Source organism: Vulpes vulpes, chromosome 8 (assembly GCF_048418805.1).
Source record: "Vulpes vulpes isolate BD-2025 chromosome 8, VulVul3, whole genome shotgun sequence".
NCBI lineage: Eukaryota > Metazoa > Chordata > Mammalia > Carnivora > Canidae > Vulpes > Vulpes vulpes.
In genome coordinates this window covers 56,904,375-57,192,732 of record NC_132787.1, presented here as the reverse complement: position 1 = coordinate 57,192,732, position 288,358 = coordinate 56,904,375, and the positions used below count along the sequence as shown (strand labels likewise).

General features: G+C 38.2%; 1 protein-coding gene across 1 annotated transcript; it reads left to right on the top strand.

The window, feature by feature from the left end:
• Positions 1 to 96,205: 96,205 nt before the first annotated feature.
• MAN1A2 (mannosidase alpha class 1A member 2) lies at positions 96,206 to 278,413 on the top strand. Its single transcript, XM_072766782.1, has 13 exons — positions 96,206 to 97,091; positions 140,646 to 140,901; positions 147,013 to 147,109; positions 158,085 to 158,203; positions 164,807 to 164,887; positions 181,623 to 181,717; positions 206,166 to 206,289; positions 210,850 to 210,943; positions 239,413 to 239,528; positions 242,624 to 242,843; positions 247,915 to 248,087; positions 252,136 to 252,251; positions 272,527 to 278,413. Exons 1-13 carry the CDS (start codon positions 96,790 to 96,792, stop codon positions 272,657 to 272,659), a joined length of 1,926 nt encoding a protein of 641 aa, XP_072622883.1. The 5' UTR covers positions 96,206 to 96,789; the 3' UTR covers positions 272,660 to 278,413.
• The last annotated feature ends 9,945 nt before the right edge of the window (positions 278,414 to 288,358 follow it).

Here is a 288,358-nt window from a genome sequence, read left to right as displayed (position 1 = left end):
TAGTGGATGGGGAAGTGGGAGGAGGAATGGGGTGACTGGGTGATGGGCACTGAGGGGGGCATTGACGGGATGAGCACTGGGTGTTATACTATATGTTGGCAAATCAAACTCCAATAAAAAAATATACAAACAAAACAAAACAAAACAAAAAACAAAACAGGAGAAAGGTTTATTTAGTCTGCACAATGGGATTTTCCAGAAAAGAAGTGAAAACCCAAAGAAGGAGTTAGGCCCAGAGGTTTACATACCACTTTAACAAAAGGTGTTGCGTGGTGGAAAAGTGACTAGACAAAGGAAAGCAAGGGGCAGTTTGGACTTCTAGGGGCAATAAATTGTGGGAAGGTAACTAGGAAAAATGCATGATAGATAAAAGCTGTTTATTCAATAAGGTTTGTTATGAAGACTGAAGTTAGTGCTGTCTCCAGTGATAAGAGTCATCTCCAGTGATTAAAAGTATTCTCTTCCTGGTGCTAGAGAGGGAGACGCTTTGACAAATGGAAATTTGTGCTTCCTTTACAAAGAAAAATTTATTCACTCCTTTTAGGGAGTAAGGCGAGGGCAGAGAGTTCCTCCTGTGTCTGCAATTTTTTAATTGCCTTCAGCTCAAAATAATCCTTAAGCCAAAGTGGCATGTTTTAGGGTGTCATATTCTGATCTCCTTCATCAGCTAAGGAGGTACTGATTTCCAACAGGAAACTATGAAGTGGGAATAGATAAATTTAACATAAAATGAACACTTTTTAATGTCTGCCTAAATGAAAGAAAGCCCAATTTTATTTATGAATCTGCCTCTTACTCCCCTGCTCTAGTTCAAATGCTCAGTTCTTGGCCAGACTATTTCAAGAGTCTCTTGACTTATTTCTCTTTTCCATTATTTTCTCCTTCTAAGCCAGTCTATAAAACCTCATTAGATTACTTTTCTGTAAATATAACTGTCAAGGTGTCACTCTCCTGCTCAGAAGCCCTAACTGCTTCTCAGTCCCTACAGGATAAAATCTAAACTTACTTTTTTATTTTCAAGGCTCTTTTCAATCTGATTCCCAATTTACCCATGCCATTCCTGTATCCCCTTATTCCCTTATCTGCATGTTCTGTTCCATTTAGATTAATTTACTCAGTGGTCCTTAACCATTGCATGCTCTTGACATGCATCATGCTCTTCACTTGGAACACACAACCTCTCTGTGTATATTAAGCACTTCTCTGCACTTCACGGACTGCTCGAGAAGCATCTCTCCTAACCTCCCCCCTCCTAATACTGCCAAGTGTTTATATTACTCCTTTAGCTCTTACATGTTACCTAAATCACTAATTATCTTATATGTGTCTATTTTTCACCTCTCCAGCTAAATTATAAGTTCTTCGTAAGAAAAAGCCATGCCTTACACTTCCCTGTCTGACCCTTGGTGCTTTTGCACTTGGAAAGTCGACCCTTTTCCAGCATTTAATGTTGGATGCTGATTCAGAGACAAAAAAGCCCTCTTTCATTAGGGATCCCTCATGCAACACCTCTGATTGGTGGTTCCAATTACAGGAAGCTCACATGAGAAGCCACTCTGCATTTGTTTTCACTCCATTAGGAAATTCTTTGTGTTAATTCAACATTTTGTCCTATGACCCATTAAGTAAAGTTACTTTGAAAGCAATTTAATTAAACCCCTTGTGATTTTGCAAGACTGCCAAAAATGCTAGTAGCTCTAAGCAGACCTATGACTTATAAAATGCAGCATTTTCAGATATCAGCATAGCAGTGGAGGAGCTCAGCAACTCAGACTTGTTCAAAGATGAAGTTCTGAGAAATTCCTCCTACATTGGCTGAGGTCACTTGGCTGGTAGACAGATTTTGCAAATACAGCTTACTGTCAAAAAAGCTGCAACATCTAAAATACAGCCTCTTCTTCCCCACACATATACACACATACACCCTCTGTTTCTTTGCCTAAATAAATATAATAGCAACCTGGGTGTGCCAGTACAGCCCAAGCAATTACCGTTAAAAACAGAAATTACCACTTTAGAGCATCTAAAGTTCTTGGTTCTCCAAATGAAAAGTTACCCTGTTTGAAGCTAAGTTTTTTCTGCACCCAGAAAAGTCATTTTCCCAGCAAAGATAAAGAGCTTACAATTCACCAAAGATAAATGGAATTGCAGTAAACAATACAAAGAAATAGAAGACCTCAAGGAGTTTTATAATCTACTTACAGGGGGCAGAAAATATAAGATTTTAAAACTCAAGTTCAAGTGCCAGGAGAGATGTATACATTGGAAACAGTGGTAATTCATTGAAGAAAGGATAACTTGGGTGGAAGGGGAAAGACAGGTCCAGAAAGACTTCAGAGAGGATTTCTTAAAAGATACTCAAATTGATTGTTATACATAAAATTACCACCTGGTTCAGCAATTCCACTCGTGGGTATGTAACCTCCAATACAGGTAACAGGTGCAAAGAAAAACCTGTACACAAATATTCATATTAGTACTACTCACAAGAGCCAAAAGGTAGACACAACACAAATGTCCATCAACAGATGAATGGATAAACAAAATATTTATATCCATAGAGTGAATATTATTTACCCATAAGATGAAATGATGTGCTGATATATTCTACAACATGGTCACCCATGTTCATACCTTGAAAATATTATGCCAAGTGAATGAAGCCAGACACAAAGGCAACAGATTGCATGATTCCATGTATGAGAAATATCTATAATAGGCAAATCTATAAAGACAGGAAATTTAGTGGTTTCCAGAGGATGGGATTGGTGATGGAGGTGGGGAGTACTACTTAATGGCACAGGGTTTCCTCTTGGGGTGATGAAAATGTTCTGGAACTAGGTAGTGACAATGCTTATCAATTAGTCAATAATAAACACATACCTATAGTTGACACGGGGATGGAGCAGAACATTGCAGGAAGAGGGAATAACAGACAAAACTGCCAGGGAAGGGCCTTCAGGATAGTTGAGGTGACTGGTGCCAATAGCATCCTCCAGTTATCTTGACAACTGAAAGTGCCTCTACGCATTTCCAACTACCCCCCTCACCGAGAACAAGGGGCTATGTCTATAGTCAAGAACTGCTGATTTAAGGTTGGTAAGAACTTTTTTTTTTTTTTTTTTTTTTAGTGATTTTATTTATTTATTCTTGAGAAACAGAGACAGAGGCAGAGACACAGGCAGAGGGAGAAGCAGGGTCCATGCAGGGATCCCAGTGGGGAACCCGATCCCAGGACCCCGGGATCATGACCTGAGCCGAAGGCAAACGCTCAACCATGGAGCCACAGGTGTCCCTGGTAAGAACTTTCTAAATTAAATGTAAATATGTTCTTCTTAATTAACAGGGTATTTATTTTTATTTTTTTAATAAATTAATTTTTATTGGTGTTCAATTTACCAACATACAAAAAAACACCCAGTGCTCATCCCGTCAAGTGTCCCCCTCAGTGCCCGTCACCCATTCCCCCCCACCCCCCGCCCTCCTCCCCTTCCACCACCCCTAGTTCGTTTCCCCGAGTTAGGAGTCTTTATGTTCTGTCTCCCTTCCTGATATTTCCCACACATTTCTTCTCCCTTCCTTTATATTCCCTTTCACTATTATTTATATTCCCCAAATGAATGAGAACATACACTGTTTGTCCTTCTCCGATTGACTTACTGCACTCAGCATAATACCCTCCAGTTCCATCCACGTTGAAGCAAATGGTGGGTATTTGTCGTTTCTAATGGCTGAGGAATATTCCATTGTATACATAGACCACAGCTTCTTTATCCTTTCATCTTTCGATGGACAGCGAGGTATTTAAATTAGAACTGCTTTCCAAAGGAGGAGCCTTTGGCTCAAGGTCATTAAAAATAGGCAGGGCATTACTCCAGCACCTTATTAGCTGTGCTATTGTAAGTCTGCATAGAATAGGCCGATTGACCACTTAGGAGTTATTACTCTAGTAGGTATGGCATGTACTGAAATTCAGGAAATTGTATTAAAATACGGGTGGAAGGTAGTTTGTTATGTCAAGATAAAATGTCTTTATGATATTTTATTTAAAGATAATCTTATAGCAACACAAATTTGGAATGTGTCCCGGTTTTATGAGATGCTTAAAACTAATTTCATGGGCCACTCTGAAAAAAATTAAATGTTACACATATTGAAGCATTTCTTTGGGATTCTATCCATCAAGTTATAATAGATTCTATTGGTTAGAATGGGGCAAGCCCTTCACAACCACATTTTCTGACCAAAATATTTCACAGTGGGCCCAGATGGGAGGGAACGCAAGGTTCACCTCCACCTAGAAAGGCACTTGTGAAAAGGGCAGTCCACCAATATATTAGTTAGAAAGTAGCCTCGGGCTCTTTGAAATACACTTTACATCACAAATTCAGCTTGGAAAGATAATATCCACTCTTATTTGTTAAGGTATGACATTGGTCAGAAGTCCTTTATTCCCTTCTTGATTACCAGGATATTTGAATTAGAATCTTTTTTTCTTTTTAAAGATTTTATTTATTTATTCATGAGAGATACAGAGAGAAAGAGAGGCAGAGACAGAGGCAGAGGGAGAAGCAGGATCCATGCAGGGAGTCCGATGCAGGACTCGATCCTGGGATCACGACCTGAGCCGAAGGCAGACACTCAACTGCTGAGCCACCCAGGCGACCCTAGAATCTTTTTTCAAGGGAATATCTCAGCTCATTGATTCAAGATCTTTAGAAACCTGCATCAAAGAATGGGAGAAAGGAAAGAAAGAGAAAGAAGAAGTAAGGGATGGGAAAAGAGGAGGAAGAGAATAAGGGAGAAAGTTGTTTAAGCAACTGTAATTTGCCAGCACAAATATATATCCCTGTAGATATGAACATGCTTTCCTCCTAACAGACACTACTCTTGTGGATCCAAACCCCCACAGTTGTGTAAGCACTAACACTCATCTACACACACTCACACACATCCCTGTGAGAGACTGAAAAAAACAATCATTTAGCATGTAATTATGGCACTTTTTTCAGATGTCAGCCATTATTCAATTATCTTGGTACTACCCAAGGCACAAGGCACAAGCTCCTCCTTTCTGTTATCTCTACTAGATCAGCTCTACCAAGGTCCATTCTCCACCATTGACCTTCCTAATTGCCTCCACCCACTGTTATCTCCTGGTCCCCAAAATGCAACTTCCTCTATGTCCCTCACCTAGTTAATAACCCCACCTTCCCCGATTCCTCCCAGCAACCTCTTAATTATACCATCTAATGGCTTTTTCTAGTTCTCACCTTCTTAGCCATTCTGCAGCATTGAGTCTTTCAGTAATCAAGAAATATTATTTTAAAATATTTTATTTATTTATTTGAGATGGGGGGAAGGGTAGAGGGAGAGGCTCCATGCTTAAGGCAGTCTGCTGGAGATTCTCTCTCTCCCTTTCCTTGTGTTTCTACTCTTTCTTCTAAAGGATCCTCAAGGCTTGTTGATTTGACTTCCTTAGTATCTCTGGAATCTGTGTCCTCTGTTCACACCAGTCTCATTTGGTTCAGGTATGTAAAGTTCATTTGAATCACTGCAATTGTTGTTGAGCTAGAGTCTATCTGCTTTCTAAACCAATCAGCTAACCCATGTTACTTCCTCTTTCTAAAACCATCAATGATTTTCCATTTCCTCCTCCTTCAGGCCCCTCCCATCACTTTTTGGGTCTTGATTCTCCAGTGGGAATCAGTTTATGCACCAATTTCTCCAAGAAACTTCTCTTGTCTTAGCTGAATATCCTCTCCCCCTCCTTTGTTGCCTAAAGAACTGTCATCTCTTACAATACTTACTCATTTTACCTTTAGTAGGGCTATTTATTTATTTGCTGTAATTCATAAGTTCCATAAGTTCAGGAAATGTGACTTATTCATCTTAGTATACTACAGAGGATTCAGCCCAATAGTTGGTACTCAATAAATGTTTGTTGAATGAATGATTGAGCTCATGTTTGGTTCAAAATATACTTTATCATCGTGTGTTTTTTTCTTTTCAAGTAGTTAAAAGAGAAACCCACAATATATTAATTCAAAAATTTTGTATCATTCATTTCTGCTAGCAGAAAAACACTGACAGTCAAATACTGACATCTATTTGTGATAATCAATTTAGAAATTGTAATGAAATTCAAAAACAAATTTATTATAATCAAGGTATATAAAACCATTTACTAGTTATAACGAAGAGCAAAAAGACCTTTGAGTTCTCAATCATGGTCACAAAACAGAATTCTGAATTAAAGCAAGACAAGCAATCTGTTGTGACTATTTGATTTATAGAATAATTTAAAAAATAAGAATGGGGAGAGTTGACGTTCACAACTCCACCCTTCTGGATAATTTTTCCTTGTTCCCTAATTTGGGACAACTTTGCCTTCTCTTAGGCAGGTATAAAGCTTAAGTGAACTATGGGGGATTGGCATCATCTGTCCACAATTGTCCCCATTGCAGCAGGTCTGTTCTACAGCTGCATCGAGGGGGATATGTCTGTGGTGTCGTGGCAGGGAACACAGGACGGTTTCTTTTTTTTCCCCTAAGAAAATGATGCTGTAAATGAGGCTAATTATATCAAAATAAAGCTGTTAATGGTCCTTTTATATTACATTTTGGGTTAAATGACTTTTGGGATCTAGCCTGGTAAACTAGCCATATAATGGTTTGGGCAAATGGATTTTGAATTCCTATCAACATATCAACTTTTGAAATACTCTCTTTCTTCACATTTTTAAGCAGCTAGAAAAGAATCCTCTCCTTTAATTTTGTCCTATTGGCCTTGCAAAATGGCTCTTGATCCTGTGGCTTCTGTCCTGGGGTGTGGAAGATATTATAAATAACACATACCATTTGCTGAATCACAGTTGAAACCTCATAAAAGTGGCGTTTCTTAGAAAGAAAAATAAGACAAAAATGAAACTGTCTGTATAAGGCACTGAAGATAATTTTTGAAATGTTCTTTCTAAGATTTATTGCCATCGTATGCTATTTGTGCAAAGAACAATTTATTCCTTACACAGTTCACTTGAAACCTATGTTGCTGTTCTCATCTGCCCAGAAATAATAAACTAACAGGTTGGAGGAACCCTCAGAGATCATCTGGTCCAATGCCCTTACTTTGCCTACAAACAATGAAATTGCTTCAGTTTTATTTTTATCATAAATTCTATATGCCATGAATGTTCTGAATGCTTCCTATGGGTTCCAAATGTAGCCTATTGGGTTTTAAATTGAACCAGCTTTGTTTATAAAACTGTAGGGGGAATTAAAACATGGTAACTCTGTGAATAATGCCAGACAGAAAATGGTATTAGAATCAACTCTATAAATTGGAATTCTGGATATAAAAGACCAGAGACTGAAAAGTTTAAATTAAGACTCTGCATGCTGGAAGAATAAATGGGAGAGGCACTCAACAGCAATGGCTTAATTCCCAGACTCCTTGGCACTTTGGAGATGCACTTACTCTTTCATGTAACGTTTTGCAAATTAGCTTAGTAATTTGAGCAAATGGCCAGAGGCCTCTCTGTAAGAATTTTCTTTGTGGTTAAGAATCTCTTTGTCCAAAAACATTTCCTTTCCTCAGGCCCCCAGAATTGTGAATTTGTTATGGCACAGGAAAGCTGTGAGCAGGGATACCTGGTTACACAGGGGAGTTGTCTTTTGGGGGTCTTTTTGTGATACAGGAAGGTCAGGGATACTTCTAGAGAGGGTAGTGGAGTCTTTGTCAGGTGGTGAAAAGGATGTAGAGATAGAGAAAGATGGCAGAAAAGTCTCTTACGTGTTGATCCAGTTAGAAAGAAAACTTGAATGACAAAATAGCCTTGGTATCAAACTCATTAATTTATTCTTTGACCAGATCAGTTCTACCTTTATCCAAATTATAAATTGAGATTCCTTGTAATGTTTTGTTTCTAATAAGAATTATATTGAGGACTGTTCAAAAAGACTTGGAAACCATTGATCTATTTGATTCCTTCAATTTAAATCAATTAAAAGACATTAATTAAGCACCTGCTACAATTTTGTGAATTATGCTAGTTTCTGGGTTTATAAAGATGGATAAGACATCCTTCTTGTTCTTTAGAAGTTTATCATCTTCTGGGAGAGACAGACTCATCAATCACCACAGCAGAGGTGATAAGAGCTATGGGAACACAGATGAAGGAGCAATTAATTCAGCCTGAGAGACCAAATAAAGCTATAAAAAGGTCATGTTTGAGTCAGACTTTAACTCTGTTAGAAGTTTGTCAGGTGGACAAATAAGAAAGGAGTACACAAGGGCAAATATGCCTGGTGTCGTTGGAGTTAGCTGCCTGCCAGGAAGTGGGGCACACCAGAGGTGCTCTAGAGGGGGATCCTGGGGCCAGGCGAGAGCTGCAGTGGGCAACGTGTTAAGTCATCATTGGTTGTTGATACTATTGTTTTAAGAAGGGTGGATGGAAGGATCAGATCTATGCTTTGAATGTGCAACTTTAGAAACAATATGGAGGGTAGAGCCTAGTTGAGAAGCCTGAAGAATCTAATTGGAGGAAGATGAGAGCCTGGATTCTCAGCAGGTCTGGATGGGAGAGAACAAGCACAAGAAATGCTCGCAGGTAGAATTGGTTGGCTTGGTGAAACTAGATGTGAAAGGTAAAGAAGAAAAGGAGCCAAAATGGAGTCTTTGAGTTCTTTCTTGGGAAGAAGGAGGGTATGGTTCTATTACTCTGTCTGTAAAGCATAGAAACTCAGCTTGGGCGAAGTGATAAAAATGTTAGCCCAAGAATACAAATTTGGGTCAAGATACTAAACTGAAAAACAGCTGGGCATTTAGAACAGAAGAACTAGATACCATCTAAATTCATTCTTTCTCTTGATCTCCCTCCCTCCTACATATACACTCTGATTTTTTCTATGTCAATTTTTCCTCTCATGTCTGCTTTTTTAAAAACACCTTTGTTGGGCATCTGAGTGACTTAGTGGTTGAGCATCTGCCTTTGGCTCAGGTTGTGATCCCGGGGTCCTGGGATGGAGTCCCACATTGGGCTACCTGCAGGGAGCCTGATGGAACCATCACCACAGTTAATACAGTAACATATCAATCACTCTCCAGTTTTCTGTATGCCTCTTTGTAACTTCTCTCTCCCACTCCATTCTGCATCTCTTCACCCTCCTCTTCCTGGCTATCGACTGATCTGACTTCTGTCGCTCTAGATTAGTTTACATTTTTAAGAGTTTTGTGTAAATGGAATCATATAGTAGCTACTTATTTTTGCCTAGCTTCTTTCACTCAGATTGGTTCATGCTGTTGTATCTTTAGTTCATTCCTTTTTTATTGCCGAGTCGTACTCCATCACCCCTGCTTTTTTCTGTGTCAATTTCACTCTTTCACTACAACTCTGCTACCTCATGGGGAAGGAAGCCTGGCTCACACAAGTCCCAGGGTTCACCTTTAATGGCTGTCTCCACCAAGAACTGCCCAATTCTTGTTCTGGTCCCAAGTTCAGACATGCCTAAGAAGGTCTTTGATTGAGTTACATACTCACCTCTGGGCCAAAGAGCTGTGGTTAGAAAGGCAGGGACACATGACAAACATGGCAAAGTGACGAGAATCTTCTGGATGCTTTTGACTCCGGCTTTCAGCCCACATGGGAACATCCTTCTGACTTCCTTCCTTGTCCTTCAGGTTTTGAATTTGTGAAGTGCATTATACTGGGATCCTTTTCAAATGAATCAAATATTGAATGTAAAAACCAAATCCTAAAATGAAAGCTCCTGTATAAATTTAGAGTAGAGAAGCCCTTTCTAACTATGATACAAAATCTGGAAAGCATTAAGTAAAATATTTAAGAATTAAATTCCATAAAAATTAAAATCTTTGCTTAGCAAAAAACTCCTTGAAGAGAGTAAAAATACAAATGAAAAATTGGGAGCAAATTATTTGTAATTCATCTCACAAAGTTCAATGTCCTTCATATTTTAAGAGAAGCACAAGTACAAATTACAACAAAATATCATTTTTCACTATCAACTTAGTAAAAATAAGTGTATTATAAGTAAATGTATTAATGTATGGTATTAGCAAGGAAAGAAGAAATCGGCATTCTCTTACACTGCTCTTGCAAGTCAGTTGGTGACACTCATGGGTAATAACAATCAGAACTGGTTATTCATTGCAGTACTGTTTGCTATGGCAAGAAATTGGCAACAACCTAAGTGTCCACCAATAGGAGATTGGTTATATACACTATGGTACATCTATATAGTAGAATACTTTGTAATTGTAAAAAGAATATGAGAGTACTTCTTATGATTTGAATTGAAAGATTTCGAAGATGGATTATGAAGTTAAAAAAAAAGTTGGCTGCAAAATAATATGTAGAGCATGCTCTCATTTGTGTAGAAAGGAAGACATTGCATTGTAAATTTGTATTTGCTTGTGCATATATCTAAAATCTCTGGAAGAATCCACAGGAAATATTGATATGGTGGCCATTTTGGGGAGGTGAGATGGAACTGAATACATTGAGGACATGGATAGAAAACAGACATTGATATATACATATTTATTTAACTTTGAATCTTATAAATGTATTATCTACTTACAAGATTAAATGATTTTTGAAAAATTCTATTGCTTGTCTTAAATTGAACCAAGCTATTTCCTTCTAAGCTTTTCTTCTAAGAAAAGTTTAACCTTCAGATTTATCTTAGTTCAGCAAATCAGAATGTTTCCCTTAGGTTTGGCTTCCTGATTTTGGTTTAAGTCCCTGATAGCTACTCCTCTAGACCATACTGATACACATATTAACAAGCACACTGGGGGTACACACTGTACATCAACATGTGTAGACACTCATCTTGGCCACATACACAGAACTCAAAAATAGAGTTGAGGGGCAGCCCTGGTGGCTCAGTGGTTTAGCTGAGCTGCCTTCAGCCCAGGGCATGATCCTGGAGATCCGGGATTGAGTCCCACATCGGGCTCCCTGCGTGGAGCCTGCTTCTCCCTCTTTCTGTATCTCTCTCTCTCTCTCTCTCTCTCTCTCTCTATGTGTGTGTGTCTGAATAAATAAATAAAATCTTAAAAAAATAATCAAAAAATAGAGTTGAGTGAGTGGGCATCTCTACAGAGGAAGAATTCAGAATCTGAGAATCTGTGGAGGTGTGATTTGGAAGGTAACTAGAGGGGGAAGAGAAAGCTGAGGGATGATGGGCTCAATAGAAATAGAACTCTGTCCCTTCATATCTGATGCACAATTGCTACAGGTGCCTGTGAGAAGACAATCTTCTCTGACCCAGCAGATCTCTGAGCTGAGTCACCTGGTTCTGCAGCATGGTGGGAGCTCATCCAAGAGTGCCCAGCTGGCCCCACCCTGATGAGTCTACATTCTGCATGCTCTTTAATTTAAAGCACATCCACAGAGTTCAAGGCCAACCAAAAACCTTCTGGGCACACCAAGACCTATTATGATCTCTCCACCCTTTACTCCTGATAACCAGAGCTAAGACCAGAAGAGAATGTCCACTTTAATGGCCCCATTTAGGGAGGTGAAGAGATCACTGTGGCATTGCTCCAGGTCCAAATGGAGGACTCCTCCCTTCAGATTTCCTTTGTTGGCTTTAAGGCCTCTGGGGCTAGACTCCTCATTCCTGGCTCAGTTACAGGGTATGTCTCTTTGAAGCCTCCAACTCGTTTTCTGAAACGTCTCCCTCACGTCACCACTGGAACATGTTCTCAGTCGGGTGCTTTGCTTAGAGTGTGATCTCAGTCCTGTTCCAGAATGCATCCAGCTAATATGAGAAGCTCTGGCATATAGAGTTTTAGGTTCCTCATGATAGATCTGTTAGGAGGAAAAATGGGAGAATAAATAATTGCTAATATTTATTGAGCTCTTAGTATGTGCTAAACAACGTACATACATTAATTAATTTCACCTTCACTACTATCTTATACTTCTTATGTGCTCCTATTACCCCATTTTACAGATGAAGAAATTGAGGCTCAGAGGTTAACTGAGTTGCCTGTGTTTGGATGAGAAGGAAACCAGCATTTGAATTCACATTTGTACGACCCCAGATGTTTGACTTTTAAGAATCATGCTTCACCCCAGATCATGCATGTGAAAGTACTCTGCAAACTCAGGTTCTGCATACTTGACTTCTTGTTACTATGGAATGTGATAACAGCTAGCAATTATTGAGTCCTTATAATGTGCCACATAGTTCACATATATTACCTCATTTAATCTTGACCGCAACCCTTCGAATTTCTCACTGTCCACACAGGGTGTCCTTGCCCAGGGTGACACAGACGATGCACTTGGACCAATGGCAGTCTGACACCAATGCCTGCTCTTCTCACCACTGCTCTATGCCGTCTTCCCCAAAACTCAAAGAAAAATATTCAATGAGGTGGTATTATTTCTGATCGGAAGCAAATGGAGAAGTGCAATATCCCTGGCTTGTTGCAGCTCAACTCTGGAACTTGTGCAGATCCACTTTGAGAAAGACAGAGGGGTATGTAGTCCAAATCTTGGCCAAGTATCTTTCTAATTCCATCAGTTATGTGTCTTAGTTACTCAGTGCTCTATATGCTTTCCATAAGACTGCTAAGGATCAAGTAGCTGGCATGGCTGTTAATTTAAGCAATGCTCTCCTTTCCTCTCCCCCCTGGTAGGTCATTTGTTCCATCAAACAGGTTGACATGTCTTTTTTTTCCTGTGGGATTTCTTCTGCCTTCCCACGGAAGAGACTTAAAGTAAGTGAAAGAATTGATTGCCAGCAAATTAAAAGGCTTCAATCTGTCATTTCTCTGCTCCTCGGTCTTCTGCCTTCCACCCAGAACAATAACAAGGGCGTTGTTGAGTACAAGGGTGGCAGACTGGTGTTTCTTTCCCAAGCCACCTGGTTTTGCAGTTTGTCCTTATACCTGGGGACCTGGAATGCGGGATAGAATTCTCTACTCCAGAAGCACTTCTATTTCTTAAGGGATTGTTGAGGCTCTCTCACTCAGGAGAAAAGGCTAAAGCATATACTGAGAGTTCCTGGAACGGAAAAAGTACATTTCACTCCATTTGCATCCTCAGCAGCTGGAAGAGTGCCTGGCTTCTGTGCAAACCTACCTTCAACTCAATTGGGCACTAATAAACCAGTCTCCACCCTCCCAGGAAACCACATTCAACTGTTCTAGGGAAATGGTTCTGTTTGTTCTCCATGTGCCACAAAAGTTCAGTTTAGGCACGTATACGAATTTTATAACCCACACAATTACTCCTGTATAATCTAAGATTAGGCAGAGGGACAGGAGGAGGGAGGGGGGGAGTGTGAGAAAAAAGAAAGATGCTGTTTTTCCTTCTTCAAATCTACAAAATTCTTCTCCTTATTCTAAAGTCACAGGGTCAGCATAGTGTATACATTTCTCACACTGGAGGCTTCTTGAAGACTGGGACTACTTTGTATTCACCTGTACCTCCCACAGTGCTTTGCACATAGCACTTGCTTAGTATTTATTTGCTGAATGAATGCAATTTGTAAATTTAGAAAACACTATTCCAGTTAAGGAGGGCTTATCATTTTTCTTAGAACTTCCTCTCTGCCATCAAAATTTCTACAGATCTGGGACACCTAGGTGCCTCAGTGGTTGAGGTTGAGATCCCAGTGTCCTGGGATCGAGTCACCATGTCCGGCTCCCTGCAGAGAAGTCTGCTTCTCCCTCTGCCTATGTCTCTGTGTGTGTGTGTGTGTGTGTGTGTGTGTGATGAATAAATAAATAAAATATTTTACTTTTTTAAAAATTTTTATTTATTTATGATAGTCACACAGAGAGAGAGAGAGAGAGAGAGAGAGAGAGGCAGAGACACAGGCAGAGGGAGAAGCAGGCTCCATGCACCGGGAGCCCGATGTGGGATTCGATCCTGGGTCTCCAGGATCGCGCCCTGGGCCAAAGGCAGGCGCCAAACCGCTGCGCCACCCAGGGATCCCAATAAATAAAATATTTTAAAATTTTTTCTACAGATCTAACAGTGCTAATAGCCGGTCCTGTGCAAAACTCCTGCTATGTGCCAGGCACCCTTCCAGCTGCCGAGGATACAATCAGGATGCAATCTACTTCCTCTGATCCAGGAACTTACTGTCTACACTTTAGCCTTTTTCTTCCTGAGGTAGGAGTCCCTGCTACCCCTCAGGGAATCAAGGTGCTTCTGGAGTACTGAATTCATTATCACATGTCCAGGTCCCCAGGTATATGCACAAGCTGCAAAACCAGGTGATTTGGAAAAAGAAACACCAGCCCTCCATGCTTATGCTCAACAACGCCCTTGTTATTGTTCTGGGCGGAAGGCAGAAGACCAAGGACCAGAAAAAATGGCAGATGAAGCCTTTTAATTTGCTGGCAATTAATTCTTTCACTTACTTTAAATTAAAATGTTCAGCCTTTCCCAGCCACTCATCAACAACTGTTAACATCAGTGTCTTTTCAGCATTGGAAGGCTTAGAGTATAAACAGCCCATTACCTTGCAATGAAAGATAAATTGTAGAACCTTGATTAAGCAGAATGCTCTGGAAATGAGCCTTACTGGTTCACTGATTCTTTTACATATCAAAGACTTAGCCAGAAAACTTTCTTTCTTTCTTTTTTTTTTTTACTTTTAGCATTCATTCATTCATTTGCTCATTCCATCAATTAACATAACAGTGGGGGTAAGAGCATTCTTTGGAGCCAAACTGCCTGCATGCAACCCCAGCTCCATCACTTGGTTACCTTGGGCAGCTTGCTACCCTCTCTGTGCTTCTGTCTCCCCATCTATAAAATGGAAATGGTAATGGTACTTATTTCATAGCATATTTACAAAAACTCGATAGACTAACATACTGGTCCATACAAACCTATCTCCTTTGAAGTGGCTGCCTTTGCCTTCTATAATATGATAAACTATATATTTTTTTATTTCATCCTCTTCCTATTGAGGCGTGTTAGGTTGTTTCCACTTTTATTACTGATGAACACCAAAATGAACATCCTTATTAGTTAGGTTACAGGTGTAACCGTACAGCAAAGAAATCCAAAAATACAGCAATTCAAATAAGACAGTAGTTGAATGTTCCTGTTGTAAGTGTCCACAGAGAGGCTGGCGATATGGAACAGACATACAGCACTGTTCCCTGAGGTCATCAGAGATATAGGTACTGGGGCAGCTCTTCCATCCTCAGGGGTGGCTCCCACCTGTGGCTGCTGCAGTTGATGCCATTTCCCACACAGGAGGAGGGAGAGTGGGGTGCAGCTGTATCTCTATAAAGAATGTGGTACTGATGTTACTCATATCACTTTCACTCACTGTCCAGGAGCAGGATGCAATCACATGTGCCCCCCAGCTGCAAGGGGTACTGGGGGATGTGGTTGTTACCTGGGTGACCATTTGCCCAGATAAATCTTGGCATCTTATCACAGAAGGAAAAAGGTGGAGGAGGAAGAGGAGGAGGAGGAGGAGGAGGAGGAGGAGGAGGAGAGAAGGAGTGGAAGGAGAAAGAGAAAAAGGAGAAAAAGAAGGAGGAAAGGATAGATATTGGAGTTATAGGATTTGAAGCTGGAGGGTAGACATGAAAGCATGGCACCAAGTGGGAGAATTAGCCAGCCAAACAAACCAATAACCAACATGATTATGTTCTAGGGCCAATCTACTAGTTCAAAGTGCTTTCACATGATAATTTTGTTTGATCTTGCCAGAAATTCTCTCAGACAGGCAGAGAAGGTATAGGCACAGAAAGAGAAGACAATTGCTCAAAAGCACTCAGCAAGGTTGGGTGGAGAAAAAGGTTGGGACGGGGGAAGCCAACGTTCTCTAAGGAAGGGACAACAGATGGAAGAAAGCTACCGGAATGTCAATTTTCATTTGCTTCAAAGGAAAGTTCTTGCTCAGGAGGCAGGGAGTCCTCGTTCTGCATGTGTCCACATGTGCCAGCTGTTGTTGCACTGCAGGGCAAGAAAGCTCTAGAGGAGACCGAAGAGCAGGAATGGGGGGTCCTTACACATGATGAACTTAGGTTTCTCCCACCCCTATGTCTCTGGTTTTAGGAAGAAATTTCACCAGTTGGTCATTAGCTTATCCTCCAAGTCTCAAGGCAAGGAATGGCACTGTGAACTGCCTGCTGTCCAGGTGGGTGCTGCCTGCTGGGCCTCCCCTGATGCCCCACCCTCACCCTCAGACTCATTCCCTCCCTGCAGCCCTGGTGCTCAGTATAGCCTGGTCTCGCCTGAACACCACCGTGTGCTGCTGGAAAAGCACCCAGCACACTCTCTGGAGAACTCGTGCTACTAGGAGTACCCTGGCCAGTTTGCCCAGGGCTCATGGCTGCCTCTACACCCCAGATTTACTGACCCAAAATCTGCATTTAACACCGATGTCTTTGCACATTCAAGTATTGGGATCCCTACTCTCGGACACCCTTTGCTCTTGCATGAGCCATACAGGCAGGTGACCCTAGATACGGAGGCAAGGCTGTAAGATGAAGCCCGGTTGACTTGGCTTCCTTAAAGGGGCCACAAACAGGCTCTGTTGGTAGCAGGCTCCCTCCTATAGGCCCCCACACCCACCCTCAAGCCTGCCTGGGCTTGGGGAGGGGAATACTAGGAAGTCACACTCAAGATCAGATTTTCACATAAGCAGCTGAACTTCAGATTGTACACACCGCCCTTGACAAAGAGAAAATAAGGCTTCCTGTAAGGCACCAGCAAGTCTTACACTCACAGGGGGGGTGACAGGCCCCAGGGAATGACGAAACCCACAGAGCTATGACGACATAGCATGTAGGTCAAACGTATAATGCGGGTTTTTCTTGGACCCGTGTCTGATCTCTTGATGTATACTTTGGTTTCCTTTAGTGCAGTCTTGGGGATATTTATGTTCATGGCTCCTCTAATTTGAGAACCAGGTTCATGCTGTCGTGGTGAGGTTTGTGCTTTAAAGAGACAAAGAGAGAGAGAGAGAGAGAGAGAGAGAGAGAGTAGAAAACAACACAGTTCCTACAGGTTCCTCTGCATGCACCGCAAGATTGTGAAATTCTCCCTCCCAGAGTTCTCAGTAATATTGTTTGGGGTTGAGATGTTTGTCCTGGCAAGCACTGGGTTCAGTGGTTGCTGTTATGGTTTGCTAAATAAAGAAAGAACCGAGCCTCAACATGAACCCCCTGAACTAATGTCAAGGAATTTGGCAGCCAAAGAAGGTGCGGAAACCCCAGCCATGGCCCTTCTCACGGCTGCTCTGAACCCTGGCCAGCCAGAGTTGTCTGCTACTTACCTGTCCCTTTGTAGCTACTGAGGGCAAGAGACAAAGACTTGTCCACTTCTCAAAGTCAATCTCTCTCAGGTGAAGAGATGACTTATGAGCAGGAGGACAGAAGAGTTTGATTTTAGTTTTTTAAAGAGTCTACTTTATTCATGAGAGACACACAGAGAGAGGGAGAGACATAGGTAGAGGGAGAAGCAGGCTCTATGCAGGGAGCCCGATGCAGGATTTGATCCTAGGACCCTGGGATCCTGACCTGAGCCAAAGGCAGATGCTCAACCACTGAGCCACCCAGGTGTCCCAACAGAAGAGTATTAGAACTGACATCTGCCTTCTAACTGACCAGCCTCACTCTCTCCCTCTCCTAGGGGCAGAGAAGTGACTCAGCCTGGCTCACACAAGCTGCTTGGGTGGAACTCAGAGTGAATTGCAGGTCTGCAGTCACTTCCCAGCATCTTCCAAGCCACTCCTTCATCTTACCGCCCACCCCCCCCACCCACCCCCCCACCCCCGAAACCACCTTCCGGAGATGGAGATGAAGTGACTTTGGAATGAACCATAAACCAGTTCCCTGCCTTGTTGCAGGGAACCGTCACTGGCTTACACTGTGTTCTGTGTTCCTAACCAGTCAGAGACACAAGTGTTAGCTCCAAATTCTGTTTCCAGGGCAGTATGGGTCAGGGATACACACCTCCAGCCCCAAATCACAGACCAGAGGCCTGGAGAGCAGGACCGGGTAACCCAGAGGCACATGGAAGTCATGCATGTGTGTCACCAGAATTGGCCTGCCATGCTGAGTTCTATGGAAACTGAGGAGCACAGGTGTCACCTAATGAGCCACCTCATGCTCACTTCCAGGAAGTTGGGAGCCTTTGGGCCTGAGGGCCCAATATCACCAGACACATCTATTCTTACAGAGATAATAGCATTTTGTACGTGTTTATAAGGGAAATCTCTTGCATGTTAAATACTGGCTTACATTTTTAAATGGCTTTGAAAACACTAGCAGACTAACCACAGTCCAGCCCATGGGCTGCCCGGACGGCATCTGCAGCCCAGAACTGGGGTGGAAGGCAGACAGACCAGTGGGAATCCTGCACAGCCCCTGTCTGTGACCTTGGGCAAGGCACCTCTCTCACCATCAGTTTCCTCATCCATAAAGCGAGGATCACTTTGGGTTTATCTCATAGCATTCTTGGGAAGATTAAGTGACATAGTGTAGCCAAAGCACTTAGAATGCTGCCAGGCACATAATCAATACTCAATAAAAGTTAGTACTGCCATTATTAGCACACTAAATCATGAAGACCTGAAGGTCCTTGGTCAGAGCTCCTCCCAGAAAGCTCTAAAGCAGAGCCAGCACTCGTCATCCCTCACAGCCAGTTTCTGCAACAACATCCTCTACAGCTGAAGATTTTTTTTTTTTTTTAATTCATGATAGACAGAGAGAAACAGACAGACAGACAGACAGACAGAGGCAGAGACACAGGCAGAGGAGAAGCAGGCTCCATGCAGGGAACCCAAAGCAGGACTCAATCCTGGGACTCCAGGATTGCGCCCTGGGCCAAAGGCAGGTGCTAAACCGCGGAGCCACCCAGGGATCCCCCATCCTCTACAGCTGAATGACCTCTGCTGAGCATTCTGTGTTAGGGTACCACAGCACACTATCCTATCCTTGGGGGACTGGATGAACAGAAAGAATGGATGCAGGGGGCTGCTCAAGCCCACTCTGGAGAGCCTTGGAAGGTACCAGGTCCTGGCCAGGGGCTATGAGCATTCACAGAGGAAAGCATGGACTCAGCTTTCAGAGGCCCGGGGTGTTTGGTCTAGGGGACAAATATTCTTGCAGGAACAGCTTGGATTATCTGGTGCAAGAATGTGGCCCGTGACCTGAGAGAATTTTGTTCTGTTCTTTCTCAGCCAGTCAGGCCTACGTGAATGATGTGGTTGAGATTGAGATCTGGCCTGCAGTACCTGATGGGGGAAAAGGAGGGTTGACAGCTCTTTGGAATGCTGCCAACTCGGGCTTTGGGTGTTATACTCCCAGCAAGGTCGGGGAGGAATTAAGAACAAGGCATGCTAACCTGACCCTGGGGCTTGGTTTAAGGGGGTGTCGGTGTTCTCGTGGAAATTTGCTTCTGCTTCCTGAAGGGTGGGACAGAGATTGGTTCTTCAGTGGACACAACAGCTAGGGAAGCAAGTGGGGTTTCCAAGGGCATTGCACACAATGGAGGTGTATGTGCAGGGCCCAGGCAGGAGGGATTGAAACACTGAAATGGCCTTGATGGAATGACCTCTCTTTTGAAGAGGTTAAAAAATGCACCCAAAATTATTTTTGCTTAACAATGTCTACATAAACCAAAGAGGCCATTGAAATTATGGATAGGCCCCTACCTCTTGGACAACAGATAGGTCTATTTTCAAGATGCATTGTTCTGTGGACACTACTGTCCTGAATAGTTTATAAATTCCCAATGTATTTAAATAATAAAAAGTGCTTCTTATTCTATTTCCAGTCCTTTTCATAGGCTAGGGTAGGGGAGGAGATAGGCCAAGAGGAAAGGTTTAATATTTATACTGTGCCTGGTATCCCTTTTTGCTAGAAAACATAGTATATCTCCTCCCCCACCCCAGCTCTTTTTGCAAACCCAGTTCTCTTCTCAGTGCCAGAAAAGAATTTATTACTTATAGGAATTATAGGGAAACATGCTATAGCATAGTTTCAAGAGATGGTATTGTGAGCTTGTTAATTAGCCAGTTTTTTGGCATCAGACAGAATGGAGTTTCAAACCCACCACTTCCTAGAGGTGAACTTGGGCAAATTACTTAATCTTCCTAAGCCTAGTTCCCCACAACTATAAAATCAAACTAATATTAGTATCTATCTCAGAAGATTGTTCTGAGAATCAAATGAGCTAATGGATAGAGAGCACTTAGCAGGATCTGACACATATTAAATGCTAAATTAATGGTAGCTATTGTTAAAATTTTCCTTCCATCTGACTCTTAAAAAAAATCCACTCTTTCAAAGATGGGTTTTTCTTAAAGGTAGATGCACCTGTACTCAGGGTATGTTAAAATTTCTGGAGAAAAAGCAATGAGAAAAAAATTTCCTCCGACTCTCCATGGCTCAATGTTGGAGTTGGGCTCCAACTGAAAGTGATCTGGCTGTGCTGTCTCAGTGAAGGCCTCAGATGAATCCTCTAGAAATTCTGGAACTGAACTTTGGGGTTTTTTGGGTTGGAGCAAAATGATATGAACTTTATATCCACCACTGATCAGTCTTGGGATGTGAGCCACCCTGAGACAGGGGCTCTCCTGAGTGGGGAAGCTCTCTACAGTGAGGCAGCTGAGGATCATCTGCCAACAGCATTCCTAGCAGCTGGGACAGCCAGCCCTTCAGTGAAAGGGAGGGGGCATCTGGTGGCAGATCACAGTTTGCACTACAGCTCAGTTGTACTATTTGGTCTTTTTTTTTTTTTTTTAAACTGTATTTTGCTTCCAAACAGCTCCTAACACTTCACAAACTAGCACATTTTTCTCATCTATTTGCAGAAGGCTCTTGAGGAATGAGGTACTACCCTGCTCTGCTCATGACCATTTTTCACAACATGAAAAGAGGCATATAGCAAGACAGGGACTCACACACAGTTCTGCCCTTCAGCCAGGGTTCTGCTACCGCATCATTGCTTCTTATTTGGCCACGGTGTCTAGGTGACATGAAGCCAAAGCTGAGCATTATCTTTTATTTCGTTTTGTGGAGAAAGATGACTTGGCAGGGCTCTGCCTCATTGCCAGAGCATCATGAACTTTCTCAAGCATCTTGCACTCCCACATCTTGGTACCAGAACTAGGTTTAGGTGGGAGTGGATGAGGATGTCTCAACCATTGCTAACCATACCAAGCAAGGAGGTCTCAGGGAAGTAGACACCAGGAGCCTTCCACACCTTACCCCTTCCATATCCTGCTTTCTGAGCTATATGGCTACCACAAATCACAGTCAGTTCTAGGGACATGGTCACAAAAGAGTCAATTACATAGTCCAGGGTGAATCCTAAGCACAATCACTTTGGAGACAGTCTTTTTTTTTTTTTTTTTTGATAGTAAATAATAAGTTAATTTCATAAATCTTTCCATACTAAAATCATTGTTTTCAAAGAAGTGAATGTCATGATTAACATTTGGGCACAAATAGTTTCATCTTCTGACCAGGGCACAAATAGTTTCATATTCTGACATGAATTTTACGTTGTTTTCTGGATGAAAGATTTCAGACATGTACCAGTTTTCACATCATAAAGTTGTAAGTTGGGTAACCCAGCTGTGCCATCTTTAGAAGTAGTGTGAGGCTGCCACGTTGTTGGAACAGCATGCTTTGGTGAGAACTCCAGGCAAACTGCCTTTGAGAGGTGGAAGGGGTGCCAGTAGTTTCCCGTTAATGCACAAGGTGCCATCCTTACTAAAGGTACAGACTTTGCCATTTTTCCCAGGTTCCCTTGGAAACAATGTGCTTTCCCTAAAATGTGGTGGTCCATTCACCATGTACTGGCCTTCTGATCCTCTGAGTGTCAGGAGTGACATGAAAGGTGCCATCTTGTCCCGCAAAGCCAGGTAATCTTGGGTCTCCAGACATCAAAGGTGGGACATTGCTAAACTAGTCAACAGGTATGCAATTTCTGGCTTTGGTAAAATTGTAATTTCAGCACTTCTGGAGAATTCACCAATATATGCTCTCTTTTTCCTACAAGAGAAACATTTCAAACATATAGTTCATTAAATTCCCCCCTTTAAATTCAGCTGGCCCTTGGGGTATTATTTTAACCTTTTGTTGCACCTTAGGAATGGGGCTCTGGGAACCATCAGAGTTTGAGGCCAGAGTTTCCCAGATTCTCTCCTGAGACAAACACAAACACAAAAAGAGCAAGGAGTGGCCTATTTCAGACTAATAGACGTCATGTCAAAAAGTATTAAATGGGTCAAAGAAAAATATCTTCTACCTTTAAACACAGATACAATCTACCATAAAGATCTAATAGCTGGAAACTTATTGTGACAATTACAGAGTATGTTAGAAATGTCAGAAAAAAATGCTTGAAATATGATATTTGTAAGATTTTTAAACACATGTATCTCAAATATTGGCAGCTGAAATAAACAAAAACTGTCAAACACATAAGGAGTCTGGATCATAAAATTTTTCTCTTACAAAGAGAAAACATGCCATCTTTTTAAGCTTCTGAGGAACATTTACAAAAAGTGACCATAACTAAGACACAAAGATGAACTCCATATGTTTCAAAGCATAAAATTTATCTGAGCCATTTTATCATATAAGAAAGTAATAAAATTGGAAATTAAATAAGCAAATAAACCATCTACTTGAGGTGGAGGGCAAACTTCCAAGTAGTTATGATGACAAAATGAAATAAACATTCCTTAAAAATGTAATAATAACAAAAATTTTTTTAAATTTAATTGCGGTATAATTGAGATATAACATTATAGTAGGCTATTTTTGAAATAATGAAATGAGAACACTTTTAGTGCAATTCATGCAATAAATATTTATTGACCATCTACTAGATGCTAGACATTGTTCTAACAGCAGGATATATATAGCACTGAAAAGACAAATTCTGTTCTCATGGTTTTACATTCTACCACTAGAGTAGGAGAAAATAGCTAATGAAGATATGACTAAAGCAAGAAAGTATCAGGGGCAACACTTGCTTTAATAAAGATAAAGCTGAGTAACATGACTGGCACGGGGGTGGGTACTTTTGGTAGGAATAGCCTCCTTGAGATGGCATTTAAGTTGAGATCTGAACATCAGGAAGAATTCACCACATAAAGATGTGGGAAAAGAACATTCCAGCAGAGAGACAACCTACACTATGTGTTAGAGAATAGCATGCAGCAAATACAAAAACTGACGACTCTAAGTTTTCTAATAATTGAAGAAAGAATGGAAATTATTGAATTGTTAATTCAATTCAAGAAGTTAGAATAAGGGTAAAAAAATTCTTTAAAAAAGAGAGAGAAAAAATAAAAATAACTAAAAAAAGAGCAAGATTTATTTTTAAAAATTCAAGATTTATTATTTTGGAGGAAAAGTGCAAAAGATAAGCATCTAATCAAAAATTGTTTAAAAACAAAAAAATTGCTTAAAAACACAGATATAAAAATAAATATAGAAAGTCACTTGGGGCTCCTGGGTGGCTCAATCGGTTAAGCATTTAATTCCCGATTTCAGCCCAGGTCATGATCTCAGGGTTGTGAGATTAAGCCCTGCCATAGGATCCCTGTGCTTAGCATGGAGTCTGCTTAAGATTTTTTCTCTCCTTCTCTCTCTACCTCTTTCTTCACTCCCCCATGTGCCCACACATGCTCTCTCTCTCCCTCAAAAAAAAAAAAAGTAAGAAAGTTACCCAATTTTTTAAACAGAACTAAGACAGCTGTAATACAAAATCTGAACACCTCTTCACAAAAAAAGAAAGAAAAAGAAGAACATATCAAACTTCACAGCAATTTTATTTATGCATTCTACTATTTATTCATTTATTTATTATTTATTCATGAACCTACTAAGTTGAATTCACACTATGTTAAATGCCTCATGCATCACAGCCCAAAAACCTTTATTGCAGAAATGCAAGAATAGCTTAGAATTAGAAAAAAAGTTAATATAATATGACGTATTTTTTTTTCAGTGAGTAAGACCTATTTTATTATTACAGAGGATGAAGAAAGGCTTTTGATAAAATTCAACACTTTTTCTGATTAAGAGTTTCATTAGCAACTTGGAAGAATAAGCAATTCTTGGACCTCTTGCTTCACTCAACACAGAGAAATGGTAGATAATATACGACATATACAATAAAAATAATAGTAGACCTCCAAAGAAAGAAAAAACTAGGTACATAAATAATGAATACACTTAAAGCCAGAATTATAAGCTAATGTAGTGATGATCTAGGAGATGAGGGGTGAGAGGTATTAAATCCCACTATTGCTCTAAGGGTCAAAAATCAGCATTTTGTTGTTGTTCACTAAAGGATAAGGCAATGATTTGGGTCCTGCCTAAGGTGGGAGGCTTATGACTCAGTTCACTGCATAAAATTGGAACTTTGAAGGGTGTGACATCACAAAGATGTGACCATCTCCCTCACCAAGTGAACTTGGAATAAAAACATACTTCATTCTCTGGACCAGAAAAGTGATACGGAAATTTGAATCTGCCCAGAACTCTGATTAGAGGAAAGATTCTTCCTGTAGAAACCAAATACAGAGCCTTTGCATGAGTGCACTTTGCATGAGTGTGGAGTCCAAATGCATATTCCCTAGGGTTGTAGGCGCCCCTGTCAAAAAAAAGTAATGTTAAGCTGGTTTAGGGTTAGCAAATCCCTAGAATCCTCAGCAGATGGAAGCACACTCTTCTGACACCAATTGTGAGAGTTGGCATACTAAGGCTAAAGGGCCAAATACTGCTCATATACTGTTTTTGTATGACTTGCTTGTTTAGAATGAGTTTTTGCATTATCAAAGGGAAGAAGCAAAAGAAGGAGGAGGAAGAGGAGGAGGGGGGAGGAGGAGAGATAGAGCTTTTATGAATGTATGTGACCTACAAAAACTAAAATACAATTCTCTCCTTTAACCACGGTTTCATTTTCCATGGCTTCAGGTACCCACAGTTAATCATGGTCTAGAAGCAAATGAGCCTTCTGAGTCTGGAAGGTCAATAGCAGCCTAATGCCTATACCATTCACCTCACTTCATCTCATTAGTAGGTATTTTATCATCTTATATCATCACAAGAAGAGTGAGTACAGCACAATAAGATATTTGAATGAGAGAGAAAGAGACCACATTCATATAACTCTTATTATAGTATTTTCCACAATTGATCTCTTTCATTATTAGTTATTATTGTTAATCTTTTACTGTACCTAATTTATAAATTAAACTTTATCATCAATATGCATGTATGTGTAGGAAAAAAACAGTATATGTAGGGTTCAGTACTCTCCATGGCTTCAGGCTTCAGGCATCCCCTGGGAGTATTCGAACATATACTCTGTGGATAAAGAGGGGCTACTGGGTATATTGTCTGTCTCTTCATTGGAAAAGCATGCCAACCCCTGATCCAGAGCACAAAGCGGGGGGAGGGTAATACCCCCCATTAAAGATCAGCTTACAACACAAAGTTACTGTGTGACCAAAAAATTTCTATGTGACAAGGTCATCCACTACTTAGGAAAGGCTATAAACTAAATAACTAGGAGGATAGCAGCCTTGCAAATTTCAGGCAAAAGTATGACGTGAAGTTGTATAAAATAAATATTTCTAGGGATCCCTGGGTGGCTCAGCGGTTTAGCGCCTGCCTTCAGCCCAGGGCCTGACTCCAGGGAGTCCTGGGATTGAGTCCTGCGTCGGGCTTCTGGGAGGAGCCTGCTTCTCCCTCTGCCTCTGTCTCTGCCCCTCTCTGTGTCTCTCATGAATAAATAAATAAAATCTTTAAAAAAGATAAGTATTTTTAAATGATTAAGAGATAAAAGGAAGTAAATTTTTGCAGGAACTTCTATAAAAGAGAAATCTAGTAATTGGAATTAAAGTCAGAGGAAAAAATTAAATAACAGATTTAAACACAACTGAAGAAATAAGGTAAATCTGGGAAAATGAACCTGAATGTAACACCAAGTGATAAAGGGATAGAATATATTTAAAAGAAGTTAAGAGTCAGGAAAGATATATTGAGAAGGAGCAATTTAGTTCCAAAGGGAAAGATTAAATAAAATGACAAAGACATTTTTGAAGAGAAAATGATTGTGAAATTTTCAGAATTGATAAAAACATAAATCTTAGATTCGAGAAGCATGCTAGGTCTTCAATGTGATGAAAAATATATGTCTACAACTAAACACATTTTCATAAATTACGAAACACAAAAGAAAAAGAGAAAAAATTAAAAGTAGAGAGAAAACACAAATTATTGATGTGACAGAGTTTGCTGTACATCCACCTAAACATATTCTAGATCTTCTGAAAAAACAGATTTGTAATTGGGCGTATGGATGTTAATGATAGAATTCTATAAATGAAACATGCTTTGCAGATTTGACTTTAGAATCATGTAATATTTTACATAATTATGAAACAAATTAAAAAAATTAAAAAGCAATCCCTAAAAATAAAAAGGAAAAGGAAACAGGGACACCCACGTGGCTCTGCGGTTGAGCGTCCGCCTTTGGCCTAGGGCGTGATCCTGGAGTCTCCGGATTTAGTCCTGCATCGGGCTCCTTGCATGGAGCCTTCTTCTCCTTCTGCCTGTGTCTCTGCCGCCCTCTCTGTGTCTCTCATGAATAAATAAATAAAATCTTAAAAAAAAAAAAAAGGAAACAAACAATTCTAATTTGTATTTAAATGGTGGCACATCCACATGGAAAGAACTAGTCAAAGTGACTTGACTAGTCACTAAGGGCAACAACAACAACAAAAAATTACATAAAGAATTTAAACTATTTACAATAATCATTTTAGTAGTGGTAGCCATGGTATTATTGTGTATGCATTGTGAGATAAAGCAGATGAGTAATTATGGTACTGTACTGTTTTCTATGGCTATCGTAACAAAATAGCACAGCCTGGGTGGCTTAACAATAGAAATTTATTTTTCTAAGAAGTCCAAAATCAAGGTGTCATGAAGGTTGGTTTCTTTTGAGGTCTCTTCTTGGTTTAGAGACAGCTGTCATCTTTCTGTGTCTTCACATGGCCTTTCCTCTCTGCCTACAAAGAGAGAGAGAGAGCGAGTGAATCTTCTGTCTCTTATTCTTCTTATAAGGACACCAGTCCTATCAGATTAAGGTGCCACTCCTGTGACCTCATTTAATCTTAGTTACATCCTTAAAGATCCTATCTCCAAATACATCACATTGGGGTTAGAGCTTCAATATATAAATTTGGGAGGGACATAATTCAGTCCATAATAGGTACACTGAGAACTGAAATATATGATATGGGAGAAAGGAAACATGGATACAAGATGAATAAGGCTAAATAAAAACTCTGTGGTCCTGAATTTGAATGAAACTATCAGTATGAGCTCATGTCGTGTTTTATATTTATAATTTATATTATTTTAATATATATTATGTACAATATAATATTGTGTGGCACAAAGAGGTATTCCATATGTATCTCCTGAAAAGGCAAGAAACAAAGACCAATCCCCTAGCAGTGAGACCACTAGTGCCCAGATTATAGTCTCTAAATACCATTTCCTATTAAAATGAACCAGAACTCCTTAGTGAATGTCCAATTCCAGGCCTGACAAGGGAAGTGTATAAATTGGGCATAAAATATTCTGTCATCCAGGTAGCAAAGAAGTTATTGAAGTTATCATTTCAAAGGACTCAGGAACTAACTTAAATAGTCTTCCCCTAGCCAAAGAGGAGATAATTTGAGTTTTGGAACTGATTTTGACTACTGAGTATTTAAGCCTGCTTGTCCATTCCAACTAGCAATTCTATGAATTATCCAATATCCTTTAAATAAGTTCCCCTTCTGCTTTAATAGGTAAGCATTGTTTTTTGTTATTTACAAATTAAAAAAGCCAACAGATACTTTGAGGAAATTTGCCTTGCACAATGTAAGGCATGATAGATGTTCAATAGATGTTGATCTCCTTCTTAGGATTCAAAAATCTATTATGAGTTCTTTTCAGATATCCAAACTGTACAGGAAATTTTCTTTCATATATGAAGGAGATTATGCCTCTTTTTACACCCCTGTAGGTAGCCCCAATCTCTCCAACTTGAGGGAAGAATATCTGTACACTAATGGGTCACAGTCCAAGGTTTTGACTGGACCCTGATTATTAGCAGGGGCCATTGTGTTGAAATGTCAGCACCCATGCTCTGTTTTTACACTCTCTGCTTCCTCTCTTCCTGTGATAAGCAGACATAAGATGTCTTATCTCTTCCTCAACACTGTGCTAGGAGGGTAAGTGAATTTAGTTCTTCTTGTAGAGCCTGGATCTCTCTATCTACCATACCATGCCTAAGATTTCAAACTGAAGAGAAATAAAAGATCCCATACAGACAGCAAAACTTAAACCATGGAATCAAGCTTATTTTTCACCAGAAAACTCTATACTGACAATTATGAGGAGCTGGTCTAGCTACTGATTTGTATCTGCCACTGTTCCTTTCCTGGCATGAAAGTCTCTTGGGAGACTAAAGGCATGAAGGGACACTGAAAGGGCGAGGCTCGTGTATTCCTGGGTTCTCTAGGTTGGGAGGAGAAAAGAGGTCACATCACCAAGTCACACCAAACATCAAGTAATTCCCAATCTTACAGAACCACCAAGAGATGAGAAGCAGAAAATACAAGAGAATACAGCATGGGTGCTGATATTTCAACACAATGATCCTCGAGTTTATATTTAGGGACTCTGATGAGTGGAAATAGGACAGAAAGAAGGAGAGGAGACAGGTGGGAGAAGAAAGGAGAAGAAATGGCTTCCTTTATGTTGCCTACTCCATTTTCCTTACCTCACTCCCCTCCAATAATTCCCACCCACACAGCCAAGGCAGAGAGTGATAAAAAGGTTAATGAGGATGAGTCAAGTTCATAGGTAGTTGATTGGCCACATCATTCTCTTGAATGTACGTCTTGGGAATTTCTCTTTTGTACCTCTGGTGTGCTAAGAAAGGTTGTAGTGTAAGAAGGTTGTAGTAACTCACGCCATCCGTATTCCAAATCTCTAGAAGAAACTCATTTTTTTCTCTTTTCCTTGGAATTATCTTTTCTTGCCATCAGAAAATTAAAATACGGAAGTCAAAGAAAGGTACAAACGAAGAGGTATAAATTTAGAGGAAAAGATGCTGAGGACATTCATCATTTGATCTACTTGTAAAACAGAGTTTTGCCTTTAGGTTAGGCAAAAAGAATCCTTCAGTGGTTGCTCTCAGCTTCTCAATGGACTAGCATGGTGCTTGAGGCCAAAATACCATAATAAAATGTACGTGTTTTCCTGGCCCTGTCCTCTAAACATGTCTTTCTTGTGGACCCCACGGGCAAGGGCACATAGCTCTGGGAATAATGGATCTGGGGTTTGGAACCTTGGGCCCAACCCCAGTATTGCCCCCCAAGGAATACCATGCCCCCTGAAACATAGGTAATAATCGATTTGCCATTTTGTGGCCAGCAGGGGACTGCTGAGCTCTGAGCCCAGCTGAGCAATGGCTGCTCTTAGGGATCAGAGGGAGCAAACACACAACTGTGAGGAGGGCTTGTTCCTTGTTACTGTGATCCCAGGTCTGCCTCTTTGCTGGCCATGCCTCACTACTTTCTGCTATCTCCGTCAGTCTTTTACTGATGGGTCTCCAGGAGCTCCCCAAACTGTTCCTATGGAAGCTCTGGGAAATTCATGCTGCTTTGATAGGATGGCCTCCAACAACGAGACCTCACGTTCTGCAGACCTCAGGTTATGGTCCAAATGGTCCAAAGCTGGACCTCACTTGCTTGGGAAATGATGTCCTTGAGGCAAGTTCCTAGACTTAGCAGCCTTATCTTAGGTTTGTTCCCAAGTCACCACAGGGGCCTGAGATGCCATCGCAGGTCCTCTGCTTCCCTCTTCTGGTCAATTGAAGGGAATCTTTACAGCCATTTAGTGTTCAGGGAAAGGAGTAATAGAATGGGAACTCACAATTAGATTAGATTATAATTTCCAAAAAGATCACTTTTCAATTCACAAAAAGCTACCCAGGAAGTGAGATTGTTAAGGACAACATTATTACATTTCAAATATGCTCACACCAAGACAGTCCCGACATCTATTCTACTGTGTAGACCTACAGGGAAGATGTTAGCTAAATCAGCAGTTCCTAATGGTGATGTCAATGTGCATCTTAAATCTTAGATAGGGTGGAGTAAGTTACACAGGCTTCTTTACTACAAAATTTCCCAGGACCTTTAAGTTTCTGATGTTCATTGGGAATCCCTGAGGAGAGGGAACATACAGCTTTTGATCACTGAGTTCTTTATTAAGGAGCGTGCCAAGGCCTAGCGTTCCATCCTGCAGAACACCCTCAGGGAAATGCGACACCAGACATCAAAGAAGTGAACTAAGAAAGAGTGGTCCTCACAGTATGAAATGACAGGTGTTATCTCATCCACACCAATACCAGAACCAATGAAACAAATGACCCATCTCTCTTGAGCTATTATAAGACTCAGTTTCAATCACCAAGCTCAGAGTTGGAAAAGGATTCAAAGGTCCCCTGCAGTCCAATCCCTTCATTTTGTAGATATGATGACTAAGACTCACAGTGCTAGAAAGAAGGTATAGTCTCAAAACCCATGAAGAAATACAACTGCAATATCTGTTTGTGGAAGTCTAAGACTTATGACCACTTTGCCCAGAGAAACTATCCATGGTAAAGACTCTGCATTTTTACATAGTAGATTAGCAGGTAGAAAAAAAATACTGTTTAGAAGAGCATAAAACAGGCCCACCCCCTTCACTGGAAAGATTTTGCAGCATTGGACAAAACAAGATCAGATTTCTCATTCATTTATAAACTCAGAGGGGGCACTTCATAAAAGTCATCATCCTCATTCAGACATGGAATGGAAAGCCAGAAAATGGAGTTTGTGTTAAACTCCAAAGTGCTTTGATGCTTTTTCATAAATGTTAGGACATTTGGGAGCGGACCATTGCCTTCTATATTAGCTAAGACTATTCTGGTTGCTAGTGACAAGAACCCAGATGGAACTGGCTTAGGCAGAACAAAAAGGAGTGAAAGGAGTAATTTATTGGAAAGCTCTCATAACAAAAGGAAGAGCTAGAAAGTAAGTGAATGAGCCAGCAAGATTCTCACTCTTTCTCTGGTGGGTTCTTTTCTGTTTCACTGCAGATGGGATCCACCACCCCATGGAGCTTATGGTCATCATTGGCTCTTAGCCTCACATCTTCTCCCTCCAGAAAAGAATAGTCTCTGCTTGGGAGATGTTCAAAAGTCCTGGAGAAGGGCTCTGGCTGGCATTGCATGTTGAGATGTTCCTTTCTGAGACAAGGGCCATAGGATCATTGAGGCAGATAGCATGGTAGGTAAGAGGTCCAAATACTGACTCCCTTGCCTTCTAGCTGTATGATCTTGGGCAAGTTATTTCAGCTCTATTACCTCAGTTTAATTATCTGTACAATGAGGATAATAATGGCATCTATTTTATAGGCTTTATGTGATAATTAAATGAGATAAAACATGTAAAGAATTTTATGTAGTACCTGCCACAAGGTGAGCAATCAACAATCATTCCTGGTTCAACTGGGAGTGTTAGGAGGTCATGCTTAAGTCAATCTCTATGGCAATTTAATGGAAAGACTGAAAGCATCAACTCCATGGTCTGATTATTTGGTTTCAAATTCCAACTCCTGCACTTACAGTTCTACCTTATGCAACTCATTTAACTGCTCTGTGTCTTTGGTTTCTTCATCTATAAGTTGGGGGCAATAATAATTCATGCCTTGTCAGGTGATTTTAAGGAATAAATGAGATGATGAAAGTTAATCATATAGCATCTTGCTTGGCACATAGTAAGCATGCAGCAAAAGTTGTCATGAAGGCTATGTAGTGGGCAGCCTGGGTGGCTCAGTGGTTTAGCACTGCTTTCAGCCCAGGGCCTGATCCTGGACTTCTGGGATCAAGTCCCACGTCAGGCTCCCTGCATGGGACCTGTTTCTCCCTCTGCCTGTGTCTCTGCCTCTCTCTCTCTCTCTCTCTCTGTCTGTCTCTCATGAATAAATAAATAAAACCTTTAAAATAAAAAAAAGTTAAGGCTCTGTAGTGATCTTTGAAAAGATGATAGCTCTCATTTGGATCCATGATATTAGAAGGAGCATTTCATTCATTCAACAGATATTATTGAGTGTTTCTGCTGTGCTAGGCACTGTGCATATGTGGAGAATATAGAGTGATGAGCAAGACCAACAAGACCCTGATCTCAAGAAGCATACATTTTATAAAACTTTTAGAAGAGGACTATTGTTCTGGACAGAAAAACAGTAGACATGCATGCACTACACTTGACTTATGTCAATAACTACTAGACCAAATGTTCAACACTGATCTCCATTTTAAAAAATATTTATTTATCTATTTGAAAGAGAGAAAGGGAGTGTATGCTGCATGCATACATGATTGGGGGTGGGCAGAGGGAGACGGAGAAAGAATCTCAAGCAGACGCCCCACTGAGCATGAAGCCTGATGTGGGGCTTCATCTCATGACCCAGGAGATCATGATCTGAGCCAAAATCACAAGTAGGATGCTTAGCCAACTGGGCTATCCAGGGAACCCCAAGACACTGACTTCTGTCAATAGCCAGTTCTTTATATTTCTTGTTTTTTGCATTCTCTCAAAACATAGTCACCTTCACCATCATATCTCTGTCTCCTTGCAAAGGGATATCTTTTTCTCTTCTTGGTAGATGATCATTATTGTTATTTGTTTGTACACATGTGTGTATCGCATGTACAAGTTGCATTATATGTATACATTCTTTGTAGCATCTTAAAGACCTGGTAGGTCACTTCACTGTCTAGGTATTTGGTAGACCTGACATCTTAATTAGTCTCAAATTTGGAGTATGTAGAACCAAGGCTGCAGAAGCTCAGTTTCACCAAAAGATAGAAGAATTCTTTTGAAAGTGTTTAATAAATTATACACAGAAATCATTTCCAGCAGGATCATAGATCAAATGGGAAAAATAAGAACAATAAAGCTAACAGATAATATCAGAGAATATCTTTATGATTTCTGGATCAGGAAAGATTTCTTACAGATGGTACCAAAGAATTTGCGATTAAAAAAAAGAGGTTTGAAAAAGTTGACTATGCTAAGAACTTGCATTCATTAAAGAATACTACCAAAAGAGGTAGAGGCAAGCCTCAAAGTGGGGGCATTTTGCACTGAGTCTAATCAACAAGGGGTTCATATCCAGAATATATAAAGAATACCTACAAATGTATAAACAAAACAAAACAAAACCAGACAATACACAAAGGAAATGGCCAGAAGATGTGAACAGGCACAGCACAAAAGAGAAATCCAAAGAGATCAACATAAAAGGGCACTCAACCTCATTAGTTAGCAAGGAAGTGTGCACAAAGGCACACTGAAACACCACTACACGCTCACTAGAGAGCCAACACCAAGTGTTGCAAGGATACCAAATATCAAGAACTCTGATACCCTAGTGGTAGAAGTGTAAATTGGCACAATTACTATGGAAAGCTGATTGATATCATCTAGCAAAATAGAAGATATGCATCATTTACGACCCAGCAATTTCCCTCCAAGTTATATGTACCCATAAAACATGCTTATGTGTGCCAGTATACATATTTATAAATGTTCCTAGTGGTATTGAGTAATAACTCCTAAATGGAAACAACCTAAATGTCTATTAGGAGTGGAGTAAACAAGAAATTGTGTTATATTCATACTATGAAATACTATACCATGAGAGATAGGGAGAGAAAGTCCAGCTACATGACACATACAAGATGAATCTGAAAGACAATATTGAGTGAAAAGAGCCAAACAGTACAAGACACATACTGTATTACAGGATCTATATAAACAGTTTTAAAGGAAAAGTCAAACAATTTTAAGTAGAAAACTATAAGAAGAAGTAAAGACTACAAAAATTAAGGGAGTATTTAGCCCTGAGGGGATGGAGGGGTTACAATCAGGAAAGGTTTTTAGGGTGTCAGTAATGTATGTCTTTTTTTTTTATGTCGTATGTCTTTGAACAAGTAGGTTACACATGGATTTGTTTTACACATTGTTAAATCATATCTTTATTTTTAAAGCTTTCCATATGTTTGTTATATTATATGCACATACGTGAGCAAGTATACTGCAGATATGCCGGACAGAGATAGAGATTAATATAGGAGGATCAAGGGTAGCATTGTTCAAGCCCAAAGTCATGGAGATCTTTAAGAGAGGTCATCAGTTTAAAGATGATCACCATCCTAGAGCAAGCGCTGATGAGATTTGCTTCTAAATGGGGCTAGTGGTGTCTTGGCCAATCTTATTACACATTCTATTAGTCTAACTTATAGAAAAGGGTTTAGCTGTTGAGAAAACATGTAGCAATCATTAAATCCATAGGTTATAAATTATCAAGACTAACAGTCTCCCAAGAACCTGCATCAGGGAGTGGATGTCCTTGCTCCACAAATTAATAGTTGGTGGAGGGGAAATTCAGGCGATGCATGGACAGCGCCAGCCATCAGAGCCTCTGCTGACAGGACACACTCGGTTCTTTACATGCCTCTCATTCGCTGTCCCTCAGCAACTGGCCTGCTCCCCAGCTGCCATAGCAGGTCTAGCTGGAGCCACAATCATTTCCACCTTGAACCAGCACTTTCCACACACTTGTGATGCTTCCCTTTTTCATCCTCTGTATCTTCCCCATAGCATTCATGCTACAAAGGGGTTTGGTTGGTTGGTTGGTTTGGCTTTCACTAGGAAAAGAAAAGCTCCTACATGGGTGTGCTCCTCACATCTTCCCTATGATGCTTAGTCCATGGACTCTTCCTACATCATACTCATACTGCCCTTCACAGCCTCCCGTGTGCCAGCAGCAGGGGATTCTCCGATGTTTATTGGGGTCTCACCATATTTAATCTTCGTAATGACCCACAAGATTGGCTCATTTTTATCCCCAAGCAGCACCCGTGGACAGAGGAATGCATGTGGCCACAGGGCGTGCTGGTGAAGCACAGCAAGAACGTCTACAAAGCAGTGGGCCACTACAACGTGGCCATCCCCTCTGACGTCTCCCACTTCCGCTTCCACTTCTTTTTCAGCAAACCGCTACGGATCCTCAACATCCTTCTGCTGCTGGAGGGTGCTGTCATTGTCTACCAGCTATACTCCTTAATGTCTTCTGAAAAGTGGCACCAGACGATCTCACTGGCGCTCATCCTCTTCAGCAACTACTATGCCTTCTTCAAGCTGCTGCGGGACCGCTTGGTATTGGGCAAGGCCTACTCCTATTCAGCCAGCCCCCAGAGGGACCTGGACCACCGGTTCTCCTAAGCCCCAGGGTGACCCCAGGGACAGCATCCAGGCTTCAGCCAGGGGTTCTCTGGGAAGGGGCTGTTGGGGAGGGTTGGGTGAGGGGCAGAAAAACCCACAAAAAGAGACAAAAAAAATTTACCTTCACCTTCTCAGCAAGAGAAAAATGACCTTCACCTTCTCAGCAAGAGAAAAATGACCCCAAGCCACCTTTTGGAGAAGTGCTGTACCTCATTTTCACATCTCTGTTTCCCTGTCCCTATGCATACATATCAGTAATTTTTAAAATATCTATTTTTAATTTTCACTGAAATAATATCATAAAAATATTAAAGGTAATTTTGAACATGAATTTAATCTCTAACCTTACCATTATGGCATTTCAACGTTTTTTCCCAAGGGTTTACCATGTATATGTATAATTATTTTGAATGATCATAATTTATATGCACATTTCTGTTTTTGTGTATCAGAAATAATTTTTTGGTGCTTAAGAAATCTTCAAAGTTTTCATTTAAGGATAATATTTAGTATTCCACTGAGAAGATAAATAATAACTTACTTAACCACTTCCGTGTTATTGAGTATTTAGATCTTTTTCAAATTTAACCGATTATGTATGTAATGATACATTCATTAAGGCTAAATGTAAAACTTTACATTTATCCCGGTTATATTTAACTTCATTAGTTTGGGTCAGTTATTGCAACACATTAACTGCTTTTTGAATTTTGACTTTGTTAATGTACAAATGTGATTTGTGGATTTGATGTTATTAATTAAAGCACTGAAATGACAGACTCTAGGACAGAAGCTTTAAGAGATATATGTGCCAAAAGGTATGCACTAGAATGTTCAAAGTAGCATTACCCATGGTATTCTCAATCTGGTAACAGCCCAAATGTCCATCAGTTGTGAATGGACAAATTAATTATGGTATAGTTACAGAATGGAGGACTATAGAGGAATGAAAATAAGTGAACTACACTAGAGCAATTATTTCGATAAATCTCACAAACTGATGTTAAGCAGAAGAAGGCAGACACAAAAGAATATATACTGTATTTTTATTAAAAGTTAAAGAACAGATGAGACTAATTTATGATATTAAATATCAATATACTGGTTATCTTTAGGCAGGGGGTAGTGATTGGGAAAGGGTGCAAGGTGGTGCTGATGAAGCGTTTCACTTTTAGACCTGGATGATTTTATGGATGTGTTCACTTGATGATAATTCATCAAGCTGCACAGTCAGGGTTTGTGAATTTTTTTGTATGTCAACAAAAAGTTGTTGTTCTTGTTGTATGTCAACAAAAGTTGCATGTCAATAAAAGTTGTTTTAAGATTTATTTATTTATTTGAGAGAGAGAGAAAGAGAGAGGGCCAGTGTGGGCTGGGGGAGGGGAGGGGAAGAGAGAGGAGAGAGAGAATCTTCCAGCGGACTCCCTCCACCCACAACTCGCGAGTGCAGAGCCCCAGATGAGGCTTGATCTCACAACCCTGAGATCATGACCCGAGTTGAAATCAAGAGTCTGCTGCTTAACCGACTGAGCCACCCAGGCACCCCAAAAGTTTATTTTTAAAAATAGCGGTAAGAATCATGAATTCAAGAATTCATAGTGATGCTAATGAGTGTACCTAAATCAATTAAAAAAAATAATAATACAGGGTTGGAGCTATGTTGAGGTGGTGGGCAGTGAGTTCAGTTTGAATAAATGTAAATTGAAGTGTTGGAAAGATACGCAGGTACAAATAAGCGTTCAGTAAATAGTTGTATATGTGGGTCCTGGGCTCAAGGGAGGGAGCTGGGCTGGAGAGAGATGTTTGGGACTCATAAGTGTTTTGATAGTAATTGAAATCATGGAAGTGGATGAAATCATCCACAGACAGGTACAAAGCAGTGTGATGAGAGGATTGGAGGATTACCAAGACTTATAGAAAGAAAGCTCAGGATGGAGGTGAAATCATCCAAAAAACAGTGATAAGGAAGCCATGAGAAGAGACTTTCAGAAGAGGGAATGGTCCACAGGGTCAGATGCCAGAGATAGAAAAAGCTACTTGAGGACTGAGATGTCTCTGTTGGGTGTGACAGCTGGGTCACAAGAGACTTTAGTGGGAGCAGAATCAATGGCCCTCTCAGGTCTGAGATGCGTTGTCCACAAGGGTATCATCTAGGAAGATATTTGGAGGCAGAGTTTGGAAAAGAGAGAAAGAACTGAAATTAAGCCAGATGTTAAGTTTTCATTGAATTTGAGGTACTCATCAAGATATTGGTGAGGGTAGTGATAAGGAATAGTAGCGAACAATGTAGTCCAATGACATGGATATGGAGTAGTTCTGGTCTGGAGGCAGCATGGAGCACCGGGAGAGGCCTGACCACCCATCTTGTAGCTCTGTGGTACGTGGGACTCAGAAAAATTCTCAACCTCTCTTCAGGAGGTCAGAGAAGTCCAAGAGCGCGCTTTCGCACCAAATCAAGAGGTGGAGGCAAACATTGTATGAAGTGGTCCAAAGAGTCTTCTTATCATGAAGGTAATTCTGCTTGAAACTGAGAAACAGACAACAATTCTCTCCACTTGGCTGCCTAAACTTTACGTCTTGTGGTCTGAATGGTTGTCTCTGTGGGCCCAATTCTCCTTGTGTCCTCAGGCAACAGATTATTCTCCCCTCCCATCTGTCTGATAACTTTCCCTGCCACTGGTTATCTGGAGCTCTGCATTCCTGTTATTCCCAATCTTTTTCTGAGCCTAAACATTTCCTTCCTCCAGCCCCAAACTTCAGATTCCCCTTGGACTTTGTTACCTTTTTTTTTTTTTTTTTTAAGATTTTATTTATTTATTTGAGAGAGAGAGAGAGATCACAAGCAGGGGGAGTGGAAGAGGGAGAGGGAGAAGCAGGCTCCCTGCTGAGTAGGGAGCACCATGGGAGGCTTGATCCCAGGACCCTGAGATCACAACCTGAGCTGAAGTCAGATGCCCAACTGACTGAGCCACCTAGGTGTCCTTTTTTGTTATCTTCTAAAGCCAAAGCCAGTTTCTCTGGGGGAGGTTAAGGTGTGTTCTGTTGACTTTTGAATGTATCAGCTACACAGCAGAAGGCTAAAGATCCAGAAGCTGTCCCAGACTTACAGGAAAATTGGAATTCTTCATTGGTCATAGGGAGGAAGCCTGTTAGGTCAAGGAGTCTGGTTGTAGACATGCACTCTATGCCCACAACCATCATGCTCAGAGGTTCCTTATCCTTCTACAGGACTATTCATGTGCCTTGACAGGTGGCTTCGCAGATATGAATATTCAAATATGAATCAGTGTTCTAGCCCTTTTCTCAAAGGCATTGATTTTATCCTTCACCTTCTCAGCAAGAGAAAAATGACCCCAAGCCACCTTTTGCTTAATTATCTCATTCTCTTCCCATTCCTTCTTTTGAGGTTCACTCTTGTTGGGAGCACCAGCTACTGTGAGAATTTGGTGACTCAGAGTATGGGGAAAGCCTGGGATAGTGTCTAACATGCAACGAGTGTTGATTTCCTTCCTCCTGAAGTGGGACATCTGCTGAGAGGTCCTGTCCAGTGAGTTCACATGGGCTTCTCTTTCAGACTTCTGGGGCTCACTCCAATAAAAGTTTGATTCAACTAAAGAGGTATTTATAAAGCACCTGCTGTGTGTACACAGTAACATAGGAAATATGGAGAAGATATCTGCATCGTAGGCTGAATAATGTCCCCCAAAGACATCACGTCCTGATCCCCAAAACACATAATGTTACCTTATCTGGAAAAAGGGTCTTTGTAAGATGTGGTTAAGGATCTTGAGAGGATATTCTCCTGGGTTATTTAGGTGGGCCCTGGCATGTATCCTTACACACATACCCTCCTAAGGGAGGAGGGTGAAGATTAGACACACAGAGGAGAAGGTGATGATAACATGACACAGAGACATTCGAAGATCCTGGCCTTGAAAGTGGGAGCGATATGGCTGCAAACCAAGGAATGCTGGCGGCCACCAGAAGCTGGAAGAAACAAGGAACTGGTTCTTCCATAGATCCTTGGGAGGGAGTGTGGCCCTCCTAACCCCTTGACATCCAGCTCCAAAACAGTATTAGAATAAATTGCTATGGTTTTAAGGTGCCAAATTTGTAGTCATTTGTTACAGCAGCCATGGGAAACTAATAGCACATGTAACAGTTTGGAAATAGTGCATCTCTCTGAAAGGGAGACGAGAGTGGAGTTGTGTTGCCTTACGCACGCACACATGCACACATGCCAAAATAAAACAATAAAGGGTGACACGTGAAATCCAGCGTTGAAGCGCACGCCATCCAGCAGCAGAATCTTATGAGCAGGTGGCTTACTTAATTCACATGGAAGCAGCAGTTATCTTTGGATACCTCACACTCAGCACTTGCTTATGGGCTCATCTCACACCCAACACCACTTGTGGTGACAAAACCCCACACAAGGACCACCCAGAGCCTTGAGCCCAACAAAGACAGAAATTGTGCTGAGGCTCTGGGAAGGAAGCCACTCTTTGGCAATATTGCTAGGGCTGGAGCACTTGTCAGAGGTGAGCAGAAAAGGTAAAAAACGGACTTCTTGTTTGAAGAGTCCAGCTGGACAGTGTGCAGAAGCACCAGCTAGAGGGCGCCTGGGGGGCTAGTCAGTTAAATGACTGCCTTGAACTCAGGTCATGATCCCAGAGTCCTGGGTTCTAGTCTCGCATTGGACTCCCTGCCGAGCGGGAAGCCTGCTTCTCCTTCTGCCTGTTTCTCTCCCTGCTTGTGCTCTCTCTTTCTCTCTGTCAAATAAATAAAATCTTTTAAAAAAAGGAGAAGAAGAATAATCAGCAGCAGCAGCAGCCAGAATCTCATTGATTTGCTGGCCTTGGGCAGAGCTGGAGGTAACCCAGCAATGGGGAGAGAAGTGAGCTCCAGGGTGGGGGTGTGGTGGTGGCGACCTGTGGCCGAGGAATCCTGCCACATGCTTGCAGGCCGTAGACTCCAGATCTCAATTTTAGTTACCATCAGAGCCCTGAGGAGAGGGATGATTTATTTCATCTTTAAAAAGTAAATATTACTTAACCACAGAGAGGAAAGACTTCACTTAAGTTCATGAACACTAATCAATAAGAACGGGAGAAATGCTATGTGCAATCAAGAGAATGAATAAACCCACTCGGCATCCCAGACGGCAGATCTGGGGATGGACACTCCCAAAAGGTTATGGATATGCACATATCCCCCCCAAACACTTCTGACTCCCTGAAAGGATGATCTGTTAATACCATTAGTATCCAGCAGTCTTGTGATCCTTGGGTTTGAGGGTTCAGGGCAAGGACTCTGGCCATTCTATTTTCTGCTCAGACATTGGAAAAGGCAAGGCTTCCATTTATAATTCAGAATGGTCAGTGGTACCTTCATATAGTACTGACCAAGTGGTCTTAGATTAAGGTCTGTCTGTAGGAGCCTTGGCCACATGACAGCTTACTTCCTGTTGCCATCTGCTGTTGAGAACAATGTGAGCTGTCCCATGACCGGTACATTATGCCACCTTTGATTGTGATTGTGCAGGCTGAATTAACCTTCTTGTGATTTAGAAGCTGATGGGTCTGAATTTCATTATAGATATATTTCCCTGCTCTTCTCCTCCACTGGGACACAGGGATTCACTTGGAGAAGTGTTGTAATTACTATGCAGATTGCTTTCCTATCATTTGATTGGACCTTCAGGAAGAAGGAAGGTCATTAATGTACCTTCTTCCTCAATTTCTCATTTTAGGGACTCTGAAAGCAGAGCCAGGCATAATTCAGTATAGTTCAGCCCACTGAGCCACTCTCCGCAGAAAATATAAATAGAGCACAGAAGTTCTGAAATGGATTGTAACCACAGAGAGAAATTCTCAAAAGACCCATTTCTTGGAAATAAGTTTGCCAGATAGAGCTGTATCCACGGCCGCTCCTCAAGGCCTGTATTCCTCAAGAGGGCTGTTCTGGCAACTTTACCTGCTTTGTCATCCATCTGGCAGTAAAATGTAAAGGAGGCCTTTCTCCATCTCACAGTTGGTGTGTGGGTGGGCACTGCCGGGGCGAGTTCATGTGTCACTCTATAGATGACACACGAATATCTTTAGAAGGGGGCTGCAAGTTTGTGTTAGACCCACAAGAAGCAAAATACGCCTTCCAGTGCCCTGCCCATGTCATTCTCACCCCCAGAGCCCATTTAGCATCAGCAACCATTAGCAAGTCAGGTCTGCAAAAGGCAAGAGATGTGTCAGGCCAGATGCCCCACTGGGGCTTCCAGGTCCCAGTTCCCTGAATTGGATGTAGCATTGATTCTGTTTCATTCTCCTGACTGGAATGATGTACCAGGAAAGGCATAAAGGACACTTACTGAAGTATCAAAATAGTAAGCACTCAGAAAGAATCTCAATATCCAATAACAAAAGACTGGTCAAATAAACTAGGTTACATCTATGTAATGGGATGCCATGTAGCCAGCGAGAAGAAAGAACTTGGTTAACTTACACCGATATGAAATTACTTCAAAATATATTAAGTGAAAAACAGTAGGTGTAGGAAGTACATATAATAGGAACACTTTATGTAAATACAAAATAATATGTGAATATATATGTGTATATATAATACACATATTAGCATATATATGTGTATATATATATATATATATATATATATATATATATATACTAGCACATGTGCATGTGCCAATACACTTATAAGTTTCTTTCTAGAATCTTCAAGAAACAGTGGTTTCTTTTGCGGAGGAGATTTTTCCTTTTATTTCTTTCCATATATTTTTTATTTTATTTATTCATTTATTTTTAAGATTTTATTTATTTATTCATGAGAGACACAGAGAGAGGCCGAGACACGGGCAGAGGGAGAAGCAGGTTCCCTGCAGGGAGCCGGATGTGGGACTTAATCCTGGGACTCCAGGATCATGCCCTGGGCCAAAGGCAGATGCTCAATTGCTGAGCCACTCGGGTATCCCTCCACATATTTTTTTAATGCTGAGTTTTTATTACTCTTAATTTTATTTTTATAAAATTATTCCAAGGTTTCCTTGACCGTCCCTCAGAGGATCTTTCTAGGCTCTTCCTCTTGACTCCAGGGCAAACTTCTGTGGTTGTACAGGCTATTTCCTGAACACAAGCACCCAGCCCAGGGGACATGTGGGGGCTGAGATCCAACCTGAGGTGTGCTTGCCTAGCTGTCCCCATATGGGCTGGTGGCAGCTCTGCACAGTTCTTGATGTCACCTTTCACTGCTGGCAAACTTTATTTCCAGTACAGTTCAACTAGGTTATCGCTCCTAACCTGTCCCCCTCAACTTACCTCTTCAGACCATCCTTCATGTCCTGGACCTCCATCCCCTAATCTAGGTTGTAGTCAAACTCCAGATCCATCCACTGCCAAGTCCAGCTAGGCCTGAACTCACCCAACCCACTTGACTTACCTGGAATGAAGCCAGGCAAACATATTCTTGATTCCCAACTCCTGTGTATGTGTGTGCCAATATATGTCATGAATTGTTTATGGACAGTTAGCTCTTGATTATCCACACAAATGACAGTGAGCATTGGCACATATAATCCAAAACAGCAGATGATCCCCAAATTAGGGCTTTGGATAGTTGTCCTTAAAATGCGATTAGTGATTTTTTTAATATAGATTTTTTTTCCACCATAGGTTTGCTTGAATTAAATCAATTTGTATCCTCTGTTTCATTTTTTAAAAAGATTTTATTTATTTATTCATGAAAGACACAGACAGAGGCAAAGACACGGGCAGAGGGAGAAACAAGCTCCCTGCAGGGACCCGATGTGGGACTTGATCCCAAGACGCCAGATCACACCCTGAGCCGAAGGCAGACACTGAACTGCTGAGCCACCCAGGCTCCCTATATCCTCTTTTTCAAATCTATGGAATAGAGTAGGACTGAAGGAAGGTACAACAAATCTACCAGATATGAAATCAATCAAAGATTAAAGATTTATTTGGATAATCTATATGGAGGACTGAGTTCATGTCGAATCTATATCGACAACCATATTTACATCTCTTTTCCTGTTATTATATAGCAGCCTTTCTGCAAAACTAAACAATCTGAGGCCAAAGTAGCTTATCTTGAAAATATTTTCTTATCTTTAATAAAAATGTGTGTGGTGGGGGAGGGGGGAGTATCAGTGAATTGGATTTTACAAAGCATCCCAAACCTTGTCTTATTTTAGTAGTAACCATTGAATCTCTGGGTCAGCTTCATCTGCTTTCTCTGGTCTAATCTTCAGAGGTAGGCATCACCAGCTTTTGAACTTTTAGGATGATGGGCCATGTTATCATTAAGTAAGTTTCCTTTCATTGTCATATCTACAAACATAATTAGACTTCACATTGCAACTGTTGACCTTCAGGCTTATGGGACCAGGAGAATGAGGTTTTCCAATTCATTAATTACGTACACTATGGATGTGTTCACTCATCTTTGGTGATGGTTATGCCTGACCTAGAATAATGGCACAGTTTATCAGAATAGCATATACCCATAGAATTAAATTCCCATCTTCATGAAGGGCCTACGCATATGATCCCTCCTCTAAAAAGTATAAAATAGAACATTGCTTTCTACGGCCATTGGAGTGTAGAGCAGAATTAAGCTTTCCTTCCTTTTTCTCTTCCTTATCTCCATGGGGCCTCCACTCCCCCACACTTGGCAGTGTATATACTACAAGTGACCCTAGAGTTCATGCTGGGGAAGGTGGAGGTAGTATCAGGACCGCCCAGGCACAGACGTGGAGCTGTAATAGCAAATTGCTCATTGGCATAGAAATGTCAATTGGAGCAGATGTGTTTTCTGTTTTTATAATACAATTTAGAGAGATGGAATGGTTGTCATAGTGTAGGAGTTTGAGCGAGAGTTTCAAATTCAATAGAGAAGTAACCGGGAGCTATGTACACAAGCAAGGAATGAGCAAGGCATTTCATAATTTAGCAAGAAACTGATGCTTCCCCCTCATCCTGGACTGCAGAGATTTTGAAAAAGCAGTGATGATAGTTCCAATTGCAAACTGGCAATGCCACGCAGAGGTGACCAGAGTTGTTTTGTGACTAGAGAAGCCTGGTTTATAACCAGTTTACCATTTCACACTTGAGAACAAGAGTAGTGAGGGCCCCTGGGTGGCTAGTGGTCTGTCTTTGGCTCAGGTTATGATCCTGGGGTCCCGGGATCGAGTCCCGCCTCGGGTTCCCTGCAGGGAGTCTGCTTCTCCCTCTGCCTGTGTCTCTGCCTCTCTCTGTGTGTCTCTCATGAATAAATAAAATCTTTTAAAAAGGGAGAGAGATAGAGAGAGAACAGGACTAGCTGAGTAGAGTTTGGCTGGGTTTGGAGCTAGGATCTGCCACTTACTGGCTGTTTGACCTCAGACAAGAAAGAGTCCCATCTCCTTACCTCTAAAATGGGGTTTATCCATAACAGTACCTATCTAAAAAGGTGCCGCTGAGGATTATGGATAATAATAAACATAAAGGGTTTAGTGCAGTGCCTAGCACATACTAAGCACTTAATAAAAACTGACTCATTACTCTTAAGTATTAGAAAACAGTATGTCCTCTTAAATAGGCTAATCCACCTTGAATATTTTTCAACAATTTCTCCATAGAATACACACAAGTAAACTCTAATCAAGCCCAGGTGAAATTATCATAAATTCCAAATTAGTGGTGGCTTAAATAAATGCAGTGTCGCTCTTTTCTATGATCTGTGCTAATACTCCCCTCCATTTGTACTGATAATTGAGGGCGGAATGTAGTCTAAATAAAATGTAATGCCCAAGTGGAACTTATTTAAGGAGTGATTATGGCTAAAAAACGGTCTGTAAAAATAGCTCCCATCCTTACATCACATCTCTTTTTCCCAGCGGTGCCTTCAAGCCTTCCTGACAAACAGGCCTGCCCTCCCGCAGACCCAGGATTCTATTCCGCTTCACACATCCCCAACACAACTGCCAGCTGAGTTCTAATTGCAGAATCTTCATTACCAGGGATGATTGAAACTATAAAAAGAACCCAGCTGAATTTTTCACATCCTGCTGGGTGAGCACAAGGACCAGCTCTCCTGTTCCTGCCCCCTCCTCCCCCCAGCAATTATCCTTGGTACATGTGTGGTCCAGCTTCTGCAGGAAGCTCTGGGCAGTTGATAGATGTTACCTCTCTTTTCTTCTGAACCTCACTCCAATGACCATGATAGATAGGCCGGGCTTTCCTTCATGGCTGCAGAGACAGGAACTTCACTACTTTACCTCTCTAACCAAGTATCTTGCCTAAAGTCACCCAGAAGTGTTCGACCAGAGGAGATGACAGACATTTCTCTTGACCTCTTAGGCCCTCGTGACAATATATTGGTAACTCTATCTGCAAATGAGCCTTTTTTCTTTTATATCCTTTCTTATTTTAGTCCAACAACAAGCACTTATAAAGCACCCGCTCGGTGCTCAGTACTGAGTTAATTGCAGTGAAGGGAGATACTGAGAAGCAAAAGGCTACCAAGGAATTTAAAATCTAACTGGAAGGCAAAACTACACAGGACTGCTCCTGGTTCTACCGCTAATAGCTTTAAGAATCAAGGGAGTGATTTATGCAAATTTTATATAAAATTTATGCAAAACCTTTTTCTAACTACAAGTATGTGTGTGTATGAGAGAGAGAGGGAGGGAGAGAGGGAGGGAGAGAAGGGCACATATGTCTATATATCTAGAAAGAGAAAGACAGAAAAAGAAATGTCTAGAAGGATGTTCACCATAAAATTAATCGTAGCTGTCTCTGACACCCGTGTAGCAAAATAATTAAGAGTATAGTCTCTTAATAATTTTAAATGTACACAAAGTACATTTAAATCCCAATTCTGCCATTGACCATGTTACCTTGTGCATGTTATACTCAGCCTCTCTCTAATTCTAGTTTTCCTAAAATGGGGTAGTAATTGTAGCATCTCACAGAGTTGTCATAGGATTAACTAGGATAATGTATGTATGTAGAGCATTTTTCAGTGCCTGGTGCCTGGCACTTAAATATAAGTGCTCAATAAATGTAACTGTTTACAGTGATGAGATGTGGAAGCAGGAGAGGCCTGGTAGGGGAAATCTTGGGGAAGACAAGTCTAGAACTGGTCCTTGAAGAATGGTGAAAATTCAGATAGCTGGAGGGGAAGGCTGAGGGCATTCTGGGTTAGGGGAACATTCTGAGCAGAGGCAGGGACAGCCTCATTTGCCCTCCAAGTAAGAGAGAGCTGTGTGTTTGGAGTGACAAAGTTGCATAAGAAGGGGACCCGGGGCAGAAGGGACTCAGGGATGTTGGCTGTATCCAATCACGAAAAGAAAGCTCTTGAATAAATTTGAGCTGACAAAGAATCTAATTAGTTTAGTGTGTCAGAAAATTGCCCTGTCAATGAGAATAAAATGTGGAGCTAGCCGGAGGAATAGAGGCAAGATGGTGGCTATGGTGTGTGAGTCTTAATCTCCCTGATGCCCCCCAACAAAAATAAAGGCAATAACTAAGAGAGCAAACAAACCAGAAGGGGACCACCAGACCAGAAGGCAAGCAGAAGGAAGACAGCTCTGAAAGCCAGAGGACTAGAGATTACAAATAAAGACTCACTCTGGAAGGGAGGGGATTTCACACACGTGTTGAAGTTCAACAGGCCCCGCTGAGATCGTGAAGGGTCTATGCAGGCCCCAAATGGTGCTTTATAGTTGGCATGCGGCCAGCTCTACTTCAGAGGGAGAGCCAAAAGTGAAAAAGACTTCTGACAGATTTAAAAAGAGAAGTGCCTGAGATGGATCATTACCTGCCCCGCCATTATTGCGAGACAGGAACATAGAATCCCCCGGCCAGCAGAGGGTTGTTCTATTGGCATTATGTGAGGCTGGAAGCCTGATGTGAGGAGGAGTGAATAGATGGCCACAGAAGCAAAGGTGAGACTGGGCAGTTGCTTCTTCTGGCCTTCCTGCCAAGGGAGTAAAACTCCAAAAGAAAACAGTCGGGATGAAGGGGGACAAAGGCATCTGATGAGGAGACAGCAGTCAGGGAGGGTCAAACTGAGACTTGGATCTACTGATTCTCCTCCCTGGGGTGCTCTCTCCATCATCCGCTAAGTTAGCAGGAATGACACAAGGAGAAGGTGAGTTTAGGCTTCTTTCCACACACAGGGCTCACAAACAGCCAAGTAGCGACACCTGGATGGAAAGAAAGAGGAAAAAACACAGGGAAAAATGCCCAATCTCTGAGAAGTGTGACCACTAATAAAAGAAAGGGGATACACTGAGTTATCCATGTTGTATGGGGTAGACAGATAATAGAAATGGAAATAAGTACGATATATACTATCAAAGACAATATCACTAACATGAAGTGAATATGATAATTTTTGTTTAAAGCTCAAGTAAAAATAACCAGGTAGGAAAAACATAACTGTTTAACTAAGGAACTTGTCCAAGAGATAAATAACAGAATAGATAGAGATAACTTTGAATTAGTGAGCAAAAGATGAGGCTAAGGAACTGTCTCCCAAGGCATTGGGAAGAAAAATAGTGAAGAAAAATATATTAGAAAAGGTAAGATAGCTAGAAAACTAGAAATAGAAATTTTAACAACTATGGAAGAAGAGGCTCAGAAAGAACTGCACAGAAGACCAGGCGGGTTGAAACATCATGGCCCCGTTGGGCCACAGCTCCCACAACGGACACTCTATGCCCTCTCACACTGAGCTGGATCTTGCGTGAAGCCAGCAGTGACATAAGTGCAGGTGCCTGGGGGTGGGCAGGTGTGATCATGTGCCTTCCTTTTGACAGGCATTGGTCAATTAGAGGTGGGTGGAGACTTAGTAAGCTCCTGCACACTGCCCTGACCAGGTGGGGAAGCCTCCTGCAGCCCCCTTGAGGGTGGAAAACCTCACAGGGGGAGCGAGGCACAGTCATCTCAGCTGTCCAGAGGAGCCCAGCACCCTGGCTTCTCTTCGGCTGAGTTAACATCAAAAACAAACAGAGACCAGCCCTGAGCATTGCCTGAGTGGATGGGACCGGTTTAGTCATACAAGCAAAGCTTAATTTAGCTATTTGGCAAGGCTAACTTGACCTGGCTCATTTCTTGTTTATGCCTCTGAAAATCAGAAGCAAATCTTATGCTGTTTCCCAAGATCGATATGAAGTAACCACTCACCGATTCTCTATCAATTAAGAAAATTCTAATATTAAAACCAAACATTGGGAAGAAAAGTCACTACTTTCTCACTATAAAAGCTGCTTTATCACAATATACTCTCAGCCTCATTCCATGTTTTGGTTTGAGTGCTCCAGGTTTGTATACTGTCTTTTCGGTGTATGCCCTGTAAACTTTGGCTAATTATTGCTTCGGTGACTCATTGGCTTTACTTCTGATATTTTTGGACTTTGGACAGCTGAAAGCAGCCACATGAGCATGCCCAATAGAAGGCCACCCAGCCATCTCACACACTCACAAGAAATCATTGCTGTTCTTCTATGCTGTTATGTTGGAGGTAATTTATTATGTTTGTAGGAATAGATAATTGATATGAGGTATTGAGAAATAATGGCCTAACATCATGACCTAAGATGAAAGCAGACACTTAACCAACTGAGCCATCCAGGCACCTCGAGGATAAAAGATTTTAGATTAAAATAAAAAAATATAGTTTTGACCAAAAGCCTGGTGAAAAGGATGTGCAAAAAAAAAAAAAAAAAAAATCACCTAGGATTTATAGTGTAATGCAACAACTCCAAATTCTAAAAGCCAACTTTATAAGCATGTAGAAAGTACATGAGTTACTTTCAAGTCAGTCTGATGAGTTGACATAGATTTCTCAATTGTGACACTGAAGTCACAAAGTCAACGTGACTTCAGTGTCACGTTGTATTCTTTTCAAGGAATTCAAAAGAACTAACCAGAGCTAAACTGTCCCATTTAAATGTGAGGATGTAATAAAGACATTCTTCAGTAAACAAAGCTACAGGAGCCCTAAATGCAAGAGATGTTCCTTAAAATACTCTTGCACCAAAAATGAATGAGTCCAGTTATTGAGTCAAAAAGTTAAACATTATAAAGAAAACCAAATATATACATACATATTTCAGTATAAGTACTTAGCATATTTAGTATATTCTTTATTATATTTATTGTGTTTATTCTGTTGTTATTAATGTAACAAAATATAATAAAGAAGAAAAACAAAACCTTTACTTTGAAAAGGTTTCTGAGATAGACAAATATGCTGATATACTAAAAAGCACCCATGAATGTAGCCTGGAGGCGTTGCACTCAGCAGTAATCCCCGATGACTGCAACAGGGCAGGCAGAGACTGAGAAGGCCTGAGGGTCTAATGGTAGAAGAGCAGGGGTAGTTATAAGGTATCTTTCATAGACTGACAGGAGGAATTTCTGACTGGACAGTTGTGGGGGTTGAGGGAAAGAGAATAATGGGCCATGTTGGGAAATAAGGCTACTCTGATGGATTAGGGATAGATTGTGCAAGCCCTTAGAGGAGGTTCATCATAGAAGGGCAGCACAGAGGATGAACAAAAGAGAAAGAAAGACCAATTAGGCCAGTTGGAGAAACACCTGTTAAACTATTGCAACAGGCTGAAGGACTGAACTAAGGCTGTGGGAATTAGCATGGGAAGGGAGGAGTTGGAGATAGGAGATATTAAAAATATTGAATCTGAATGACTTGATAGGTTGGTTGAAAGTGGATGGTGAAGGAAGGAAAGGGTTCAAGAAAACTGAGTTTTCTGGTTTTGTCTGGAGGTGAGTGGTAGCAGCATTACCCAATATAGGAAATTCAGAGGGCACTGTTCTATCAGAAATTAGTTTAGTTTCGAATATACAAATATGGATGCTTTCAATTACATGTGTCCAGTGGATAATTAGGAATGTAGTCTGAAGGGGTGCCTGGGTAGCTCAGTCACTTGAGCATCTGACTCTTGATTTCAGCTCAGGTCATGATCTCAGGTTTGTGAGATGGAGCGCTTAGTTGGGCTCTGTGCTGGGTGGGGAGCATGCTTAAGATTCTCTCTCCTTCTTCCTCTGTCCTTCCCACGCCCCCACCCCATCTCCCACCCCACTCATGCATTCATGCTCTCCCTCTCTTTCTGAAAGAAAGAAAGAAAGAAAGAAAGAAAGAAAGAAAAAAAGAAAGAAAGAAAAGAAAGGGAAGTGTAGTCTGGAACTTGAGAGGTTAGGGTTGGGGATATAGAATCAAGAATCACCAGAGTTTGGGAATGTAATTGCTGTGCCTAAGACTGCACAGAAAATGAATATAGAAGGTAAATGGCAGGTGGTCACATTGTCCCGGACTCTGTGGTCCAGAGGCAGAGTCCAGTCTTGGCTTTGCAAGGCTCAGGGTATGCTGGAAAAAGGGAGAGCCACATTTGGCAACTGTCAGATTACATCTGTTTTCTGTGGCGTGGTTTCCTCACTGACTGACAGTCAGAATACAAAAATATATGTAACACATCTAACAGGCAAATCCACTCCGCACAGATCTGCCTAAATATTTAGACACAGCCAAGCAGTGACAGAAATTATTAAGAAATTGAAATTCCAATCACTAGAGGTGATCAGTGAAACAGAGAACAGCTCTCATTCCAACCTGACTCTCATCATGTGGCTGATTTGTCACTTTTGGAACAGAGAAAGGACCGTTCAACAAATATGGAAGGCTCTATGTACCTTATCCCTTACTCTCTCCTTTGGTGAATGTTCTTCTCCTGGTGTCCCCTCCACGAGAGGGTAGACTAGGAAAGTGATCAAAGAACAGGGTCTAAGGTTTAGTTAAAAGAGTGTTCAATTTGGCATCAGAAGATTGAGTTCAAGTCCCAGTGCCACTGTTACTACCTGCATGACACAGCCTCCCTGAACCTGTTCTTATCTATAAAATAAGAATAGTAATTCCTGACCTGCCTACCTCACAACGCACATGAGAGTCAAGAGTGAATGTCTGTTAGTGTTTTTCCAGTTGTGTCCTTCAGGGCTCCAGGCTTTCACAGCCCTCGCATGGGAACCACAGCTACAAGGGTGCGGGGATGGGGAGGGGGAGGAGGACGGGACTTACCTCTGGGGACAGGGCTCTGACCACCCCCCTCCACACACACACATACACCCGAGCAGCTCCACTTTTATCTGCTTTAAATACTGAGATGCCAAGGGAGATTTTTTTTGAAACTGTGTATCTGCTGCTGAAAACATCCTTGAAAAACACTGATGTATGTGAAAGGGCCATACATAAACATGAATTTTTTTTGAGGTATAATTGACATATAACATTATATTAGTTTCAGGTGCATAGCCTAATGGCTCGATATTTGGATACACTATGAAACGATCCCCACAATAAGTCTAATTACCATCCATCAAAATGAGCTTTTTGGATTACCTGTGCTCTGCAATTTCTGGTATCCCCTCTCGAACTTCATTATCAGATAATTAAGATTTCATTGTGGGTGAATTTTTATTATAATAATTATAAACTAGTGGTACCCTGAATTACATCTCCTGTAAGACCACAGTCTTACTTATTATGATTCCATCTGTGGGTTGGATGCTGAGAAGCCAGCTAAGGACTGCTACCATCATTCACTGTTCCTGGTTTAATCCTGATTCCCCATCCTGCAGCCCCCTGGAATTATTGGGAATGGACAATGTCCCAGGAGTCCCTGCTCCAGAGACACCATTCGGGAGACTGACCTACCCCTCAGCCCAGAGTCCCTGTGGGATAACTCCATATTCCTCCAAGTTTAGGCATATTATTTCACACAATTAAACAAGGCCCTAGGACAAGGGAAGACACCAGGGATGAGAAAGCAGAGCTTAGGTTTTCTGCAGACAGATCATTAATGACTTCGCTGTGGTGTGTCTTAATAGGATTCCCAGGAGCTCAGGAGCTGAGTGGTCTGTAGTGCTAATCAGCCTAGTGAAGGGAGATGCGTTGACAAAGGGAAAGTGTCAGACCTGCTCTAGTTTTAAAAAGAGGGGCATAGATCCTGATCAGGTGTAGTGCCCATGGAAGTTGGAGATAGTTAATTATTATTCATGTATAAGAACTCCATGAGTTACTCTTAAGTCTCTCCCTTTCAGCAATAACACCCAGGAAATGCCAGTCAGAAATAAAGAGGACATTTAATTTAAGAAACCTCTTACATTCTTAATTATCTTAGCCTCTGAAGACTCCCCGGGCAGTGGCTTTGCAGTCAACTTTTTCCAAAGTCTGCTTCCACGTCCTCAGGGATGTGTCACACAGCAGTGTGTCTATCTTCAGGTGTGGCTCTCTCTAAAGCCACCTGGTCATCCAGCCAGGACACTGGGAGGAAACATTGCAGATTTTCCCCATTTCGGGGATCACTGGGTGGCGCAGCGGTTTAGCGCCTGCCTTTGGCCCTGGGTGCGATCCTGGAGACCTGGGATCGAATCCCACGTCAGGCTCCCGGTGCATGGAGCCTGCTTCTCCCTCTGCCTATGTCTCTGCCTCTCTCTCTCTCTCTCTCTCTGTGTGACTATCATAAACAAAATAAAAATAAAAAAAATTTTCCCCATTTCTATTCAACCGAGGAAGAGGGAGGCTTGGAATCGATTCCTAAAGTCATGTCCAAGGTCCTGGTAGCCTCTATCATGATAGGAAAATGAGAAAAGCTTGGGGTCTCTAAATGGTAAGTATCAAGATCTCAGCAGGGGCTGCAGGGATATTCTAGAGTCCTTCATTGGCCCCAGGCTGGAGTAGGAAGAGACCCAGAACCCTTTTGACAACTAGGAGAACCATAGGATCCCAGCTCCCATCTGCTTGTATCACAGAGGTCTGGAGTGAGGACCCAGAGTTCATGGTCCGCACTGTCATGCTTCACTTGGGACTTCCAGAACCTCACCAGGAAATTCTAGTTGCTTCCTCAGATGGCTTAAGGATTGCCACAGGAGCCCAAAACATGATCCATGGATCCCAGAAGTTGCTCTATCATGAAAACTCTGAGATGTATGATGGGAAGGCACGCTACCCATGAAGCTTCAAACCCCAGATGCTCTTTGTTCTTAGCATCCAGCATGAGCATCTCTAAGAGCAAAGTCTCCATAGTTCAGAAGAGCCTTTCTGCAGTATGGCCGGAGGAGAAGAAAAGGAAGTGAGAAAGGAGACCAGTATTTCCAGAAAATTTGCTTTGTATAAAAAGCCCTGTGATAGGTGCTTTTACAGTGAGCCCTTTCAAGGCTCTTAACCCTATGAATTAGGTATGGCTACTGCCCATTTTCTGAATGAGGAGACTGAGAATTGGAAAGGTCAGGCACTGTGCCCAAGGCCATGTCACTAACAAGGGATGGGGTGGAGTTTCTCTCTCTCTCATCCACTACATTCAATTGCTAAATCCTACTGGTTCTGTGTCTTAGATAAGTCTCAAATCTGTGTCCTCTTTGCCAGTCTTATCACCATGGACCTTGTTCAGACCATCCCAATGACTGTTCTTCCTGCCTTCCTGCTTGTCTGATTCCCCCACCTATAGTACACTGCACCATCCTCCACTCTGGCCATATTTTCACTTCTAAAACATGAGTTCTCTTATTCTACTGCTTAGAAATCTCCCATGACTCTGACATCCACAGGATAAAGGCCAAACTCCTCTGCGTGACTTACGAGGCCATCGGTGGCCTGGTTCCTACCAGCTCTCCAGGCTCTTCTCTGGCCACACCCATTCTAACTTTCAACTCCACAAGTGGTATACTCTTGCAATTCTCCAACAGGACATGCTGCCTTGTGCCTTGGTACATGCTGTTTCCCTGGATTCTGATGCCCTTATCACCCACTCGAGACTAGACTGTCCTGGGAAAGTCTTTTTTTCCCCTTTAAATCCCAACTTAGAACATCACCTTCTCTGTGAAGCCTGCCCTGATATCCACAGGCTTAGAAGCTCCTCCCATAGTGCTGTACCTTGTGAACAGCTCCTTCACAGCAGTGATGACGTTAAACCATAATTGGCTCTTTAAGGGTATGTCTGTATCCTCGCCAGACTCTGCTTCCTATGGACAGAGGTCATGTCTCTTTTTACCCATTTACCCCTTACAGTTAAATTAATACAGTGAGCACATAGTAGGCACTCAGTAAGAACTTGCTGAATAAAATGAATGAATGAATGAGTGAAAATTTTTAAAACTCAGTGAAAGAAAGAAATGAAAGAACATTAAAAAAAACCCCAGGTATTTCTGATTCAAGCTGCATGAATGAGACAATCTTGAATCATCAGTAGCAGGTTAGATGTCTCTTGTAAACACAAAAGGGACAAGAAAAATAATTACAGAATGAACTTGATAGGTAAAATTTGATTTTAAGACAGATAAGTTAATATTGTTATTCATTTCAGTTTGCAAAAAGTATATACAGGACTGCGATAAAATGCAAGTACGTAATCTTTCACAGCTTCTGAGGGATACTCATTTGAACTGAACAGCAGCCCAATAGGGGAAAGTAGAGGAGGTGTTTATTGTCCCCCCTTTTTTCCGATGAGATTAAGGATCAGAAAGATTAAAGTGACACACCCGAGATGGAACAGAACCTGAGAATTCTGAAGGCAAGTTCAGCATTCTTTCCAGGTGACCCCAGGTGACCTCTGATAGCAGGCTATGATTGCTTGACTGATAGTGGAAAGGTACTGTCACTTTTCTAGTTGACCGCTCTGACAGACCTCTTGCCTCCCTTTCTGACAACAGCAGCAGGGTCCCAGGCATCTCTAGACCTAAGGCAGGCAGACCTCACAGTCAAGACCCCACTCCCTCAATCTTCCTAGCAAACACTTGACACTGTGATTGATTCGGCTGCTCCAATGTCTCAACCTTTATTTCTTATTATCTTTTTAATTATTTATTTATTTATTCATGAGAGACACACACAGAGAGGCAGAGACATGGACAGAGGGAGAAGCAGGCTCCATGTGAGGAGCCAGATGCGGGACTTGATTCCAGGATTTCGGGATCACGACCTGAGCTGAAGGCAAACGCTCAATCACTGAGCCGCCAGGTGACCCCAATGTCTCAACCTTTAGATTCACTTCTCTGAAGACTGTGGCCAGACAGGGTAGGTAGGGCAAGGACAAGGCAAGAGGAGAAACAGAGATGTAGTGAAGGGAAGTGCAAAGAGGCACACAGACCTCAGGTCAAATTCTAGCTCTATCCACCTACTTTTCCATTTAGATATCCAGTTGTTCTAGCACCATTTCCTGAAAACATTTTTTCTCTCCCCCCTGGATTGTTTTACAGTGAGCACTTTCAAGGCTATTCTTAGGCACCCTACTCAGCTTTGTTGATTGATTGATTTGTCTGTCCTAACAGCACACTGTCTTGTTAGCATAGCTTTAAAGTAAGTCATGATGCCAATGCAAGTCCTCCGACTCTGTTCTCTTTCTGTATTTCTTTGGGCAGTCTAGGTTGTTTGCACATAAATGGAAGAGTGAGTTTGAGAATTCCTAAAAGACCCTGGTAGGGTTATGATTGGAGCTGCTTTGAGTCTATAGACAGATATGGAAAGAACTGACATCTTAGCAATATTGAGTCTCCCAACTTATAAACATGGAATATCTGTCCATTTTAAAAGATCTTTTAAAATTTCTCTTAGCAATGTTTTGTAACTTCCGGTGTAGAGATCCTGCACATCTTTGGTTAAATTTACTCCTGAATATCGTGTATTTTTGCTGTTAATTGGAAACGGAGTTGTAGGTTTTAATATTTTTTTCATTTTCCAATTCTACTAACAGCAAATATGAACTTAGCTTGGAGTTAATAAAGCCTAAGCTTCAGAGTCCTGCATTGCAAAGAACTTTTGCAAGAAAATCTGGAGGGACTCTAACAATTTTGTCAAAATAATTTTGTATTATTTTTCCTAAATAAGGATCCCCAAATTGTAAAATATTTAGACCACCCAAAATTTAGATCCACCCCATCTGATAATAATGCTGTGATCTCTCCTAGACCTTCAGTATTCTTATATGTAAAATTGGGATAATGATACCTACCTTCCAGAATTATATTTTATTTTACTAAAATGTACATAACACAATTTACCATTTTAATGTATACTGTTCAGTGGCATTAAGTACATATAGAGTCATACCACCATTACTGCTGTCTAGTTATAGGACTTTTCACCATCCCAGAGGGCAACCTGTCCCCATTAAGTAGTCAATCCCATTCTCTCCTGCTCCCATCCTCAAGGTGACCATGAATCATCTTTCTGTCTCTATGGATTGGCCTTTTCTGGATATTTCATATGAATGGAATCAGTAATCGTGGCCTTTTATGTCTGGTTTCCTTTACTTAGCCTAATGTATTCAAGGTTTCTCCATGCTGTAGCATGTGCTAGCACTCCATTCCTTGTTATGGCTGAGTGATATTCTGCTGTAATAATACATTAATACATTAAAGACCACACATTATTGAACTGCTCATCTGTTGATGTACACGGTTTCCACCTTTTGGCTATTGTGAATAGGGTTGCTATGAACACTGGCAGACAAGTTACTGTCTAAACACCTGTTTCCAGTTCTTTGGGGGGTGTACCCAGGAGTGGAATTGCTGGGTCACGTGGGAATTCCAAGTTTAAGTCATTGAGGAGATGCCAAATGGCTTTCCCTCACAGGGTAATTCTCAGGATCAAATGAGCCAATGCATTTGTAAAGCTTTTAGTATAGTGCCTGGCACATAGGACTCAATAAATCATTGCTACAAGGTAAAATTCAAATTACTTACAAGCTATCGGCAATGGAGTACATCTGTTGTAAAACATGTCATGTGTTGGAAGGAGCAATTAGTCCCCACTCTTCGTCTTTTTTGTGTGGAGGGACCACCATTATGATAACATTCCAAGACTCTTGTTCCAGACCTTTCCTTACCCCTGCCCCCTTCAGGAAAAGAGGAGTGACTTTCCATCTGGAAGACCAAACTGGGTGTGCTCATGCCATCCTTCCCTTGGATCTACATGCCTGTAGGGAGTGTGTACACAGCCACCTACAACTGCCATGCCATGAAGTTTTAAGGGGCAGGCCCCTCTAACAGAGGTTTGAGGCTGTTCAGCTGTAAGCAAGGCTGCCATAGCTGGGTAGTAGTGAGCTTAATCTGAGGCAGAGTACTAGCAAGCACATTTGCTAACTGATTTAAACCGCCTTCTTTAAATTCCTTCTTTACAAAAAATAAAGATAATATTTTTGATTTACCTCTGTCTGACCCCCTGTGTCAGCAAGGGGCCGGGAAGGACAGGGAGATTATATATTGCCCACCTCCTCGCCTCTCCAAAAAATGAACTTTAAATTGAGATCATTTGTAATAACTGTTTGTGGTTTTTTTTTTTTTTTCCTAGAGTTTTTTGTTCTTTGCTTTTGGACAAGTTGGAATGAAAATAGAAAGGCTCTGGGCTATTCTGTGGTATTATTGTAGTAAACCTTGATATAGAAAATGCTTGGCAAGCAATTCTCGATCTTGGAGAGGCTTTATTTCAGGAGTCCTCACATTCTTAAATTACCAACCTTGACATGGCATTTGTTTTCATCTCTGCACTTAATAGAGCATAACATCACATTCATTCTTTTGTCTCCTGGGGTGAGTAAAGAATTGATAAGTAGCTAATGTTTTCTTTTTAATTCAATTCAATAAACATTTATTGAGCACCTGCTATGTGCCAGGCTTTTGGAGAAATATACCAAGATGAGTAACCTTCAGTTTCTCATTCAAGGCACTCGTAGTCTAGTGGCAAATGAAGGAAGACACTTGCATAAGCAACCCCCACCCACCCTGCAGAATCTGGCTTTCAGTGGGTTTCAGCCACTTGGTTTTGATGATTAAAATCTAATACATCTCACCAAAGGAAACTGGATTCAGAATTTTCATTTTATCACTATATCCATGTTAGTTATTCTCTCTTCTATCAGGCTGAATTCCTCTCTCCCTTCGGAAAATGACATGTTTTCTTTAGTTGCAAACATATCATGGCCTATTTGATGAGTAGTTTACTTCATTGTGACGAACCGATCCTGTAAGAGGCCTGATTGTTTAGTTTTTGCTGCTATTCCTCAAGTGGCAGCACTGGGCTGATGAGCAAACAGCCTGATAAATAAATAGAAACCCAGGCTGAGACTCTGAAAACCTGAGTTTTAATTTCATCTCAGCTAGAGCCTGCAGAAATTCCTTCCTCCAAAGTCCCTTCTCAGGGTCCCAGCCTACACTGTCTAAATTCACACGACAGAAAACAATGACACCCACAGAATCTATGTTCAGGCAAACCTGGATAAGAACGTATCCTGGGGGCGCCTGCCTGGGTGGCTTGGTCGGTTAAGCATCTGCCTTCAGCTCAAGTCATGATCGCTGGGTCCTGGGATCGAGCCCCATTTGGGGCTCCCTGCTCAGGGAGAGTCTGCTTCTCCCTCTGCCCCTCCACCTACTCATGTTCATGCTCATGCTGTCTCCTCTCTTTAAAAAAAAAAAAAAAAAAAAAAAAGAATGTATTCTGAAGGACAGAGAGGTGTGCGTTCAAGGCCCAGATGAGAGGCAGCTGTAACTGAATGATTTAGGATGGTGCTTTGATGCCAGACCACTCAGTCAAGAACCTTGGCTCTTTCCTGACCAGCTGTGTGACCTTGGGCAAGTAAGGTGACTTGGTTTTCTCATCTGTAAAATGAAGATGATCATAGTGTCTGCTTTCTAGGTTTATTGTGGAGATTAAGAATGAGTTAATATTTGCATGCAGGTAGACCGGTGTCAGGCAGTCCAGTGAAACATAGTCATGAATGTGGAACCCTGTAGGTAGAATGAAAGCAGAGCCCCCCCTCAAAGGATGTGGAGAGGGTAGGATGAGGTGGAATGGAATGAAACATAAGAATAGGCAGCATGAAGGGAAAGTTAGCAGTGGCAAAGAATATGAGGCAAACAAATGGCTCAGAGTGAGGCAGTGACTCCGTGGCAGACTGGGAAGCGAAAGGACTGAAGCCCAGTGATGTGGCTCCATGTGACCCTGTGCAGCTCCCCTGACCTCCCTGCCCCTCAGACCCCTTCCCTGCAGGACTGACAAGAGGCAGTCCAACATAGCTATTAAATTCCAACATCGCTACTGTCTAGCTGTGTGACTTTGGGCGTCACTTAACCTCTCTGGGACTTGGTTTCAACACTTCCACGAGGATACTAACAGTTCCTACCTTATAGGTGCCAGGGGTCAGGGAGTGTGAGTGTGACACGCGAGGCCTCAGAATATCAGTGTGTATATAAAAACATTTTCTAAACTTCGAAGGGACCCACCCCCGTACACATTAGGGATTATTATGGCCTTCAGACTTACATGCTGTTTTTCATCTTGACAGTGATATGGCCTAAACATTTTCTTTCTCTCCTCATCCAACTGATCTTTGAAACTAATTGAGAATCTCGGTCAGTAGAGACATTTCATAGCTCCTCTCTCTCCTCTCTGTGGGCTGACTTCCTAGCTATTTTGCTCCCTCTGGATAGCTGTAAAAGCAAGAAGTACTGCCAGGACAGCTCTTATCAAAATATTTTAGCACTTCTGCATCTGGTCCTGGCCATAAAATAGAAGTGAAGAAACACTTATGTAAAGCTTTCAGAGCTGTGAAGGAAAAAAGAGAGCTCTTTCTTTATTGGCTCTGGTTCATATATCTCCAGGACAGGAAGGAGAAAATAACTTAAAGATTCAAACCAAAAAGGCATTCAGTGAAAGAAACTGAAAGATAGGACATGAGCACCCAGCAACTAAGATAAACAAGACAGGAAGAAAGAGCGAAGGCTGGGGAGTGCATTCGCTTCCCCCTGGGCTCTGTTCAGCTCTGTGTTCCAAGGAAACTCACAGGCTGGACCAGAGAGAGCGCTCAGTGATCCACAGGCTAGCACATCGGCTTTCCCGCAATCCTTTCCACCCTTGCCCAACTGCTGCACAACAGCACCCACGTCCAGACCAGCGAGTCTCCAGTGTCCTCAAAACTCTCCCCTTCCCACCTTCTTCTCCAGCCCAATCCTTTCTGTCCCAGCCCTTCTAGGGACCAAATAGGAAGTGGTAAGAAAGACAGCATTCATTGCATATGTATTGCAATGTAGATTGCATATCTACCATGTTCCAGACACTGGGGTAGGAAGATAAATAAAACAAGAGCCCTGCATTCAAGGAGCTCCCTGGGTGATGGGAGAGATTCCTGCCCTGGTATGCAGAGTGGTGAGAACTATCACTGGGGATGGGCTGGGGCACAGATTGGGGGGGGGGGTGTCACTGTCTCTGAAGGCTGTGGGAAAGACAAAAGCTTTAACTTGGCATTTCTTAGCTCAATTGTGTCATATAGTCCTCATGATGTCCTTCGTGAGGGAGGCATCGTTGTTGGTTTGGGTTATTGTTTTAAATCACTTCGTTGATTAGGAAACAGAGGTTCAACGTAATTACTTACTCAAGGTCATGATCGACTGAATCTAAATCTGACTCCAAAGCCTCTCTTCTTTCCAGCAACCTTGTGCTGTTGGTATGGAACATTGGAATGTTGGTATGGAACAATGTGGAATTTGAAAATGCTCGTGAGGTTCAGAGGTGGGTAGTAAATCCTAGGTGGAAATGTGGGTAAATACATGGCAGAGAGGGAGGGTGATTAGGCCCAGCAGGGAGGAGTGAGGGGAGACAGTGTCTGAAGAAGAGGAGAGGGAAGCAGTGGTGTGCTGAAGCCTGCCTGAACCCCCCTCTCATAGTCAGGGATTTTGCTAGCTGGTCGTCAAGCCCCAAGTAGTGGTGGGAGAATTTATGGAATAGAAATTGGCAAGTGTTACAAAGCAGCATCCCCTCCCTGCCACCCCACACCAGGGTCTTCTAGAATCCAGTTTCCCAATCTTTATTTCCCTCTCCATCTCCCAGGTTTCTTCTGGGCATTTGCCACATTATTTCCAATTGCAGAGGAAGTGGAAGCCAGGGAATCCAGAGTGGGAAAGAGAGGAGGTGGCCAGAGCGCGACCAGCTTGCTTTTGCATCATCCTAGCCTAGTGACCCCAGAGGGGAGAGACTTCTTCTGCCTTCCACCAGCCGACTCTCCAATTGCTGTTCCCTCTGCCAGAAATGCTTATCCCCTGGATATTCCCATGGCTATTTCATAGGTCGAAAAGCATAATTTAATTATTAGAGATCAGTAAATCTTTACATTCACTAACGGAGTAAGATAGAAATTACATGGTCAGCACAACTACGGCTTACGAGCTATGAGGATAATACAAAACAGTAAAGAACAACAGCTGAGTTAATTGACTGTTTCCATTTTTATTAATTGGAGAACTCTATGGCAGTCATTTAAATTAAAAAGAACGGTATTTTGTGGGTGATATATTTAACAATTCCAGACACTTTCTTCAGTAAAATATTTTCAACCTGTTATCAGATATTTATTTATTTATTTAAAAAAACTTTTAAAACTTTATTTACTACATTTGTTTTTTTTTTTTAAAGGTTTTATTTATTTATTGGTGATAATGAGTGAGAGAAAGCTAGAGAGAGCAAAGCAGGGGAGGGGGAGAGGCAGTCCCACTGAGCAGGAAGCCTGACCCAGGGCTTGATGAAAGGGGAAGCTTGTCAGAGTTTTATGCTCATTTTTCCTGGTGATGCCCAACTGAGCCACTCAGGTGCCCCATATATTTCTTATTTTTAATATTAAAAGCCCAGGCAGTGTGTGGTACCTCTAGGCTTTCATTTTCTTGTCTACAAAGTAAGAGTATTGAAACACTGTGTTGTAATACTTCATTCTATGGCACTGGGTCTACAGGAATTCACAGATGTTTTATCCCATTTCATGGAACCTGATGTTGACATGAGACTCTAATTATCATCCATGTCCTTGGAGCTCCAGTTTCTCTTAGACAGCCTTAATGATCTTATCCATAAGCTTTACAACAGGCAAACATTATACATTTGAGCTTATAAACTAAATTTATGTTTCACGATTGTTTTAGAATTGTTTCACTTCATGGGTAGAATTTCACAGGAGATTTTGTTTGGGGAAACATGGCTTTACTGTTTATTTTTAAAATTTATTTTATTTTATTTTTGGCTTTACTGTTTAAACAATAACATTTTGAAAATTGTTGAGGTAGGGAGGTTTCAAGGTTGTGTTCAGCAGTCAGACATCTGAGATTATGTATAAGCAGCATTTTCAAGCTTTTAGTTCTGAGAAGTATTTACCCTAACCTCACTCATCACCTTAAACTAATAATATCCTTGCAGGACCAGGACCCATTCCCTACACTACTTTTCACTTTGAAAAATCACTCAAAGAAGTCTCAATCAGTCTTTTTACACTTTTGAAACTGTCACATATGGGACACTTATATCATTAAATGAGAAAAAGCAAGCTACAAAGAAATGTGAATATTTCCTCCTTATTTTATAAAAATATATAGCTGAATCTCGATAGATAAATGTTAGATATAGATATTACTCTTATACGTATTACTAGGCACCATTACTAGTCTAAACATATGTGTATATGAACTCATGTTTTGCCCTCAATCACTCTAGGAGGTAGATAATCTTATTATTATTTTTATTTTACAGGTGAGAAAACTGACACACAGCCAGTGATTTTATGACTTACCTGAGGTTATACGAATACGCAGAAAGAAACTTCTGGAAGTATTTGTTCTAAAAGTTGCAAGACTACAGTGGGTGATGTTTGTTCTTTTGCCTGCATATCATTTTTTTTAAGGTTTATTTATTTATTCATGAGAGACACAGAGAGAGAGGCAGAGACACAGGCAGAGGGAGAAGCAGTCTCCTCGCAGGGAGCCCAATGTGGGACTCGATCCCAGATCCTGGGATCACACCCTGAGCCAAAGGCAGGCGCTCAACCACTGAGCCACCCAGGCATCCCCTGTGTATCATTTCTAAAAAAACAATTTGTATGACTTATGCAACAAAATAAAAGGGGAGGCTGTCAGAGTTTTATGCTCATTTGGAGTCTGAATACTGGAGGCCTTGGGATCATATACTCTGCTATGTTTGGGAATGGAACAATAATCCATTAGGATTTGCAGATGGTTCTGTGCATAATATGAGACAGCAGCAAATTGTTATTTGGTTGGTGGGGCAAAGTGATTATGAAAAAAATGTCCTTTGAAAGAACACTTGGCCTTAGGGGCTATCTCCCTTTTACTAGGGTGGGTCTTCAAACTGCCCAACCATGGTAGGCTAATTCTGTCAGGGTCCAGCCCTAGAAAAGACAGGCTTGCGGGAATTATGTCTTCATCCATTTGGATCCATGAGAATCAGGGATCTGGCACCAGCTTGCTCCAGTATTGTGTTGAACTGCTATTTTTGATTGGTGTTATTTATCTGCTTTAAGTCTCTGTGTTTCATTTCCCCGGTGAGATTGTAAACTCCTGGACATCAGTGATGGTCTGGAAAATACATCCTTATTTTTCCCCAGAATACTTTAAGCACAGGAAGTGTTCGATGAATGGTAGCCGAATGGAATGGAATCCATCATATGTAATGGTAGATTTTTAGCAACGACAGATTTGGCAAAAATTGGTATTTATTTTCTGTTTTAGCCAATGGACAATACATTGATAATTAAATCCATCACTTTAAGGTAGCTTTCCATTTCAAAACAGATTACTTGGACATATGTTCTAAAAAGCAACAACAAAAAAGCCACGGTTGGAGCGCCTGGGTTATGCCAGGTCGCACTGTGATGCCGTAAGATATTTTTTGTATGGGACCTAAACTATAAAGGTGAACCCCACTGATACATACTTGAGAAACAAAGAACAGAAGGATCTTCTTCTCTTTCTGTCCCTTTCTCTTCCACTCCTCTTTCTGCTTCTGAACAGTCTTGAATCCATTATATGGCACAAAGCATCATTCAAATGGTGTTCTAGGTGGGGTGTCGGAGCCCAAATAGGATGAGAAGGACTCTCTTCAGGGAAAGAGACAGCCAAAGTACAGGGGAGTTGATTGAATAAATAAATATGTCACCAATAATGGGAGCCAGGTTTCTTACTGTGGTATAAGAGAATTAGAAATAAGGAATGAGGGGAACAAGAATGAACACTGTGGTGTTGAATTGATATTAGAGGTAGTGGCATAAACTGACAGATCAATAAATATATGGAGAAATGGAAATAAATTTAGACATAAATGTGTTTATATATATATGTCTATATACATATATGTATGTGTATATACTTAGATACATACATATTCCTCACCTAAATCTTTTCCTGACTGTTTTATATTTTCAACTCCACATTTACGTCATTTGGGATTTATTTTTGTGTACTGTGTGAGATGGGTTGCCATGTTTTGGGTTTTTTTTTTGACTGAATAGCTGGCCAATTTCATCAACACTATTTATTAAATAATTCATCATTCCCTGTTGGTCTGAGATGGTTCTATTCCCATATGTTATGTTGACTGTAAATATCTTAGAAAAGCAACCTTGATCATCTCATTAATGATGACGTATTGTTGACACATTTCTGTTTCTTCTGCTCTGACATCTTTTGGCGCATCAATTGCTTCTTTCTAGCAGAGTGTCCAAAAGACATCCTTAAGGTCAACGCTTCCAAGATGAAACTGATCCTGCTCTTCCTCAGGTATTCTTGACATCAGGAAACATCACCATTAGTGTAGTTGGCTGACAGCATTTCAGCTATGTCAGACCCTGCCTCCCCTCTCATTATCAAATATCCTTCTTTCCCTCTCCTCTGCAACTCATTACTTTATTATTTTTTTATTTTTATTTTTTAAAGATTTTATTTATTTATTCATGAGAGACACAGAGAGAGAGGCAGAGACATAGGCAGAGGGAGGAAGCAGGCTCCCCGCAGGGAGCCTGATGTGGGACTCGATCCCAGAACCTGGGATCACAACCTGAGCCAGAGGCGGATGCTCAACCACAGAGCAACCCAGGTGCCCTTGCAACTCTTTACTTTAGAGTGTCATGGCTTTTCCCCTGAGCTGTTAAAACAGCTTCTAAATGCCTCTCCCCTTCTAATTCATCCTTCATACTGATTTCTGCATAATGAATACAAATAATAAATAAGTAATACATAATATTAATAATAATCTGAGCCTGTCTCTATGACTCTGCAACTCAAAAACTTTCCAGTTTATATGTTGTCTTAAACCCATAGTAGAATGTTCCAGGTCATGGTAGTTTGCCTTCCAGCTACTCTCTTATATCTCATTCCAAGCTCTGGTCCTGGAATATGCAAATTATTTACAAATTTTGTCTTTTTCTCTGAACCTGGAAAAATCTATTCTCTTTTGAGGTCCAGCTTATACATAACCCTCTTCTGTAAAGAATTTTCCTACTTCTATAATTGGGATTTGCTACTTCTCAACTGTCTTCAAAGCCCTTTGTGCTTGCATTATACTACATGGTTCATTATACCTCATATGTAAGTGCTATACTCCTTAGTCATCAGATCCAGATTATAACTCCTGGAGGTAGGACCAAATCTCTACTACCTCTGACCTCTGACTATAGTTAGCAATTCTAGCACACTTGCTTGGACACCTTGCAAAATGCTTTAACTCCTTCCTTCCTTTCTTCATTCGTTCATTCGATACCGATTTACTAAGTGCCACCCACATGCCAGGCACTATTCTAGCACTGGAGATATTGTAATTAACAAGATGGAGTTCTCAGACTCGTGGAGTTTGCTTTCCAGAAGAATTCTTATTTATCCTATCAAGACCCTATAACATAGGGGCTATTCTTCTCTCCCTTTAAATTGTTCCTCATGAATGGTCACATATTTGGTGAGTGGCAGAACTGGAATTCAAACTCAGATCTGCATGATACCACTTGTCCCTAGCATCATACCTTGCTTTCACTTCTGTGAAAAGCAGAAGTTTGGTTCTTCAAGAAGATGAAATAGGGTACCTCTCTAGTTCCTGACCAGAGAGGAAAACAATTATACGTCACTGTTGAATAAGGCATGGCCCCCTTTGCTATTCTATACACTCAGGAAGTAAATATAGAAACCTAGTCTTATGCTCAAGATGGATCTTTATTCTGAGGGCTTGTGTCATTTTATTATAGAAAATTGAACAGAAAGAAATTCATATTTATTGAGGTTGATAAATCTACATACTCTACTTAAAAATTTTTTTATTTAGACAGAGAGAGGGCATGTGTGCATGGGGGGAGGGGCCGAGGGAGGGAGAGAGAATCTCAAGCAGATTGTGTTGAGCATAGAGCCCAAATGCGGGGCTCAATCTCACAATCCTGAAGTCATAACCTGAGCTTAAATCAAGAGTCAGATGCCTAACCAACTAAGCCATCCTATACTTTACTTTTAAAAATCTTCACAAGAACACTGCAAGGTAGACACTGTGGCCTCCATTTTTATAGGTGGAGAAAAAGACCTGGGGAGGGGGATTTAAACAAGTGTCCATAATCATACAGCTATTTCTGGCATTTTATTTATTTATTTATTCATTCATTCATTCATTCATTTATGAGAGACACAGAGAGAGTCAGAGACATAGGCAGAGGGAAGAGCAGGTTCCATGCGGGGAGCCCGATGTGGGACTTGATCCCGGGACTCTGGGATCATGACCTGAGCCAAAGGCAGACGCTCAACCACTGAGCCACCCATGTATCCCTGGCATGATGTTTCAAACAGGACTTTTATAAGTGCATATGGAGAACTTGTATAAGTTGAATCACATTTAAAGCATATATGGAGAAGTTGCTTTTTAAGGGGCTCCTTTAAAAGGTAGATCATTCAGTAAATGGTAATTGGACCTACTGATTTGCCATTTGGGGAGAAAAAGGCAAGTAAAACTGGATCCTAATCTCACTTCTTATACCAAAATAAGTTCCAGATGGATCAAGATTTACATGTAAAACATGAAATTACAGACATCCTAGAACACATGGATGCATATTTTTATAATCCTAGAATGGGCAAGACTTTTTAAAATATAACATAAAATCCAGAAGTTATAAAGGAAAAAGATTGATAATTTTGAGTACACAAAAATTAGAGTTTTGTATAGCAGACTTTAGTCCCTTAATAAGAAGGCAAAAGGTAAATCTCACCAAAGGACTGTGTTAGGGTTTGGAGCCAGATCCCTATGGGTAGCACAGGACTGCATGGCCTGGCATGTCCTCTGTGTATCAATCTTGTCTGACAACCTCAAGTGATAGATGATAGCCAATCAACAACCAAGATTACGTCAGGATTCTACATCCTGGACTATTTGTTTCTTCTCAATCTTCAGTAACAAGTAATTCACAAATTACCATTTGGGGACTTTAATGTAGGGAAACATGTAACATACTGTCTGAGGTTTCAAAGATGGAAAGAATGGACGTGAAAGGCTGACCTGTGGCCTGTTTGAGCCACCGGATCCCTAGAGCTCCCTGTCATTCCTTCTCAGAGCCGAGTCTCAGGCCTGGAAGAGGGAGGAAAAGCAAGCATGAAAAGACAGGTGAAATCTATTTGATTTCCGGTGAAACTGGATTTTCTGTGCAAGGTACTGCTTTGCCATTTTAAAAAGATATTTAGTTGAAAGGAAGCTGTGATTGGATTTATGTGACTTCCCTTTGCAAAATTATGGAGTGTATCCATTTAGGAAACATCAAGAACTGGGTTAGAGGTCTACAGGGGAATTTCTCTGTGTGTTACATTTATATTTGCCAAGTTTGTATCCTCTGTTAAGCTATTTTTTAGGCACGACAAAACGGAGCTCATTAGCAATGAGCAGCAGATTTTTTTTATATGGCTGTGCTTTTTATTCTCTATTGGGTTTGGTTCTTTTTTTTTTTTTTAAGATGTATTTATTTTAGAGAGAGTTGGGGGGGTGGGCAGAGAGGGGTGGCAGGTGGAGGAGAAAGTTTTTAAGCAGACTCTGCATTGTGTGTAGAGCCTTACTTGGGGCTCAATCTCATGACCTGATCTGAAACCAGGAGTTGAAGGCTTAACTGAGTGCACCACCCAGGCACCCCTCATTTGATTATTTTCTGATGAAACCTTTTGAACAATGCTGAGGCTTTACAATAGGACAGGCAGTCTAGTCACTCTGCTTTGTGATGGAACCTCAGTGTGTGCGTGTGTGTGTGTTGAAAGAGCAGCGCAAAGAACTGTAACACTTTGGGTCCCAGGCAGCTATGCTGTGGAACATCCTTAACTGAACATGACCCTGGAAAGATGACCAAGGGAATCTTCTTCCCACTTCCAGAAAGAACCCTGACAATGACACATAATGAGATGAGGAGACAATGGGAACAAGGTAATCATCACACCTTGGAACCTTGAATAAGAGGGCAAGGGAGAGAGATTCAAGCATGCATTATCTAGGTGGGCAGTTTCTAAGTGCCAGCCTCATTAGCAAGCCAGAGAGGATATGTTCAGACACTCACAGGAATTCATGGAAACAGTCAAAGAATGGAATCCAGGAAAGATTGGACTAATGGCAAATTAGGCAGGAGATGGGGGAAGGGCAGGAAGAGTGGGCTCAGCCATTGCAATTTGGAGATCAATGCATGAGGCCACACAGGTTGGTGAAGTCTGAATACCGTTACCTTCTAGAGTTCCTTCCAGGATTTTCGTGAGTCCCAATGCTGTATACCATATGTAACAAGGACCTCTAAGAATTATAGTCAATTGGATTTGGAAATGGCAGTGATATTGTAGGAGGCTAATGCATGGATATAGGTGTGGATTCTCAGTTTATTTGTGAATGCCAGTGAGTAGTCAAGAATCTGAAATTAAAAACACCAGACGGGCTTCTTTAAGGACCCTGGAAAGGGATAAAGTGCTTGGCAAGTTTTTCAGAAAGGAAGAGAAAGCCAAAGCTGCCTTTCTAGAGCTTAATTATTTTGCATTCATTGGAGAGATGAGTATCTGGAAAGTAGTCTTTTAGCCTGTCTGTCCTCTCTACCTTGAATACTGAACTTCTGAAGAGAATGAACCTCTTCCTAGGCATTGAAAGTCAGACAGGACTAGAGTTCTTGGGTAAAAGGCCACCCAATGGATTTTTTTAAAAAAAGATTTTATTTATTTACTTATTTATTTATAAAGGCACAGAGAGAGAGAAAGAGGCAGAGACACAGGCAGAGGGAGAAGCAGGCTCCATGCGAGGAGCCCGACGTGGGACTCGATCCCAGGTCTCCAGGATCACGCCCCGGGCTGCAGGCAGTACTAAACCGCTGTGCCACTGGGGCTGCCCCACCCAATGGATTTAAACCTAAGTGGTCCACCTGCTATATACACATAAGCTCCTGGTGGAAACAAACAATGGGAGTGGGGCAGGGGAGAATGGTCAGAGGCAAAAGTTGGTGTTTTCCTCAAGAGTATTACCTTAGCACAAGGGAACAAGCTTTTAAGCCCTGGCTAGGAAATCCACTTCAATACTGCAAAAGTAGCAGGCGCCAGAAGTGAAGTAATAACATCAAACACAACCATGACGACAGGTCCCATTTCTTGATTGCTTACCAGGTGTCATGCATTGTGCAAGGCACTTTACAAGCATTATGAGAAATTGAAGGAGGTTAATGGAGAGCCTAGAGCCTTGACAATTGAAGCCTCATATATATCCTCAGTCATGTGGTGCTTTGGTAAAAGAGGCTAAATGTTTGAGAACACTTGAGCAGGTATTTGGGAGTGTTATCAACTAAAGTGCTACACAGGCAAAATTGCTAAATCACCAGAAAGCCAAACAAGGGGAGAAAAAAAGCTTACTTATTAAAACTGGAGACCCCATGGTGGAAAATAGTAGAGAAGAAGGTACAGATCAGGCTCACTGCCAGCAAGCAATTATTGGGGCTGCCTTGATTAGAATATTTCAACCCAAACTGCCAATTCAAGAATAGGCTCCTAGTTCGCTCCAGCAGCTGAGGCTAGAGACAGGAAGCAAGGAATCATCCAGATCAACTGGAACAGCCACTGAACTGCCAGGAAGGCAGAGGCTTGACCTCAGATCCAGATCCAGAGAACACTCGTAGGTGGCCTCTTGCCAGTCACAAGGTTCAGTCTTCCGAGAAAAAAATGCAGGAAGCAGTGCCCAGAAAACTACAAAACAAACCTGCCGTTTAATGGGCTCTCAGCGTAGGGAGCAAGGCTAGATGCAAAAAGGCTGTGATCAAAAAGGACACCAATCTCAGGGTTGCCTGGGTGGCTCAGTCGGTTAAGTGTCCAACTCTTGGTTTCAGGTCACGTCATGATCCCAGGGTCTCAGGGTTGTGGGATCAAGCCCCGCATCAAGCCCTGCATCAGGCTCTGCACTCAGTGTGGAGTCCACTTGAGATTCTTTTCCCCTCCTTATCCTTCTCTCTTTGCTCCTTCCCCCACTTATGCTTTCTCTCTTTCTAAAATAAATAAATAAATAAAATAATAATTTTAAAAAAGAGAACACCAATCTCTAGTATTCCCAAGGTAAAGAGCATCACAGAGAGTCAGACATGGCAAAGGGGCTCAAGACAGGAACTCACAACAACAGTCACTAGGTGTGCAGAGATTTCAGGACATCAAGGTGGAGAAAGGTACAGGAGGGGTTTGGTGTTCAAGTGTGTAGGACAGTGGGTCACAAGCAGTCATTACTTTTCAGTCACTCCATGCCCTACACCTGACCCACTTCTTTTACAAGAATTGGGTAGATGAGGTTTGTTTGTTTTTTTAGCATCCCCACTTACCTACTCACCTTGGGACTGTGAGCACAAGGCTTGAGTTTTTCTGAAGAAAAGGAAGAGGTAGAGGCACCTGGGTGGCTCAGTGGTTAAGCATCTGTCTTTGGCTCAGGTTGTGGTCTTGGGGTCCTGGGATTGAGTCCCACATCAGGCTTCCCTGCATGGAGCCTGCTTCTCCCTCTGCCTGTGTCTCTGCCCCTCTCTCTGTGTCTCTCATGAATAAATAAATAAAATATTTTTAAAGAAAAGAAGAGGAAGGGGTAGATGTGGATGGTGGTGGCTGTGTGTGTCTGAAATAAGTTAGAACTGTAGAAAAGCTGCAAGGATGAGAACCTGCTTCAGTTACCCAAAGAGCTTGCTCTATCCACACTGTGGACAGCAGGCTGGACAGAGATCCAGAAGTGCTCCCCTGCAGCCCTGCAGACTTGAACCTACAGAAGACAGGCCTGGGAAGGAGTCAACCTCTAGATTACCTCTAGAGGTTGTGCCAACTGGGGCCCCAAGAATAAACTTAAAAACCTTCCAGCATGCCACGCCGGATAAAGAGAGGCGGAGGAAATGTATTTCCCTATGACTGAATTTTCCTTTTCTGTGAATGGGACTAAGTGGTCTTCAGGGAAAATAACAGGAGAGAGAGAGAGAGAGCGCTACAGGACCCTTTCTCTATCTGAGAGAGTTTGCAAAAATGGCATTATTTGGGACTAAGGAGAGCACCCTGAATAAATCCTAATTAATAGAGGCCAAAGTTGTGAAGTCCCACGGCCTATCTGCCTCCTCATGGCAGGGGGGTGGTGAAATGAGTCCAAAAAGTTGGTGTACACTTTTGCACTCTGAATACATTAATCGATCCAGAACACTGTACACAATACATACCCCAGACTGTCTGCTGGACCATAAGTGATTTTCAGTGTCTATTTAAGAACAGGCTTATGAAAAGCCTCTGACTAAAGGGAATGAAAAGACACTGTGAAATAATCTCTGTATAATTTCAGTTGGAGATATTGGGAAGTAGATTGACCTGTGTGTAGGCCTAGACATTGTTAACAAACATACTTTGAAAACTAACACGGTTTTCAAAGAGTGGTCAGAAAATAACAAAAGTTAGAGTGCTTCTAGGCTGGCATCCCAAACTTTGGTCATTCCCATGCCACCATCCTCAACATTTTTGCCATCTACTTATACTTACTTCATGTAACATTTTTCTTTAAACTGATATGCACTTTAAACTTACATATAGCAGGCAGCCCTGGTGGCTCAGCGGTTTAGTGCCTGCCTTCAGCCCAGGATGTGATCCTGGAGACCCAGGATCGAGTCCTGCGTCAGGCTCCCTGCATGGAGCCTGCTTCTTCCTCTGCCTGTGTCTCTGCCTCTCTCTCTCTCTCCCTCTGTGTCTGTCATGAATAAATAAATAAAATCTTAAAAAAAAAAAACCCTTACATATAGCTTTTTAAAGAAGAAGCTTTATACCAAGGACTATAAAAAGAAAACCAGGATCACTTGCCATAAATAGGAGGCAAAAATAAAAACAAGTATTTATGTATTAAAAACCAAAGTAATGCTATAAAATTGTAGCTACTCTTTTTTTTAAAGATTTATTTATTTATTCATGAGAGACACAGAAAGAGGCAGAGACATAGGCGGAGGGAGAAGCAGGCTCCCTGTGGGGAACCCCATGCAGGACTCAATCCTAGGACCCTGGGACCACGTCCTGAGCTGAAGGCAGATGCTCAACTACTGAGCCACTCCGGCATCCCTGTAGTGAGATACTCTTATACACCAAAAGCTCTCAGCTGAGGCTTGTTCCCTCTTTTCAAAAGTGACTTTAGTGAGCAATAGACATACAAGAACCAAATGGAAACTCTTCCCTTGAAGTAATCGGCAGGACTGATTGAGAGAGGATTGGAGAGGGAATAACTCTCTCACTACGTGGCTCAATGGTATTTCATACTGGTGTCTGGGTACCAGTGATAATCATCCCCAGGCCATGTGAGCCCAGATCACAGTTTGTGTGCCATATGCTTTAGGAAGCATAGTTTTTGACCCTCCCAACATGACGTAAACCCCATCCTCCCCAAATGGAGTAGAAATAAGATGGGGAATCAGAGAAACAAAGTCTAAAAAAAGGTCAACAGAGGGGATTATAAAAAGGATGCAGGGGAAACAAAGCAGCAGCAAAAGACAAAGAAACAAGGCAAAATGAGATAAAAAGAAGCCAAAAGGATGAACTTATGTTTGAATGTAAACAAAGACAACTAACAACAGGAAGAAGCCAAGCTCTTCAAAGATTGAAAGTGGCTACTAAATGATGTCCCATCCAGTTGAGATGAGCAGGGGCAGAAATGCAGAACATTATCCAAATAAGCCCATGCATACTTACTCCGTAGGTCGTGTAAGCTGCTCCTCATTGACCTCTGCTCTTGCGGAAAAGTGGAGGGGTGCGGGAGGCAGTGGTCAACAGACGCCTCTCATCCTTCACTATTAGATCACCACCTGATTGAACTAGCTGGCTGGGGGAACAGGCCCAACTGCAAGTCAGGAATTTCAGCTACTTGAGAACAAACACGTTCTTCATCCCACCTTCCTCTACCACCACCGCTCCCCACCCCTGGGGCGGTGGGCAGGAGGGAATTTGTCCAGCTGAGTTTTACTTCTCAGAGAGCTGTTTTGCATGTGGAATGTGAATTGCCCATCACTTAATTTGTTTTTCTAAAAGGTAATAAAATATAATTTATAACTGGTAGGTTCAGTGGCCAGAGAGAGTGATAAAATTCCAAACCCAAAGCATTGGTATTCAGTACCTTCCACTTTTCTGCTGTATAATCTAGTTTAGAGCAAAGCAAAGATGGGTCACTTGGGTCTCCTATAGTTGCCATTTATGCCTCAGAAAATAATTTCTAATGATTGGGGCAGGGTAAATAAATAGAAGAGCAATAAAGCTCAAGGTAAAGGCAATGTTTAGATTACATCAGAAGCTACACATATGCTAACATAAAACTGTGTTTTGTTGCTTTAAAAATTCTACCATCTGGGTTGTAACAGTGACTCAACATAATAAACATAAACATGTAATAATATACTTAATATATGCATAATGTAAAAAAATATGTCAATATCTAAAATTTTTTAAGCTTTTCAATAACTATCCCAAATGTGATTTTTTTTGAGTTTTCAAAGTCCCTTCCAAGTTTGGTTTGTTCTCACATTGACAGAATGAAGCAGATGACAAGGCTTCCTAGATTTTAATGTAACATTTCAAAAAATAATAGTGTACATTTATATGGTGAAGTGCAGACTACAGACTATTTGCCTATACATAACTTACCCCACTCATCTTCACCATGACCCTTTGAGGCAGGTAGAGTTTACAGAGGAGTTAGCAGGCTCAACAAGATTAAATGACTTTCCCAAGCCCACATAGCCAGTAGATGAAGGTGGCATTCAAAATGATGCTGGATTGAAGCTGGTGTAATGCAGGGGAGGAGAGGCTGGCTGTGCCTGCAGAGAGCAGATTCCACTAAGTCGTCAGGTTGGGAGATCTGTCCCTAGCTTGTCAACGTCCCAGAATTTTACTCTCAAAGTCAACTGAAACATCGGAACTAAAGCCATACAGGACCAAAGTCTCCCCTGGAAGGTTGGTAGATTTGTTGTGAGAAACATCCCCTCCACGTGAACCAGACAGAATGCAGCTGGTACCAGTGTGCTCTCCTGGTGGACAGAATTACAAGGGAAGACCAACACAACCGTGAGACTGAGTGCCAGGCAGGGAGCGGACAGGTTGTCAGGACCGGGCAAGAAGAAAAATGACCGGTATTGACACTTACACAGTGTGTCTAACAGTGTTAGTATCAGTTCCATTCTTACCAGTACGTATTATTATCATCTGTCCTGTTCTAAAAAGAGGAAATTTAGTCACAAAGAGAGGACTTAACTTGCACAAAGTTGAGCAACTAGCAAGACAGGTTTCTGATTCAGGCCTATTTTCTTTCTTTCTTTCTTTCTTTCTTTCTTTCTTTCTTTCTTTCTTTCTTTCAAGATTTTATTTATTTACTCATGAGAGACACAGACACAGGGAGAGGGAGAAGCAGGCTCTCCGCAGGGAGCCCAGTGTGGGACTTGATTCCAGGACCCTGGGACCATACCCTGAACCAAAGAGAGATGCTCAACCACTGAGCCACCCAGGTATACCCAAGTCTATCTGCTTTCAAGGCTCTTGGACCTTCTTGGAGGGAGCATGGTAGCGATGATATGGGATGATGAGGATGTGGAAAGGGGAGGAGAGAAAAAAGAAGGTTGGGGGGAAGAGGAGGAGAAGTAAGATGGAAATAGGAGGAGAAAGAAGGGGAGAGGATGGAGAAAGAAAGGAAAGGGGAAAGGGAACAGAGGGGAAGGATACAGATTCTAATTAAAGTGGATCTCAACACCTCCTAAGGACACCTCACATAACTCAAGAGTGGGAAATTACCAGGGTGCACTGGCCTGTGCAACTGGGCAGAGCAGGGCTGTTCTTTTGGAGGAAGTGGTGGGAGGAGAGGGGAAGAGGGAAAGGCAGGCAGGCATCACAGCAGCTTCCCATTTGTGATGGGGCTAATTGGCCATTTGGAGATTTGCAGAGTAAATGACTACAAGAAGCCCCTATCACTTGGAAGTGACTGCTGTATCACTAGATCATGAACTGGGGACCCTGGCCTCACTGTTTATTTTCTAACTTCAATACATCATTGCTTAAATTCTCTGAGTCTCAGTTTCCCCATCTGTAAAATGGAACTAAAACTACTTGCCTACTTTCCTTATAATACCTCAGATTTCTTTCTTTTTTTAACTCAAGTACAATTAGCATATGGTGTTATATTAGTTTCAGGTGCACAATGTAACAATCAACAGTTCTATAAATTTCTCAGTGCTCATCAAGATAAGTGTACTCTTAATCCCCATTATCATTTCACACATGTTCCTACCCACCTCCCCTCTGACAACTACCAGTTTGTTCTCTGTATTTAGGAGTCTTTTTTTTTTTTTAAGATTTTGTTTATTTATTTATGACAGACACAGAGAGGGAGGCAGAGACACACAGGCAGAGGGAGAAGCACTTGATCCCAGGACCCTGGGATCATGCCCTGAGCCGAAGGCAGATGCTCAACTGCTGAGCCACCCAGGTGCTCCTAGGAATCTGTTTTTTTTTTTTAAATCTGTCTCTTTGTTTTGTTTCTTAAATTCCACATATGAATGAAATCATATGGTATTTTTCTTTCTCTGACTGACTTATTTAGCATCATACACTCTAGGCCCACCCATGTTGCTGCAAATGGCAAGATTTTTTCATTTTTTATGGCTGAATAATATTCTGGTGTGTGTGTGTGTGTGTGCGCGCGCGTGTGTGTGTATGTATACCTCATCTTCTTTATCCATTCATCTATCAGTGGACACTTAAACTGCTTCCATATCTTGGCTATTGTAAACAATGCTACAATACACATAGGGTGCACATATATTTTTGAAGTAGTGCTTTTATTTTCTTTGAGAAATTCCCAGGAGTGGAATTACTGGATCATATGGTAATACTATTTTTAATTTTTAAAGGAACCTCCATACTGTTCTCCACAGTGGCTGAACCAATTTGCATTCCCACCAACAGTGCATGAGGGTTCTTTTTTTCTCTACATCCCCACCAACACTTGTTACTTCTTGTGTCTTTGATTTTAACCATTCTACTAGGTGTGAGGTGATATCTCATTATGGTTTTGATTTACATTTCCCTGATGATTAGTGATGTTGAGCATCTTTTCATGTGCCTGTTAGCCATCTGTATGTCTTCTTTGGAAAAATGTCTATTCAAATCCTGCCCATTTTTTAAAAAAATTTTATTTACTCATGAGAGAGGGAGAGAGACCAGCAGAGGGAGAGGGAGAGGTAGTAGCAGGCTCCCTACCAGGAGCCTGACATGGGACTCCATCCCAGGCCTCCAGGATCAGGCCCTGGGCTGAAGGTGGCGCTAAACCGCTGAGCCACCCGGGCTGCCCCCATTTTTTAATTGTATTATACGAGGGTTTCTTTTTTGGTGTTGAGTTACACAAGTTTTTAAATATATTTTTGATATCAAACCCTTATTGGATATATCATTTGCAAATATCTTCTCCATTCAGTAGGTTGCTTTTTTGTTTTGTTGATGGTTTCCCTAACTGTGCCAAAGTTTTTCATTTAGTTTAATTTTGCTTTTGTTTCCCTTGCTAAGGGACACATGGCTAGAAAAATATTGCTACAACTGATGTTAAGTAGATTACTACCTATATTTTCTTCTAAGAACTTTATAGCTTCAGGTCTCACATTTAGGTCCTTAATCCATTTTGAGTTTACTATTGTGTATGGTGTAAGAATATGGCCCAGCTTCCTTCTTTTGCATGTGGCTGTCCAGTTTTCCCAACACCATTTGTTGAAGAGATTGTCTTTTTTCCATTGCATATTATTGCATCCTTTGTTGAAGATTAATTGACCACATAGTTGTGGGTTTATTTCTGGGTTTTATGTTCTGTTCCATGAATCTATATGTCTGTTTTTGTGAAACTGTTTTGATTACTATAGCTTTGTGGTAGATCTTGAAATCTGGGATTGTGATACCAGCTTTGTTCTTCTTTTTCAAGATTGCTTTGGCTATTCAGGGTCTTTTGTGGTTCTATAGAAATTTTAGGATTATTTGTTCTAGTTCTGTGAAAAATGCTGTTGGTATTATGAGAGGGATTGCATACAGACATTTTAACAATGATGGTACTCCCGATCCATGATTAGAGAATATCTGAACATGTTTGTGCCGTCTTCAATTTCTTTCACCAGTGTTTTATAGTTTTTGGAGTACAGATCTTTTATATGCCTGGATTATTTGTAGGTATTTCATTATTTTTGATGCAATTGTGAATAAAATTGTTTTCTTAATTTCTCCTTCTAATACTTCATTGTTAGTGTCTGCAACAGATTTCTGTATGTTCATTTTGTATACTGTGACTTTATTGGATTAATTTATCAGTTCCAGTAGTATTGCTGGAGTCTTTAAGGCTTTCTGTAGATAGTGTCATGTCATCTGAGACAATGAAAGTTTTACTTCTTCCTGACCAATTTGGAAGCCTCTTATTTTCTTTTCTTGTCTGATTACTATGTCTAGGACTTCCAGTACTTTGTTGAATAAAAGTAATGAGAGTGGACGTCCTTGGTTTGTTCCTGGTGTTAGAGCAAAAGCTCTCAGTTTTTCACCATTAAGTAGGATGTTAGTTGTGGGTTTTCATATATGGCATTTAATATGTTGAAGTATGTTTCCTCTAAACCTACTTTGTTGAGAGTTTTTATCATGAATGGATGTTGTACTTTGTCAAATGCTTTTTCTGCTATTGAAATGTTCATGTGGTTTTTAACCTCTCTCTTGTTAATGTAACCTATCAATTGACTGATTTGCCAATATTGAACCACCCTTGAACTCCATACCTGGAATAAATCCCACTCGATCTTGGTGAATGGTTTTCTTAATGTATTGCTGGATTTGGTTTGCTGATGGTTTGTTGATGATTTTTGCATGTATGGTCATCAGAGATATTGACCTGTAGTTCTCTTTTTTTCTAGTGTCTTTTTCTGGTTTGAATACCACATGTTTCTTAAGTACTTACCAGGTGCCAGCACTATGCTCAGTGTTCTTTTTACAGGCAGCATTATTTTTAATATTTAATAATGATCTTATGATTTAGAAAGTAAATTGTGATTATCCTTATTTTATAAATGATTAAAATGAGGCTCAGCAAGGCTAAGTATCTTGCACAATGTGGTACTTTTGTTATACTTTCATTATTGGGGTATTTTTGTTATTATCTGAAAGATTTTGCCTGAAAGTTTTTTGGCTCAAAGAGTAACTTGAAAAAACTTCATAGCCCATGGGGACACGGAACCTCATGAGGAGTGAAATAGTTGTTTGAGTTCATCTAGGTATTGCCTTTTCAGATGGTATAAAAAACCCACATCGCTGGCCAGGTTTGTTCCCTGTGAGTATTGGGTTCTTGACTGGTAGCATCAGTGAATTTATTTAGGCATTTGAATGGTACCCTCTGAAATGTTGCCCTCTCTCAAGGTGCCTTGCTGTAGTGGAGCAGGTCTGCCAGACAAAAAGTGGTTCAGGACTTGGATTTAAAGCTTTGAGAAAACTTTCAGAAATTCTTTTTTTAAGGGTGACATAAACGCCCTATTACTAATATATAATTTGATGAGCAGTAATAGGGGGCTCGTATCCTGTCTCCTTTAGTGATTTCACAGCTTCCACATTATGTTTTAGAGGTTTAAATATATCACCTCTTCAGGACCCTGTATATTTTAATTACCAAAGTAGCTACATCAGTTTTTACCAAAAGCAGAGTGACCTTATTTTATAGCTGAAACAAAGCCCAGAGCTTGGTCCCAGCAGCAAGTAGGTAATAGGTCATTCCATAAAGATTTATATATACTTTGTGGGCAGAGAAGAATTTCAAATAAGGTAAGTCAAACTATAGACTCACTTATCTTTAATCACTTTAGGCAAGTTAAGATTTACTTCAATTAGGGACTGTATTCTGGCTCGATGAAGTTTGTTTTTATGAAGACTCCAAAAAACACTGTCATTAAGCAATTTAGAGAATAGTAAATTTAGCAACGAATGTTAATGTACCTGCAGGGGAAACAAAACAACCGCGTTTCCTTTTGTTTTAGGAGGAAGAAAGCAGCTTCGCTGTGAGACTAGGGAAACAGGCAGTGTTTCATAATTGTCTTTATGCACCTGATGGAAGAAAATATTCCTCCAAAGTGAAAGCAAAAATCTCAGGCAGAAATAGCTGGGTGTTGGAGGGAGGTGGGTATGTGTATAGGAGAGGGGGAGGGGCGCTCTTCCATTATCTCTTGGGTTTAGCAATAGCAACATCAACCTAGCTTTCAGATCACTTTGTTGCTGTGCAATTCTGAAGAGATGAAAAAAAAAATCTGTGATTAAAATCCTCAATTCCTACTTCTTTATGCTCACACCCTCTAACCTCTTTCCTCAAAAAAAAAAAAAAAATCCTTTGCCGGTGTCTTTGCTATGATCCTTCCTTATGTGGGTTTCCTCTCTGGAATAACAGCTAAATCAGGAAAAGGTCTTGGCCACAGCTCACTGCTTCAGCGACTACCTCGAGGCCAGCTGGGGACCGACAGTCTCAGACACCGGCCAGTTGCCACAGATGCAATTGCTTTGAAAAGCAGGCTCCCGTCACCACTAACCTCATGCAGAAGAAATGAAAATGGGAAACGTGGTGATATTTTATTCAGTTTCCTCTGGCTCGTTCTAGGAAACAGAACCGAGGCAAAGGACGATTGGAATGAAATGAGGTTTTCTTTTTAGCAAATAAATATTCCATATGCAGAAGCAGTACAAAACATGGCTTAAAGAGTGTTCTTAAAACATTAAATGGCCATTTTTCATCTTTCTATCCGTGAGGACCTGGGGAAGAGGGGGGTGGCGTAAATGGTTGACACTTAGAGAATGGACCTTCTTATTCTTGTATTTGAGAATAGCCTTCAAATATGCAGAAGCCTTCCAATTTATAATTTGTCATTATATTATTATTATTATTTTGAAAGATTTTATTTATTTATGCATGAGAGACACAGAAAGAGAGGCATAGGCAGAGGAAGAGGCAGGCTCCCTTTGGGGAACCCCATGCAGGACCTGATCCCAGGACCCCGGGATCACAATCTGAGGCAAAGACAGGCACTCAACCACTGAGCCACCCAGGCATCCCTATAATTTTGTCATTATAGATAGAAGTATCACTGAAGCGTGTTTGGGACGAGAGATAAGGAAATGTGGTCATTATGATGTTTTGGGATCTCTTAAGGTTACTAGAATTTCCTGCAAGATAAGATATCCTTCATCTGCAATATGGAATGCAGAGCACCATTCCTCTTAGGGAGGGAGAGAGGGAGAGGCTGGGCCTCCATGTGGGGAAGACCCCGAGCACAAGTAGAATGGAAGTGGCAGTTTGCTACCAAATATGATCCATGTCTTGTACCCTGATGCAGTAAATACACTTCCCTAATAACCCACCTTATTCCAGGCTCTCTCACTCCCCTGAGCCTTGTGCCTTCAGTCAATGGACTTGCATCTGCCTGAGTGGCTGTGTCCCCTCCATGGGGGAGCTTGCTGGGGCCTGCAGGTTTAAAGGAGCAGAGATGTAATCCTGCCATGAAATCCCAGCATTCTCTTCACTGTGGGAAGGGCAAGGGCCAGGCTCCCTATGATTCATATGTCAGGTGAACAGCAGTAAATATCCCGGATTCATCGGACTGAGGGAGATGCTGCTTAGCTCAGGTGAGATGGGAAGTCAGGACGGGGACCAGATCTGCCAGGCCAGTGAGAGAGAAGGCTGGTGTCTCAGGTGGCAGCTCAGGGGTTTTGCACGCAGGCTATGGAGTCAGCCAGCCTGGATTCCCACGAACCAGTTGATCTCAGGGGCACTTCCAGACCTCTGCAGTTTCAACGGCAGACCTGAGTTTCCTTATTTCCAAAACGGAAATAACTATGTTCTGACAATTACAAGCGAGAACATGTACCAATTGCCTGGCATGCAGCAAACGCTCAATAAACATTAGGTATTACTGTCATCAAGAGCAAAACAGATTCATGATATGTGAAGGCCAAACCATTATGCTGTACACCTCCAACTTATACAACGATATGTGTCAATTATATCTCAATAAAACCGGAGGAAATGGAATAAATAAAAAAATTAATAACATTGTATTCTTTTTTTTAAAGCAAGATACAGATTTTTCATATGGTGTCTGATGTGTGGCTGATGGTTCTTGTGTCCCAAAGCCTGGGTTCCCCGGGTGAACGGGGAGAGGGGACACATTTAGCTGGTTTTTCTGTCTTTTGCTTCCGCTCTGCAAATGTTGATTTTGTGTTGGATTAATTTCTGTGTGGAGAACTGGCATGAAAGTAGGCTGAGCTCTCAGCTGGCCATTTTCTCTTTATGCTCCTGGTCTGTACAAGTTGTCTAATGAATATTAATGAATCAGTGTTAATAAATGTCTACCTGAGAGAATTGCAGAGTGGTAGCCTCTGACCTTTCATCCTGTCTCCCCTGTTTTCTGGGGTTTTGATAGTGACAATTATGGTTGTAACATCCATTTTTATTAAATAAGGAAAGAGACAAAATTAGGAAAATGAAAGGCTTGGGTGCACTTGGCTGTGCTGCTTTTTAAAAACACATATTAGCTATTAACATTAACTTTGTTCTGGGCACTGTGCCAGCCGCTTTCCTCACACTCTATCCTTTAGTCATTGCAAGAACCTCGGAGGAAGTAGTGTTAGTGCTGAGGCTCAGAGAAGGCAAGTAGCCTGCTCCAGGTTGCACAGCTGCAAGTGGCATGTTTGTGGAGTGCCTGTTCTGTGTTATTCCCAGTGCCAAGTGACAAGGACAGCCAGACAGACTCAATCCTGATCCTCACAGAGCTTCCAGCCTCCTGAGAAAGACTGATAAATAAAAAGGCCATCTTAAGTCCATATTTTAAAAAAATACAGGGTGTGAGGCACCTGAGTAGCTCAGTGGTTAAGTGTCTGCCTTTGGCTCAGATCATGAAGCCAGGATCCTAGGATGGAGCCTTTTGTTGAGCTCCCTGCTCAGTAGGGAGCCTGCTCTCCCTCTCCTTCTGCCTCTTCTTCTGCTTGTGTGTGCACATGTTCTCTCTCAAATAAATAAAATCTTAAAAACAAAAATATAGGATGAAGGGTGGCAAAGGCCCCTGCTAAGGCCCAGGGGCTGAAAAGAACAAGGCATGTTGGGGGGAACTTCAAGAAATTCATCAAGGTGTTAAGGGTTATTTGATAAATAAAGGCATAGGCAGAGGACTGGGGGCTCTCAGGGAAAGGGCCCACTAGAGTTAGACTGATTTTGAGTTGATTTGACAAATGGTGTTGTCAGACTCTGGCGTTTCCCCCAAGGTAGTAATAATAGGCTCTATTATAGGATGATAATGTTTCTTTTCTCTATTAGGATTTTCCCAAAAAGGGAGGGACTCAAGGTTTCTCCGGGCTTGTTCTATGTTCTTATGTCTCGATACAAGCTGAGGGGCAGCCCTGACTGGGTCACAGCACATCGCATTCACTAAAGAAATAATAAAAACAAGACACAGCATGTGTATGTGGACTCGGTGCAAAGTCCTGATGTCTCAGCAGGTCTTGGGGGTTGAGGGGGAGTACGCAAAACATCTCTACTGAATAACACCCATTGATCCTGTATGCCTAACGCTTTGCACCAGGCTGTGCTTCTCAGTTGCACAGGTACAAACTCACTGAGTCTCTGAAGTGACTCTATAAGATAGGAACAATTACTCCTAATGCTTCAGATGGGGAAACTGAGGCACAGGGAGCTTAAATAGGTTAAGACACCCAGGCTTACACAACGAGTAGATGCCAGAGCCAGTATTTAAACTTGAGGCGGATGGCCCTAGAGTTTGTGCTCTCATTCCCGATATTTACCCCCTCCTCTCTCCAAATGTTGGAATTGTAATCGACTTGCCAAAAGCTCATGAAATCATCTATGCAAATTATGGAAGACAAGCCATAGTTCCTTTCTTTGGCAGTATATGAATTAAAACCATTTATGGGCAATCTCATGGATAAATCTACCACCACCCACACCCGCCCCCAGTGCTTTTGACTCATCACCTCTATACTTTCGCCAAACAACCAGACGTTGTAAAGCTCATTACCTCCAATGGAACAGTAAGTGAAAACGTCCTCCTGGAACCTTGTAGGTGTTTTTTGTTTTGTTTTGTTGTTGTTGTTGTTTTTGTTTTTTTACCTAAGCCTGAATTGTGGTTCCTCCTTAGAGAGCTGTGGTGACACCGTAGCAGCCTTTTGTTTCCAGCAAAGCACCTTAGGGTTCATTACATGACTACATCCTACCCCAGGAGATTCTAATTTAATGGCTCAGGGAAGGGGCTGGGGCACACAGATTTGAAACAATACTCTGGGGCACCTGGGTGCCTCAGTTGGTTAAGCATCTGCCTTCAACTCAGGTCATGATCCCGGGGTCCTGGGTTCCAGCCTCACGTCCTGCTCCCTGCTCTGCAGAGTCTGCTTCTTCCTTGTCCCCTACCCCCACCCCATTGTGCTCTCTCTCAAATAAATAAATAAAATCTTAAAAAAAAAAAAAGAAACAACCCTCCATAGGTGATTATAATATACAGCTAGAATTGAGAACCACTGGAATTAATTAATCAGATGTACGGCATTAGTCTGTCTGGTTAACAGAGAAAGGTGAAGAATGCCTGACATCAGTGATGATGATGATGATGATGATGATGATGATGATAGATTAAATTAGTTGAATGAAGGAATGAATGAATGAATGAATAAAGCGATGATTCCACAAAACCTTGGAATGTAAATACTCCCAGACTATTTGGCTATTTAATTAGAAATAAATATAGTTCCTTGCGTTCGCAAACCATGGTCTCATCAAGAGACCATTTCTGTTAGGGAAAGTGACAACCTCAGATGACCTCTGTGTCCCTTACCCATAATTGACTTGCAGGTTTGTGCCCTCTAGTGCATCTTCTTTCCAGGTTTTATTCATATTGCTCCCCAGCGTTCTTTTCTCTATATTTATGCAGTACTGAGTTCAACTGCTTACCTTGGGGTAAGTGGGTTACTCCCTAGCCCTACTTTTTATCTGTATGAGGAATTTCTGCTTCTCCTGTTATATCAGCCTGAGGGACCCCACCACCCCAGAAATGATGTGGCTCTCATGTTCCCCACTGCCTACAGGAATCACTGGCAGAGAGTTAAGGCAGGAGAGAAGTTTAGTTTAGATGCAGAGAATGACTTCTATGAAAACAGACATAAAATAATATAGTGTCTTGTGGGGACACTCTGGATATTTTGCTGAAAAATGAGAGAAAACACTAAAGGTTTTTCCAGGTTCCTTGCTGTTAGGTCATTGTAATGATTAACATCACTACTGTGGAAATCATACAATTCCTTTCGTTTTCCTGTTGGGTGCTGATTCTATCTTCAAATCTTCATGAATCTTTCTGTGCAGTGTGTATAATTCTCGAGCATTATTCTTATCTACTGGCACATCAGTTCCTCCCTCCCTGCCCCTTCCCTCCTTCCTTCTTTACTTCCTTTCCATCCTTATCCTTCCTTCCTTCCATGCATATATGTTTCCAGGAAGTACAAAAACTGGAGAAAAAACATACCACCAACATGAGAACGAGGACAAAAACCCCTCATGTTTAACATATCTGGCTCAACTGGAAATGCAGACTATAATTGTATTGCCATGTCCTAATTTTTTCCATGCCATTTAAAACTAACAAGTAGTTTTGATTTTGCAAAATATCAGAAAAGCGTAGTGCACCAGCTCTTTCAGATTACATGATAGAGAAGAAGATCCCCACAGCATTGTGATAGCAGGGCTTCTGTGATTTTAGCATTTCTCCATGAAGGGAGAGGTGTCCATATAGCCTGATGGCAACCAAATCATGCTGTAAGTTGAGCGGTATACCAGCTGACCTGAAAAGAGAAGAGATCACTTCATTGTTTTGTTTGTGCTGCTCCTAAATGCAGAGGGCTGCAGTTGAAGAAGTAATATGGTCTCAGGTGAAATTATCCGATAATGGCTTGTAATAAACTGCAGCCTCCATGTGTGAAATTTAATGTTATATTTGCCCTCAAATAAATAAAGTGTTAACTTTAAAAATCAGACACAAAAAAAGGTTTTATCTTTTCAAAACACATCCTTGCCATCATTTAAGAGGCTATACCGGAGTCATGCATCTCACTATGGCTCTATTACAACCAGGAAACTTCCAGTGTGCAGACGCCCAGACGGATTCCCTGTAGGGCTCCAAAGGGTTTCTTGGCTGTTGGAGCAGACCTGTTGTGGATTACAGACTCCGACTTTACTCCATGTGTTAGAATACTAGTCTGAAATTGTACATCACGTTTGGAACTTTAAAATTAAATCTCATTTGCCTTTTAGAATGGCTGTAAATACAAAACCTTAAAATTCATAATTGGAAATCTGTAAGTCCTTTAAACCTTTTTCATGCTTGAAGCTACTAAATTGCCTTTACAATAACAGCTCCTTAATTTTCAGCATTTATAAGTAGCTTCAGTTTGGTCGTATAATATGTGCACCCCTCCCAACTCAGTCAATGCAAAAATCATTGTTCTGGGAAGGATAGACACACATTGTAAATTCAAACATTAGTTTAAGGTAATTAATAACAACCAGGAAAAGGAAAGGAGTTATGTGTCATGAAACCTATAACTCTATAGGAATTCACATAGGTCAACATATTGGATTTACTTGTTTTAATATCAGCTATGCACTAAGGAAAGCCATGACTGCTTTACCACTTCAATACTTAGGTATTGAAAACCATTATGTATAGAAAAGTGGAGAAATCTGCAATAAAATATAAATAATCTTAAATGATATTATCACGTGGAAATGATTATTTAGAATATAAGCCCGTTTTTCTGGTATTGTTGAAGTGTCATTTTCCTCCAGATTATTGAAACATTCCCTAAGCACCAATAGTTAAAAGTAGAATAGTTTTTTTTTAACGATTTTATTTATTTATTCATGAGACAGAGAGAGAGAGAGAGAGAGAGGCAAAGACACAGGCAGAGGGAGAAGCAGGCTCCATGCAGGGAACCTGATGTGGGACTTGATCCCGTGTCTCCAGGATCATGCCCGGGGCTGGAGGCAGCGCTAAAACACTGAGCCACCCAGGCTGCCCAAAAGTAGAATAGTTTTTGATAGACATCATTTAAAATTCATCTGCATACTCCTTCTATATTGAATATAACTTTTTTTTTTTTTAAGTAGGCTCCATGTCCAGCATGGAGCCCAATGCAGGGTTTCAATCCACGACCCCGAGGTCAAGACCCAAGCTGAGATCACAAGTTGGGCGCATAACTGACTGAGATACCCAGGCACCCTGGATATAATTGAACTTTTTAACGAATCAATTTGAATGTCAAACTTGAGGGGCTGGATGTTAAGTGGTATAATCAGAAACAAGGAAATAATATTTTCTCCCTGCACACAAAAACCTCCTTTTCTTTTTCAGTGCTATGCATCAAGTTTTCTAGGGCAGGTTTATGGATGCTATCTTTAATTCCCACCCCTGCCATCCAAGCAACTATGCTATCTGAACGCTTCTTGTTCTTCACCAACGCCACTACTGATGTACAGGCCATTAATATCTCTTGGCTGGATGGTAGGAGGAGTTTTCTAAATGGTTTTCCTGCCTTTATGTCGTCTGACCACCCTAAAGTCCACTCTTCATTTTATAGCCAGAGTGATCCTTCTAAAAATGCACATCTGATCTAATTCCCCAGCTTAAAACCCTTTAATGGCTTCCTATGGCTCTCAGAATAAAACCCAACTCCTTAGTGTGGCCTCCTTAGAGGCCCTTCATGATACGATCTCTATTACCTCTGTTTTTTGTCTGCTTGATGTAGCTGTGTCTGATAGATCGTTAAAATCTCCCACTCAGACAGCGGGCTTGTCAATTTCTCTTTGTAATCCTGGTGGTTTTGCTTTCTGTAATTGAAAGCTATGTTATTAGGTACATTCAGCTTCTTGGTAGTGGCCCTCTTTATTTCATTTGGTTTAAAAGAACTTTTTTTTTTTTTGCCTGATATTAACAATGCTTCATCAGCTTTCTTTTTTGACAGCATTTTGATAATTTATCTTTTTAATCCTTTTATGTCCATTATTTCTGTGGTTTAGTTTGTGTGTCATTTGCTGGCATTATATACTTGATAGTTATTTTAAGCCAATCTGATAATCTGTCTCTTAATAAGTCATTTAAATCTGTTTAGTCATTATACTCATTGATATATTTGTGTTTAATTTTACAATTCCATTTTTTGTGTGTGCTTTGTGTGTCATGCTTTCCTTTCCTTTTTTTTTTCTCCTCCTCTGCCTTCTATTCAATGATCAGTTATCTATATTGAATTTCCCCACCCCATGACCACTCTTTTCTCTCTGCAGGTTTGGAAGCTTTAGATATTTTTATTAATATAAAATATCCTATAGACAAAACATTCAGACAAAGTCATTATTTCTACACATCTCCCAAGCGTGACAAAGGACTTAGCATGCTTTAGCCATCCATTGTACATTTCTTTTATTCTTGTCCTTTTTTTAAAACACTAAAGTAGTTATTTTTAATTTTACCATCACATTTTATTAATTCCCTTCCTCACCAGTGTCTTGTATCCTTTGCTTTCTCTCTGGGCTTATTTTTCTTATTGGGAAAGGATGTTCTTCAGTAGTTTTTCTGGTGTAGATCTGTAGGTGGTAAATGCTGTTAAAATGTCTTTGTTTTGACCTCTGCCTTAAATGGAAATCAAATTCTTACTTGATAGTGTTCCATTCAACTTTTAAGATATTCAGCTTTTGGAAGCCTGGGTGGCTCAGTGGTTGAGCATCTGCCTTTGGCTCAGGTCATGATTCTGCGGTTGTGACCCCCGCATGGAGCCTGCTTCTCCCTCTGCCTGTGTCTCTGCCTCTCTCTCTGTGTCTCTCATGAATAAATAAATAAAATCTTTAAAAAAAAAGATATTCAGTTCTCTTCCTGTTTCTGTTGTCGTTTTTGAGAACTCTAGTTATGGTCTCTTTGTAGATAACCAATGTTTTCCCTTTGGTAACTTGAGAGATTTTATCTTCATCATTATGGCCCTGTAGTTTCACTATAATGCCATCGAAGTATGAGTTTACTTTTATTTATCTTGCTTGCTACACAATGTATTCTGATGTTTTGATTAGGAAACCTTCAGTCATTTCTTCTTCTTTTTTTAAGTAGAGTTTCTCCAGGCGATCCTTCAGATTTTCCTTCTGGAACTCCTATTAGACATATGTTGGAGCCACTCCATAGAGTCCTCATGAATCTTAAACTTTTTTGCTCACATTTTAAAATCTCTTTATTTTTCTATACTGTGTTCTGGGTGAATTATTCAGTACATCCCTTTAATTCATCACTTTTCCTCTCCAACTTTGGCTGGCTCCAGACTTAATGCCGTCTATTGATTTTCTTGTTTCAGTGACCATATTTTTATTTTTAAGATTTCTAGTAGATCTTTTTCACATTTGTCTATTATTTATTCAGCTTGTATTTGTTCCCTAACTTCCTGTCCTTTTAAAATGTCCCTAATTTATTGTCATCTATCAGTTGAAAGTGCAAAAATATTAACTTAAAAATCTGTCCGTTTCATAGAATTAATTTTATCTGCAGTAAATTCTTCATGCTCTGAGTGTTCATTCTGTTGGTCATCTTTCTTAGTATTAGGTAACAATGTGTGTTTGGAACTTGGTGGTAGGGCTCGTTTTGAGTGGGAAGTTTTCACTTGCTGTGTTTTGTTTTAGTTTAGCGTTGGGTTTTGGTTTCTTTTTCCCCTCTCACATATTCCGTGCTCACCCCTTTATGTTGAGTGATTTTCATTTCCACCTGCCTCCCTGGATCTCCATTCTAGAATCCAGTCGCATGTTGGCATTTTGATGCTTCAACCTCACAATGATAGTGGGGATATTCCAGAACCAGTCACTTGGCCAGCTGCTTGGCTTAGTGCCTGATTTCAAGGCTGTGTCTTTGTCTTTCTGCTTCCCCAGGCAGTGGGGTGGTAGCAGTTTATTTTCAGCCTCCTTTCATGAGCTCCTGACTTCAAGAACCAAGCCTGGTTCCTGTCCTCCACCTTATCTGGAGCATCTTTAGTTCTTGTCACCTTGCAGGAAACAAAAATCCTGGTTTTCAAACCTGAGACCCCAGTAGGCCTGTGGCTTCAGACCGGCTTCAGGCCCTTTATTCCATTTCTGATCTATGAAAAGGGTTATTTGTTTTTGAGCCTGGTTGTATCTTTTTGGTTTTCTCTTCCTGTATTTTAATTATCATTACTATTTGTGTGGAGTAAAGGGAACGAATCCAAGCATGACCTTACTATATCAACAACTTGAGCAGAAATTCTTCTATGTTTACCTCTCTGGCTTTATCTATCACCAGTCCTTCCCCCTACAATGTATGTTCTAGCCATAATTAATTACTTTAGAGGATCAATAAATTCCAGGCTCTTTCGCCCCATCCCACCCTGAATTTTGGATGAAATAAGACACACAGGATAGACGAAGTGGAGATTTAAAAAAATGCCAGCTTTATTACAGATAAGCTAATAAAGAACAGCATTCTGGATCTGTAGCCCAAAAGGGCTTGCTGACATTCTGTGCCAGTTCTTAATCCCCACAGAATTTAGCCTCAGTAGAGCCTATCAAAGGTGAAGGTTGATTCTGCAGAGCAAGATCTTGTTTACCCAAGATCATTGTCCGTACTGCTCTGGGGCAGAAAGGGAAGGAGAGGATGAATCCTCTGTAATTGGGGTCTTTTAATAGATTAGCTTTGCCCAGTCAAGACAAGGAGCCTTGAATGTAATGGTACTCACCAAACAAGAAACTCACTCCTGAGGGTGAAGGATAGTGGGATAAGGAGCCAAAAGTCATATTCTAATGGAACACCCTCCTATCTACCCCCTGGAAAAATGGAGCGAGGGAAAAGAGGTGTCCCTAACACACGCCATGCTTTCTCCTTCCTCCAAGTCTCTTCTTTCACCTGCCAACTCCTTCTCATCTGGATGCCTATACTAAAAACCATAGTTAATATTGACTGAATCTCCACTATGGGGAAGTACAACCCTATAAAGTATGTATTTTTATCTTAATCTTATGGATGAAGACGCTAAGCCCAAGGAAGGATTCCAGTGTTTCCAGGGTCACACAGGTAGATGGCAGAGACAGGATTAATTCCAGAGCCTATATACTTTTCATGATATGCAGCCGCCCTCTAAATTTTATTCACCTATGGATATTTAGAACACAGTATACCATCTGTAGAGAGTGTATGCTCAATAATATTTAATGAATGAACATATAAATCAATGAAACATATTCTCAAGTTAACTGCCTTGAGTGGATTAAAAAAACCTTTAATACGAGGATTTATAAACAATGATTAACTTCTTTTCATATTGGACTGCTTTTTATAAAGGTGGATGTGAGCATCCATTGGAAGGTTCCTGTAGGGGCTGCTAAGCTCTGCTGTCACTAGTGTCCAGCCCTTTCAATTATAGGTCTTCTCCTCCAGCCGCTCAAGAGGACAGTTGTTCTCTCTTGGTTCTATCCCACTTTTGCCCTGGTCCCAAGCCCGTTGGTCACCTGAAAGAGTGGTTCTTTACATTAGTAAAACTACTGATGCTTCTTTATATTCTATCAGCATCCAGAGCACCTCCATGCAGACATACTGTGTATCATTCAAGATTCTTTACATGGCAAGCTATAACAACTAATTCTGATGAAAAAGGAAATGTATAGGCTTGTGTAACTGAGAAGTTCAAAGGATGAACTAGTCTTGGATATGACTGGATTCAGGGCAAAAGTAATTTATATGAGCCCAATGAAGCTTAAGCTTCTAGGTTCCTTCTTGCTTGGCCCTGTCTTGGGCTGTGGGAGAGGCCCCAGAAATCTGTTTACATAATAATAGGTTTTTCTAAAATTTTAATTTTTCACTTTTTCAGTTTGAGAGTATTGGGCGATTAGGAATAGGCAGCTGTTTACTGGAAGCGTAAGAAAGGAAGGGCTCTGGGTAAGTGATGGGGAAAAAGCAGCAAAGGGGTTCCTGTGAGTACTCTGTTCTCCAAGTTAGAACACCACCCTTCTCTCTTCCTAGTTAATTAAAGGCTCAGTCCAGGTGACACTTGATTTAGGAACCTTCCCCGCACACTCCCAATCTCGTTCCCCTCACTCTGGTGCCCTTTTAGTGTTCCCATGAACCCCTGGGGCTTTATTCTAACAGCATTCTCTCCGCCCCGCATTTGTAATTGTCAGTATTCAGCTATCTCCCCACACCAGATTGTGAGCTGATTGAAATAGGGATTCTGACTTATTTTTCCAAATCTCCAGCACCTCGTATGGTATGTTGCATAGTAGTCCTTCAACAAAGGTGTCTTTTATGAGCAAATGAACCTCAAAGACTTTGGTTCAGTGAGACACCTGAAGATTCGTGTCTTTCTTGATTTTCATAGAGCTAACTTGAGAGTTTCATAACATTGAACTTCAGTTTGTCCCTGCCCTCTGAGGAAGAAAGCTTCATAGAAAAATGTGGAAACAGAAAGAATAGGGCCAAAGCCTGGTTCTCTATGCATTTAGTGGTCATGTCTGATAATTTCTCCTCTAACATCTTTCTTGGATATTTGGGAACCAGTTGAAACTAAGAAGGAACGGGCTATGTAAGTAAATCAAAAGCCTCTTTTTGCGTATCAGGTATGTATGTATATTTTTCTCTAGCATATAACTTCAATTTTACTGAAAACAGAGTTAGATGGCATATATGTGTGTGTGTGGGTATAATACATGTTAAAATTATTTTGATGATGAAAAGTTAACATATGATTGAACAAATTTAAATAACGTTTACACTGTAATATGTAAGTAGGTCTCAGTAATGGTTCCATAAATCCAAAATATGTAGGAGCAAATTTTGCCTTGTTAGGAATTTAATAAGTCATATTTACTGAAATATCAATGAATGTATATGGATTTGTAAAAGAGAAATCACTGCTTTATCTGCCACTTTGGAATCTTGAATAAAGCATAACTACTCTTTGAAAATGAGATATTCTCTTTGCATTCTCTAGAATGAGATCTTTCCATATATATATACACACACACATATCTATATATTCCATATATAGATATATGGAATATATATATATATATATATTTCATGTACTCTCTTTCTGTTGATTGCTCCCAGATGTGTTTTCACCTTGTTACAACTGAGTCTACCTATTTGAAATCTGACCTCAACTTTCTCAAGTACCAGTTTCTTTAACATTATTTATTTATTTATTTAATAATAAAAGTAACACAGACTGAACACATGGGGAAGATCAAATGTAATACCAACATCTTAACAGGTATACTTCTTTTTCAAATCTTCCCTTTTAATCTTTTATATGCATATTTTTATAAACTTGTAATCATAATTTATGAATACATTTGCAACGTGCTTTAAAAAACCCCAACAAGGGATCCCTGGGTGGCGCAGCGGTTTGGCGCCTGCCTTTGGCCCAGGGTGCGATCCTGGAGACCCGGGATCGAATCCCACATCAGGCTCCCGGTGCATGGAGCCTGCTTCTCCCTCTTCCTATGTCTCTGCCTCTCTCTCATCTTTCTCTGTGTGACTATCATAAATAAATAAATTAAAAAAAAAAAAACCCAACAAAATACTGCTGATTCTTTCACAACTTATTTAAAAAGGACCTAGTCTCTAGAAGAGAATGCACACACATACTAAATATATATATGTATTTTTTTTTTTACACATTACTTTTTGGTGCTTGTTTAGGATTATAATAAAATAACCGATAGCATTGTCAATGGCTTTAGAATTGCAGACTGTGTTTGGAAATTTACAACAACCTCAAATTTAAATAATGATGTTTTTACTCTTGTGAAGGAGAAATGAATTTTGCAGAAAGGCAAAGGCTAGAAAGAAGGGGCACATATAAGCCTTTTCCAAAGGCTATGAGGTTGAGCCTGTGGAAGTCACACTAGGTTACAGCAGGTTTCCTAGGATTGATCTCTCTGTGGTTAATGATTTGGTGTCAACTTAGATATTTACTTTTCCAGACTCACATAACTTGCTATGTCATTCACAGCTCAATATTTATTTCCCCTCATCTTTTCATGGAAAATAATGACCTCACCAGTAGGAAACCTATGTTTCTTCTCCTTTGGCTTCCAGAGAAGCTCAGCATTAGAAACTTATTCATAAATTTGGCACCTTTATAGACACTTCTGGAAGGGAGGGCCTCTTTTTTTTTTTTTTTAAAGAATTATTTATTTTTTCATGAGAGACACACCCACAGAGGTACAGAGACGGGCAAAGCTCCAGGCAAGGAGCCCAACACGGGACGAGACCCTGGGTCCCCAGGATCACACCCTGGGCTGAAGGCGGCGCTAAACCGCTGCGCCGCCCGCCCGGGCTGCCCCAGGGAGGGCCTTTCTTAATCTAACCACTCTTCACAAGTGTCCAACACAAAGAACCCCGCTCCGGATTCAGCACACTTTACTGCCAGCCTGACTGGGTCAACTCGTGAGCGGTGGCCCTCCCTTATCCCTTAATATTTTTCTCTCTGATTTGGTGAAGCATGGTGAACGACAATGACTTCTTTTGTCCTATGGTAGGTAGGTAGATGTGCAGAGCTGCTGAAAATAGTGCAGACTGGAATGCGCTTTGAGTTGTGCCAATGAGCATGAAGATTGTTTTTTTTTTTTTTTGCTTGATTTTTTTGAGCTAAGACTTCATTTTTCTCCCCTGGCATTTAAGGGCCTCCTCCCCCACATCCCTAGTGAGGATCAGTAAGGATGCATTGAGGGAATGACAACTTATTTTGATATTAGAATAATACTCTGCGTGGAAGTTGCAAGACACCATATATACATATATATTTGCATATATATATATAATTTTTTTAGACTTAATCACAACATGGCTCTTTTCAATATTTACAGATGAAGGAACGGACTAGATTGCGTCTAGGCCTGAATTTAGGCAATATTGCCCTTTTGGATTTCAGCACCTTCGGGCTCACACTTATTTTTAATGGGAGTGGTGGTGGCGAGGGTGAGGAGATGACGGAAAACCTCGAGGAGGCTGCTTTCAGACAGGGCCACGAGGGCTGCTGCCAGCCGGGCCTCGGCAGCCCCATGGAAAGGGCACGGCCGCCATTTTTAGCAGAGCCGGGCGGGCCCGTGGTCGACGCTCCCTAGTGATGCTCGGGCCCCGGCGCCCAGCCCCGTGCACGCGGCTGCACGGAACACGCCCGAGGCGCGGCGCGGCGCGGCGCGGCCGTGGCGCTCCGGGGACCGAGCGTGTCCAGCGAGGCGGAGGCGGAGACGCCACCGAGCAGGACTCGAGGCCAGAGCCCGGTCACTGAGGGGAGCCTCAACGGCGGCGAGACCTTCGCGCCCCGGGCCCGCCCCCCGCCCCCGCCTCCCAGGGCCGGGTCGACGCCGCTAACTGGCGCTGGCAGCGGCCGAGCCGGCCGCGGGGCGCTGGGGGGGGGGGCGCTGGGCGGGCGCAGGGGGGCCCCGGCCCACACGGCCGCGGCAGGGCATCCCCGGGGGCGGCGGGCGGCGGAGCCCGCAGCGGCGCGAGACGGAGCGCGGGCCCCGCCGGGCCGGGCCGGGCCGGGCGGGCGGCGGGCGGGGCGGGGCCGCGAGCGTGCGCGCGCACCTCACACTCGGCGCCCGGGGACGCCCACTCGCGGGTCGGGGCGCAGGCCGGCCCGCGCCATCCGCCCCCGCCCGCCTCCCCGGCCCCCTGCAGGCGTGCACCCAACGGGCGTCGGCCCTCGGCGGTGTGCGCTCGGCGGGCCTGGGCGGCAGGGGCCGAGGACCGGGCCGCAGCCCCGCGCCGCGCGGACGCGCCGCCTCTCCCGCACCCGCCGCCCGCCGCCCGCCGCTGAGGGCGACCGGAGGCGGCGCCGAGGAGGCCCTCGCGGAGGCCGGCGGGGCCGGGGCCGGGGCCGGGGCCGCCGCCGCCGACCTCTGCCCGGCCGAGGCGCGGCCGCTCCTGCACGCCCGGGGCCGCCGCCGCCGCCGCCGCCCCCTCAGCGCCGAGCGAGGAATGAGCAGGCGCCTGCCCCGGGCTCTCGGGCCGCGGGGCCGCGGCTCGGCTTCTTCCCACGCCTCGGAGCCGCGGGGGCCGGGCCGCCGAGGCCGGGCGCGGCGGGGTCAGCGGCGGCCGCGTCCGGGCAGCGGGCGCCGGGGTTAACTCGGCGGCGGCGGGAGGAGGAGCCGGGCGGGGGCGGCCGCCGCGCCTCCCCTCCCCCCGCACACGCCGGGGCTTCTCAGTGGCCGCGCGAGGAGGAAGTTCCGCTCCCCGCCAGACCCGTGCGCTAGCAACAGCGGCGGCGGCTGCGAGGGCGCAGGCTGTCGGGGCGCGGATGCCCTTCGCGCCGGCCGTCGGGGGGGCGACGGCGGAACGGAGCCCGGAGCCCGAGCCCGAGCCCGAGCCCGAGCCCGGAGCCGGGGGGCGGCGTCGGCGGGCGCGGGCGAGCGAGGGCCCCTTCCCGGACCTTCCCGGCGAGGCGAGGCGGGAGACCTGCCTCCTTCCCTGCTGGCCGACTGCCGAGGAGCCCCTCATTTTTCCACCACCGAGGTAAAGGGGTTGTGCAGGCGGAGTGACCCTGCCGCCGCTGCCCGGATCTGCTCAGGCGCCCGTCTGGGGGCGGGAGGCCACCCTGGAGCCTCTCTGCGGGGTGCGGGAATGGAAGACCCCACCTTGCATCCTCTCTGCAGTGTTGCTCGCCTCATCTGCCCTTAGGAATGAAGAGGAGACTCGTGGTAACCCGAGGAGGTACTGAAAGCCGGATGGCAGAGAAAATACCACAGGACACACACTAGTGAGCGTGTGGGGGCCACACACGTTTTTGAATGTAATTGGAGGAGCGTGAAAGAGGTGCCCTATTAAAAAGCACAACAGCCCTCTAAGAGGAGCAAAATCGAGTTTCTCCATTTTTGCCAAGGTTTTGGAGACTGTTCAATGTATTGTACATGTGATGTAAGATGAGAACTTTTTAAGATTTTCTGTGCAAGAGCGTAAACGATGACTACCCCGGCCCTGCTGCCCTTATCTGGACGAAGGATACCACCTCTGAACCTGGGACCGCCTTCCTTCCCACACCACAGGGCTACCTTGAGACTTTCCGAGAAGTTTATCCTCCTCCTTATCCTAAGTGCCTTCATCACCCTGTGTTTTGGAGCATTCTTCTTCCTTCCAGACTCTTCAAAACACAAACGCTTTGATCTGGGTTTGGAAGATGTATTAATTCCTCACGTAGATGCCAGCAAAGGGGCTAAAAACCCCGGAGTCTTTCTGATCCATGGACCTGATGAACATAGACACAGGTTTGTTTATTTCAGAAGTTTGGGTTTTAGCATTTGGCAGAGCGAGGTATGGTTTATTGCATCAAATCTGCCTTTTTTTGTTTGTTTGTTCGTTTGTTTTGCAGTAAAATGTAATTTTCCCTGAATCGTTATAGAGTAGTTATTTCAAAACTGGGTAGAATAATAGAATCAGCGACTGGAAGGGCTTCTAGACCCTCATTTGAGTCCAGGTCCTTTGTTTTATATAGGAGAAACATTTGTGTTCGGAGATGGTAGGTCTGAAGTGAACAACTGGGAGGTCTGAAAATTTAAAAGAAAGGATCACATATGCTGCGCCTTCATTTTTTAAGAATGTGTTGCATTCACTCATAGTGTCACCCTCTGAAATAGACCCAGTGAATCCTGACAGCTCCTAGGAGTTTGTTCTCTCCCAAAGGGCTCTTATCCTCTGGCTTGTAGTTAAAGCTTGGGAGGGAATCTTAGCTTTTTAGGAAGCCAGACTATGGGCAGGATATTCCTGTCCTTTCTCAGCACGCAAAAATACCCCCTGATTTCTGTTATTTTCAGGGCACCTGTTTTCGTGTTCCATATGGAAATCAGTTCTGTTAAAAATATCGCTGAATCTTACAGTCATTTCATTTTGTGTCTTATAACGAGATTTGGTTATGTTTTTTTAATTTAATTTTTATTTCTTTTTAATATGTGGGTTGCAGTGTGTCATTGTAACTTTTGCAATTTGGTTGATTAAGGGTTCACATTCTTTCAGATCACCAAATTTGAGGAGAGCTTTTGGGGGAGTATAGCCAAATTAGGATAAAATAGGAGCCCTAGTGACTGTCTCTTTAAATCATTTTTGCAATTTGTGTCAAAAGAAGAGTTTGGGAAAGTAGTTTACTTTTCCCAAACCTACTTTTTTTTTTTTTTTTTTTTTTTTGGGCCTGCTAAATTCCTCCTTTTTCCTGTTTCTTAAAATAATTTTTAAGTATGTGAAAAAAAACCCCACATACTTAAATTCTGTTTTCAACTGACATTAGTTCTAACTTTTTATCAGGCACGAGGTTTTTGAGAAAGCTTAGGCTCAAATATGAGCCTAAGTTAAATACTTGGGATAATGCGGTGTTGTAATGACAGCTGGTTTTTCCTTTTTCTCAATCTTGTTAATTCATTATTTGCTTCCTGATTCTCTGACTTTTGGCTGAACCTTAAGGAGCAGTTGTTACTTCTAACATTGTTTGAAGCCATTATTTTGTAACCAAATTTGGACTTTTTTTTGCCATCATTTTCAACTTCTGTACTCTTTCTCATCAGTTTCTTTTGCTCTTTGCTCTTTGTGACTTCGAGAAAAATCTGATGTGATCTGTGTAATATGTTGCTGAAAAATTGATACCGAAAGTACTGTTTTCCTGGAGAACCTTATTTCCTGTGATTTTTATACAAGTTGTGATAAATATTTGAAAATAAAGGGTGTTTATGACTGGCTTCAGATTTGAGAGCCAGACATTAACGTTATCTAACTCTGTTATTACACTAATCAGTCATGTATGTACTCAACAGTTTTCTTTACGTTCCAAGTGTGTTCTAAAGGTTAAAAAACATACAGTGTATGGCAACATTCTATTTTAAAAACATTCACCAAAAAAATTCTCAGTTAAGTGTAGTTAAAATTTAAGATTTGGAAAAAAAGATCTGAATGAGAATATGGGTATGTCCATCTTATTTACATTTAAAAAAAGCCTACTTAAAGTTCTTAAACAAGAATTCTTAAATTTATATAACCTGTGAATGCATATGCTTTGTGCATTGTTATCCAAAACTGTTCAGTTCTTGAGTTTTTGGAGCTTTGGTTCATTATTGAGTACTAATAGTAAGGAAGTGGATGAGTTTTGGATGGCAAGAGCCCAGGTGGCAAATGATATATGAGAAAATTTATTCAGATCTACTTAGTTCCTGAATTTTGGAAAGCAAAGATTCAGAGTGAAGGTTCAGGTGAAGAGGGATCCCTGTATTACTTCAGTACATACTTCTGTGGTTACATGAATTTATTTTTGTATTTTCTTGGTAAGTTACTGATTGTTGCTTATCATATCTGAAAGCACAGTCTGTAGCAGTTTCTAACTTGGGCAATGAAATATGTTTCAAAATAGAAACCATCCAAATAAGTTTAAAATGTGGGACATGAAACATCAAACTAATGTAGAAACATTTGCTTATTTAAAAGTTCAGAAAAAAAGTTGTTCAGAAAGATAATTTAATGTAACTAGTTGGTGCTAAAATCATACCTATTTTGGGTATGGTTCAAAAAATCTTAATTTTAAAAATACAATTGATAATTTATCTTAATTTTGTGTGTGTAGAAGGGTACAGGGTGAGGAGCCTTACTTTAATGGCTAAGTAATGGAAAATGAATCATGGCCATTATTTCTTATTCACAGTATTTAAGGGGTACTTGTTGAATTGACTTTTCTTTATTAGTGAGTTAATGTAGTACTGTAGTTTAGGTGCTCAATTTCTAGAGTCTTGACCCCAAGGATTCATACATACCCTAGTTTGTCACTGGTTAGATGGATGATCTTGAAATTTTTAAACTCTGTGCCTAAGCTGCTTCCTCTGGATGGCGTTGGCTTCTACTTTACGGATTGATGTATTGAATGAGATGGTACATGCAGAGTGCTCAGTAAAGATTAGCAATTACTATAGTTTTAATTGACTTATTTAAATTTTGAGACTACTTTAAATACTGTACCTGTTTCCGAAAAGTTAGGTCCAGATTAATATTTTATTTTATTTTTTAAATAAATTTATTTTTTATTGGTGTTCAATTTACCAACATACAGAATAACGCCCAGTTAATATTTTAAAAAGTATACCTGAACCTTGTTGTCTAAAGGTACATTTTCTAACCAAAGTAGGTATAGCAGCAAATGTGTATTATAGGTCTACTGCGTGTCAAGCCCTGCTTTCATTGGAGCTTCCCAAGTAGGGGGGTGATGGGCATTAAATAAATAGATTTATTTTCAAAGTGTGATAAGTGTTATGAAATTGTACTCAGTGCTGTCAGAGCACATCGTGGTGTGATTTATCCTGTGGATTGGAGTTGAGGGGCAGGCAGTGGGCATAGGGAAGGCTTCACTGAGGAAGCAATGAATGGCTCAGAGACTTCTAACAAGTGGATCCCTAAGTGTGAAGTAGAGAGATGGGAAAAAAGTGGGTCAAAGCAGAGGACACCACATGTGTGAGAGAACCCTAAGAAAAAAGCCTGGCATCACTGAGGATCTGAGATATGTTTAGTAATGGCTGGTGTAGAGATTTAGCAGAGTGGGGTGAGGTGAGGAGACTATGTGAGAGGTCAGATTTTCCTCCTTGTTGTTCGAGGAAAAGTAGAAGTTAGTTGCCAGCCTTCATGTATCAGGAGACATCTCCTGATGTCACGTCAAAGTCTGGATTTCTGATTTCTCTTGAAAAAATCGGAGACTCTGGCAACACCCAAGTGTGTATTTTCAGAAGGCAACCCTGAGCTGGATCTGGGCAGCAGCACTCCCTCTAGAGGGGCATGTGCTCTTCATTTTATGCTGCTCAGCTAAACTGCCAGATAAGTACATCTAATGAATCAGCATTTCACCTGGTGATTGTTGAGTTGGGAATCCATGGGCGGGATCTTGGAGAGTCTGTACTTAAGTATTTTGGTCTTTATCCTGAGAACTATGGAAAGTCACTGAAGGGTTTTCACTAAAGCGAGGCAGTGACATAATCATTTTTTAAAGATTGAAGTAATCACCATGGTTGCATTGGAAACACTGGATTGGAGAGGAGCAGGAGGAAATGTGAAATTAGGCAAGTCTAGGTCACAGTGCACATTAGCTTAGACCACTGTGGTGATCATGGAGAAGGAGAGAAATGAATGGAGAAAAGCTGTTGATTCAAGAGATGTTAAAGTGTTAAGTTTCACAGAAATTGATAGTTAATTGAATACAGGGGCTAGGGAGGAGCAGGAGGGAGTCCACGGTAACTCCCAGTTTCTGGGTGGCATGGCTACGGATTACTAGGAATTACATACCATACAGAATTAATATTTTAATTTATATAATTGATATTACATGAATTTAAGATAAAGTATTTTCATGAGAAGACCTGTATGTTCCTTTCCATTAGGTGGCTTACAAATAATCCATGGTTTCAGGTGGTAATAATGTAAAGTGCATGGTTTAATATTGATGACCTTCATCTTTAACATCTGTGATTTCAAAGTGACCAAAATAGGTATTGGTTATAAAACCCATTAATGTTGTTATAAATATATGCTGATATACCTAGAGTATCATGTTCACAATTTGTGTACATCATAGACCTACCCATCTAATTAAAAATTTTCTTAGGGATTTTTCACTTTTGAAACTGGCATTTTAGATAATGGTGGGGTTATATAAATGCACTTTGTGGTTTTGTTTTTTAAATATTTATTTGAATTGCTAATAAGTTTCATCCTCTAGTCATGATTTTGTTCGTATGAATTGAATGTTAGAAGATATGTTAACTTCTGATGGTTTCCTCAAACAGAAAGAACAAGCTTTGGAGTTCGGAGGACCTAAAATTGCATCTTGGTTTTACTAACTAGCTGTGAGACATGGTACTGGACGTAATCACTCTAAACCTGTGCTGGCCAGTGGGTTAGTCACTAATGATATGTCCCTTTTGAACTTGAAATGTGTCTAGTCCAGATTGCAGTGTGCTTTAGTGAGTTTTTCAAGATTTTCATGTGGTGATTTGCATTTTTTGCTTGATTCAGTTTGCTTTTTATTGGAAAGTAGAGATTTAAAATCTCACTATTGTCATTCTGATTTTAATATCTTTATCTCATCCCTCTTGATGCCTTTTTTGCCTTTAGCCCGTTGTTAGGGCATTCTGCTCCTGTTAGGGGGGAGTAACATCGTTTTATCCTCTTAAGTCTGCTGGACTTTCCCTTGTATTTTCCATCTTTGGCTCATGGTTATTTTCCCACTTCCCTTTATTCAGATGTGAATAAAGTAATGTCTGTTTATACTTGATACTTATCAACAGTCTGATGTCCATATCTTTATTGTGTGTGTATATATGCATATATACTTTGTCTACTTTTAAGTGAATACCCTTGTCATCTCTGTAATTTCCTCTATTCTGCTGTGACAGTAGCATCTTTAGTCCTGGCAACCCTTTGGTGCTAGAGTACATTTTTGTGTAATTCCTAAATTCAGAGCATAGTTGGCTTCATGGACAGCTACTGAGATTCTTCTTGTCCCCTACCACCTAGAGAACAATTTTTCATCCTGTTTCCCACGCACTTCCCCCATCCTCCAGGAGTTGCTCTCTGAACCTAACTGGTCAGATAGATAAAAGTAAGAATTGTGAAGAGACGGTGGGGACAGGCATGTTGAACAGTGGGTGCTCTGATTGTGTGGAGGTCTCTGGTCTGTTTTCCCATTTGGGACAGACCCTTAGTCTCTGAGATCAGTTACATTGGGGTAGGGTAGCAGTTTGGGTATTTTTTGTTGCACAAGGTAAGGCTTGATTCTGTACAATCAGTATGGTTATCAGTAAAGAATTCTTCCATGACATGATGGCTCTTATTTCTTTGCTAACCTGAGTTTTTATCATGTTGTGCATCTTTCATAAGTATTTTTTTTTAATTTTTATTTATTTATGATAGTTACACAGAGAGAGAGAGAGAGGCAGAGACACAGGCAGAGGGAGAAGCAGGCTCCATGCACCGGGAGCCCGATGTGGGATTCGATCCCGCGTCTCCAGGATCGCGCCCCGGGCCAAAGGCAAGCGCTAAACCGCTGCGCCACCCAGGGATCCCCTTTCATAAGTATTGATAGTGATTTGGAAGAGGTTGTATTTTGGCACTGTTCACCAGATGGCATTTTGTATATTCTTATTTAAAGTCTCATTTTGATCCTAGGCCAAGTGACAGAGACCTCACTTTTATTAGTTCAGCATTATAAAATCACTGATTATGTCAGTATATCTTTAATTCTTCTCAGAAACGAATAAAGTACTAGAATGATATGGTTAAAATGCAGAATGCATTTGTATGCATGTATAAATTCTGATTTCCATGTTTGTCAGTGAGTGTTGGAAATTTGAGGAGATGACATACTGTATGGTGCTCCAGAAATTGAATGTTAATATGTTAACATATTTATTGGATTAAGTTAAATGTTTTGAGGAAATCAGGTTTGTTCAAGCATTACTTTATTTGCTTTAAAAGCTATAATGGCCTTTCCAGAATTTCTCTTGCATTTTATAAGAAGCGTTCCAGGGCTCTGAAATGTTTCTGTACTCTTGTTAATATTTCTGGATTTTCTTATTTTAAAGGATCAAACATACAGTCTAAGAATATTACTTCCAAATTATTAACATTGTCTTATGTAGGTCATGTAGTCTCTGTAACATGTAGTTTGAAATTAGATTTTATTTTTATCAGCATTATTTATTGTAATTCTGTGCTTCAGTTACTTTGAGTGATTTGCATTTAATCTTTTTTCCTAATAGTATTTTCTGATCTACAGGGTTCTTGTTAATATTAATTTATCCATTACAGCTGAGATTGCCCAAATCCACTTATGGGTTTATTCCCTTGACTTCCCCTGCCTGTAGGTAGTGTTTTTTTCCCCCATGTACTTTATCTTTCATGTGTATGTGATTGTAGTTTTAGTGTCTTTGCTTACTTCTCTGTCTCTCCTAAAAGAGCATGAGCTCCTTGAGGGCAAATGACTGTCTTTTATCTTTATATGTCCAATGCTTAAAGTACATTTGGTCCTTAATGCAAGTATATACCTGTTGAATAAATGATGTGCATAGCAAGGTGACAAATTCCATAAAGGAAGGTATAAACAAAACACAAGGAAGAATTAAGAGGTAAGATGCTAAAGTAGGAGGAATGATGTCTTAAAGTGAGAAGTGTAGTCTTTAATAAAGGCCCTTTATTAAAAGTAATTTTTAAAGTGAGGGTGTAATTCTTTTTGGCCTTGTCTCTAACATACTTATTACTGTACATGTATCTAAGTTGAATTTCTCCTTCTTTAGGAAAAAAAGGAAGAAAACAGTAGCATGTGATACATGTTTTTGCACATTTAACCTTTAGTCTTCATGTCAGACTTGTAAGTTAGGTATTAGTAACAGTTTTTACAAATATAACTATAAAATTTATATCATGCTGAAAGTTGGCACCTCAGAAACGAAATATCTCCAGTAGTCCCCCACAACCGCGGTTTCACTTTTCTAGGTCAGTTATCTGTGGTCACCCACACTCTAGAAGCAGATGATCCTCCTCCTGAGGAGGTCAGTAGCAGCCTAACGCTAGGTCACAGTGCCTACATTTGCCTCTCATCATGTAGGCATTTTATCATCACACATCATTATCATCATAGGAAGAGAGAGTGCAGTACAATATAAGTGCAGTATTTTGAGAAAGAGAGGGAGACCACATTCGTATAACGTTTATTATAGTATATTGTAATTATGAGTTATTAATCTCTTACTGTGTCTCATTTATAAATTAAACTTTATCATAGGTATGTTTGGGGAAAAAATGGCAGAGTTTCTTCCTATCTGGGGTTTCAGGCATCCTTTTAGGGGTCTTGGAACTTACCCCACAGAGAAGGACGGTTCCTGTTTTTGAAATCAGTAGTACATGTAAACGTTAATTGATTAACGGGGCAAATGTTCTGTTTACTGTTGTTTGAAAATTATTACAAAAATTAGCTTATGGTTCAGGCCGATGCTACATGTTAATTGGCTAGGACAGTCGTTTGCTGTTTTTATTGTTCATTATTGTGCACATTCTGTCAGAAAAGTTTGTTTTGATTGCCATTGAACCTTTGCTGGAACTTTATCCTTTTAGAACATGACTATAATGAAGAATGCACTGGAGATTTATTTACAGATTAGGTTTATAAGAAAAATCTCCTTCAAAGGGCATTCATTTCAGTGTCCTATCTTGGAATTTGTGTAGTCCAGAAGGAAGACATTGTATATTTAAAAGCACATCAGGCTCAGCGTTAAGAGATGGAGGCTCTAGTTTCAGTGTTGTCCTTTCTTGCTTGAGTATATTTAGATAAGCTGTTTAACTTCCCTCTGTCTTATTTATGAAATGAGGGAATTGGTTGACTCTTTAAAGATTCCTTCTAGCTCATACATATGAAATACTAATAATTTCATGAAGTAGGGAACTGAAGAATGTGTAGTAATTTATTTGACGATTTCACAAATACAGTGAAAGCAAAATGTATTCCAAGTGGGAATTAGTGGCATTTTTATGTATAAAAATTAAGGTTAAAAACCATTTCATATGTGACTTTAATTCATTTATATAATATTATGATTATATAATAAAATTTATACAAATTTTAGAGGTATAAATGAATGAAATGCTGTTTTACACATTCTTGATTCTCCCAAACTTGAAAGTATAATTTATTGAACGTTTTTTGGGAACATTTTATATGCTGGCCTGAATTAAGGAAATAGGTGTAGTTACAAAAGTATTTCCAGGTGTCATGTTTGAGCCCAGTTAACAATTCCATCTCTTAATTTGTTGTCTAAGTCTTTAGGATAGATGCTGTGGAAGACCACGAGTCTCTGAGTAATTAAGTTCAGGCCTCAGACCTGTGAAGGCTCTTATTACTCTTGGTACAAAATTTTCTTTGATTTCCTAACCTTAATATTGAGAGATGCCATTGAAAGTGTTTTTTATTCCCAGTATCCTTAACAAGAAATTTAGGGACAAGTTATATAATGAGCTAAAGAAACGAAAACAAGAAACAAAAGGATATGAAGTAATCTGGAGACTACAAAGAACAATGTGTATATCATTTTTCCTTTTAAATTTTTGACATTTACATATTTATAAAATCAACTTCTGTCACTTAATGCAGATCTCTTTATCTCTTCTTAGTGGTAATGATGTTACCATTAAAGGATATTGGTCATGTTCATTTATTCAGCAAGAGTTTTTGAGTATTTATTATGTGCTAAGCATTATACTAAGTATTGGGGATTATAGAAGATTAATTTTGATGTGAGCACTACTGAAAAATTTAAGTCTTAGGTTCAGATCTTAACATCATTATTAAAGTATATGTTATCATCTTTGAAGTCAGATTCTGTGGGTCCTAGAGATATCTTTTCACCCAGAGGCATAGTGTATACATTCAGGTCGTTGGCATTTTTTGAGAGTTCAGATAGGTTATCGTCTTAATCTTCCCTCCTCTCTTTTTCTAGTGCATTTATGTCATTAGTTTATGCATGTCTGGAATATGGGCTTTGTTATCTGGAAATAAGGTGCGATGTTCTATAGCTTTTTTTCAGTCGGGAACTAGACCCTGGCATCTGAAAAAATATGCCAACCAGTTAAGATCTGGCACAATCGTATTTGTAAGTTTACTTGTAAAGTTATATGTGCATACGTGACCTCCTAAGTCATGTGGCAGTAAGGTGGCATCTGGTACAAGGTTTCTATCTGGTATGTATCTGTTATGCATAAAATAATAAATGTGAATAATTTTTCTTTTAATTAGTGATGTCATCAATAAACATTTACCTTTTCACGATTTTTCCCCTGTACTTTAAAAAGTAGAGTACTTAAAAAGATTGGTAATACCTCAAGTACAGTGAACATTGAGCAGCTGGCTCCTCTTGTACTTAAATGCTGTTTGGAAGTCTAAATTAATAGAATTTTTGTGAAGAATAATTTGGTTGTATCAGCTAATTTAAAGTGCATATTCTTTGATTCAGCACTTCTAAGAACTTGGGAAATCTTCACATCACTACATACAGAAATGTTCAAGAATGTCCCCTGAAGCTATAACATGACATATTTAAATGATCTAAGTGTCTGTCAACAGGGGATTATTTTAAATAAATGATAATATATCCCAGTATGTGCATAGCTCTTTTTTTTTTTTTAAACCCCTACCCTCCATTGATCTTTCTGGTTATTCCCCAAAGCACCACACTGTTTTAATTTCATAGTTTTATAATAGTATGTTTTGATATCTAGCATAGGTTCTCTATCATTTTTTTAAAAGAGTTATAAGCATACATAAAAGTCTTAACATAATATTAATGTCACTGTACCTGCTATTTAAAATAACAATTTCCTGTTTTAGCTGAAAATTACCCTTCCTGAGGCAAACTTCTAGCCTGAATTTGACATTGTCTTTCTCAAGTACATGATTTTATACTTCTACGATGGATATATTGATAAAATTATCTATATAAATATAAATACATAATTATATATTGTTTTGCATGTTCTTAAACATTATATATGTCATTCTGCAAGCTTTTCTTTTTGCTCAACCTTTTTAAAACAATATAATGTATGTTGATATATTGGGCTGTGGTTCAATTATTTTATTCACTTAGTCCATTTTATGACTTATGATAGTCCATTTTTCTCCACGGTAAAAACTTAATAGAACTACTGAGTTGTAAAGTTGGTGTATCATGGACTCAAATTTTTTTTGCTAAATTGTCTGTAGAGTGGTTGTACCAGTTTGCATTCCTACCTGCATCTTTATAAGTCATGGTATTGTTAGACTTTGAACATCTTTACCAATCTGATGCTAATTTTAGTTTTTATTTCCCTGATTACTAGTGAGGTGGAACTTTTTTTAACATTGGTTGTTTGAGTTTCCTAGTCTTTGAATTGCTTGTTCACATTTTTTTTGCCAATTTTTCTTTTGGGTTTTTCTCCTTTTTCTTGTTGGCATGAATTTTATATTTTGAGTGAATTCTTTGTTAGTTATATGCATTACACATACATATGCATTCACATACTTCTCAAAATGGATTCCTTATTTTTATACTTTGTTTATGGTTTCTTTAATGTTACAGAAGCTTAACATTTTAATGTAATTGAAGTTGTTAATATTTCTCTTCATGGTTTTGCTTTTTGAATTTTGCTTAGGGAATGCTTTTAAACCTAGAAGTTATAGTAACCTGTATTCTCAATTCTGGCAGCTTTTAAGTTTTGTTCTTCACATCTAGATTTAACCTACCTGGTTTTGATTTTTGTATGTGATGAGGTAGGGATTGAGTTTATAGTTTTCTCTATGGGTGTCCAGTTTTCCTTGTGCTACTTACTGAAATATGTCCTTTGCTATAGATTTGTAATGCTGTTTCTTCCATGAAACAGTTTTTCATATTTTCATAAGTTTTTTTCTGGGTTTCTGTCCTTCTGTGTATTTCTTTTGGATTAGCATGGAGTGCTGTTTTATTATTAAGTGTAATATGAATGTAGTTTTACATAAATCTTAATGCTTTCTCTGCATCTATTGAGTGGATCATATTCTTGTTTTTTTCTCTTGTTGACATGATCTGTCACGTTGATTGCTTTATGAGTGTTGAACCAGCCTTGCATCCTGGGGATAAATCCCACTTGGTCATGGTGAATAATCTTCTTAATGTATTGTTGGATCCTATTGGCTAGTATCTTGTTGGGAATTTTTGCATCTGTGTTCATCAGGGAGATTGGTGTGTTATTCTCCTTTTTGGTGGGGTCTTTGTCTGGTTTTGGAGTTAAGGTGATGCTGGCCTCATAAAGCGAGTTTGGAAGTATTCCGTCCCTTTGTGTCTTTCAGCACAGCTTTAGTAGAATAGGTATTGTTTCTTCTTTAAATGTTTGATAGAATTCCCCTGGGAACCCATCTGGCCCTGGACTTTTGTGTCTTGAGAGGTTTTTGGTGACTGCTTCAATTTCCTCCCTGGTTATTGATAGGCCTGTTCAGGTTTTCTAGTTCTTCCTGTTCCAGGTTTGGTAGTTTGTGGTTTTCCAGAAATGCGTCCATTTCTTCTAGATTGCCTAATTTATTGGCATATAGCTGTTCATAATATGTTTTTAAAATTGTGTATATTTCCTTGCTATTGGTAGTGATCTGTCCTCTTTCATTCATTATTTTATTAATTTGGATCTTTTTTCTTTTTAATAAGGCTGGGCTAATGGTTGTTTATCTATCTCATTAATTCTTTCAAAGAACCAACTCCTGGTTTTGTTGATCTGTTCTACAGTTCCTCTGGTCTCTGTTTCATTGAGTTCTGCTCGAATCTTTATTATCTCTCTTCTTTGGCTTGGTGTAGGTTTTATTTGCTGTTCTTTCTCCAGTTCCTTTAGGTGTGAGGTTCGCTTGTGTATTTGAGTTTTTTCCAGTTTTTTGATGGATGCTTGTATTGCAATGTGTTTGCCTCTTAGGACTGTTTTTGCCATATCCCAAGGATTTTGAATGGTTGCATCTTCATTTTCATTAGTTTCCAATAATCTTTTTAATTCTTCTCTAATTTCCTGGTTGACCCATTCATCTTTTAGCAGAGTAATTCGTTTTTAATTTTGATGAAGCCCAATTTTCTTCTGTTGCCCATTCAACAAATGTGCCATATTTAAGAATTTATTACTGAATCAAGGTCATGAAGATTTACTTAAGACTTTTATGATCTTTTATATTTAGGTTGTGGATCCATTTTGAGTTTTGTTGTATGCTGTGAGAAAGGGGTCCACCTTCATTATTTTGCGTGTGGCTCTGCAGTTGTTCCTGTGCCGTTTGTTGAGGAAACTTTTTCTCCCATCGAGTAGGATTGGAACCCTCTTGAAAATCAATTGGTTGTACTAGTATGAGTCTATTTCTGGACATTCAGTTGTGTTCCTTTCATGTGTATATGTTTGTCCTTATGCCAGTACACTTGTTCTTTTTTTTTTTTTAATTACATAGCTTATACCCATTTAGTTCCAGATTATCATAAAAAAATAAATCATTATTTAATATACAAAAAATCAAATAATGGATTTTGTACTGGCATCAGTCATAGGCATAAAAGACCACACATTGATGCATATTTTAGAGAGAATGGGGATGAAGGAAAAAGAGAGTGAGCAATCAGAATCAAAGAGATGCAAATAGGAGGAGAGACATTATTTTAAATAGTTATCTCATGATTCAGCACCACTGGATTTGCACACACTTCACATGCAGTAGAATATAATACAACATAATCTCAAAAATTCATTCAGAGATAGGAATCCATGACCTAGAATAGTACCACACTGTTTTGGTTACTGAAAGTTTCAAGTTTTGAAATTGAGAATGTGAGTGTTCCAAACAATGTTATTCTTTTTCAGGTTTGTTTTCTCTAGTTGGGGCCACTTGCAATTCCTTACAAAACTGAGGATCAGCTTTTCAATTTCTGCAAAAGTAGCTGTTGGAATTTTGTTAGGTATTTGTTGAATCTGTAGATTGCTTAGGGCAGTATTATCATTTAACAATAATAAGTCTTTTAATCCATGATCATAATATATCTTTCCATTATTTGTCTTCTTCCATTTCTTTCGGCAATATTTGTAATTTTCAGTGCATAAGTATTTCACCTCTTTAGTAAAATTTATTCCTAAGTACTTAATTCTTTTGTATGCTATTATGAATGAAATTGTTTTCTTAATTTCTTTTGGATTTTTCATTTGTAATGTATAGAAACATAACTGATTTTTGTGTGTTGAGCTTGTGCTCTCACTTTTACCAAGTTCCCTTATCTCCAGTAGTCATTTTGTGGATTCTTGGGGGTTTTCTATATACATAAGAAATCAGGGTCATGCTGGCTTCATGGAATGAGTTAAGAAATGTTCTTATCTCTTCTATTTTTAGGAAGAGTTTGAGGAGGATTGGTGTTTAATTCTTTAAATATGGTAGAATTCACTTGTGAAACCTTCTGGTCTTGGGCCTTTCTTTGTTGGGAGGTTTTTGATTCCTGATTCCTGATTCCAGATTCTTAACCTGTTACAGGTCTATTTAGATTTTCTATTTCTGCTTGAGTCACCTTTTGTAGTTTGTATGTTTCTAGGAATGTGTCCAGTTCATCTAGATTTCCTAATTTGGTTGTGTACACTTGTTTATAGCGCTGTATTTTAATCTTTTTTATTTCTGTAAGGTCAGCAGTAATGTTTCTATTTTTATTTGATGAATTATTTACATCATCTCTGTTCTAGCCATCATTGAAAGTTGTTTGGAAGTCTCCAACTAGTATTGTAAGGTTGTCTGTTTCTTCCTTCAGCCCTGTCAATGCTTGCTTTATATGCATTGGGGTTCTGTTGTTTGGTGTTTATAATAATTATATATATGTTTATAATTGCTACATCTTTGACATCCATTAAGTATTTTAAAATTAGGTTATCAATATCCCATCCTTCTGCTTTCCAGTCTCCCTTTAGTACTGCTTATTGGCTGAACCTAGTTAGGAATCCAGTTGATAAAAGAGAGATAATTTGCAGATCAAGCCCCAGCATCATGAAGGAAAGTGTAGAAGAGTGGATTTGGAATTGAAGAATTGGGTTTACTCACTGGTGCTATCTATAACTTCCTTGTTTTTAGTGTATGGACTTTAATTAGGTCCATATGAGCAGTCAGAGAAGCTGTCTATGAGGGGCCTCTTTTTTGTAGAATTGGAGTTGAATAGCCAGTAGTTCACCTTAGGCAAAATGGATCCTCTTTGGGATGGTCCTTTTCTGTGGAGACCCTTGTAGCTTCCCTCAGGTGATGGTTTTGAACTGGGCAGATGAGATCAGAAGCACCTCTTCACAGGAGTGACTGAGGGAGGCCCTTTTACTTCAACGCTGGAAGTTGTAGCAATTGGCAGCTCAGGCATGTGAATAGCTTTGCAGGAGAGGAGGCTATATAGGTTAGTGCCTTGCCAAATGCCACGTCTTGTCCCAGATTCCTGAAAGTACTTTGTATATCAGTGAGTAATAGTAACTAGTAATAATGGGTTGGTTGACTACCCTCCAGCTTTCCAGCTTGTTCTCATTTATGCCATATTCAGCATAACTTGGGAGTTTTAAACATTTGATGGAACTCCACTGTTTTTCAGTGGTTGTAGTGGGTCAGAATTTTTCATTCTGTGTTGGTTGGGATTGCCTTAGCAACATTTGAGAGTGAGTGAGTCAAAGGGATCAGTTTAGGTCATAGTCCCAGAATACCTTTTCCATCTGCATTAAAAAGATTACAGTAGAAGAATTTTGGGTACAACAGTAGAAACCAAGTGTAATGCATGCTTAAAAAAGGTATTTATCGGATGGATATTGGTTGGCGTTCTGAATTGACATAAAGGCTAGAGAGCTAGGTTTAGAAAACAGGCATTACAGGAAGCTGGGTATGCAGAACCATAGTGAGCAGTACCACTGTCAGTGCTGCTGGTTACTGAGCACCGATTATAGCTTTGCTACCTTTTAACACTGGATCTGCTTCCTGAATTATTTCTAAAATTGAGTCCTTGTTTCTTATGTCACTTACTTCAGCTCTGTAGTTCCAGCCAGAGCATCTGATTGCCTAAGTGTGGGTCATAGGCTCTTGTGTTGTTAGATGATAGACAAACTATCTTGTCTGGCTTCTATAAGAAGAGAAGGGATTCTGCTTCCAGTATAGTGCTGAATTCCTCAATTTAGGTAAGGGATTACATATTAACATCTTAAGAAACATAAAATTGAAAAGAACCATAAGTTTTATTACAGTCATTTGTATTATATTTGGGGATGAAATTCTCATGTGTGCTGTGTTGTTTAGAAATTTAGATAGAAACTGTCTTTCTCGACTCCACCCTTTGAGTACTTCCTGTGCAGTGGTTTAAAACAGGGGCCAGTATTCTCTCCTTAGAGAGTTCTTGGAAACATGGGGACATTTTTTGCTGGTGGGAAGGGTAGCATTATTGGCATTTAGTGGATGGGGACCAAGAATCCTAACCACTGCAGTGCTCTGGTATTCCACACAACAAAGAATTGAATTATCTTGCCCAAAATGCCCATAGTGCATTTAAGAAACACTGGATTATATGGATTATCTTAATGAAGGGCTGTAGATTATTACTGACCTTACTTACTTCACTGTCTTCACCCTCTAGTTTGAGCTTTATTTCTTACTTCCTTGCTTTGCTTCTCAGTACTTTTCTTTGGTTCAGGGACTTGATTTCTTTTCAAGCCAAAAAATAAAATCTTCAACGCCATATATAAATATTAACTCAAAATGGATCAAAGACCTAATGTAAGAGCTAAAACTATGAAACTTAGCAGAAAGCTTGGGGGAAAAGCTTCATGATGTTGGATTTGGCAGTGATTTCTTGGATAGGGCACTGAGAGCACAGGCAGCAGATTCTTCTGAAAATAGTTAAGTTGGGCTTAATTAAAATTAAAAACTTTTAGGGGCACCTGGCTGGCTGGCTCAGTTGGTGGAACATGTGACTTTTGATCTCAGGGTTGTGAGTTCAAGCCCCACAGTGGGTGTAGAGATTACTTAGAAAAATAAAGTCTTAAAAAAATTAAAAACATTTGAGTTATCATTAGTTTGTGGACTGGCAGGGCTTGGAGCTGGGAGTAGGTGGCTGTGTAAGTCTGTGTGGGCTGCCATAGCAAAATACCATAGAGTTGATGGCTTAAATAACAAATTTATTTCTCACAGTTCTAGAGGCTGGAGAGTCCAAGATCAAGGTCCAGCAGGATTTGGTTTCAGGAGAAGGCTCTTTTCGTGACTTATAGGTGGCTGCCTTCTTGTTGTGTTCTCACACGACCTTTCTTTTGTGCTTAGGGTAGGACAGGAATGGTCGGAGGAGAAAAAAAGATTTCTCTTTCCCTGTAAGGCCACTAATCTGATCGTGAGGGCCTCACCGTTATTATGCAGTCTAAACCAGATTACTTCTCAAAGGCACCATCTCCAAATACTATTATGTTCACGGTCAGTTTCAGCATACAGGCATTTAGGGTTACAAATATTCAATCTATGTGAATTTTTAGGAACACAGTCATTTCTAAGAGATAGTGTCTTTGGGAGAGACCAAATAAACTTAGACCGGAGAAGCAAGTTGTCAGCTTGAAGAGGCTAGGTGGAGAAGGAGGATGTGAACCCAGATAAGAATTCGAGAAACAAGGAGGAGAAGGAAGGTTCAAAACTAGAAGATGGGAAAGCAGAGCTTACCAGGAAGAAAGGTAGATGGCTGACTACAGCATTTGTTTCTGAATAGAACTGTTTCAGGTGTGGGCAGGGGGTACTTGGTAAAGGTGCTGGTGGTGAAAATAGCAGCTTTGGGCTGAGGACTGCACTAAAGCCTGAATGGATAATGCTTCACTCCACAGGGAGAGAAGGAGTCATTTAACCAAAACTTTTAAAAAAGAATATTTAGAATAAACTCTCTTTATGTCTTCACAGATGACCTATGGTGATGTTTTGAACAGATGATTTCTTTCTCTCTCTTTTTTAATTGAAGTATAGTTGACACACAATGTTACATTGGTTTCAGGTTTACAACATAGTGATTTGACAAGTCTATACACATATGTTGTGCTTGTCACCGTACGATGCTGTTTCAGTACTATGGATTATATTCCTTATGCCATACCCAGGCAGATATATGATATACTTCTAGGGCCATTCACGTTGTTGCAAATGGCAAAATTTTATTTTTTAATGGCTGAGTAATATTCCATTGTATATTTATGCCATATGCCATATTTATCCATGTATTTATTGATGGATACTTAAGTTGCTTTCATATGTTGGTATTGGAAACAATGCTGCAGTAAACAGGGTGCATTTATGAATCGATTTCTTACAGTCAACAATCCAACATATTAATGTTGTCCCTGGCTTCTCTCCATTTAATGGTTACCTTTTGATGATTATGATTTTTTTGGGGGAGATATAAATAATTATTTTCTTTATAATAATCAAAAAACTACCAACTTTATTCTTTACACTTTTTTAGCCAATTAAAAGGATTATTTAAAATATACTAAGCCACCTTCTAAGACAAAAGAGCATTGTGAAATAAAAGTCATAAAACTGAGGGTGAAAGAAGGAAGCTGAGAGTTACTGTATGCATAGTAGTTTCTTCTTTTTGAGTTTTATGCCCATAGTAGTAGCTTCTTCTTTTTCTTTTGAGTTTTATACCCATTTTCAGTTTCTGATTCATTGCAGGATAACCAGGCTTTGTTTTATTTAGAACTTCTATCTTGGGGTAAAGATTTTACTATTTCTTTGTTGCATATTTTTGAATGATAAGGAAATGCTTTGAATTTCTTACAAGGTTTGTTTTATAATGGATTTTTGCATATACATTTTGTTTATCTGTGCATAGTAAATTGACAAAATGTGGGTTTTTTATTTTTCCTTCACAATAAATCATAAAAATAGGTTGGGTTAAAAACAAGATATGTGAAAGAGATGGTAATCAAAACGATCACATGAAGGAAACAAACAGCACTATATTTATTATAGGGGGATGAAATGGAGGACATAGAGGATCAACTTGGAACAATAGGATCTCAGAAATATGAAAATGAAGGTGGATTTCCATGTGATTATTCATGCATTCATTTTTCCAAGTTTTTATTAAGTACTGTGTTTCAAACAGTGGGAATATAACATGGTGTAAGATAATGCCCTAAGCATTAAAAAAATAACAAATTTACAGAAAGATGATAAATATGAAAACAAGATTTATAAATAAAGGGCTATGGGAAGAGTGATGTCGGCATCATGGTTGTATAAGATATTCCTCATTTTTGTCTACCACCACCCATCACAGTATTTCAGCATTTATACATGAACAAAACTGCCTGTGTGGGGGCTGTGCAATCAGCACTGTACACCAAAGGACCAGGAGGTGTTTTACCCACCCATGCATCAGATAATAGGCAGACAGACCTCTGTCCTGGTTGTGGGCCCTGCAAACTGGCCTGTGACCTGGCTCTAGCCTTTTTCAGCTGCAGTCTGAAGCCCCTGAAGAACACTGAGGCATTTGCCCGTGGACAAGAGAACCTTGGTGGGCATACAGGTTTCTAGTAGAGAAGTTCCAGCACTCCGTAGAAGCGAAAAAAAATTATGAGTTTGGACTCACTGGATTGGGTGAAAGGAACAACTTGGCCTTACCAGAATCAGCATTCCCCCAAGGGAGCACAGCTTAGGACCAGAGCCCATCTCAGCCCATGATTTCACCCATGGGGGAAAGGCAGAATGGGTAAGTGAACACCAGCTTCCCCAGCTATACCAGATGCTGCCAAAGAAGTGCATTTCTCTCTCATGTAGAGTATTAAATTTGGGAGGTCCCTGGCTGAGATGTGAGAAAAGACTGGGATGGTGGCAGGACTCTTGGAAAACATTCAAGAAAAAACAAACAAACAAAAAAACAACGAAAAACCATTCAAGAGATACAGACCTCCTTAACTGCCTCACAGACTCCCATCAAGAGGGTCACTCCTGAGTTGCTGGAAAAGCCATACCTGCACATACCCTCAGCTGACCCGTGGGCACCCTCAGCATCCTCTTGTGCCTACTCACACCTCCTCCTACTATACAGCAGGTCTTTGTGCTCCTGAAGGCCTACTTTGGCACCCCTAAATTTGTGGCTCAGGGAGAGAGCACAAACTTGTGCAGTAGTGCTATCTTTGGGAAAACAAAAGAGGCAGTCAGGTGCATTGTAGGACTGAGAAAAGGTGTATAGAATTGAGACTTCTGCCACAAATGGGAACAAGAAGTGGTGTATCCATAGAAAGTCTGAAAAAGCCTTAGAGTCTTAGAGTTGATGGAAGGTATATCGCCTCCTGCTGGAAGGCAGTTTGTAGACTGGAGGAGGTGACTGATACTTCAGACTGATACTTCCCAGAACTCTGGGAGTTCTCAGTGCAAAACTCCCAGAGAACATGAAGAACCAAGGAAACACAACACCACTAAGTGATCACAATGGTCCTTCAGTAACTAAATCCAAAGACATGGAGATCTATGAGTAACGGATAAAAAAATTCAAATTAGCTCTTTTAAGGAAGGTCAGTGAGTTGTGAGAAAACAGAACAAAGTTGAACAAAATCAATACTAGTAATGTGAAAATGTGAAAATACATAGCGCACTGGTAAAGGTAAGTATATAATCAATTCAGAATACTTTAGTACTGTTCTCTGGTACTGTGGTTAAGTATGGTAATACTTTTGTATAAAGTTTAAAGGACAAAAGTATTAAAAATAACTATAGCTTGAATGTTAATACACAGTACAAAAGGAGGTAGATTATGATATCAAAACATAAAAGGGAGAAGTAAAGGGGTAGATTTTTAGTGCAAAGTTAAGTTTTTATCAGCATAAAGTAGACTGTTAGCTGTTGTATGAAAGATTCATGGTAACCACAGAGGAAAAACCTACAGTAGATTCACAAAACGTAAAGAGAAGGGAATCAAAACGTCCTACTAAGGAAAATCATCAGTTCACAAAGGATAGCAGCAAGAGAAAAAGGAATGAAGGAAGCAGAAAACCGTGAGATGCCATTATGTTTTTACTTTGTATGTCTTTATTTGTATGTCTACTTTTTATCAATAATTACTCTAAATGTAAATGAATTTAATTCTCCAAAGAGAGTGAGTGGATGGGTGGATTAAAAAAAAGACAACTATATACTGCCTATAAGAGATTTACTTCAGCTTTAAGGATACCTATGAACTCAAAATGAAGGAGTAGAAAAAGATACTCTGTGTAAGTAGAAACCAAAAGAGAGCAAGAGTAGCTATAGTTACCTCAGACAAAATAGACTTCAAGCCAAAATAGTAATGAGATAGAGGAGGTCATTACATAATGATCAGGGGTCAATTCATCAAGAAGATAATTATATATGTATCCAACATCATAGCACCTGAATATATGAAGGTGCTAAATACTAAAAGATCTGAGGGGGAAATACACAACTATTCAGTAATAGTAGGGGACTTCACTACCCCACTTTTAACTATGGATAGGTCATCTGATGGAAAATTAACATGGAAACTTGCACTTGAACCATACTATAGACCAAATGGCTATAATATACACAGAGCATCCCATCCAGCAGCAGTAGAATATTTATCCCTCTCAAGTGTACACAGAACATTTTCCAGGGTAGATCATATGATGAGTCACAAAATAAGTCTTAATAAATATAAGAATAGTAAAATCAAATCAGGTATCTTTTTCAATAACAATGGTCTGAAACTAGAAATCAATTACAAAACAAAAGCTGGAAAATTCATAAACATGTTGAAGTTCAGCAACATGCTCTTGAACAATCAGTGGATGCTAGAAGAAATCCAAAGGGAAATTCCAGAATACCTTGAATTATGTGAAAATGGAAACACAACATACCAAAACTAAGGGGATGCCGCAAAAGCAGTTTTGAGAGGGAAATTTATAATGACAAATGCCTACATTAAGAAAAAAAAGATTTTTAATAAATAGCCTAGATTTCAAGTTAGGGATTTTAAGTTAAGAGCCTAACTTTAAATCTCAAGGATCTAAGAAAAACAAATGAAACCTAAAGATAGTAGAAGAAGAAGAAGGAAATAAAAAGATCAGAGGAAAAGGAATAAAATGGAGACCAGAAAACCAATAGAAAAGATCAAATGAAGAGCTGTATTTTTGAAAAGATAAAATGGACAAGCCTTTAGCTATAGTGCTAAGCAAAATGGGAAGGCACAAATACATAAAGTCAGAAATTAAAGAGGACATAACTGTGATACCACAGATACACAAAGGATAAGAAAGTTGTAAGAACAATTATATGCTAACGAATTGGATTATCTAGGAGAAATTGATACATCCTGGAAACATACGACCTTTCAAGTCTGAATCATGAAAAGAGGAAATTGAGTTAGTAATAATAAACAAACAAACAAACAAAAAAAAAAACAAGGAAAAGCCCAGGACCAGAGGGCTTCATGAGTGAACTCTACTAGACATTTAAGGGAAAAATTAACACCACTTCTCTTCAGAATATTGAAGAGGAGGGAATACTCCCAAACTCATTTAATAAGATGAGCATTATCCTGATTTCAAAACCAGACAGGGACGCTCCAAGTAAAGAAAACTGTGGGCTAATATCCCTGATGAAAAAACTACAGAAATCTCAAAAATGTATTAGCAAACCAAATTTAACCTTCTATTAAAAGTATCATACACCATGATCAGGTGGGATTTGTTCCTGGGATGCAAAGGTGGCTCCAAATATGCAAATCAATATATATGATACACTGTGTTAATAGAATGAAAGTTTAAAGTCTTACGATCTCATTAGATGCGGAAAAAGCATTTGACAAAATATGACATCCTTTCATGATAAAAACTCAACAATAAATTGGGTGTAGTGGGAACACACCTCAGCATAATAAAAGCCATATATGATAAGCCCACAGCTATCATCATATTCAACGGTGAAAGATTGGAAGCTTTTCCTCTAAGGTCAGGAATAAGGCAAGAGTGCTCACTCTCATTACTCCTATTCAACATAGTACTGGAAATCATCACCAGGGCAAGCAGGCATAATAAATGTTATGCAGTTGTCTTTGCAGATGATAGGTAGATCTTATGTATAGAAAACTCTAACGACTCCACCATAATAAACTGTTAGAAATAATCAGCGAATTCAGTAAAGTTGCAAGAAATAAACTTGTAGAAATCAGTTGTTTCTATACTCTAACTACCTGAAAAAGAAGTAAAGCAGTCCTATTCTCAATAGCATCAAAAAGAATAAAATACAGAGGAATAAATTTAACCAAGGAGGTGAAAGATAAGTCAGTGAAAACTATAGGACTTTGATAAAAGAGATTGGAGAGATACTCCTGCTCATGAATTGGAAGAAATAATATTATTAAAATGTCCATACTACCTGAAGCCATCTATATAGAGAGAGTCTGTACAATCCCTATCAAAATTCCAATGGCATTTTTTTTGCAGAAATAGAGAAAACAATCCTAAAATTCATATGGAATCACAAAAGATCCTGAATAGCCAAAGCCAGCCTGAGAAAGAAGAACAAAGTTGGAGACATCACACTTACTTCAAACTATGCTATAGAGCTATAGTAATCAAAGCAGCGTAGTCTTGGCATAAAAATACACATAGACCAGTAGAACAGAACCAAGAGAGATCCCTCACAATATTTGACAAGGAAGTCAAGAATATTAAGTGGGAAAAGGGACAGTTTCTTCAATAAATGGTGTTGGGAAAACTTCGTAACCACATGTACCACTTATAAAATGGACTTTTACCAGTCATAGAAATGAACTTAAAGTGAACTGTAGATTTAAATATAAGACCTGAAACAATCAAACTTGTAGAAGAAAATGGGAAAAGATCCTTGACATTTTTGTCATTGTCAATGATTTTTTTGAAATGACACCAAAAGCAGAAGCAACAAAAGCAAACATTAATAACTGGATTATATCAAACTAAAAAGCTGTACAGCAAAGGACACATGAAACAAAATGAAAGGTGACCCCTAAGGAATGGTTAAAAATATTTGGGAAATTATAGTGCTGATAAGGGAATATCTAAACTGTATAAGGAACTCATACAACTCAGTAGCATAAGAGCAAACAATGCAACTAAGAAATGGGCAGGGGAACTGAATAGACATTTTTTCCAAAGAAGAACTCCAGACGGGCAAAAGATACATGGAAAGATGCTTAGCATCACTAATCATCAGGGAAATGCAAATCAAAGACACAAAGAAATCTCATTTCAGGTGCTAGATATTTATTACCAAAAAGACAAGAGATAACAAGTGTTGGTCAGGATAGTGGAGAAAAGAGAAACCTTGTACACTATTAGCGGGAATGTAAATTGGTATGGCCACTATGGAAAGTGTTATGGAGGTTCCTCAAAAAATTAAAATGACCTATCATAATAAGACCCAGCAGTTGCACTTCTGGGTATACATTGGAAGGAAATAAAAACAGGATCTTGATAAGATATTGACACTTCCATTTCACTACAGTATTCTTCACAATAACCAAGATTTGGTAACAACTTATGTGCTTGTCAGTTTGGATATATGGATAAAGAAGATGTATGTATACATAGGGTGGAATAGTCTCCCATGTGAAAGAAGGACATACTGTTATTTGTGACAACATGCTGCCATATGCTTAGTGATATAAGCCAGAAAGAGAAAGGCAAATATGTTACTTGTAAGTAGAATATAAAAAGGCCCAAATCATAGAAACAGAGACTTAGAATTGTGGTTGTCAGGGGCTGAGAGTGGGGGAAATGGGAAGATGTTGGTCAAAGGGTACAAACTTCCAGTTATAAGATGAATATGTTCTGGGAATTTAATATACAGCTTGGTTATTATAGTTAATAATACCATATTATAAACTTGAAAGTTGTCAAGAGAGTAGATCTTAAATGTTCTTAATGTTCTTAAATGTTCTTATCACACATAATTATGGTAATTATATGACATGATAGAGATGTTAGCTGATGCTATCTATGGTGGTTATCATTTTGCCATATATAAATATCAGATCAGCATATTATACACCTGAAATTTGTACAGTGTTCTATGTCAGTTATATCTCAAAGCTGGAAAGAAAAGGTTGTGGGGACTATAGAGAATGCTAGATAGTGATAAATTGTGAGTGGGTTTTTTACAAATGCGTATGAACTCATCAAGGCAGAATAGAGAAGATTCCAGGGAAAGGGTTACCATGTGCATAGTCTGAAAGGTGCATAGTTGCAAAATATGATTAGAATTAGGATTATGGATTTTCTGCAGCTCTGTCCGTGAATAAATACTGTTTTACTTCCTCTTTTCGTAACTGACTGCTTACTTTTTCTTGCCCTTTTGTACTGGCTAGAATCTTACTGTTTTTGAATGGAAGTAGTGAGAGTGGACATCCTTCCCTTGTTCTTTATCTTCAGGAGGAAGCATTCTGTCTTTCACCAATTAAAGTTGTTTGCTGTTTTTCATAGCTGCCCTGTATTGGATTAGGAGGTTCCCTTGCATTCTTAAGTTGCTGAGAGTTTTTTTTATTTTTAATTTTATTTATTTATTCATGAGAGACAGAGAGAGAGAGAGAGAGAGAGAGAGAGAGAGAGAGGCAGAAGCACAGGCAGAGGGAGAAGCAGGCTGCATGCAGGGAGACCAATGTGGGACTCGATTCTGGGTCTCCAGGATCACACCTGGGCTGAAGGCGGTGCTAAACCGCTGAGCTACCTAGGCTGCCCGAGTTTTTTATTTTTTTTATTTTATTTTTTATTTTTTTAAATTTTTATTTATTTATGATAGTCACAGAGAGAGAGAGAGAGGCGCAGAGACACAGGCAGAGGGAGAAGCAGGCTCCATGCACTGGGAGCCCGACGTGGGATTCGATCCCGGGTCTCCAGGATCGCGCCCTGGGCCAAAGGCAGGCGCCAAACCGCTGCGCCACCCAGGGATCCCCCGAGTTTTTTATTTTTTAAATCAGGATTAGAAATTGATTTTGCCAAATTCTCTTTCTGTATCTACTGAGATGATCATATAGTCCTTTCTTAAAACTGTTAATATCATGACTTGCATTGTTTGATTTTTGATTTTGAATTTTAACTCCATCTGGTCATTACATATTTTTTAAATTATAGAATTGCTTTTCTGAGTTCACAAAGAGTAGGTATTTATTATTTTGTCTGGTTTGGTATCAGGGTAATGTTGCCCTCATGAAATGAGTTAAGAAGTCTTCTGTCTTCAGTTTCCTGAGTTTTTGAGGAACTGATAGTAATTCTTCCTTAAATACTTGGTAGAGTTCACCAGTGTAATCATCTGAACTGGGGTTCTCTGTGGAAAGTTTTAGATACACATTCAGTTTCTCTCTCTTTCTTTCTAGATTTTATTTGAGAGAGAAAGAGTGAGAGTATGAGAGAGAGCATGAGCAGGGTGGACAGGCTGAAGGAGAGGGAGAAGCAGGCTGCCTGCTGAACAGGGAGCCCAGTGTGGGTCTCTATCCCAGGAACCTGGGATTGTGACCTGAGTCAAAGGCCGACACTTAACCGACTGAACCACCCAGGTGCCCCACACATTCAGTTTCTTTAATAGATACTGGCTTGATTCAGGTAGTAATCGAAGTCTTCTTGAGTCCATTTGAATATATATATATATATATATATTTTTTTTTTTTTTTAAGCAAGGAATGTAAATTGTTGAAATTTAGGTGTAACCTTGTGAATTTTAGTATTTGTAGTATTGTAGTTATGCTGCTGCTTTCATTCCAGTTACTATAATTTCTGGCTTTCTTTTTTCCCCTTATCAGTATTGTCAGAAATTTCTTTCTTTCTTTTTTTTTTTTTTCTTTTTTAAGATTTAATTTATTTATGAGAGAGAGAGGCAGGCAGGCAGGCACAGACACAGGCAGAGGGAGAAGCAGGCTCCATTCCATGCAGGGAACCTGACATGGGACTCGATCCCTGGTCTCCAGGACAACACCCTGGGCTGAAGGCAGCGCTAAACCGCTGAGCCACCCGGGCTGCCCTCTTTTTTTTCTTTCTTTCTTTCTTTTTTTTTTTTTAAAGTATCTACGTGAGCTTTTTGTTTCATTGGTTTTGTTGAGTCTTCAGTTTTCTCTTTTATTTCTTTTCACCTTTATTTTTATTGCTTCCTTTCTTCTGCTAACTTTAGGTTTAGTTTTCTCTTCTTGCATTGAGAACCTGAGGTCGTTCATATAAGATCTTCTTTCTAATATAGATTGATTACGCTGTAACTGTCTCTTTGACTTTCCTTCTCTTCTTTATCCTGACATTTAGTGCTATGAATTTTCTGTAAGGATTCCTTCAGCTTTATCTGCAAATTATGATGTTTTCATTTTCTTTTAGTTTGAGCCACTTTCTAATTTAATTAAAAAAAGCTTTATTGAGATCTGATCCACATACCATACAATTCAACCACTTAAAATGTACATTTCAGTGGTGTTTAGTATATGCACACTTACATGCATCTACCACTTTAGTCATTTAGTATCACTTTGAATTTCTTTTTTGACCCTCAATTACTGAGAGCTGTATTACTCAGTTTTCAAATATTTGGAGATTATCTGGATACCTTTATGTTACTGATTGCCACTTTAATTCTGGCATCGCAAAAAGCATACTCTATATGGTTTGAATCCTTTTATATTTTTGAGACTTATTGTACAGCCCAGAAAATGGTCTATATTGGTAAATGTTCTGTTTGCATTTGAACAGAAAGTGTGTTTTCTGTTGTTGGATAGTGTGTTTTATAAATATCAATTAAGTCAGGTTGGTTGATGGTGGGTTGTTTGTCTTTTATGTTCTTACTGATTTTCCTTCCACTTTTATGAGTCATTTAGTGAAGGGTGTTGAATTTGCCTAATACGTTGTAGATTTGTCTATTTTTCTTTTTGTCAGTTTTGCATCATATGTTTTGAAACTCTCTGATTAGATGTGTAATGTTTACATTTCTGTATTCTCTTGATGTATTGACCTTTTTGTTATAAAACCCTCTTTAACCCTGCTCTGAAAACTACTGACTACTGTCTGATATCAGCAAAACTGCTCCTGCTTTTTAATAAACACCTTTATGAGGTTTACTTAACATACATAACATAAAATTCACCCATATAAGTGAACAGTTAGATGGGAGCTTCAGCTCCTCCTTGTAGCCTGATGATTTCCAAATGAATGTGTTCAGCCCTGGACGACTTAACTTGCTTCCTTTATTGACTTTTTAAACATAGCATGTCTAAAACCATACTTATTTCTTCCTCACTGTTTCCCTTTCTTTCAAGTCAACGTTTTCTCTCTTCTCTGTTTAGTTAATGCCATCCCTTTCTTTCTAGTCAGTATTGTGAAAAACCGATTATATAACTCCTTTTCCCATTCATATTTAATCACTTATTTAAACATATTATTGGTCCTGACTTTCTAAGGTTTCTGATATTTGGTCCCACTTCTCCATATCTACTTTAGATGGATTTTATTAGTCCTTATCAGTTTTTGCTTGGTGACCTCCTAACTCCCATTTTCCTGAATCATCTTCCTTCCTAACCATCTGCCCCCATGTCAGTCCTCAGGAGGCATTGTTTTGTTGTTGTTGTTTGTAAGATTTAAGTACAGGCATGTCATTTTCTAGTTGAAGTCCTTTAGTAGCTTCTATTTGTCATCAGGATGCAATGCAAACTCTGTTCATGTTAACCAAAGATTTTGTCCTCTTCAGATTCCTTGTTATATCCAGTCTATACCATACCCTTCTCCCACCACACATACTATAATTTAGCATCTGCAGCAACTTATTTGCTAACTTGGTGTGTTGTTATCACTTCTTCTGTATTTTTATATACTGTTGCTTCTGTGCCTAGCATACCCTTATTTTTCTTCATCTGCCTGGCAAACTCATGTTTTTCTTTTTAATTTGTTTTTGAAGATCATGCATTTCTTTTTTTTTTTTTTTTTTAAGACTTATTTTTATTTTTTTTAGGGGAAGGAGGGGCAGAGGGAAAAGGGAGAGAGAATCCCAAGCAGACTCCTCTCTGAGTGCCAAGCCTGACGCTGGGGCTCAGGCTCAATCTCACAACCTGGAGATGGTGACCTGGGCCGAAATCAAGAGTTGGATTCTTAACGGACTCTACCACCCAGGTGTCATGAAGATCAGGCATTTCTTTTTTTTTAAGATTATTTATTTGAGAGAGACGCAGAACAAGAGAGAGCAGAAGTCACAGGGAGGGGCAGAGGAAGAGGAAGAAGCTCTGAACAGAGAGCCCCACGTGGGGCTTGATCCCAGGACTCTGGGATCATGAGCTGAGCTGAAAGCAGACGAACTGAGCCACCCAGGTGCCCCAGATCATGCATTTCTAATGCTATTTTCTTATGTAAATCTTCTCAAGGCATACTTTTATGTGCTTAGAAAATACCTTTTCTGTGGCTCTCTTACTTCCTGTCTAACCTACAGTCCCTGGTATACTACCTGTAGTTATTTATTTCCTTTGTTGTGATCCACTCATTTTGTATTTACTTTGTTTACATATTTATTGTTATTTATTTGTTACATATTTATTGTTAACTCTTGTGGGCAAATAATATGTCTTATTTTTCTTTGTATTCCCTGTACCTAGCTCAGTGCCCCTCACATTTGGCAGTTGCTGGTTATCATTGAGTAAAGTTGAAATTAACTCAATGACTGATAACTAGTGATTTAACTATTAAATTACTGTGAATTCAAACTAAAATTCCCTAAAATGTAGGTTAGATTTATCTATAACAGCTCTCTGTTCTGAGTAAAATTGTTTTGATTGCCACATAGATGACCTATATCTAGCTAAATTTAAGATAACAATGAGTTGTGTTGGTTCATGAGCTGCATTATTAAAATGGGAACATGCAAGAACTTGGTATTGTATGGAACCCACGTGACCAAAGTAAGTGGATTTGGTATGGAAACTTAAGGGTCGTTGGATTTCTCAGTGAATTTTATTTCACTTTGAATCTCTTTCAGTCTTTTTCAGATGACTGACCAGTTACTTGTATTGATAACAGTTGGGCTTACCTTTTAACATGTTTTCTCAAGAATGGATTCACTCTTAATGGAATAGGGAACCCAAATGTGATAGAATTTATGCTCTTTGGTTTGTGGTTACCCACAAATCTGGATACCAGAAAATACATGGTTTTGCTTAAAACAGCAACATTCAGAAAGTTCACTGTCATTTGTATGACAGTGTTATTCTGGGCAAGTAGTGTGTTTTCATTTGCTATTAAGAATCATCTTAGACTATATTTGTGAACAACTCTCTCAAAATAATTAGTACTCTTTTATCTCTTGATTACCTTGAATTTAAGGAGTTCTTCCTTTATGACCTTGAAGCAGTGGCATTTCTCTTTGGAAGGTCTTAAATTGTTTCAAGCACTTGTCACCGAAGCCCTGTGGAATATTGTTATTCCATTATATTCTGTACTTGTTGCTGACTATCTTGTGGTCTCTTCCAAAGCTCATTCTTGGTCTGTGATTGTGCATTAAGTAGCTATTTACATAACTACTTCACAGATTTTTGTTGTGCTTTCCTGGATCCTCAAGTTTCTTGAGAGTGTTACTAAAATAAAGGATATTTGAAAGGTTAATATTTAACTTTGTCATTAAAACAAGGCCATCATATAGGTCATTGTCATTTATCTTTTGAAAGATGGCATTACATTTTTGATTCATTCTGCATGTTTTTTAGTCAACCCATAGAGTTGGCTATTAGAATTTGGAGTTTAGTAAGTCACGTTAGTGAAATTCACTTACAATGGTTTAGAATAGTTGCCTGGCGAAGTCTTTAAGGGCTCTTATATTTCTTAAATCTAAATCAAAAGAACAGCCTGGAAATCTTAGCAATTAAATAATGGATGGGAATGAAAGCTGAAGTAAACAGTGGTTTTACTGTAAGAGAAAAGAATGTGTCAGTGGAAGTTTGAATGCTGGGAGTCTAGAAAGGTGAGACCCACAGGGTAGGAAGGAAAAGGCAGTGACATTGGATGCCTGCTGTTTTTTCCCTTCCTTGCTGCACTCTTTTTCTAATAATTTATAGATTCTTTGGGTTTTATACATATACGTCATATTATCTATGATAGAAGACTTTTCTTTGGACTTTTTCGTATATTTTCATCTTTTATTTGCTAGCTAAGACATCCAGTGTAATTAAATAAAATTGTGATGGTGAGTTTTCTAATTTATTTCCCTCATTTTGAAGGGAATGCTTTTAAAGTTTCACTATTAAGAATATTTGCTATAGGTTTTGGAAGATATCTTTTATTAGGTTGAAGAAGTTCTCTTTTTCTCCTTTGGTAAAGTTTTTATTTTTTTAAAGATTTTATTTTTTAATAATCTCCTATGCACAGTATGGGGCTTTAATTCACAGCCCCCAAAAGCAAGAGTTGCAGGCCCTTACTGACTGAGCCAGCCAGCGCCCCCCTTGCTGTAAGATTTTAAAATTAGGAATGGGTGTTGAATGTTATCACTTTCTTTTCCTGTTTCATTGAATGATTTATGTAGTTTTTATTCTTTAATAACAAGTCAATTATATGATAGAATTTTCTAATGTTTTAGCTATGCTTGTTTCTGGGATGAGTCCAATTAGTTATGATGAATTATTTTTTTCTATGTTTTATAACTGCTGGTTAACTTTGCTGATATTTTAATAAAAATATATGTTTGTGAATGAACCTAGACTGTGATTGTCTGTTTTTCACAGTAATTATTGAATTCTGTTTTGTACATGTCAAATTAGAGGTATTTTGCAAATAGTTGATAGCAGTGTCTTACATACTATTAGAAATTTGGAGTACTTAGTAACCTAGTAAAGGCTGGCTATATATATATATATATATATATATATATATATATATATATATGTATTTTTGGATAGAATAGTTGAGAAAATACGCTTGGTTGGTGTTGAATAGGAAGAGTGTGTAGAATGAGAACAGAAGTGAGGATGGAATACATTTTCAGGGTGAATTGATTATGATAAAGCCAGTGATCAGCAGTTTGTCGGAAACACAAGTGTGAGGAAGAGGTGGTTTCAAAGGATGGATAAACTGAGGTTATCAGTTTTTAAATGTGGTGGTTGGAAGAGTGACATAATGTTAAGGAAAGTAAAAACAGCAAATGTAGTGCTTTTGAAAAAGTATAGTGGTAGAGGAAGGGGGACACCAATGAAGGTGAAGACAGGCAGGTTTGAATAAATAATAAAATTTATTTACTTTGAAGGATGGATGAGACTTCATGTTTGTTAGGTGAAGAGTAGAGAGGGAGAGAGTGAGTATACTTGGAGAGTATTTGTGTATCTGCCTAAATCTTTGCCAAACAAGATTTCAGTGTAATTTTACGTATCCTTATGTAATTGAGGAATGTATTTGCCCTTCATAATGTTTCCAAACATGATCATATTTTAATACTCTAATTGGAGAGAGAAATTTATCACCTGGTTCATTTCTTTCTGGCAAATCAGCCCTCAGATACTAATGAAAGCCTCTGGGAAAGAGAACATTTAGGTTGAAGAGTAGTTTAGTTAGTATTAGGTCATTTTACCAAACATAAAAGTCACAAAGTAACAGTGGCTTCAGCAAGATAAAACCTTATTTGTGATCACACAAATTCTATAGGGCAGTTTCAGTAATGGGAGACTGAGAAATAGAGTGTTATTTAGTAGGAGCATGAGTTTAGCTAAAAAGTGAGGGCTCTAGGATGAAAGAAGGGAGAGAAGATTGAGAAATAGTATTTGTATCTACACAGTAAGAGACTCTTAAATACAGTTCATCTCTTATATGAAAGGTGATACTTGCATGAATATTTAAGAAGTCAAAATGCCTATGTTTGTGTCTAGGCTCTCTACTTACTAGCTCTATGATCCTGAACATATTACTTAATTTTTTTCTTTATGCCTTAGTATTTTTCTAATAAGATGGAGAACAGTGCTTAATAGAGGGTACCTCATAAATTAGTGTGAGAATTAAATAAGATAATCTTTTAAATTTTTTTTGTATATTTTTTTATTGGAGTTCGATTTGCCAACATATAGTATAACACCCAGTGCTCTTCCTGTCAAGTGCCCCCCTCAGTGCCCATCACCCAGTCACCCCATCCCCCCGCCCACCTCCCCATCTACTACCCCTTGGTCATTTCCCAAAGTTAGGAGTCTCTCATGTTCTGTCACCCTCTCTGACATTTCCCATGCATTTTCTCTCCTTTCCCCTTTAATCCCTTTCACTATTTTTTATATTCCCCGAATGAATGAAACCATATAATGTTTGTCCTTCTCCGATTGACTTACTTCAGTCAGCACATAATATCCTCCAGTTCTATCCACATTGACGCAAATGGTGGGTATTCATTGTTTCTAATAGCTGAGTAATATTCTATTGTATATATAGACCACATCTTTATCTATTCATCTTTCGATGGACACTGAGGCTCCTTCCACAGTTTGCCTATTGTGGACATGGCTGCTATAAACACTGGGATGCAGGTGTGTCTGTTTTTCACTGCATCCGTATCTTTGGGGTAAATCCCCAGTAGTGCAATTGCTGGGTTGTAGGGTAGCTCTATTTTTAACTCTTTGAGGAACCTCCACACAGTTTTCTAGAGGGGCTGTACCAGTTCACATTCCCACCAACAGTGCAAGAGGGTTCCTCTTTCTCCGCATCCTCTCCAACATTTGTTGTTTCCTGTCTTGTTAATTTTCACCATTCCACTGGGGTGAGGTGGTATCTCATTGTGGTTTTGGTTTGTAATTCCCTGATAGCAAGTGATGCGGAGCATTTTCTCATGTGCTTGTTGGCCACGTGTATGTCTTCTCTGGTGAGATTTCTGTTCGTGTCTTTTGCCCATTTCATGATTGGATTGTTTGTTTCTTTGCTGTTGAGTTTAACAAGTTCTTTATAGATCTTGGATACGCCCTTTATCTGATATGTCACTTGCAAATATCTTCTCCCATTCTCTAGGTAGTCTTTTAGTTTTGTTGACAGTTTCTTTTGCTGTGCAGAAGCTTCTTATCTTGATGAAATCCTAATAGTTCATTTTTGCTTTTGTTTCCCTTGCCTTCATAGATGATCTTGCAAGAAGTTCCTGTTGCCTGTATTCTCCTCTAGGATTTTGATGGATTCTTGTCTCACATTTAGAGCTTTCATCCATTTTGAGTTTATCTCTGTGTATGGTGTAAGAGAATGGTCTAGTTTCATTCTTCTGTACGTGGCTGTCCACAATTTTCCCAGCACCATTTATTGAAGACACTGTCCTTTTTTTCCAGTGGATAGTCTCTCCTGCTCTGTCGAATATTAGTTGACCATAGAGTTGAGGGCCCATTCCTGGGTTCTCTGTTCTGTTCCACTGATCTATGTGTCTGTTTTTGTGCCAGCACCACACTGTCTTGATGATCACAGCTCTGTAGTACAACTTGAAATCCGGCATTGTGATGCCCCCGGCCGTGGTTTTCTTTTTTCAATATTCCGCTAGCTATTTGGGGTCTTTTCTGATTCCACACAAATTTTAAGATGATTTGTTCCAACTCTCTGAACAAAGTCCATGGTATTTTGGTAGGGATTGCATTGAATGTGTAAATTGCCCTGGGTAGCATTGACGTTTTCACAATATTAATTCTGCCAATCCATGAGCATGGGATATTTTTCCATCTCTGTGTGTCTTCCTCAATTTCTTTCAGAAGTGGTCTGTAGTTTTTAGGGTATAGATCCTTTACGTCTTCGGCTAGGTTTATTCCTAGGTATCTTATGCTTTTGGGTGCAATTGTAAATGGGATTGATTCCTTAATTTCTCTTTCCTCAGTCTCATTGTTAGTGTATAGAAATGCCACTGACTTCTGGGCATTGATTTTGTATCCTGCCACGCTGCTGAATTGCTGATGAGTTCTAGCAATCTTGGGGTGGAGTCTTGGGTTTTCTATGTACAGTATCATGTCATCTGCAAAGAGGGAGAGTTTGACCTCTTCTTTGCCAATTTGAATGCCTTTTATTTCTTTTTGTTGTCTGATTGCTGAGGCTAGGACTTCTAGTACTATGTTGAATAGCAGTGGTGAGAGTGGACATCCCTGTCGTGTACCTGATCTTGGGGGAAAGGCTCCCAGTGTTTCCCCACTGAGAATGATACTTGCTGTGGGCTTTTCGTAGATGGCTTTTAAGATGCTGAGGAATGTTCCCTCTATCCCTACACTCTGAAGAGTTTTGATCAGGAATGGATGCTGTATTTTGTCAAATGCTTTCTCTGCATCTATTGAGAGGATCATATTCTTGTTTTTTCTCTTGTTGATACGATCTATCACGTTGATTGCTTTATGAGTGTTGAACCAGCCTTGCATCCCGGGGATAAATCCCACTTGGTCATGGTGAATAATCTTCTTAATGTATTGTTGGATCCTGTTGGCTAGTATCTTGTTGAGAATTTTTGCATCTGTGTTCATCAGGGAGATTGGTGTGTTATTCTCCTTTTTGGTGGGGTCTTTGTCTGGTTTTGGAATTAAGGTGATGCTGGCCTCATAAAGCGAGTTTGGAAGTATTCCGTCCCTTTGTGTCTTTCAGCACAGCTTTAGTAGAATAGGTATTGTTTCTTCTTTAAACGTTTGATAGAATTCCCCTGGGAACCCATCTGGCCCTGGACTTTTGTGTCTTGAGAGGTTTTTGGTGACTGCTTCAATTTCCTCCCTGGTTATTGATAGGCCTGTTCAGGTTTTCTAGTTCTTCCTGTTCCAGGTTTGGTAGTTTGTGGTTTTCTAGAAATGCGTCCATTTCTTCTAGATTGCCTAATTTATTGGCATATAGCTGCTCATAATATGTTTTTAAAATTGTGTATATTTCCTTGCTATTGGTAGTGATCTGTCCTCTTTCATTCATTATTTTATTAATTTGGATCTTTTTTCTTTTTAATAAGGCTGGGCTAATGGTTGTTTATCTATCTCATTAATTCTTTCAAAGAACCAACTCCTGGTTTTGTTGATCTGTTCTACAGTTCCTCTGGTCTCTGTTTCATTGAGTTCTGCTCGAATCTTTATTATCTCTCTTCTTTGGCTTGGTGTAGGTTTTATTTGCTGTTCTTTCTCCAGTTCCTTTAGGTGCGAGGTTCGCTTGTGTACTTGAATTTTTTCCAGTTTTTTGATGGATGCTTGTATTGCAATGTGTTTGCCTCTTAGGACTGTGTTTGCCATATCCCAAGGATTTTGAATGGTTGCATCTTCATTTTCATTAGTTTCCATGAATCTTTTTAATTCTCTAATTTCCTGGTTGACCCTTTCATCTTTTAGCAGGATGCTCTTTAACCTCCTCGTGTTACAGTTTCTTCCAAAATCTTGTGATTGAGTTCTAGTTTTAAAGCATTGTGGTCTGAATATATGCAGGGGACAATCCCAATCTTTGGACAATCCCAATCTTTGGTATTGGTTGAGACCTGATTTGTGATCCAGTATGTGGTCTATTCTGGAGAAAGTTCCATGTGCACTTGAGAAGAATGTGTATTTAGTTGTGTTCAGATGGAAAGTTCAGTATATATCAGTGAAATTTGTCTGGTCCAGTGTATCATTTAAAGCTCTTGTTTCTTTGATGATGTTGTACTTAGATTATCTGTTAATTGCAGAAAGTGCCATGTTGAAGTCTCCTACTAATAGTGTATTGTTATCTAAATATGTCTTTACTTTGGTTATTAATTGATATACTCGGCATCTCCCACCTTAGGGGCATAAATATTCATGATATGTCTTCTTCTTGGATAGACCCTTTATGGTATAGTGTCCCTCTTCATCTCTTACTACAGTCTTTGGGATAAACTTTAATTTATCTGATATGAGGATTGCTACCCCAGCTTTCTTTTGAGGACCATTTGAATGATAAATGGTTCTCCAACCTTTCATTGTCAGGCCATAGGTGTCCTTAGGTCTAAAATGAGTTTCTTGTAGACAGCAAATAGATGAGTCTTGCTTTTTTATCCAGTCTGAAACCCTGCGTCTTTTGATGGGATCATTTAGCTCATTCACATTCAGAGTTACTATTGAAAGATATGAATTTAGTGTCATCATGATACCTATTCAGTCCCTATTTTTGTGGATTGTTTCTTAGAGCTTCCTCTTTCTTTACAGGGTCCCCCTTAATATTTCTTGCAGAGCTGGTTTGGTGGTCACATATTCTTTCAGTTTCTGCCTATCTTGTTAGCTCTTTATCTCTTCTTCTATTCTGAATGAGAGCCTTGTTGGATATAATATTCTTGGCTGCATGTTCTCATTTAGTACCCTGAATATATCCTGCCAGCCCTTTCTGACCTGCCAGATCTCTGTGGAAATGTCTGCTGTTAATCTAATATTTCTCCCCATATAAGTTAGGAATCTCTTTGTCTCTTGCTGCTTTAATGTTGCAAGATTCATTATTAAATGTTGAGGTGTTGAACTGTTTTTATTGATTTTGGGGGGGACCTCTCCATTTCCTGGATCTGAATGCCTGTTTCCCTCCCCAGATTAGGTAAGTTCCCAGCTATGATTTGTTCAAATATGCTTTCTGGCCCTTTGTTCCTCTTGGCGCTCTCTGGAACCCCAATTATACGTAGATTTTTCATTCTGAGGCTATCATTTATTTCCCTTAACCTTTCCTCATGGTCTTTTAATTGTTTTTCTCTTTTTTCCTCAGCTTCCTTCCTTGCCATCAACTTGTCTTCTATGTTGCTCACTCTTTCTTCTACCTCATTAAAACCCTCATCGTGAGGACCTTCAGTTTGGATTGCATCTCATTTAATTGATTTTTAATTTCAGCCTGATTAGATCTAAATTCTGCATTCATGAAGTCTCTTGATTCCTTTATGCTTTTTTCCAGAGCCACCAGTAGCTTTATAATTGTGCTTCTGAATTGGCTTTCTGACATCAAATTGTAATCTAAATTCTGTAATTCTGTGGCAGAGAGTACTGTTTAATTCTTTTGTGGTGAATTCTTCTTTCTAGTCATTTTGCTCAGTGCAGATTGGCTGTTTGAGCGGGCTGAGTCAAGAATATCAACCACCACCTAAGCAAATTTCACCCTAGATGATTCTACGGAGGTCAGAGCCCAGAAATTGAAAACAAAGATCAGAACGAAATATAACAAAAGGATCACTGAAGTGAAAAACAAATTTTAAAACAAAGTAGTAAAAAATAAAAGGCCAAGAATCCCTAAGAAGAAAAAAAAGAAAAAAAATTGGGGGTGCTGGGAGATGGTGGTGGTGACGAAGTTGTAGTGCAGGGAGAATGTAGTCTACCTGAGGATCCTAGAGGGTGATCCTCTTGGTTCTGAGTATAATTTCTGTATGTTAGAAGATGCTCAGTCCCAGATTTATAGAAACCAGAAATACTTGTAGAAAGCCCCAACATTGACCATCAAGACATAAATGAGATAAAAGAGGGGGGCAGAATGGAGATGAAGAATCTCACAGAATGAACCAGCATGGTGTACCAGTTGGTTCTGGGTGCATGCTGGTCATGTTTTAGAAGGTATTAACCAACTCCAATTTCAGGGGTCTCTCACAACCACTCTCAGGTTTGATAATTTGCTAGCACTCACAGAACTTCCTGAAAACTGTTATACTCATGAAAGGATTGTAGAGTACAGGGAAAGGATGGAGTTTACAGTCAGCCAAAGGAGGAAACACATTGGGTGAAGTCCAGGAAGGTTCCAGATGTGGAGCTTCTGGTGTCCTTTCCTTGTGAAGTTAGTACATTACTCTCCCCCCATCAAAGTGTGCCAGTATATATTGCTAACCAGGGAAGCTTGCTTAAGCTTTGGTGTCCAGAGTTTTTATTGAGGCTTGGTTATGTAGGCGTGACTAACTGATTGATTGCAGACATGATTGAACTCAGTCTCAATGAAACTGACCCAGAACCCTCACACTAAGTTATATTGTTGGTGTGACTAGCGTGCCAGCCCTGACTCTAGAACTATTAGATGTGGCCAGCCCCACCCTAAGATTGGGTGTGGCCAGGACTCCCCATAAGCAAGAGTGCCTCAGTCACGTATGAGAGATTACCTCCCAGAAGTTGAGGACAAAGTCACACTTCTCTTTGGATGTGGCCAGAATCTTTATTACACTGAATGATGCAAGCTGCTGATGGAAAGGTGGAGGAGGCATATGCAAGTGGAAGTTCAACATGATTATCTGTTGAAGATAACAAAGTTAAAAAAATCATAAAAATACAGTAAAAGATAAGCTAGGTGAAAATACCCAAAAGAATTGAATGACCTGGTGTAATTTAAAATCTAGAAATTTGGCCACTAAAATTTGAGGAGCCCCTTGAAAGGAGACCAAAATGAAAATAAGAATTAGATATATATGGAGAAGAAAACTGTAAGAGAGATTAGTATGTTTGATATAATTAATGGATTATAATTCATTAAGTACTTTTACTTACGTTGGATACCACTAGTTAAGTGGTATAGTCAGGGTAGTGTTAATGTGTTTTCCCAGAAAGTACTGATCTTAGAGGTTTTTAGTGATTTGTGTTAGATTACAGAGAAAGTTGGGGCAGAACTGGAAAGATAATTGTCTCCTGGCTTTTGGATTAAGTAGTTTTGCCTTAAGTACTTTTTCTGAATCATAAAACGATTCTTCTTGGTCCCTAGTTAACAGGAGGTCTGACTCAATTCCTTGGACTCTCGAGTTCTTCCTGAGGACTCAGCTGGTCTTTCTTTGAACTCCAGCTCATGATGGCTATTCCATGGTGAATGTACTCACTAAACTGCTAAACAATTATTTTTAAGGGACAAATGCAAATTGACAGACCTTTAGATTTTCAAAATGTTTTAAAATTGCATAACACTCAACAGTATAGGTTCTGATGAACCATGTTTGGATGCCATAGCAATAACTAAAGTGGGGTAAAGTGACTGGGGCTTTCCTATAGAGTACTACAATTTAGAGAGTTCAGTTTTCTTTTTGAAAGTAATAAAAATTGTGTAATTTGAAAATTGTTTACATATGCATGTTATCAAATATATGTGTTTACTATTAGAGAAATAATTGATATTAGCATTTAATTAGTAGAAATAGTAATTGAAAATAGGCTTCCCTGCACTCATGCCCATAGTGCCTTTTATTTCTAAGGTACTTCTGAAAGTCCTAGTTGCTGTTATGGACATATGGGCAAAGGAGTCGGGGATGGAAGAGAGAGGGCACAGCTATCTGCTAGTTTCTATGGGAGGCTAACCCCATTTGAAGAGCATTTGGTGCCCTCTAAATCCTTGTAGGTTTGACAAGAAGCTGTTAATGTCATTCAGTGCACGCTGAGAAGTTGCAAGATGTCCCTGGGTATCAGTCCCTGGTCCCTGTGGACACTGATGTTAGCTCATACCACTAAATGGCACCGTGTGTGTGTGTGTGTGTGTGTGTGTGTGTGTGTGTATGTGTGTGTGGTGAGGAAGAGAGTAGGTGGTCAGGAAAGGAAGGAATCTTGAGTTGATAAGGACTTTTCTATACTCTTAGACTCATCTCATCCACTCCTCACAACAGTCTTGCAAGTTTGATGGGGGTACTCTTTTCACAGATGGGAAAAGGAGGCTCAGACATACATCTAATGTCACAACAAAAAGTGGTGGGTTGTACCAAAGGCTTATTAGTTGGTTGCTGGCATAGTTTGAGAACATTCCCTTGTGACAGTGTGTTTTGTGGCATGCTAAAAGGGGTGTGTGCAGAAAAGGGGGACTGCGACTACATAAGGTTGTGCAGTGTTATGTTAGGCACCTTTATTGCAGAACTTTTCAGAGCCTTTAAAATACTCATGTGCATTGTGAAGCTTTGAAGAGGGACATAAAATGTGTTGTGGCCCATATTCCTCTTCCCAGCCTCAGGATGGCCTCTAGAAAGTGGCATGTAATACCCAACTGTTTGTGGAGCTTCACTGGTGGGTGAGGTTGCTTTCCACGGTGATGCCACAGATGAGCTGTTGTGAACACGGTAGGGGCTTCCATGTGCCGTTCAGTGGTAACACGGTGCTTGGAGCTAGAAATGGAAAGCATGGTTACCTGTGGAGACTCTCCCACTCGTTATCAGGACAGAAACTTCTCTTGAAAGAACCAGTCGTCCTTCTTTGATGTTACTCTTCTTTGGGATTTAGTCCCAGGCCTTCTGCTATCCTGACTGTGTATTGTTTGCACGTTGAATGAGCGAATTGGGAAAATCCTTAAGTGCAAGTGACAGAACACCTAACTAATTGAGCTCCACAGATTTTGAAATCTGGGGACTGGCCTCGCAGGCCCTGGTAGGAGCCTAATGATACCAGGAGGCACTTTAACCTCTTTCTTTTCTTTTCTGAACCATGTTGGCCATTTATCCTCAGGCCGTTTGGCTGCACAATGGCTGTCACAGCTTTAGGCATCACAAACACAATTGAAGACAGAAATAGGTGTTTGGGTAGGTTTGGTCTTCTCTCAGATGGCTCTGTCCATTTTTTAATCCCCAAAGGAAAATATTTCCTAATGACCCTCTTTTGTCTCTTTAGTTGGAATAGGGTTATGTGACCACCCCTAACTGTAGGGGAGGCATCTGAGAACAACGCATTATCATCTCTGTGGCTAGGCAGTGTTAATCTGTTGGTAAGGGGTGGTGGTGGTGGTGGGGGGAGACTGGGAGGCTGTCGGGTGGTGCTTGCCTTGTCTGCCTTGTTATCTAAGACTTCATTTGGCACGTGTGCTGATGAAACCTTCTTTTGCCTGAATCTTCCAAACAGATTATTCCAGAATTCCTCGTGAATTCACTCAGGGGCCAACCTTGGCTTGTCCTTACTGCATTCTTCCCATCTCTATCCTGTCTGCAGGCCCCATGGATTCTTTCTCCCTACCTGCAAGTGCCCTTGTGTTGCCCTGTCTGTGTCTGTTGCGTTCTCTCTCCTTTTTCTCTCATCAACTTCTTACTGCTAGCAATCCATTTTTTTCTCTAAGCATTTAACATTATATTTTATTTTATTTTAATTAATTTACTTATTTTTAAGATTTTATTTATTTATTCATGTGAGACACAGAAAGACAGGCACAGACACAGGCAGAGGGAGAAACAGGCTCCATGCAGGGAGCCTGACTTGACCCCGGGTCTCCAGGATCACACCTTGGGCTGAAGGCAACGCTAAACCGCTGAGCCAACCGAGCTGCCCTATTTTTATTTTATTTTTTTTAAAAATTTTATTTATTTATTTGAGAGAGAGAGGGAAGGAGAGAAAGAAAGCACCAATAAGGAGGGAGAAGAGGGGCTTAGGGAGAAGTATACTCCCTGCTGAGCAGGGAGCCTAGTGCAGGACTCAGGGCCAGGACTCTGGGATCATGACCTGAGCCAAAGGCAGACACTTAACCAACTGAGCCACCCAGGTGGCCCTAACATTTTATTTTTAATATTAGACTATGAATTGATATTTTTCTCTTGATGTACAGTTCTTTGATTTTTAAACACAAGTATGTATTCCCATAATCACTGTAATTGGGTTACATAGCAATGCTATCTTCCCAAAAAACTCTGTGTGTTATTCTTTTATAGTTAACCCCTCCCCCATCCATAATTCTGGCAACCACTGATCTATTCACCATCTTTACATTTTTTCTTTTTGAGAATGTCACATAAAAGGAATAATATGGAATGTAACCTTTTGAGATTGGCTTCTTTCAATTCACATAGTAATACCTTTGAAATTCATTCAAGTGTGTATGAATAGGAATAGTTTATTTCTTTTTGAGTAGTATTTCTTACTCTTAGTATAAACAGTGGTTTAGTTTATTTACTTGTTGAAGGACACCTGGGTTGTTTGCAGTTTTTGCCTATTATGGGTAAAGTTGTTACAAACATTTCTGTATAGAATCTCCCCACCGCCAGTTTTTAGAAAAATAAACATAATATTTATCACTTCAACTATTTTTAAGTGTACAATGCAGTCGTATTAAATGTACTCATATTGTTGTGCAACCATCTCCAGAACTCTTCATCTTGCAAAACTGAAACTCTACTCATTACACAATAACTTCCTATTTCTCCACCCACCCCCCATCCTCTGGCAGCCACCATTCTACTTTCTATGATTTTGATTATACTAATAAGTAAGTGGAATCATACAATACTTGTTTTTTTTTTTTTTGTGATGGGCTTATGTATAGTTTTATTTTTTTGTGAACATAAGCCTTCACTTCTCCAGGATAAATGTCCAGTGCAGATGCTGAAATTTCTGATAGTTGCACCTTTAATTTCTTAAGAAACTGCTAACCTTTTCCAGAGTGGCTGTAGCATTTTCTATTCCCACTAGCAATGTTATAGGTCCAGCTGTCTGCAGAGTTTGAATTAAATTTCTGGAGAGTTGACTCTGGTGACTATTGAGTTAGATATTTACCCTTAGAGTATTCATCATTGGCTATTTTGGAAAATAGGAACTACCACTCCTGTATTCATTAATGTGGATTGGGGTAGAAGTGGAGAGAAGATTGAGTTCTCACAAAAGTAGGGTAGGATAGAAAACCCTGTAGGAGTCCACTGCAGAAGTGTCCAAACCTGTGTGCATACCAGGATTCATCAGAGGAGCTCTTAATACACACATTCATGAGTTTCATACAGAACTACTGAATTGGAATCTGTATATTTAACAGGGGTTCAAGAGAGTTTTAAGCACTCTCTCAATTCCCACATCAGTTGGAAATTGTATTTTAAAGTCTATAGTATTTCCAAAATGTACAAGTTTTAGAAGCATATCTTGTACTGTATAACAAATGAAAAAATTTTCCAAGCTCTTTTCTTTTCCACTTACTTCTATCCTTGACCCTATATTTATATTTTTGTCCCCTCTCCATGCTTGATTCTATTTCTAATTTTCTCTGAAAATTTCAGAGAAATTTTCAGGCAGACACTAAACCAGTTTAAAGGCAGACGCTTAACCAACTGAGCCACCCAGGTGGCCCTAACAACTAGGGGGGGAACCAGGTTCCCCCTCCCCCCCAGTTCTCCTCCCTGCTCTTTTTTCATGTGTCTTCTGATAAGTTATTGATTGCTCTTTTCTCTCTTCTCTTTGGGTCCTGCAATTGTAACTTTCTAAGTTCCCTCTTCCTCCATCTTATAAATTGTTCACTCCTCATCATCCAGGGCTCATAACAAATTATATTTATCCTATTTGGACAGATAGGTCTGAGTCTCTCCCCCAGATCATACTTACTCTTTAATGTCAGGAGTAGAAAGCATCTATCAGGATTTGGTGGAGGAAACTTTAAATTTTATGTTCAAAGATTGAAGTTTCTTAAGGATCATTCTTATCAGTCTTTTTTTTCTTCTCGTATAGGGAAGAAGAGGAACGTTTAAGAAATAAAATTCGAGCTGATCACGAGAAGGCCCTGGAAGAAGCAAAAGAAAAATTAAAAAAATCGAGAGAGGAAATTCGAGCGGAAATTCAGACAGAGAAAAATAAGGTAGTCCAAGAGATGAAGACAAAAGAAAAGAAGCCACTGCCACCAGTCCCTATACCAAATCTAATAGGAATAAATGGTGGAGACCCAGAAGATAATGACATACGAAAGAAAAGGGAAAAAATTAAAGAGGTAATAAAACTAAGATTTATGGTATGGAATGGTTATGGTTTTTGACTGGATTCAGATACATATATGCATTTGTATTGTCTATGGTGATGTACTTTGTTCTTGTTTGTTTTCGGGTCATGGTTGTAGTTCAGATTCCAAGTTGGCAGTAAGGGCTAGAATTCTCCTTTTTAATATGGATTATAATATAATTATCGGACACTTAAGATTCTGATATAGTGTTGTTTGGATCACATTATACCACTCTATGAGCTTTTGATATGCAACATCTTATAAATAATGTAGAATAGATCTGTAAATAATTTATCATTGAATAAAAAAATTTCTGAAGTGTTTAGTTACAAGGGACTATGCTAGATACTATGCACATCTCATAAACATACCTCTGAAGAGTTAGCATTCTATCTGCCATCTTTTAAAGTACAGATCATGGAACCCCTCAACCATACCATACTGCAGATTCCTTTCAAAGGATTGAAAAGTGGGGGATGATTGACCTCAGAATTCTTTAAATTGTTTAGTCCCTGAAGTCTTTCCATTTATTTTTCTAGAAATTACTTGGAGATAAAGAGAATACCAGAGCAGGGGGAAAATCTAGTGAATATTAACAGTTAAGTTTGTTAATTAGAAGTCTTGCTAATTCTTGGTAGAGTTTGCAGTTGTACTGTCTGCAAAGAAAGAGATTTTGTCAGGTTGTAGCAGTATCAGCAATATTTCAAAGGGATTGTTTATCATAAAATAAAGACAGCTTAGTTCAAATAGTTAAATATCTATTTGGATATTTCTAGTAACAACTATGAAAGATTTAGCAGGTACTTAACGTTTAAACTTGGCCTAATGAGTTACTTGTAAGACCTTGATGGAGTTAAAACAGAGCTGTACTTTGATGTTACCTCAGTTCTAGAATCTGTTTTATGTGCTGGCTGCTAAAGGCACTTTCTTTGGACCGTATTGGGGAAACATTGATAGATTTTTTTTGAGATGGCTAATCCATTTTTTAGATGTCATTAGAATTTACTGAAATACTTTTTTATGTACATAATAATTCAAAGACAGTGTGTCTTTAGGGGTCTCCCAAGACCACATACAGCCTCAGTGATTTGCTAGAAGTATTCCCAGAGCTCAGCAAAGCTTTGTATTCATGATTTTGGCTTATTATAGCAGTAGCATACAGATTAAAATTAGTAATAGAAAAGGCCCATATGACACTGGACACAAGTTTCTAGCTGTCCTCGTACAGTGGAGTGGTATGGATGGTGAACTTTCCTAGCGGTGATGTGTGCTAATGTGTAGGAGGGCCAACCAGGGAAGTTCACCTGAGCCTTGGTGGCCAGGGTTTTTATTTGAGGCTCATTATGTAAGCATGGCTGACCTTAGTTCTCCAATGCCTCCAAAGGTCAGGGTGGTAACATGTGGCCCAAGGCCCACAGCATAAATCATATTATAAGTGTACACTGTCTGATATGGCCCAAGGCTTCACTTAAACGAAGATACTCTTAACAGGCAGGCTGATAAAATTTAGTGGTTATTTTCTAGGAGTCTGGGATAGGCCACAACTTTCTTTGGGATGTACAGGGTTTGGACAACCCAGACCTGGTGAGTTAACCCTTTAGAGCACACCATAATATCCAGTGTTCTTACGAGTCAACATGAAATCTATTAAGACCTCCCATGTGGGCTCCTGTTAAACCTTCCAGTCACTGATTTAGCAAGCAGTGAAAGTTGAAACTTAAGCTAATAGGGAAAGAAGCTAAGGAGACAAGGTGACATGGGCTGCAGAGTACTTAAAAGTTTCAAGAATTAGAGACATTGTTTACTTCTGAAGGCAGGGGTGTGAAATGAAGTTGAAAAGGGATTATTTGAAAAATTTAAAAGGTGCTTTTAACTCCTAGATTCCCAAGTCTCCAGCTTAGGCATCCTGGCTGCTGCCTTCCCCATCCCAACAGAAGACTAAAGAGTACCTTTTGGAGGAATGAGTTAGAAAAGGTCTGGATTTGGGGAATACCAGTTTTGGCTGAGGGAAAACACAAAAAAAGGAGTTAGGGTGGAGAGAATTAAGTGAAAAGTGTCCAAAATATGAGACCACTTTCTCCTGCTCAGCTCTCAGAATTCTAGCAGGTTTTTATATTCAATAAGCAGAGATGGGAGAAGGACTTCTCTCAGACTGGCCCAAGAGAAAAGACCTATACTATTCTGCAGTGAAACACCCCGGGGTTTCACCTGTGCTTTCTAAGATGAGGCTCAACTCAAATTTTGCTCATTCACTGACAGCATTTAATTATCTTGTAAGTGCTTCTGTCTTCTGTGGAGAATAATCCAAAGATCACTAGGCGTTTCAGGAAAGTTTCTCACATTAGAGCACAAACAGATGGGAGAATTCAAGAATTCAGAGAAGACAGAAATAATACAAGGAGGACAAAAAAAAAAAAAAAACACAAAAAAGAATTAGCATCATTAGAGTGACAAAAAATGGAACTCCTAAAATGAGAACAGTAAGTTATAAAAAGGAACATTTGCAGAAAAATGAAAGAGCTCTTAGAAATTAAAAAAATATGATAGAGTTTTAAAATTCATTAGAAGAGTTGGAAGATAAAATTGAGCAAATCCCTCAGTAGAACAAAGAGATTGAGAAAATAACATCAGTCAGGAACATCTAACAAGTGATTAGATAGAGGAAAAAGGAGAAGAAGTCAATTAAGAAAATTGGCTAAAGCTAAAGAATGTGAATTTACAGATTGAAAGGACCCACCAGGCATGGAACAACAATGAGCAAAAAAATAGAAGGAAAAAAATGATGCCTACTGAAATTTTAGGAAAATAGTCATTCAAAAACAGATTGTGCAAGTTTACAGAAGAAAAAAAGGTTCCACTCAAAAGATGGGATTGTATATAATGGCACCTCAGATTCCTCAGCCATAATATTGGAAACTGGAAGAGAGTGGAGCAATGGCTTAGAAAGAATTATATATTCAGCCAAATTATGAATAAAATCTGAGGGTAAATTTAGTCATTTTCTCAAATTGCTCTTGGGAAATATGCTTCAGCACAAAAATAGGAAGAGAAGAGATTTTGGCAACAGGAGATCTGTCACTAGAGAGAGAAAGAAAGGGCATTCTCAGGATTCTGAATAAGAGACTCAGCAGGGTGACTGCTGTGCTTTAGGCAGAGAGAACAAAAGTCAAGGTTAGAGCAGGAGGCATAGAGAGTTTCAGGGAGCATATGTCAGGATAAAATGGAACTGATAGTTTATCTGATGTGTTTGATTATACTGAAACAAGTTTTGAAGCTCAAGTATAATTTGGAAGTAAATTTAAAATTGTTAAATTAAAAACCTATGTAAACAAAAAAACCCAAGCCCTCAGACAAGTAATTAAAAGCAGGAAAAGCAAAAGTTGCATACAGTAATATAATAAATATAAGAAAAACATGTTGCTAATTATATTGGGAGGATGTGGGCCAGAGAAATATATGTGAGGAAGTATATGTGGAGGTGTGGCATATAAAAGAGCTAAATTATCTTAACTATAGGGAAATATAGTATGTACCTAAACCTTTAAGAATCAAGAAATAACACTATAAACCATATTTCAAAATATAGTGGTAAATAGAAAAAAATAGGTGAAAGAGTTTAATTGCCTCAGGAGAGCGGGAAAATATGGCAGACTATTGGATTTTTTTTAAAAAATTGAGCTTTATTGAGATATATGTATAAAATAAAATACGTATTTTAAAAGTACTGCTTGTTAATGGGTGTCGACAGATCTATATACCTGTATAACAACAACTGTTACCAAGATGTGAATATGTTTATAATCTCAAAATGTTTTTCTTGTGCCCCTTTCTATCAGTCCATCTGATTCCTTGGTCCTAGGCAACCACTGATCTTACAGTCATTATAGATTAGATTTGTCTTTCCTAGAGTTTCAATCAAATGGAATCATAAAGTATGAAAGTATGTGATATTTTGTGTCTGGGCATTTGGTCGGCATAATTTTTTTGAGATTCATCTATGTAGATTGCACGTAAAGATCATTTTTTTCTTAATAGTATTTGTGATATCGGTATACCATAATTTATTATTCACCTGTTAAACATTTGTCAACATTTGTTCCAGTTTTTGGCTATTATGAATAAAGTTGCTATGAACATTTGTGTACAAGTATTTGTGTGGGCACTTGTTTTAATTTTGACATATTAGTCTGTGATCTGTTGCCAGTTAATTTTTTGTTTATTGTTTGAAGTAAGGGCTGTGCTTCAGTTTTTGCCCCTAGGGCTTTCTAGTTGTTTCGGCATCATTTGTTGAAAAGATTATCCTTTCCTATTGAATTACTTTGGCACTGTTGTTCAAAATCAAATGACTAAATCAGTAGATGTTAAGTCTCATTCTGGACTCAGACCTATTCCATTTGTTTGTATGCCAACCCCCTAATGCCAGTAGGACACTGTATTAAAATCTTTAACTTATAGTAAACTCTGACTGCAGGTTAAAATCCTCCAACTTTGTTCTTTTTAAAAATTGTTTTGGCATTTTTGGGTTCTTTGCCTAATTTCTAGAATTAGCTTCTTTATGAAAATAGAAGGTTGTTGGATTTTAATTGGGTTTTATTGAATGTGTAGATGAATTGGGAAGAATTACCTTAACAATATTCAGTGTTCAATGAACATGTTACATGTTTCCACATAGATTTTCTTTAATTTCTCAACAGTGTTTTATAGTTCCCAGAATATAATTCTTGTACATATTGTCCTATTTATTCTGAAATATTTCATGTTTTTTGATAAATGGAATTTTTAAAAATTTCCATTTCTGTTTTTACTGGCGTATAGAAATATATTTGAGTTTAGTTTTCTGAACTTGTTTCCCTGTTACATAATTGAAGTCCCCTTATTAGTTTGAGTGGATTTTTTTTTGTTTTAGATTATTTAGGATTCTCCTTATACATATAATAATGTGCTCATTGAACAGAGGTAAACTTTCTTTGTTCCTTTCTGATTTTTCTATCTTTTATTTCTTTTTCTTACCTTGTTACACTGGACTTCTAGTACACTGTTGAAAATAAGTGGTGAGAATGGATGTACTTGATTTATTCTCAACTTTAGGGAGTTAAGCATTCAGTCTGGTACTATTAAGTATTTAAGTTAGCTGTAGGTTCTTTGAGGATCCCCCTTTTTTAGGTTATAGACATTTCCTTGTAGTTTACAGAGAATTTTTATCATGAATGGTGTTGAATCTTGTCAAGTGCTTTGTCTACCTCTATAAAAATGATTGTGTGATGTTTTTCCTTTTATTTTATTCTGAATTATATTGGTTTGGTTTTTGAATGTTAAATTAGTCGTAAATTCCTAGGTTAAACTGTACTTGATCATTACATAGTATCCTCTCTATAATGCTAATTTTCATTAAGGAATTTTGAATCTGTGTTTTTGAGATATATTAGTTTTCAGTTACAAGTCAGGATATTTTAATGAATACTGTTAATTGAATAGATTCTTGATATACCACAGTCCACTATTAAATAATTCAACTGTTATATAATTACTCTGCTATTGTGTAGCTTGGAGCTCCTTGGGGTGTGAGAAGTGCAATTCAAACTATTTGATATAAAAAAAATGCTAGCTTAGTGGCTCTAAACTAGGGCTTCAAGCTTGGCTAAGTCCACATTTGTGGATGTTGTTGTCAATAATATGCACCTCTGTCCTTTTGTTGTTTAGTTTCTCCATATTGGGTTAGTGTTAGCTCCCATCAGCTTCAAGATGATATATTATGTAGACCTTGAGGTTCCAAATGAGAGTCCCTTTGTCTTCTAGTGTCTCTCACAGTATGCAAAAAGAGACTTGATTGCTGCTACTTGAATCACAGGTACCTACTCACTTTGATTAGGTCAGGGATTGGCAAACTACAACTTGCAAGCCAAGTTTTTTTCTGTTGTGTAGACTGAGGTTAAACATGGATATATGTGTTATCTTCACTGATAAACGAATGTTGATAGAATAGTATCCTAATGTAGAAGATACAGGAGAATGGGCAAGGCTATAGTGATAGATGATCTAGATAGATGAATTAACAGTCTGTAAGTAATGTAAATTGATGGATTATAATTTTTCCCTTCTCAGATGATGAAACATGCCTGGGATAATTATAGGATGTATGGTTGGGGACATAATGAACTCAGACCTATTGCAAAGAAAGGACACTCCACTAATATATTTGGTAAGTTTACTTCTAATTATATATCCATTACTATATCCATTTTCTATCTCCATCTTTAAAACAGAATCTAACTTTTTGAGTACTTTCTAAAACCTGAATATTTTGAATTATAACTTTGTAGCACATATTTACTTATTTTTCTTGCAAGTTTTAGTGATTTAAGATTTTTTCAAGATTTAGTGATAGTTGCTTTGGAATATACAGGGGATGTGGTAGACTTTCTATTTATATACAGACACTGTAGTCATTTACCTGAGTATTTTGAAGCTTTTTTTTTTTTTTTAAAGATTTTATTTATTCATCAGAGACACACAGAGAGAGGCAGAGACATAGGTTGAGGGAGAAGCAGGCTCCTCACAGGGAGCACGATGTGGGACTTGATCCCTGGACCCGGGATCATGCCCTGAGCCGAAGGCAGATGCTCAACCACTGAGCCACCCAGGTGTCTCTGCATTTTTTTTTTTCTTTAACATCAAGGAAGTTAGGTACCTATTTGTAATTTTTCTTTGACACAGTTTTCATACTCCTCACAGTACAGAGGAGGAGGAGATGCAAATGAGAGCAGTAATGCTTTGGTATATACAAAAAACCATCACACACCCAGGGTGATTTGGTTGGTAGGGTGAGCAGGTTATGCTGTACATTCACGGTTCCAGGGGAAAGATTAATGTGCATGTGGATGGAGATCTGGGGAAGAGCTGTGTTCATCTTGAGTTCACTTCAACTTTCTACCTCTCTTGAGTTTACTCCACTCGTTAAACTTCTCGGTTTAAAAATTGAGTGAGTTAATTTACTTAACCCAAGGATAAATCTTGAGAATTATCAAGCTGTTCTTTATAATCTTCATCTCTTTCCCCCATTCTCAATTTTTCTTGATGTGATGAGTATCTTTTAAGTAATGATAGGTGAAGGCAAGAAAATATTAATGGGGTAGGAAGGCACACATACTACTTTATGCAGTGCAGTTATCCTTACCAATTATAAATAGTGCCACCACAGTAATCTAAATAACAACTTTTTTCTTTATGACATTTGGAAGGTTTTTTCTAATGCTATGAATTCTCTTATAATTTGTTTTTTGCTATGTTATTTTTTGTAAAAAAATAAAATGACTGAAGAGATCATTTCTACCAAGTTGAGACATGTTGGGATGGAGGAATAATGGAAAAAAATTTTCCCTTAGGTAACCGAAGATACTAGAGATCTTTTAAAACAATATTTAAGTTAACATCTATCACTTAATGAAATAAAGTATGTTTCCTCAGCAAAGGTTACAGATAGAGAAATTCCATTGCTTTGTGGATGCCACATTGTGAGATACTAGTGCAGGGAAAAACATTATATTTAATGGTTAATTAAAATTAGGTCTTCTCTTCAACTAAGTATTTCTTTATATTAAACTCTGGTGAACTATGAGTCCTTTCAAAGGATTGGAATGTAAATGTGTACTGAAAATAAGAGTTGGATGTTAATTTTCTGCTTGTTTTTTTAAACCTTATTTCCCAGAACATCTACTGTATTAACATTTATCAAAGAGATAGGACTCCTAAGCAAGGTAGTAGGTAAATAACGTATATTATTTCATTTAATCATTGTAATTGCTGTCTAAGGAAGATTTGTTTGCTGAATTAAATTCAGAATATAAATGAGTTTTCAGGTAACTAAAAATTCCATTCCTTATAAATCAATATAAATCTTTTAGTGAGCAAAGCGATATTTCTTAACTGAATGTAGTTTTGTTAAAATCCTAATGGAGAAGTTTTGACTTAATGTTTTTTTTCTGTGTAAAAACAATAGCTTTCTTTTTTTTAATGAAAGGTAGTTTTAATTTGTGCTAATTTTGTCAGACTTTTTCAAGTAAACTGTGTAGGTCACTCTTTGGTTAGGTCGGTAAATGATGACTGGGGTATGGTAGGTTCAGATTCTTGTCAAGTTGAGTCCTTGCCAGCTGGTTATTAAGTTGATTTAGTGGTTAAACTGAGAGTTATCCGTGAGATCCTAAAAGTTAAAGGAAATTAGAGTTGGAAACGGAGACTCTATAAAATGAGCCCTTTCATTCTGAGTTAAAGCAAATATTTGCCAGTGTTCCTCCATTTTAGAGGAATCATCATGTAAATTAAAGCAATTAAGTATATTTCAATAAAAAGTTTTAAGTTTTTTTATACTAATCTGGCATGAAATTAGTAACTTTAGGGATTCTATAACTTGGTTTATGAATAAGACTAATATTTTCCTTTAGAAGAATAGTCATATACACATTAGTAGAAACATCAACAGTATTTATATAGTTCATACTGCTATGAACTAAATTGTGTCCCCCATAAATTTATATGTTGAAGCTCCAACCCTTAAGTGATTATATATATGGAGATAGAACTTTTAGGAGTTAATAAAGTTAAATGAAGTAATAAGTGTGGGGCCCTATTGATTGATAGGGCTGGAGCCCTTAAGAGGAAGAAATACCAGAGCCCTCTCTCCTCATGCACATGCACCAAGGAAAGGTCATATGAGAATATAGTAGGAAGATGGCTGTCTACAAGCCTTCACCAAAATCTGGATCCTTGATTTGGACTTTTACAGCCTCTAGAACTATGAGAATAAATTTCTGTTGTTTAAGCCTCCTAGTCTGTATATTGTGTTATGGCAGCCCAAGCAGAGTAATAAATATACTATATGCTGAGGACTGGTTTTAGAGATTTATGTGAATGAACTTATTTTGCATTTAAAACAACTATAAGAGGCAGGTGCCGTGGTTACTCTTTCCATTTTACATATGAGGACATCGAAGCACATTTAGGGTTAACTAACTTGCCCCAGATCACACAGTTAGTAAATAATGGAGCCAAGATTCTAATCCAGGCAGTCTAGTGCCAAGGTCCCTTCTTCTAAACACCATTCCACACTATTTCAGTAGATTCTAAAGACAGAAAAGCATTAATAGCAGAACACAGGAAAAATCCATTGTGAGAAGAAAATTATAGTGAAATGGTAGAAAAAGTGAAAATTTAGTCTGCAGAATTTTCAGTAATCAAAGTTAGGTGCTTATATCTTTTATTTTTTTTATTTTTATTTTTTATTTTTTGGTGCTTATATCTTTTAATAAAACTTTTGAGTGGTTACAGTTTTTTTTTCCCACCAAATAAGCTAGGTAGGAATGGATCCTTTATTGTTATATTTTTAGATATGCAGTTTATTAAAGGATTAATAAACAAAGCCGAAGACTTCGTTTCTCACTTATTCTCTTCTTTTTGCATTTCATATTTGCTAGTATGACTTGGAAGTTAAAAAAATTTTTTTAATTTTTATTTTATTATTATTTTTTACCTTTTCTTTGTTTAAATAGAAGAAATCTAACCAATGGGTAATAGTTCTGAGTATCTCATTTGACATCCTAAATTCAGTATGCCTTTACAGAATCAATCTTAGAGTTAAAAGGAACTTTAAAAGTCTGGCCTATTATGGAACATATAGGCGAATATTGAACATATAGGATCATATAGGCGAGTATTGAAACTTGCAGTATTTGAGATTATATGGAAAATAACTTAATATGTGTCCTTTCCCATGTTAGTAGCTTTAATTATGAAAAAAATTATATGGTAACTGAAATCAGTGTTCCTCTGACTTCTACTAGCTAGTGCTTGGCATTATACAATTTTTTAAGTGTAGATAACAGAAAACCCATTTCAAAATGGCTTAAACTAAAAGACATTTAATCGCTCAATGAAGTCCTAGCATAGATTGGAATCCAGCTAAGCTTTTCCTTTACGTCTTTCCTCTGTGTGTTGATATCTTCACACTGGCTGCCTCAGCTTTATATATTCATATTACCACATCTGTAGAAAAGAGAACACTGTAGTGAAGGGAGCACTTGGGTTTCTTAGAAACTTCACCGAAAGACTCATTGTTTCTTGTCTCTAATTGGCTTTTGAGCCCATCCTCTAACCAAATACCATTCCTAGAAGGATGACATATATTCCTTTGGTTTTACCCAGTTAAGGCAAACTCCTGGAACTAGTGAGGGCAAAGAAGGAAATGTTGCTGGACACAAATTAGCACTGATATTAATTATTCCAATAGTGATTAATGGAATGAGTTCTCCAGAATGAGATATTTTGGAGAATAAAAAGAATTTTGTGATGGATAGCTCTTTTTGTATTTATTTTTTTTAACTTTTTTTTTCTTAAGATTTTATTTATTCATGAGAGAGAGAGAGAGAGAGAGGCAGAGGCAGAGAGACAGACAGAGGGAGAAGCCGGCTCCATGAAACCAAGCTTGGTTTCATTAGAGCCTGATGTGGGATTCCATCCTGGGACTCCCAGGATCACGCCCTGGGCCGAAGACAGGTGCTAAACTGCTGAGCCACCCAGGGATCCTGGTCTTTTTGTATTTAAAAGAAAGCATTTTGATTTGGAAGAGAGTTACTTTGGAGTGCTTTTTGAAGTGTGCTTTTCTCTATGTGTTATCTATGTGTCTGTAGGTGTGTGTGTGTGAATTCTTTTTGCTATTTCCAACTTAACTGGATTATGACTTCTAATATTTTGTTGAGAATTTACACATATTTATATTTTGCATTCATATTCTTTTTTGTAATTTGTATTTTTCTTGCATTGTTTTGTGGTATCAGGGTAATACTGGCTTCATAAAATAAATTTGGAAGTGTTCTCTGCTCTTCATATTTCTGGAAGAGATTGTTAAACATTGATTTTATTTTCTTCTTCAGTGTTGGTAAAATTAACCACGGAAGCCATCTGCATCTGGAAATTTTTTTTCTGGGAGGATTTTAAACTGCAAATTAAGTTTCTCTAGATGTAAAGACCAATCAGTTTACCTACAGTTGACACTTGAACAACGTGGGTATGAACTGCATGGGTCCACTTATGTGTGTGTGTTTTTTTAATACAGTATAATAGTGTAAGTGCATTTTCTCTTAAGATTTTTTTCAAATTTTTATTTGAGTTCTAGTTAGCTAACATACAGTGCAGTATTGGTTTCATGAGCAGAATTCAGTGATTCATCACTTAAATGAAACACCCAGTACTCATCACAGGTGCCCTGTTTAATACCCATCACCCATCTAGCCCACCCACCACCCTCTTCCCTTCATCAATCCTCAGATTGTTCTCTGTCATTAAGAATTTTTGATGGTTTGTTTCCTTCTTTTTCTTTTTCTCATATGTTCATCTGTTTTGTTTCTTAAATTTCACAGAAGTGAAATCATATGGTATTTGTCTTCCTCTTACTTATTTTGAATACCCTCTAGCTTCATCCATGTTGTAGCAAATGACAGGATTTCATTCTTTTTGATGGCTGAGTAATATTCAGTTGTGGATGTGCTTGTGTGTGTATATGAATCTTACAATTTTATTAATAACATTTTTCTAACATATCTTATAAGAATGTAGTTTATAATGCACATACAAAGTATGTGTTAATCAACTGTTTATTATCACTAAGGCTACTAGTAAACAGTAGGCTGGTTAAGTTTTTGGGGATTCAAAAATTTCACGTGGGATTTTGACTGCATTGGAGATCAGTCCTCTTAACCCCAGGGTTCTTCAAGGGCCAACTATATTTCTTCTTGAGTGGGTTTTGATGGTTTGTGTTTTTTGAGGAATCGGTTCATTTCATCCTAGCTGTTGATTTTATGTGTGTAGAGTGGAGTATTGCCTTGTTATCTTTTGAATGTTTGTGGCAGCTGTAGAGATAATCTCCCCTAATTCCTTTAATTCCTAATATTAGTAATTCATGTTTTCTCTCTTTGTCGGTCCTATTAGAAGCTTGGTTTCATTGATCTTTTTAAAAAATTTATCATGGCTCACTTTAACCAAATCTTAGTAAATCAAACTCAGCAATATGTAAATAAATAATACTTCATGACTATTGCATGGTTGGTTTAATATTCAGAAATTAGTCATTGTAATTGAAAATATTCAGGGAATGAGAGAAAACCTATATGGTGGTTTCAGTAGATACAGAAAAAGCATTTAACAACACTCAAGATCAATCCGTGATAAAAGCTCTCAGCAAATGTGGATAGAAGGGAACTTCCTCAGCCTGATTTAAAGGCATTAAAACACATGGACACACACACTCTAAAATGAAACAAATGGAAAAAATTTGCCACATACTTAATATTGGAAGACAAGATGTATTCCCCTAAGATTATGAACTAGGTAAGAATGTCTGCTCTTCTACTTCTGTGTAGCATTGTGGTTGAGGTCCTAGCCAGTGGATTAAAGCAAGAAAAAGACAATAGAGATATGAAGATTGGAAATGAAGAAGTACAACTATCTTTACTTGTTGTCAATAAGATTTTCCATGAAGAAAATCTTAAGGAATCCATTGAACAATGACAACAAAGTACTAGATTGAATAAAATTTAATAAGGTCATAAGGTACAAGTTCAGTGTACAAAATAAATTGTATTTCTGTGTACTAGCAATAAACAGTCACAATGCAGTTTAAAAATATCATTTGCAGTAGCATAAAAAAATATGAACTGCATGTAGGTGATTTAGCAAAATACATGTAAAACCTATACACTTAAAACTGTAAGTGATTATTGAGAGACATTTCAAGGGACTTAAATAAATGGGGAGAGATGCCATGTTCATGAATTGGAATATTCACTACCATTGAGATGTCATTTCTTTTAAAATTCATATTTGGATTTAAAGAAATCTAATTATAATGACTTCGTATAAATTGGTAGGCTGACTCTAAAACCTATGAAAAGGCAAAGCATGTGCAATAGTATAATATTTTAAAAAGAAGAACAAAGTTGAAGGATTTATATTACCTGATTTTAATATTTATTGTAAAGCTGCAGTAATGAGGACAGTCTTAATGATGCAGTCTTATTTCTTAATTTAGCATTAAGGACAGACAACATAGAGATAGTGGAAAAAAATAGAACTAGGACTGCACATATATAACATGATTAATTTTCAACAAAGGTGCCCAGGTAATTCAGTGGGTAAAAGGATAGCCTTTCCAATAAATCATGCTGGATGAGTTACATATCCCATAAAAAAATAACAAACCTTGACTCTTCATTGTACATAAAAATTAACTTAAAAGGGATCACAGATATAAACATAAAAGGGAAAAGTGTAAAACTTTTGGTAGAAAGCTTTGGAGAAAATCTTTGTGACTTTGAGGTAAGAAAAGAGTTCTTAGAATACAAAAAGCATAAACCATAAAAGAAAATTGGATAATTGGACTTCATAAAAATTAAAAATTTCTGCTCTCCAAAAGACATTAAGAAAATGAAGAGGTAGGTAAGACAAGACTTGGAGAAAATGTTTGTGATATACACAGACACATACTAACGTATTTAGAATATATAAATGATTTATATACCAAAGAAGGTTTATGAATAGCCACAAGCACAACGGTTGCCAGAGAAATTAAAATTCAAGCCACTATGAATATCCTACACACTCATTAGAATGCCTAAAATTAAAAAGGCCAGCAATACCAAAAATGTTGACAAGGATGGTAGAGCAACTAGAACTCTTCTACATTGTTGCTTAGTGTATAAAATGGAAGCTGTGGAGAGCTATTTATCAGTCTCTTGTAAAGTTAAACATCAACTTACCATATGGCTCAACAATTTTACTCTTAAATATTTCCATGATGCTCACAAAGGAGATCAGATCGTTTTATTTTTCTTACTAAGATTTTTGCATCAGTGGTATGTAAAATTATAGATTGAATTCTAAGCTCTCCTTTCCTGTGTTCTATAAAAATTTATGTTGGAGTTACTGTTCTAAACATTTTTTAAAAAATATTTTATTTATTTAAGAGAGCGAGCGAGAGAGCAAGCACGAGGGCAGGGATTGGGGCAGAGGGAGAGGGAGAAGCAGGCTTCCTATACTGAGCAGTAAGCCTGCCATGAGGCTCAGTCCCAGGACCCTGGGATCATGACCTGAGTCATAGGCAGATGCTTAACTAACTGAGCCACCCAGGCACCCCACTGTTCTTAAAATTAAAGTAGAATCTATTCTATGGAACTTCCAGAGTATGATACTTTTATGGTGGGTAGGTCTTTGAGAACTGCTCAGTTTCCTCAGCTTCTTGGTCTGTTTTGTTTGTTTAGACTTCATGTTTCTTATATAATTCAGTCATACATATATTCAGTTAATATGTATATTCAGGGATCCCTGGGTGGCGCAGTGGTTTGGCGCCTGCCTTTGGCCCAGGGCGCGATCCTGGAGACCCGGGATCGAATCCCACGTCAGGCTCCCGGTGCATGGAGCCTGCTTCTCCCTCTGCCTGTATCTCTGCCTCTCTCTCTCTCTCTCTCTCTCTGTGACTATCATAAATAAATAAAAATTAAAAAAAAATTTAAAAAAATATGTATATTCAGTTAATATATATAAAATATGTTATATATCTAATGTATCTCATTTTTATTTTATATGTTTCTGTATATAATATTAAATCTATAATATATAGTCATAGAAAATCATCAGTGGCATTCATTTTTTCAAATTTATTGGTAAGATATGAGTAAAGTGGGCTTTTTATAGTTTTCTTAGTTTTTCTCTGTTGATGCAGTCTTACTTTTTATTTTGTGTTTTGTATTCCCTGGCTACTTTTTAAGCGCTGGTTAGGGGTAGAGTCATTGTATAGTTCTTCTGATAGAACTATCCTTGAATTTATATTTTTGACAATTTTCTTTATTTCTAATTCATTAGTTTTTGCCTTTTAACTTTTCTGATTCTTTTATTTTTTGCTCAAGTTTATCATTTTTTCTTCCTTAGTAGGATGTTATGAATTCAGTTATTTTCATTTGTTCTTATGAAATAACATAAAATTTTCAAGTTACGAGTTTCTGAGAACTGTATTAGTTGAATCCTATGTTTTCATAATAAAGTTTTATTAATGTTTTATATATTCTACAGTATTGTTTTTCACTTCTTTTGACCAAGGGGTAGTTTAGATCTTTTAACTTTATCCAGTCTAGGTAAATAATCATAGTGATAGCCAGGAACTTCAATTTTACATTTCTCTTCCTTGGGCTTTTTAGCCCAGGTACAAACCTCTTTTTGTGGAACTAACCAGAATTGGTATAGAACAGGTGGGTCAGGCCTCTCTCTGTTCCAGAGTTGTCAGCACCATGGAGGAGTATGCACTTCCAGGATTCCATAGATAAGTAGAGAACTGAAGCATAACTACCTATAAAAATTGAAATAATAACAGGCACTCTTAAGGATTTTAAAATAAGCATGATAAATATTTTGGATGAAATACTATTAACATAAAAAGAAATACATATTTAAGTGATCATGGAAGAGAGAGGATTATATGGGGGACTAAAGGCTTGATAAAATATTTGTCATAATAAAAAGCTGAGGAACAAAGAAAAATAAAAGGAGAGTATGTCTGTAATAACCCAGAACAAACATTCTGGTTATTGTTAACATGAAGAGAACTTAAGTGGGGATAAGATCCAGGAACTCATCCGGGAATGGTGGAATGTTTGTCTTGTTAGTGGGAAGATAATACTTATTGATAAGTTGAAAAGAATTGTTAGAATCACATGAAGAAGAAAATGTGATGTAAGTTTAGGACAAACATTTTAAGAATGAATTTGTATAGCTTTAAAGCGTCAGAAGAAAGCACTGTTTGCCTAGTGGAAAAAGGGATGGAAGGAAAAAGAAAAGAATAGTAACTAAGCAATGTCAAATGTGACTTATTGATAAAATATGCGGAGTTTAATGCTTAACTGTCAGAGCCTTAGTAGCCTGTCAAATGGAGAAGGACAAAGTTGGGATATTTACTGAGATTTTTAAGTCTGGGTTAAGATGGGCCTTTCAGTTGGGGTTTGGGCTACTTGGTTATGTTTGGGTAAGGACCATAATACAACAGTTTAGAATTGGTAAGCTGTGAATTTGGAGGTAAGGAGTTCAGAGTTTTGGGGCTTAAGCCATCATTTGATAGTTTGCATCGAAGAGTTGATGGGTCTTTCAGGAAGTTCCTGGAATGAACAGTAAAATTATTTTGCAGCATTTATCTTTCTGGGCCAGGGTAACAATAAACTCATGTTGATGAAGACAGTATAATAATTAAGCCATTTTAATGTAGGTAGTAACAAGTGTGGATGATTTTTATTTTCAGAAGATAGAAATAATTGTGTTCCAGGGGTTGGGAAAGACTCATCCACTCCTTGTTACTTATTATTTTACTATGCTTTAGATTTATTTTAGGTTATATTCATGATTTTGCAGTTTATATTCATTAGTAAGATTGACCTGTATTCTTGTCATATGTTTACAGTGACTAGTTTTGCTATCAGCTAGTTTTGTTAGTTTCTTCCTCCCTGAATTGTTTCCTTTAATTTCAAGATTCTCTCTCTCTTAAAGATGGGTATAGATCTTTATATTTTGATTTTTTTGATTATTTTGATTTTTTCTACTCATATTTTGATTTTTTTACTCATATTTTTTTAATATTCACTTTCTTTTTCAGTATGATTAACCTACTTTTTGATTGTTAAGGATCCTTATAGTTGCTGTTGTACTATGATTATCTAGCCCTATTGTACTTTCATGATTATTACTAAGTATATATTTTCCCTTCCTTTGAATTTGTACCAGAAGAGCATGGTTGTATTATGACTTAGCTTAACATTTTTTGAACTACCCTCCCCATTTCTTGAATAAATCCCCCCCCCTTTTTTTTTAAACTTAGTTAAGTTGGTAGATATCTCATGCTGTGACCAGGAAGAAAATGAAGGAGAGTTACAATTTTAGTTTTCTTTTACCTTCCTATTGTCAACATGTCATCTTTAGGGAAATATATTGAATAGGGTTTATTATTCTTAAGGAAAAGCGAACCCCATGTTGGGTATTATTTTTGGTCCTTATACTCCTGCTTTGGTTTTTTATATGTTAAAAAATTAAAACAGACCTTCTATGTAGGGCATGTTATTAATGACAGTTATTTTCCCTCACCTAAAATATAGGAAGTTCACAAATGGGTGCTACCATAGTAGATGCTTTGGATACCCTTTATATCATGGGACTTCATGATGAATTTGGAGATGGGCAAAAATGGATTGAAGAGAACCTTGATTTCAGTGTGGTGAGTATACAATTGATGACTTCTTTGATCGGCTATGAAAAGACAGTGTCTAAACCATGGTGGTTTTGAGCATTATACCAGCAGTTTAAGGAAATCCTAAATTCCCTGTCTTCTTTGGAGATTAGAGTTGTTATTTAACTTTTGCATAAAATACATACTCTTTTTCACCATCTTCCTTTCACTTTTCATAACCTTATCATTTGAGGCAGTGTGTTAAGCAATAGTAACAGAAAAAGAAAAAACCACACAGGACTAGAAATACCAGGCAAGCATAAACTACTTTATAAACAATAAGCATTTTGTTAATTTTTATTTATTTATATATTTTTTAAAGATTTATTTATTTATTCATGAGTAACAGAGAGGCAGAGACATAGGCAGAGGGGGAGAGCAGGCTTTTCGCAGGAGCCCAATGTGGTTCTCGATCCCAGATCCCAGGATCATGACCTGAGCCAAAGGAAGCCGCCCAACCACTGAGCCACTCAGGCATCCCACATTTTGTTAATTTTTAAAGATTCAATAATCCGGTATAGCTTTGATGAGCCTTCATAACAAGGCTGATGCCCCTCTTTCCAGCATTATGGCATAGTTGTTAAGTGGTGTGGCTGAAGTTTGAAGCCTGGCACAGCTACATTCTCACTGTGTGACTTGGGAAAGTTCCGTATTTTTTTCTAAACCTGTCATAAAATTACTATTGCATTGCAATATTGTAAGGAATATTTGAGATAATCTGGTATACATTAAGTGTAATTATTATTGTGGTAGGAATTATTTTCATTATTGCTAGTATTCACTCACAAGTTGTATGGACTATTTTTTCATATTCATTATCTTTAGTATTTTAGTGTTTGCTGTTCTTTCTCTTGCTGTGGTCAGAAGTCATTCTTTCACTATGTGTTTTTCTCTGGCAGATTCTGCATCACTCAAGTTGTGATTTAAATCCATAATTATTTCTTCTCTCATGCTTTTCTGATGCTAACCACACAAAAATGGATTACTTTTTTAATATTATTATTGCATCTTAAACATACATTAGTTAGACAATTTTTATTATCAGTTAGATTTAGGTTTGCCTGTGAGTGGCAGAAAATCTAATGTAAAATAGCTTAAATAAGATAGATGTTTATTTCCCTTTCATGTAATTAGGCACAGAGAGTAAGCAGTTTAAGGTTGGCTTGGTTTAGGATACTTAGTCTTTTTTTTTTTTTTCCCACAATGCATAGGCAGGTGAAACAATTTTATTTCACAATTGCCTTTAAAACCTTGAATACACTATGTTCTTCATATAAAAACATTACTGCAGATATCTTACTTTCTAGAAAATGATTATATAGACCCTCTCAAAGAAAAATATACACCATTCTATGGTTTCAGACAAGTTGCTTGGACTGGTTGCTAAAACATACCATAAGACCACCCTGTGTCTTTTGGTTCAAAGTATAGATTATTGTCATCAGTACAGTACATTCTTACATATTTAATAATACACATATAGACTGGTTTGTGACTTAATGTTCCATTGGTTCTTCAGACTTTCCTGCAGGTTCATGAGCAGATTGAGCAGGCTATGCCCTTTTCTGGGGTCTTTGAAACTTTCCAGGAATGGAGATAAATCATCATCATCAGTTGTGAACTCTTTACCAACAATTCCAGGGGAAACATTCTTTATAGTTAGGTCTTGTTTTGCAGGAAGTGTTTAACCAGTTCATTCAAATTGCACTCCATAAACCTAGATGTATGTCTCTCCAAGTATAAGTACAAGCTGATTGAGAACAGGCTCCAGTGGGCATGGTTTTACATCAAAATAGTTGGCAGATGGACAAGTTTAGAAAATGTGAGGGCCCGTATCATCTTAACCAGCAATAAGAGTACAACACCATGTAGTCTCTGGCCATTTATTTGTGTTAGTATTTGGTTCTTGCTTCTAATTAGTGATACAAGACAAGACATAGGAAGAGATCTGTCAAATACAAATCTGGAATCCAAACACTCCTGGTGCACAAAATTACATAACAGTCTAGCATCAGCAATAAGTGCCACAATTGAGATACCACTATGGTTGTCAACATGGAGAATTTTCTTCTGATGAACTGCAAGCTCTGATTGTGCCATCTTCAATGCAACCAACACTGCATGGATTTTGTATTTTAGACCAATGTGGCTGAACCTTGTTTGACAGCTTCCATTACATACTCAATTTGATGAACCTGCCCCGAGGGCTCCAAACAGTGACATCATTGTCATACTGTTTATGAAACATGGTTCCAGGGCAAGTCTGGCTATGGCCTCCTGCAACAGGTTCAGGTTCAGAAGCCCTTTATTTTGTTGCTCTGTCAACTTCAGTGTATAGCTTCAATCTCATGGTTCAAGGTGGTTCCTTATGAAGCTCCTAATTGGAGAAAAGAGGAAAGATATGTGAGTCTTCTGTAAAAACAGTTTATAGGAATTGGTTATTCCAATTTTGCTTGTATACCATTGGGTAGATCTGACTCATATAGCCCAACCTTAGTGTAAAGGAAGTGTGAGAGATATAGTCCCCCCTTTTTTTCCTGTTTGGCTACGTGGTCCTTAGAGGATTTTTTTTTTTTTTGCATCTTATTTAAGAAATCCCTACTCTTCTTGAAGAGTATTGAATATTCCTGTATTTTGTTCTGAATGTTTTAAAGTTTGGCATTTGCATTTAGGTCTTTAATTCATATGAAATTGATCTTGTGTGTAAGGGTGAGAGAGGCAACTATCAGTTGATCCTAGAACCATTTATGTCCTTGCTATTTATACATGCCACATAAGTTATATGAGTCAGTTCTTTTCTGTTGGCTTAAAGTGTCTTAACTGCAGTATTTTTATAGGAAGCTTGATATCTGATCTTGTTCTATTAGGAAATTATCTTAGCAGTTCTCAGCTCTTTGTTCTTGTAAGCTCTGGAGTACTGTTGACATTTTGATGAGAATTGCATTCAATTTACGGATTAATTTGGAGAGAATTGACATCTGTACAGTCTCAAATACTCCTGTCCATTAACATGTCAGCTTATTAGGCTTTATAATCCGCTAGTATATCATTGTATCAGTTTGCTCAATCAGGAACCAGAATTATACCATTTATTTTAATTAGAGGATTTAATGTTTAGAATTGTTAACCAATTAACAAGGAATTGAAAAGGCAAAAAGAGAACATTGTAGTATCACAAGAGGTAGTAACAACAATAAACATCTACCTCCTTGGGACTGTGAGAACAGTGGGAAGAAGTTGGGATTATTGAAATTTAGTACTTAGGGACTGTTTCTGGTACATTAGGAGCTTTTAAAAGGGCTTTTTTAGAGTTGGGACTCAGACCTCTGAGGAGAGGATCCCTAGCTGGTCGTTGGTATTTCAAAGGGCCATGGTGAGGCTGATTTGGAGAATGGTGTGTGGCAGGGGAACTGTAATGTGGAACCAAGTGCCACTGCCAGGGCAAAGAATGATGGCTGGTTTGACACTGTCAGAAACCAGAAGTAAATTGGAAGGAAGAAGTCCTTTCTCCTTCCTGCAGCCTTGTATTATCTTTGTAAAACCTCCTGTTGGCAGGGCCCATATGGGAGCCAGCTGGCTAATGAGACATAGATTTGCAGAGTTCCAATTCCAGTATACCAAAGTAGACTATAGAAGGATAGATTTGAACCTGAGAGGGGAAAAAAGCTTAATAATCAGCACAGTCATTTACCATCCCTTTACCCTTAACCTTTCTGTGTCATATGTTACAGCTGTATATTTTGCATATAGTGTGTATTTGGATTTTGTTATTTTTATCCAGCCTTGGAGTCTTTTAACTATCAAGTTTGGAATATTTGCATTTATTGTGATAACATATATTTGGAGTTGGCTCTTCCATCTTTGTTTTTCAACCTATATTATTGTATTTTTCATTGTTTTTATTTTCTGCTTCCCTTATTCTCAATTAAATTACTTCATGTCTTCCCCCCGCCCCCCCACTTCATTGACATTTATACTTGTCATTTCCATTCATTTTGGGGCAGTTCTTGAAATTTTATATGTACACGTAATTGAAGTTTAATCAGTTTTTCCTCATCCTGAAGAATATAAGTGTCTTAGAATTCTTTAATTTACTCATCTCCCTCTTATGTATAATTATTATCCAGCTGGTTCCAACTTGTATTTGAAACTTTCAAATTGAGGAATGAATGGATGACTGACTGAATGGAGGAATAAATGAATGAATTTATTGAATGCCTCCTCTGTGACAGGCATTGTTCTGGCTTCTGTGGATACGGTAATCAGCAAAACAGAGTCTTCTTGCTCTTTGAGCTTGTACTTTAGTTTTGGGAGGAAAAACAGTAAATAAATATTCAAGTCACATATAGTATATCAGGTGGTGATAAGTGCTGTGAAGAACTAGGAGAGCAAATAGGATTGAAGTAAGTAGTGTGGGGTTGCCATTTTACATGTGGTGGCTAGCTAAGTACTCTGTTATATAGTAACATTTCTAAGAAGACACCCAATGGAAGCTACATGGATATAAGGCTCTATCATAATGGATGTTATAGTTGAGTATAGGATTAGAGAAGTTGATTATTTTCTCAACCTGGGAAAGGTACAGTTTCATTGTCTTCCTGTTTCTGTTATACTATTGGAAAGTATGCTATCAGTCTAATTTTTCATAGGTAATATGTCTTGTTTTCCCCTTGTTTTAATCTTTTTTTCCTACCTTCTAGAATTCAATTACCAAAACACATGTGTGGATTATTCTTTAAAGGACTCATATTATTCCATCAGTCTAAGAATTTGTTTTTATCAATTTTGGAAGATTCGCAGTTGTTACTCCTTTGAATATTGCTTGTTGTCCCATTCTTTCCCTTCTGCCTTTAGAGCTCTTCTCTTCTGTCTCTCTTGTGAGGGAAGTTCTCAATTTTACAAATAAAGAATTATAAGCAATCAGATGTGATGATAAGTATTAATTGAAGAAATGATGCAGAAAGAGATTAGTGATGGGGGCTTACTTCATTCTATATTGTGAGTTTGGAAAAACCTGTTCACAGAACTGTAGGTAAAGTGTAAAGATTGACATACAGGAGTGAGTTTGGTAATTTTAGAACAGTAAGTAGACCCATTTGGTAATAATGCAGTGAGTCAGGAGGACTTCTATTGGTAGGAGATGATGTCAGACAGATAGTGGGGAGTCTGAATATGTTGGGTCTTATCAGTTATTTTGTTCTGAGTGTAACCAAAAGTCATAGTAAGGGTTTGCACACAAAATTACTGAACGTAACTTAAAGGTGTAAGAGGTTCACTCTACCTACAGGGTGCTGAATAAATAGAGTGTAAGGAGAGGCATAAGGCTGAAATTAGGGGAACTGGTTAGGAGGTTATTGTTTCAGTGAGTAATAGAGGCCTGCCCTCCTCTCTTTCACTGCCTCTCTGTATTTAGTGAATGTCTGCTATGTGCCCTGCAATATACTATGTAGTGGGAATATATGAAGTGTAGTATAAAGCATTTTCCTTTCGTGGGTGGGGTGGGATGATAGATATGTTATTAAAAAATTCCATTATATTGTGGAAGATTTTATATCAGAGATATGTACTTGTGTTAGCAAATTATGTGTTCTGCCTATTAGTGTTAGAAAGACTTCAGGATGATACTGTATTTCCTTTTCATTTTTATTAAAAACATTTTAGTTATGAACATTATATCAGTCTGTAGTGTATATCTTGTGGATTCTTTGGTCATGTTCTCTGCCATTTCTACTTTTCTTTCCATGTATTAGAATTTTTCTCAGCAATATCTAAATCTGTATCTAAATATGAACATATATACTTTATCTGGTAAGGTTATTAATGCTATTTTTGTGCCAAATTCTCTTCTGTTTTTGTTTGGCTTTTAATTTTGTTTGTAATTGTTTTTCTTAAGGAAATTTTCATTTTGGGGAAATTCAAGTCTTTCTATCATCATTTATTACCAATATAGTTACTTTGTCAAGGAAATTTATATGTTGTCACATTTTCTCCTACTTTGTTGTAATTTTTTCTACATTTATTTCTAAACTATTTATATTTCATTTTGAGAGACAGATAATCTGAAATGAGTATCTAAATTAATTTCTAGCCTAGGATCCAGTTTTCTCAACATTATTAATTGAATGATCCATCATCCTATCATTTTTTGGTGCCTCTTTTAACATTAAGTTTTTATGTATATGAGGAAAAATATTTAAAACTCATGAGAAATATATATATATATAAATGGACAGTGTGCTGTAGTAACTAGAACAGAAGGAAATGGACCCAGTAGAGAAACTGCTATTCCAGAATTCAAGAAGTGAAGGCTTTCATGAGAGAATAATCAAGAGCATTAAATATTGTGATAATTTCAGAATAATAGATAAGATACATAAAAATGATTTTGGCTAATAGGAAGCTGTGGTGACAGTAATAGAGGAGTTTCAGTAACAATGGGAAATGAGATTGCAGTTGCATGAGAAATGAAGGTATGGGAAGTGGAAAAAACATTCTCTCAGGGTGTTTGTGAGAAACGTATAAAGTACTGAAAATATATGGAAAACTATAAAGTTTTATGTATATGTAAATATTTTCAACATGTTTTCACAGAATTCAGAGGTGTCTGTGTTTGAAGTCAACATTCGATTTATTGGAGGCCTGCTTGCAGCTTATTACCTTTCAGGAGAAGAGGTGAGCCACTCAGGTAGTCGTTATTTTGTGGGGAAGGCGCTCTGAACAGACTTTAATAAAATGAAAGTTTTCCCCTTACAGCATATTATTTTTTCTTAATTATGTAATGTTGAATTCATGTAAAGTTTTGCTGAGAGAACTAGATTCTTCAGGTAGAACCTTGGGAATAATGATTTTCCCTTTTTTTGAGAATTTTAGTAAAATGTGAATTCATCGCAGATCCTATCTCTGTATACACCACTTCTCCTTTGCAGGAACTGTCCTTCTCCAGGATTTTGCCGCTGTAATTAATTACATGGTTGAAATGGGGGCAGGGGGATGGGAGGCGGTGGTTAATAAGATCAGAATTAAGGAATGAATCAGGAAGAATGAATATTAATTAGTTATAAAAATTAATTATAAAAGCTCCCTTTTTGGAAATTAAATGAAATTTTTTGCTATAGATTTAAAAAGCAACACAGCAATAACTCTGAATTCTTCTTTCTGGAAGTCTTGGTGTATGTAATATACATAGATTACATACATACATAGATTTGAGACCTGCTGTGATGGAGAAGTGGGTGTGGGAAATTCCTTTTTACTACTCAGGTGGGTTTAAAGGATGGAGTTGGAGAGTGGGAGGAAGATACTAAAGAAAGAGGTTTTAAGTCATTTCTATTTTGTTTCATCAGGAAATTCTATATTAAATGGTCTAAATGATTGTAAGAGCTCTTTGTAAATTTAAGAAAATTCATCTTTTGTTATATGTGTTGTTGGTATTATACTTAACTGTTTGCCTAGGGGCACTGGGTGGCCCAGTGGTTGAGCGTCTGCCTTCAGCTCAGGTCATGATCCCGGGGTCTTGGGATCGAGTCCTGCATCAGGCTCCCTGTGGGCAGCCTGCTTCTCCCTCTGCCTATGTCTCTGCCTCTCTCTGTGTGTCTCTCATGAATAAATAAATAAAATCTTTAAAATAAAAAAAGTAAAAAAATGTTTGCCTAATCCAAGGTCAGAAGGATTTTCTCTTATGTTTTCTTCTAAAAGTATTATGGTTTTACTTTTAAGTCTATAATTCATTTTGAGTTAAATTCTATTATGCTGTGAGGTACAGGTTGAGCTTTCTTTCCTTTTGGATATTAAAAAATTATAACAATATTTATTGAAAAGACTCTTTTTTCTCTATTTAATTGACTTGGCACTTTTGTTGAAATCAGTTAACCACATGTGTGAGTCAGCGTCTCATCTCTGTGCTCTTGCTGTTTGTGTCTTTTTGTCACACTGTGTGAACTACACTGTGTTCATTATTATGGCTTTACGGAAAGTGTTGAAATCAGGTTGTGTGAGTCTTCCAACTTTGTTCCTTTTCAAAATTCTCTTGGCTATTCCGGTTTTCTGTGTAAATTTTAGAATCAGTTTGCTGATCTCTACAGAATATTCTACTGGGATTTTGATTGGGATTACCTTGAATCTATAGATGAGTTTATTTTTTTTTAAAGATTTTATTTATTTATTCATGAGAGAGAGAGAGGCAAAGACACAGGCAGAGGGAGAAGCAGGCTCCTCGCAGGGAGCCTGATGTGGGACTCGATCCCGGGTCTCCAGGATCACACCCTGGGCCAAAGGAGGCGCTAAACCGCTGAGCCACCGGGGCTGCCCTATAGATGAGTTTAGAGAAAATTGGTATGTTAACAAATATGGAATCTTCAAACCGTGAACTGTATCTGTCCAATTTATTTGCCCTTTAATTTTCTTCCTTGATATTTTTAGTTTTTAGCATATAGATCTTTTATATATTTTGATAGATTTATACGTATTTTATACTTTTTGGTCCTATTATAAGTGGGACTGTATTTTTTATTTCAATTTCTAGTTGCTTATTGCTAGTATATATAGATACAATTGATTTAAAAGAAAGTTTTAATAAAGACTTAAATTTTCAGCTGGCTTAGGCCATCTTCTTTATCCCTGAATAACTTCCTGGTGCTGTCATTTTAAAAAATATTATAAAGTGTACATAACAAAATTTTTCATTTACCATTACAGTTCAGTAGCATTAAGAACAGGAGTCACACTGTGCAATATACTGTTGGGGAATGACTGCATGGGAAGTTTCCATTTTTTAATATCTTTCTTCGTATCTTCAACATTTCTATATACAGAGTTGTTTCCCTTATTCTCCATCAGTTTTAATTACATTTAGCAGAACCCTTAGTATCCAGTGAAAACTAGGTAGTAATTAATTGTGAACTTTTATACCAAAACTCTTTATAAGACAAATTTATGAATTTATTTAGCACAAAGCACATTTATCAACAAATTTAAATATCCTTAGTTTCTTTGCAATAGGAAGTCAAAAGCACAGACCTACTTCCGGTAATTAATGCTGTAGCATTTTATTCCATTTGGAAAAGACCTAGATGCCAATGAATTTAATTTTAATTACCATCCAAGCAAAACTTAAAGTTTAGATTACCAAAACCTTTGAAAGCTATCTTAACAATATCTATAAAAACTTTGAGACAGACAAGATAAACCATCAAGTTGTTATTTTTTGCTAACAGATTGCAACAGAGAGATAACCTGAGCTAATTGACCTTTAGCAAACCTTGACGGAATAAAAGTTTTGTATTTAATGCTGATAATCTTCAAAGATACATCTATCATAATTAAACCAACAAAGTTAAATTAGCTTAAATACTGAATATGCTTCACCTGGGTCCACTTTTAAAAGTTTGTGTGTTCCCCATTTGTTAATTTTTATCTCTGTGCCGACAATAGTGGGGAAATCTGAAATGAGTGGTGTGTATGCAGGCAGCACCCACAGTGGTGCAGAAACAGGAGCAGAGGGAGGGGAGACAGAAGAGGCAAAGTGCAGCCAGAGGCTGAGAAAAAAGGGTTCCCAGTTTTAAAGCTCATCCACTTGGACAGCTGAGCAAACGCCATGTTCTTCCACCAATAGGTGGAATGAGGCCATCCATGTCAGGCCAGAGAAGACAGGGAATTTCCTCCAAACAGAGTTTCAGCAGCTGCTTGGGAATTTTTCTTAAAATCTCCATCCTCAGGTAGACTGACTACAATTGGCTCCAGTTATAACCATTAACCTGGGAAATGAATGAGGGAGAAGCCCTCAACATCTATTAGGAGGAACAGTGAGAGAGAGAGAGAGATGTAAGTAGTATAAGCCAGCTGGGAATTCCCCATCAGTATACAAGTTGATTTTTATATTGACCATTGTACTCTGAGATTTTTCTAAATTCACTAATTCTAGTTGCTTTTATATAGATTTTAATAGATTCTTTGGAATATTTTCATTTGAATATTCAAATGAATAGTTTCATTTCTCTGTATAGAGAAGAATTTTATTCGTGCAGTTATTTTATTACCTTGTTTTGCCTTATATCCTTGTCTGTTTCCTGGTCTTATAGAAAGAACATTTAGTCTTTCACCATTACGCATAAATGTGAGCCATAGGTTGTTATTTTTTAAAAGAGAGCACATGTAGATGTATGCACACGACTGGGGGTGGGCAAGGGAGAAGGAGATAATCTTTTTTTTTTTTTCAAAGATTTTATTTATTCATGAGAGATACACACAGAGAGGCAGAGACATAGGCAGAGGGAGAAGCAGGCTCCCCTGCAGGGAACCCAATGTGGGACTCGATCCCAGGATCCCAGGATCATACCCTGAATCAAAGGCAGACACTCAACAGCTGAGCCACCCAGGTGTCCCTAGAAGGAGAGAATCTTAAGCAGGCTCCACACCCTGCACAAGCCTGATGCAGGGCTTGATCTTACCACTCCAAGATTATGACCTGAGCCGAAATCAAGTCTGACATTTAACTGACTGAGCCACCTGGGCGCCCTGTTAGCCATACGTTTTTTGTAGATGCCCTTTATAGTCTTGAAGAAGTTCCTTTCCATTCCTAGTTTGCTAAGATTTTTTATTCATTGTGGATGGATATTTTGAATGTTGTCAGATGTTTTTGTGGTATTTAATAAGAAATTATATTTGATGTTTTTTCTTTATTTGTTGATTTGCAGATCAATTAGGTGATTTTTGAATGTCATACCAACCTTGCAATTTCAGGGAGAAACCTATTTGGTCATGATGTATAATCCTTTTTATGTACTGCCAAAATTGATTTGGTAGTGCATTATTGAGAAATTTTTACATTTTTATATTTGGGTAGGATATTGACCTATATGTAGTTTTAATATCTTTGTGTGTATGTTTTACCTAAGAGTAATGCTCACCTTATAATATGAGCTGGAAGTGTTTCCTCTTTTCTACTTCTTTATAAAAAATATTTTATTTATTTATTGAGAGAGAGTGAGAGGGAGCACTTGAGGGGGGCGGGCCAGAGGGAGAAGCAGACTCCCTGCTGACCGGGGAGCCTGACAGGGGGCTCGATTCTGATACTCCGGGATTGTGACCTGAGCTGAAGGCAGACACTTAATCCACTGAACCACCCAGGCACTCCTCTCTTTTCTTCTTCTTTTTTCTTTCCCCTTTTACTGGAGTTTTTGTACAATTGGTACTATTTCTTCTTTAATTGTTTGGTAGGTACTCTTCTGAAGCCACATGGTTGTGGAGCTTTTTGCTATATTTATGCTTTAGGTGGTCAGTTGTTTTTTTAGAACTATACAGAATAAGAAAAAATATGCCTTTTTATCTTTCAGTTATTTTTGTTGGTCTTCATTTTTCTGTTAGTTCAGATTTGTCTGATATATATTCCTTTTGTATGAAGAGCTTCCTTTAACTTTTTGTACAGTGCATGTCTCCTGGTTGTGGATTCTCTCAGTTTCTGTTGGTCTGAAAGTGTTTCTTTTTCAGTTTGGAAAGATAATTTCTTTGTACGTATATTTCCTTTTAACACTTTAAAGAGGTTACTGCATTTGCTGAGAGTTTGCATATAGTTTGTGAGAAGTGAGAAGTGAGAGTTTGTGAGAAGTCTTTAATTCTTTCTTCCTCTGTGTGTAATGTGCCTTTGCCCCTCCTTTGGCTGCCTTTAAGATAATATGTTCATACTTTATTTCATATGAAAAATCTGAGTAGTTTTACTTTTTTTCTTTTGGGGGGGCAAGTAGCATTTCTTTATCTTGCTTGAGGTTCTCTGAGCTGCTTACGTGTACGGTTTGGTAGCTTTATATTTGAAAAGTTCCTATTATCTTTTAAAATATTTTTTTCTGTCTCTTCTGCTCCTGGAATTCTAACTGTACATACATTAGACTGTTTGAAAGTATCTCCTAGCTCTTGAATTCACTATTCTTTTTTAATCTACCCACTGCTTTCTTATTCCTTGTGTTTCAGTTTGGGTAATTTTTATAGACCTATCTTCAAATTCACTGATTTTCTTTTTTGGTCAGCTCCATTGAATCTGCTTTTAAGCCTGTTAAAGGCTTTCTGCATCTCTGTTACTTTCATTTCTAAAAAAAAAATATTTCTAGTAATTTATTTTTCTTTTATAATTTGTTTCTCTGCTACAGTTCCTCATTGTCTTCATGTTTTCCACCTTATCCACTAATTAGGTCTTTTAACATGTAATCAAAGTCATTTTAAATTCTCAGGTTATTTTAACCTCACCAAGGTTGGTTTGTCACTTGTTTTTTCTGTAGAAAGTGGATTTTTTCCATATTTAGGTATTTCATAATTTTGGACTGAATGCCAAATATCATGTATAGGACAGTAAAGACAGATTAGTGTCGGGGGTTCAGTCATTTTAACTAGAGTTGAACTATGTTTTGGTTTTTTACTGCAGGGATTACCCACGTTGTGTGTGTGGTAACTAGTTTCAAATTCCTCTAACATTACCTTGTAATTAGAGTGCGCCTGGCAGGCAAGTTTTTCTTGATGTTCTGGCTCTTCCCTCCACTTCAGGCATTTTGTGTATGCCTGCTCCTCAGAGAGGGTCTCTCTCCACCCCAGCCTTGCCTCCGCTCCGCCTACAGGCATAGGCTGTTGTCACTCCATGCTTCTAACCTTTATGTCTATACTCTTTTCTGTTTTGATCTTTAAATATAGGGAGCCAGGAATTCACACTAATAGCTCTAATTTCAGCCCAGCAGCATAAGGTATATTCTGGCTTTCTGCCTTCATATTTCTCCTTCTCTTAGTGTGAAATCTACCTACTGTTATGCCTCATACTTACCTGCTTGCTTAGTCCTACTGTATGAATCCGCTAGCTGCCTTGTTCAGTAAGTACATTCTGTTCCCATGGACCCCTGGCCCCTCTGTGATTTTACTCCCCTTTACTTGGCTGGCTTCACTTTCTCCCAGTTGGTCTTAGGCCCTCTCCTGGACAGCGCTGCCCACCCTAGGTATACCGTCTGGGCACAGACCCCTGACTTCAGGAGCTTCTGAGCTGAAATACTAAATAATGAAAGGAGGAAGGAAATGAACTATTTTGATGCCTTCAGTTTCAGAGTTATTTCCAGATTAGATATTATAAGATGTCCTTGAGTAAGGAAAGCCTTTTTTTTTTCATACATGAAAGTATGTATGAAAATACTCTCTATAGATAGAGGAAGTACTAAATTTTGGAGATATAGATGACAAGCTTGATTAGTTTTCATACCAAAAGACATATGATTTAAAATTAATTATGAACGGCTTATGAAAGAGAAGTGTCAAACTTGGCTGTTTCATGTTAGCCTCACTATGTGAAGGTTGAAACAAAATGTTGAAATTTTGGTTGTTACAGCCTTACGAAAATATTAAAATGCTGGAAAAAGTATATAATGTTACCAGTATTCCATTTTTGCTGTTTGTATCCATCAGACTTCAAGAATAAACATTTTGAAGTGGAAGTAAGCGCATATGCTTTGAAGTTTGGAGCTTGGGTTCCTGCTCTGCCTCATAATGATATTTGGCAAGCTATTTACCTCTATAACAAGTTTCTTCATCTTTGAAAATGTAAGAGAATTCACTTGAGAGTTGTAAGGATTAAGTTATGTGAAAGTGCCTAACATAGTGCCTGATCAACAGACACTATTTTACCTTTCTTCTTCCTTTGCGTTTTCCTGATGTGGTAAATATTCTGTATTTCTAATGGATGGGGAATCCTTTTACTTATTTAAAGGTAGACATCATAAATTAACCTCTTACCATATAGTCTACCCAGGTAAGAAGTATAATGAGAACATATTTCACTTTTCTGACTTTCTCATATGGTGGAATTTTGCTGACTTTTTTACTTTTTTTCTTGGTCATTTTATATTGAAAACTGTGATCCATTTCTAGGTAACCAACAATAAATCTCAGATCTGCTAAAAATAAAATGTCGAAAACTAATTTGAATATGATATTATTGTAATATTGACATATAGTAAATTCCTACATCTCACATAAGCCCGGAAATTAACTCTGGCAAAGTGCCTTTCTTATATTAAGGTAGTATGTAAATAGAATATAGGACATTTTACATGCATTCTGTTTTCTGGTAGAGGAAACCAAATGAAAAAAAGTGTTCCTCTCCTCTGTTGATTTATTAATATAATAAATGTGAAACTTTATCATTTTATTTTTTCACAACAAGGCTATTTATATTAAATATTCACAAGTTAAAAATATTGATGATTTATTATGTTTAGTTGATGTTAGCCTCTCATATATGGCATTTCTGTTACAGGATTGTCTCTTCTCGTTTTTTTTTTTTTTTAAGATTTTATTTATTTAGTCATGAGAGACACACACAGAGAGAGAGAGAGAGAGAGAGGCAGAGACATAAGCAGAGGGAGGAGCAGGCTCCATGCAGGGAGCCTGATGTGGGACTTGATCCTGGGACCCCAGGATCATGCCCTGGGCTAAAGGCAGACACTAAACCACTGAGCCACCCAGGCATCCCTCTTCTCATTTTTTTTAATGGTTATCAAAGTGATATCCCTTCCTTAGCAGGGTATTAACATAAATTATGTGGATAACCACATCTGAAATCTGTCATGAAATAGAGAAACGGTTATGTGGAGTTTAATACATGTTTTATAGATAAAAAAATAACAGCGAAGTCTTTCTTTACTAGAGCACAAACATGCTCTGTTGCCTGTAGTGTAAGATTGTTTCTGAATTACTTGAGAGATACTTGCTAAGACAAATAGAGTAGTCTTTCTGACCTAGATATTTCCTGCTTTAAATATTAGTTATTATTGTTCCTACTGCTCTAATTCTCATTTTATTTTTGAGAAACCTGATATTGCTCCATAAATTGCTGCTATTTCCATGAAAATTCGACCTCTTCACTCTCAGTAGATGTGCTGGTAATTGGGCAGAACTTTCCACAAGCTTTACTGACTCAGATAACATTTTTAAATACACTCTCCCACATTTTCCTATTAAATGTGTGAGTTCATCTACACCTCTGTACACATCTTACATGTTTAAAGTTCTAGCATAGCCAACAGCAGTCATAGTTGATGATTGTGATTATTGGTTTCTCAAAGCAGAAGACAGTTTGGAGCTACCACCAGAAGCTAGAAATTTAGGAGTAAAATCCAGGATAAGAGGGGTCCACAGAGGAGAAGCTCAAAATTCTGCATAAGTGAAAGTGTATTTAGACCACATTGTTTTATTTCCTATATGTTTATATACCTCTATCATAATTTTCTGCCTCAAATAGACTAACCCTTGCACATTCTTTGCCTGATAAAGAACTTCAAGGCTCAAAGATTATTTTGTTTATTTTAAGCAACTCTAAGGTTAATTTATTTACATACAATAAAATACACTCACTTTAAATAGGATGTAATTAAATGTATAGTTTAAATTTTAAAAAATATGTGATAAGCTGTTGGAAGGGATACAAATGATAAACCTTTTTACAAAATAATTTGGTGGTGTCAGGTAAACATTTAAAATATAAAATTCTCTTTGACCCAGTAACTCACTTCTAAAAGTAACAGTGTGGATACATAAGAGATATTTAGAAGGATATTTTATTGCAGTAGTGTTTTTAATAGCCAGTGTTTTGGCTATTGAAAAAAGGGATATTTTATTGCAGTAGTGTTTTTAATAGCCAGTATTTTGGCTAAATGATTTTAAATGGCTAAATGAAAAAGACCTGAATATTCATCTAAAGGGGAATGTTTAAATGAATCAATACATCTTTTACTATAGACTACCATACACCTGTGAACATAAGTTTGGTATATTTTATCTAGGAAAAATATGCTTAATATATTCAATGACAAAAGCAACTTGTAGACCAATAGCAGTCACATGGAATATGTGTGTGCCTGCTTGTGTATATGTATTCTATTCATCTAGTTAGCCATTGCAGTACTTGGAGCAAGAAATAATGGCAGCTTGGATGCAGATAGATGGGTTGTAGAGATGAGAGATGAATTGGGATTTCAAGGGATTTGGGAGGTAAATTCCAAAGGATTGGGTGATATTTTGGAAGAGGGAATGAGGCAGAAGGAGGAGTTGGTCCTGTTTCCAGTTTCAGAGTTTTGGTACTGATGACAGTTACTAGAAATTGAGCACTATAAGAGCATTAAACTGGGAGTGGAAGATCATCAGTTCATTTTAAGTGTTGTTGTTTTTTTTTAAGATTTTATTTATTCATTTGTCAGTAAAGCAGAGGGAGAGGGAGAAGCAGAAGCAGAGAAGAGGGAAAAGCTCTCAGCAGAGAGCCTGATATATGGGGCTTGATCTCAGGACCCTGAGATCATGAGCTGAGCCAAAGGCAGATGCCTAACCAACTGAGCCACCCAGGTGCCCAGCCCCTCCATTTTAAGAATTTTGAGTTTGAGGGGATTTTTCTGTATTTATGTGGAAATAGGTAATAAACAGATGTAACAGAGCTGGTGCTTATTAGAGAAATCTTGATGAGAAATACAGATTTGGGAATCAGTCACTGTGTGGCTGATAACTGAAAGCAAGCACATATGAAATTGCTCAGGGAAATAGCTTAGGCTAGGAAGAGAGGGGGACCTGGAATCAAGCCCTCAGGAACACAGCATGGAAGGTCAGGTATGAGGAGAATGAGTCAGTGGAGGAGGTAGGAAGAGTGTGGGGTTACTGAACACAAGGGGAGAAAGAACCAGTTAGTAATGATCTATGCTCAGATGTGTGGCTAATCATTAGCAAGAACCATTTCAATGAAATGATGGGGGCAGAAGCCATGTTGGAATAGGATGAGGAGTGAGAAGAGAGGAAATGGATACAGTAAATCAGATGGTTTTGTAAAAATTGGAAAGGTACTTGTATTATTATGTTAGTAGCAGGAAAAGATAGAATAAAAATCTACTTAACAATTATATCTCCTTACAGAAAAAAGGATGGAAACATATCAAAATAGTGATAGTATTTGGTTCAGAATATAGGAACTGTGTATGATCTTTGAAATTTTCACTTTCCTGACTTTTAAAGTAAGAAAATATATAATAATAATAATAATAATAATATAAAATTATAAAATATATAATAATAACAACAACAAAATATGGATTATTTATCAGGATCTGGTTAAGAGACAAACCATGCCAGTATTTGAACAGAGAGAATTTAATACACAGATTGTTAACTATGCATAAACTCACCTAGGTAAGTGTTAGATTAAAAAGAATATACTAAAGTATCATGGAGGTGGCTTCTACAGGAAGTGACTAGGGCTGAGGGAATATGAAGAGGAGGTTTTAATGACTAAATGTTAGAAACTATAAGAGGAAGGGCAAAGAAGAGCCGAAATACAGACCTGTGATGAAAGTGTGGTGGCAGATTGGTGCATCTGCTGCTGTCTTTCCAGTGAGGGTTGAGGGTCATGAAGCTGCTACTGCAAGCATTAGGGGAAAGTGGATTCAGCTGCTGCTACAAGAAGGCCATGCTGAAGCTACAGGAAGGCCATGCTGCTGCTGGCATGAATGTTTAGGGGAATAAAACACCATAGCGCTTGAGTGTCCCTGCACACTTTTGCCAGAATACCAAGGTTATGAGGCTTGTCTGCTCTTTACCCAGGTCATTAGGGTTATGCTTGCAGGGATGAATTAAGGTCATCAAATTGGCTTGCTTTCACTTACTGTATGTAAAAGAAATTCTCCAAGCTCAGTGTTCTTTACCTGCAACACAATCTACCATGTGGGCAGGAATCCATTACAGACTCTTTGGATCATCCCTCCAAGATTTAGGTAGGAATGAGAGTGGGGCAGATACAGCCAGTGTAGATTAACTGAAATCTTTGGCTGATACTTTGCCATGAATAATGTAGTTCTCAGGTCTCTGACCCAGTAGTCAGAGATATTTAATACTCTGGATATTCATGAAAATGTGGTTTGCTAACTTGTTAGTTTGTAAATTGAATATTGTTTGAGAATATTGTTTGCAGACTCATTTTGTGAGTGAGAGGTGTGTGTGTGAATATGTTTCTACCCCTTTGTTAACCTACGATTTTGTAGTAACCTTCACTTGATTCTAAGGAATACCTGTGTACCCTTAAGGATGTTTCTGTTCATGATGATGATAATTCATTCAGCATGTAATACAGAGAGTCAAAGAGAGGAATTAAGAAAAAGAGTTGAGAGAGATGAGAAATAGAGGTTTGAAAGAATGTTTAGTAGGAGTCTTAGACGAGTTTAATGGAATAAATGATAGAGAATCAATATTTGAAAAGATATCAAGAGTAAGGAGGAAATATTAAAAGCTACTAAAGAGAAAGGGCTGATTACTTATAGAAGGATGACAGCTGACAGCAGAGTCTTGGTAGCAGTAGATGCCTGAAGATACTGCAGTGATATCTTTAGACTGTGAAGATGAAATAACTGTCAGCTCAGATTTTTATATTAACCAAACTATCATTCAAAAGGGAGGATGTAAGATGCAGGACAAAGAGGTGTGCAATGAATTAGTAAAATACCTTGAGGAATTTAATTATTGACTTGCATTAAATAATGCAAGGTGTAGGAATGTCTTTGTCTACATTTGTGTCTATATCAATATGTCAGTAATCTAGGTATCTATCTCTTTAATTAGTCAAATTGTCAAATAAGAATAGACTGGAGCTAGACTGCATGGGTTTAAATTCAGGCTTACCATTTACTAGTTGCATGACCTTGGGCAAATTAACTTACTTGTTTTAAACCTCAATTTCCTACTCTATAAAATAGGAGCAACAGTATTTATCCCATTGGGTTGTTGTGAGAATTAAATGGGTTAATATATGTCTCATTGTCATCATCCCAATATTTCTGCTGAATATATCTTAAGAAGTTCCTAAAACCTTTGGATGTTAATGTCAGATATTTCAGGGATATGGGGCTGGTATGGAAGAGAAAGAAAATAGTTTACTTATTTATTATAAATCTCTGTACGTTTTTACTTCCCAAATTATTTCATTCAATACTTGTTGAGCACCTCTTGTATGCTAGGCACTCTTTTAAGTACTGAGACTAGAACAGTGAATAAAAGTGTTTTGCCCATATATGGCTTACATTCTACTGTAGGTTAACAGGTGATGAACAGGGTGGATATGTGAGAATCCATGTGTGTTTACATACATACATGCACTATCATTGGTAAACACTAAGGCGATAAACAGAGCATGGAAGAGAATAAAAAGGTTTTAGTTTCAAATAAGATGGTTAAGGAATATGTGCGAGGTTTACATTTGTGTAGAGACCTGAAGGAGATCAGAAAGAGCCATGAGAATGGCTTCTACTGAAAAAGAGAGCCTTTTTATAAGGGCTTTTAGTTGAAAGGAATAGCAGATGAAAAGACACTGATGCAAAAGCATAACTGGCATTCTTAGAGAACAACAAAAACAGTTAGTAGAGCTCAAGTAGCTGAAGTAGGCTTCTGGAAGGGAAAGGAAGGAGAAAGTGAGGCAAGAAGTCATAGAGGCTCATCGCTTATAAAGTTTTAAAGTCTCTTAAAGGACTTGTACTCTGAATGAGATGGGGAGTCATTTGAGCATTCCGAACTCTTCACTTCTAGGTTCTCCCTTAGCTAAGTTGAAAACAGGCTGCATGAGTATTACATTGGTAATTTAATCCAATAAAGAAAATTAAAAGCACCCATGGATTCTATAACACTTCCATCCTCAAGAATCTTCAGTGGTTTTCCATGTTAACGGGTTATGTTACTTTAAGTTTCATTGCTTGTATTTTAAAACTCTTTGTAATTTTGCCACATTGTATCTGTTTAACTGGATTTCTTCAAATTCTTCCACACCTAGGAATAATTCTTCCAGTCCTAATTCTTCTAAACTTAGAACCAGTTTTAGCATATTTCCATTGCCTACCATTTTTTTTTTCCTGTTAAAAAATAACTGGGAGATTTTACATGATGGACATTGAACGTACGAAAGTTTTTTTGAAATAAGTGAAATGTTGTAGAAATCTTAATACTGAATCTTAAACGTGAATAATTAAGTAACTCTCATCTTGTTTATCAAGAATTATAATAAACTTGGTAGAATCTGTTTTACCTAGTGGTTTATTACAGGGTACTGTGGGAGGGCCATGACATAAAACATTTTTGTTACATAGCTTGGAACCTTGCAGCCAGCCAAGTGGAGGCATGCCATACCATGTACTGATCGATTGCCTTTATTGCACCACATGGTGTCTGTGAATATGAGGACCAGTCACTAGAACTTCTGTTAGAGCCACCATAGAAGAATCAGATACCTTCACCACTGTGCTTGCAAGGCCACTGCCTCAGATCGCTTGCCTCTTCCAAATACTGCATATTTAGATATGCTTGTCAATGCCTATGCCATATGTTGAACTGTAGGTGGAGTGGACTCTGGGAAGTGTTACGTAGTTTTCCATCCTCTGCAGTGTTTGAAGGTGTGCTTGAAAGGAGATTTGAATGAATGTTGAGTATCTACCACATTTAGATAAAAGAAATGAAAATAAAAATGACAACGGAGTCTCCTTTTTCAACGACACATCTTCCTTGACTAATGATAGTTACATCCTGATAAATCCATCAAAAGTTGAAAATACTGTAAATTGAAAATTCACTTAATACTTTTAGTCTACTAAGTGTCATAGTTTAGCCTAAACTACCTTAAATGTGTTCAGAACACTTATATTAGCCTACAGTTGTACAAAATCATAACACAAAGCCTATTTTATAATGAAGTCCTGAATATCTCCTGTAATTTATTGAATCCTATACTGAAAGTGAAGGACAGAATGACTGTATGGTACAGAATGGTTAGAAATATATTGGTTGTTTACCCTCATGATCCCTTAGCTGACTGGGACCTGTGGTTCACTGCCTATGCCTAGTGTCATGAGGGAATATCCACCACACATTCCTAGCCTAGGAAGTGATACAAATTTATAGTTGGTTTCTATTGAATGCATATCATTTTCACACTACTGTAAAGGTGAAAAATTACAAGGTGTTGATCGTTAAGTAGGACTGTTGTAAATTGGGGACTGTATGAGATTGGCAGCACTTAAACTTTTGAGAACTTTTGTGTTAACAAGAACACAGGGAAATGGCTACTCGTGCATTCTGGTAGGAATCTAAATTAGTAAAATGTGTGGAAGACAAATTGGCATTAACTGTCAAAATTACAAATGAATATACCCATTGATACTTCAGTTCCCGTTTTGGAATTTATCTTACATAGTCACATAGTTTGGAAACATACATCTATCACATAGGGGACTGACTGACTAAATAAATGACAGTATATCCATTCAAGGGAAATTTCTGCAGCCACTAAATTGAAGGATGTTACCACATCCTTTGGGGGACTGATTTGGAAAGATCTCCAAGGTGCAGTAAAATAAAAGAAGCAAGTTCACAATAGAGTGCCTGCTATTCCATATTTGAGAGAGACAGAGACAAAACTCTGCATGTGTGTGCATGTGTAAACTGTAACAGAATTTCTGTTTCTAAGAGGTATTGAAAATGAGGATTTGATTTAATAAGGCTAGAAATCATGCACATTGTGGAACTGATTCAGCACAAAATGTTTACTAGATATTTAAGAAACTGATAGCTGTTTGCATTGTAGAAGGAACTGTGTGGTTGAGGAATAGGACTGGAAAAGAGACTTATTTTTTTACTTTGATAATTTCTGGATTTTGTATTAGTTTGCCTGTGTTGCATGCCAAGAAGTAATACGTGTTTTACAATTAGCCGTTGCTGCTATCAAAATATGTTTCTGAAAATAGGTAATATAGGGCTGTGATTTGTTATTAAAGAGTTTGTGTATTTGTGAATAAGCTAAGCATAGTATATAAGGAATTTTTTTCAGTGATATTAGGGTGTCGTGGTTGAGGGACCTGTGGGCTATAACTGGTTACTGTATATGTTATCTGTTAGTAATAGCACAAAGTAAGTGAAAAATTAGAAAATATATTTTGTAAATTTACTTTTGGAAGTGAAATAAGAATGCTTTCTACTTAGAAGATGTTCATGTTTGTAAGTCATTTTATCATTTTGACTATTAATTTTTATATGTAGAAAAGATGTAATACAAAAATATGTGATGATTAGATCCATGATAATATTAGATAAGAACCTAGTCTCTTTGTCTTCATGGTAAACACAAGCAGCACTACTGTTCACTCTGTAATGTTAACTTGATTTTACTAACATGTAAATGGTAATATGGAGAGGACAGTTTACATACGCTTTTGAATTAATGAGATTATTATAAGAAAATTATTAAAATTTTAACCTTAAGGTTGTCACATTTTTCATTGAGACTTTTGTGTCAAAGTAGGTATACAAGGAAAAGGTAAATTGATGTTTGAGAATATCTAATTAAAAGTTCTAGGAGGTTTTGCCTCATTTAAGGAACCTTGCAAGACATCTTAACATATTTCTTTGACAGCTTGCAAATATTTCTAATATCTTCTACTCCCAATAACGTTGGGGTGCTTTGTTTAGTGGAACCTTAATGTAGAACTTTGATCTGTTCCATACCTTCAACTACTTGCTTATTTGAAGAATCTAATAGTATTTTATCAAAAACATTAGACACAGTGAAAAGGTGGAAGCTTAAGTTATCTGATTAGTTTGAAATCAATTTGAAGAAGCTAGGCTTCAAGCATACAGGAGAACTTGCCACTTTCCTAATAGGACATTGTGACCTAATCTCAGTTTGGAGCCTCTAAATCAGTCAGCATTCTCCAAAGTGGGATACACAAACCTATCTATTTGGATATGCTAAGAAGAAATTTTACCATGTATATCTTAGTAGTAGTAGTACATGGTTTTAAAAGTTCAGAAGCCACTTATATTAAGGCAATTTATTGTTTGGGTACCCAAAATAACAGTAATTAGGGTTGAGGGGAGAAGCATTTATAACTCTCAGAGTTGAAATGTGAACTCAAACCTTTTCTTTTTAATAATGTGGACCTTGATGGAAAATGTTGATACATAAACATGCTTTTCATATTTCAAGGGATTTTCCCAAATTGGGTTGCATCTTTTTGTTTTAGTATTTGTACTAAGCCTATGTACCTGTGGATGGACATTTTGTAACCTGACGTTTTTCTCTTAAGACTTTTGCCCCTGAAAATACAGATAATATATATTAACACCAAAACTATATCCTTTCCTTTCAATTAATTATAATTTCAGGCCATTACACCTGATAGCTTTCTTTAGTTTACAAACATTTTCTCTGATCGTTGTGCATTCCATGGTACAAAGAGATGCCATTATTCCTCTTTATACTTCTTCCATGGAGTATGCATCCTATGAGAGATCAGCAAATGGTAATAGCTATAATTTATGAATGGGTGGCTCTAATTTTCTTTTATAAAAAATGTTTTTTATATTGTTTCAATGTCAGATTTTCAAGATTAAAGCAGTTCAACTGGCTGAGAAACTCCTTCCGGCCTTTAACACACCTACTGGGATTCCTTGGGCAATGGTGAATCTGAAAAGGTAAATTTTATTTTTATATGATTATTCCTGTTCTGAAAGAATCAGATTAACTTAATGTTAGAAATTTCTAATGATCTTCCCCCACCATACTTTCTATGACTTAAATTGTTTTTCTCTACATATATTCAGAAATATATTTCTTTAAAACATTCTTTGCTTTTCTATAGAAGTTCTTTATCTGTAGCAATTCACTTGCCTTATTGTATTCCAGTCTCTCCTGCTTGTTTCCCTAAGTCTGGATTTCTTTTCCTCACCTGTTTTTTATTTTTTATTTGCTTTATCATTTCCATTTTGTGCTGGAATGGATTTAAAGTGCTTTCCCTCTCTAATTTTTTATATATCACCTGTTGATCATCTGAGTTAAAATGGAACATAATTATACCTTAAAATCAGGGCTTCCTATTGCCGAATGATGAGGGAAGACATAATTCGTAATGTTGACTAGAGGGTCCTTATTATAGTATTTGTACTATTGAAATTCAAAGTGAACTCTTAAACATTCTTTACACTCTTTCATTCTAATAGAAAACACAGGTTTCACTTAGATGGAAAAGAATTCTGTGATAACTTTATAAATCATCCAAAGACATAAAATTAAAATTTTAAAAATTTAATGAATAATGTCAATATATTTCATGTGCATTTAAATAACTTAGGCTGACTGAAACTTTTGCTATTTGGGTTTTTCTCTAAATGAAGTTTATTATTCTCCTTAATGTTGGAGTTGGGAATTAAATGAAAATTTGACTCTTGTTCTCCTTGCCCTTAGGCCCTTTAGAATAAAAGGAGCATTTACTTTTCTGGAATTGTGATTCTGTGACAACTTTATTTGAAAAAACTAATCTATTTTAGTCATGTCTTTCTAATGAAGAGTTTTATAGAGTTTAGATTTCCATTGAGGAGTTAATATTTAATACTGAACATTAAATTTAACTTTACTCTTCTCCAATTTCATGCACTATATATAATATAAATTGCCTCCTTGCAAGGGGGATAAGTTGGCTGAAGTTCTTGAGTGACCTGCACAAAAGGAAATGGCCAAATGAAGTGTATGTACCTGTGCTCATTCCTTAGTTTTATGACATTTTCAGATGTTTCCTTCAGTACAATTGCCAGAATCATAGAACTTTCTTATGTAATAAGAATTTAATTTAAAATTTAATTCTGAAATGAAGAAAAACTGCAGAACTTTTTTTTAATGAAAGAAAACAAAATCCAGCTTAAATCACAAAACTTCAAATTCATATTGAGATGAAAGTAGAAATGTTTTCAACATTCATGTCTTGAACATTTTATAAATTTAATTTTCATTTAGTTTCCTCATATATATATATATATATATTCATGCAGATACCTATTTTATTTGAGTTTATAGATCATAAATACAATTACCTATTTTTTCAAAGTTCTTTTTCTTTTGGTTGGAGTCTCCTAATGTCCCTCATACATAGGCTTTTCTCCCCTCTTGCTGCCTGAGAGTCAACCCATGTTAACAACCAGGCATATTTATCATCTACAATATGATGCAGCATACAGAAGAACATGTTTTGGTGAAGCTTTTAAAATTTTGTGTGGGGTTTTTGGATGCTTGCTTTTATGCCTTTTATTTTTCTCATTCAACAGTATTTCATGGACATACTCTTCTGGATCATATGATAAAGCTTTGTGATAACTACATAGTGAAACATAACTATAATATGTTGGTTATGATGCTATACATAGGTTATACCATAATTTATTCTTTTTTTTATAATTTTTTTTTTTAAATTTTTATTTATTTATGATAGTCACAGAGAGAGAGAGAGAGGCAGAGACACAGGCAGAGGGAGAAGCAGGCTCCATGCACCGGGAGCCTGATGTGGGATTCGATCCCGGGTCTCCAGGATCGCGCCCTGGGCCAAAGGCAGGCGCCAAACCGCTGCGCCACCCAGGGATCCCCCATAATTTATTCTAACATTCCTTATCAGTGGTATTTGTTTCCATAATTTTGCTACCATAAATATTGTTATAATAGTATCCTATATATATGTTCTTGTGTAGTGGAATTTTTCTCTGAAAATGATTCTCAAGAATATGATTGCTGGATCCAGAGACTATGTCTTTTTAATTTTGGGGGGGACAGATTCTTAGGGGTGGGAATGCTGGATCAAAGGGTATATGCATTTTACATTTGATAGTTATTACCCAGATATTTTCCAAAAAGACTGTAGTTCATCATAATTCTGCCTACAATGTGTGAGATACCTCAGTGTCTGGAGGTATAGGTTCTATTTAATTTTTGATTGATAACTCTGAAGTGTTACTCATTGCTCTTTTCATTTGTGTTTTCTGACCAGTGAATTTGAATATCCTCAAGACAGATATATATGTATCTGTCTTGAGGATATTCAAATTTAATGCCATTTAATGGCATTAACTTGATTTATCAATGCATTTAAACTTGCCATATATATATATATGCCATATATATATGGCATTTAAATTTGCTTTTTTGCTTTATTTATAATAATTTTTATTCATAAGTTTTAAATTTTTATATATTCAAACAATTTTTTATAACTCTTGGGTTTATAGTTTTTGTTAAAACGATTGTCTCCATCTATATTTTATAAGTCTTCTAGATTTCCATTAAAGGTTTTTGTAATATGCGTTTTAAAAATATTTCATCAAGTGGGGTGTTAAGCTAACAAGCTGTAGATTTTTCATCAGTTGCCTTTGTCAGGTTGAGGAAGTTCTGATCTTTTCCTATTTTACTTAGAGTTTTTATCATGAATGGGTGTTGAATATTGCCACATACTCTTTTTCTTCATCTGTGGAGATAACATTTTTCACCTTTGTTCTGTTAATGTGGTAAATTACTTGTTAGGTTTTCAAATGTTAAACCAACTTTGAATTCCTGGGATAGTCCTTGGTCATATATTCTCCTCTTTATATTTAGCTGTATCTGGTATTAGAGTTATCTAGCTTCATAAAAGGAAGTGGAAAATAGTCTCCCTTCCTCTGTTTTCTGAAAGCATTTGTGTTAAATTGGTGTTACTTCTTAAATGTTTACTAGATTTACCTATGCAACTATCTGGGTTGGAAATTCTCTTTGTGGGAAGGTTTTTAATAACAAATTCAACTTTTTATATATATACATAAATGTGTACTATGGCTGTTCAGATTTTATTTTCATTTTGTGTTAGTTTTAGTTAATAGTATTCTTAAGGAATCCCTCCATTTTGTGGAAGTTATCAAAGTTTTTGGTGTGCAGTTGTACACACTACTTTCTTATGCCTTACATGTTTCTAGGCTTTGTAGTGCTAACCCCTCTTTCATTCCTGATATTTGTTTTCTCTTTTTAATCAATTTGGATAGGCGTTTATCAATTTTGTTAATCTTTTCAAAGAACTAACTTTTGTCTTTAGCTGCATTTAGTAATAAAATTTTAGAATTTTCTTTAGGATATTTTCTATGACAAATCAGTTATTTCTAATTGTGTTGTTTAATATGCCAAATTTTAGAATTAGGGAGATTTCTTAGATGTCTTTTTTTTTTTAAAGATTTTATTTATTTATTTGAGAATGAGAGCACAGTGGGGTGGGAGAGAGGAAGAGGGAGACAGAGAAGCAGACTCCCTGCTGAGCAGGGGAGCCCAACATGGGACTCCATCCCAGGACCTCAAGATTATGACCTGAACTGAGGGCAGATACTTAACTGACTGAGCCATCTAGATGTTCCTTAGAGATCTTATTGTTTTGATTTCTAACTTAATTTAATTGTGGTCATAGAAGTTATTCTGTATAATTTTTTTTTTATTCTGTATAATTTAAATGCATTTAAATCTATTGTATTAGGGTTGCCTGGGTGGCTCAGTTGGTTAAGCATCTGCCTACACCTCAGGTCATGATCTCCCAGTCCTTGGATCAAGCCTCACATCAGGTGTCTGCTTTCTCTCTCTCTCTCTCTCTCTCTCTCCCTCTCTCTCCTGCTGCTTCTCCCCACCATGTATTCTCTCTCTAAAATAAATAAATAAAATCTTTATGTAAAAAAGTAAATCTCTTGTGTCTTATATGGACCTTCTTGGTAAATTACACTTGAATCTTTATTCTGCAGTTGTTTGGATAATGTTGTATAAATATTAGGTTAAGCTAGTTGATGGGTGTTGTTTAGATTGTCCTTCCTGATTTTTAATTAATTAAATTAATGAAGTTAATTAATGATATGCTTCTTTTATGAGTTGCTGAGATGAAGTATTAAACTGTTTCCAAGCGTGATTGTGGAATTGTATATTTCACTCTTTATTTCTGTTTTTGCTTCCTGTGTTTTGAAGCTTTACTTTCAGGTACTTACATGTTTATGTTCTGTCTTTCTCATGATTGCGCCCTTTTTTCATTATGATGTGTCCCTCTTCATCTCTGGTAATATTTTTGTTGGAAATTTGTTTTCTCAGATGTTAATATATCTACTCCCCCTTCTTATGCTTACTACTTTCATGGCATATCCTTTTTATTTTCAACCTAACTGTATCATAATTTTAGTCCTTTTGGAGACAGCATATATTTGGATTTTGCCAGTATGAAAATACTAGACCATTAACGTGTAATTATTGATGCAGTCTGATTTAAGTTCTGCTTTTCCATCCTTCATTTCTTTTGTCCTAACTTTTGAATTGGTAAATGTTTTAGAATTCTCCTTTATGTGTTTTAATTTAAAATATTTTTTATAGTTTTTGGGTTGTTGCTATAGAAATCACACTGTACATAATTTTTCATTTAGCAGTTAATATTGTACTACTTATGTATAGTAACATTTCAACCATACTTGTTCATGTATATCTTCTCTCTCATCCTTTATATGCTGTAGCTGTGAAGTGAATTGCATGTAACACCTCTAAATCTCAAAATAAATTAAAATGTTAGTTTGAGTAGACCTGTTTACTTTATAGAATTGAGGGGAATAATATCCTAGTATTTACCCAAGGGATTACTATATCCACTTAATTTCTCTTCCAAGATCTGACCTTTAATCTGGTACCACTTCATTCCAGCCTGAAGAATCTTAGTTAACATTTCTTGCAATGCTCATCTGTAGGGGTGAATTCTCAATGTATTTCTTTGTTTGAAAAGTTTTTACTTTGCATTTATTCTTAAAGGATTTTTTTTTTTTTTTTTGGTGAATTTAACACTTTTGATGAGTTTTTCTTTCTACACTTTAAAAACATTGTTTCTCATCTATTTTCCATTGTTTCTGATAAGTTACAATTTAAATGATTGTTGTCCTATATGTGTGTTTGTGTGTGTGTGTGTGTGTGTGTCCTTTTTACTCCTCCAATTACGGTTTTTTTTAAGGCTTTTTTTTTTTTCTTTATTGGTTTTGAGCAGTGTGTTCCTTTGGTGTCCTCCTTAGGCTTTGCTGATGGGCACAGTGAATCTGAAAGTGTAGGTCTTTCACTACATATAATGGTAAAATTTTGGCCATTAATTCTTAAAATGTTCTTTTCTGCCCCATTCTTTTTTTTTTTATTTTTATAAATTTATTTTTTATTGGTGTTCAATTTGTCAACATATAGAACAACACCCAGTGCTCATCTCATCAGGTGCCCCCAAGAATGCCTGTCACCCAGTTGCCCCCACCCCTCCCCACCTCCCCCTCTACCACCCCTAGTTCATTTCCCAGAGTTAGGAGTCTCTCATGTTCTGTCTCCCTTTCTGATATTTCCCACTCATTTTTTCTCCCTTCCCCTTCATTCCCTTCCACTATTTTTTATATTCCCCAAATGAATGAGACCATATAATGTTTGTCCTTCTCCGATTGACTTATTACACTCAGCATAATACCCTCCAGTTCCATCCACGTTGAAGCAAATGGTGGGTATTTGTCATTTCTAATGGCTGAGTAATATTCCATTGTATACATATACCACATCTTCTTTATCCATTCATCTTTTGATGGACACTGAGGCTCCTTCCACAGTTTGGCTATTGTGGACATTGCTGCTATAAACATCGGGGTACAGGTGTCCTGATGTTTCACTGCCCCATTCTTTATCTCCTTTTGAATCTCATACTTGTATTTCAGAATTTTTATTTCTGTCTTCCAGGTCCCTGAAGTCTTTGTTTGTATTTTCCAATCTTTGTTTTCTATATTCTTTGTTCTTTAGACTGAATAATTTCTATTAATCTATCTTCATGTTCACTGACTCTTTCCTATATTGCTCTAATCTGCTCTTAAGCCCATCCATTGGAGTCTTTAGAATTTTGATGGGCACTGAGGGGGGCACTTGGCGGGATGAGCATTGGGTGTTATGCTATATGTTGGCAAATTGAACTCCAATTAAAAAAAAAAAGAATTTTGATCTGAAACTTTTTCATTCTGAGATAGAGCTTTTCTGTCTTTTCATTTATTGTATTTCATGAAGCATAATTAGAGTACTTGGCCTAAAGTCTTAGTATTTCTAACACTTGGGTCATCTTGGAGTTGGTGCTAGTTGATTGTGTTTTCAGTTGAGGATAGATAACTTTTTGAATGAATCTTGGACATTCTGAAAGTTTGGTTGTGGAAATTCGGGATTCTGTTGTTTTTCTCAAGGGTTTGAGTGTGTGTGTGTGTGTGTGTGAGAGAGAGAGAGAGAGAGAGAGAGAGATAGGGAAAGAAAGAGAGAGAGGTTAAGTAGTCGTTTAACTTATTTCTTAGTTGAATTCAGAGTTCAAACAGTGTCTCATTTTGAGTCTGTTTTCAAGCATTCGTGATTCATTTGGCAGCCAGAGACATAGAGTTCATATACAGAACTAGAGGCTTCCCCTCCCTTGCTGACTCCTCCCCAGAATTCTTTCTCTCTCTTTTTTCAGCAACTGTAATTGCTGCAAAACCTGGCTTCTGATTCTTTAAGACATAAGGACTACAAGTTTTCTATCAGATTTTTGCTATTCTGCCTACTGTGGGCTTTGACTTTGGGCTAAAAGAAGAAAGAAAGAAATGTGAAAGAAAGAAAATGTGGAAGTTAACCCTATGCCTGCCTATGTTTACTGCTTTCCACTGTCCTTGGAATCTGACCACTTTTGTTTATTCTTAAGTGACTTTAGGCCATTGTCATTTTGTATTTTGTCCAGAGGCTATAATTTTTTTTCTGCAGGAGAGACTAGTTCTATCATTCAAAGATTTCAGGGGTCATAATGAGAACAGAAATTAGAAAAATTCTGTTAGATTGATTCATAGATTCTTGGTTTTTAAAAGGGCTATCTAGAGGGGCATCTGTGTGGCTCAGTCGGTTAAGTGTCCAACTCTTCATTTCACCTCAGGTCATAATCTCATATCGTGAGATTGAGCCCCACATGGGGATCCATGCTCAGCATGGAGTCTGGTTGTGATTCTCTCTCTCCCTCTGCCCCTCCACCTGCTTGTGCTCATGTGTGCTCTCTCAAAATATTAAATCTTTTTAAAATGCTGTAATAAATTATATTTTGAAATTTTCATTCTTTACTGCTGGAACATTTAGAACATAGATGTTTTGTAAATTTAATCCGAATTCAGCAATGTGGTTGAATTTGAATTCTCTTGTTAATATCAGTAATTTATCTGAGATTATGCTGTACTTTCTTTATATACAATCATCTCATCTGTGAATAGCGATGTTTTTGGTTTTACCCTTACTCCCCACCCCTACCCCCTTATTGTACTGGCTACAACTGACAGCACAGTATTGAATAGAAATGATGAGCAAGGATACTCTTATCTTAGTGGAATGTGAGTTTTTACCATTGAATATCGTGTAACTTATAAGACATTTCTATATTTAATATTTTAAGGGTTCTTTTAAAAAATCTTGTATTGTTTAACTTTTTTCCAATTTTTCTATAGTTATGTAGATAAGACTTTTGTTCCTAAATATTTTTATTGCAGGCATTTACATTGATTTGTTTTCCAATGAGAAACAATTGTATTCAAGGAGCAAATCCAGTTTGATCATGATGTACTGTTCTTTCTATATATTACTGGATTTTGTTTGCTTATATGTTGTTTGGGGTCATTGTATCTTTTTCACATGCAAGATTGGCCTGCACTTTTTAATACTCTTGCCTAGATTTGGTATCTAGATTCACCTTTTTCAAAACATGTTGGGTGGTGATTCTTCTTTTTCTCTTCTCTTGAAGAGTTTGTATAGGTTGTTTTGTTTTTTTTTTTTTTTTAATTCTGAGATGCTTGATAGTAACTTCTGGTAAAGTTACCTGGGTCTAGAATTTTATTTTGAGTAAGTTTTTATACTGCTGATTTAATGTCTTTTATCACTTAATTAAATAAGTTACATTAAATAATTTGTTTTCTATTTAAAGGAATGTTAATAATTAATGCTTTTCTAGGACTCTGGTCCATCAGGCAAAATATATTCTATTCTTGTGACACTTGTTTACTCTGTTACCTGTTATGTATCTTTTTATATTGATACCTACATTCAGTAAAGAATAGCATTTAAATTTTTTGCTGGACGCTCCTAAGCAACATACTATAGACATTTTGGGTGAATAACACACAGTTTTTACTTTTTTTTTTTCAATAGGAAGCACAGAAAATTTTTAGCCCCAGGTACATTTATAAACATTATCTTATTTAATTCTAACAATAGCTATGTGAAGTAGATACTTAAGAAATGTTATCTCCACTTTATGGATAAGGAAACATCAAAAGGTCACACTTGGATCTGTCTCCTGACAGTGGCTCATTCGGCTTCTATCATTTATTTAAAATTTTTATTTAAATTCCAGTTAACATACAGTGTAATATTAGTTTCCGGTGTACCATATAGTAATTCACTTTTTTACATTGTCTGGTGTTCATCACAAGTACACTCCTTAATCCCTGTCACCTATTTAACTCATCCCCCATTCACCTCCACTCTGGTAGCCATTAGTTTGTTCTTTCTGTAGTTAAGAGTCTGTTTCTTGTTTGCCTCTCTCTCTCTCTTTTATCCCTTTGCTTGTTTATTTTGTTTCTTAGATTCCACATATTAGTAAAATCACATGATATTTGAAAGGGGAACCCCTTTATACTGTTGGTGGGAATGTAAACTGATCTAGCCACTCTAGAAGACATTAGTTTCCTCAATAAGTTAAAAATAGAACCACCCCGGCAGCCTGGGTGGCTTAGCAGTTTAGCACCACCTTCAGCTAAGGGTGTGATCCTGGAGACCCAGGATCGAGTCCCACGTCAGGCTCCCTGAATGGAGCCTGGTTCTCCCCCTGCCTGGGTCTCTGCCTCTCTCTCTCTCTGTGTTTCTCGTGAATAAATAAATAAAAAATCTTAAAAAAAAATATAACTACCCTATGACCTAGCAATTGTGCTACTAGGTATTTATCCAAAAAGCACAAAATTCATGTTTACAGCAGCATTATCTACAAAGGCAAATTATGTAAATAGCCCAAGTTGTCCATCGACTGGTCAATGGATAAAAAAGAAGTGATATATACATACAAAGGAATATTAGCCGTAAAAAATGAAATTTTGCCATTTCAACAATATGAATGGAACTATAGAATACTATGCTAAAGTTCTCCATATTTTTACAAACACTTCTTGTTTCTTGTGTTGTTGATTTTAGACTTCTGACAGGTGTGGGGAGATAACCTCATTTTAGTTTTTTTTTTTCTCATTTTAGTTTTGATTTGTATTTCCCTGGTGATGAGTGATATTGAGCATCTTTTCATAGTTTTATTGGTCATCTGAATGTCTTCTTTGGAAAAATGTCTATTCTGGCCTTCTGCCCATTTATTAAATTGGATTATTTATTTTTGGGGTGTTGAGTTTTAGAAGTTCTTTATACATCAGATACTAACCTTTTTATCAGATATGTCATTTGCAAATATATTTTCCCACTCCATAGGTTGCCTTTGAGTTTTGTTGGTTATTTCCTTTGCTGTGAAGAAGCTTTTTATTTTGATGATGTTTCAGTAGTTTATTTTTGCCTTTGTTTTCCTTGCCTTGGGAGACATACCTAGAAAGAAATTGTAATGGTCAGTGTCAGAGAAGTTACTGCTTGTGTTCTATTGTAGGATTTTTATGGTTTCATGTCTCACATTTAGGTCTTTAATCCATTTTGAGTTTATTATTGACTATGTAAGAATAATAAGTGTAATAATAAGTGTGTAAGAAAGTGGTGCAGTTTCTTTTTCATGTTGCTGTCCAATTTTCTCAACACTGTTAATTGACCACATAGTTGTGGGTCCATTTCTGAGTTTTCTATTCTGTTCTATTGCTCTGTGTGTCTGTTTTTGTGCCAGTGCCATACTGTTTTGATTACTACAGCTTTGTAATATAACTTGTAGTCTGGAACTGTGATGCTTCCAGCTTTTCTTTTCTTTTTCAGGATTGCTTTGGCTATTCGGGATGTTTTGTGGTTTCATACAAATTTTTGGATTGTTCTAGCTCTGAAAAATACTGATGGTACTAAATATGTAGATTGTTTTGAGTAGTATAGACATTTTAACAGTATTTGTTCTTCCAATCCATGAGCATGGAATGTTTTTCCTTGACTTTGTGTCATCTTAAATTTCTTTCATCAGTGTTTTATAGTTTTAAAAGTATAGGTCTTTCGCCTTGTTCATAGGTTTATTCCTAGGTATCTTACTATTTTTTGTGCAATTGTAAATGGGATCGATTCCTTAATTTTTCTTTATGCTGCTTCATTTTTGGTGTATAGAAATACAACAGATTTCATTGAGTTTTTACTTTCAGAGGACAAGCCAGGGCTTCATTGTGATATTCAGTGGAATGACACATGACAAGTACCTGAATATTATAAGTAGAAGATATTAGTGTCAACATGATATGAGATCATCAGAGAAAAGGAAGTTTATGTTTATTTAAGGAGATCAGAGAGTTTTCATTGAGCACTTTGATTTGCTTTTAGTAAAGAGTGTGATACCAATAGATAATACAGATGGATAGGGCATTTTGAGTAGAGGAAATAATTTTACCAAAAAACAGATGTGGGGATGGGAAACTATAAGAGATGAGGAAACATAGGGAAGAAAATTGAGCTTTTAGAGGAAGGACTGGTGATAAAGTAGAGAGAACCAGTATATATGAACCTCCAAATGCTTCAGCTAATCCTTTAATTAAGGAGATTTTTGAAAGGGCAGAAATGCCATTTCTGTAAAGAGGCTTAACCTTTAACTGGAAAGCTTGCCTTGGAGTTACTGAGATAAATTTTATTATCAGGAGATTGAAAGAAGAGCTTGAGAGTGTATTTGAAATTCTTTTCTCTGAAAAAGTCACAAGATCTACATAGGGCATAAGTAAAGGCTACTTTACATCTGGAGGGTGAGCTTATGGAACAGACTGGAAGCACTTTCTTTGGAGTTTTTGCCTTGAAGGCAACATTCAAAGGCAGTATTGCTTAACCTCTACAATTAAATTGAATTCTCTTGCTGTGTATGTCCATCCAACAGAAACATGCCTGTTTTGTTCACCACCATTTTCTTAACATTTAACATGGTGACTGCATTCAAATAACACCTATCCCAGACAGAAGACTCATAAACAATGGTATGATTCTTACATGATTGGCAAAAGCACAATGAATGAAGCTAAACCGAATATGCAGAATAACATCTGTGGCCAGCAGAAAATAATATATATAAAAGACTCCATTAAAAAGAGAGCAGAAGGAACCACACAGAGGTGATGTTTCCTAGCCAACAATTTTGGCATCCTCCATATAACTTCAAACTCCTGTGCCACTGAGTTTCTTCAGCTTGACTCCAGAAGGAAGTTCTGTTATCATACAGGGTTCAGTGAAGGTTTTTTAAGGGGGAAATTGTCTATTGTGATTTTGAATAAATACTTGGCTTGGATTGATCTCTCCTTATCCAGGAAGGAGTAAGTAATTAAAAAATTAGGGCCTTTAAAAACCAAACAAAGAATACAAGAGACAAACCAAAAACCAGATTGTTAGCTATGGAGAACAAACTGGCTACCAGAGGAGAGGTGGGTAGATGGTGGGTGAATTAGGTGATGGAGATTAAGAGTAGTGCATTTACAACAATGAGCACTGAGTAATGTGTAGAATTGTTGAATTGTTATATTGTACACCTGCCTGAAACTAATATAACACTGTATGCTAACTATACTGGAATTTTAAAACAGAAGGTTGCATACCTTAAAATTTGCAGAGCTCAATCAAAGAGACAAAGAGAAAACAGGTATTTAACAAAGTTTTTACTTCAGGAAATACTTAAATTTTAAACAAATGCTTGCTTCTCTTGAATTTTTCATCCATGTTGAACTTAAAGCTATTATAAAACATTATGAATAAAATTTAAAGGGAGTAACAAACTAGAACAGTATTAATAGTAATGATATTGATAGCAAATGAGTGTCATTCTTAATATATAAATAGCTTTTACTGACTGTTAAGAAAAATACCCACCAATTATTTAGAAAGTTCCTAAATACATGAATGGGTAATTCAAAACAAAAAAATCTCCAGCCACTTTAGTAATTAAGAACATTTAGATTTGAAATAAGATTGTATTTTCTTACCTAGAAAACTGACAAAAAAATGGAATTATTTAAGGCTGGCATAGTGAAGAAATGAGAACTACATATAGTTGTTGGAATTGGAAATTTGAGTAACTTGGGAGATAGATTGGCAGTAGGTTTCAGAAACTGAAAAATGCCTACCCTTTGACCTTGTAAATTCACTTCTAGAAATTTATCTTAATACGAAGTAGTTGTTAAGTATTTACAAAACTTTAATTGCAAGGATGCTCATAGCAGTGAGGTTTATATTCACTATTACCAGAAAATAGAATGAATGTTAAAATCAGAAGAGTGGGATATCCATAGAATAGAATGTGACACAGCCATTTGATATAATGTTCTGAAAGTGAATTTTTGAACAAAGATAATACTTCTGACATGTTAATTCAAAGAACAGCGTATACAAGTATATGACCCTATTTTTGTTAAACCACTCTATCGGTTTCTAAGTAGGCATCAGAATTCATTTTCTTACTCTGTCTTCTTCCTTCTCCTAAGACAACAATTCTTTTTTTTTTTTTTTTAAGATTTTATTTATTCATTCATGATAGAGAGAGAGAGAGAGACAGAGACACAGGCAGAGGGAGAAGCAGGCTCCATGCAGAAGCCCCACGCGGAACTTGATCCTGGGACTCCAGGATTGCACCCTGGGCCGAAGACAGGCACTAAACCGCTGAGCCACCCAGGGATCCCCCTCCCTTTCTCCCCATTTCTCCTCCTCACTTACTTTTCTCTTTTTATTTAGCTAGATATTTTAAGAAAAAGAAGTACATATATTGGGTAAATATATTTGTATTGAAATAGCATGTACTCAACTATGAAGTAAGCCTTCAGTTCCAAACCCCTAGTCCTTTAGGGAAGCCACTATTACAATTTCTTGTGTATCCTTCCAGATACTTGGTGTACTTATATATGCATATATGTCCTTGTATATATGTATGTATTGTTTACTTGTCATTTTCATTTATTAGTGGGTCTTGAAAATTATTCCATATCAGCACTTAGGTATATTTACCTCATTCTTTTTAAGAACTTTATAATAATGATTATGCAAGTACCATAATTAATTTTAAAAGAATCTGATATTAATGAACTGTTAGATTATTTCCAGAATTTTGCTGTTAAAAAATGCTAGGAGAAACGTCCTTCATATGGGAATCGTGTGTGTGTGTGTGTGTGTGTGTGTGTGTGTATGTATGCATGTGTACATGTATATGTGTTGGTATGTCTTTGGTAGAAATGTTGGATCAAAGAGTTACCTAACATTTTGCAAATACTGTTTATTATTATTTAACAGATAGGTACAAAATGAAACCTTATCTTAATTTTCATTTCATTTATTTTCGGTGAAGCTGTGTATATTTTATTCAGTATAAGCTTTTTTTATATCCCTCTCTGTTTTCTAGTGGGTATTAAAAAAATGAATTCTTAAGATCTTTTTGTATATTAGCTAAGTCAATACTTTGTCATATATGTTGCAAATACTATTCGCTATTATTTATGGGAGATTTTTCTTCAAAGATTAACATATTATCTAGTACAGTAATGGTTTGATTTTTTTTTTAAGATTTATTTATTTATTTATTCATGATACACATAGACAGAGGCAGAGACACAGGCAGAGGGAGAAGCAGGCTCCATGCTGGGAGCCCGATGTGGGACTCGATCCCGGGACTCCAGGATCGCGCCCTGGGCCAAAGGCGGGCGCTAAACCGCTGAGCCACCCAGGGATCCCCTGATTTTTCTTTTATACCTTTGATCCATTTAGAATTTATTGTGGTATAGGAAGGAAGATAAAAATTGAACTTTATTTTTTTGAGATGTTTAGGTTAGTGCTCTGACATTACTTACTGAGTAACTTCTCAATGCCTACCAAAGTCATAATTTTATGATAAAATATAATGAAATATAAGAAGTATTTCCAAATGTGAATCTGTTTTTTAGACTTTCTTCTCTTGCATTAATTAGTGTGTTTATTTTAGCTCTACATTGATTTAATTACTTTACTATAATTACTGTGTGGTTGTACTGGTCCCTTTAGTATCCTGCTTCTCAGTATCAGCTGTTCTCACATGTTTATTTTATTTTTATGAACATTTGAATTATTGTGTCTAGTTCATTTTTTGATCTTCTATAGTTGGGTTTGCTCTAAATTTAGATATTAACATCTTTACATGAAATCTTCCTTTCCTATAATTTATTGTCTTTTCATTTATTTAAATTTTGTCCTTTGTTAGTAGGAGGTTTAAGGCTTTCATATAGCTTCTGAACTTATAAGTTCACTTAAATGCTTAACCTTTTAAATTTTACTGGGACTTTCTTGGAGCATAAATTCTACCGGAAAATGGAAAGAATGATTTTATTTATATTGTCTAGGCACTAAAAGATTTCTAACATGATAAAAAGCATAGAAGTTGCACTGCTTTGGTAAAGAGAAGAGTTAATGAACTGTTGGAGATGCCACATTAAAATCAAGAACCAGAAAGTATTTCACATTTTTTCTGGAGGTTTTAACAAGTGTAACCTAATAAGAAAAAAGGGATAAAGTGAAGATATGGATTGAAGATAAAATTATAATAACAGATCATATGATTGCTTTCCTGGAAGAAAAAGAAAATGATCAATTGACAAACTATCAGAATAATAAAAGAGTTGAATAGATTGGCTAGTTAAAAATTAAAACACGTCTTTGAATACTAGGGATATAGGTTGAAAGTACAGAAAGGTCATGCCCTGGTGAAGAACTGAGCTAGCTGAGTAAAGACAACTGTAGATCTGTCTAGCAAAGCCTGAAAACAGTCCTTGAAAGAGCTAAACTGTCCACAGGTTATTTAATTGTCAAAAGAAAATTGAAAATTCTTGAAGAAAATAAAATTTGGATATTCAGAAAAATATGACCTATAATCAGAAGGGAAAAAAATTGTCAGTAGAAACATATACACAAATAATAGATGATGGAGATTGCAGTAAAGGATTTTAAAATAGCTATTATAGGTATGCTCAGAGATTTAAAGAAGTATGAACATAATAAGAATTGAGATTTTATAAAGGAATTTCTAGTGCTTAGAAATACATGAAATTAAAAATTCACTTGACCAGCTTATTAATAGCATATTTGACAGTGCATCAGATAAAATCCATGAGCTTGAAGACATAGCATTAGAAACTACCCAAACCGAAAAACAGAAAGAAAAATGAAAGGGGCATAGCCCATGATCTGTGGGACGATATCAAATGTGTAGAATACATATAAATGGAGTGGTTGGCAGTAGGGGGCAGGAATAGTGGCAGAAAAACTAGTTGAAGAAGGGATGGCCCCAAATTTTCCAAATTGACGACCAGCTATAAACCCACAGATTCTAGACACTTGAAGAAACCCAAGCAAGGTAAAGTAAAGAAACATAATGAATGGGTGAAAATCATGAAAAAAATTTTTTTACCACCACAGAAAAAAAGACATTATGTACAGAGAGCAAGGATAGAAGTACCAGTTGCTTTTTGTCTGAAGCAGTAAAAGCCAGAAGACAATGGAATGCATTTTGAAAGTGCTGAGTCAGTCTAGAATTCTCTAGCCATTGGAAATATTTTTCAAAACTGAAAGTGAAATTAATGCATTTTTAGACAAAAGCTTAGAGAATTTATTGCCAGCAGACCTCTATTACCAGAAATGCTAAAGGAACTCATTTAATGATGCTAGATGGAAAGGCAGATCTATATAAAGAAATGAAAAACAGATAAAAGACTAAATATGTGAATAAATATAAAAGGCTTACTTTTTTTTTTAAAGATTACTGGCTATTTTGCATTGGAGGTCTGTAATATACATAGAAGAGAAGTGTGTGACCACACTAGCACAAAGGGTATGACGATGTGAGAGTATAGTGTTGTCATGTTGTTTCCTTACAAGTGAAGTGGTGTTCTTTGTGAAGGTAAACTGATAGGTTAATGGTACAAACTGTAATCCGTAAAGCAATCACACATAGAAAAATAAGCTAGTGGAGAAACAGAAATACGAAAGATTCCTCAATCCAAATGACGGCAGGAAAGAAGACTAAAGAACTGACCGTAAAAAATAGGTAGCAAAAAAGCAAGGTAATAGACCTCTGTGTTGGTAAGATATAAAATAGCACAGCCATTTTGGAGAATAGTTTTTATACAGTTAAAATAGAGTTATTGTATGACCCAGAAATTTTCCTTCTAAAGTATTTACATGCCCAATAGAAATGAAAGCGGATGTCTGAACAGAGGTTGTTCATAACAGCCTTACTCATAATAGCCCCAACCAGTAAAAACCCCAACAGTTATCTAAAAGGTGCATAACTAAATAGTTGTGGTAATCAGACAGTTGGAGCACCTACTTGTAATAAAAAGAACCGAATGACTGAGATGGCAATATGGATGAATCTCAGAGATAGGGTGCATGAAAGACTCAAATGCAAAAGAGTATATATTATGTGATTATGTTCTCATGAAATTCTAGAACATGCAAAACTAATAATAGAGAGCATAGATTAATGGTTTGTTTGAGACTGGGTGAAGGAAAAGTATGATTTGACTGTGAAGGTGCCTGAGGACAGGTTTTGGAGAGATTGGCTTGACTCTTACACCAGGGTATTTATTTGCTGGAACTCTTGGAACTGAGTTGCCTGAATTGATGCATTTTTGAATAAAATTATGCCTCAATGTGTTTCTTTGAAAAGAAAAATAAATAAACCAGATCCTAGGCTTGGCTGACGGGTGTATTTAAAAAAAAAAAAAGTAACAACAAAAAATACCATTGATCTATAATTGAAAAACACTATTTATTACATTCGAAAAAATATTAGAATGTTTGGAAAAATACAGAATTAAAAATAGAAATGACCAATCAACATGCAAAGTAAAGCCCTATTGTAATAAATCTGATTATGCTTATGTAGGTATGACATTTTCTGAAAGGATAGATGAGAAAGTGAGAAGATTGGCTTTGGAGCTGGGAACTGATTGGAAGAGGTACTGGGCTTAGAGGGAGACTTTTTACTTTGTGTTGTGTTTCCTGTCTTTTTAAGAAAAAGTTTTTAAATTCTAGTATAATCAGGGACGCCTGGATGGCTGAGTGGTTGAGCGTCTATCTTTGGTACAGGGCATGATCCTGGGGTTTGGGACCGAGTTCTGCATCGGGCTCCCTGTGAGGAGTCCACTTCTCCCTCTGCCTGTGTCTCTGCCTCTCTCTCTCTCTCTCTCTCTGTGTGTGTGTGTGTATGTGTGTCTCATGAATAAATAAATACTTTAAAAAATTCTAGTATAATCAGCATACAGTGTTATTAGTTTCAGATGTATAGTATAGTAATTCAGCAGTTCCAAATATTACTCAGTGCTCATCATGACAAGTGCCCTTCTTAATCCGCATCACCTATTTCCCCCATTCCCTCACCCCACTTCCCTCTGGTAGCCATCAGTTTGTTCTCTATATTTTGTTTCATATCTTTTGAATTTTAAATCATTGACTATATGGCCTTTCCGTTCTCCCCAATTAAGTGAAAATGTAATAAAAATGAGATTTCATATTAAAATAAAAATTAAACCCATTGCATGTTAAACCCAGAAAGTAAACCCATTTCTGTTAAGTAAGGAAGGTTTTAATTTTTTAAAACAATGTAACATCTCTTGTGGATAAGGATATGAGAGGAAGATCATTTTTTTTTTTTTCATAGAGATGCAGAGAGAGAGAGAGAGAGGCAGAGACACAGGCAGAGGGAGAAGCAGGCTCCATGCAGAGAGCCTGACGTGGGACTCGATCCAGGGTCTCCAGATCAGGCCCTGGGCTGCAGGCAGCGTTAAATCGCTGCGCCACCGGGGCTGCCCGAAGATCATTCTTATATTGCAGCTTTCCTTGTATCCAGCATCTTTGAAGAAGGATCTATCACTATCTATTTAAAGCCCTTAAAACATCAAAAGCCCTTTTGACTCTGTACTTGCGCCTCTGGCAGTGTATAGATATAATTGGAAGCATCTACTAAGCAAGACCTATATGAAATGGTATTTATCATAGCACGTTTCATGAAAACAGAAACATAGGTATACATTGAGTGTTCAAGAGGAAGGTGATTGGGTAAGCAAAATTTTTTTTAAGATTTTTATTTATTTATTCATGAGAGACACAGAAAGAGAGGGCAGCCTGGGTGGCTCAGCGGTTTAGCACCTGCCTTTGGCCCAGGGCGTGATCCTGGAGTCCCAGGATTGAGTCCCGCATCGGGCTCCTGGCATGGAGTCTGCTTCTGTCTCTGCCTCTCTCTCTCTCTCTCTCTCATGAATAAATAAATAAAATCTTAAAAAAAAAAAAAGACAAAAACTGTGCTGCCACTTAAATGATGTCATAGAGAAAATGTTGACATTTTACAAAATTTAAAAAATGTGTTACAACTTTCACGTGTTATAACTTTTATGTAATGATGATAACCAAAAAGTTTATTATTTATAAATGTACAATTAAGAGTGAATGGAGGAGCTAAAATAAGTTAATTTTTGAAATATTTAAAGACTGTCAAATTAGTTTTAGTGGGTGATCTTTCAAATAGTTCAATTAAAAAAATGATTTTCCAGAATTAAACCAATTCTAAATGAATATATACCTATATTCTTATACATTTATCTAGATTTAAAATTATTGATACCTTCAGTTGACTCTTATATGCTTTTGAGAAAGTATTCTCTCTACAGTTGCTCAAATTCTGCTCAAAAGCAGTATATTCTCACTTCTAAATTTTTGCATGTTAAAATGTGTTAATATTTTAGACCAGGTATTTTCACAAATGCCATTCTTTTGCTTTTGTTCAGAGTACTTTCTACATAAAACTTCTGTTTTTAAAATTCAGGTATAACAAACATACATTATTATATTAGTTTCATGTATATATTATAATGATTCATCAGTTCTATACATTTCTCAGTGCTTATCAACCCATCTGCCCAGCCATCTCTCCTCTGGTAACCACCAATGTTCTGTATTTAAGAGTTTTTGGTTTTTGTCTTTTTTTTCTTTGTTCATTTGTTTTGTTTCTTAAATTCTATATATGAGTGAAATCATACAGTATTTGTCTTTCTCTGATTGACTTAATTTTGTTTAGGATAATACATTCTAGCTCCATCTATATCATCACAAATGGCAAGATTTCATTCTTTTTGATGGCTGAGTAATATTCCTTTGTGTGTGGGTATGTGTATACATATACGCACACACACCACATTTTCTTTTTTTTTTTTAAGATTTTATTTATTTACTCATGAGAGACAGAGAGAGAGAAAGAGAGAGAGAGAGAGAGAGAGGCAGAGACACAGGCAGAGGGTGAAGCAGGCTCCATGCAGGGAGCCCGATGTGGGACTTGATCCCGGGTCTCCAGGATCAGGCCCTGGGCTGCTGAAGGTGGTGCCAAACTGCTGAGCCACCGGGGCTGCCCACACCACATTTTCCTTATCCATTCATCTGTCAGTGCACACTTGGGTTGCTTCCCTATTTTGGCTATTGTAAATAATGTTGCAATAAGCATAAGGGTACATGTATCTTTTTTGAATGAGTGTTTTCATATTCTTTGATTAAATACCCAGTAGTGGAATTTCTGGGTCATAGGGTAGCTCTATTTTTTAACTTATTGATGAAACTTCATACTGTTTTCCATAGTGGCTATACCAGTTTGCATTCCCAATGATGCACAAGGGTTCCTTTTTCTTCACATCAACACTTGTTATTTCTTGTGTCTTTGATGTTAGCCATTCTGACAGGTGTGAGGTGATAGTTTATTGTGGTTTTGATTTCCATGATGATCAGTGATGTTGAGCATCTTTTCATGTGTCTGTTGGTTATCATTATGTTCTCTTTGGAAAAATGTCCATTCAGGTCCTTTACCCATTTTTTAATTGGATAACTTGATATAAAACTTCTATTTAAGATTTTTTTTTTAAATATGAGAGGGAGAGACAGAGAACATGAGTCGGGGAGTAGCAGAGGGAGGGGCAAACGGAGAGAGAGAAGCAGGCTCCCCACTGAGCAGGGAGCCCTACATGGGACTGTGACTTGAGCTGAAGGCAGACACTTAACTGACTGAGCCACCCAGGTACACCTAAAACTTCTATTTTTATTTTACTTTAGTATTTCTTCTAATTTAGGTGATGCAGAAACATAGGTCTTCTCAAATTTCTTCCACTGAAGTATGTAATATAAATCTAATTAAAAATAGGAGCTCCATCAAGAATCTTCCTCTAAGTCAAGATATTCCCATTTAAAAATTATACATTGTTTGAGGTTTCATCATTTAGTTTTTGAGTTCCTCCTTTACTTTTTTAAGATAAATGTCAGCCTCATCCTGTTCATGTGCCTTGTTATTAGTAACTGCAATATACTGAAAACTTTATTTCATTCCTTGACCTCATTGATTAAAGATTTTTAACAGACTTTGAACAAAATAAAAACAATATAAACTTATTATCAAAAAAATTTAATATGATATTGGACACTTAGGTTGATTTGTCTTGTCAAATATTTCTAAAATCCAGTTGCTAGTGGTCAGTCAAGAGAGATCATATTTATATATGTGTACATTTTAATATCTATACTTTTTATTTTTGACTAGTTAAAAATTACAGCATTTGCATGAAATTATGATCTGGTTGTTTTTGTCAGCTCATTACCTTTTTAAAAAGTATTTATTTAAAGTATTCATTCATTCATTCATTCATTCATTCATTCATTCGAGATACAAAGAGGGAGAGACATAGGCAGAGGGAGAAGCAGACCTCCCACAGAGAGCCTGATGTGGGACTCCATCCCAGGACTCTGGGATCACAACCTGAGCCAAAGGCAGATGCTCAATCACTGAGCCTCGCAGGTGCCCCAGGCTTACCACCTTTTTATAGTAGGAGCTGTTCTGTCCTTATCAGTGTTATATTTTTCTGAGTTATTGGAATATAGATAGGTACCAAATTTAACATTTTAGATTGTTCCCATGAAATTATGTGTAAACTACATGAAAAGTCTTGTTTAGAATTTAGTTTTTTGAAAACTGTTTAAATGCACTTTGAATGAAACTTTCATTTGGGACCTTTGGGCAGAAGGTTTTCAGAGGGAAGAATAAGCTGTTAGACTTCCTAGGGACTTTGTGTTTGTACTTGACCACACCGTAATCCATTCATCATACTGATGCCTGGGTAATCTTTCTAAATAGTATGCTTTATTCCTTAAATATGATGTTATATTTCTTAAAATCCTCCATGACATTCCATCACACTTAGAATAAAAAAATTTTAAATTTAGCGTAGACCTACAGAATTCTTTAGTAGTCTAGATTATACCTAGTTAGAGAGCTAGTTATAATCTCTATAATCTCATCCTTTATCATTCACTTCCCCTTCCTCAGCTCTTAGCCATACCAGTCACTTTCCTTTTTCCTCAGGGTCAATGCATTTGATGATTCTGCTACTGGGAATTCTCTTCTTCCATATGTATTCATCACTGGCTCCTTCTCTTAATGTAGCTTTCTTTTTTTTTTTTTTAATAATGAATTTGTTTTTTATTGGTGTTTAATTTGCCAACATACAGAATAACACCCAGGGCTCATCCCGTCAAGTGCCCACCTCAGTGCCCGCCACCCAGTCACCCCCACCCCCCCCCTCCCCTTCCACCACCCCTAGTTCGTTTCCCAGAGTTAGGAGTCTTCCATGTTCTGTCTCCCTTTCTGAATGTAGCTTTCAATGCAAATTGTGTCACTTCAGAAACAATTGCTCTCATGTTATACATAAAGAGCTTTTCTTTTAACTTCTGTCATTAGTACTCAATATTTTATTTCTCTATTAAGTTTTCTTTATAACAGTTATCACCATTTAAAATGGTCTTGTTTAGCATAGGGGCAGCAATGTTATATGTCAGGTTCATTAGTGTATCTCTCAGAGCATATTAGACTCTTAATATTTGGAAATGAATGACTGGTCTGTGTAGTTATCCTTATTTCTTCCTTCATTCTCACTCTTTGCTACAGAAAATCTGTGGTATTTGCTTATCATATTTTCAAAGGCCATGTAAAAATAGCACCAAACAATTAAAGAACTTTAAGCAAGGTAGCAATGTCTTAATTAACTTTTTAATGTTTTTAGGACAGAATAATAATAATGATATATTGGCAGTATACAAGTGGATATAAGATAAGAGAAAGACATTTTTTACTTCACCTAAAAGTAGAAAAGACCTTGGAGAATGGTTTAGAGTTCTTATAGGAATAACCCATGAACTCTTCTATTTGAGTAATTAATCTAGACTTCCAATTCAACCATGGAATACCTTGTGTTAGTTTGATCCTCTCACCAAGCCAATCATAAAAGCTAGACAAAATGGTTTGATGGCCTTGGAGAGCAACTAACTCAGGTAGGACCTCTTAGGAGAAAGTCATCTCCATATAAACATTGGCTTGTTCCCTGAGGCTAAATCATGGTGCAGGCATAAAGGCCATACCTGAAGTGGTGGTCATTTGGGTTAGAGGAGACAGGTCTTAGAGTCAGGTCTTAGAGTTGCCAGAGGCATGAAAGACAAAATCTCAAAAGACAGGAGGGATTTGCAGAGGAAAAGCCTCTATTTATGTACAAATTTCCCTCAAGTTGTTAGCTGATTCTACAGTTTTACATGCATGGGGCAAGACTCAAGGAAACCCAGCAGAAAACAGAAGATGGTGGCTTAAGGGCAAATAAAAAAAATTTAACAGCCACATGGTACTGGGGAGGCAGAAATTAGTGTTAAAGGCTGCCAAGGTGAAGGGGACTTAGTCACACCCCAGACTTCCAGCTGAGATCCCAGAGGGCATTCCCTAGAAGTAGAGATGAAATAGAGATGAAATAGAAATAGACTATCCTTAGCAAAGCCTGAAACCTGAGTACGCATCCTGTGTTTTAGAAGAAACTTAAGCTTTAGGAAGAATATAATGCTCAAAGTGTCTGTGCTTTTTCATTTATATAGTCTAGCTTCCAATAAATTAAAAGGCAGGCTGAAAAAAGGCAGGAAGACACCCTAGAAATATATCTATACAAAAGAAATGTACATAAGATTATTCACAGTGAAAGTTGTTATTAAAGCAAAATATTAGAAAAATGCTAAAAGACCACCAACAGATGATTGGTTAGTCATGTTTGTTCATAATTTTGTTTTTTGCACTAGTACTATCAACATATAGGACAGGACAGTTCTTTATTGTATGACATTGTGCTGACCGTTATTGGTCATGTTATATCTTTGGCCCTAGCACAAAAAAAGCTAATTGTACCTTCAAAATTTGATACAACTCAGAATGCTTTAACACATTTTCATATGCCTCTGGGATGGGGCATTCCAATAGAAAAATCAGTATCATGGAATTCTGTGCAGTGTATAAAAGAATTGTTTATGAACTGATATGGAAATCCACTGCAGTACATCTTAAGAGTATAATACAAAATAACAAGCAATATGTGTACTTTGTTATATTTTGTTTAATAAAGGGCATATATTTGGATTGCTTATATATGCATAAAAATTCTGTGGTAATAAGAAACATGAAAGTGATTATCTGTACTTTGTTATATTTTGTTTAATAAAGGGCATATATTTGGATTGCTTATATATGCTTAAAAATTCTGTGGTAATACATAAGAAACATGAAAGTGATTATCAGTAATACATAAGAAACATGAAAGGGCTAGGTGGGGTGAGATGAGATTTCTGGGGTGAAATACATATACTATATACTTTTCTATATTTTGATTTTTAAAACATTAGCTGTATTACCTATTAAAATTTTTTTAAAATAATAAATTTAGATATCAGTAAGTTATTGTGTTAAATATAATAATTTCTAAGAGAATTATAGTTTATGTATTCATTAAAAAAATGTTTGGTCTTTTTCCAATTCTGTCTCCTTTTACCTTTGCTTTCATTCAGTGGAGTAGGGCGAAACTGGGGCTGGGCATCTGCAGGTAGCAGCATTCTTGCTGAATTTGGTACACTGCATATGGAGTTTGTCCACCTCAGCTACTTGACAGGGGACCCAGTTTACTACAAAAAGGTTAGTTTTCTTACCTTCTTTTCTTTGATTATTATAAAAGAGTTCTTTAAGATTTATAAAAGACTTGATTAATGCTAGGAAAATGTTTGCCTTTCTAGAAATGTGCTAATCAGGACTCTGGCCCTTTCTTGTTTTTTTTTTTTTTTTTTTTTTTTTTTAATTATCTAAAGAAATATCCTTTCTATTTAAAATATTTACTGTTATTTGAGAAGTTGTAACCACTAGTAGGTTTCTAAAAAGTCCGTTCTGTTCAGCATTGTGCTGCAGTGTTCCTAGCCAGCATGGTAGGGTAAGAAAAACAAAATGAACAAAAAGTAAAAGAAATAATTGAATTGGATTGAAAAGGAAGAAAGAAAAGATGGATTATGCACAGATTACATGATTATTTACCTAAAATAGTAATTTAGTCTGTATTTAAATTATTAGGAAAAAATCACATATATAGTTTTGAATAAAAAATCACTATAGATATCAAACATCGACAGCATTTCTCTGTGCCAGCTATAGATAGTATCATTTACAAAAACATATGTGATAGGAACAAGAGTTTAAATTTCCTACAAATAAACCTAACAAAAGATAAAATGAAGTTCAAAACAATTGAATGACATGAAGAGGACCTAAATAAGTGGAGAGGTTTGTTAATGTTCATGTATAGCTAAAGAATATCATAAAAAAATTTATTCTTCTCTAGATTGATCTCTGTAGCATCAATTCAGTGCCACTCAAAACGTTAATGGCTTCTTTAAAAAAAAACAAAAACTGATAAGACCCTTGTAGAATTTATATAGAAGAGAAAAATTCAAGACACCCTTGAAGAAAAACATGGAATGGGTTTGCATTACCCAGTTATTAACACTGACAGTGAAGTATTGGTACATAAAGACAAATACACTGATGAACAGAATAAATATATCTTAAATAGATCCACATACATGGGGAAACATGACAAGTGTAACATTGTAGATTATAACAGTTTGAGGAATATTAAAGACTTAAATTTAAAAGAAAAATGTAATAAAGTTTAAAATACATAATACCCTATGTATTGACCCAGCAATTCCATTCTTTGATATGCACATTTATATCATATACATAGAAACGTTGTTTGTACTTGCAATTTATATATAATAAAATTCAATACAGCAGGAAAAATAAAAGAATTTAAGTTATATTTACCAATTAATGACATATGGGGCCCCTGGGTGGCTCAGTTGGTTGAGTGTCAGACTCTTGATTTTGGCTCAGGTCATGATCTAAGAATTAGGAGGTTGAGCCCCACTTTGGGCTCTGCACTGGGTGTGGAGCCTACTTAAGATTCTCTCTTCCTCTCTCTTTGCCCCTCCCACACCTCTCTCTCTTTCCTTCTATATAAAAAAAAGAATATGATACAACTTTTTAAAAAAGTTCAAACAAGCAGAACTGAATAATATATTTATTTAGGAATTCAAAAGTGATTTCAGTAGAGTTAAGACAATGATGAACATAAAAATAAAGACTGAAGACAGGACAAAGACAGTGATGTGTGAATGCATAAGCAGAGCAGCAAAGATGTTTGTAGTGTTGTATTTCTTAATTGGGTTGTGAGTAGAATCTATATAGATTCTATATATAGTCCTTTTTGTGTATGAACTATTTCATCAGTGGAGAAGAATTTTCAGGTAAAGACAGCAATGGAGCCAGACCACAGGATTTTTCCTTTCCTGATGAGATGAACAATAACAACAAAAATAGTAAAGACCAGCAAAAATTTTTCAACAGCAATGAGAGATGGAAAGGTTGCAGTCTCATGTCATTAGTATGTGACACCCCCCCCCCCCAAAAAAAAAAAGGTAAAAAATTTCTGGCACAGTACTTAAGTCTGTTTCCCACCTTGTACTGAATCCTTATTGGGCAAGGAAAGCAAGTCAACAATTCCCCATTAATCTCACAGAGGGGACCAGTGCTGGAGGTGTTGAGTATACAACTGTCCCCAGCACCAGAGAGGGGTTCTTACCACTATCCTTCTTGAGCACTAGTACTTCAGATCTCAAATTGTGTCCAGGAGGGGAGGAATATCCGCCCCCCCCCCCCTTCCCAAGACACACAGTAGGAAGGAGTTCAGGGACAATTCAGAAGTTCCATATCAAGCCAAATTTCAGGTCAGAACTAACCCTGTTCAATGTGAGCAGGATGAGAAAGGAAAGCATGCCAAGTAGGCAAACATACTGCAACATGGTGGTAACAAAAGCATGGTGTTAAATAGCATTAAAAGACTGATAAAGAATGCATTTTCAAGTTTCATAAAGTCACTGTGAGTAATTTATACAATAATAGCAGTTGAACTCAGTAAAAGTTAGAACTCAAAACAAATAAGGATACAAACCAAAAATAAAATTATAAAATGATTGTGGAACTGAAGAAAAATTGAGACCTTAAATGTTATATTTCTGTAATGAATAAATGAAAAACAGCAAAAGTGACTATGCATAATTGAAGACTTGTTTACTGACATGGAATAAAAGCCAGCGGAAATGAAGAAAAAGCATAAAGATTTTCAAAAAGTGATAAATTTGCAAAATGAAGATAATCTAGCATAGTATTTCTGAAGTGGAGGACCTAAAACATAGGAATCTCCTAAAAGTGACAGGAAGGAGAAACAGAACTGTAAATACCATTTTAAACAAAGTTAAGAGATTTTTGATATTTCATATCACAAAATAGGAAGAAAGGTTGGCATAGGTCATTAAGAGCAGAGAGGTTTGGAAAATGAGAGGATATTTGTGGCTGCAGATTTTAAAAATAAAAAGCCAGTAGAGAACAATTCTCTGAAATTGGTGGTATGTCTTGAGATATAAAACCAAAGTCCTCTTGAGCAACATTGAGAACAGGATCATTGGCTGATGGTGGGTGCTTCTTTGGACCCCACTAAACATGATATATTGAGAAGCTGAAATAACAGAATTCTGAGGAAATTTTGGTGAGGGAAGAGAATGAATGACAGATTTTCTTTGATGAGCAGTGTTGCATGGCTAGTGTCAGTTATCTGGGGAGAAGTAAAGGCATCAGGATTCTTCCTCGCCTTTTATGTCAAAACACTTATGTCAATAAGAATAATAAGTTCTGGTTCAGAGAAAATAGTAGTGAGTAATTCATCAAATAGAACAGATAGAGAATTTATACAAAGATATCAGAAAAAGAGGGAAGGAACATGATATATAAGTGATGACCAAAAAATCTTTCTCAGAAAATAGCAATTAAATCCTGACCAAACATCACCATGAGAGGGAAGATGGAGCCCTTCTCTCTGTAAAACAAGTGTATCAACAAAAATACAAGTGCTCAGAGATAGTAAGATGTGCTATCAGTAACAAATTACAAGAAAAAGTTATCACCAAAAATGAAGGCCATTTTGAAGTAATAAAAGAGGAAGTATTAAAAATATTATGATGGACAAAATTAGTGAAAGACAAAATATAGTAAAGACAAAATTGAGACAAGGTAATAAAAAGGTATAGACCTTAGAAAAGCATTGGATAAAAAGATTCTGAGAGGAAATGATAGATGTGGAAGAGGTGGAGAGGATGCAGTGTATGCATAGTTTTCAGAAGACAAAAGAATGTGATTTTTCATTTTTCCTAACAGTATCATTTCAGACTGACTAACCTTGGTTCTCAGAATTATTCAGATTGGGCTTGTTATACATAGAGCTGATCTTGGCCTTGAAAGAGCAGAGATAAGATAGCGTCCCTGAACCCAGTCCTAAAACTGCTTGATGACAAGGTCCACCCAATGGAAAGCTGACTAGGACCTTGTCGTAAAAGGATGCATGTTATGCTCAAGCACAGGAAATAGTGAAATATATATAAGGTTCTGCAAAGATGTTTCCCCAAGTCCTATATACCAAACAGGTTATCCTTCAGATGGAAAGAGAACATTTTCAAATAAGAATACAAGGAATAGAATACATTTGTGCCTTTGTTTGTAAGCACTGAAAAAAATCCATCCAATCTATAGTTGCAGATAAAGCCCCTGGGAAATTTTCTAACTCCTTAATATATTTTATGATTTTTTTTTCTTCCTTAGGGAGATCTTTTAGGAATCAGAATTTTTGGAATTTAGGAATTTAGGGATATCTATTATGGGATCAATATTTAGAATTCAGCAATTTAGTTTACTTTTTCATCTATTCAAATTAGTTTCATACTTTTTATTATAAATGTCCTTTTCTCTTCCCATTTCTAGGAAATTATTTCTATTCTTATATTTAGATATATACATATTGAATATGTCTGGAATGATGTTTATCTGTGATGTTTTTGATGACTATTTCTGGATAGTAAAATGTTGGCATTTAAATAAGTTTTTCTCTGTGCTCTTTATGTTTTTAATCGTTGCTTGATCTTTAAATAATGATCATATATAATCAGTTATAAAGTAGAAGGCTTTGCTGATCACCACACATACAAAAATGGCAGGGGAGATGGTATAGGCTCTGAGTGAGGAAAACCCACATAACCTAGATTAATAAAAGCCTTGATGACATTTATTTTATTAATTGCACTCTTTATTTGTGTTAAGGTAATGCACATTCGGAAACTGCTTCAGAAGATGGATCGTCCAAATGGTCTTTATCCAAATTATTTGAACCCAAGAACAGGTCGCTGGGGTCAGTGTAAGTACAGTCGATGCAGTGTTAAAGGTTATTTGTCTGAAAACTTGCTTGATATGGTAAAAAGTACACTATATGTAGGGTTGGAATCCCTTAGTGTTGAACTTTGTGATCTGCTTAGTGCTGTTACCTTTGACAAATTTCTAATCTTTCTGTAGCTTCATTGTTTCTACTTGTAAATGCAAACACTAATAAACTCTATCACAAATAGTATTTTATTTCATTTCTCAGAAAATAGCGTGTAAATAATTTGTTATTTAATAATGTGTAAATAATTTGTTAAAATATAGTGTGGCCTTTGGAAAGGGTTGCTGCTATTTATAAACCATATCTCCATGTAGATCAGAGCATTTCTTGGGATAGATATTGGTTAAAGGAATATGAAGAACAAATGAGTATCTTAAGTGATTAGAAAGGAAGGCAGTTACTTTTGAACAAGCTTTGTCTAGTCTTTTTTTTTTTTTAGATTTTATTTTTTTATTCATGAAAGACAGAGAGAGAGAAAGGCAGGGATGTAGGCAGAGGGAGAAGCAGGCTCCAGGCTGGGAGCCTGATGTGGGACTCAATCCTGAGACTGCGGATCACGCCCTGAGCCGGGGGGCAGGTGCTCAACTCAACCACTGAGTCACCCAGGCATCCCTGTCTAGTCATTTTAACAGAAGATATCAGGATCTTTTATTTATCAGGTTCTGTGCCAAGTTATTGGATGAAACTAGAGATGGGGAAAGACCATGTAGAACTTGGTCTGAATTCAAGGAGCTCCCAGGCTAGTAGTGTAAGCGAACACATGGAAACATAGTTGGAATAAGATGTTATAGTAGAGGCACGTACCAACTGTGATGTGAGACAGGCAGAAGTAGCTTCCTCAATGAGGAGATAATATTTTGTTTGGAGAGAGGGTGATCTTCTTACTAGCTTTAGAATTGATCTTTGAAGGGATAGATTTTTTTAAAAATTAATAATATTTGGAAATGTAGAACTTACAAAACTGAAATAAAGTATGGGTTTATGAATAGTATTCTCTTGTAAAAAAATAGAACTGGAACAAATAATAGAAGGTGTAACTTTGTCCCTAGCATAACATGTTTGGGTTATTTTTGAGACTAATAATATCAGAATAAAATAGTAAAAAAGAGGTAAAATCAGTTAATTTTATGGATGGAAAATCATGTTTAATCTGTCATTGCGAAATTATGCTGGTGTTTGCTACTAAGAGTAGGAAAATGTTTGTCATGGAATTTGGGAGGCTCTTCTCAAGGAAATTGTCCTTTATTTTGTGAAAGGAAAGCAGTTTAGTCAGTACACTTATGGCTTTCTTAGATCTGGGAATAGAGCTCAATCTTTGGCTTCTCTTATGTACTTTCTTTTCATCTCCTGGAATTCTTTACATGTAGTTTATTTTTATCTTTATTTTGAGAAAAATACAAAGGCTGTGCCTAGACTGAGTGAAAATGATACTTTTTAGAAAAAAAACAAAGCCTGAGGGCATTTCTAAAATATAAAAATATGCTTTCTTTTTTTGTTTTTTTAAGGGTTTTATTTATTTATTCATGAGAAACAGAGAGAGAGAGAAGCAGAGACACAGGCAGAGGGAGAAGCAGGCTCCATGCAGGGAGCCCGATGTGGGACTTGATCCCAGGTCTCCAGGATCACACCCTGGGCCAAAGGCGGCGCTAAACCGCTGAGCCACCCAGGCTGCCCAAAAATATACTTTCTTACTCCAGATAAGGGTGACTGGTTTGTATGCCTGCTTAGTAATTTGGGTGAATTTTATTGTATATTTCACCTCCTAGAATTTTGTTAAGATTTGGGAATATTCTTACAGGAAAAAATTATGTTCTGTTCCTTCTTTATGTCATATACTAGTGTATATTCTCTAAGGTGAAACTTAAATTTAACTGTAAAAAATAACAATATGAAAATACTATGCAGTGTTTTTTTTTAATAATCAGGAAAGCCTTTGTAAAGAAAAAGATACCAGTTTTTACTATATATAAACATTAATCTCTTACATTTCATAATAAAGGCAAATAACTGGCTAAGGAAATGTATTTGAATGTATTTGGAACACAGAGTTTTCATATATTTTCTGTATCAAGAACTCTTAGAAGATTGTAAGAAAAAAGATGATCATCTCATTAGAAAAATACACTGAGGAAATTTGGTTCATAAAAAAAAAGAATGGAAATAATAAGCACATGTTCATTTTTAACCCTGAAAGTGGTAGTACTGGAGAGAAATAGTACATGGAGACAATGTAATGTGGTACCACCCTCTTTCTGTATGGACTGGTGCTACTATAGTAGAATTTGCAAACGCTACTGTCTTTGGTACCCTATTTGTAGCATCTCCATAGACTGGTCACCAGAGATCTCTGTCCCTCTCTTGTCCCACTTCACCACCACCCTTCTCAAATCAGTGCAGCTTTATTTTGATTTATTTTATTGAAGTATAGTTGACGTACAGTATTATACAGTTGACCTTGAACAACGTGGGGGTTAGGGGTGCTAACCCACCCACACAGTAGACAATCCATGTGTAACTTTTAACCCGAAAACTTGACTACTAAGAGCCCACTGATGACTGAGAGCCTTACTAATAACATAAACAGCTTATTAACACATATTTTTTGTTACATTCTTATCCAAAAAAGTAGAGAAAATATTTAAAAAATCATAAGGAATGGAAAATAAATTTTTACAGTATTATACCATATTGAGAAAAATCTGCATGTAAATGGACCGTGCAGCTCAAACCCATGATGTTCAAGGGTCAACTATATTACTTTTAGATATACAACATAATGATCCTGGGTGCATCTTCTAAACAGAAGACACTATTCTTTATCTATTAAATTAATAAAGGAAATAGAACAGTCCTGTACTCAGGGCTTCAAAAAGTGTGAAAATTTGTGTGCCATTTGAACCTGGGACTCATTTCTAGGTATTTATTCCAAACAAATTTGCCAGCTATACACACACACACACACACACACACACACACACATATATATATAAGGTTTATTTACAATACCTTTGGAGTTACTTATAATAATTTGGACATACTAAAGCAGTCTTGTCCAATAGAACTTTCTGTGATGAGGAAAATATTCTATTTCTGTGCTTTCTGTACAGGCATCACTAACCACATATAGGGTGGAACATTGGAAATGTTGTTAGTGTGGTTGTAGAGCTGCATGTTAAATGTTATTTGCTTTTAATAAATAGTTACTTATGCCTAGTGCCTACTTCATTGGACAGTATAGTTTTAAACATCCTGTGGGAGGAGGGGCAAGATGGCGGAAGAGTAGGGTCCCCAAGTCACCTGTCCCCACCAAATTACCTAGATAACCTTCAAATCATCCTGAAAATCTACGAATTCAGGCTGAGATTTAAAGAGAGAACAGCTGGAATGCTATAGTGAGAAGAGTTCACGCTTCTATCAAGGTAGGAAGACGGGGAAAAAAGAAATAAACAAAAGGCATCCAAGGGGGAGCGGCCCTGCGAGGAGCTGGGCTAAGCAAGTGTCCCCAGGACGGGAAAGCACCGTCCCGGGGAAGGAGGCGCTGCACCAATCTTCCTGGGCAGAAAGGCGCTCGCAGGGAGTTAGAGCAGGACCCCAGGAGGGCGGGGATGCCCACAGGCTCCCTGGGACACTAACAGACACCTGCGCCCCGGGGAGAGTGCGCCGAGCTCCCTAAGGGCTGCAGCGCGCACGACTGGACCCGGAGCAGCTCGGAGGGGCTCGGGCGGCGGCTCCGCGGAGGCGGCTGCGTGGCCGGGAGCATGAAGCCAACAGCGCAGGCCCCGGAGCACAGGGCGCCGGGGACACAGCCCAGGATCCGACCTCCCCCCGGGGAGGCAGAGGCCAGGAGGGCCCAGGACAGCAAGGACGCTCCTGCCCCGAGCTGAGCAGATCAGCGGCCCCACCCCCAGAGCATCCAGGCCATAAGCACACACTGAGAGCTCCTTAGTTACTGCAGGAGGTGAATCCAGGGCTCCAGAGCTGGCCGCTGCCACTGTGGTTGTTCCTCCTGGGGCCTCACGGGGTAAAAAACCCCCACTGAGCCTCACAGTGGCCTCACAGGATAAACAGGTTAAATATCTTTCACTGATATCTTTCACTCCCCCAAGTGCTAACACCTGAAAATCAGCACAACAGGCCCCTCCGCCAGAAGACTAGCTAGACGGACAAGTTCTAGGGGAAGTCAAGGGACTTTAAGTATACAGAATCAGAAGATACTCCCCCGTGTTTTTTGTTTGTTTGTTTGGTTTTGTTTTTTGTTTTTTGTTTTTGTTTTTGTTTTTTTTTTTTTTTGCTTTTTGATTTCTGTTTGCTTCCCCCAAGCTTTTTTTCCTCTTTCTTTCTTTTTCTTTTTCTTCTCTTTTTTCTTTTTTCTTCCTTTTTTCTTTTTTCTTTCTCTCCTTTCTTTCCTTCTTTCTCTCCTCTCTTTTTCTCCTTTTCCCAATACAACTTGTTTTTGGGCACTCTGCACTGAGCAAAATGACTAGAAGGAAAACCTCACCTCAAAAGAAAGAATCAGAAACAGTCCTCTCTCCCACAGAGTTACAAAATTTGGATTACAATTCAATGTCAGAAAGCCAATTCAGAAGCACTATTATACAGCTACTGGTGGCTCTAGAAAAAAAAGCATAAAGGACTCAAGAGACTTCATGACTGCAGAATTTAGATCTAATCAGGTAGAAATTAAAAGTCAATTGAGTGAGATGCAATCCAAACTAGAAGCCCTAACAACGAGGGTTAATGAGGTGGAAGAACGAGTGAGTGACATAGAAGACAAGTTGATGGCAAAGAGGGAAACTGAGGAAAAAAGAGACAGACAATGAGGATAGATTAAGGGAAATAAATGACAGCCTGAAGAAGAAAAACCTACGTTTAATTGGGGTTCCCGACGGCGCTGAAAGGGCCAGAGGGCCAGAATATGTATTTGAACAAATCATAGCTGAAAACTTTCCTAATCTGGCAAGGGAAACAGGCATTCGGATCCAGGAAATAGAGAGATCCCCCCCTAAAATCAATAAAAACCGTTCAACACCTCGACATTTAGTAGTGAAGCTTGCAAATTCCAAAGATAAAGAGAAGATCCTTAAAACAGCAAGAGACAAGAAATCCCTGACTTTTATGGGGAGGAGTATTAGGGTAATAGCAGACCTCTCCACAGAGACCTGGCAGGCCAGAAAGGGCTGGCAAGATATATTAAGGGTCCAAATTAGAAAAACATGCAACCAAGAATACTTTATCCAGCAAGGCTCTCATTCAGAATGGAAGGAGAGATAAAGAGCTTCCAAGACAGGTAGGAACTGAAAGAATATGTGACCTCCAAACCAGCTCTGCAAGAAATTTTAAGGGGGACTCTTAAAATTCCCCTTTAAGAAGAAGTTCAGTGGAACAATCCAAAAAACAGGACTGAATAGATATCATGATGACACTAAACTCATATCTTTCAATAGTAACTCTGAACGTGAATGGGCTTAATGACCCCATCAAAAGGCGCAGGGTGTCAGACTGGATAAAAAAGCAGGACCCATCTCTTTGCTGTCTACGAGAGACTCATTTTAGACAGAAGGACACCTACAGCCTGAAAATAAAAGGTTGGAGAGCCATTTACCATTCAAATGGTCCTCAAAAGAAAGCAGGGGTAGCCATCCTTATATCAGATAAACTAAAATTTACCCCGAAGACTGTACTGAGAGTTGAAGAGGGACACTATCTCATACTTAAAGGATCTATCCAACAAGAGGACTTAACAATCCTCAATATATATGCCCTGAATGTGGGAGCTGCCAAATATATCAATCCATTAATAACCAAAGTTAAGGTATACTTAGATAATAATACACTTATACTTGATGACTTCAATCTAGCGCTTTCTACACTCAATAGGTCTTCTAAACACAACATCTCCAAAGAAACAAGAGCTTTAAATGATACACTGGACCAGATGGGTTTCACAGATACCTACATCCAAACTCAACTGAATATACATTCTTCTCAAGTGCACATGGAACTTTCTCCAGAATAGACCACATACTGGGTCACAAATCAGGTCTGAACCGATACCAAAAGATTGGGATCATCCCCTGTGTATTCTCAGACCATAATGCCTTGAAATTAGAACTAAATCACAACAAGAAGTTTGGAAGGACTTCAAACACATGGAGGTTAAGAACCATCCTGCTAAAAGATGAAAGGGTCAACCAGGAAATTAAGGAAGAATTAAAAAGATCCATGGAAACTAATGAGAATGAAGATACAACCGTTCAAAATCTTTGGTATGCAGCAAAAGCAGTCCTGAGGGGGAAATACATCGCAATACAAGCACCATTCAAAAACTGGAAAGAACTCAAATAAAAGCTAACCATACACCTTAGAAGCTAGAGAAAAAACAGCAAATAGATCCTACACCCAGCAGAAGAAGAGAGTTAATAAAGATTTGAGCAGAACTCAATGAAATCGAGACCAGAAGAACTGTGGAACAGAACAACAAAACCAGGAGTTGGTTCTTTGAAAGAATTATAAGATAGATAAACCATTAGTCAGCCTTTTTAAAAAGAGAGAGGACTCAAATTAATAAAATCATGAATGAGAAAGGAGAGATCACTACCAACAACAAGGAAATACAAACGATTTTAAAAACATATCATGAGCAGCTATATGCAAATAAATTAGGCAATCTAGAAGAAATGGATGCATTTCTGGAAAGCCACAAACTACCAAAACTGGAGCAGGAAGAAATAGAAAACCTGAACAGGCCAATAACCAGGGAAGAAATTGAAGCAGTCATCAAAAACCTCCCAAGACACAAAAGTCCAGGGCCAGATGGCTTCCCAGGGGAATTCTATCAAACATTTAAAGAGGAAACCATACCTATTCTACTAAAGCTGTTTGGAAAGATAGAGATGGAGTACTTCCAAATTCGTTCTATGAGGCCAGCATCACCTTAATTCCAAAACCAGACAAAGACCCCACCAAAACAGAATTACAGACCAATATCCCTGATGAACATGGATGCAAAAATTCTCAACAAGATACTAGCCAATAGGATCCAACAATACATTAAGAAAATTATTCACCATGACCAAGTGGGATTTATTCCCGGGACACAAGGCTGGTTCAACACTCGTAAGACAATCAGTGTAATTCATCATATCAGCAAGAGAAAAACCAAGAACCATATGATCCTCTCATTAGATGCAGAGAAAGCATTTGACAAAATACAGCATCCATTCCTGATCAAAACTCTTCAGAGTGTAGGGATAGAGGAAACATTCCTCAACATCTTAAAAGCCATCTACAAAAAGCCCACAGCAAATATCATTCTCAATGGGGAAGCACTGGGAGCCTTTCCCCTAATATCAGGAACATGACAGGGATGTCCACTCTCACCACTGCTATTCAACATAGTATTGGAAGTCCTCGCCTCAGCAATCAGACAACAAAAAAGACATTAAAGGCATTCAAATTGGCAAAGAAGTCAAACTCTCCCTCTTCGCTGATGACATGATCCTGTACCTAGAAAACCCAAAAGACTCCACCCCAAGATTGCTAGAACTCATACAGCAATTTGGCAGTGTGGCAGGATACAAAATCAATGCCCAGATGTCAGTGGCATTTCTACACACTGAGACTGAGGAAAGAGAAATTAAGGAGTCAATCCCATTTACAATTGCACCCAAAAGCATAAGGTACCTAGGAATAAACCTAACCAAAGAGGTAAAGGATCTATACCCTAAAAACTACAGACCACTTCTGAAAGAAATTGAGGAAGACACAAAGAGATGGAAAAATATTCCATGCTCATGGATTGGCAGAATTAATATTGTGAAAATGTCAATATTACCCAGGGCAATTTACACGTTTAATGCAATCCCTATCAAAATACCATGGACTTTCTTCAGAGAGTTAGAACAAATTATTTTAAGATTTGTGTGGAATCAGAAAAGACCCCGAGTAGCCAGGGGAATTTTAAAAAAGAAAACCATAGCTGGGGGCATCACAATGCCAGATTTCAGGTTGTACTACAAAGCTGTGGTCATCAAGACAGTGTGGTACTGGCACAAAAACAGACACATAGATCAATGGAACAGAATAGAGAACCCAGAAGTGGACCCTGAACTTTATGGTAACTAATATTCGATAAAGGAGGAAAGACTATCCATTGGAAGAAAGACAGTCTCTTCAATAAATGGTGCTGGGAAAATTGGACATCCACATGCAGAAGAATGAAACTGGACCACTCTCTTGCACCATACACAAAGATAAACTCAAAATGGATGAAAGATCTAAATGTGAGACAAGATTCCATCAAAATCCTAGAGGAGAACACAGGCAACACCCTTTTTGAACTCGGCCACAGTAACTTCTTGCAAGATACATCCACGAAGGCAAAAGAAACAAAAGCAAAAATGAACTATTGGGACTTCATCAAGATAAGAAGCTTTTGCACAGCAAAGGATATAGTCAACAAAACTAAAAGACAACCTACAGAATGGGAGAAGATATTTGCAAATGACGTACCAGATAAAGGGCTAGTTTCCAAGATCTATAAAGAACTTATTAAACTCAATATCTCTTTTCTTCTTGAGTGAGTTTTGGTAATTTCTTTCAGAGAATTTGTCCATTTCTCTAGTTTTTCTAATTTATTGGCATAAAGTTGTTCATAATATTCCCTTATTATCCTTTTAGTCTCTGTAGATTCCATTTCATTGATGTTTGCCCTGTTATTATTTGCTTTCTTTAACCTACTTTGTGTTTAATTTGCTTTTCTTTTTCTAGCTTCTAAGGTAGAAGCTAAAGTCATTGAAATTTTTTTTTTCTAAAAAGGATTCATGCTGTTAATGTCCCCTTAAATACTGTTTTAGTGGCATCTCACGAATTCTGCTATATTGTGTTTTCATTTTCATGTGGGTTTATAGTTATTATCAAATTTGGAGATTTTTTTGTCCATTGTCTCTTCAAATAATTTTTCAGTCATGCCTCTCCTTCAGAGACTCCAGTTATTCATCTATTAAGCCACTTAGTTCACTGATATTTTTTTCTTTGTGTTTTTTTTTTTCTGCTGCGTTTCATCTTGAATAATTTCTGTTGTAGTGCCTTCAAATTCACTAATCTTTTCTTATGTATTGTCTGATCTGCTGTTAATCCCTTCCACTGTATTTGTCTTTATGCAGTAGTTTTCATCTTTAGAAGTTCAGTTTGGATGTTTTTATATCTTCCTTGTCTCTGCTTACCTATTTGAATATAGATAACACAATTAAAGTAACTTGTAATATTCTTCTCTGGTCCTTCTCCCACGTGCGTCAATTCTAGATCAGTTTTGACTGGTTTCTTATTCTCATTGTGAGTTGTTTCTCTCCTGCCTCTTTGCATGCCTGGTAATCTTGGATTAGGTGTCAGACATTGTCAGTTTTACCTTATTTGAGTGCCAGATATTTTTCTTTTCCTAGAAATCTTCTTGAGTTTTTTTCAGGGATATGGTTACATTTGGAAACTGTTAGACCTTTGAATTATTTTTTATAAATTTATTTTTTATTGGTGTTCAATTTGCCAACATATAGAATAACACCCAGTGCTCATCCCGTCAAGTGCCCAACTCAGCGCCTGTCACCCAGTCACCCCCACCCCCCGCCCACCTCCCTTTCCACCACCCCTAGTTCGTTTCCCAGAGTTAGGGGTCCTTCATGTTCTGTCTCCCTTTCTGATATTTCCCACTTATTTTTTCTCCTTTATTCCCTTTCACTATTTTTTATATATAAAAAATATATATAATGAATGAGACCCAGTGAATGAGACCATATAATGTTTGTCCTTATGAGGAAATGCTCCGCATCACTTGCCATCAGGGAAATACAAATCCAAACCACAATGAGATACCACCTCACACCAGTGAGAATGGGGAAAATTAACAAGGCAGGAAACCACAAATGTTGGAGAGGATGGGGAGAAAGGGGAACCCTCTTACACTGTTGGTGGGAATGTGAAATGGTGCAGCCACTCTAGAAAACTGTGTGGAGGATCGTCAAAGAGTTAAAAATAGACCTGCCCTATGACCCAGCAATTGCACTGTTGGGGATTTACCCCAAAGATACAGATGCAATGAAACACCGGGATACCTGCACCCCAATGTTTATAGCAGCAATGTCCACAATAGCCAAACTGTGGAAGGAGCCTCGGTGTCCATTGAAAGATGAATGGATAAAGAAGATGTGGTTTATGTATACAATGGAATATTACTCAGCCATTAGAAATGACAAATACCCACCATTTGCTTCAACGTGGATGGAACTGGAGGGTATTATGCTGAGTGAAATGAGTCAATCAGAGAAGGACAAACATTATATGTTCTCATTCATTTGGGGAATATAAGTAATAGTGAAATGGAATAGAAGGGAAGGGAGAAGAAATGGGTAGGAAATATCAGAAAGGGAGACAGAACATAAAGACTCCTAACTCTGGGAAACGAACTAGGGGTGGTGGAAGGGGAGGAGGGCGGGGGTGGGGGTGAATGGGTGACGGGCACTGAGGGGGGCACTTGACGGGATGAGCACTGGGTGTTATTCTGTATGTTGGCAAATTGAACACCAATAGAAAATAAATTTATTACTAAAAAAAAATAAACATCCTGTGAAAGAAATTTGGTTTAATTATAGTACTTCAGATGTAATCTATGCAGCCATTAGAAATTATGTCATAGAATACTTGACATAGATAAATATTTGTTGTTTGTGTTTTTTTCCTTAATGTTTGTATTTATTTTCTTTTTGTTTACCTTTATTAATCTACATTTTATAGTGGACATCTATCACTTTTGAAGTAAGATTATAAATATATTTAAAGCAGTTTTATTGAGATACGACCCATATACCATATAACACACCCCAAGTATACAATTGAGTGGTTTTTAATCCAGTGTTTTGTAACCATCACCAGCATCAATTTTAGAACATTTTCATTAACCCCCAAAGAAATCCTGTACCATTTAGCTCTTACCCATCTATTTGCCCATTCCTCCATCCTCTACAGCCTTAAACAACCACTCATCTACTTTGTGCCTTATAGATTTGCTTGTTCTGAACTTTTAATATAATCACATATGATGTGGTCTTTTGTGATTGGCCTCTTTCATATAGTTTGCGTCAATACTTGGATTTTTTTTATGCCTGAATAATGTTCAATTTTATGGATATATCACTATTTATCCACTCGTCAATTGATGATTTTGGGGTTGTTTTCACTGGTTTTTTTCCACATAAAATATTATATTTGTTACAGGTATATAACAGTGATTCTATATTTTTATACATTATACATTACAAAATGATCACCTTGATAGGTCTAGTTACCATCTGTCATTATACAAAGTTATCACAATACTCTTGACTATTTGCTATGCTGTGCATATCCCCATGACTTGTTTATTTTATAACTGGCAGTTTGTACGTCTTAATTCCCTTCACCTATTTCTCCCATTTCCGCAACTCCCTCCCTTCTGGCAACCACTAGTTTGTTCTCTGTATCTATGAATCACGTTGTGTTTTGTTTTGTTTGATTTTTAGGTTCAACATATTAGTGAAATTACACAGTGTTTGTCTTTCTCTTTCTGACTTATTTCACTTAGCATAATACCCTTTGGGTCCATCTGTGTTGTCACAAATGACAAAATTTTGTTCTTTTTTATGGCTGATAGTCCATTGTCTATATATGTACCACATCTTCTCCTTTCATCTGTTAATAGACACTTAGGTTGCTTCCATATTTTGGTAACTGTAAATAACACTACAATGAACCATAGGGATACATACATCTTTTTGAATTAGTGGTTTTTTTCTTTGGGTAAATACCTAGAAGAGGGATTGCTGGATCATATGGTAGTTCTGTTTTTAATTTTTTGAGGAATCTCCATACTGTTTTCTGTAGTGTTGTGCACCAATTTACATTCCTACCAACATTGCACAGGGCTTCTGTTTTCTCCACATCCTTGCCAGCACTTGTTGTTTGTTGTCTTTTTGATAATAGGCACTCTGACAGGTATAAGATGGTATCTCATTATGGTTTTGGTTTGCATTTCCTTGCTAATTAGTGATATTGAACATCTTTTCATGTGCCTGTTGACCATCTTTATGTCTTTCCTGGATAAATGTCTATTCAGGTCCTCTGTACATTTTTTAATAGGGTTATTTATGGGTTTTTTGCTACTGAGTTTTATCAGTCTTTTTATGTGTTTTGGATATCAACCCCTCATCAGGTATATCACTTGCAAATATTTTCTCCCATTCAATAGGTTTAATTTCATTTTCTCCCATTCAGTAGCCTTTTCATTTTTGTTGATGGTTCCCTTCACTGTGCACAGATACTTTTAAATAAAGAGGATGTCATCTTCCACATCAAAATCTTAGAATACTGAAAAAAAAAAAGTCATTCTTTGAGAATTGCTAGCCTTTGAAATGATGAACAGTAGAGCACTGACAGCATCTATTAAAAATGAAACTTTTCCCATCCATGTCAAAGCAAATGGTGGGTATTCGTCCTTTCTAGTGGCTGAGTAATATTCCATTGTATGTATAGACCATAGCTTCTTTATCCATTCATCTGAGGAAGGACATCGAGGCTCCTTCCACAGTTTGGCTATTGTGGACATTGCTGCTATAAAATTGGGGTGCAGGTATCCCAGCATTTCATTCCATCTGTATCCTTGGGGTAAATAGCCAGTAGTGCAATTGCTGGGTCATAGGATGGAACTGCTGGAGGGTATTACACTGAGTGAAGTAAGTCAGTCGGAGAAGGACAATCATCATATGGTTTCACTCATATGGGAAATATAAGAAATAGTGAAAGAGACTGTAAGGGAAAGGAGAGAAACTGAGTGGGAAAAATTAGAGAGGGTGACAAAACATGAGAGACTCCTAATTCTGGGAAACAAACAAAGGGTAGTGGAAGAGGAGGCAGGCACTGAGGAGGGCACTGGATGGGATGAACACAGGGTGTTATAGTATATGTTAGCAAATCGAACTTCAATAAAATAAACTTTTTCTTTAATTAAACAGTATTGTGAAAAACTGGATAGCTACATGGAAAATAATGACATTGGGCCCTTACCTTATGTCATATATAAAACTTAGCTCAAAATGTATCAAACACCCTAAATTTAAGAACTAAAATTATAAAAAAAACCTTAGGAGAAAACAGGGACAAATCTTCATGACCTTGGGTTTAGCAGTGGTTTCTTCAGAAGCAGAGACAACAAAAGAAAAAAATAGATAAATTTTATTAAAAGTAAACACTTTTTCATCAAAGGACTATCATGACAGTGGAAGGCAACCCACAGAATAAGAGAAAATATTTGCAAATCACATGTCTGATAAGGGTTTAATATCAGGAATATACAAAGAACTTCTATAACTCAACAACAAAAAATGGTTAAAAAATGGTTGAAAAACTTGAATAGACATTCCTCCAAAGAAGATCTTCAAATGGAAAATTAAACACATGAAAAAGATGCTCATCATCATTAGTCATTAGGGAAATACAAGTCAAAAGTCCAGTGAGATTCTACTTCATCCTACTAGATGTGCTATAATTAAAAGACAGAAAATGACATTAGCAAAGATGTGGAGAAACTAGAACCTTTGTCCATTGCTCTTGGAAATGGAAAATGGTTCAGCCACTGTGAAAAATAATTTGATAGTTCCTCAAAAAGTTATATATAGAATTCCATATGCTTCAGCAATTTAACTCCTGAGTATATATATTCCAAAGATTTTAAAACAGGGACTCAAGCAGATACATGTATGCTGATGTTTACACAGCATTATTCATAGTAGCCAAAAGGTAGAAACAACCAAAGTGTCCGACAGATGAATGGATGAACAAAATGTGGTATATCTATACGATGGAATATTATTTAGCTATGAAAAGAAGGAAGTTTCTGACACATGCTGCAATACAGATGACCTCTGAAACCATCATCATAAATGAGGAAAGCCAGTCAGAAGAAGGACAAATACTATATGATCCCACTTTACCACATGTCAAATTCATACAGACAGAAAATGGATTAGAGTTTGAGACTTGGGTGAAAGGAGAATGGAGCATTTCATAGGTACAGAGTTTCTGTTTGGGGTGATGAAAAAGTTTTGGAAATAGTGATATTTGTACAACGTGAGTGTAATTAATGCCACTGAATGGTACACTGAAAAAATGATTAAAATGGCAACTTTCATGTTACATATATTTCAGCACAATTTAAAAATTGCAACAAAATAATTCCTTATTTTTCTTTTCACAATAAATTTAAATTGCTTCTTCAAAATATATTTACTCTTAGCAGTTGTTGATTTTAGAATGTTACAGAAAGAGCTGTTCACTGGTTATCTTGGCAAGGGGCTTTAAAATCCTAGGGAAGCTACCCTGATATTCTTTTAGCAGCTATAGTCTTGACTAAATTGTCCAATTTCTTCCTTTTAATGTTTTTGTATATTTTATATCAGCCTCTGAAAAGTGTATCAAATCCATTATTATCTTGGAGCACTATACATCTGTCATATCTATAAATAGTCCGCAAAACAAACAGTGAATTGAATTGAAATTTAACAATCCATCTTTGGCTTACTGTATTATAATTAGAGTAATGGTAATGTCTGTGACATGCACATAGCAATCACAGAGAATAATTACTGGTAATTACCTTCAGAAAAAGTACTTGGCAACAGATATAAAAGAATATAGTAAAGAACCTCGATTTAAAGGCACATTATTAGTATTTTCTCTTTTTTCCCCCTTTGTTTTTTCTCTAGTTTTCTAAGCATAGTGCTTTGCCTGTGCCATTTGATGACTAAAGTGAAGAAAATATAGGAAATTGGTCATTACTGATTCATTATGTTTTATACCACTAAATTAAAAAAAATGTAGAAAAAAGAACAAGGATGGTATAATATTTGTAGTTAGAAGACTAACCCTGGCTTTCCTGCTTAATAATTTAATGTAATAATGTAGATGAGTTACTTAATTTCTCCATGCCTTTGTTTCTTCATCTGTTCTAATTGACTTATCTAATAGGATGATCATATAGGTCATATTTATATTTGAAAATGCTTCATAAAACATGATATGACACAAATACTAGCTTTTATTCTAGTATTTCCTAGAAGAACGCTTCAAGAAATAGCTTCTGTTAGAAACCTGCTGTTAACCTACTGAGACAGGTCATATGAATCATTGCTGTTTTGTAGTGCTTTATAATGTGTTATCAATTTCTGTATCTTTGAAGGACCTTGGAGTGACATGGTTCATCAGATTTGACACTGGGGCAGGCATGATTCAGTGGTTTAAGTAAGAAAGTCTGAACTACTAGGTGGTAAATTCCATAGTTACCGTGGATCTCAGGCTTCTGCTGCTTATTCATTTATTAAGCATATATCTTCTACTGTACAGGCTGGAAAGAGGCTTCTACAACAGGCTGGAAAGAGAGCCTGTTGTCCTAGAACCCAGGTAACTTACAACTAAGTTATAGACTTATTTGGTTAGACTTAACCCAGGCAATAATTCACAGACCTAACAACATTTCCCCTAAACCATGATGACATAGACTTTGCCTTTCCCTGCTGTTTGCCAAGTTATCTCACCTCTTTTAAATCTGTTATATCTTCGTTATTTTGTTTTCTTGCCTGATCATTTGTTAATCCCTTTCCATAGGTCTACACCATATCCAGAAATATGTATGAGGCCAGTACAAAATAGAAAATGCCCTGTTATTTTGATAACTGTTTCTTCTATAAATGTCATACTGTAAATACCATCTGTATTCTTTAATCACTCTATTCAAACTCTCATGGCTCAAATCCATTTCATGTATTGGTAATTCCCAAGGGTATACCCCAAACTCTAGATTTCCACATGTCTGATTGTCTGCTTGTCATATCCATTTAGATATCCACCTAGCACCTCAAATTCGACATGATCCACATTCATACTCCTACTTGAATCCATTTCCTCCTCCAGTATTAGCAGTTTCAATGAAGAGCACCATTGTTCGCCCATTTGCCCAGCCAGAAATCTAGACATCGTCCATGATTCCCTTTCTTCACTTATTTTGGTAAACATCTGATAGATATCAAACTGAAAGAGTATAGTATTGTCAAGAAAGATTATTCAGTTTTTTAAGATGTTAATAAATATTTAAAAGCTATGAGATAGATTCAATTGAGGGGTAGATATTGAAGATTAGAAGCAGCCAAGAAGGAGAGGATTCCTGAAAAGGAAACAATAGTGGTTGGAGTCCAGAGTGAGATGGAGTATGTAGAGAAGGAGTATTTCTTCCTCTGTAACAAGCAAAGTGAACAGATGAATTGATAGGTGGGGGTTCCCTTCTCTCCCCCTTCACTGGTCTGTATTTTTTCTGTGAATTAGGAGGTATGGTTGTGAGAGAAGGAAGAAGGCAGAGCAATAGGGGACTTTTGAAGAAGAGATTTCAAATATCTGCTTTAAGGAATGGGAAAGAACAGTAATCAAAAAGTCACACTAACGTTGACAGGTGATGTTGAAGTTCTTGGTGAAAATTGTGAGTTTGAGGATAATAGTAGGGCAGACTGACAACTGGGCTGATGTTTTTATTGGTTGGGTACAACAAGACAATGAAGCAAGGATCCTGAATATTTGGACGAGAGGATTGCATGTTTCTTTTCCTTCCAAGCTTAGACTGCATAGAATCCAAACCAGTGTGTGAGTACTCAGGTACCTTACCTTCTGTTTTATCGGTGCTACAAATCCCAAAACTCATATCAACCCAGCCATCTACCATTCCCATTCATATACTCACCTGAGCATTGCTGATGAAAATCATCAGAAGTATAGGCTGAAGTCACTATAAATTTATAATTTCTGATTCCAACTGGATCATCAGTACCTCTGGCAATTCTTTCACTTTGATCAATTTACTTTGTTTCTTACCCTCCCCAAGTCTTTTATACAAATCTCCTATCTGGGATCCCTGGGTGGCGCAGCAGTTTGGCGCCTCCCTTTGGCCCAAGGCGCAATCCTGGAGACTCGGGATCGAATCCCACGTCAGGCTCCCAGTGCATGGAGCCTGCTTCTCCCTCTGCCTGTGTCACTGCCTGTCTCTCTCACTGTGTGCCTATCATAAATAAATAAAATAAAATTAAAAAAAAACAAGTCTCCTATCTATCCCCACCTCACTTTTGACCATTTCCTTATTTTCAATTTCCTAAGCAATTTTAGTATAGGTATGTCTTTAGTAAAAAGTACTTATGGAATACTTATATATTTAAAAAAAAAAAAACTTGAAATTCTCGTGTGACTCAGTATTTTAAAAACTGAATTAAATTTGTTGATGTTACTGATAGATTTGAACTAATCTTAAATATCCTTTTTGTTTACTTGCTGTTTTAATAAGAGCTTTATTAAGGTATAATTGGCGTACAGTAAATTGTACATGTTTAAAGTGTACAGTTTGATAAGTTTTTAAATAAGTATATACCTATGGAATCATCACTACAATCAAAATAATGAGCTTGTCTTTCACCTCTAAAGGTTCCCTCACCTCCCTCTATGATTCTTCTTTCATTCTCCTTCTCACTTCTTCCTCAAGCAACTGCTGATATGCTTTCTTTCATCATAGACATTTGCATTTTCTAGAACTTTAAATAAATGGAACCCTTTATACGCATTCTTTTTTTTCTCACCTCTTTCACAAAGCATAATTATTTTGAGATTTGTCCATGTCATATGTATCAGTAGTACTGAGTAGAATTCTACTTGTAGAATACCACAGTTAGTTTATCCATTCACCTGTTGATGATCATTTGAGTTATTTCCAGTTTGGGATTAATACAAATAAAGTGCTATTATGGACATTGAGATACATGCCTTCATGTTGACATATGTTCTCATTTTTCTTGAGCGCATAAAGGAGAGTAGGATGTTTGTATCATATAGTAGATGTATATGCTTAACTTTTTAAAAAAACTGATGGTCCTTTTTCTATAGTGGATGTGCCATTTTACGTTCCCATCAGCAGTGTTCCTCCATATATGCATCAGCACTTAATATGGTCAGTCTTTCCATTTTTAGCCATCATAATAGATGTATAGTGTTAATTCTTTGTGGCTTTGACACTTCCCTCCCAAATGACCAGTGATAGTGTAGGTCTTTTCATCGGTTGATTTTAAATGTTAAACCTGCTCTGCATTTCTTGTATAAATCATACTTATTCATGATGTGTATTTTCCTGTTACTGATTTCTTAAATGAGAGCTACTGTTCTGTAGCTTTCATTTTTGTCTGTGTCTGATTTTGGTATTATTATGATGCTGGTCTCAGAATGAGTTGTGAAGTATTCTCTCCTCCTCAGTTTTTAATAAAGCTTGTATGGAATTGATACTTCTTCCTTAAATGTTTGATAGAATTTACCAACATAACCAACTGGGCCTGGAGTTTTCTTTTGAGAAGGTTCTTAAGTATAATTTCAGTTTCTTTGACAGAAAGTTGTTTGGATTATCTCTTTTCTTCTTTTTTTTAATAATAAATTTATTTTTTATTGGTGTTTAATTTGCCAACATACAGAATAACACCCAGTGCTCATCTGTCAAGTGCCCAACTCAGTGCCCGTCACCCAGTCACCCCCACCCCCCGCCCACCTCCCTTTCCACCACCCCTAGTTCGTTTCCCAGAGTTAGGAGTCCTTCATGTTCTGTCTCCCTTTCTGATATTTCCCACTCATTTTTTCTCCTTTCTCCTTTATTCCCTTTCACTATTTTTTATATATAAAAAATATATATAATGAATGAGACCCAGTGAATGAGACCATATAATGTTTGTCCTTTTGAGGAAATGCTCCGCATCACTTGCCATCAGGGAAATACAAATCAAAACCACAATGAGATACCACCTCACACCAGTGAGAATGGGGAAAATTAGCAAAGCAGGAAACCACAAATGTTGGAGAGCATGTGGAGAAAGGGGAACCCTCCTGCACTGTTGGTGGGAATGTGAGCTGGTGCAGCCACTCTGAATTTTAACTTACGCTCTGATTATTTATATTTTTTAGTGACATTTAGAATTAATCATTATGGATCTTCCCTCTGAACATGATGAGAACTTCAGCATACTTAAAAAGTTGGTCACCATTCCCCTTTACCTCACTTCTACCCAGGTGACTTGCTTCCTAAGTCTGAAAGTAAAAATCCTTATGCAGGAGACCTCTTTACCTGTAAGCTCATTTACTTAGTCACTAGGCCTTATCTCTATTTTTCCAGTCTCAGAAGATGCTGGCCAGGATTCTTCCTTTGACCTGTGTTCTGTATTCTATCCTCTTTCAACTCCTGAACTTTTTTTTTTTTTTTTTTTTTTTTTGGTATTCCCATTGTAACTATACTTGTATTAAACTTCCTGGTTCCTTTTTCATTGCTAGCAAGTCCTTCTCTCTATTTCCTCTACTTTTTTTCATTGCCATAGCCCCTTCTAGCAGATACTCCACCTTTCTTTTCCTAATAAAGCCTTTTGAAAAAAATGTTTATATTTGTTTTGGGGCTCTGCTTTCTGCCATTCCACTAAAAGTAATTTCTTATGTGGCCTAGTGACTGTCCTAGAGACTAGTTCAGAAAGGACAATGTATTAGTTAGCGGTTTCGTATAACAAACCACTCTACAATTTAGTGACTTAATGTATTATTTCTTTAAAATCTACAGGTTGCCTAAGAGATTCTGCTGGTCTTGCCTGGATTTATTCATGTCCCAGTGAGCTGACAGGTTGTCTGGAGGCTACCTGATCTAGCACGGCCCCATTTGGGGAAATTCAGCCCTACTCCCTGTGATCTCTCACCATTTATCAGACTATATACCATGCTTCTTTTCATGGTAGTAGCAAGGGTTAGACTTGAAATTGGCACAGTGTTACTTTTTACCACATTCAGTTAGACAAAGCAAATAAAAGGTCAGTCGCTTTGAAGGGATGGAAGTTTGTTTCATATTCTTCTTGACCTATTTTCTTAAATGTTGATATTCCTAGGAAATTCTTACTATCCTTTCCATTTTTGCCTCACAGTCCTCATCTCTTTTTACAGGATGAACTGTGTCCTATACATCTGTGAAATCTGAATCAGCAACTGGCAAACTTATGTCAGGCTGGTCTCTGACGTGTGTTTGTATGACCTACAAGTTTTAAAAGTGGTTTTTTACATTTTTGAATGGTTTAAACAATCATCTACAACAACAGTAATAAAACAGAGGACCATGCAGCAGAGGCTGTATACTATCTGGCCCTTTACGGAAAAAATTGCCCCTGTACCTCCACCCCTGATATAAATCAGTATCTCATTACTGATTTTGCTTGGGGTTTAAACTTCTATCTCCCCTCCCCATATACAGGATATTTGTTTCCTGATTATTTGTAGCTGTCTTAAACTCAGTAGGTACAAAAACGAGCTTATTATATTTTCTTTAAGAATTTATTCTTCGGGATCCATGGGTGGCGCAGCGGTTTGGCGCCTGCCTTTGGCCCAGGGCGCGATCCTAGAGACCTGGGATCGAATCCCACATTGGGCTTCCGGTGCATGGAGCCTGCTTCTCCCTCTGCCTGTGTCTCTGCCTCTCTCTCTCTCTGTTTGTGTGACTATCGTAGATTTAAAAAAAAAAAAAAGAATTTATTCCTCATTGTGATTCCTTATTTCATCTGTACTTTACATAAGCTGGCCTATGCCAGAAACTTGATAGTCTGGCTAGATTCCTGTCCTTTTTTTTTTTTTTTTTTTTTAACCTTCATAGTAACTCTAAATTCTGTCCTTCATTTCTTCTTCCCTTTGGTTAATTTGGGCCTTCAGTTCTCTCCCTCATTTTGTATCATCCTTATGCCTATCCCTCCACAATGCTCTTTGTATGATCTAATCATCCTATCTTGCATGTACAGTTTATTTCATGTACTGAGACTGAGAAATGACTGCTAGCTTGTAGAGTGCCATTTTGGCTTGGCTCTGTGCCATAGGCCAAAGCCAGAATGTAGGGGAATAAGAAGCAAGTAGGTGAGAAGAAAGAAGCAGCAGTAAATTCAAACTCTGTAAGGGAAAAGGGGAACAGAGCTGGATGGATATTTGGTTATTTTTACTACAGTCCTCTGAGTAGTTTGACATATTATATCTGGATTCTGAGCTATGAGAAAAGTAAATATTAAGGAAAATCTTAATATCAAGACTTTTGTGTATATTTCCAATAATTCAGATGAATAAAGTTTAGGTTTTTTAAAATTATATTTTCAGGGACACCTGGGTGGCTCAGTGGTTGAGTGTCTGCCTTTGGTTCAGGTTGTGATCCCAGGGTCCTGGGATCGAGTCCTGCATCCCGCTGCCCGCAGGGAGCCTGCTTCTTCCTCTGCCTGTTTCTGGCTTTCTCATGAATAAATAAAATAAAATCTTAAAAAAATTACATTTTCATTGGATATTTCATATAAGCAGTTGAATGTACTGCAATTATAGACATCTTAGTATTGGGGGAATTAGTAAAGTTTAAAATGTATACATGCAAATTTTATTAAAACTTGAAAGAATAAGTACTTAAGATGGTTAATGGATTCATTCTATAATTTTTTTTGTTGCTAAACTTGTAAATATTAGGTGTCATGGTAGGTATTACTATTTATCCCATAATTATTTGTTTCCCTAGACTGAAAAAGAGTGAGAGGCTTTGAAAATAGAATAATTTTTTAAAAAAATGTATCCAGTTCATTTAAAAGAAAAAGAAAAAACACCTTTTTAAAAAAAGATTTATTTATCCAGAGAGAGTGTGTACATGAGCATGAGAGGTAGAGACTCTCCAGCAGACTCCCCACTGAGTATGGAGCCTGATGTGGGGCTTGATCTCATGACCCTGAGATCATGATCAGAACTAAACCCAAGAATTGGATGCTTATCTGACTGCACCACTCAGGTGCACCCCACTCAAAAGAAAAAAATATCTTAAAACGCAAGTTATGATAATTGTGAAATGTTATTCGTATTTGAAAATGGAAAGTCAGCCATTCATTTAATAATTGCTTATTGAGTACTCTTAACTGTAAGTAAGTATTGTGGGAGGTGCTATAGGGTATATAAAGAAACTTAAGCCAATGAGTGTCGCTTGTGAAGTTGCTAAGAGTTTAGCAGAGTCTGCTTTCCTTTAAGGCATATTAAACAAGACTGTTATAAGATTCACTAAATTTTTTTTTCGAATCTGTCAATTTTTAAATAGGTGTATTAAAATCCGTATTTGCCTGTTTTTCAGTACAAATTAATCAGTTTTGGCTTCATACATTTTTTCTCTTAGTACACTTTTTAAATATACTTTAAACTTGTTTTCAGAAGGTAGCTGCATTGTTTGCTTTTTCATGGTATAGTACATTCTCCTATTTTTGCATAGTTGAATTCTTTCATGACAACTTTTCCTTAGGTATATTGGAGTTTTCATTTGCAAGGTTAGTGTGAGTGAAAGCTTCATGATGTGTATGTCTTTCTTTCCACTCTTACTACTTATTACTGCATTCCTGGGAGTTTTATTAATGCCTCCACTGGCTCATCAGTTCAGAATTTGGTCTTTTGGACCAAATTTGGAATGTCAGCTCTCCCAAGGATATTACACATCTGTTTCCTCAGATATATAGCAGTTTATCCTAGTCTCAATCGTGCAGCTGTTTCTACTTCCTTCTGCTAGTCTAGAAAACTCATTTCATACTCAGAGTCCCACCATGAGTGAGTGCTTTGGATCCCATTATGTTGGAGGAAGTAAAATTCTAGACCCTTTATTTACTTTCAAGAAATAGAAATTTCTGCTTTTAACAGTGAGTTTTTTTTGTTTTTCTTATAGATATAATTTTTGTTTTCAAGTGTGGAAATGTCTTTTAAATAATTATTTCATCCTTTTTTGTTGATATGTGTTCCAGGGAAGGGCAGGATCTTGCATGAGGTTAAAGATAATCTTGACAATAGTCATTATGTAACTATGACAACCTTTTTTTTTTTTTTAAAGGAAAGGGCATGAATGGACGGAGGAGGGGCAGAGGGTGAAAAAGAGAGAGAAAATCTTAAAGCAGGCTCCACGCTAAATGCAGAGCCTGACACACGGCTTAATCTCACAATCCTGAGATCATGGCCTGAGCCAGAATCGAGAGTTGGACACTTAACCTACTGAGCCACCAAGGAACCTCATAACTATGACAGTTTTTAAAAAGTTACTCTATGTATCACCTAAAATCATCCTAAATTACATAGTAGTTACAGGCTTATAAGTCCTGCACCATCCAGAAATACTGGAATAAACCAAGATGTCCTAAGTTCCTACCTACTTTGTTTTTTGTTCATGATAAGACAGCAATGAGAGTAAATTAGGAAACGGGAATAAGAAGTCATAGAGATATAGCATTAACAAATTGCAGAGTTATCCAGAAAGAACTCCACTTGAGAAAGTTTTATTAGGACTTCTGCTTCATGGTGAGAGATTGAACTATAACTTCACCACCATTGCTGACCATCTTCCTTAAGACCCAGTGAAATGAAAGTACAGGAAAAAAAGTAGAAAGCAATTAACTCAGCATGGTGAAGAGATTGGAGGTAAATGGGAGATCATAATGGACAAGATTATTTCAACAGATTTGCATAATGCACTGTATCTGGGAGTGTGTGAATAGAACTCAGAAAAGTGCAACCTAGAATATACTATGGGAACACTACAAAAAGGGCAACTGGATATAATTCCAGAGAGATTTGGAGTACCTAAATAATAGGTGCACATAATTGAATAAGTGAGTGGAAAGTGGAGTTAAAAACAGGGGTTTATTCAAAGTTGTTAAGGAATGGGCACTCTACTTAAAATTCTTATGTTCCAGCTCATCCTGGAATTTACTAGTAGGCATAACTATGTAGCACTTCTTTTAAAAAAATTGAATGATGTCATTGAGGAGAAAGGTAAAATTTTTCCATATAGATGTTAGTACCCCAGAATAAATCCTCCCTTTATTCTGAAATTTGAGCAGATCCAGTTTTACCACAAATAACCTGTTTCTGACTAAACAAAACCTGGTAGTTAGCCCACCTTTCCTCAACTTAGCTTAGAGAGAAAGGAAGCATCCAGTCTGAATTCCTACTCAGGAGAGAGACCTAGTGGTGAATAAGTCTGCTCAGTGGGAGACCACCCACTATTCAGTGGAAACTCACACTGGCTACCCAGAACCTCAGTCTTAAACACAGATAAATAAATAGTGGTTGATTGGTGCAATGGGAGTACATAGAACAGCATGGTTGAATATCACAAAGTGTTGAGATATAGAAGATAGACACAAGAGAATATACAACATTTATTAAAAATGATATCAATAGACAAAGGAAGGTAAACAGTAATGGTTGGGAGAGGGTATTATATGATAACCATATAAAAACAGTGATTACTCCAAAAGTTAAGATACTGGTTACCTTTGGGGATGTGGAATTATAATTGAGAAAGGGTACATGAAAGGCTTTTGGGAGTACTGGCATTCTTCTGAGTAGCTTTTACATAGATGTTCTCTATAATGAGCGTAACATTTATGTATTACATATTTTTGTGTGTATGTTAAATTTTGTTAAATTTCCCAGTAAAAAATATTTAAAGTCAAAAGGAGATCCTGGAGGAGATTGAGGCAATTCTGTAAACCAGCATACCTATTTTTTTAAAGAGAACTCTGAGAATATGATGTATTCATAAAATAGGAATAGGGTGCTATGAAAAAAGAAACAGAGGACAGAGAAGAGCTCAGAGGTTAAAAGTATAATTGCTTATCATAAAGCCTTAGTGAAAGGACTAAAATATAAATTGATTTTAAAAAAATCCCAGAATGTAAAGGAAGAAGAGTAAGAGACTAAGATTTGAGAGAAAAGAGTAGTAGAAAATCAATCCGGGAGATCCAATTTCCAACTAATAAGAGTTTCAGAAGAGAGAAATAACCAGTTGAGTGGGGAAAATAAAGAAATAGTGGAAGAGAATTTTCTGAGTTAAAAGATGTAAATCTGTAGTTCAAAAAGTGCGCAGCACACTGCATGTAAGAAAACATTTGAGCAATATCAAAATGAGGATGTAGAGCTTGGAAAGGTGAGGGGGATGGAGAGAGGACATGTTGACCTATAAAACCTATAAAAGGATTGCCGATGTCTCTCACCCATGACACTTGATATTACAGGACGCTGGAGCGGTACCTGTGACAACTTTTGAGGGGAGATGATTTCCAACCTTGAATTTGATACCTTTACAAAATAAAATTGAGAAGGAGAGCAAAATAAAGGCATTTTCAGACAGCACAGTTAAAATCCACATAGTCCTTCCTGAGATTATATAAGAATGATTCAGTAAAACAGGCATAAACTAAGATATAGTATGGGGGGAACAACGCGTACAATTTAGGAAAGCAGGAAGAGAGAAGTTTGAAGATGATAGCTGTACAGTATGCGAGAGAATAGCCAGCTTGAGAGGAAGGCCTCTAGGGTGATGAGATCTAGGAGCGACTCAGTGTATCTGTAAGTGACATTCCCGAGGGGCTGGGAGAGAATAAAAATGATGAAAGAAAAACATGGGAGACCATAGAAAGGCAAAGATGAGGACCACTGAAACACTGCATGTGTTTAAACAATTGATGAGAAGCCTAAGACTGGGCAGCTGGTAAGATAGTAACAGCATCATTCACTGAGTGAGTCAAGATATGGTGCCATAATCACACACTGAAGTAATAGTGTTGATGGAGGTATTTTGTCACAGTTGTCTTGATAGCTGTTTTAAAATAGTTGCCAAATAAAAAATTATGGTCTTCTGGTTTATTAGCAAATAATTTACCCAAAAGGCATCCTTAAACATTTCTCTGTCCTATATGTATTCTTTGTCCCTAAATATGAGGGACTTTTCCCTATTAAATTCCATGTTGTTTGAATATATTACAAATATGTGTTATCTTTTATGATTTCCAGTAACTAAAAAGTATTTAAATCTGTTAGAATTAATCTAAGTTACCCTCTAAATTCATCATCATATATTACCACCATTATGAAATTCTTAAATGTGAGTAATGAGGACTGTTGAAAGCTATTAGAAATTTAACTGTGATTTTGTCCTGTAGCTTGAGAGAAAACTCTGTCTTCTGTTCTTCCAAGTGTCTTCTCTAATACCCAAGAACTTAATGGTAGAGACTCAGGAAGCCTACATAAGGCAGATGGCTCCTTCTTCTAGATATTTAGATGGAAAACAAAGAAGATCATTAAGCTACCAAATCATTCTTGAGAGTATATTGCCATTTTATATGAATGGTTATTTTATGTGAATCTGACAAATGATTTACTGATAGAGGTCAGAAAAATGGTTATCTTTGGAAGTTGGGTACTGATTGTGAGGGCCACATGACAGAGATTTTTGGAATGCTGGAAATGCTCTATATTTTTATCTTGGTGGATTTGTGGGTGTATATACATATGTAAGAATTCATCGGAATGTACACATATGACTAAATGAAAAAGTGAGAAATAAGTGCCTTTGAGATGCAGGGTATTGAAGGTACAAAGTGAGTTACTAAAGTATTAGCAGACATGTTGTTTAAAGTCAATGGTGACACTTTCCCCCCATTTATTACTTTCTGTGATAGAAGATGACTTAATTATACAACATAACATGTATTCCAATAATGTGTAAGTATATAAAATAAAAATTGAAGTGCTGCTTTCTTAGAGGTAATCACTGTGCACAGTTGTCTTTTCACTTTCTCTGTGTGTACAATAATATTCCTTAAACAAATTTTTAGTAGTGTGAAACATACATTATTCTGAAACTTGCTCTCACTCTACTTAACAGCATGTAATAGATATCCTCCCATATCAGATTACAGATTCACGTGATCCTCTGAAAATTGTGTGTTCTGTTATAGTCTGTTTATGCTGTAATTTATGTAGCTACATCCCTAGACTTTTGAGGTCATCTTATATTTTTACTAATGGATACAGTGCTCTGATAACCTTTTTTCTTTTACATCTGTACTTGTGTATTTATACAAGTATTTGTTACAGGATAACTCCAGACACAGAAAACCTAGTTAAATTTTGATGGCTACTACAAAATTGCCCTTCATTCCCAGGACCTATGAACCATAACTTTATCTACATTGGATAGGATCAGTTTTTAAAAGCGTTTGCCAATTAAATAGACAAAAATGGAACCTCATTGTTTTAATTTGCTTTTCTCTGGTCACTAATGGAGTTGAGCTTTCTTTCTTATGTTAATTACTAATTTGTGTTTATTTATTTTTTTAATTACTTGCCTGTGCTCTACAGCAGGTTTTCTTGTTTAGTTCTTTGTATAGGGCATTAATTTTTATTTCCGTTATAAATGTGGCAAATATCCAATTTGATTTCTTATCAAATTTGCAGTAGCTTGTACCATGTGATGCTATAAGTCTTTTCCTTTGTGGCTCCTTCATTCTGTGTTTTGCCTAAGAAGATCATCTGCTTAGGAACAGCAAACTTTTTTTTATATTTTCTTCTGGAATACTTATAGTTTTGTGTTTTACTTTTAAATCACTAATCTACCACAAGTTTATTTTTGTGAGCTAAAGATGCAAATATTAATATGCATTTCTCCCCAAACAGCCAGTTATTCCATAAATCACCCAGCGGTCCATCCTTTCCTCAGTAAAGTGGAAAACCAGTGCTAGTACTTTATGAATGATTGACAGGTCAATGATTGTACTGTTCTTCTTTTTGTGCAGGGTGGATGTGAGTTTTTAAGCAAAGTTTAAGAATGTAGGGTGGAGCTTATAGGAAGGAATAGAAGACAAGAGTAGGGTTGCCTTGGGAGTTAAACTGCCTTGGACAGGATTAAAAGTACAGATGGGATAGAAGAAGAATATACATAAGGCAAACATGAAGTAAGAGCTATATAAATAGCAATCTTGTGTATCAGTTCAACAGCTTATTATGCAAAATGTTATTTCAAAGGAATTCTTGTTTTTTTCTCCTTTTATATTTATTTTAATTGACTATGGCACAGAAATCACCACTTAACTCCTAGAGGAAAATGGGCTGTTTTTAGTTAACATCAGCTTCAAGTATATCTCATGTTTAATCTTAGACTTGTATAGTTAAAATCATTAACATATGAATGAGAATTGTTTTCACTTCTGGAAGAGTCTGGTTGTGTGACAGTGTACAAAATGTAGCTGAAGAAAACGACTCCTACATATGTGAAGTACCCCATCTAGCAGAGAGAGATTTCTGGAAAATTGGGTACACACGTAGAGGAAGGATGAGGGTGTGTTTTTACCGGACTAGATTGGAAGTATGCTGAAAGTGAGGCTGTCAGTATAGTTTTTAAATTGTTGATCAGTAATAGTCATGATAATTGAAAAAGATTATTTCATTGTCTTCTGTCTTCTCCCCGCCCTCACCCCCCAATCCTTCCCTTTTTCTTACAGATCATACATCAGTTGGCGGGCTGGGAGACAGTTTTTATGAATACTTACTAAAAGCATGGTTGATGTCAGATAAAACAGACCATGAGGCGAGAAAAATGTATGATGATGCTATTGAGGTAATTCTTGTCGGAACAGTTACTTGCTTAACATTCTGAATATACAGTGTGTTTCATAGTGACCACTGAACACCTTATGTGCATTTTGTGATATGCCCTCATGTAGAGTTTTAGTATATTAATATAAAAGTCTTGTATTATTTTCCTTTATTGTGGCATTTTAAAGAAATTGTTGAAGAATATGTAACATTTATGAAAATTTAAATGACTTTTAGTTACTGTCTACACAGACTGGATAAACTTCTGACTTCATTCACATACATTTCCGTAAACATTTCTTCTTTCAAATGACATTGAACCTACACATGGAAAGCTTTATGGATAAATAATAAGGGCAAAACACTTATCTAGTATTTTCCACACACCATGCTGTTGTAGCCCCTTTTACACATATGAAATCATTTAATCTTTACTACCATTTTTCACTTGAGAACTTTATGGCACAAAGAGGTTAAGTAACTTGCTCAAGTTTGCAATCACTAGTAAGTGATGGAGCCTGGAACTGAGCAGCCTGACACCAGGGCCTGTGCTTTTAACCACTTTACTGTATCATTTCATATTTATATAACCTCTTACCACAATGTTGTGACAGTTTAAAACTGGAATAGGTTTCAATCTTGGAAGCACTTATATGTGATATTTCCAAGCAAAAAGTATGAAATAGAAAAGTGTGTTACCCACTTATTAAGTTGTTTTCTGATCTAGTACAAATTCATAGCCCTTTAGTAATTTTAATCAGTTTTTAAAGTTGTATTGGGGTGCCTGAGTGGCTAAGTCAGTTAAGCGTCTGACTCATGATTTCCACTCAGGTCGTGATCTCAGGGACATAACATCAAGCCCCCTGTCTGACTCCGCACTGTCAAGATTTTCTTTCCCTTTCTCTTTGCCCCTCCCCTGCATCCCTCTCTCTCCCTTTCTTTCTCTCTCTCTCTCAAATAAATAATTTTTAAAAATCAGTTATTAAAATTATATATTTTTAAAGTTTTATGATGTATTTTTATTGAAGTATAGTTGGTGCATAATGTTGCATTAGTTTAGGTGTATAACATGGTGATTCAGCAAGTCTTTACATAGTGTTATGCTCACAACAGGTGTAGCCACCATCTGTCACCATACAATGCAATTACAGTACCATTGACTATATTCCCTTTATCCCTGTGACTTATTTCCATGATTAGAAGCCTGTGTCCAACTCCTTTTCACCCATTTTTCACATCCTCCCACCTTCCTCCCCTACTCTTGATATTCTTAAGTTTTGTTTTCTCTCCATTTTTCTTCATCAAAGCTGTTTGGGATTTTCAAAGAAACTCATTTAGGCTTTGTTAATTTTGTATAATTTTGTGTATAACAACACCATTCTGACTATAATTGATGATCAGTGTTCAGAGTTATAGTTATCACTGTGTTTTTAAAATTAAAGCAAGGATCTTATTACCCTTTTTATAGCTTTACTTTTGGGGGAACTAATTCCCTACAGTTGTTTATAGAATGCATAAGAGTTAAACTGATATTTGGCATATAGTGTGTAGTTCATTGTAGGCATTCAGTTAAATGTTTTGTTGTTGTTGTTGTTGTTGTTTTTATTTTACTTATTCATGAGAGACACAGAGAGAGAGGCAGAGATACAGGCAGAGGGAGAAGCAAGTTCCCTGCAGGGAGCTCAATGTGGGACTCAATCCCAGGACCCCAGGATCATGACCTGAGCCAAAGGCAGACGCTCAACCACTGAGCCCCCTGGGCATCCCTCAATAAATGTTTCCTGAGTAGCCATCTTTTGAGTGCCTTACATGCTAGATGCCAGAGGCCCACAAAAGATGAAAAACATTGTCCTTGCACTCGGAAAACTAATCTTTACATTTGCCCTTTAGCATATTATGATTAAAACAATAACAAAAACTTACATATCAGTGGTAGGTCCCGTATTTTGCTTATTACCCCTTCCTTACTCCCCTGACAGCCCACATACAAGTACCTACCATTTATTTACAAAATTACTTTTTTTTTATACAAAATAACTTCTTAACTAAACACTTATTGACTGCATGCTACACTTTAGGCCTTATGGAGTATAAAATGATGAATGAGGCATAATTCTTAGAATTCTGTAAAACAGACGTTATCACTATAAGGAATGCACAGTAAATTTTTCCAAAGCTGTTTGTTACTGAACTTGTCAGAGAATAACACACAAAAATGTGGGTTCTTATTCCTCCTTATTGTCAGAAAAGTGTACTCTCTAATCATATATAATACTTTCCACCTTTTTATCAAAGAGAACTAAATGCAATTTCTTATGCTTTTCCATGGAATGATCTCTAAAGGTAGAGAAGTAATTGATAGCCCCTCTTAGCAAAGTCTGTGAGAACATAGTCCAAAGGAACAAAGCTTTTAAAAATTTTAAAGTTAAATGTACTTGTTGGACTCTACTTTGTGTTACATTCAAGTTTAATATAAAATATTTCTCTTCATCCCCACATCTTTTGAGTAACATTGACATTCCAGGAATATGGACTGTGTTTATCATGTGGCCTCTCCTAGCCATGGCACAGCAACGTGTGAGGAGTTAAGTTTGAGCTTCTAACTACTTATGTAAGCTTTGTAACATACAAGATGTACTTTGACAAGAGGTATAGTTACATGGAAAAGGAGAAACCATTTTAACTAATTACCCAAGCCATATTTTTTGGATTAATTTAGATATTCTTCTTCAATTTTATTGAACGAGATAGGAAATAAATTGATAGAGCCTTTTAGGTTATATGTTGTCATCATAATGTCATTTGATTGTTATGAATTCCATTTAGCTCTAGAATAAAAACCCTGTAATATTGGTAGTGTTCTGTTTTTAGGCCAGTCTTCCCTCTCCTACCTTGTCTCTGTTGTGGTGGTGATGGGGTGAGGTATTCATTCAAGACCCCATGTGACTTGGCTATTCTCTAAAACTTACTTACTGCAAATTAACTCTTCCAGTTTGGGTAGGTTACTGATCTGTAGAATATTATATTACCGAGATTTTATGATAGCTAGAAGGATGTAGTACGTTTGAATACCAACACTTTGCTTCTAAAAATTTGAATATCTACTCTTTCTTGTAGGCTATAGAGAAACATCTTATTAAGAAGTCCCGAGGAGGTCTCACCTTTATTGGAGAATGGAAAAATGGGCACTTGGAAAAGAAGATGGGGCACTTGGCCTGTTTTGCTGGGGGAATGTTTGCACTGGGAGCAGATGGTTCCAGAATGGATAAAGCTGGTCATTATTTAGAGCTAGGGGCAGAAATTGCACGTACATGTCATGAGTCATATGACAGAACTGGTAAGAGTATTAATAACACTAACTACTTAGACTAAAAGAACCTCTAAGTTAAAAATATGTTTAGTAATTAGAAGGAAAATATATAGATATTTAAGATAGATTGCTCTGCATTAGAGTAAATAATAAGAGAGTAAATCATTTTCTTAACTTGAATTTTAATTCTGGAAATGTGTTCCTGTGTCATTTTTAAAAATTATTCTGAGTTTACTGATTTTGTTAATAAAGATTTTGAAGGAATTGTTTTAATGATGAAAGACAGGATGTTTGAGGATGTATGAGATGACATTATTTTAATATAGTAAGAATCCATTTTAGCCATTCATTTTAGCTTCTGTAAAACTACTTAAATGAACACAGAATTGACTGATTTAGGTTACTGCCTTCCATCTTCTCTTGTAAAAATAAGAATGACCAAAAGATAATAGTAGTTATATTGAATGTATAGTTGGTATCTAGGTAATTAGTAGTCTCTTAGCTCACCAATAATTTTTTAATTTGTGGTACCTGTCTCTTAAAAAGATCCTCTAATGTTTCTTTAGGCAAATATGTAATATTTCTGGGCTTCAGTGTCCTTACCCAGAAAATGAGATGGTTCTTAAGGATGAAAAAAATTGGTCCTCAGAGGTGAAAAATATTGTTTAATATATAAAGAATATATATATATATATATATATAGTCATATATAGACAAACAATGTATATTATTAAAATTTCATGGAGAGAGAAGGCCGTTAGGTTTTCTAAAAAGCCTGAAAAAGGATTGCGAAATACTGAAGTAGACCTTTCAAGATTTTTTTCTGGTTAGAAATATGTTTCTATATGGAATAATGGAAAATGAGTTCCCAGAAGGACTAAAAATTAGGAAGTTTCTTTTTGTGATTTTGGAAGTTGAATTGTTGCTAATATGAAATAACTGAATTTCCATTTTAGGATTATTTGCCATCAGGTACCATGACACAGATATGACCAGCTTAAAATTTATCCTAGTTCATCTAAGTTCATAAATCTGTCAGGTTATTTTTATATAATAAGGAATTGAACTTATGATGAAATTGACCTTTCAGGTCCCTCAGTAACTAAGGGATTCCATTTCTTGATAAAATACAACTAAGAAGATGTTATTTTAGAGTTAGCATATAGTATGTATAAAGTTGGTGATCTAATTATAAGTAGAAGCTAAATTATATTATCATGGTGACTATATAGAGTATCAAATATATATTTAAAATGCAGCCAAAATTAGTAAAACCTTGAGGATCAGAATGGATATTCAGAATGTGTACTAGGACCCATGATAATAAAACTTGTGATGCAGATTTTGGCCACAAATGAAATAATAGATGTAAAATTGTAGGATTTCATACAGCAGACATATTAAAAATATGATATACTGTTAGTATAATTAATTATTCACTCCATTAAACATGGAGCACCAGTGATGTGCCAAGCATTACGCTGGATGCTTACAGATGAAAGTGTTAATAGGAAATATCTCCTACTTTTGAGAAATACTTAGAATACCGGAGTTATGAGCAGACTCCTTGACTGTCACATTTCATAGAGACATTGCTGATACCGGTATGAAATACTGTGATACTGTAGAAAGGACATGTGGACTAGGATTAAAAAAAAATCCCATATTCCACTATTTATTATCTCTGAACCTTAGGCAAATCATTTAACTTGACTAAGTCTCTGGTCCTCCATCTGCAAAAAACTCATAATAATACCTATCCTGTCTTCCTCAGTATGTTGTTGTGAGCATAAGTGAAAGTTTAAACAATCCAGTCTGTGTTGCAGTTATACTGTTTCTGATGGTTACTCTCACATGGCAAGTCAGTGAACCTGTGACCCTCCTTGCCATGATATGTCCCAAAAGATTACCATTTGATTTGTGTCCTGTATTTTGAAGTCTTTCTCTTTAATCTCAGTTTAGATCCTCTAATCAAAAGGTACAATCCTAGTGTTGCTTCCGCCCCACTTGGTTATTATATCTTGTGTTTAGGTATAGCTGTGCTATAATTTTTTGGCCAGCTTGTTTAAAAATATCCATTCACTTTTTAGCAATTATTCCAGCTAAATTCATATGATGAGAACTTTGGAATTTCACTTTCATTTGTCACTGGAATTAGAATTAACATTAATAATCTTCATATATTTTACCTTATTGATGAACATGGCCTCATCATGGCCTAATTTAGCTAGGAATAATTTGTAGGAAATATTGCTGAATCTGTTCATGAAACGAAGTAGTAACTCAGTGTACTTTTAGACATTATTGTATCTACATGGGAAGCTAGTTGATACCTTGTTTTAGTTTATTCTGAAGTATAATGCAGAATTGGAGCCAAACAAGGTCTTAGACTTCTAAAAGATAGTACTGGTCTTTTTCTGGGTTTCTAGATTTTTTTTTTTTTAAAGTATTGAACCTGAATAAAATAATGACTTATTTAATTTAATTTACTTCTTATTAAAGTTGCATAAGATTTTCCCTAGACCATGTGCTATTACATTTAGGGGAAATTTTAATGTTTAGATACATATAACTTATTCAATGGACAAAAGACACATTGGACATGGATTTTGGACCTACTTTAAGAGTTTCTACAAGTATTTTTTTCCTTAAAAGAAAGTTAATATGAGGGAAATAGTTTAAGTTCTTTCCTTACTGTTAGCTTATTGAAACTATAGTCAACTTGCCTGTCCCAGAATATTCCTTATGCTTTTTTATCTTTTGTTAAATTTCTTTTTGTTGACCTGAGTATGCTTATTTTTCCCATCTCTACAGATTCTACCTATATGGAGGACTCCTATGACTTGCAAATTAATTTATACTTTCTTTAAAATGTATCTTTTACTGTCTTATTATTGACCTTTGTCACATTTGATATTTTATTTTGATTTTTTTATTCGTGCATGTCTCTTTCCTTTGCCTACATTAAATGATTTTTGCATACTCTTAGAGTTCTTTTTACCTAGGCACTAAATTATTTATAGTTTCAACTCAATTTTTGCTTGTTGGATTAGTTTCCTTTTAGAAATGAAGTATCAAATGTAAATAGGAAATTTAAGATAGAAAATAGAAATTACAAGATAGATTAAGAAATTACTTTTTTACATTTCTTAAAGGAGCATCTATGAAATAATGCCCTCAGAAAAATGAAACCAGTAATTTGACCAACTTAATGGATGTAATTGGTATATAATTTAGGCTTGTGTATTTTTATTTACCAACTCTTCACAAAACATATATGTTCTCTTTTTGCTGTGTTTTATTTGTGAAGTTATGAATAACATTAAGTGAGATATAATTTTTAGTAGAAGTTTAAACTGTTAGTTCCATGCAGCCAATTTCTACTTCCAATTCAGGCAATATTATCTTTATAGAAGTTATTATCTAATTTTTTAATTTTTTTATTATCTAATTTAAAGATAGCCTTAAGATTAGCATTTGAGAACTCCCTATGATCACCTGGCACTCGTTCTTTGAGAAAGGAAAAACATAAGAAATTCAGATAAAATGACTTCTTGTACTTTTTCATTGGATTGCCATGATCTCAGTGCTTATGATGTTTGACTTCTATCATCACTTTAGAAGCATTTATTAAATGCCACATGCTATTTGGTCATGTGCTGACCTTGTCACTAAACTGGATAGAAGTTGTCTAACAAAAAATGTTGATGATTTGTTGGTTAATCCTAACCTCAACTCCCATTGAGGAGCTGGTCAAAGCTTTATGTGCACACAGTTTTGCGCCCAATTTCATAGCTTGCTTGGACAGAACATGGTCTTCTTCCAGAGCCTACGACAGACTTATGACCCTCAGGTTGAAAATCTTCTGCTTGGGTTCTGCTTTAGTTCTCAAAGACTTAGCAGTAAACTATTCTGGATCACATGTTTTGCTTTCAATAGGACTAGCTACCATTGGTGCAGTGTTTTTGATTTTATGTTTTTTCTTGGGGTTGGTAGTTGATGAGAAAGCCCTTATTTTCACATTTGTGTATGATTATTTAGAGCTTACGGTGTCTCCCTTGTAATGCTGAAATTTGGCTACAGCAACACATGTCTTGCCAACAACAATGCATGATTCTGTTTATGGTCTGTCAGCAGTATAGTTCTTATTTCACCTTTTCTGAGGAAATCTAAAAATGTCTGGAATTTTTTAAAAGAGGTTATAGACATTGAAACTATTTGCCACTAGTAAAAGGAAAGAAATATGGCAGCTGAGACTAGTAATTGTTTGTGAGTCCAACATCCCAGTGGAAGAGGACTTTATATTGACAGATCTGGGTACTCGGTGTGATTAGAAAGAGGTTATTAAAAAGACTTTCATATAGTGCTGTATTCTAGCCTGAATGGAAATCATATCATTCAAAAACTATTATGTAGTGTTGAAATATAGGTATAATGGCCCTATTTTATTCAAACTAATAAATGGGCAGTACTGATAATTCTTGGTGATGTAGTTTGAATCTCTTCTTGCTATATATACACAGAGGCTATAGGAGAAAAGAGTTTATTTTTACAACTGACTTAAATTTGAAAATATATTGCTTTTTATATACTCTAGGATGCTTAAAAAAAAGTGTATAATCCACACCTGAATCTAATTCAAGATCCTAGCTCTAAAATGTTTTCTTACATTTATGTGTTATATTAAAAGGACTTTAAAATTGTCCTGACTAAAAAAATAATTCTGCACAGTACAATTATCTGTCTCATTTTATTTTGGAACAAAACAGAATATGTAATGTGTTTATGTCTAGCTTTGCATTTGTTGCCAGAGGATTACTAGACTCTTGTCAGTATGGTTGGATTTAGCAGTATATTGATGTACATTATGTATGAGAAGTATTTCATGTCAGGATAATAAGAATATTTATAAGTCTATTATAAGAAAACCAAATGTGGATCTTTTAAAGTCACTGATTTTGCAAAACAGCAACAATAAATATAAAACAAAATTAACATAACTTTACATTATACCCCATTCTTTCAGGGAAAAAAGCAGCTCTGGTGAACAAACACAAATGGTTTATTATGCTCATTTGTTTCTTTTGTCATGTTACAGCATTAAAGCTGGGTCCTGAATCATTCAAGTTTGATGGTGCAGTAGAGGCTGTGGCAGTCCGGCAGGCTGAAAAGTATTACATTCTCCGTCCAGAAGTAATTGAAACCTATTGGTACCTATGGCGATTCACTCATGATCCAAGATATAGGCAATGGGGCTGGGAAGCAGCACTGGTAAATAAGCCAATATTTCTTATATGCAAGAGTATTAAATCAAGCCTTCCTGTAGTACCGTATGTCCTCATCCATGTTACCTCATGTTTAGTAATTATAGTGCTACTTTCATTTATCTGATGGAAAAACTCTGTTACTCAATTTAAATCTTTGCTTTTTTTTTTTTTTAAGATTTTATTTATTTATTTCAGAGAGAGGGGGACAGCATGACCAAGGGAGGGGCAGAGGGAGATGGAGAAGCAGAATCTCTGCTGAGCCTGGAGCACATACATCCCAGACTCAATTCCAGGACCAAGATCATGACCTGGGCTAAACTCAGACGTTCAACTAACTGAGCCACCCAGACACCCCTCAGTTTAAGTTACTTAAGCAGTAGAAGTAAACCTTAGAATCAGCTTAGTTCTTGGTTAAAATTACTTTCCTACTGGTGTTCACTCCTTTTTCTTCTTGAATAACTATAAGAAGTCATTTAAAAGGCATTATGGGTTTCAGTATGATTATACAGTTTCTGTACTTGCCAATTAAGGCTTAACCTCTGGGGGGAAAAACCCAACATTTTAAGACTGTCCAGACTCACAGCTTGGGTAGATTACCCACTATTCACTTCAGTTTGTGTTCTAAGTAGTTTCTTAGTGGACCATCATAAGAATCATTGAATTGTTAAAATTTTTCCAGATTGAAAGACTCTTTATTTACTTACCTATTTATGAGAATTGTTAATGGTTAGTAAAGAAGGCCAGTGGTTTATTCTTAAAATACTAGCCTTTCAGAGAACACTGTGGCTATCAGTACCTGGTGAGGAAGAAAAATATTAGTCTTCTCATGAAAGTATATCTTATTCCTGGGAGTGAATGTTTTATTCTTTGAGATATACTAATTATGATAAATAGCACTAATTATGATGAATATTCATATTCCAGTTGTTTAACTTAAGCTTGCAGGCTAGATAGAATGATGACATTCTAGGTTAAGATAAATAGTGTTAATAAATTGCTTGGGTAAGAATGTGCAGGATACATTTTAGGGCAGAATGTAGACCAGTTTATGTAGAAAGAAGGTTTCACAGTGGCAACCAGAGGGAGTGAAGTTTGGAACCATTAGGTAGATGATCTTACATGCCAGATCATGGGGTGTGTACTTTACTCAGTGGTTCAAGAATAACTCCGCACACACAAATACACAAATAGATACCTCTCTGAGTTACTGCATAAGTGTTTCTCATACAGGAGGTGGATATAGAAAGTCTTTAGCCTGTCAAAAAAGCCTGTCACATCATCATTTTCCTTACCATCTCCTGCTCACCAAGACTCCCTAACCTGAAGAGTGCATTCTAGGACTACTAAAGGTTTTTCTAAGGGAAAAGAGCCACTGAAGACTTTTTAGTGGAAGTAACCAAGCAAAGGCTTCGATTATAAGCTGCAGATTGCTGGGTTTTGGAGGCCGCTACCAGTGATGTAGAAATAGTTTGATAAAGATTTGAACTATGGTGAGGACACTTCTATGTCATTTGTCATTCAGACCTAGATAGTCCTTGTGGAGTTTAACAAAAAGAGAATGTTAATGGAAGCAAAGTGGTTACATAGAACAGAAATAGATGCTGTCATTTGTTGAGGCTGCCTTCCCTGGCCTCTTGGTTCCAGAAATGGGAATATAACTGCTAGTGAACTTCTCTTTGCAGGGACCTGCCATGGTGACTGTTGTCACAGTGGTTCAGGGATAGGACACACACACACTTCGTTTGGTTGGTAGCAGTGGCTAGCCAATGCTATGTACATTAAGCAGTATTTTATATACAAGATATAGGTAAAGTAACCCTGCAATAGATCTGAATTGAATGTCCCCTTATATTTAATGATTCTTATTCAGAGGAATAAGGAAAATATGTCTGAATCATGTGGTGCAGCAGGGTGAGGATTGGTGACGGAAAAATGTCCTCTCAGTGAGAAATACTGTGGGATAATCCATCCTTTTCCTAAGGTTCTTTTTTTCCTGTGCACCTTCTTAAAGTATGACCCTACTCTATTAAAAAGAGGTTTCACAAGCTCAGGCTTTAACCTAAATCTGTCCTGAATAACAGATGTTAGATTTTTGTTTCTATAATGTAGATACACAGTCTCAGAGTATAAAGAACAAGTTGGGCTCCATGCTAGGTGTGGAGTCTAAAAAACAAAACAAACAAAACAAAAAACTTAAAAAAATCTACAAAGAACATAAACTGGAATAATTATACTTTAAAGTCAAATTTCAGAAGTATGCCATGATGAGGGGAAGGCGGAGACAAAAGAGGAAGACTCACATCTTAAATAAAAGTGACTTTCTTGTCTATCGCTGTTGGGTGTGAAGAAGGTGAAGGGAAGACAAGCTGAAACAGAAGAACAGTATCTTGTATGTCTTCCGTAGCTTAGGTATTCCCTTCGCATATATATTTGCATGAAAACTTGCCTTCAAGAAATGACTCTAAATGGCTTAAAAATCAGTCATGCCTCCCTACTATTTTCTCAGTATCCTTAAACTACTCTGATAGTTTCCTGGTAGTGAAGACATATAATCATTGCACAGAACATGACATTTAACAACTCTTGAATTCAAAATATGTTTAAAATATTTAGATAGAGAAGGGTGCCTGGGTGGCTCAGTGGGTTGAGCAGCCGACTCTTGATTTCAGTTCAGGTCATGATCTTAGGGTCCTGAGATTGAGCCGTGTGTGAGGCTCCACGCTCAGCAAGGAGTCACTCCCTCTCTCTGTTCCTTCCTCTGTGTACACACATGCACATGTGCTTTCTCTTTCTCTGTCACTCTCAAATAAGTAAATCTTTAGAAAAAATTTAGAGAAAAGTACCAATCTCTTTGGTAAGAAGATTTTTAAAACCCAGCTATAGTAAAAATGGAACTATATAAAACTGAACAGCTTGATTAAATAAAAACTTTCTGTGTTAATTAGCTTTTCGTTAGGAGGAAGACCAGAAGAGTAAAAAAGATAGCAAGATTAGGAACAAGAAGCCATGGCAGTAATGATTAAATAAATGATTAAATACCTTCATTAGACAGTATCTCAGGATTAGGTAGCCTAGAGAAAAAAATTACGTGTGATTCAACTTCTTGCGAATGGCTTAATTTTGGAGTGTGATATGCCTGCATAAGCAGGGTATTTGCTTACTTTGAATTAAAAACAGAGTTTTGAATGGGTTCCATTTGATTCAGTATTTTTATTTAGACATGTTCAAATTTGCAAGAACAGATATAAATTAAGAATTTTAGCTCCCACTTGGGAAGGAGAGCACAGTAGTTAATAATAATGTGGAGCAAATGACTCTTGGCCTTAGTTTTCCCATCTGAGAAATAGAGACTATTAAGACAACCTCATGGGTTGTTGGGAGATTTAAACATTGATACATGTGAAGCCCTTAGAAGAGCCTCCAGCACATAGCAAAGACTTCATAATGGGTAGCTCTTAATATTGTAATTATTATTGTAGTAGGTATGTGGTGGGTACTTCCTGCCAGATGGTACCACCTGTAATGCCTAAGTCCTGGAATTGTAATACATTGTCTATCATACAGTATGTTTGTAGTAAATATTACTTCATTATTATTACTAAGGAAAGCACCTAGGTAATGTTTTTTTTAAAAGCATGTTTTGAATTTTTTATCCTTAGAATTGAAAAGATTGCCTTTAAAATTTAATTCAAACTGACCTCCCCTGATTTGTCAAAATTAATGAGACTTTATTGTGCCAAATAAGTCTCTAAATCAGCATAAATAGCCTAAATTTGACTTTCCCAAGTGAGAAAAATGTAGGATGTTTTTTAAAAGAGTAAAGAATTTGGGAGAGGAGAAAGTTCCACAGAAAACAGGATACCTCAGTTAATTTTTCCAGTGTGAGAATATTTCCATTTGATAATAAATCTTACTCTTAACCTGTCAAATTCTCAGATCTATGTGAACTTCTGACTGATTCCTTTTTTTTTTTTTTTTTTTTGATTCCTTAATTTATCCTTCAAAACTTGAAATTCATTGGCATTGATTCCTTTGTCTGATCTCTTTCATAGGCTATTGAAAAGTATTGCCGAGTAAGTGGTGGATTTTCTGGGGTGAAGGATGTGTATTCCTCTACTCCTACACATGATGATGTACAGCAGAGCTTCTTTCTTGCTGAAACATTAAAGTAAGTAGATGCATTTAAAAATTTTTATTGTAGGCTGGTTTTGCTGTATGATCACTACAATGATGAATTATGACTATGTAATATGTTACACCAGATTTTATTACAAATATCTTTTTATGTAATTGGGTCTTAAATTTTTAACTGCATCTCAAGAAGAAGGACCTTAACCATGAGGTAGATTATTTTGTCAAATAAGAGTTTAGTACCTTTGTTCTTGGCTCTGGGGTGTGCATTAGAATCTCCTGGGAGACTCCTAAATACATAGATCACTGGGCCATCAGAGAGTTTCTGATTCGGCAGGTCTAGGGTGAAACCTAAGAATTTGCATTTCTGACAAACTCTCAGCAAATACTGGTGATTCCGGTCCTGGGACCATACCTGAACTCCCTGCTCTAGCTAATGAAATGAGTTCCGAATAATCATGGAGTTTTGATGGTACTACAGGGTATGTGACCATAGTCATCTACTCTCCCTGTGAGATTTCCTATAAAGATACATATAAAAGGAAGAGTGGAAAGACAGCTATTATTTGAGCTTATACTCAGAACTCCAGGCAGAGCTCTGTAAACTGTCCTGGAAGAAGGTAGTGACCTGAAATGTGTCCTCTTCCATAAGGATGTACAAAGTAAATATCTTTCGATACTTTCTCTTAAATTTCATATTTTTATTTCCTGTCTATACCTAAATGCCTCATAAACCATTCCTTCATTTGTTCAAAAAAAAGTTTATTTCCAGGAATTGTTCAGGTTACTTGGGGGACATATCCGTAGATAAAAAAAGCCAAAACCCCTACTCTCTTGCAGTCCATATTCTAGTATACTCATAACTTACATCTTGGGACATTAAAATTGAAATGTATGTATCTCAAACTAGGTTTGTTAACCTAAATGACTATCTTATTCCAGTTTTTCTTTTATATTATCCCTAGTACTCTTTCCATCTTTTCAGCTTCCATTATAAAGTTATTTCTTTTTTCTTAATATATCACTAAGTCTTTATGATTCCTGTTACACTCTTTCTTTATTTTGCCCCCTCCTTTCTGTATCTGTGACTGACCCTAACCCAGGCCTTTTGTTGCTGCTCATGGTTTAGAACAACTGCTTGGTAGTTAGTCCCAGGACTCTGGTCACCCCTTACCCCTTGTTGGACTCGTCCTGTGTGGTTAGGCTAAGATCATGTGAGACAGTGCTGGGCGCAGAGGTAAGACCATAGCAGCTTGAGTTACACCCTAGCTAGACGAGCATGGCAAAACAAGACTTTTTTGCCTTCAGTTTTCATATTCGTAAACTGTGGAATTTGACCCAAATTATGTAATATCTCTTGCTTTTTTTAGACCAGGAAAACTGTAAGGCTAGCGCAATGAATGTTTATGTATCCTTCACCTAAATTCACCAATTGTCAATTTCTACCACAGTCCTCTGCCTCTGTGTATATATGTCTGCATATATATATACACATACACACAGGGTGAAACCTAACATACACACAGTTTTATTGTTTTGAAAAAAATTAGTTTGTTTATGCACTGTAATTTGAGAGTTACCAGCATTCTGATACTTAAGAGAAAGGGGAATAATCCTACATAACCACAGTCCAGTTATCACATTTGTGAAACTTAACATTCATATAATATTGTTGTTTAATATATAACCTACTTTTAGATTTCTCCGTTCTTTTTTTTTTTTTTTAATTTTTTTTTTATTTATTTATGATAGTCACAGAGAGAGAGAGGCAGAGACACAGGCAGAGGGAGAAGCAGGCTTCATGCACTGGGAGCCCGATGTGGGATTCGATCCCGGGTCTCCAGGATCCCGCCCTGGGCCAAAGGCAGGCGCCAAACCGCTGCGCCACCCAGGGATCCCAGATTTCTCAGTTCTAGTAATGTACCTACAACTATTTATTTTTAATTCTAGTCTAGGATCCAATAAAGGATCATTGTTGCGTTTGGATGTTATATTTCTTTAGTTTTTTTATAAGCTAGAGCAAAGTGTTCTTGTTTTGCTTACATGGCTTATGATATTGACATAAGTATTCAGGCTAGTTACTCTGGAGAATGTTTCTCAGTTTAGATATTTGTGATTGTTTCCTCATGATTGGTTTTAGGTTAAGGATTTTTGGTATGATTCTTGTATAGATGATGTGTCCTCATTGCATCTTCTAAAGAGGTTAGCCCATTACTGGTGACTCTAAGTTTGATCATAAGGTTAGATTTGATTACAAGGTCATGTAAAGAATCTAATTTCTTTTTGTAAGTAATAAGTGATCTGTGGAGTGATAACTCCCAGACTGGGTGAATATCATTTTTCCAACTGTCTTTCATCCAGTATTGTTAGCATCTTGCTCAATGAACTATTATTGTAGTAGTGGTAAAATGCTATTTTGAGTCTTCTTCTAGTCTGAAAAAGAAATTACTTTATTTTCAACATTTATTATAACCATTTTCTTCATGTCAGTCTCCTGCTCAAAAAGCTGCAGTGAACTATTAGACAAAGCACATAAAAATGCCCTTTTTATAAGTCAAAAAGCGTTGAACGCTGGCAATTTTACATGGTTCACCCTAGTACATAATGGCAGTTGTCCTCAAACAGTGATGTTATAGAAGATGCCAAACTCTTTCTTTCTCTTATTCTTTATAAAAACTAATGGCATGATATAGAATGTATTTGAGTCAAAGACATTTCTGTGAAGACTAATATAGGTTTATATTTCTCTTACTATTAAGATAAAACTACAGGGGAATGAAGAGTAGTATGACTTCACAGATTTTTCTCAAAAACCAATTAATTTAAACAGGCCTTTATGAGAATCTAAGTTAACTTTTAACTGAAGATTGTATATTCTATCAAGTGGTTCAGATTTATTATTAATTTGTTAAAGGGCAATAATCTATTAGTTTTTAGCTCCAGAGATGGTAACTGATTAGCTTGGCATTAGCAAAGTTAAATGTAAAAACCCGTGTTCTTGTCCTAGTTGAGGCGCCATTTAACATTTTACATATTATTGGGATGCTGTACTGTAGGTGTACTTATAGCTAGATGTTGTTCTCCAGAAGATACTGTGTCCTCTGTTCCTTTTGTTTCCCTGAGTAGCTGCTAATTTGATTATTGCTAAAGCATGTATACTGATGCCATGATAAAAACTATGAAATGAGTAAGGTCAGAGATAGATTCCTTCAAAGCCTCTTTCCTTAAAACTCTTAATTCTAGTAGAGGAAATAAAACATACAGATTTGCAAAAAAAAAAAAAATGTTATACATAGTAAGTGTATGAGAAGATGTTAATACAGGTGAGCAAGTTTTCTGGAGGAGGAAGAGTTTACTTAACCTAGAAAACATAAAGGAAGACTTCATGGAAGTGGTGGCATTTAAACCAGACTTGAAGGCAAGATGGGGGTAGAGTAGGGTGAATCAGTATTTGGGGAATAGCTCTAAGGCAGACAATGAAATATTAAGGATGAGATACAAGCACTCTTTAGTTCATTGGCAAGTGCTAGTATCTTACTAGATCTAGAGCAGTTCAGAAAGAAGGAAGAGTACGAGATAACAGTAAAGTTTTCAGTGTGGGTAACTGTAAGGACTAGGACACCAAGTTGCAAGAAGAAATAGATTTTCAGAAAAGATAATGAGTTACTTTTGACATATGTTCCCAAGAGGCATTTGAAAATATAGATCTGGAGCTCAAAATACAAGTTCAGGAAGATTTTTGAGGATGAGCAGAAAAGAAAGCATGCATCTGATCCTTTGAAGATGCCTACATTTAACAAAGGAGGCGTTCGAGGTTAGCTTGGCAGAGTGAACACTTGTATTTATCCTCCACTCTCTCTTGAAAGCCATTAAAATGATTATAGAGGGCTAAGAAGGTGTAAAGGACAAAGACGAAAGAAACGAGAAAGAAATGAACAGCAGATGGAGATGTCAGCACATTGGAGATGTCAGCACATTTTTAGAAGATGGAAGACAGAGCTAAGCACCTGCATGGGGAGAGGCTAACTGAAAGAAACTGGGGAATGCTTCAGAACCTTGGAGAGACTCAGTAGGGTACCTGGTAGGATGGAGAACTGTAGAACTTCTGACTAAGTTTATACAAGGAGTGGCTATATACCCCTGCCTCATCTCTACTGTGAATGAAACTTGAAATTTCTTGTCTGAAGAGGTCAAATCAAGGAGGCTGTGGATTGAGGGATACCAGGTGCAGCTGAAAGAACTCAGGATATTGGAGCATTCCTTTCTAGGAAATGGGTCAGCATATAAGAAGAAAAACTAGAGATACAGTTATGTGAGATTCCCTCAGCAAAATGACCACATCCCCCTATCCCCCAGTGGTGCAGCCATCAGTGAATGCCAACATACCTACATTTTCTAATATGCATTAGGGACCTCACTTTTAAATATTAATGGGTGGTATTGACTTAGAAATACATAACAAACTAGACGTTTATGTATGTGTAAAATTTATTTAAAAAACAAAATATGAATACAACAAGGTAACTCAAGAAAATATCCCAGCACTGAAGGATATGAGTTTCCAGATTGAAAGCAGCTATCAAGATGCTAGCACAGTGGATGAAAACAGACCCATACCAAGGCACAGTGCCGTATTCAGAACCCTTGGGGTAAAGGGAGGACCTAACAGCCTCCAAAGAGAGGGGAGTAAAAGCCTTGGGAAAATGATCTGACATTAGGATGGCTTCAGACTCTTCCAGAGCAACAGTAAACTTGGAAGCAGTGAAGCAGTATCTTCAAAATTTTGAGAGAAAATTGATTCCAACATAGCATTACAAATTTTTAGTCATACAAGGTCTCAAAAGTCTACTTTCTAAGTTAATGTCTTGGAGGATATATGCTAACAAAACAGTATAAACCAAACAGAAGACCTGGAATGTATGGAATAAGTGAAAGGAAGATCAAGAAGGTTATGAATCTAGATTGAGTGTGACAGAAGGCTCTGAAGAGGTTTTTCTCAAGATTAAATTTATAGAATGTTCCTATCTGAATATTTTGAAAGGAGATTTCGACAAAGATTTTGGAATATTAGTAGTAATAAATATAACACAATCTGCTTTTTTTAGGTGAAGGGAGGAATTATGTAAGAAAGGGAAAAGCTAAGGGGAATTTCAGTGAAGGGAAGTTGCTTAACTTGAAGCCTTTTGTTTGGGATCTGGATTGTTTTACAAAATAGGTAAATAATACCACCGTGCCACATTTGTCCAGTTGCAAGAAAGAGAAATATGTTCTTTGATAATGGATGTTTTCTCCAAGAATCATCTTTTCATTGGTTTTTATTGTAATAGGAGCTGGTCCAAAGCCCCTTACACTACAAGAATTCCAAGATACGTATCTTTTTTTTTTTTTTTAAGATTTTATTTATTTATTCATGAGAGACACAGAGAGAGAGAGGCAGAGACACAGGCAGAGGAGAAGCAGGCTCCATGTAGGGAGCCCGATGCCGGAATTGATCCCAGGACCCGGGGATCACGACCTGAGCCAAAGGAAAAGGCTCAAGCGCTGAGCCACCCGGGCGTCCAAGAGACATATCTGTACCTCTGTATCTACATCTGTTAACCTAGGTTTGATTTAGCTTTTATGTTGCATCCTTTTTTGAAGGTCTGATAAATTGAGAAAAGTGTACATATTGAAGAAAATTTCTCTATGTTTTTCTGAGTTCGTGTATTTTCGCTATAAGAAATCACAGGTTAATTGGAATCATAGTCCTCTTAAGTTTGTTATTGAAAGAGAAACACCATAAAGACCAAGTTTACCACCACAACTTGTCTGCTTTCACTGGCAAAATCTCTGGAGCAGAAACTGTATTTTTGTGTGTCTTTGTGTGAATCTTGCTTTACTCCTTTCCTAGCTCTTAAAATTCAAACTTTGAATATAATAGCAAAATTCTGGAAAACTATGTAAGAATATGTCAAGGTTCTTAGTCAAAGCTATGGAAAAAGTTTTATTACAAGGGTGTTTATTACCATTATAAAAATAATTATTACAAAAAAATAATTATTACATGCTCAATAATAGTTGAATGATTAAATAAATTATGACACTTCCACAGTATAGATATTATGGAGTCACTAGTAGTTACGGACTCTTCATAATATCAAGTAGGCTATTGTGTGCATGTATATGTGTGTGTAAAATAAAACATGTAAATAAACATCTTCATGTGTATTTCAGCATCAAAAACATTCTGTTTTTATTTTTGTAATCAGAAAAAGTCTTTTTAAAATAAATTAAACTGCAACCATATTTTCCTGTGTTAGATTTAGTTGCTGTTTTTATGCCTAGAATCTAAAGGAAGATTTTTGAGCTGCAAGAAAATTTAGAGGTCATTCAGTCCAACAAAAACTGCCAACAATCCATTTCTTCCTCCTACACACATTCCCAGTGCTAAAAGTCTCTTTACAACATACAGAGTATTTTGTCATAGAGTCTTGTCTTAATCTTTTCAGTTGATGGGCAGCTTGCTGCCTCAAAAGGCCAACCCATGCCACTGTTCAAAAGCTTTTTGTTAGAAAAACCTTGTTTTCAGTTAAAATCTGCTTCACTGTGAGTTCCATTCAGTGATCCATGTTTTGCTCTTTGGAAATGTACAGTCTTCTGCATATATGTTCACTAAAAATACTTGTATTTGCCAGGCTAAACACTGCAAGTTTGTGTACTCTTTCTTTCTATGAAAGCAGTCTGCTTGCCTTCTCTGGGGATGAGGGCTTGGTTTTCTAGACTGAACATTATGTTTAACATGTGGTTAAACCAGTGCAGGTTACCAGTCCTTACTTTGATCATTATATTTGCATCAGTGAAAATAAAACTGTATTCTATTTTCTGCTAACCCTGTCAATATAGCTTGAAATTTTGCTGTAGATCTTTTGGGAAGGAGGGGCATGAACTAATAGGATAATTATTTTCTCTCATACTTGTTATGATGAATTTTTCTGAGATTTATTTCATTTATCTTTACCCTTATTGCACTTTGTTAGACTTAATGTATTCTAATTTGTTGAAATTTTTTTAACTCTTGAGTTTTTCATTTAATGTTTTAGATATTCTAGCTTTGTGTCATTCACGGATTTAATCAATGTGCCTTCTCTATATGTACCCAATTAATCATATGATACAAACATCTAACCATGAATTCTCAGCCAGTACATATTTATCTCTTTCCCTTAGAAGCTGTGTGACTTTGGACAAGTTAACTGAATTTTCTGCTTCAGTTTTTTCATATGTAAAAAGGGAATTAATAATAGTATCACCTGAAAGAGTTGTTATGGAGATTAATATAGTGAAGCATTTAGAATTTTATCTGGCACAAAATACAACACAGCAGGTGGAAAATCGCTGTAGGACAGTAGGGCTAGCAGCCAGGGAACAAAGCTAGATTATGAAGCAAAGGAGAACAAGGACAGGCTGGAACTCAAAAGGACAAGTGATCCCATATCTGTGTCTCACTGCCTCCAACTTTGATAAGCAGCTAATTTGCAGAAGAAGCTGGCACCTGTTGCCATGGGGCCATCCATGCCTGGCTTAGGAATTGGAAAAATTGCTAAGGAACTCCACAGGAGCTGCAGGTGCTGAAGGTCTGGCCAGGCAGTCACTGGCAAGTGCGTAATGTTAATAGCATATGGCAGCACTACATTCCCCTGAAAGCATCGTGGGTGCTACTTTACTTCCGCCACCAAATCACCTGGGTGCATATGTTTTTGTAGCCAATCCCAACTTAGAACCATACAGAAATATTTCTGACAAATATCCTTCCAGCTCAGCTATGTTCGACAAAGTATACAATCACTGCAGGAGACAAGCCCTTCCAGACAATGAAAGAAATTATAAGTTACTTTATATCCTATAATATGCAATTTTGTACATAAAAGACCAAGGCTTAATGTGGCTGTTTTTAATATAGTTTATTTTTTAAATTATAAAAATAATGTGTGGAAATGGCAAAATGAATTAAATATTAACATGACTCAGAAAAGGTTTCTCTGTATTTCACATCCAGGCTTATGTCCCAGAAATAACTATTATACACACACACACACACACACACACACATATATGCATATATATACACACACACACATATATATATATATTTTTTGAAGTTCGATTGGCCAACATATGGTATAACACCCAGTGCTCATCCCGTCAAGTGCAGAGGTAACTATTATTAAACAGTTCTTGTTGTATCCTTTTAGAAGTTTTCTGGGTATAACCAAACATATAAAATATATATTTACAATGTACATCCTTTTAATAGCCTTTTTTCCCCTACTGTTCTGAGACTTGCTATTTCGTCTTACTCTTTATCTAGAAAAGGTTTCCATATGGACACATAAATCCAACGAGGAATATGTCATTTGTTTATAATCAGCAGCTTATTGTTAGATATAGAAGTTGGTTCTCATTTTTTGCAGTTATCAACAGTTCAGTGAGTACCCTTTTACATATATCTCTTCTCCCTGTATAAATACAAATATTGGCTAGATTCCTAGCAGAAAAATGGTTGGGTCAAGAGGCATGTGCATTTGACTTCACAAAACTTCTCACAGATATATAAAGCTCTGGAAGTTCAGGGGAAGAAAATGTTTTAGAAAATTAGCTAGTCAGAAATGTTAGAATCAAGAGAATATTCTGAGAACAAAATATTTAGATAGTACTTGATAGGTGAAGTAAGATTTGAATGAGCAGGCTTTTTAAAAGTCAGTCTTAAATTATTTTATATTTTTAAGTGATTCAGAATAAACTCAGACAGAATAAGCCACTTAAATTTTTTTCTGTAGGTTAAGAACACAGATAAAAGCAATGAGAGAGGTTCTTAGGACATTAGTGGGGATGAAAGTGTTAGCATTTGCTCACCTTTTCAAACTATCGTTTCCTGGGATCCTTAATTGTACCTCTTTATTCTGTGTGTCTGAACCTCTTTGTCCTTATCTACTAAGTAAATGGTGATCAAATAGAGAAATGATACAGTGTAAGTGTAGTATATGAAATAATTCATCCAACAGATAGTAAAGTGTCTCATATGTGCCTTCGCTGTTTTATGTGATAGGAATACATCAGTGAATATAATAGAGAACAGTCTTGACGTCAAGGAACTTACAGATTGCGTTCCTACACTCCTTAACTTACAATTGCTGTATTTTTTGAGAGCCTGCCCATAAAAATAGGCCCCATGTGTGTATATCATCTGTACTTATCATTATCTTCTCCCCTTGCCCTGCTCTGTTTTTTTCAGCACTATTACCACCTGATACTTAATGTTTGTCTTTTATCTGTCTCTCCCAGTAAGTAGAATGCAAGCGCATAATTGTGGGAACTTTTCCTTTTAACTCCTCTCACCTCCCTAGCACCCAGCACACAGTGTATGAGGCACTCAATAAATACGTGTTATGTAAGGAAAAAGTTGGCTATTTGCCTCTGTACGCTGATGCTCTTAAGTAGTAGTTTGTTTTTCAGCTTTATTGAGATCTAATTGACGTACAACATTGTGTAAGTGTAAGGTGTGCAGTGTGATTATTTAATACATTTGTATATTGCTATATGGTTCCCACCTGCAGTGTTAGCTAACACCTCCATCATGTCACACTTAGCATTTCTTTTTTGTTATAAGAGCATTTAAGAGCTCTCTTAGCAGCTTTCAAGTATATAATACAGCATTGTTAACTGTAATCATAATGCTGTATATTAGATCCCCAGAACTTATTTCTAACTGGAAGTTTGTACCCTTTGACTACATCTCCGCAGTCCCCCAACCCCACTCCTCAGACCCTTGTAATCCCCATTCTACTCTGTTTCTATATGAGTATGGCCTTTGAAGATTCCACATATGGATATCATACAGTCTTTGTCCTTTCTTGTCTGACTTATCTCAGTATAATGCTGTCAAGATCCATCCATGTTGCAAATGGAAGGATTTCCTTTTTTCTCATGGCTGAATAGTATTCCTGTGTGTGTGTGTGTGTGTGTGTGTGTGTGTAGACACCATATCTTCTTTATCCATTCATCTGTTGGAGGACAGTTAGGTTGCTTCCATATCTTGGCTATTGTGAAGCTTAGCTAATGGTGCAGTAAACATGGGCATACACATATCCCTTCGAGATCCTGTTTTCATTTTCTGTGGATATATACCCATAGGATTGCTGGATCATACACCAGTTCTATTTTTAATTTTTTGAGGAACCTCCATGCTGTTTTCCATAGTGGCTGCACCAGTTTGCATTCCCTCCCAACAGTGCTCAGTGTTACCTTATTGTCCACATTTCTGCCACTGCTGCCTCTTCTTTTTTTGTGATAGCCATTTTAACAGGTGTGAGTTGATATTATTGTGGTTTTGATTTGCATTTCGCTGATAATTAGTGATGTTGAACATCTGCCTGTGCCTCTTGGTCATTTGTATGTCTTTTGGGGGAAAATATCTATTTAGTTGGTCTCCCCACTTTTTAATTGAACTAATTTTCGTTATTGAGTTGTAAGAGTTATTTATATATTTCCTGTGTTAACCCCTTATATATGGTTTGCAGATATTTTCTCTGATTCTGTAGGTTGTCTTCCATTTTTTATTGTTTGTTTTGCTGTGCAGAGCCTTTAATTTGATGTGGTTCCACATGTTTATTTTTGCCTTTGTTGTATGTGCTTTTGGTGTCATAACCACAAAATCATTGCCAAGACACATGTCAAGGAGCTCTTTCTCTGTTTTCTTCCAGGAGTTTTGCAGTTTCAGGTCTTAAGTAGTTTTTAATCGTATTGTTTTGTCATTTCTTAAGTTTTTATTTGAGTAATCTCCACCCAATGTGGAGCTCGAATTCATGAACCCGAGATCAAGAGTCTCATGTTCTTCCAACTGAGCCAGCCAGGTGCCCCTTAATTGTATTTTTTAAGGCATTCTTTGATCATCCTATATAAGATTTCAGATTGCTCCAGTTTCTCCCTATCATTTCTCCTTACTTTAACTTTTCTCCATAGCACCCAACTTCTAACATGCTATATAATTTCTATAGATATTCCCCATCTTAGAGTATAAACTCCATGAGGGCAGTGATTTTTGTATATTTTAGTTACTATTGTATCTTCAGTATCTGTGGTGAGAACACACATACTTGCTTATTCAACTTTATTTGTTGAATAAAGGATTGAATTACTTGATTCCAGGAGAGACAGCTGAAAAACAGCAATTTTATAAGATATTTCAAAAATGGGAGCAGGAGAGAAAAGAGAATGACGGACCTATTTTATGTCTTAGTTGAGGCTCTGGGCTTGAACTCGGAACTCACTTTGTGCTAGAAGATCATTACCAGTGAATGAGTGAGAGAATTGATGAAGCAAGAAGAAAAGGCCCACAGCAAGATATGAAAAGTAGGGAGGTCAGGAGAGTGGATGTTTTCAGTAGAGTCACAGGTTCAGATGCCCACATGAGGGAGAGAAGCAGGAACAGTCCAAATTAACTAGTTTTAGAATCTAGGTAAAGTTGGTAAACGTAGCACAGTGATTCTTAAGCTTGAGCTCACATCAGAATCATCTGGAAAGCTTGTTAAAACACAAGATGGCCGTGCTCCATCATCAGAGTTTCTGATTAGTATGTCTTGAGTGGGGTCTAAGAATCTGCATTTGTAACAAGTTCCCAGGTGATGCTGATGCTACTGGTCCGGAGGATCACACTTTGAGGAACTGCTGACACCTGTGAGTCAATAGCCATGTATTAAAGAAGTTAGGGGTCAAGGGATTACCTGTGCTGCTGAGGGATAGCCAGTATACCATGAGGTCAGGTGGGCAAATCAATAGCTATCTTTATGCATTCCAGTCTCCTCAGGTAGTAACTGGAGGACCATGGTCTACATGATTTTTTAACACCTCTTAGGACTTACCACAGTGTCACAGTGCAGTCCAGATATTACACAGTAGGGACAGACTCATACACAGAGTGAATTTCACTGGCACTATTTAATAGAAGCATTTTGTCAGTTTCAAGCCTGTGTTAACTTTGAAATATCCTTACCTTTTTTTTTTCCTGCAGTAGAGGGAGCTATAGTCCAAACTGTATTTATTTAGCAGTAGCACCTAATAGGATTATTTTCCTTTAACATCTTTTTTGGTTAGTCTTTTTTTTTTTTAACTTTAAAAATCCACTTTAATGAAGTATTTTAAAGGTGCAGTTTATTGTCTTTGAGCAACTATGTAAGCCTGGGTAACTACCACCCATTACTATGGAACACTTTAATCCTAGTCTTGTGATTTCCACCCTACCCCCAAATACATAGCTGCTTTAAGTCACTACAGGTTGTCTGTCTAGAATTTCATATAATTGGAATCCTGCAGTATGCACTTATTTTTGTCTGCCTTTTTTAAAAAGATTTTATTTATTTAGTCATGAGTAACAGAGAGAGAGGCAGAGACATAGGCAGAGGGAGAAGCCGGCTTCCTGCGGGGAGCCCGATGCGAAACTTGATCCCAGGACCCCAGGATCACGACCTGAGTTGAAGGCAGACACTCAACCACTGAGCCACCCCGGTGCTCCTGTCTGCCATTTTCTAGATAATGTTTTTTAGATTAATCAGTGTTGTTACATGTGTCAGTAGTTCACTTTTTTTTCTTGGTAAGAAGGATCCTGTTGTATGGATATACCACGTTTTCTGTATCTGTTCTCTTTTTGATGCCATGAGTCATAGGCTTTAGAAGGGAATTGGGGAAGAAAGGAATTGTGCTCATTTACCATTTATTTGACTACATGTTTAAGCATCTTGTTCTTAATTTTTTCTTTCTAGGAAGTTTTTAATGTTTCCCTTAAAAGTAATGGTATCTGCTGTTATCAAATAAAATTCTAAATGTTGCTAATCTTGCTGCTGCTTAAAATAGAGATGGCATAGATGGAACCATAGCAGGCAAAATTTGTGGCAACAGTCTTCCTCTCAAAACTCAGTTATTGTTGCCTAAAGTTTGTTACTCAAATTTTGCTCTGACTTTTAAAAAAAATTCTAGTGAAAATTTCAGTTCTCCCTTCGCAAAGAATTTTACTGATCAAGTTTTTCTTGATATTTAGCTAGGTTTGCTAATTAGCCGTTCTTTCTAGAGGGGGTATTTTAGTATGATAAAGAAAACTAGTGATACATGAGGAGAGTATTAGACTTGTGATCAAGAAGTATACGAAAATGTTAATTATAGCATCTAGGAGGTAAGCGGGTATGGGTTTCACTGTAAAATTCTTTCAACATTTCTGAAGTTTGAAGGTTTTATAGTAAAATACTAGGGCAGGGAGGAGGAGAAAGCCAGTGAATTGTTGCCCAGGACAGATACTGTTACTGATGTTGCTACCCTGTCCTCCAGTAGTTCTGGTTCTCCTTTTTATAGGCCCTGTTATCTGCCTGTGCCTATAAAGTTATTCTCAGTAAAAGCAAATGAAAGCAAAGTTAGCCAGCTACTAGACTATTAAAGCTAATCCCCTAGTGAACAAGGTTTTGAAGTAGGTTCAAAGACAGTTCTGATAATGGTTTTGTCAGTAAAACATCAAGAGTAGTAGTACTTTTAAGTTTATAAGCAAAAGTGTCCAAGTAATGTATTTGGGAGAGAGGGAGGAATCAATGATATTACTGGGGTGAGGATTCTTAGCCAACGAAAAGACAGTTCAGGTGGGAAGACTGGAAAAAGAAAGCCACTATTCCCTTCCATTTATCTTTCATCTTTGATCTTGTCTGTAACTGGATCCTAAAGTTAACCTCCTGCCGTGAGAGAAGGAATACTTTTCCAACTGGATGAGAAAAGTGGCATTAAGTCTCCTGTTCTGTGCTGTTCTCTGCTCACTTAGCCCTGACAGCTGATTTGCAAACTAAGTCAAATCCATAAGTATTCATTAAGTAACTGCCCTCTTTTCAGAATTCTGCTATTTGGAAATTAAAGCGTATGAGGACTATAAGAAAACTAGACTGGCTAAAGAATATTCATTAGAAGTAAAGGGAGATAGGCTTCTAGAATCAAAATCAGGGAAACAGTATGGGTGAACATTGAAAACATTATGTTCAGTGAAATGAACCAGTCAGAAAAAGGACATACTGTTAGGATTCCACTTATATGAAGTACCTGTAACCAAGTTGATAAGAACAGAAAGTAGAAGGTGGTGCCCAGGCGCTGAGGGAAGGAGAAAGGGGAATTGTTGCTTTAAAGGGTGTAGAATTTCAGTTTTACAAGATGAAAGAGTTCAGGAATCTGTTTCACAGGTGTGAATATACCTAATAGTATTGTACTTAAAAATAGTTAAGATGGTAAATTTATTTCTTTTTTTTTTTTTAAGTGTAGTTGATACACAATGTTTTATTAGTTTCCGGTGTACAACATAATGATTCAACAACTCCATATATGCTATGCTTACCACAAGTATAGCTACCATCTGTCACCATACAGTGCTATTACCATTGGCCATATTTTCTGTTCTGTACCTTTTATCTCTATGACTTATTCATTTTATAACTGGAAGCCTCTCTCTCCTTCTCCCCTTCACACATTTTGCCCATCCCTCCACCTCTTCCCCTCTGACAACCCTCAGTTGGTTCTCTGTATTTATGAGTCTGATTCTGCTGTTTGTTTATTCATTTATTTTGTTTTTTATATTCCATGTATTAGTGAAATCATACGGTATTTGTGTTTCTCTGACTTCACTTAGCATAATTACCTGTAGGTTCATCCATGTTGTCACAAATGTCAAGATCTCATAAGATGGTAAATTTTATGTGTCTTTTTTACCACAATAAAAAAAAAATAGAGAAGCAGTGGCACGCCAGAAAGGGAATCATAAGGTAAATGCGAAGCATCTACACTTTGACCCCCAACCCTCCCCTCCAGCCCCTATAACTTATACCTGGGGCTGTAATGAAAGGAAAAAAAATATGGCTGAGAGAAAACTAGAGCCCCAAAGGAAGAAGAGTAATTTGTTATTTTAAATGATTGCAAGGATCCTAAGAAATTATATATCAGGGTAATGCTACAAATAGATAGCTAATGTTAAAGAAGGGAAAAGTTGGATTGAGAAAAATATAAGTAGATGGATTTAATGTCCATTTTCACAAAATTCTAGAAAGTCATATGACTTTGATATGAAGAGTTTAGAGAAGAATTAGTGATAAAGAAGAGCCAAAAAGGCTCCCTCAGAACAAGTTCTTGCTGGACCAACACTAATGTTCTTTTTGGATTGGTTTAATAATAGAGGATTAAGTTTCTCCATGAATGTACATGGTGTTCAGCAGGTTGTTTGACAGAGTATCTCAAATGGAAGAGCGGGACTCTTCCTCCAAGATGAAGTAACAAGGCCAGGATTTACCCTTCCACCCAAAGCAAACAGATAATACATAGGAAACAATGGTTTTCAGAACAGTACAGAGGAGGCAGTGAAGGAATGTGGCCTCTGAGGGATGGGAAACAGACCAACAACCCTGAGTTTGCCCCAGCTTGCTGCCTTTATAGAGCTCATGGGCCACAGCACAGGGAGGAGGAACTGGGGCCAGGTGCAGCAGCCTTCCTGAGGAGATCGGAGTTGTGAGCCCAAGGAAACTAAAATAGCTGGTATTTATAGGAGAGAAGCAGTGAGCTGCACAGAGAAAGAACCCAAGACAATCCCCCCGGGAGTATCCAGCAGAGGAGAAAGAACTATCTGTACCTGAGTTGGGGGAAAGAATCATCAATGAGGGATTAAAAGGAACAGTTTATGGTGACCACACAGGGCCAAGAACAGTGTCTGTTCCCAGTAGCTTGACTGGAAAATCTCATAATTCATAGAGTACTGAGTATTCAGGGTAGTCCTTCCTCAGTAGTGGGGAATAATCTACTGCCTTGGATCCGCATAGTAAATCACAAAAACAAGACCTGAAAGGATGAAACTGTTTTCAAGTAACTTAACTATATAACTGAACAAAACTCAAGATTTATAGGAATACAAAATTATCTAGCAACCCAAAAGATAAGACTTATGATACATACCTGGCATCCAGCCAAAGATAACATGTATGCAGACAGGCCTGAAGGCATGACCAATAATGAAAATAATCAACTGAAACTAACTCAGAACTCATATAGCTGTTAGAATTAGCAGATGACATTAAAGCAGTTATTATTATATTCAAAAAATTAAATAGAGACATGGAAGATATAAAACCCAAATCCAACTTCTAGAAATGGAAACTTCAATGTCTGAATTGAAAGATACACCATAGAGGATTAGACATGCACAACATGCAACCCAATTTAAAACCTGGCAAAAGAATTAAACAGATACTTCATAAAAGAAGATCCAAGGATGGCAAGTAAGCTCATGAAAAAAAATATTCAACATGATTAGTACAGATTACAATTACAGACACTAGTGAATGAGACGATCAAAATAGACCCACACTTGCAGAGTGACCTCCCTTTACTTTCTGACTGTGGACTTATGTGGAGATGTAAGATAAGGCATGGAACATCTTCTAATTCTAAGAAGAAAATCATGAAGATCCTAACGACCTGGGAAAAAAAAATTGGAAACCGGATCTTTTGGCAACCCAGAAAATCCTCCATGTAGCAGAGAAAAAAAAACATTTTAGAAAACATTTTTATCGTTGGATAAGCATGAAAGCAGGCTGCAGTTTGCATCACAGGCGGATTGCAAAGACAGGAAGAAATTTCACCTTCCCATATAACCAAGCAGACACAATCCATTGCCATACGTGTTCTAAGATAAATTGCAATTGGTCCTTCTGTAAGAGTGCTTCCTCCACAGCACCATTTGCTTTACATAGTTCATTCTAAATTCACATGGTAACTGGGGTGACCATCTGTGTTAATTAATTGTCTTTATCCAAAGGAAAACCAACACTTCTGTCTCTGATAAGGGTTAGTTAACAGCTTTGGAGAGAAAGGCATCCACAGTGATGCCTTTCTAGCATACACAGTGATAGGGACACTGGGGTGCGTCTTCCTTTATGTTTACGTTGCAAAGGCAGACCTTGAGGAGAAACTAAATTGTAAAGTTGGCAAGAGGTTTGTTCAACTTTTAAAAAGATTTATGTACATCTCAGAGAGACAATTAGTTTTCTCAAGGCAGTGATCTAAGAAGAGGGAAAGAAGGATAAGGTATTTTGGCACCTGGAAAAAATTAATATTTTATTAACCTTTACAAAACTTAGAGCTCTGATAGTGTTTTATTGCTGAATGAACTAGCCTTTGTTACCATCTACCTCTGGGCTTTTTGTTACAGAAGCTAACTCCCACTGTTATGTAGTTTAGGTAGCCTGTATCCTGTAGGCAAAATCATCCTAACTTATTCAACTCCTAAGGGTAGAGGATCCCTCCCAGCTTCCTTATATCTCAGGACAAAGCCTGAACCATCAAAGAGCTCAGAAATGTCTGCTTTGTTCAGTTTATCTGTTTAAAAAAATGTATATTTTGCATTTGAATTTATATTATACATTAGCTTTAATATTTCTTTCTTTCCCACCTCTGCTCCTTAAAAAAGAAGAAACTTTAAGACTTGAGAAAAGATGTAGGGAAGAGAGGGATAAGTCTTTTTGGAGAGATTAAAATTATATTCTAACCAGTCTGTTAAAGACGTTATTTAAACCCAAGTATAAATGAAATGGAAGTTTTAAGTCAGTTATTTTTCAAACAATCTAAGGAGGTTTTGTTTTTTAGTTACATTCACATGTAAGCCTTTTTAGAGTTGTAGCTTCTTTCCATGATACACTGGATATTTCCATTGGTAGTTGTCAGTTACCAAGTCTTGTTTGATAAGTCAACATAAAGGACTAAGTAAGTACATATTAACTTGACAGCCAGTTCTTTTAGCCTTACCGTTTCTCTATCAACACTTACATTTTTCTCCTCAGATTTGGTTGACTTTTCTTTCTGTAAAACTTGCCTGTTCAGTAGTATCTGAACCAGGTAACTAACTGGTAACTCAACCAACCCTTGTGTTGAGATGACTTCTGGTACCACCACCTCCGGAATACCTTGTCTTTAGATAAGAGAAAGCTTAAAGAGACAACATATGAACAACATTTAGAAATAGCTCTAAAAATAAGCTAACATCTGTTCAAACTGAAGTACTTAATAGCACCTTTCTATATGCCTGTAGGCTTTTATCAGTGCTGCTTGTCATCTATTAAAACCATAGTTTTTAAAAAAATTCATATTTAAGGAAAAGTTAGTGTGGTAGTTGATTTAGATTGCTTTTACAGCAAAAATCACGCTTCTCCAGTTGTTCTGTTTTTAAAATCCAGGTTACAAATCTTAAATGTGTATGTAATAGTATACCATGTCCTCAACATTCTTTTCTGAATGTGTTATCCAACATAAAAAAGAATCGTTTAGCTATATTAATTTCAAGCATTGATTTTATTATAAATTTGTGAGTGGTGTGTGAGTACGTGTGTGTGTGTGTGTGTGTGTGTGTGTGTGTGTGTGTGTGTACATCTAACCCCTGCTCTCTAGTCTTGCTCCAGGCCCTTGGGACCAAGCAGCAGTGCTAACAGTCTACAGAGGTATCCCAGAGGTTGGGGGTAGGAGTTGCATTAGTTCTGAGGGCTGCCTTAACAAATTATCACAAACTCGATAGCATGACAGAAATTTATCCTCCCATAATTCTGGAGGCCTCAAGTCTGAAATCCATTCCCTCTAAAGATGGTCCATGACCTTGCAGCAGCATAGCTTTAATCCTTGCCTCTGGCTGCACATGACCTTCCTCCTTTTGTGCCTCTGGGTCCACAACTCCCTTTTCTTTCTCCTATAAAGTTACAAGTCATTGGATTTAGGTGAGTCCTAAACGCAGGATGATTTCATCTCAAGATCCTTGACTGATTACATCCCCACAGACCCTATTTCCAAATAAGGTCACATTCTGAGGCTCCAAGTAGACATGAGTGGGAGAGGTGGGCACTTCCATAGCATCCCCCAGGGAAAGGAATCATTTTGCAGGAAACTCTTGAATTTTCTGTCACTGTTCCTTCACACACTCCCGTCTCAAGAGATGACCAGGAGACCTGGGATTCCACAGAATCCACTTGTGGATTCTTGTGGATTTTAGTAAAATTCCAATTCTCTGGGCACACTTGTGCCGAGAGCTCCCAGAGCTTATGCTTCTAGTCTCCCTGCAGTAAGCACATTCAGCAGAGTCTCTTGCTGTGACCAGCCAAGTATGTTTTTTTTCAGTTCCAACTTCTCTGCCCATGACTTGGTGAATAAATCAGGTCTCAGTCCAGGGTCAGGGAGTGAGGCTCGAAGCCCCGAGACTTACTCTCCATTCCAGCTTTACCCAGTTACAATGTTGATAGGCAGTCCCCATTTACTTCAGTGCTGCGTGTTTTTACTTGGTTTTCTAGAACTGTAATGGTATTAATGGAAAAGATATCAATATGCCTATTTTTAAGATAAAGAAATTTCAGCAAAATCACTGTAAAGGAATTCTTCATCTAGCCAAATGCTAGGTCCAGCTAGTTATTGCTGAAATGAAGAGTTAGAACCCAGATTTCCTGACTCTCAGGTGTTGGTTTTTTATGCCCACTCTGAAGACCCCTTTAATAGAATTGAGATTGGAATATCCCCAACAGTTTAGGTAAAATTGATTGTTTTGTGTGTCAACTCTATCATTGTTGATTGCTGAGTGGCCACTGTGGCTTGCACTGCCCATGGAAAGGTCGGGAATCCTTGTCTTCATATAAACGATGCTGTTACCTACTGAGAGCACTTATGAAAGTCTTAGACCTCCTGCAAGTCCATAGTGTTTCTGAAAGCTTTATTTTAACAGTTTGCATTATCTGCTGAAAGAACTGCAAAAACTCTTACTAAAGTATTAGCATATAAAAGTCCTTGCTATGTCCAGGTAATGTACTAGTTATTTCCTTCAAATGTCTATTAATAAATGTGAACTAAGCTCTAGTTGTACTATGAGCCCTTTAAGCTGCCAAAACAGAGGGTTGATGTTATATGTGACTTTTTAAAAAATGTTTGAAAAATCATGAAGTGGTTGGTTTTATGCCGTTTCCCAGCATTGTTGTTTTCTGTGCTTCAGACAGGTATGTGGACTTTGTTTTTTAACTGTCTTCTGAAGCCTGGTTGCGCATCTTAACTGGGTTTTCTTCTGCACTGCACTATTCTGGAACACGTTATTATGTTTTAGGTCATGTGAGTGAGTGAGTTTCATTCCGTGATGTGTTTTTCATCGAAGCTGAGAGTAGGTTATTGGTTTCCTCTGCCAGTGTAACTAGATCACTTGATCTTCTTGTTGCACTCTAATTGAAGCTCATTTCTCTCCCTTTTAATTTCAGATATTTGTATCTGCTGTTCTCCAGTGATGATCTTTTACCTTTAGACCACTGGGTATTCAACACAGAGGCTCATCCTCTGCCCGTGTTACATTTAGCCAACACCACACTTTCAGGAAATCCTGCTGTTCGATGAAAGCGGCTCCAGAAAGACCATTCTCACCTGTGTTTTGTTTACATGGACCACTACAGAAATTAGTCTGGAGAGGGGGCTTTTGGAAACCTGGACCTCATAAGTCAGCATGGCAGGGTGAAACATGACTGTGCCCCACAAGACTTTTCAACTTGTAGATATCTCAACTTTGAAATGATTCCATTTTATACCTGACCAAAACCTGGTATGTATAAGACAAAGACCTGGTATGCTTGGATTCTTAAAGAGATGGTCACATGGGAAATTTTGCCTGTTATGCTATATTGTTTTTAGCGTCCTGGAATCTGGAAACTAGACTGCCTAAAGATAAGCCGAGAATGTGGAGCAACTTGCGGGAGTGAGAGATGGCCTTTGGAACCGATTATATATTTGTTCCTTCCAAAGCTTTCAAATCAAATATTTACTTATTATTTATCCCCCTTTCTCCATTTTTAATAATGGAAGGAACTAAAACAAAAGAACAGTAGAACGGCATCAAGAGCAAGAAGACTGGAAAAAGAAACAGAAGTACCTGTCCCCATCTCAGTTTTCAAGTTCCCCATTGGACGGCCAGACTGGCAACCATTTCAAATCCCAGTGTATTCCATTGAAATTTCTTGGTTAAATTTCATTTTCTCTGGGGGCATGATCTCACAAAGAATACTCTTCAAGTCTTTGTCTCCATATGGAATCATTGAAACTGCTATTTATCATAACCACTACTTATGAGCCTGGGTTTGGGATTTTGTGCATGTTGATCAGTCTAGTGTTGGTAGCATGACAAAAAGTGGGGGAAACACTATAGTTTGTCTCCTTGAAACCTGTTCTAAGAGAAAGCCTTGGTCTTGTTGGTAGGGGATTTTTTTTTTTTTCCCAAACCAGCAAATCTACCAAGTGAATTTTATCCACTTTAACCTTCTTATAAATTTAGTAAAATCCCTCAAACTTACAACTTAATGTAGCTTGGCAAAATTCACTATACTGTTTTGCAACTCTGAATTTACTTACCTTGATGAGCCAAATTTCTTTTACAGCCTATTACATCAAAAACAAACTACAGTGAAACTTGCTTAAACATTCTATCTGGAATGGGGATAGGGGATCCTTTATTTATTATCTCTTCAGATGAGTGAGTTTTTCACAAATATTTTATGTAAAAAATAAGATTCAGCTTTTATTTTCTGCAAGGATATTTATAGAAATCCAAAGAATCAGAACAGCTTCAAAATAATTTTTAGTGAAAAAAATGTAGTATAATTAGTCATGTTAACTAAATTTGGGATATATCTAAGGAAGTTTCTCTTACCATCAATAGATTTTGCAGTGATATTTATTTTTAAAGAAATTACTATTTCTTTATATTGGGAGAAGAACTTAAATTTTATCAAGAACTGTATTATAAATATGCTTGTAAATTTTCTGTCCCTTGAATTTATGTCACAGTGCAAGACACTTTCTTCTTTACATTTAATACAAACAGCTTCCATAGACAATAAAATTTGGGAGCAGTATAATTAGTCTAATTATTTACTCTAATTTGTAAATTTCATGAAACAATGTGAAAGAAGCCCACCTTGGAATTCTGAAGGCATATTCTCTTATTTTGATAGCTTTTCTTTTTAACCTTTTATTAGCATGTAGTAGATTTAAATTGGAGAAAGATTTAATAAATTAATATAATTAAGTATTTTCTGAGGGTCATCACCTTATACCACCAAGAGTCAGACAATCCTCACAATTTAGCAAATGATCCAGAAATGATAATTACCCCAGATTTTTCAGTATACATAGAAGATAAGGATGTGGAGCTCTAGTGCATTATTCAAGTGTTTAAGAGAGTTAAGTTTTAGCACACATTTTGAAATTATAGTATCTTTTACTAGAAAAATTAAAATTCTTAAATGAGAAGAGTAGACGACTAACTTGAGAAAGGGAAAGTATTTGGTTCTCAAAAAAAATGTTAGCCTTCCCCCTAAAAATAGTGCAAGTCCACTTACAAGTCACTAAATAGTGTGAACGACTTGAGGTAGCAAAGAGCCGCTGGGTAGAGACAGTGAGCCACCCATACTTTGTTTAGAAGGGTGCACAGTAAAGGGGCCTTCTTGGTCTCCCAGGAGCTTCTCAAGGAAGGAGAAGACAGAGCCCCGACCCGGCAAGTGCTCAGTTTCTATCTCTGGGCTGAGTGGGGCTTAAAAGGAGGCTAGAGAGGTGCTTGAACATGGCCAGTGCTCGTTCAAGCGAAGAATCAAGAATCGAAGAATCGGAGAGGTACAAGGGAAGGGTCTTCACCACCACCCAGTACCTCCCCCTGTGATGACAAGACTAGAGCTTATCACAATGCTTCCATTGTTTCCTTCTCTGAATACCAAAGGCAATTAAAGTCAGCTACAGATGACTTGCCAGTGTCATGTTTCGTTTTGTTTTGTTTTTTACAGATTTTTAAAATTATTTCCACTAAGATCAATAGTTATCCCACTTTCTGCTTAGTTTTCCAAGAGTATTTACTTTCTTTTGTCCCTTGCCGTCCTTGGCATTTCATAGACCTATTACTCAGGTTAAAATACTCATTATGTGTATAAGACCTTTGCAGAGAGCCTAAAGATGCTTCTTTCCAGGTGCCTCTTCAGAGAGCTGACACCTAATTTTGTGCCTTTGGCACAAATGTGCTGAGTAGATTGATCAGTTGGTACATAAAAGAAAAGCAGAGATGTTGAACACCCCTCTACCTTCTCCATTTCTCTTCTAGAATTTTAGAATCACACTTTTTTGTTGAAACCAGTATAAAGTTGTTAAAGCCAAGTGAATGTGGCCCTAACCAAAAACCCATCTCTGCAGATAAAACAGACCCCAGTCAGAGAGTTCTTGCTTTCTGGGGAGTTGCATGTATGTGTTGTTGTGTGCCTGACACCAACTTCTACCCGTCTTTGAGCAGAGGTGTGTATATGTAAGAGTGAACTGGATGTTGGAGGAACACGTTCCTTTTGTGAAACGTTGACCCTCGTTCTCTGTGACATCAGCTAAGGCACCCCTGGGCTGCCCTTGGTAGATCTTAACCAAGTGGTTTGGAACTGTGACCATCGGCTTCTCATCTCCACTCTCCTTTGCCAAAGTCTTTGTCCGAGCTCCAGATTTGTTGATAAAAGATTCTGCTTGCCATTCTCATTATACAGTTTCTCCTTCAGCCTGGATTTCTGTGAACGAATGCATGCGTGAGTGAGCGAATGAGTGAACATAGAGTCCCTGATAGGTGCCGAGCACTGTGCTAGGCACTCTCGAGCATTAGAACATTTTGTGACTCTGGTGCCATTTTCTGTGTAAGAGTAATTCATACCATCGTAAATGTTTTCCAGTATGAATTATGTTACAAAATCATTAATTTTATATTTCATTTAAATTAAAGAGGAAGAGAAATGGTTTATAATATATTTTAAGCGATGTGTTACTATATAGTACTAACAGCTATAATTGTAGTTAATAACTAGTCTCTTGGAAAATGTCAGAGAAATACTTGATTTCTGATGTAACTTTGACTAAAATACTTTAGAAATAAATAAAAACATTCTTATTTTGCTATATCACTTGAATTATATAATGAAAAAGTAATGTTTTATAGAAATGCTGGTTATTTTATATTCAAAAAATTTTGTCATGTAAGTCATGGGTAAAATCTGCAGTTGTAAATTATTTTTCCTCTGCTAAGGGTCCCAGTCATGGTCCCATGCTGTTAAATATAAATATATATATACTAAAATATTTCTGAGTTCCAAATAACAGTCTTTAGTAATCGTATTTTGAGTTCTTGTTTCTCTTTAGTCTCCATATCTTCCAATTGGCTAGCTCATATTCTTATCCTTTACATAAGTATATACATAAATACACATACACAGATTTTTGATATTGTCTGTGTTAACAAACACAGTTGCTAACCAGTTTTAGCTACGCAAATTCTAAGCAGAATAATTGGGTAACCAAATATGATCTGGCAATATTTTAATGTACTTATTCTGGTTCAAGAACACAGGTGAAGACAATTTTCTCTTCAGCTCATTCAGATCATGATGGAAACATTCTTTGATCTATAATAGGTCAGCAAGCTTTTCTGTAAAGGGCCAGATAATACTTTAGGCTTTGTGCACCATCAGTCTCATGTATCTGGTACTCATTTCTGCAATTGGAACATGAAAGTTGGTGTAGACAATATGTAAACGAAGGGATGTCGCTGTGTTCCAATAAAACTTTATTTACAAAAGCATGGAGAGCTGGATTTGGCCCATGGGTCATGGTTGCTAACCCTTGATCCCAAGTTAAATTTCTCTAAGACCCTTATGTAATCTTTGATCTGCATCTTTCCTCTGTGTTTGAGTTACATAATTCATTTTTAAAGCAAAAAGATGGTATGTATGTATGATTGTATGGATTTGTGTAACCTAAAGCTATATATTTTGTGGTCTTGAAAATAGGTCTACTCTTCGGGAGTCTGTTCAGGTTTCAATATGATATAACTACTGTGAAAGAGGCATTTTTGTTGTTGTTTTGGGGGTGTGCTATCAGCCAGTTTCCTTGCCTTGTCATTTAGTGCCACGATTCCAGACTTCCATGTAAAAAGGAGGGTCTCTGTGGTGTCAAAATACTATATTCTCTCCAAGCTCCGCCTCCTTGTTGACCTTTGGACCAGGACTCCGGATTGCTGGAGCTGCAAAAACTCATCCACTTGAGTACTCTCAGATCCCAGCGATGGGAATATGATAGAATCTCTGACCTTTGTGCTGCAGAAACCAATCTCTTGAAAAATTAGAAGCAACAGAAAATGGGTTATGTGCCTCATTTGCCAGTTGGCAGCCACTCTTCCTTTTTTAGACCACAGGATGGTACTGCCCCTGTTACCTATAGAACAGCCTGAAGCTGAGTGCAGAGAAAAGATATATCCAAAAGGAAGTTCCCTTTTCTCTTACTGCATAACTTGCCTCACATCCTTTACAAGTCTATAGCATTATTTCAGAATGTCAATAGACATCATATCTAAATTAAAGCATCTTCAACATCAGCCTTACATTTCCACCGTTGAAAAGCTCCTCTCAAACTTTGCTTGAGCCCAACAGCACTCATGAAATTACTCAAAGTTACATGACACCATATTACCTAGTATATTTGCAGTGTACCAGTCATCGTGAGAGAGAGATTTTTCATTAAGAATTTTATTGAATAGGCATTTTGCTACTTTTGGAAATTCTAGAGGAGGGGGAGCTTGTAAACGAGCTGCCTTTATAGTTCCAGCATATATAGAGCACTTCAGTTCAGTGTGGTTGTAAGTATGAGCACACAAACACATAAACCCACATCTATACGTGCTAATATGCACAAGATTTTAACCGCAGATGTCTTGCTGCTATTGAATGCTACAGAATTATATGGCAAATTGCTTACCAGAATACTCTATGGAGATAAGCTCAGCTCACTCTTGGGAAGAATTATTTCTTAGAAAACAATTTAGTTTTTGTTGGATTAATTAAATAAGGTATCCCCAGTTTTAATGACTAGATTTGGAAATTGAAATGCCATTCTTCAATCTCACTGGTCTCAAATTCACTGATAAAAATCTCTCCCTAACCTAGTAAGTGGAGTAAGAATAATCTTCTAGATCGGTACCCACTGGCCGCTCTTGAGCTGATTTCCAGTCATGTCCTCCATATGTAACTTTTATAAATTAAAGGTAATATTGTATATTGAAGATCAAATAAAGATGTTCCTTAAGTGAAAGTCTGTGTTTATCCTTCATCTATACCCACTGATGGCAATAGAGTTCAATCTTCCTACTTACATGACAACTTTCGCTCTTACAGTAAGTGGTAGTCTTCAGTCTTCTACCTGAAGAGAGTATTTCTTTTGGTTCAGCTAATCCTTACATTGATGTTAGAGAAAGAGGAAGAGATTGTGAAAAGATAAATTTTTTTGAAGATTAATTTATTTTGGAGAGAGAGAATCTCAAGCAGACTCCTTACTGGGTGCAGAGCCCAACTAAGCCCTCCATCCCACGACCCTGAGATTGTGACCTGAGCCGAAATCAAGAGTTGGACGCTCAACTGACTGAGCCACCCAAGTGCCCCTGTAAAGGATAATGTTTTTATCCCATCTGATTTTGAGAACAAACGATGGGCCTATGTGACAATCTCACAGTATAGCAATACTGTGCCTAGCACCTCCAGGACCTAGTCTACCCTGTGAGGTCATCAAGCTTAAATGCCTTACTCACTGGATCTCATTCCATCACATTAAAATCTGACCTGGTTCTTGAGCAAAGACAGGCTTCAGAGGCTTGAGGAGTAGGATCAGCTAGGCTATAGATAGTGGTTTAATCTGATACTGTAAAGTCACAGGATATTTAAAACCCTGAGCCCATGTGGCATCAATAAGGTAGTGGTCAAACCTGAAGCAACAGCTGATTTACAACCTTGAGGTCTCATTCTTTCCGGCACAGTGGATTTCAACTTGATCAAAATTTTAGACTAGTAAATTTACATTGTGGGCGTATAAAAATTCATTGCGGACTTACCTTTTCAAGAACAATTAAAACACAACCAGATGAAAGAATAAGGATCTCTTGAGTGACTACAATTTGATAAAATCTGGGCCTCTGCCTGCCAGATAGCTGAAATTGACAAATAACGTTCATGCTAAGAGCATGGGCTCATCATAGAAACATCATAGATTGGTGATTGCTGGGGAGTGAGGGGGATGGAAATATTGGCCAAAGGGTGCAAAAGTCTTTAAGAAATAAGTTCTGAGGTGTAATGTACAGGTGGTGACTATAGTTAACAATACTGTTACGTATTTGAAACTTGCTGATAAAGTAGGCTTCCATGTTCTCACCTTCTCACAGTGTTAGATGATGGGTGTGTTAACTAAGCTTATAGTAATCGTTGCAGAATATGCATCATATCAAATCATACACAGTTTAAGTTTGCACCCTGTTATGCCAATTATATCTCAATAAAGTTGCTTTTTAAAAAGCGTGGAACTCATATGCTTTTTAAAAAAGGCTGAGATATAATTGGCATAACGTGTAAGATGAGACTACCTCATTGGCTGACCTAACACAATTTAATTTTGTGATGAAATATAAAATTTTCTATTTTAACTAGTGTTAAGTATACAGTGCCTTGGCATTCATAGTCACATTAACAATGTGTAAACATCATCACTGTTTCCAAAACTTGCTCATCGCTTCCAACAATCTCTGTAACCATTAAACAATAATTCTCATTCCTCCCCCCTAAAAAAGACACCAAGAAAAATCACAATTTTCTTGGTGGTAAAATGAGTATAATACAGGATTTTCAGGAGAATTTTAATTTGAGAAAAACCCGTATACCTGGCCTGAAATGAGCTCACAAGTTCAGTTATGCTTTCGAATTATTTTTATTAGCATATCAGAGTAATCATTTCTTTTTATTATTATTTATTCTTGAGAGAGATAGAGAGTCAGAGACACAGGCAGATGGAGAAGCAGGCTCCATCCTGGGAGTCCCTGACATGGGACTCCATCCCTGGTCTCCAGGATCACGCCCCAGGTGGAAGGCAGGCGCTAAACTGCTGAGCCACCCGGGTTGCCCCAGGTAATCATTTAGAGTAATCACTTCTAAAAGAACAGAAAAAAATTTTTTTAATAAAGTAGTGAAGGGCATGGGGTGCCTAGGTGGCTCAGTTGGTTAAGCACCTGATCCTTGTGATCTCAGTTCAAGTCTTGATCTCAGGGTCATGAGTTCAAGCCTCTCATTGCACTCCATGCTGGGCATGGAGCCTACTTAATAATAATAATAATAATAATAATAATAATAATAATAATAATAATAAAAGGAAGAGCAGTTAGGGCAGAAGAGATCCAAAAAAAACCATCTAGTTCTACCTCCTTATCTTAAACATAAGGAAACCTAAATCAAAAATGAAGGCATTAGATAATCTTTAAGATGGTATTCCAGTTTTATCATTCATGAGTCTATGAAATAAGACTTGTGCAGTTTTGTTATAAAAAATTTAATAACAAGCCAATATGTTCGTAATATATGTGAGCCAAGCAGTTTATTTTAACCAAGCAGTTTAAAAAGTATAGAAATCTTTTTTTTTTTTTTTTGCTAAAATACACAGCAAAAAAATGTACACTAGTAAGTGGCAGTTATCTTTGTGAGGTAAGGATATAAGAATTTTTTGATATTGCTTGTTTAAAAAAATAGCAGCTTTGTTGAGGTGGAATCTACATCAGGCTTTCCCATTGTAAGTGGAAACCAGTGGCTGTTGAGTGAGCTTGAGGGGCATGCAACACTCTCATAGTCCACAAAGACCGTGCATGCCCATTTGCAGTCAATCTTCATTCTTTTCCTAGCTTCTGACAACCACTAATCACTTTTTGTCTTTATAGATTGGCCTCTTCTGGACATTTCATATAAACGGCATCATTTACATATGGTCTTTTGCATCTGGCTTCTTTAACCTAGGGTAATGTTTTCAAGCTTTATGCTGTAAGAAGTACCAGAAGTGTTCCTTTTTATTGCTGGAAATATTGCACTGTATGGATGTGTCATAGTTTGTTTATCCACTCATCAACTGATGCACATTTGGATTGTCTCCACTTTTTGGCTATTGTGAATAATGCTGTTATGGACATTTGCATAGAGGCTTCTGTGTGAACATATGTTTTCATTCCTCTTGGGTACGTACTTAGGAGTGGAACTGCTGGGTAACATGCTAAAGTTATGTATAACTCTTTAAGGAACTACTGTACTACTGTCTTCCAAACTGACTGTTTTTACATTCCCACCAGCTATGCACAGGGGTAAGAAGAGTACTGGCTTCTCCACATCGACACTTGCTATTCTGTCTCTTTTCTCTGCCTGTTATTTTTTGTTAATTTTTTTTTTTATTTTATTTGTGAGATACACAGAAAGAGGCAGAGACACAGGCAGAGGGAGAAGCAGGGAGCCTGATGTGGGACTCGATCCTCGGCCCCCAGGATCACGCCCTGAGCCAAAAGCAGATTCTCAACCACTGAGCCACCCAGGCGTCCCTCTCTCTCTCTCTCTCTCTCTCTCTCTCTCTTTTCATAGCCATTTTAGTGGGTGTGAAGGTGTATCTCAGTGTAGTTTTAATTTGCATTTCTCTAGTGACTAATGATTGAATATTAGCCATTTGTAAATCTTTTGTAAAATGTCTGTCCAAATATTTTGCCCATTTAAAAACTAGGATTGTCTTACTGAGTTGTAAGGGGCTCTTTATGTATTCTGTATTTATTTTAACATTGCAGTTTGTCTTTTCATTTTTAATGGTGTATTTTGAAATACAAAATATTTTGATTTTGATAATGAGCAGTTTATCAATATTTTCTTTTATGGATTGTCCTTTTTTGTCTAATCCAAGGTTATAGAAACTTTAGACTTAGGCTTTCTTCTAAAAGTCTTAAAATTTTAGTTCTGACATTTAGGTCTATGATCCATTTTGAGTGAATTTCGTGTGTATAAGGGTCTCAAGTCATTGTTGCATGTGAATAATTATCCTAGTACTATTTATTGAAAAGACTACTCTTTCCCCCATTAAATTGCTCTGACACCTTTGTGAAATATCAATGGATTGTAAATGTAAGATTTTTATCACCAGGTTCTTAATATTGTTCCATTGATCTATTCCTTTCCTCGTGCCAGTACCACAGTACGTTGATTACTGTTGCTTTAGGGCAGTGGTTCTCAGCCAAGGCTGATTTTGCCCTACTTCCCCCAGGAGACATTTGGCAATGTTGGAGGACATTTTTATTTTATTTTATTTTTTTTAAGATTGTATTTATTCATGAGAGACACAGAGAGGCAGAGAGACAGGCAGAGGGAGAAGCAGGCTTCCTACAGGGAGCCCGATGCAGGACTCGATCCCAGGACCCTGGGATCGCGATCTAAGCCAAAGGCAGATGCTCAACCATTGAGCCACCCAGGTGCCCCTCGGAGGATGTTTTTGATTGTCATGTCTACGGGAGAGAGAGGAAGTGTGTGGGGGCATTAGTGGGGGGAAGTCAGGGACTGAGATAGTATTGACTCCTTCCTCCCCCCCCCACCCCGATAATAGTTTACCCTTCCGTTTGTTTGCATATCTTATAATTTTTTATTGAAAAACATTTTAGGAGCGTCTGGGTGGCTCAGTTGGTTATGCATCCACCTCTTGATTTCGGCTCAGGTCCTGATCTCAGGGCCATGGGCCAGTAGGAGGAGCATGTAATCAAGCTCAGGATGGGCTTGGAGGGGAGAGAGTAGTCAAGACAGATTCTGTAGATCGGCGATTTTGAACTGGAGTGAATCTGAAGGGAGAAAGAAGCTATTGGGTAAGGCAAGGATAGCTGAAGACACCAGGAGGTATGATTTCCAAAGGTAGGAAGACTAGCCTTGAACTTGAGAAAGGACATACACTTCAGAGAGACCCAGGAAATCATCCTCTCCTGCAGTCCTTTTCAAGCACTGCCCACAGCCCAGGGTAGGCCCCCCAGGGCCCCCAGCAAGGGTCCCTGTGGTGGCTCTCTGTTCTGAAAGCCTGGGTTCAGCCATCTGCAAGGAGAGACAAAAAAAGAGTTTATTGAGGAAGTAGTTAAGGGACTCCTGTGGAAATAGATTTCAAAAATACTCATCAAAACTTCGGATGACTCCAAAATGAATGAGCGTGGGCAGGGTGTTTTGAAACTGTTCCAGGGTAGGAAGCCAGAAAACTAGGCCACTAGAGGGCAAGAATCTCTATTTTCTTTTTTATTCTCTTGATCTTCAACTGGTGGAAGCCTCTGGGAGGCTAGAGCTGCAGTGAAACCTCTTAAGTTTTTCAAGACACCCTAACACCCTAACCTGTGACCAACAGAGGATGCCACAGCCCCTGTCTGAGACTGAGGACTCGGCACAGGGTCCCGCTTGCCCCGGAGCTCATGCCCCATGGAAACCAAGTCAGCGATGGAATGTTTGCCAAACAGAAGGCAGATGTTGCCTGAAAAACACTTTTTCCTTTCCTTCCAAATATTAACCCCCACACACACTTCCTTTAAAGGCTTTGATCTCTAATAGGTAAGACTTAGTAGAAGATGAAAAATCTCTCCAATCAGAGATATTTTAGCTAGAACTCTACAAGTGATTTTAGAAAATTCTAATTCGAACCATAGAAATGATTGTAGCTCGCATGGGACTTGTGGAAGAGTGTATGTAATGATGTTTTGTAAGTCAAATTATAATTGCTCACCGTTTTTCTTTGGAAGATTTTATTTATTTATTCATGAGAGACACACAGAGAGAGGCAGAGACACAGGCAGAGAGAGAAGCAGGCTCCCTGTGGGGAGCCCGATGTGGGACTTGATCCTGGGACTCCAGGATCATGCCCTGGGCCAAAAGCAGGTGTCCAACCACTGAGCCACCCAGGTGTTCCACTCACCGTTTTTCTTACTTATTCAAGTCTACTTAAGTCCTTTGGAATTATTTTTTCCTTAAATGTTTATTGAGCATCTATGTGCCAAGAACGGTGCCCAGTGCTGGAGACCCAGTGCCAACTCTGACACGGTGGATCTGCTGGGGTAGCAGAGGGTAGACCAGCAAGCCAAAAAGCATGCTCTCTAGTAAAGATGTGTGCCCAATGCTACCAGGGCTTGGAAGAGAAGAGCCCCCCCCCCTCCTGGGGGTGTGTGGCAGGTGAATGTGATGGCGACAGTAAAGCAACTGCTGACTGTGAGTCCTCCCTGTTGGAAATGGGAGGGGAGTGAGTCTTCCTAAGCGAGGAGGAGGACTGAGAGCAGGAATCACCCCTTTTGGAGTAGGAGAGCTACCGGGTGGAGGAGAGAGCGCAGAGAGGGAGCCAGGCCGCCCCAACTCGAGCTCACAGAGAGGAAGCCTTAGAGCTGGGAGGAGTGAGGAGCTTGGAAGTGGTAGGAGTCTGGCTGCAACACACAGGGAAAGGCAGTCAAGCGTCTGCCTTCAGCTCAGGTTGTGATCCCGGGGTGCGGGGATCCAGTCCCACATTGGGCTCCCCGCAGGGAGCCTGCTTCTCCCTCTGCCTGTGTCTCTGCCTCTCATGAATAAATATAATCTTTAAAAAAAAAAAAAAGGTTACTGAAATAATCCAGGGTGAGGAACGATGGCAGCTCAGACCTGTCGAGGACCCTGATGTGGTCTGGATCCCGAAGGCAGAGCCGAGCAGGCCTGTTCACCAGCCGGTGATGACTGTGAATGGAAGAGAGAAGCCAAGGTCGACTCCCAGGTGCAGGACCTGACCCGGGCCGGCTGGGGTTGCCCTCGGGTAACCGACCCAGAGCCCCGAGGATCTGGGAGGGGCGCACCTGCGGTTCCGCCGGCCCTGCGAGCCCCACCCCCACCCCGGGCGGCCCAAACGGGGGACAGGGCGGGCCTGGAGTTCAGGGGCGTCGAGGTGGAGGCCCCCCTGTGACCAGGGGTGCGGGGCGCCGCTGCGACGCGCTGAGACCTCGGCGGGGGCGGGGGCGGGGGCGGGGCCGGGGGAGCCCGGGCTGGGCTCGAGCCCCCGCGGTGACCTCGCCTGCAGCGCGTCCCGGGATGGCGGGGACAGGAAGCCGGCTCAGGGCGGGGCCAAGAAGTGGGGGGGGGGGACGCAATGTCAACGACTCTCGAAGGGAGTTTTGCTGCAGGGAGGGGCCCCCAAACCAGGCGACAGGCGGACAAAGAGGGGTGCGGGATGCAGGACAGATTCTTCTTGGAGGAGACCCTGCGGCTTGTTGGGTGTTCCCATGGAACCTCCGGGTGGAGGGGGAATCCGTGCCGCGGGAGGCAGGGCCCTGGGGCCAGGCGCTGGCCGGGCGCGGGGGGCGGTGGGTCGCGCAGGAGGCCACAGCCTCGCCCCGGGAGGCGGCGGCGCTGCTCCCACAGGGCGCGGGGCGCGGGGCGCGGGGCGCGGAGGCCCGTGGGCCGGGGCTGCGGGGGCTGTGCCCTGCCTGCCTCTGCCCGGTGAGCGGGACCCCAGGCCACCGACAGAGTGCGGGTGGCGGTGGGAGTGGGGTCGGAGGTGTTGGGATTTAAGGAGAAAGGAGACAAGAAAAAGTGTAAGAAATAGTTTCACAGCAAAGGGGGAATAGGGGGCAAGAGGGCAACCACCCCATTTTATGGTCTCTACGGTACCAACTCTTACCAGCGTATCTCCCCACCTCTGGCCGCTGAGCATTGGAAAACCCAAGTGCAATTTTCAAGAAGGAAAGAAAAATCTTTTTAAAAAGCATTTAAGAACTGAGATGTCTGGGAGGCTTAGTGGTGGAACATCTGTTTTTGGGTCAGGGTGTGATCCTGGGATCGAGTCCCGCGTGGGGCTCCCCACATGGAGCCCGCTTCTCCCTCTGCCTGTGTCTCTGCCTCTCTCTCTCTGTGTGTGTCTCTCGTGCATAGAGAAATAAAATCTTTAAAAAATGAATAATGAAAGTGTTTAAGAACTGACAGCCAGTGGAGGAGGCTCGTGAGAGTCTCCCAGTCTAGGAGACGTGAACCCAAAGAAGTCAGGCCCACACGCTCAAGGCCACCTCTGCCCCTGAGCTCCTCAGCCGGGCTGGAGGGAGGTGACACACGCAGCCAGCCACCTGCATTCCCTGTGCTTTGGGTTCCCCCTCTGGCCTCCCTGCCCTTGTGGGATATGGCTGGGTGCCCCACTGAACCTGGAAGGGACAGGTCGAGGCAGGGCCTCTCCTTACACCCTGAGGCCAGGGAAGGGCAGCTCATCTGTGCTCCCTGAGGCCCAGGTGAGGATGGATGCGCCCAGGACCTGGAGGCTGGCTGGTCCCCGAGCTCACAAGCCTGCAGCCCCTCAGGAAGCAGAAGGCCCCCCTGGTGCAAGGAGGAGGGGAGGGGAAGCCACATTGCCCCTCAAGCCCCGGTGGCACTGCCTCCGGGAGCTGAAAGCTGGGGGCACCCCGGGGTCTCATGTCTGACCTTGTGTCCTAGGGGCTCTCCGTGCTCCCAGGGCACCCTTCAGCTCCGTGCCCGTTTTCCTAGCCTTTCTCGTGCACCTTCCCGGCTTCATATCTCACACTTGCCCGGCCAGCATGGCCAGCTCAGTGGGAGCCGGAGGGACAGGGACGAGCAGTGTGGGGGAGGGAGGAGAGGATGGAGGGAGCGAGTATGTGGGTGCGGGACAGTGGGAGGCAATGAGGGGGGAAGGGGATTGGTCACAGGGCTGGGTTGAGGTCCTGGGCTAGCTCCTAACCCTCCCCTGGGCCAGAATCCTGGAATCCCAGGTCTCTTGACTACAGTGAAGCTCAGCAGATGATGGGGTCCAGCAGGAACCCCCATACTCCTGTGTGTAGCAAAGGCAAAGGGCATTTCAAGCCAGAAAGGATGAGGTCAAAGGCAGCCAACTAAACTCCTGCCCTGTGGGTAAGGCCCAAAGCAGGACCCACTTCCTCACCAAGGCAGGCAAAAGTCCTGCAAGAGCCACCTGACAGGGCTGGGGGCCTGTGTCTGTCACTGTGCTTCAGTGCAAGGGGCAGGAGCCAGCTGTGGCTGCTTAGGTGGAGGGACAGGGGTAGGCAGGGATGCAGACTGTCGGCAGAAAGCTGGAGGCACAGGCTCGGATGACGGGTAGGAATCAGGGGTTCAGGAACCAGGCCACGGAAACCCCCAGGCCGGGAGGCCACCGGCAGACACAGCCTGCACCGCAGGACCATCGCCACCCGTGCTTAGTGGCTCCTTGCTTTGCAACCTCCACGAGGTTGGACGTGTAGTGTCACCAATGGCGCGGGGTCCAGTTGCTCCCTCTGGCCAGCAGGGAGAAGAAGCTTTGCTCACCGAGATTCATGTCTCACGGGATTCCCGACAACTTGGAAGGCTGTGTGGGTGCTGGCAAGCAGCAACAGCAGGAAAGACAGACGGTCTATAAAAGTCAAACCCTCGAGGTTCGAATCCCGGGTCTGGGGCGCATCCACTGTGTGGCCGGGAGCCAGGGAGCTACCCTCCTGAAGGCTCAATCTTCTCATGTGAAAAATGGGCTAATAATACACCTCTAACTGGAGGGTTGTGGAGATCCAGCAGCTTGGCCCACCCGGCATCACAAGGCCGGGCCGAGGGGTCAGGGCTTCACTCCGGGCCCACTGCTTGGCTCCAGCCTTGCTCAACAGACCCCCACGTCCCGGGGCTTTTACAGGTGACGGTGGCTGCACACAGTCCCTCTGTAACTCAGGCTCCTGTGAGTCAGCTTGACAGTAACACCTTTGTATTCCGAAATGCCAGGAGCCCCGATGATCACATCCCGAGAATCATCTTGTGTAATCCTCCTAACAAAGCATGGGGTAGGTCCTATGGTCACTCCTGTTTTCAGATGAGGAAACTGAGGCTCGGAGAGCCAAAGTAGCTTCCCCGTGGTCCTTTGAGGAGAGAGCGCATACTGCTAACCCTAGGCAATTCCACCTTGCTGATGACAGATCCTGCCTGCAAACCCACCCCGACCACCTTAGCTCACAGCATGAAGCCAACCTCCCCCACCCCCACTGGCCACCCCCGAGCCAGGGCCCATCAGGAAAGTCGCAGGGATCTTGCTGTTTCCTTCAGAGCTGAGTGGGCCCCTTTTGCAGCCTGGTCCAAGCCTGCTGCCCAGGTGAGGTGAGTCCTGCTGGAGCTCTGGGCTGCCCATGGGGATGTGCACCCAACCATGAGCTCACTTAGCCAGGCTTCTCCTTTGGGGCCCAGAGGGAGC

Bases quoted from the DNA above. Each gene is read 5' to 3' on its own strand.
- MAN1A2 (XM_072766782.1), top strand. From the start codon at position 96,790: ATGACTACCCCGGCCCTGCTGCCCTTATCTGGACGAAGGATACCACCT. The intron at 242,844-247,914 runs GTAAGAGTATTA...GTCATGTTACAG, and splicing joins TGAGTCATATGACAGAACTG to CATTAAAGCTGGGTCCTGAA. The intron at 248,088-252,135 runs GTAAATAAGCCA...TCTCTTTCATAG, and splicing joins GGGGCTGGGAAGCAGCACTG to GCTATTGAAAAGTATTGCCG.